The sequence below is a fragment of the Macaca mulatta genome, chromosome 19 (assembly GCF_049350105.2).
Source record: "Macaca mulatta isolate MMU2019108-1 chromosome 19, T2T-MMU8v2.0, whole genome shotgun sequence".
Taxonomy (NCBI): domain Eukaryota; kingdom Metazoa; phylum Chordata; class Mammalia; order Primates; family Cercopithecidae; genus Macaca; species Macaca mulatta.
This window is the reverse complement of record NC_133424.1, coordinates 55,818,696-56,065,946: the sequence shown is the minus strand read 5'-3', so window position 1 is coordinate 56,065,946 and position 247,251 is coordinate 55,818,696. Positions and strand designations below refer to the sequence as shown.

Sequence of the window (247,251 nt, the reverse complement as noted above, 5' to 3'; positions counted from 1 at the left end):
CCCTCTCAGGTTTGTTTTCTCTAAAATAAACCTGTCCTTCACTGTCAAGCCACATTTCATGTTTCTTTCCTGTTTCGTTTTCTTTTTCTTCTCTTTGAGATGAAGTTTCACTTTTGTTGCCCAGGCTGAAGTGCAACGACACAATCTCGGCTCACCACAACCTCTGCTTCCCGGTTCAAGCAATTCTTCTGCCTCAGCCTCCCAAGTAGGTGGGATTACAGGCATGCACCACCATACTTGGCTAATTTTGTATTTTTAGTAGAGACGGGGTTTCTCCATGTTGGTCAGGCTGGTCTCAAACTCCCGACCTCAGGTGATCTGCCCACGTAGGTCTCCCAAAGTGCTAGGATTACAGGCATGAGCCACCGCGCCTGAACTCCTCTTTCTTTAATTCTTACAAATGCAACCTTCCAGCTCACACACTGAACACTAACCTTCTAGTCTCCTAAACTTCAAAGATTGCAACTATTTTGTTGTTCTAAGGAGACATCCCCACATTTCCCAGTGTACTTTGGGACAGGAGACGGATAGAAGATAATCTGATGGCCAGAGCTCCCTGCATGCACTGCAGTGAGGAATAAGGACAGGAGTGCACTTCCCCTGATGTGCTGGGGACAGGGGATAAAGGCTGGGCTCTATTTTCCAGGATGCCTCAGGACTGTCAGAAAAAGAGCCAGAACTACCATTTCAATGGCACTCTAGGAGCATAACATTGAAAAATTCATGTTTCTTCCCATCATTTGCTAAGGCAACCCATGGAGACAAAAATTACATTCCCCATCAAGCCTTGTGGCTAATGAAGAAAAAAAAATAGGACATCTTCGGCTGGCTGTGGTGGCTCACGCCTATAATCCCAGCACTTTGAGAGGCCAAGGTGGGCAGATCACTCGAGGTCAGGAGTTTCAGACCAGCCTGGCCAATATGGCAAAACCCCGTCTCTACCAAAATTAACAAAAATTAACCGGGTAAGGTGGTGGGTGCCTGTAATTCCAGCTACTCGGAAGGCTGAGGCAGGAGAATCGCTTGAACCCAGGAGGAGGAGGTTGCAGTGAACCAAAATCACACCACAGCATGACACAGTGAGACCCTATCTCAAAAAAAAAAAAAAGAAAAAAGAAAGACGTCTTTTCCCTGGTATTTGGGGGTAGGTGAGGGACAAGGTCCTTGTTTAGGGCTTTCTCTAATCACATATCACCACCTGTCATTGTGGTGGCTTAAAGAGGTGAGGTCTGTACTTCTGCCTCTTGAATATGAGTGACTCTGTGACTGCTTTGACCAGTAGAATGTGGTGGAAGTTTTGCTGTGCTGTGTTCTGGAATCAAGCTTTAAGAAACTGTCATTTCTCACTTTCTGAATCTTAGAACGCTCACTCTGGCGAAACTGGTTGCCATGTAAAAGTACTACTGCCCTGAGACCGCCATGCTGTAAGGAAGCCCAGGCTACTCACGTATAAATGCTATGTGGAGATAGAGCCCCAGATGTTTCAGCCATCTCAGCCCAGGCATCAGACAAGTGGGTGAAGAAGCCACCTTGGACATGTAGCCCCAGCAGATGTGATATAGAGAAGAACCAGGAAACTCAGCTATATTAGTTTCCTATGGCAGCCTGTGATAAATTATTACAAACTTTATAAACTAACACATGTGTGCCCATATCAAAACATCACGGAAGGACAGGCACAGTGGCTCACGCCTGTAGTCCTAGCACTTTGGGAGGGTGAGAAAGGAAGATCTCTTGAGCTCAGGAGTTCAAGATCAGCCTGTGCAACACAGTGAGACCTCATCTCTACTAAAAAAAAAAAAAAAAAAAAAAAAATTGGCTGGATGTGGTGGGGCATGCCTATAGTCTTAGCTACATGGGAGGCTGAGTCAGAAGGATCACTTGAGCCCAGGAGGTCAAGGATGCAGTGAGCCATGATCTCACCACTGCACTCCAGCCTGGGCAACAGAGCCAGAGTCTGTCTCAAAAAAACAAAACAAAACAAAACACTAAAACCCAAAACCACGTTACATATGTCCTATAAATATACACAACTATTATGTATCCATAATAATTTAAAATAAAAAATTTGTCTGTAATCCCAGCACTTAGGGAGGCCGAGACGGGCGGATCACGAGGTCCGGAGATCGAGACCGTCCTGGATAACACGGTGAAACCCCGTCTCTACTAAAAAAAAATACAAAAAAACTAGCCGGGCGAGGTGGCGGGCGCCTGTAGTCCCAGCTACTCGGGAGGCTGAGGCAGGAGAATGGCGTAAACCCGGGAGGCGGAGCTTGCAGTGAGCTGAGATCCGGCCACTGAACTCCAGCCTGGGTGACAGAGCGAGACTCCGTCTCAAAAAAAAAAAATAAATAAATAAATAATAAAATAAAATAAAATAAAAAATTTAAAACACACACACATAAATCTTACAAACGAGGTGGCTTAAAACCACAGAAACTCGGCCAGGCACAGTGGCTCATGCCTGTAATCCCAGCACTTCGGGAGGCTGAGGCGGGCGGATCACAAGGTCAGGCGATCGAGACCATCCTGGCTAACACGGTGAAACTCTGTCTCTAGTAAAAATACAAAAAATTAACCGGGCATGGTGGCGGGCACCTGTAGTCCCAGCTACTCAGGAGGATGAGGCACGAGAATGGCGTGAACCCGGGAGGCGGAGCTTGCAGTGAGCCGAGATCACTCCACTACACTCCAGCCTGGGAAACAGAGCGAGACTCCGTCTCAAAAGAAAAAAAAAACACACACAGAAACTTAGGCCAGGTGTGGTGGCTTACACCTGTAAACCCAGCACTTTGGGAGGCCAAGTCAGGCATATCACTTGAGGCCAGGAATTTGAGACCAGCTTAGCCAACACAGTGAAGCCCTGTCTCTACTAAAAGTCCAAAAAATAAAAAATAAAAAAATAGCTGGCTGCGGTGGTGCTCCTCTGTAATCCCAGCTACTCGGGAGGCTGAGGCATGAGAATCGCTTGAATCCAAGAAGCAGAGGTTGCAATGAGCCGAGATTGAACCACTGCATTCCAGCCTGGGCAACAGAATGAGACTCTGTCTAAAAAAAATAAATAAATAAAATAAAATGAAAACACACACACACACACACACACTAGAAACTTGTTCTCCCACAGTTCTGAATGCTAAATGTCCAAAACCAAGGTGTTGAAGTCTCAGGGGAAGAGCCAAGCTTTTAAAGTGTCAGGGGAAGAGCCATGCTTTTAAAGTCTCGGGGGCTGACACCTGTAATCCCAGCACTTTGGGAGGCGGAGGCGGGGGGATCACCTGAGGTCAGGAGTTCGAGACCAGCCTGGCCAACAGGGTGAAACTCTATCTCTACTAAAAATGCAAAAACTAGCCAGGCATGGTGGCGGGCACTTGTGATCTCAGTTACTCCGGAGGCTGAGGCAGGAGAATTGCTGGAACCTGGGAGGCAGAGGTTGCAGTGAGCCGAGATCACACCATTGCACTCCAGCTGGGGCTGACAACAGTGAGACTCGGTCTCAAAAAAAAAAAAAGAAAAATTAGAAAGTCTCGGGGGAAGAACCCTTCCTTTCCTCTCCTTTGCTTCTGAGGGACTGCCAGCAATCTCTGCCATTCCTTGGCTTGTAGCTGCATCCCTGTAATCCCTCCCTCTGTCTTCCCATGGCTACCTTCCCTAGAAGTGTGATTATGTCTCCAAATATCTCTCCTTATAACCCCATATCAATCATTGGATTTAGAGCCCACTCTAACTCAGCATGGAATCATTTAGTCATTAATTTAACTAAATCTGTAAAGACTTTCTGGCCAAGCGCCATGGCTCACACCTATAATTCCAGCACTCTGGGAGGCCAAGGCGGATGAATTGCTTGAGGGTGGCAATTGGAGACTGCCTGAGCAACATGGCAAAACCCCATCTCTACAAAAACTGCAAAAATTAGCCAGGTGTGGTGGCGCTTGCCTGTGGTCCCAGTGACTCAGGAGACTGAGGTGGGAGGATCGCTTGAACCTAGGAGGCAGAGGTTTCAGTGAGCTGAGATTGTGCCACTGAACTCCAGCCTGAGCCACAGAGTGAAACTCTGTCTCAAAAAACAAACAAAAAAACGCCTTATTTCCAAATAAAGTCACATGCAAAGATACTAGCGGTTAGAAGTTAATCACATCTGGGCAGGGAGCCTGTAATCCCAGCACTTTGGGAAGGCTGAGGTGGGCAGATCGCTTGAAGTCAGGAGTTCGAGACCAGCCTGGCCAACATGGTGAAACCCTGTCTCTACTGAAAATACAAAAATTAGCTGGGCATGGTGACACGTGCCTGTAATCCCAGCTACTTGGGAGGCTGAAGCAGGAGAATCGCTTGAACCCAGGAGGTGAAGGTTGCAGTGAGCCGAGATGATGCCACTGCATTCCAGCCTGGGTGACAGAGCAAGACTCAGTCTCAAGCAAGCAAACAAACTAAAAAGTCAATTACATTTGCAAAGACTTTATTTCCAAATAAGCTCACATGTACAGATACCAGGGGCTAGAATTTCAACATATATTTTAGTTGGGGGACACTATTCAAAATCCACAATACCAACCACCAGCCTTAGATATATGGCCCTTGGTGCCCCTCCCCTCCATCTCCAGCTGTTCCAGCTGGTTCATTTTTGGCCCCAGTTCATCATGAAGCAGATATTCACCAATCCTGTTCCAATTCCTGACTCACAGAATCATAAAATTAAAAGGTTGTTGTTTCACACCACTACGTTCTGGGGTATTTTGTTATTCAGCGATGGTTAAATGGAACAGTAATTTTTATTTGTTTTTAGCTAACTTTCCCCATTATAATTGCCATGGAAGGCAAGGCCTTTTATTTACTTGGTAATTTATTCCTAGTGCCTGGAACATGGCAGGTGATGACGAAAGAAAGGAGAGAAGGGACTGAGTGCAATGGCTCATGCCTGTAATCCCAGCACTTTGGGAGGCCAAGACAGGAGAATTGCTTGAGCCCAGAAGTTCAGGACCAGCCTGGGCAGCATAGCAAGAAACCCTGTTTCTACATAAAAAAAAAAAAAAAAAAAAAAAAAAAAGAAAGGAAAAGAAAGAAAGAAAAGAAAAAAGGGAAGGAAGGAAAGGAAAGACTGCATCTTCTATGGCAACTTACAACAAAAATTAGACCAGAAGTATATCTCCCATGATGCCCTACAGCAGAGATGAGGCTAAAATGACATTTTCGGAGATACTCTATATTCTAATTGAGGATAATTTCACCTTTCCCATAATTCCCTACAACATATTGAGGCTAGGACTGCATTGCCTATGAAACCCTATGGCAGAGATTGAAGGTTAGGATTATATATCCCATGATGCCGTACAGTGGGGATCAGAGGATAGAAATACTTATTCCATGATGCCCTCCAGCAGATATTGAGGCTAGCGACAAATTTCTCGTGTCCTATACCATAGCTTGTGATCAGGACCTCATTGTTAATGACTCTGAAGTTTTTGTTCAGGAATCTTTGGTTGCAAGAAATAAAATCTGTTTGTGCTGACTTAAGCAAAAACGGTGTTATTGAAAGTTTAGAAACCAAGCAAGAGCTAGGTCTCCGAGTCTCACCAGGGACAGAAAACAATTGAAAAGCTGTGTGAAATAAAGGTTGTCTCTCTCTTGCAGAATCTTAATCACCCCAAATGTGAATCTGGCCTCAGGGGTATCTGCCAGCCATCTTGCTACAGGAGGGGAGCCATGCATCCTTAGGACAGAGATTGACAGACCTTGCCAAAGCCAACCATACAGGGACTTTTTGTTATGTGTGAACCAGTTCTCTTTCTCTCAAACCAGTTGGGTTGGACTTGCTGTCACTTGCACTAAATCCCTCATGGACAGGGTACCCTGGAGTAGGATGGGGACAGGACTTCTATTCTATTTATTATTATTAATATTATTTAGACTGAGTCTCTCTCTGTCACCCAGGTTGGAGTGCAGTGGCATGATCTCAGCTCACTGCAACGTCTGCCTCCCAGGTTCAAGGGATTATTTTGTCTCAGCCTTCCAAGTAGCTGAGATTACAGGCACGTGCCACCACACCTGGCTAATTTTTTTTTTTTTTTTTTTTTTTTTGAGACGGAGTCTCACTCTGTCGCCCAGGCTGGAGTGCAGTGGCGCGATCTTGGCTCACTGCAAGCTCCGCCTCCTGGGTTTACGCCATTCTCCTGCCTCAGCCTCCTGAGTAGCTGGGACTACAGGCGCCCGCCACCGCGCCCGGCTAATTTTTTGTATTTTTTTTTTAGTAGAGACGGGGTTTCACTGTGGTCTCGATCTCCTGACCTTGTGATCCGCCCGCCTCGGCCTCCCAAAGTGCTGGGATTACAGGCGTGAGCCACCGTGCCCGGCCTTTTTTTTTTTTTTTTTTTTTTAGAAAAGACAGGGTTTCACCATGTTGGCCAGGCTAATCTCAAACTCCTGACCTCAAGTGATTGGCCCGCCTTGGCCTCCCAAAGTGCTGGGATTACAGGCGTGAGCCAATGCGCCTGTCAGGACCACTACTCTCATGATGTCTTCATATGGAATGGTGGGACTTAAGGATGACAGGTGAGAACCAAACCAACATCTCCCAAGGTTCCCCTTCAGTTGGAGCAGGAGACATCTGTCAGAGTCCTGAGCGAGGGGGCCTATTGGCTCCTGCAGGAAAAGACAACTACTAGTTACCCCTTGAACCAGTATCCCAAAGGCAGGTCAAACATTCCTCTCCCATCTAGCAAAAGTCACATAATGTGAGCCCTGGAAGGAGGATTAGAGACTATCTTTTCCCCAGTCTACAGAAGCTGGGAAGCTGAGGACTGAAACAGAAGGAAGTTGCTCGGGGTTATGGATCTGGGGACACAGGGACAGTTAGAAGCTTGGGCTCTGAGGACAGAGAGGACACTGGGATCCACCGTCCTGGGGACGCAGGAGTTGATAGGAGCTTGGATCCTGAGAACAGAGAGGATGCTGGGAGCCATGGTCCTGCTTCACAGGGGTTGATGGGAGCTTGCACCCAAGGGACAGAGAGGATGCTGGAAGCCATGGTCCTGAGGACACAGGAGTTGATGGGAGCTAGGGAAAGAGAGGACGCTGGGAGCCATGGTCCTGGGACACAAGGGTTGATGGTAGCTTTGGTCTTGAGGTCAGAAAGGATACTGGAAGCTGGGCACTGAGGACAGAAAAGGTGTGTGAAGGGTGTGTGAAGCTGAAGTCCCTTGTGGGCCTGGATGTAAAAATTTTTAGTAGGAATAAAAAGTAAGGATTTTCAGCCTGGCATGGTGGCTCACGCCTGTAATCCCAACATTTTGGGAGGCCCACACAGGTGGATCACCTGAGGTCAGGAGTTCAAGACCAGCCTGGCCAGCATGGCAAAACCCCATCTCTATTAAAAGTATAAAAATTAGCCAGGTGTGGTGGCGGGCTAATCAGCTACTGGGGAGGCCGAGGCAGGAGAATCGCTTGAACCCGGGAGGCAGAGGTTGCAGTGAGTCGAGATTGTGCCACTGCACTCCAGTCTGGGCAACAGAGTGAGACTCCGTCTGGGCGGGAGGGGGAAGGAAAGATGTTCATAATTGGCACTTCTGGACCTCAGTTTACCTGACAAATGGGCATGAGAGAGGTCGAGGTCTTCTTTCCATGGTTTCTCACTCCTTCTGGGTTCCATAGGTAATGATCCCGCATCAGGTTTACAGGGTGTCACAGAAGTGCGCTCAGGGAAACCCACTCCCAGGAGGGAGAAGGGATCTAAGTCTGGAGGGATGAGTCAGCCTCAAAGATGGGGAGAGAGGAAGGGCAGAGGCAAATACATGCAGAGAGAGGGTGAGAGGCTGGGGCAGGAAGACAGCAGGGAGGAAAGGGGACGCCAGAGTCTGGAAGGTGTTCACAGGAGCCTCTCCCTCCTGGGACCCACGATTCAGGCTTCCTTCCAGTTAGTTCACTTTCAGGGGGCCCCTCCCGGGGAATGACGCGGAAACACGGGGTTTTCAGGTCAGGACAGGAGAGAGGGAAGGAGGGAACTAACCCCGCCCCACTCCTGAGCCCCAGCCTCGCCCTGCCCTGGGAGATCCTTGACCTGCCTCGACCTCCAGACCCTGTGGACCTCCCGCTGAAGCCTCCCCTGTCCCGGCGGCTCAGCTCACAGCCTCTCGCTAGACTCCAGACACCCACCTGCCCGCAGCACGCCTCTCACACTCACCTTTCCCACGTCGCACTCCCTCCCTTACGCTCTCCCGTCACGCTGGCCACGCTCTCCCTTCGCACACACCGCACCCCACGACGCCCACGCTCCCACCCTCTCACTGCCTCCAGCAACTCCCTGCCACCCTCCCCTCCGCGCAGCGCACGCACCCTGCATGCCAGCAACTCTGCAACCTCGCGCGGAGCACCTGGGCCCGCACGCAGCACCCTTACCCAACACCCCCCGTTTCCCGCGCTCACCCAGATCCCCCACCTGCTCCCACGACGCTGTCGCCCTCCTGCGCACCCCTTCCCGCCCTCCTCACCCCTCTCCTCTCCGGCGCTCGCACCCCGCACCGTTCCCCCACCGTGCCGTCCCCCTCATTGTCTCCGAACCTCTCCTCCGTCTTCCCCTCCCCTCCCCGGCCCCGGCCCCGCCCCGGCCTCGGCGCCCCGCCCCCGGGCGGGCAGGGGGCGGGGCGCGGGGGGCGGGGCGGGCGGCGCGGGCGGTGCAGGTGCCGGGCCGGGAGCGAGCGGCGGCGGCGGCGGCGGCGGCACCATGGGCCGGGCCCGGCGCTTCCAGTGGCCGCTGCTGCTGCTGTGGGCGGCCGCGGCGGGGCCAGGTAGGGTCGGGGGCCGGGGTCGGCCGGGCGGGCTGGGGCGGGGGTCGCGCCGTGGTGACAGCCCGGCCGCCTCGGGGCCGCAGAGGCCGAACAATGCGCGCGGGGCCGGGCCGGGCCCCCTCCCCGGGACAAAGCGCAGCGCGGGCCGGGAGCCGGGAGCGACGAGCGGGGGAGGGGGCGCGGGTCCCGGCCGCCGTGCCGCAGCCCCCCCACCCGCGCAGGCCGGATCCCGGCGGGGACAAAGGGCCCGAGACCCCCCCACACACACGAGTCCGCCTTCCCCAGGCCCGTCCCGCTGTCCTGTCCAGTCTCTGCGTCCCTCTGTCCGCCCGTCTCTAAATCCCCCCTTCCCCCCGTCCGGCTCCTCGTCCCCCTACCCTTGTCCTCTGTCCCTCAGTCTCGAAGTCCTGTCCCTCCTTCTGTCTGTCTACCTCTCTCCTTGCCTCCGTGTTCCTCATCTATTCTGTCTTTGTCCCTTACCTCTGTCCCCTGGTCTCTGTCCCCTTTTCCTGGGTCACTCTGTCCCCTCCATCATCCTCTCTATTCTCTTTCCCCCGGATTTCTGCCCTCCCTCTCTGTCCCTATTCTTGGTCCCTGTCTCTGTCTCGCTGTCACCCTTGTTTTTCTGTCCCTTTTCCTCTGTCCCCTATCTGCCCCATCCCCTTGTCTCTCTGTCCCCTGTCTTTCTGTCACTCGTTTCTCTAGCCCTTTCTGTCACCTGTCTCCTTCCCCCTTCTCTGTCCCACTATCTCCATCCCTGTCTTTCTGCTGTGCCTCCTCTCTCTACCCTTACAGCCTCCATCCCGGGATCTCCCATTCCCATCCTTCCTTCCTCCCTCTCTCTATCCCTCTGTGCCCCTGGAGAGGAATTCAGTCAGGCAGGGCATTCTAAAGAGCCCGGGGGGGAAACATCTGTGCATGTGTGCAGGGAAGTAAGAATGGGGGACCTTGGCATGAAGGCACACACGTGGATTCAGCGAATGTCTCTCCAAACCCTCCTCACCCATTCACACACCCAGGCTTGACACAGAGAAGCCCCTGTCCGGGACATCCAGGGAGCCATCCACATACCCTCATCACACACTGTGAGAAGCTGGAGACCCCCAAGGTCGGGTGACCCTGAAACTGGGGACAAGGTCAGGAAATGTCACCCACACACACTCTCACACTGTGCGAGTCTCGAACCTGCCACGGGTCACCCCTCCCTGGTGGATAAGGCCACTTTTGGAAGGAACAGAGGATTGGAAGGTGGCTGGGCAGAAGCAGGAGGGCTGGGTGTTCTGCAGAGATTGGTGAGAGGAGTTGTGATCAGGTGGCACGGGGCTGGCACCCTGGGCTTAAATCTTGGCTCTTGCCATTTGCCATTGCAGCCAATGGTAAACACCTCCCTCTCTCCAGGCTTCTGTTTCTCTTTCTGTAAAGTGAGGATGTTGAACTCAGTGACCTGAAAGGGAACGCCAGCTCAGACTGTGAAGGGTTTTCTGGCAAGTTGAGTGTGGTTACACGTTCCCCACTCCAGGGTTTGAGGCAGAGCCACCTTCACTTCGGCCAGGGTGAGGGGCAAAGCTGTCCTCTCACTGTCTGCCTTTCTTTCTTCTCTAGTCTTCTGTGACTGCTTTAGAACTTGCATCATTACCTCCTTTCTTTGCAACAGACAAGCCACAATTTCCCAGATGAGAACTTTGGTACCCCAGTGACATTTCCATCAATTTTAATTTACCTTTATTTTTTAGGCTAGACACCAGGCTCATAGAATCCTGGAACTAATGAATCCAGTAAACAAAGAACCTGAGGGTACTCTAGAATACTGACATCTATAGGATTCTAGAATCCAGAAGGCTTTAGCATTTTGACAACTTTAAAGTTCTAGAACCTTGATGGTGTTAGCATGCTAGCATCTTGACGTCTTGAAAATCGTGAAATCTTGATGTCTTGGAGTTCCTGGATTTTGATATCTATGACATTTAGAATCTTGGCAGCTTAGAATCATCAGACTTTGAATTCTCAGGATCAGAATATAGCTTAAGGTGACCACCCGCTCCGTGCAAAAGCCTTTCTCTGGTGCTTCTGGGAGTTAGGTCTACAGCCCTGTCCCTCGTTTGATTTCCAAGTCACTGCTTTCTGGCACCCTAATCCTCTCTGTAAACTTTCTCTAAAGTACATGGTATGTGACTTTTACAAGTAGAAACTGAGCTTGGTGTCATGGGAAGAGCTCCCAACTGGGAGCTAAGGAACTTGGGTCCAAGCCTTACCCAGGACCCTTTGGTATAACTTTGCATCAGTCCTTGTCCCTCTCTGGGCCTTACTTTCCCCTTCTGTAAAGCATGGGGTAGGAAGCTATAGCATGTGGTCTTGGAGGATCCTTCCTGCTTTCCTTTCCATTGGATATTTCTGAGTGGCCTTGGCCACCACATTTTAGTGGGTATCTGTTGTTCCCACATTTCTCTCTTAGTCACTCCTTCCTCTCTCACTTTGCCCAGCCAGCAGAAATCAGGGGAGATGGGGTACATTTGCGCCATTTTTAAAAACATGTTCTTTCTCTCCTGCTTCATTCATCTTCTGAGCATACCAGAAGAAGATGATGAGATTTATGCCCAAAGAAGAAGGATCCAGGGTGGGCAGAGGAGAGGAAGGGAGAGGGAGGGATGGGCTGACTGTCCAGAGATGCACCCAGGCAGAAACGGGGACCCGCAGCCAGAAACTGGGTAGAACAGAAAGGAGCAGAGGAAACAGATATCCAATACAAAGAAAGAATAGAGAGGCGGTTAGGAGTTGAGGGGCCTTGTGGAGGGGGCAGTTGTTGATCCCCAAATAATGTTTTCCTCCCAGGGTGACTCACTTTTTCCTGCTAAAATTCTGACCAACCACTCTGAGAAGAGGGGGACCCTCCCTCCATTGTGAGTCACCCCAAGGAACAGGTTTTGGAGGTTTCTATCACTGACCCCCCCACCCACCCACCCATGAGCCAGGCGCCTGTGTCCCCAGAGCCTGGGGGTGGGGGTCAGGTTCTGCAATGGATTCCAAGACCTTAGACACAGCAGTGCTGGGGCCTAAGGCTGGGTTAATGTCGTGCGAGCCTGGCCTGTCCCCATCTTGGAGAACACAAAGGCAGCTTTCTCTCTCTGGGAGGGGTGGGGGGTGGCCTGGAGACAGACCCACCAGCATCCAATGGCCTGTGGCACCAGGACCCAAGCACCCACTGGTTTTCGCCTTTGCAGACCCCAGGCCCACAGGGAGCAGGCACACAGGCTTCTCCGTGGGCACCCAGTGGAGCAAGGGGCAGGCGCTGAGCCTGGGCTCTTCTGGGAAGGGGGTGTGAATACAGGGCACTGGGGGTGGAGGTTCGGACAGTGGGAGCTCAGTGCAGGCCTGCACCCTTCCCGGAGCAGGAATTCCTCCCGTACCCCACACCCAGGGAGGACCTCTGGAGGACTCCCCACTTCCTGGCTGGGCCTGAGGCCTGGAATCCAGGGAGTCCCGAATATCCCAGGAATGTGGGGGCCACAGCGGGGACATTGTATATGAGGCTGCTGACTCACCCCTACGCCCCCACCTGATGCCAAGGTCCCCAGATGGGAGGGGACACAGGGTTGAGGAAAGGCAGAACTCTGGTTCTAGGGGTTGAGGACTGGGGACTTAGAGTCAAAAGTTTCCAAGAGAGGAGGGGCTGGGGGCCTGGACTCCTGGGTCTGATGGAGGAGGGTCTTGGGGCCTAGACTAATGGGTCTGAAGGAGGAGGGAGCTGGGGTCTTAGACTCCTGGGTCTCAAGGAGGAAGGGGCTGAGGTCTTAGGCTCCTGGGTCTGAGGGACAGGGGCCTGGGGTCTTAGACTCCTGAGTCTGAGGGAGGAGGGGGCTGGGGTCTTAGACTCCTGAGTCTGAGGGAGGAGGGGGCTGGGGTCTTAGACTTCTGAGTTTAAGGGAGGAGGGGGCTGGGGTCGTAGACTCCTGTTTCTCAGGGAGGAGGTGGCTGGAGTCTTAGACTCCTGGGTCTCAGGGAGAAGGCGGCTGGGGTCTTAGACTCCTGCGTTTAAGGGAGGAGAGGGCCGAGGGCTGGAACTCCTGTGTCCGGAAGGAAAAGGGGGCTGGGAGTCCACACTCCAGGTCTTGAGGGAGGAAGGGATGGGGATACAGACTCCTGGGTCCTGAGGGAGGAAGGGGCTGGAGGCGGGGGGTTCCACTCCAGGTTTCTGAGGGAGGAGGGGCTGAGACCCTGATGCCTAGGTCCTGCGAATACAGGCGCCTTCACAAGGCTGAGCTGGGAAAGAATTGACGCTTTGTGCGAGGATGTTCGGACTCCGCCATTGATGGGGGGCTGAGGGGGGTTCGGTCAGGACGCAGGGATGTACCACCTCCCTAGGGGAGGAAGGGGGAAGGAGGCAGGATGCCAGGAGCCCCCTGGGGAGCGGATACAGAGTGGGTGGTTGTGACCTTCCCGGAACTATGACCTTGAGACTCCCTTGGGTATTCGCTGACTCAGGACCCAGGAAGCGCTCCCCCCACCCTGCTTAGTCTCCGTGGAAACATCCACCAGCTGTGTACTCTGGACCCCTGGCTCCTGGGTCCTGAAGGAGGAGGGGGCTGGAGGCCCAGACTCCTGTGTCTAAGCTGGGACAGGGCTGGGGACTCTGACTCCTAGGTTTGAAGGAAGGGGCTGCTGAAAGCCCAGACTCCTGGGTCCTGATCGAAAAGGGGGCTAGGGGTCTGGATTTCGGGAACCTGAGAGAGGAGGTGGTTGGGGGCTGAATTCCTGGGTCTAAGGGGGAAAGAAACCGGGGTTCCAGACTCCTGGAACCTGATGGAGGAGGGGCTGGGAGCCTAGACTCCTGGGTCCTGGGAGAGGAGGTAATTGGGGGCTGGATTCCTGGGTCCTACGCATTACCTGCTCTGCCACTCTTTCCCAAACCCTCCCCTGTCCCTTTTTCCAAGCACCATCCCCGTGACGACTCCTGGCTGTCAACACAGTTTAAAGGGCCAGTGCCTCAGTCCCCAAGCTCAGCCCCTCTCTGACCAGAAAGTCCCGCCCCCACCACCCTCAACCCCCCAAACAAAAGCTGCTGAGACATTAATATTCCAGGCACAGACACTGTTGGTTACTGACTCCTCAGGAGGGGGAGGGAGTAAGACAAAAGCCCCCCACCATCACCCCATGTGCACCCTCAAGCAGAGAGTAGGGGATAAATTTCGTGGGGGCAGATTGAGAGGAACCTGATGACTCCCAGGAGATGGTGAATTTTGCCACCAACTTGCCTGGGACCTGCTAAGCCTCATTCTCCACATCTGTAAAATGGGGGGCTAGCACTGAACCAGCCTTGAGGTCCAGATCTATGACAGGCTTCGAGATGTTTTTAAAAGCGCCAGAATGTGCATGCCAGTTTTCACATCCATGGGCATGTTTCCGGAGGCTGTACTAAAACAGGCTTGCAGAGAGGGCTCCCTGAGCTTTAGGCACGGGGCTCATCCTTACAAGGCAGGCACTGGCATCATTCCCATTTTATAGATGAGGCAACTGAGGCTCAGAAAGGTAAGGTCACTTGCCCCCAGGTCACACAGATGGCAAGTGGTTGATCTGGGATCGACCTAAGTGTTTAAGATGAAAATAATGATGTCACAAAGTTGTTGTCAGGCTAAAATGAGATTCTGTCTGGGCCAGCTGCAGTGGCTCATGCCTATAATCCCAGCACTTTGGGAGGCCAAGGCAGGAGGATTGCTTGAGCCTAGGAGTTCAGGAGCAACCTGTGCAAGATATTGAGACCCCCCCCATCTCTAAAGAAAAAAATTTTTTTTTTTTTTTTAATTAGCTGGGCATGGCTAGCATCTCTGTAGTCTTAGCTGTTTGGTAGCCTGAGGTGGGAGGATCGCTTGAGCCCACGTGTTCAAGGTTACAGGGAGCTATGATTGCACCACTGCACTCTAGCCTGGGTGACAGAGTGAGATCTTATCTCAAAAAAAGAAAAAAAAAGAAAGAGAAAGAGAAGGAAGGAAGGGAGGAAGGAGAGAGAGAAAGAAAAGAAAGAAAAGAAAGAAAGAGAAAGAAAGAAAGAAAGAAAGAAAAGAAAGAAAGAAAAAGGAAAGACAAACAGATCCCATCTGACACATGTAATTCATGCAGCAAGTTCCCCAGGCACTTATCAGGTGCCAAGCACTCTTCTAGGTACTAGGGGTGCAGCAGTAAAGCCAGTGGATTATATCCCTGCCTTCCTAGAGTATATATTCCAGTCATGGGCGACAAACAGACAGTAAACAAATAAGCAAATTAATCTGATAATTCCAGTGAAATCTTCGTAGAAGAAATAAAGCAATGGTGAGGAAATAGCAAGTGTTTTGGGCCAGGCGCAGTGGCTCACGCCTGTAATCCCAGCATTTTGGGAAGCCGAGGCAGGAGGATCCCTTGAGCCCGGGAGTTGGAGACCAGCCTGGGCAACATAGAGAATCTCTGTCTCCATAAAAAAAAACACACAAAAATTAGCCAAGTGTGGTGGGAGAAGCCTGTAGTCCCAGCTACTTGGGAGGCTGAGGTGAGAGGATGAGGCAGTTCGAGGCTATGGTGAGCCATGATTGCACCCCACTGCACTCCAGCCTGGGCAACAGGGCAATAACCTGTCTCTCTCTCTCTCTCTCTCTCTCTCTCTCTCTCTCTCTCTCTCTTTTTTTAAGACGGAGTCTCACTCTGTCACCCAGGTTGAAGTACAGTGGCTTGATCTCGGCTCACTGAAACCTCTGCCTCCCGGGTTCAAGCAGTTCTGCCTCACCCTCCTGAGTAGCCAGGGCTACAGGTGTGCACCACCATGCCTGGCTAATTTTTGTATTTTTTAGTAGAGGTGGGGTTTTGCCATGTTGGCCAGGCTGGTCTTGAATACCTGATGTGCCCGCCTTGGCCTCCCAAAGTGCTGGGATTATAGGCATGAGCCACTGCACCAGGCTGACTTTGTCTCTTAAAAGAAAAGAGAGTGTTCTAAAGGTGAAGGGATGAGCAGAGAGGGAAGGCCTCTCTGAGAAGGTACTGATATGATTTGAGACCCAAATGGGAACAGGAGTCAGCCCTGGGAAGATGGGGGGTGGGAGGTGGGGAGAAGAATATTCTAGGCAGAAGGAAGAAAAGGAAAAAGGCCCTGTTGGGGGAACGAGCTCAGCATGTTTGAGGGACAGCAAGGCTAGCGAGCCCAGAGTGAAGTGAAGTCAGAGAGGGGCCAGGCCATAAGCACCTTGAAGTCCCCGGGAAGGGGTCTCTATTTTACTGTACATGTTATGGGCAGCCCTTGGAGGGTTTTAAGCACAGGGATGAATTGATCTGATTTACCTCTTTGAAAAATCCATCCGGCCACTGGGTGGAGAATGGCCTTGGAGGAGGCAGACAGGGATGCAGAGAGACCCACGAGTAGCCTCTTGCAGAGTCCAAGTGAGGGATGGATGATGCTGGATGAGAGTGAGGGTAGGAGAGGCAGACAAAGGTGATGAGATCTGGGATATGTCTTGGAGGTAGAATGGACAGATATTGCTGATGGAATGGATATTGGGAATGAGAGAAAGGGAGAGAACTTGAATGATTTCTAGGTGTTTGACCTGAGCAACCAGCTGAATGGTGGTGACATTTATTGAGATTGAGAAAATTTGGGGAGGAAAATATCTGGGGCAAGGATTGGACACGTTAAGCTTGATATTCCAGGAGGTGCTAAATAAACCTCAAATAGTAGCTCAAATACCCAAAGTGCTATAGCTTCAGCTATTCAGGAAACTGAGGCAGGAGGACTGCTTGAGCATAAGAGTTTGAGTCCAGCCTGGGCAACATAGTGAGACCTCATCTCTAAAATAAATTTTAAAAATAAAAATACCCAAAGTGTTACACTCAAACATCAAAGAAGTCCAGAAGTAGGAGTCCAGGGCTGTTACAGCAGCTCCACATCTTCACCAGAGACTCAGGCACCTTCCAGCTCTTGGTTCCACCATTCCCACTGCCCTTGTCCTCATGGTTCAATATGGCTGCCTAAATTCCGTGCATCACACTGCTAGTTCCGGGCGGCACAAAGGTGACTCAGTAGAAAAAAGGGTTTGTCCACCTGTTTCAGGAAGTCCTCCCAAAATTGTCATGCAAAATTTTGGCCTGTATCCAACTGGACAAAATTTCATCAGATGGTTTTACCTTGCTGCAAGGAGACTGAGAAATGTCTTTTTCTGCTGGACATAGTGCAACCATAAAATACAACCAGTGTTCTTTTCTTTTACTGAGGAGAAAGGGAAAAATGGATGTCAGAATAGGAAACCAGAAGTCTCTGTCTCCATCCCCCAGAAATAATCTTTTCTACCCCTCAACTCCCAAATTAGGTTACCTATCCTCTTACAGAGAACGTAACACTTCTGATTACAGTGATTGGTTTCTACCTTCCCAAAGTCTTAAAGGGCAGGGACCCCATCTAACTCATCTCTGACTACTCAGCCCCTGAAAACCTATGTGATACTCAGGATATACTCCTGAATGAATGCAACCCTGAACCTGAATATAAAAGACATGGATAGTTATCCAGCACTTAAAGACAAACAGCCAGATTTAATCATGGCATTTTCCTGCTTCAAAACCTTCACCAGCCCTTAGGATGAAAGTCAATCTCCTAGGTTGGCATTTAAGGCCCATCACAAGTGGATCTCACAACCCCCTGCCAATGACGGACACTTAATCCAGACAGCCGGGAGTGGATATACAGATGCAGAATACAGAATCAGAGATTTGGACGCAGATTTTGGCGCTGCCACTCTTGGCTGTGAACTTGGGCAAGTCATTTCATCTCTGTGGGCCAATTTTCTCACCTATAAAATGGGAATGGGAGCAGGACGCAGTGGCTCAAGCCTGTAATCCCAGTACTTTGGGAGGCCGAGGAGGGTGGATCACGAGGTCAGGAGTTCCAGACCAGCCTGGCCAAGATGATGAAACCCCATCTCTACTAAAAATACAAAAATTAGCCAGGTGCAGTGGTGGGTACCTGTAATCCCAGCTACTTGGGAGGCTGAGGCAGGAGAATCACTTGAACCCGAGAGGTGGAGGTTGCAGTGAGCCAAGATTGCACCACTGCACTCTAGCCTGGGCGACAGAGCAAGACAACGTCTTAAAAAAAAAAACAAAAAAAGGGGATGCGGGAAAATGGGGATAGGCCGAGCACAGTGGCTCATGCCTGTAATCCCAGCACTTTGGGAGGCCGAAGCAGGCAGTTCACTTGAGTTTGCGAGTTCGAGACCAGCCTGGGCAACACTGCGAAAGTCCGTCTCTAAAAAAATACAAAAATTAGCCAGGTGTGATGGCGTGCACCTGTAGTTCCAGCTACTGGGGAGGCTGAGGTGGGATCACTTGAGCCTGGGAGGCAGACATTGCAGTGAGCTGAGAGCGTGCCACTGCACTGTAGCCTGACCTTGTCTCAAATTAAAAATAATAATAATAATTGGCTGGCGCAGTGGCTCGCACCTGTGATCCCAGGACTTTGGGAGGCTGAGGCAGGCAGATCACTTGAGGCCAGGAGTTCGAGACCAGCCTGGCCAATATGGCTAAACTCTGTCTCTACTAAAAACAAAAATTAGCCCAGCATGGTGGTGCATGCCTTTAATTCCAGCTACTTGGGAGGCTGAGGCTGAAGAATCGCTTGAACCTGGGAGGTGGAAGTTGCAGTGAGCTGAGATCGCACAACTGCACTCCAACCTGGGAAACAGAGCAATATTATTATTATTAATAATAATAATAATGCCTACCTTACACAGGGATTGTGAAGATTAAATGTAAGTTATATGGGTAATGCCCTTAGCACAGGGACTAACATTGCAAGTACCTAATAATTGTTAGCTATGGGGGTTACTGTTATTTTGAAGACAACAGATGATGGTAGTGATGCTGATGATTAGTCTTGGCTTTCAGTTTTCCTAAATTCTTTCCTCTGATGGTGCTAGAAACATCCCCTTTCTAATTCCCCACCTTGTTTTTCTGATGGATTAATCAGGGTAGGTTAAACGCTGTAACAGACACCCCTGAAATCTCAATGACTTAACAAAAAGGTATATTTCTTGCTCATATCACAGTCCTATACAGGCAGGTCATGGGGGACAGTCAGTCAGAGACCCAGGTTCCTTCCGGCTTGTGATCCTGCCCTCCTCTAGGCTCCCTGGAGTCCTCTCTGTTCAGTCAGTGTGAAGGATTATGAGGGAGATGGGTCAGGCTGCAAGAGGTGTTTCTCTTCCACCTACATCCCATTGGCCAGAATTGGTCACATGGCCCCACCTAAGTATAAAGGATGCTGGGACATATAGCCTAATTCTGTATTGTATCAGTTAACTTTAGCAGAGAACAGATCACCCACAACTTAGGAGTTTAAAACAACCACCACCTTATTTGTTCATGATTCTGGGGTTCAGCAGTTTGGGCTGTATCAGATGGGCAGATCTTTTATTGGTCTCAACTGGGGTCACTTGTATTGCTGCTGTCATCTGGTGGGGCAGCTGGGGCTGGATGATCCAGGATGGCCTCACTCACACAGCTGGCCGTTGGTGCTGGCTGCTGGCTGGGCTTCTCTTTCACTGTGATCGTTCATCTGCAAAGACACTAGTCTGGGTATTTTCATGTAACAGTCTTAGGGCAGGAGTGGAAGTTACAAGGCCTCTTCAGGCCTAAGCTCAATATCACTTCTAGCAAATTTTATTGGTCAAAGCAACTCGCAAGTTTTACCCAGACTAGTAGGGGGACAGAGTGCTTTCTCAATGGGAGGAATGGCAAAATCAATTTGCAAAGGGCACGTCCAGGAACAGGAGAATATTACAGCCATCTTTGCAAACGGGCTACAATATGTGCCCAGGTGTGAAAGATGAGGCTTGGTGAACACACAGCAGTCTCCCACACCTTGTGAACTCCTGCTTACTTTTTTTTTTTTTGAGACAGGGTCTTGCTCTGTCGCCCAGACTGGAGTGCAGTGGCGCAGTGGCTCAATCTCGGCTCACTGCAACTTCCGCCTCCCCAGTTCAAACGATTCCCCTGCCTCAGCCTCCTGAGTAGCTGGGACTACAGGTGCATGCCACCACAACCAGCTACTTTTTTGTTTGTTTGTTTGTTTGTATTTTTAGTAGAGACGGGGTTTCACCATGTTGGCCAGGATGGTCTCTATCTCTTGACCTTGTGATCCGCCCGCCTCGGCCTCCCAAAGTGCTGGGATTACAGGCATGAGCCACTGCGCCTGGCCTCCTGCTTACTCTTTAAGATCCAGATCCAATGGAGCTTGCTTGCAGAACCCTCTCTGGCTACCCATCTCTCTAGGCAATTCTATAATAGTCTCCCCTTGCTCTGGGCTCCTAATGTGCCCTGTGCTGCCCTCATTAGAGCATATTTTACTAAATCTTTTTTTTTTTTTTTTTTTTTTTTTGAGACGGAGTCTCGCTCTGTCCCCCTGGCTGGAGTGCAGTGGTGCGATCTCGGCTCACTGCAAGCTCTGCCTCCCGGGTTCCTGCCATTCTCCTGCCTCAGCCTCCCAAGTAGCTGGGACTACAGGCACCTGCCACCGCGCCCGGCTAATTTTTTGTAGTTTTAGTAGAGACGGGGTTTCACCGTGGTCTCGATCTCCTGACCTTGTGATCCGCCCGCCTCGGCCTCCCAAAGTGCTGGGATTACAGGCGTGAGCCACCGCGCCCGGCCTTTTACTAAATCTTGACTGCAGCTCTTTTAGAGTAGGGAGCAGATTTCCTCCCTGTCCTGGACTCTAGCCTGCAGGAAATGTTCAGTACAATGAAATGAATGAGGGGAAAGAGAGGAATTGGAGGTTTGGATGGGGAAGAGGGAGAAAGAAAAAATTGAAATGCAGCTTTCAGTGAGTCTGCTATCCTGTCTTTTTGTCTAATCGTCCAGGGGCAGGACAGGAAGTACAGACAGAGAACGTGACAGTGGCTGAGGGTGGGGTGGCTGAGATCACCTGCCGTCTGCACCAGTATGATGGGTCCATAGTTGTCATCCAGAACCCAGCCCGGCAGACGCTCTTCTTCAATGGCACCCGTGGTGAGTGCTGGGGACCAGACTCCTGAGTCTTAAAGGAAGAGAGGACTGGGGCCCAGACTCCCATGTCCTGAAAGAGGACACACCCGAGAGTTTGGTCTCCTGGGTCTCGGAGAAGAAAGGGCTGGGGGCCTGGACTGCTGGTCCTGCAGGCAGGAGGACTTGACTAATGCTGGGTTCTCAAGGGAGTAAATAGTTGGACACCTCAGACTCATAGGTATGGATGGAGAAATGAGGCAGAGGGCTGGACTCTAAGCTCTTGTTGGATGGGTGGGACTTGTGAGGCCAGGACTCCCGAAATTCACACCTTCCCCCTCACTCTCTCTAGCCTTGAAGGATGAGCGTTTCCAGCTTGAGGAGTTCTCCCCACGCCGGGTGCGGATCCGGCTCTCAGATGCCCGCCTGGAGGATGAGGGGGGCTATTTCTGCCAGCTCTACACAGAAGACACCCACCACCAGATTGCCACGCTCACGGTACTAGGTAACGCCCTCCCCCTTGTCGGGTGCATCCTCTCCTCCTTTCTTCTCTGCTTCTCTCTTCTCCTGAGACTTTCAGACCATGACTATTTTTAACATCCGGGATGGGCATCTGGCTCCTGACCTCTCCCCTTTGACCCCTGCCACCTGGGACCCTGGTTCCCTCTGGTCACTGGGAAACGGCAGCTTGATTGCTTTGAACCCACGTTCGTGCCTTTTTTAACCCCTTACTTCCCTTCTTCCTGCGGCAGTGGCCCCAGAGAATCCCGTGGTGGAGGTCCGGGAGCAGGCGGTAGAGGGCGGCGAGGTGGAGCTCAGCTGCCTAGTTCCGCGGTCCCGTCCGGCCGCCACCTTGCGTTGGTACCGCGACCGCAAGGAGCTGAAAGGTAACCTGGGCCAAGTGCTGATGAGGGGTGGGGAGGAGGTGGGACTTAGGAGAGGTTATATGTGGTTATATGTGGAGAGGAGCCACAGGTTTTCACAGACACTGGACATTCAGTATGTAGCGGTCGATGTCAAGCGCAGTGGCTCACGCCTGGAGTCCTAGCACTTTGGGAGGCTGAGATGGGAGGATTGCTTGAGGTCAGGAGTTCAACCTGGCCAGCATTGTGAGACCCCATCTCTAAGTATATATATAGATTTATGTTTATATATATAGCAATTAAATGGATTGATAGATGAGAAAGCATGAGGGTGAAAGAGGGAAGAGCTTTGGGAGGAGGCACGTGGCCTTGGTTAGGGGAGGGGCGTAGCTTGGAGGACAAGAGGCGGGGCCTGTGGGTAAGGGGTGGAGCTTGGCAAATAGCCTGCTTTGGGTTGGCTTGGGTGGGTGGATGAAGCCGAAATCGCAGCCTGACAGTGTCTGGCCGGGGTGTGGCAGGAGTGAGCAGCAGCCAGGAAAATGGCAAGGTCTGGAGTGTGGCAAGCACAGTGCGGTTTCGTGTGGACCGTAAGGACGACGGTGGTATCATCATCTGCGAGGCGCAGAACCAGGCGCTGCCCTCCGGACACAGCAAGCAGACGCAGTACGTGCTGGATGTGCAGTGTAAGTGCCCCGCGGGCCAGGACCCAAGGGATCCCAACGCCAGCCACCCGCAACCCGGGAGGGTCCCCCTTGTCCCGCGTGATGGCTTGGAAACTATTCTCCCTTCTTACTTTTGCCTGGCAGACTCCCCCACGGCCCGGATTCATGCCTCCCAAGCTGTGGTGAGGGAGGGAGACACGCTGGTGTTGACGTGTGCTGTCACGGGAAACCCCAGGTGAGCGCTGGGGACCTGGAAGAACAGGGACCAGGGACTTGAACTCCTGGGTCCTAAGGAGGAGAGAGCTGGGGACCTGTACTCCTGGATCCTGAGGGAGGAGGAATCTGGAGGCTCGGACTCCCCAGTACTGAAGCTGTGCAGCCTCGGACTCCTGGTTGCTGAGGATGGAATGGCGTGGGAGGGCTAATTATTATTATTATTATTGTTACTATTATTATTATTAATTGTAGTGACGGGGTCTCTCTATGTTGCCCAGACTGGTCTGGAACTGCTGGCCCTAAGCAATCCTCCCATCTCAGCCTCCTAAAGTGCTGGGATTACAGGCATGAGCCACCATGATCAGCCTGGGCTAGAATTCCTGAGACCTCGGTGATGGGTGGAAGTAGGCCCAGGACTGTTGGTTTTCCATAAAGTAAAGAGATAGCAGGAAGCCTCTTATTTGGAGGTCCCTGCGGGATGACAGTTGCATGTCTATATTCTTGACAAGTCAGAATTGGGTGCTGGCACCTGGGTTCCTAACTTTCACTATACTTTATCCCCACCCAGGCCAAACCAGATCCGCTGGAACCGCGGGAATGAGTCTTTGCCGGAGAGGGCGGAGGCCGTGGGAGAGACGCTCACGCTTCCCGGCCTGGTATCCGCGGATAACGGCACCTACACTTGTGAGGCGTCCAATAAGCACGGCCATGCGAGGGCGCTCTACGTACTCGTGGTCTACGGTGAGGGCAGGGCTGCGGGCAGGGCTCAGGGCGGGGGCGGGGCGCCAGGTGGCGGGGGCTGGGCTTGGGCAAAGAGGCCACATAACTCAGGGGTTCGGCAGCCAACAGAGTTCTTGTCGTTTTGGGACCAGACTGGCCCGCGGGGCTCAAATTCGGGTTGGCTGCATTCTATTGCAGATAACCGAACCTGTCTGCGCCTCAGTTAACCCATCAGGAAAGTGGAAATAAACAATAGCACCTATATAACAAGGTTGTTGTGAAGATTATGTGAGCTAAATATGTAAAGTGGTTGGAATGGGCTCTAGCACACAGCTGTTCTGTGTTTAGCTCTATGATGGTGGGGCAGAAAATTTGGAAGTAGTTGGAAACCCAGCACTTTAAATACTTGGAGCGTTTTAGACAAGGTGGGAAGGGACTTGGACCTGTTTCTTAGTGGAGGAAGAAACTTGAGTCAAAAGAAAAGGGATGGCCGGGTGCGATCGCTCACGCCTCTAATCCCAGTACTTTGGGAGGCCTAGGCCGGAGGATCGCTTGAGCCCAGGAGTTTAAGACCAGTCTGGGCCACATAGCGAGACCCCCGTCTCTGCAAAAGAAAACAAGAAAAAGAAAAGGAAAATGCAACATGACTCAGGGGAGGGGTAGGGCAGTGTACAAACCAACAAGCATCTGTAAAGAGACTACAAGGTGGCAGTAATTTTTGAGGGGTGTGGCGCATAAAAGGGCGCGGTTAGACGTGTGCAGAATGGCTTAAAAGTTTGGCAGCGATGGGGCCAGACTGGGACCGTCCTCTGATTACCTTGCCCTGTGCCCTGTCCCTCTGGCAGACCCTGGTGCGGTGGTAGAGGCTCAGACGTCGGTTCCCTATGCCATTGTGGGCGGCATCCTGGCGCTGCTGGTGTTTCTGATCATATGTGTGCTAGTGGGCATGGTCTGGTGCTCGGTACGGCAGAAGGGTGAGTGGGGCGGGGCCTGGACTCTGCGGTTGGTTGGTTGTGGGGCTCGGAAAGAGGCGGGGCCTAGGGCCAGGGTAACGAGAGGGCGGAGCCTAGGCGCTGGATTCCAAATCCCCCTGCACCTGGGGCCAAGATGACAAAGGGAGAGGGGCTTTCGGCACAATACTCCGAAAAGGGGTAGAATTTAGAAGCTGAATTAGGCCGGGCGCGGTGGCTCAAGCCTGTAATCCCAGCACTTTGGGAGGCCGAGACGGGCGAATCACGAGGTCAGGAGATCGAGACCATCCTGGCTAACACGGTGAAACCCCGTCTCTACTAAAAAATACAAAAACTAGCCGGGCGAGGTGGCGGGCGCCTGTAGTCCCAGCTACTCGGGAGGCTGAGGCAGGAGAATGGCGTAAACCCGGGAGGCGGAGCTTGCAGTGAGCTGAGATCCGGCCCCTGTACTCCAGCCTGGACGACAGAGCCAGACTCCGTCTCAAAAAAAAAAAAAAAAAAAAAGAAGCTGAATTAAAAGCATAGATTTGTGGGTGGGCGCGGTGGCTCACGCTTGTAATCCCAGCACTTTGGGAGGCCAAGGTGGGTAAAGCACTTGAGAGACCAGGAGTTCGAGACCAGCCTGGGCACCATGGCGAAGCCCCTTTTCTACTAAAAATACAAAAAAGTAGGGGGAAAAAAAAGAGCATGGATTTGAATAAAGCAATTTATTTTCCTAATTGCTGAATTCGCTGGGAGCAGAGCAAGGAAATACCTCCAAGAGAAGGGATAAGGGTGGCACTTTTGGTGAGCTTTTGGAGTCTTCCTAATTCTGTTGTTACCTCTTTCTCTGCCTCTCCCTGTGTATTCGGTTCGGTTTCTCCCTCTTCCTTCGTCTGGCATCTGCCTTGTCTGTCTCCCTCTTCCCCTATATTTCTGTCCAACTCCTGGGTCCACAAATATGTCCTCCCTGCCCTGGGGGTCTGTCACCCCCTCAGGTTCCTATCTGACCCACGAAGCCAGTGGCTTGGATGAACAGGGAGAAGCAAGAGAAGCCTTCCTCAACGGCAGCGACGGACACAAGAGGAAAGAGGAATTCTTCATCTGACCCTATCCCCACCCCAGGCCTAGGCCTGGGCTGGGGTCCCCCCCACTGCCAGCTGCAAGGAACCAGCAAAGACATTTACCAGAGTCTGGGATGGTGGGCTTCTCCCCCCACCACTAACACCTCAGACGCTTGGGCAGGGATGGGGGTGTTGGATGCCTGGTCTCTGCAAGGGCCAGAAGTGAGGGCCCAGAGGTCTGGGTCCCCCAGAGGGCAGGGGCCAAAGGTCCAGATCCCCCAAGTCCAGGGAGGGCAGCAGGGATTGGGTTGGGGGAAGATAACTGGGGGAAGGCCAGGGCCCCTAGGCTACAAAACCAGGTCTTGTGGGGAGGGGGTCAGTTTCTGGGAAGGGTGGGGTGGGTAGGGAAGGGGAACACAGATTTCTTTGGGGGTCCTAGACCCCATGCCAGCCATTGTAAGAGTTCCACAGAGCTCTGGGCACCTCTTTGCAAAGCCATGTTTGCACGGTGGGGGGATGGGTGGGGGGAGGGCGTGGAAATAGGGATTCTGTGTCTTTGTGTCATAACTTTGATGGGGGCAGTGAGGGAGACAGCCCCAACCCTTTTCTCCAATCCCCCTTCCCCAGGTTCCTGGGCTCCCCTTCTCTCTACCTTCTCCCCAACGTCTGTCCCATCCATATTTGTCTCTCTGTCCACCCACTCCTGGGGGGGCCTTCCCCATCTCTCCTCCAGGCCCCCCGGGGAGGGGGAAAGGAGTTTGGGGAGGATTCGTGGTCTTTATGGTTTTATATATAATATATTAAAAAATCAAAAGTCTGTATGAAAAATATCAGATTGCACCCCCCTCTCCCCATTCCTGGCTTTTGCCCCCTTTTTCTTGTTAAAAAAACAAAAAACAAAAAAACAAAAAACCACACACACATTTTGTATGGGGCAGGGAGGGGAATGGGGAGGGGGTTTGGCAATCTCACTAACCACCATTAAACTGAGGAGAGAACAAGTGTTTGGGGTGGCCGTGTGTCTGTCCTGCTGTCAAGGGTTGTACCATTGGGAGAAGAACTAAGGGAGAGGGGAGGGGGGAGTGTGATGGTTGCTGGTGGACAGTATAGGCCAGGAGAAGGTCCTGACCTCATTGAGGGTATCTCGACCTCCCAAGAAACCTGGGTTTGGCCACTTCTTCAGCCAAATAGTCATGGAGTCTTGTCTTTTTGATAGCAACTGAGCTACCCCATTCCATGGCCCGGACCCTTACCCTGGCTTCCCCATACCCCAGACATTTGTCTCCAAGGGAACTTTGAATTAAAGTTAAGCTCTCAAAACCTTTGCCTAGCTCCCTATCACCTCTAGACCAAGTCAAAGCTCTTTAGTCTGGCATCCCAGGCCTCTCATTCATTCATGTACCTTTTAGATGTATTATTCTAACTTTAAAAAATAACCTCTTACGACGTGCCAGGTGCTGCTCAAAGTTCTGGAGTCCATGGTGAATAAAACAGGCAAATGTTAGGTGTTAAAGACAGCTCTGCACTAATCTGAAATCTGATCCTGCTCTAAGCACTGAGAACCCAAAGTGAAAAAGGGCGAGTGCATTCTTACCCTCATGAAGCTTTCATGAGGAAAACACTTAAAACAAGGAAGCAAAGAAAGTTCAGATTGTGATAGGAACTATTAATATACATGCAGAGTATGGTAATGTGGTATGCCATTGTCATTATGGAAAACTTCAAACCCACAGGAGTAGATGGGGCAATAAAGTCCCATGTACTTTTTTTTTTGTGTGAGATGAAGTCTCACTCTGTCGCCCAGGCTGGAGTGCAGTGGCGAGATCTCGGCTCACTGCAAGCTCTGCCTCCCGCGTTCACGCCATTCTCCTGCCTCAGCCTCCCAAATAGCTGGGACGACAGGCGCCTGCCACCACCATACCCGACTAATTTTTTTTTTTTTTTGTATGTTTAATAGAGATGGGTTTTCACCTTGTTAGCCAGGATGGTCTCAATCTCCTGACCTCGTGACCCGCCCGCCCCAGCCTCCCGAAGTGCTGGGATTACAGGCGTGAGCCACCACGCCCAGACTTTTTTTTTTTTTTTTGAGATGAGTCTCGCTGGGTGGCCCAGGCTGGAGTGCAGTGGCTCAATCTCGACTCTGCCTCCAGGGTTCAAGTGATCCTCATGCCTCAGCCTCCCAAGTAGCAGGGATTACAGGCAACCCCCCATCACCTCTGGCTAATTTTTGTACTTTTAATAGAGGCAGGTTTCACCATGTTGCCCAGACTGGTCTCAAGCTCCTGACCTCAGGTGATCCACCCGCCTCGGCCTCCCAAAGTGTTGGGATTACGGGCATGAGCCACCGCGCCCAGCCCCATGTACTCTTCATGCCAGTTACAACCACCACGGACTCATGGCCAATCCCAATTTATCCGTAACTCCAGTCATATGTGTAAGCGCTATTATGGAGAGATCAGGAAAAGCCTCTCAAATTGACATCTGTACCAAGATATGAATGGTGAGCACAAGAGCAGGTATTCAAAGGTCAGAGGGAAAAGCATTTTCAGGCGGAGGGAACGGCAAGAGCAAAGGCCCGAGATGGCAAAGAGAGTTTGGCATAAGGTGGAGCTGGACAGGAGTGGAGGGAGGAGGAAGTAGGTGGGGTCAGAAAGATAAGCACGGCCAGACCAGCTGTATAGCCCTGAGGCCATGATAAAGATTTTTGGACTTTTTTTCCTAATGGGATTCCTTTGGGGAGTTTAAGCCGGAATGTGACACTTCCAGGAAGACTGGAATGTAGTCATAGATCAACTCTAACATGGTCTATAAGACCATTTCCCCTCTCCAGTTCGGTTCTAGGCATACTATGCTGCTCTTGCTTCCTCAATCAAACCATGTGCTTTTTTTTTTTTTTGGCCTCTGGGCCTTGGCGCTTGTTCACTCTGCCAGATCCATTCCCATTCTAGCTGGCTCCTATTCGTACTTGGCTTAAGGATCACCACCTCCTGGAAGCCTTTCTAGAACCATAGGCCGGGGCAGGCGCCTCTTAGGCTCCCATAGTCCCCTGTGTTCCTCACTCCAGGTCTGACCTTCTGGGTAGTAGTTGTCTAATTAGGTGTGTATCTCCTCGACTGGGGCGCCGTGAGTACAGGAGTATGGTTCACTGCAGAAACCATAGAATCTGCCAGCATAGGGTCTGACACCTAGGAGATCAATAAACATTTATCCTGGCTGGGAGGGGTCCTGACCCTCGTGCCCCTCTCAGGATGCAAACTGATCCCCAACGAAAGCAAGGTTACCCACTTCGCGTTAGTCTGCAGTCCCTGCGCGCATGCGCTTTGCTCAGGTTGCCCCGCCATATGCTAATCACTGCGCTCAGGAGTAAGGCCTCCTCGGGGAATATGCAAATCACTCCTTCCAGTTCTGGAGGCCTTTCATTGTCCCGCGCTAGGATTATGCAAATAAGCAGGCCTCGGGCCCAGGATCCAGTCCGAACTAGCGCCCTCCACCCCCAGCGCATCTCATTTTTATAAGTAGCGTTCCTGCCCCCCACACGCACGCGCGAACCCTTCAGCTTGTTGTTCCTTCGGGCCGCGGACTGTACCAAGTAAACCCAGGCAGCGAGGGGCAAAGCACGGCGCCCCCCGCGCGGGTCTCGTCGACGGCCCGACGCTCATAGCCCCTCTTCACACAGAGCTACAGGACTAGTCCGTCTCACCGCGCAAGCGCCCTAGGCTCTTCACGCCCCCTGCGCGCTCTCCTACCCTGCTTGCGACGCAGGCGCAGAGGCTGGGCGTGCAGCTGCCGCCGCAGAGCCGGAGCGGGGGCCGCCGGCGCCGGTGAGTGTCCCGGGCAGGGGTGCGCGGGGCATGCCGGGAAGCGGGCGCTACGGCCCCGCTGCATGATGGGAACGACGACTCCCGTCGCCGGGGAGCCGGCGGTCTGGGGCCATGGTGACCCGAGGGCTTCCTTTTCTCCCCCTACGCGGCTGTGCCGCCCTGGGGCATCCTGGGAGAACCGAGCGCTCCGCCTTGAAGCGCTGTGGGAGTCGGTCCGCTAGTCGTTGTAGGCCTGGTGCATCCTGGGAAAGAGTGTCCCAGATCCTCGTCGAGACCGGTTCCTTTTATCCCACACCTGCCACTGACCGTCTTGGAGGCTTGGAGCGCTTCCACACAGGGAGTCCGGGAAGGTGGTCGCTATAGGCCCAAGGCATCCTGGGAAAAACTGCCACAAGGAATTGTGGGAACTGGCCCTTATTGTCCCGTAGTGGAAGGTTTTGCCCTCGTCTCATTGCTCGAGCATTGGAACGGGTTCCTATTGTGTTCACGCGGGGCATCTTGGGAATTGGCTGCTACAGACCCAGGGCATTGTGGGGTCTCCAGCACTGTGTTTGCCTTTCAGTTTGGCTGCCATAGGCGTGGTAGGAGTGGGCTTGTGAACCAAGGGATGGCCCTACCTGACGTCTGGAATACTCAGGAAGGGGCCTTGTGTTATGTGGGCTTGGAAAAGTGTAGGCTGATGGGCATTGTCTTCTGGTAACTTCATGGGACGGTCTTGATTGCCCCAGGTGTATGGTTGCCATATAAAATATACAATGTCTAGTTAAATTTGAATTTCAGATAAACAATTATATCCAAAAGATACAACCTTTTAGAAAAGTATGTTTCAAATATCACATGGAACATAGCTATATTAAATAACTGTTTAGGCCAGTTGCAGTGGCTTATGCCTGTGATACTAACGCTTTGGGAGGCTGAGGCAGGAGGATCACTTGAGACCAGGAGTTCAAGACCAGCCTGGGCAACATAGCGAGACCCCCGTCTCTACAAAAAAAAAGTAAAAATTAAGCCTGGCGTGGTGGCGCACACGTGTAGTCCCAGCTCCTCTGCTATGGGTGAGTAGGGTACCATGAGCATAGGAGTTTGAGGTTACAGTGAGCTAACCTTCCAACCTGGTTATGGGAATTACATGAGTTAAGACCTGGAAGCCCCTTTCCTACAGACCACCCTACTGCAGTCCAGCCTGGGCAACTGAGCGAGACCCTGTCTCTTAAAAAATATAAATAAGTAGGCTGGGCACGGTGGCTCACGCCTGTAATCCCAGTACTTTAGGAGGCCGAGGCGGGCGGATCATGAGGTCAGGAGATTGAGACCATCCTGGCTAACACGGTGAAACCCCGTCTATACTAAAAATACAAAAAATAGCCGCCGCAGCTACTCGGAAGGCTGAGGCAGCAGAATGGCCTGAAGCCAGGAGGCGGAGCTTGCGCCACCGCCTTCCAGCCCGGGCGACAGAGTGAGAGTCCACCTCAAAAAAAAAAAAAAAAAAAAAAAAAGCAGGGCGTGGTGATGGCTGCCTGTAATCCTAGCTACTAGGGAGGCTGAGGCAGGGGGGAGGTTGCAGTGAGATCGTGCTACTGTACTCCAGCCTGGGCAAAAAAGTGAGACTCCATCTCCAAAAAAAAAAAGAAGGAGGAGGAGGACTTTCTTGACAGCAACAGTGGGTGTACTAAGACGCACAGACGGGAAAAGGCCTTGTGTGCACAGGGAGAGGTGAGAGGTCGGGAATATCTGGAGTTTACAGAGGGGTGGGGGTGGGAGTAGTAATGGCCACGTGGTCTGGATGGAATACCCGCCACACACCAGCAATTTCTATCAGTGAGCCTACTGAATCTTCAGAAAAACCTTTTGAGCTGAGAAATCATTTTATGAAAGGTGTGGCTTCCAATCCTAGTTCATCCACTTACCAGATGGTGACCTTGGGCTATTCACTTACCACCTGTGTGTCTGTTTTCTCATCTGTACAAAGGAGGTAATTCCAACCTAGTTATGGGGAGTACGTGAGTTAAGGCCTGGAAGCCCCTTTCTTACAGAGAAGGAAACAGGCTGGAGAAGTTAAGTTCTTCGCTTGGTGCTACACAGCTAGAGCTTGGCAAACCTAGACACTATCTTGCCAATGGATACAGAACTAAGGCTGATAGTCACAAACTAGTACAGCCATACCAATTGTTTAAATATTAAAATACTTTCAGATGGGTTGGTGTGTCACTGCTCACAAGTACTCGCTGTCCCTAACTGCCACTTTGGACCCTCCCTGTGGTATTATATATATAAATATGTTGGTTTTTATCCACAGTTCCTGGCTGCTAACTCCTATAGCCTTTGTTTGTGTTCTCTTGTTATAATGTTGTGTACCTTAGGCCTGGGGCAGGTCTCAAGAAACAATCTCTCTGACCTCCTCCTTCCCTCCATTTCCTGCCCCAGGGCAAGACTCTAATCTTCCCCACCTTCCTGATTGTTGGTCTTAAGACATTTTCAGAGAATTCCATGCCTAATGCTGCTGTCTTTTTTTGAGACGGAGTCTCACGCTGTTGCCCAGGCTGGAGTGCAGTGGCGCGATCTCGGCTCACTGCAAGCTCCGCCTCCCGGGTTCCCGCCATTCTCCTGCCTCAGCCTCCTGAGTAGCTGGGACTACAGGCGCCCGCCACCGCGCCCGGCTAATTTTTTGTATTTTTAGTAGAGACGGGGTTTCACTGTGGTCTCGATCTCCTGACCTTGTGATCCTCCCGCCTCGGCCTCCCAAAGTGCTGGGATTACAGGCTTGAGCCACCGCGCCCGGCCAATGCTGCTGTCTTAAAGCCTCTGTAAAAACCCTAGAGGACTGGGTTTGGAGAGCTTCCACATAGCTGACCACATGAGGGTTCCTGTAGGGTGGCACCCCAGGGAGGGCGTGAAGCTCCCTGCCCCTTCCCTTATACCTTGCCTTACACATCTCTTCATCTTTCTTCTTTGCAATAATAAACCAGAAAATCTAAATAAGCATTTCCTTGAGTTCTGTGAGCAGCTCCAGCAATTTTTTTTTTTGTAAGAGGGGTTATCCAGGCTTAAGTGCAGTGGCAAGGTCACGGCTCACTGCAGCCTTGACCTTCCAGGCTCAAGTGATCCTCCTGCCTCAGCCTCTCAGGTAACTGGGACTGTAAGCATATGCCACCACTCCGGCTAACTTTTTTTTTTTTTTTTTTTTTTTTTGAGACAGAGTCTCGCTCTGTCACCCAGGCTGGAGTGCAGTGGCCGGATCTCAGCTCACTGCAAGCTCCGCCTCCCGGGTTCACGCCATTCTCCTGCCTCAGCCTCCCGAGTAGCTGGGACTACAGGCGCCTGCCACCTCGCCCGGCTAAGTTTTTGTATTTTTAGTAGAGACGGGGTTTCACTGTGTTACCCAGGATGGTCTCGATCTCCTGACCTCGTGATCCGCCCGTCTCGGCCTCCCAAAGTGCTGGGATTACAGGCTTGAGCCACTGCGCCCGGCCCGGCTAACTTTTGTAATTTTTTTTTTTTTTTTTTTTTTTTTGGTAGAAACAAGGTTTGCCATGTTGCCCAGGCTGGTCTCAAACTCTTGAGCTCAGGTGATCTGCCTGCCTCGGCCTCCCAAAGTGCCAGGATTACAGGCGTGGGCCACCGCACCCAGCCTTATTTTCTTTAAAAAGTCGGGTGTGGTGGCTCACGCCTGTAATCCCAGCACTTTGGAGGGCTGAAGCGGGTGGATTGCTTGAGCTCTGGGGCACCATGGTGAAACCCTGTCTCTACCAAAAATACAAAAATTAGCTGGGCGTGTGGATAGCGTTGGAATGGAATTGGAGGGGACACCTAGCCTGTGTCTGCTGTGCAGTGTGTGGGGAAAAAGCCCCACACATTTGGTCACAAAATTCTGTGTTGATGATTGTTATGGTGGTAGTGTGAGAGTAGAGGAAAAACATAGTTTGAGGGTTTTTTCCCCCATAACACTCCCCCAACCCCAGACCTCCCCATGGTCCAGCAACTAAAGGGTTAATGCCTGGCATCCGTCCCTGCTCCACTCTCAGTTCTGATTGGTGCCCACACCAGTCTCCACTATTGAATATTTGGAGTGTCACCTCTCCCTGTCCCACTGAATAAGAACCAGAAGGCAGCCTTGTTGCCCACATGGGGAAATTAAGACCTAGAGAGGGGGCCAGGTGCTGTGGCTCACGCCTGTAATCCCAGCACTTTTCGAGGTTGAGGTGTGTGGATCACCTGAGGTCAGGAGTTCAAGCCCAGCCTGGCCAACATGGTGAAACCCCATCTCTACTAGAAATACAAAATTAGCTGGGCGTGAGGACACACGCCTGTAGTTGCAGCTACTTGGGAAGCTGAGGTAGGAGAATTGCTTGAGCCTGGGAGGTGAAGGTTGTAGTGAGCTGAGATCGCGCCACTGCACTCCAGCCTGGGCAACAGAGCGAGACTCTGCCTAACTGAAAAAAAAGACCTAGAGAGGGGCAGGGCTTGTAGTCAATTCCCTGTAGACAGTCAGGGACACAGCTGGGGTCCTCTGTGCCCCACCCCAGCAATGAGCACACAGTTGGGCTTAGGGTGGGGATGGGTGCTATGTAAAAATTTATTGAATCATCACAGGCCTTTCCTTTCCCCCTATCCAGCATCCCTCTCTACCTGCCAACATCCTGTATTAGAGAACTTGTGGCCGAGGTGTGGCTGTGGAGAGCTGGCCGGGGAGGGACGCTGCTCAGCTGCTGCTCTGCTCCTGTCTCCTGTCCCCTCTCCCGGCCATGACAGAGACCCGTGAGCCAGCTGAGACTGGGGGCTATGCCAGCTTGGAAGAAGACGACGAAGACCTTTCCCCAGGTAAGGTGGCCTTAGAGGTGGTGGCGTTGGCTTGACTGTCATCCTTGCTTAGGGTTTGGCCTCCATTGGGAAATGTTGATGGGCAGTGGCTGCTTGTCTTGCTAGGGGTTCTATTCTGACTGAGACTCCTTGTCCTGGTAGGGGATCTCTTCCAGTCGGGACTTCTGGGGACTGTAGATTGACTGGGGTCTCTCTCCTTGCTGGAGGTTCTAGATTGGCTATGATTTCCTTCCTTGCTGGGGGTTCTAGATCGGCTGTGAGCTTTCTCCTTGCTGGAGGCTCTAGGTTGTCTGTAACCACTCTGCCTACTGGGGCTTCTAGATCGGCTGTGATCTCTCTCCTCGCTGGGGCTTCTGGATTGTCTGTGTTCTTTCTCCTCGCTGGGGCTTCTAGATTGTCTGCGCTCTCTCTCCTTGCTGGGGCTTCTCCATCGTCTGTGATCTCTCTCTTTGCTGGGGCTTCTGGATTGTCTGTGTTCTTTCTCCTCGCTGGGGCTTCTAGATTGTCTGCGCTCTCTCTCTTTGCTGGGGCTTCTCCATCGTCTGCAATCTCTCTCTTTGCTGGGGCTTCTGGATTGTCTGTGCTCTTTCTCCTTGCTGGGGCTTCTAGATTGGCTGTGATCTCTCTCCTTGTTGAGGCTTCCAAGTCGGCCGTGATATTTCTCCTTGCTGGGGCTTCTAGATCGTCTGTGATCCCTCTCCTTGCTGGGGCTTCTAGATCGGCTGCGATCACCCTCTTTGCTGGGGCTTCCAAGTTGGCTGTGATCTCTCTCCTTGCTGGGGCTTCTGGATCGGCTATGATCTCTCGCCTTGTTGGGACTTCTAGATCGGCTGTGATCTCTCTCCTTCTTGGGACTTCTAGATGGGCTGCGATCTCTTTGCTTGTTGGGGCTTCCAGATTGACTGTGACCGTTCTCCTTCCTGGGGCTGCTAGATCCTCTGCGATCTCTGTCTTTGCTGAAGCTTCTAGAATGGCTATGACTTCTTTCCTCGCTGGGGTTTCTAGACCAGTTGTGACTTCTTCCTCTTCTGGGGGTTCTAGGTTGGTTTTGACTTTTCCCCTTGCTGTGGGTTCTAGACTGGCTATGTCTTCCCGTCTGGCTCAGAATTCCCTTCCGGGTACGACTTCTTGCCCTGCTGTGGTTTCTCTTCCAACTGTGACTTCTCGTCCTGCTGTGCGTCCTCTTCTGACTGCCACTTCTTGACCTTCTGGGGCTTCTAGATTGACTGTGACTTTGCGGCCTGCTGTGGGTACTGGCCTGGTTATAACTCTTGACCCTGCTGGACGTTTCAGTGGGGCTGTAACTCTTTTCCCTACTGGGGATGATCATCTGACCGTAGCTCTTCACCTTCCTTGATGACGATGGAGATGGGCTGTCACTCTTCTCCTTGGAGGGAATTCCAGTCAGGGTTTGACACTTGGCTGTACTGGGAGTTACAGCCAGCTCGGAACTCCTCCCCATACCTGAGCCTCCTGGTGGGCGGTAACTCTTCTTGCTCATATTTCTAGGCTGGCTGTCACTTCTTTCCCTGTTGCTGGTTCTAGGCCGGCCGTAACTCTTTCCCTGGCTCCGTTTTTGCTGTGAAGTGGGAGTTCTCACCCTGCTGGCCATGGCTGGTCTGGCACCATGAGTTCTTATCCTGCCAGGAGTGCTGGCCCTGCTGGGTGACCTCTTGGAGCTTCGGCTTCCCCTTCTGCCAGGTGTCCTACCCCGGCTGTGTGTGCCCTTCCGCTGGTGGCATCTCACGCCGCTGGCCTTGCTGGCTTTGCTGGCTTTGCTGGCTTTGCTGGTCCTGGTGTCGGTGCTCACCCTGCTGGGTGTTCTTGCCTTGCTGTGGACTCGGGACCTGCTGCTGGGCAGGTTAGAAGGGGCTCTTTTTGTACTGGTCGATTTGGTGGACTTGGAACTGCTTGGGCTCACGACCAAGTTGGGGGATGTCGCTGGCTTGGTGGGCACTAAAGATCTGTTGGGCGTTGCTGATTTGGTGGACTTCAAGGAGGCAGGAGGCTTGGGATCCGCAGTGGGCATGGAGGATCCACTGGGTGCCGGGGACATACTGGGCTTTGAAGATCTCTTAGGTGAAGACATGGTGGGCGCAAAAGGGCTTGTGGTCCTGGAAGTCACAGTAGACATGAAACACCTGGTAGCCGTGGACGATGACCTGATTGCCTGTCATAGGCCAACTGTGTGAAGTCACAGTGGGCACTGAAGACTCTGCAGGGTGAGTGGTATGAAGTCAGAGGTGGGAGGAGAGGGCAGGTGTCCCACCCAGCCTGAGGCTGGAGATATTTCCTCTGGTTTGCAGCCATTTAGCAGATGTCTTCTGAGGCTGACTCATGCCCAGCATTGCTGGGGACAGAGAGATGGGGCAGACCCAGGTCCTGCCTTTGAGGAGCCCATAGTCAGTGGGTGGGGAGGGGGTCACTGCCCAGAGTGGTCAGGGTGTGATGGAGAGCGGAGCAGGGGCCGGGGAGCCCATACGAGAGAGACACTGACTGCCTGGGGAGTCAGCAAGGACTTCACAGAGGAGGTGACATGAGCTTGGAGGTGACTCCAGCCTGGGGCACAGAGCAAGACTCCGTCTCAAAAAAAAAAAAAAAAGAACGGGTCACCCAGGTGGGCAGGGAGCAGAGGCTAAGGCTTTGGGGAGGGAGATCAGGGTCTTGGGGCCACTATCATCCATTGACCCACATGTCCTCTGCTGGGGACCCCAAGATCATACCTGCCCTTGAGGATTTCCCAGTCAGATAAAGCAGATACCCTGGGGGGCAGCTGACTGCAGTCAGCTTCTAGGACAGTAACAGGAGGAGGTGCTGGGGCATCGGAGAGAGACCTGGCCGGGAGCCTGGGGCATCAGGATGGTGGCTTCACAGAGGACGGAGTTTGTGCTGGGTCTTGAAGGATGAGTTAGGGGGTCACCAGGTGGACAGAGTGGGGAATAGCCCATGCCAAGGCCTCAGGAAACGATTTTTTTTTTTTTTTTTGAAACAGACTCTTGCTCTGTCGCCCAGGCTGGAGTGCAGTGGCACAATCTCGGCTCACTGCAAGCTCCGCCTCCCGGGTTCACGCCATTCTCCTGCCTCAGCCTCCCCAGTAGCTGGGATTACAGGCGCCCGCCACCTCGCCCGGCTAATTTTTTTCTATTTTTAGTAGAGACGGGGTCTCACGGTGTTAACCAGGATAGTCTCGTTCTCCTGACCTCGTGATCCACCCGCCTCGGCCTCCCAAAGTGCTGGGATTCCAGGCGTGAGCCACCGCGCCCGGCCAGGAAACGATTGTTAAATGGCGGGAACCAGTAGGAGAGAGCTGCAGGGGCGGATGTTCAGAAGAAAACGGTTATAACCCGTCTGGGCTGGTGATGCTGGGAACCCAGCAGGAGGGTGGTAGAAAAAATGACTGGCTGCCTGGGATGAGGAGGTCTGGGACGGCCTCACCAAAGAGGAAGGCCTCCCACTGGGTCCTAAAGGATGGTGGGAAAAACTAGGGCAGGACATTCCCACCAGAGGGAGGAACAGTGTGTGTGAAGCCTCAGAACAGGCTTTTCAAATTCCATGCACAGATATCCATGCCATAAATATGTCGTAAGTACTTTCTTTGTACAAAGGAAGTGTTCTAGATGCTAGGGCCACAGCAGTGAACCAGACAAAATCCCTGTTCTCGGGGACAGGCAGTAAACAAGCACACAAGCAAATGTTGTATGCAGTGAGTCAGAAGATGGAGAAAAATGAGCCCGGCGCGGTGGCTCATACCTGTAATCCCAGCACTTTGGGAGGCTGACATGGGTGGATTACCTGAGGTCAGGAGTTTGAGACCAGCCTGGCCAAGAAGGTGAAACCCCATCTCTACTAAAAATACAAAAATTACCTGGGCGTGATGGTGCGCGCCTGTAATCCCAGTTACTTGAGAGGCTGAGGCAGAAGAATTGCCTGAACCCAGGAGGTGGAGTTCCCAATGAGCTGAGATCACACCACTGCACTCCAGCCTGGATGGCAGAGCGAGACTCCATCTCAAAAGAAGATGGAGAAAAATCAAGCAGAGTAAGGGGCATAGGGAGTGCTAGGGAGTGGCCAGGGTGTCACTGAGAAGGTGACACTTGAGAAGAGACATGGAATGGAGAGTGACATCGGCAGAAAGGATGGCAAAGACCCTGAGGCAGGTACGGGCCTGGGGTGTCAGGGAAGGTGAGGAGCCTGGTATGAAGAGCCTTGTGGCCACTGTGATGACAGGAGCAAGGGCGGAGCACAGGGTGCAGCAGCAGGATCCTCTGGGTTCTGGGAGAAACTGAGGAATGGGGCCGGGATGGATACAAGGTGAGGCTTTTGGCAGGCTCCTGCCACTGAGGCCAAAGAAGCTGGTACTTCCCACACTGTGGTCACGGGGACCCCATCTCCAGCCATTACTCTGTTTGTGCGCCCCCATAATGGCAGCTGATGTTGCCCTTTTCCATATATCAACTTTAAAATTTTTCCCCTTTTCTTTTTTTTGGAAACGGAGTCTCGCTGTCTCACCCAGGCTGGAGTGCAGTGGCTTGATACTGGCTCATCGTAACCTTCGCCTCCTCGGTTCAAGCAATTCTTCTGCCTCAGCTTCCCGAGTAGCTGGGACTGTAGGCACCCACCACCCTATACCTGGCTAATTTTTGTATTTTTAGTAGAGACTAAAAATACAAAAAATACAAGAAATAAATTGGGTTTCATGATGTTGCCCAGGGTGGGTCATGAACTCCTGAGTTCAGGCAGTCCGCCCACCTCAGCCTCCCAAAGTGCTAGGATTACAGTCCCTTTTCTTTAAACCTAAACTTGTCCTAGGCATGTCCTTGATAACTGTGAAATCACAGTAATATCTCACCTATAAATAAATATTTTAATTCACCTATGTGTGTGTGTGTATGTGTATGTATGTGTGTATATATATATATATATCTCCATGGCCACAGATATAAAAGTACATCTGTGTGTATGTATATGTTTTAATTTGCACAAATACCTTTTCAAATGGTTGTCTCCCTAAAATGATCCAGTGTCGGCCATGGCCCAGGTTCAGCTTTTCCTGCCAGAGCTGTGTAACCACAGGGGAGTAAGTCGTCTAGCCTCCCTGTGCCTCAGTTTCCACATCCATCAACTGGGGATAGTAACAGTATCGCCCTCAAAGGGTTGTTGGGGATTTAGTGAGTTAATGTATAGGAACAGGGCTTCTACAATAGCAAGGATGCTATTGTTACTGGTGGTTTTTTACTACTCCTGCTTTGTCCTTCCTAAACGCCTCCCACCCACCTCCCCATGGAGGTTTTTTTTTTTCCCCCAAGACGGAGTCTTGCTCAGTCATCCAGGCTGGAGTGCAGTGGTGCAATCTCAGCTCACTGCAACCTCCGCCTCCTGTGTTGAAGCAATTCTCCTGCCTCAGCCTCCCGAGTAGCTGGGATTACAGGCACCCGACACCACACCCAGCTAATTTTTGTATATTTAGTAGAGACAAGGTTTCACCATGTTGGCCAGGCTGGTCTTGAACTCGTGACCTCATGATCTGCCCTCCTTGGCCTCCCAGAGTGCTGGGATTACAGGCATAATCCACTATGCCCAGCCAAAAAAATTATTTTTCAGAGGTAAGGTCTCACTCTGTCACCCAGGCTGGAAGGGAGTGGCACAGTTATGGCTCAAATGCAGCCTCAAACTCCTCGGCTCAAGTGATCCTCCCGCCTCAGCCTCCTGAGAAACTGGTACTACAGGCAATGTGTCACCAGGCCTGGCTAATTTTTAAATTTTTTATAGAGACGGAGTCTTGCTATATTGCCCAGGCTGGTCTCAAACTTCTGGGCTCAAGTGATCTTCCCATCTTGGCCACCCAAAAGTGCTGGGATCACAGGCATGAGCCACCATGCACAGTCCTGTCCCATGCAGTTCTTAGAAGACATTCATTTGCTTGACACAAAGATACAGGGAATCTACCAGGTGCCAGCCTTGTATGCCATGGGGACTCATCTGTGGGGAAGTGAAGGGTAGTGCCCAGGCTACCCTGGTCATACTATGGCAAGTCTGAATGTGAGGTTCAGGGAGGGGACAGCTAGGCCTAGCCCTCTTTCCTCTGATGCCACTGTCTCCCCCTGTCTTTCCCCCTCCAGGCCCTGAGCATTCCTCTGATTCAGAATATACTCTCTCAGAGCCGGACTCCGAAGAGGAAGAAGATGAGGAGGAGGAGGAAGAGGAGACCACTGACGATCCCGAATATGATCCTGGCTACAAGGTGAAGCAGCGCCTTGGCGGGGGCCGTGGTGGCCCATCCCGCCGGGCCCCCCGTGCAGCCCAGCCCCCGGGCCCCCCGGCTCAGCCTTGCCAGCTCTGTGGCCGCTCACCCCTTGGGGAGGCCCCACCGGGAACCCCACCCTGCCGGCTCTGCTGCCCTGCTACAGCCCCCCAGGAAGCACCAGCCCCTGAAGGCAGGGCACTCGGGGAGGAAGAGGAGGAACCACCTCGGGCTGGGGAGGGCCGACCAGCTGGGCGGGAGGAGGAGGAGGAAGAGGAGGAGGAGGGAACCTACCACTGTACGGAATGCGAGGATTCCTTCGACAACCTGGGGGAGCTGCACGGGCACTTCATGCTGCACGCCCGGGGTGAGGTGTAGGCAGAGCCCCCACACAGGGAGCTTGGCAGAAGGGGTGGGGTGGGAGGAGGGGGCCTGAGGAAATTCGGGTTGTGACAGTGGTCATGGGGGATGGGGTACTGCCGGTCTGTGTTGTCTTAGAAGTAGATGTGTGATGGCCAGAATAAAAGCCAAAATCTGTATCTGTGTGTGTTGGTTCAGACAGAGAGAGAGAGAGAGAGAGAGAGAGAGAGAGAGAGAGAGTGAGTGAGTGTGTGTGTGTGTGTATTTCCCCTGTGCTCCTTCTTGGGGAACCTCGGGGTCTTTTGGGAAAGATAACTAACATTTACTATGTGCTTGTATTTGATGGTATTTCCATAGGCTCTAACAATAGAATTTCATTTCTCACTCACAAAATAGTGCTGGGTGAGTCATTTGGGGACCCAGGCCATCCCTTAAGCCTGTTGTCCAGACTGGGTGGCTATGGCCTGGGTCCTGCTGACAGAAGAGGACAGGGAACCTGGTGAGGTGCACGTGTTGTCTTACAAGCCCTGGCCTGCCAGGGGCACACACTGGTTCCATTGACACGCCTCTGCTGAGAAATTAGATACGTGGCCACAGCTAACTGCAAAAACAACCTGGGAGAAGCAGTCTAGCCAAGCGCCCAGAAAGCAGAAAACGGTTTGTGGAGGACCGCTAGGGCTTTCTGCCACATCGCCTAGGAACTTCCACAAAGAGGACTTTAATTATAATCACAGCTACGCTTCCTCAGCGCTTCCTGGGTGTCTGGTGCCAGTCCAAGGGCTTTATATATATTGACTCATAGAAATGGTGCATCTAGGAACTTACAAAAATAGAACCTTAATGATAATTACAGCTGCCATTTTCTGAGCACTTACAGAGTGCTGCACTTAATTTGCATGAGATTATCAGCTTCTTAGAATAACCCTGGGAGATAGGGATTGTGATCCATTAATTCATTTAACAAATATTTTTGAGTACCTGCTGTGTGCTAAGCATTGGGAACACACCAGTGAATAAAATAAAATCGTTGTCCTCATGGAGCTTACATGGGAGTGGGTAGAGGCTGCTGGTGAAGACAGACATAAACAAGTAAGATACAGCATATGCTGGGTGCTGACAAATGCCGTGAGAACAATAAAGCACTGAAAGGAGGCCCGGCATGGTGGCTCACTCCTGAAATCCCAGCACTGAGGTGGGCGGATCGCTTGAGCGCAGGAGTTCGAGACCAGTCTGGGCAGCATGCCAAAACCCCATCTCTACAAAATACAGAAAATTATCTGGGCTAACAATGGTGCACGGCCATAGTCCCAGCTACTAGGGAGGCTTAGATGGGAGGATTGCTGGAGCCTGAGAAGTCAAGGCTGCAGTGAGTGGTGATCATGTCACTGCACTCCAGCCTGGGCAACAGTGAGAACCTGTCTCCAAAAAAAAAAAAAAAAAAAAAAACTGGGCCGGGCGCGGTGGCTCAAGCCTGTAATCCCAGCACTTTGGGAGGCCTAGACGGGTGGATCACGAGGTCAAGAGATCGAGACTATCCTGGCTAACACGGTGAAACCCCGTCTCTACTAAAAAATACAAAAAACTAGCCGGGCGAGGTGGCGGGCACCTGTAGTCCCAGCTACTCGGGAGGCTGAGGCAGGAGAATGGCGTGAACCCGCCGGGAGGCGGAGCTTGCAGTGAGCTGAGATCCGGCCACTGCACTCCAGCCTGGGCGACAGAGCGAGACTCCGTCTCAAAAAAAAAAAAAAAAAAACTGAAGGGAGGCCAGTGGCTCACGCCTATAATTCCAGCACTTTGGGAGGCTGAGGTGGGAAGATTCTTGAGGCCAGGAGTTGAAGACCAGCCTGGGCAACACAGTGGGATCCCATCTACAAAAAATTAAATTAGCAGGGCATGGTGGTGCATGCCTATGGTCCCAGCTAGCTATTCAGGAAGCTGAGGTGGGAAGACTGCTTGAGCCTTGGAGGTTGAGGCTGCAGTGACCTGTGATTATGCCACTGCTCACTGCACTCTAGCCTGGATGATGGCAAGAATTTGTCCCAACAAAAATTTTTAAAAAGGACTGAAGGGAGAACTGTTCTGGAAGGAGGCTGCAGTTTTAAAGAGTGTAGTCCTCCCTGAGAAGGCGACAGATCTGAAGCCAGGGGGAGCCATGTACATCAATGTGGAAGAACACTCCAGGCCAGAGGAGCCTGCCTGGTGTGCCAAGGAGGCCAGAGCTGTAGGGATGAATCCAAGGGTGGCAGAGGATCAGCTCTTTACAGCCTTGCCAAAACTTGGGCTTGGGCTCTGAGATGGGAAGTATAATTCATAATTCACAGAAGCTTGGCACCGAAGCTACTTTGAAAATAGAAGCCTAATTATAATAATAGCTATCATTAACGGAGAATTTACTGGGCAACCAGCCCTGTTCTAAGGCGCTTTACATGTGTTAACTCATAGAAGGTTAGAAACTAAGAACCTTCAAGAATAGAACCTGAATTACTGTAATGGCCATCATTAAGTCAGCGCTCACAGTGGACCAGGCCCTGGACTCAGTGCTTTATGTGGACAATCGCATCAGATGCTTACAAGGTAGGGACTGTTATTTATTTACTCATTCACCCAACAATGATTTATTGAGCACCTATGAGATGGCAGGCACTGCTCTGGGAGTTGGAAATATAGCAGTGAACACGATGAACAAAAACCCCCTCCCGGCTGGGTGCGGTGGCTCACTCCTGTAATGCCAGCACTTTGGGAGGCCGAGACGGGCGGATCATGAGGTCAGGAGATTGAGACCATCCTGGCTAACACAGTGAAACCCCGTCTCTACTAAAGAATACACAAAATTAGCCCGGCGTAGTGGCTAGCGCCTATAGTCCCAGCTACTCAGGAGGCTGAGGCAGGAGAATGGCATGAACCCAGAAGGCAGAGGTTGCAGTGAGCCGAGATTGCGCCACTGCACTCCAGCCTGGGCGACAGACCGAGACTCCGTCTCAAAAAAAAAAAAAAAAACCACCCTCCCTTTGTGGAGGTTATAATGGGGAAGACAGTAATCAAGTGTTTAAGTAAAATATACAAATTGTATGGAATGTTAGATAGTCATAAGTGCTATGGAGAAAAGAACAGGGTGGGAAGCTTGTGTGTGTGAAGGTTACAGTTTTAAGTAGGATGGTCAGGGAAGGCTTCACTGAGGTGGCATCAGAGCAGAGACCTAGAGAAGGGGCAGGAGTGAGCCTTGTGGCTGTCTGGGGACAGTAAGTGCAATGGCCTGAGGTGGGAGCCCACTTGGGGTGCTTGGGAAGAAGACACAGGGCCACAAGGCTGGAACTGAGGAAGACAGGAGGTGAAGTCAGAAAGTAGCAGAGCCGGGCGCGGTGGCTCAAGCCTGTAATCCCAGCACTTTGGGAGGCCGAGGCGGGCGGATCACAAGGTCAGGAGATCGAGACCACAGTGAAACCCCGTCTCTACTAAAAATACAAAAAATTAGCCGGGCGCGGTGGCGGGCGCCTGTAGTCCCAGCTACTCAGGAGGCTGAGGCAGGAGAATGGCGGGAACCCGGGAGGCGGAGCTTGCAGTGAGCCGAGATCGCGCCACTGCACTCCAGCCTGGGCAACAGCGTGAGACTCCGTCTCCAAAAAAAAAAAAAAAAAAAAGAAAGTAGCAGAGAATCAGGCCATAGGGACCATATACTGACTTTGGCATTCTCTCTGAGTCTTGAGTCCTCTGAGTAATCTGAGTGCTCATAATAATCTTTAGAGGCTACTTTTATGACCATTTTATAACTGCTACAACAGGCCAGGCATGGTTGCTCACGCCTGTAATCTCAGCACCTTGGGAGGCCAAGGCGGGTGGATTGCCTGAGGTTGGAGTTCGAGACCAGCCTGGCCAACAAGGTGAAACCCCATCTCTACTAAAAATACAAAAATTTAGCTGGGTGTGGTGGCGTGTGCCTGTTGTCCCAGCTACTTGGGAGACTGAGGCAGGAGAATCGCTTGTACCTGGGAGGCGGAGGTTGCAGTGAGCCCAGATCGCACCACTGCACTCCAGCCTGGGCAACAGAGCAAGACTCTGTCTCAAAAAAAAAAAGAGAGACCAGGCATGGTGGGTCACACCTGTAATCCCAGCACTTTGGGAGGCTGAGGCGGGTGGATCACCTGAGGTCAGGAGTTTGAGACCAGCCTGACCAAGATGGGGAAACCCCATCTCTACTAAAAATACAAAATTAGCCGGGCATGGTGGCACATGCCTGTAATCCCAGCTACTCGGGAGGCTGAGGCAGCAGAATCGCTTGAACCCAGGAGGCGGAGACTGCGGTGAGCTGAGGTCATGCCACTGCACTCCAGCCTGGGCTGGAAACTCCCAACTCAACAACAAAACAAAAACAAACAAACAAACTGCTACAACAGAGGCACAGAGAGGTTGAGTTACCTGCCAGAGGTCACGGAGCCAGTAAGCTGCAGAGCCCTGGTTTGTACCCAGACAACTGGATGCAGGCGCATCCACTCTTAATCACCAAGCCACACACTAGAAATGACAGTCTAGTGCCCACAGCCACCATCCGACTTCCAGGAGTGTATCTGGTCTCCACCGAGCTATTGAGTTTTTTTTAAGTTACGTTGGTTACCAATGTTGAAAAATGGGTAATTTCACATTTAAAAAATTGAAGTTTCTGGACTGTCTTGAAAATTCTAAGATCTGTATTGCTGAATCCCCGATCCCATGGGGACAGTAGTTTGTTGGTGCTGAGTAGGAGTCACTTTCTGGAGGGGAGGCATTCACTCTTATGTGCCCGGTCACCACTGTCTCACATCTGGACACCCCAATCCTGCCTGCTTGGCCCTGAAGAGCATCTGTTTTTTTTTTAAATGTTGGGTTTTTGTTGTTGTTGGTTTTTTTGTGATGGAGACTCACTCTGTCACCCAGGCTGGAGTGTAGTGGCGTGATCTCGGCTAACTGCAGCCTCTGTATTCTGGGTTCAAGAGATTCTCGTGCCTCAGCCTCCTGAGTAGCTGGGACCACAGGCACGGCACTACTACCCCCGGCTAATTTTTGTATTTTTAGTAGAGATGGGGTTTCACCATGTTGGTCAGGCTGGTCTCAAACTCCTGACCTCAAATGATCCACCAGCCTTGGCCTCCCAAAGTGCTGGGATTACAGGTGTGAGCCACCATGTCCGGCCAACATTTGCATTTTTGACACCTATTACAGGATTTCAGACCAAAGCATTTTTCAAAACCCACATTTCTTATCCCAGAATCTCCAAACCTGACATTGATCCACGCTGAACTGACTTTCTTAGCCACTATAGCTTCGCATCATGGAAGCTCAGAATCATCAGCAGAAATTCCGGGCTCGTTAAAACAACAGTGTCTCAGTCCTTTTGTGTGGCTGTAACGTAATACCTGAGACTGGGTAATTCATAAAGAACAAAGGTTAATTCCTCTAGTTCTGGAGACTGGGAAGTTCCAGGTTGGAACCAACAGATTTGGTGTCTTATTAAGGGTTGCTCTCTGCTTCCAAGTTGGTGCCTTCTTGCTGCATCCTTACACAGTGGAAGGTGGCAAAAAGGGACGAACGCTGTGTCCTCAGATGGTAGGAGAGATGGAAGGGGAGAAGGCCTAGCTACTTCCCTTGGGTCCTTTTATAAGGGCACTTATCTTGTTCATGAGGGCAGAGCCCTTATGACTCCGCAGTCTCCTAAAGGCCCCACATCTGAATACTATCACATGGGGTCTTAGGTTCCCAACATATGAATATTAGGGGGACACAGACATTTAACCATAGCATATGGATAAGTGTGATCATAGGTTTTATTTTCTGGAGCAGCACCCCATCCTGTCTTCTGCTGTAAGACAGGATTTCTAAGGACAGATACAGAGAATTTCCATCATTGGCAAATATTCCTAAGGATCACAAGAGACACTATAAATCAGGAGTTGGGTCATTCAGCCAGCATCCATTCAGGATATGGAATCAGGCCAGGCATTTCCCAAAGAGGATTTAATACAGGGAATAGTTACACAGGTGTTAGAAGGCTGAAAGTCAGCCAGACAACGGGGGCTCACGCCTGTAATCCTAGCACTTTGGGAGATCGAGGTGGGCGGATTGTTTGAGCTCAGGAGTTCAAGACCAGCCTAAACAACGTGGTGAAACCCCGTCTCTACAAAAAATTAGCTGTTCATAGTAGTGCACACCCGTAGTCTCAGCTATAGGGAGGGAGGCGGAGGTGGGAGGATCATCTGAGCCCGAGGAGGTCAAGGCTGCAGTGAGCCGAGATTTTGCAACTGCACTCTATCCTGAGCTACACAGTGAGACCCTGTCTCAAAAAAAATGAAGGCCAGGTGCAGTGGCTCACACCTATAATCCCAGCACTTTGGGAGGCCCAGGTGGGCGGATCACTGGAGGCCAGGAGTCTGAGATCAGCCTGAGCAACATAGTGAAACCTCGTCTCTATTAAAAATACAAAAATTAGCCAGTTGTAGTGGTGCACACCTGTAATCCCAGCTACTCGGGAGGCTGGGGCTGGAAAATTGCCTGAACCCAGGAGGCGGAGGCTTCAGTGAGCCGAGATCACGCCACTGCACTCCAGCCTGGGAGACAGAGCAAGACTCAAAAGAATTTAAAAGAGTGCACAGTTTTTTACTAACATGATGGCAGTGGTGCAGGTCGGGCCACAGGAGTCATGTTGACCTATTTTAAGTTTGAGATCTCCATTTGTTTATTCAAATGGTTGTATCTTATGTCTGGGGTTTGGGCTGCAGATAAAAATGTGGAAGTCATCAGTGATGCTATTTAGAGAATCTGTGACGTCTGGAGAGAACAGGAAGCCCAGAGTGTACTTGGGCAGGCTGCTATCTTGGGAGAGCATGTGGGATTAGATCCTTAGGTTTGGGTTTAGGGGAGCCACTGTGGGGGTAGTGTGAAAATATCCGGGTTGGAAACTTCTGAGCGTTCACCAGGAGCCAGAGGAAATATCTGGCTCTTCATGAAGTTGGTATCTTGAAAAAAACTGATGGTCTACTAACTCCAACCAGTCTCCCTATAAGTCACCCCAGCAAAGAGATCCAGGGTAGCCCTGTCCCAAAACACACACACACACCCTACCTACCTACTTGGTAAAGGTAGTGGTTCCCAGGATCGAAATTTCTGCTTCCAGACTCAGAGTAGGTTGAATGTCTTATTAGACCAGGGGTTGGCAAACTTCTCCTGCAAAGGGCTAGATGGTAACTATTTTAAGTTTTGGAAACCATAAGATCTCTGATGCAACTATGCAGATCTGCTGTTCTAGGCAAAAGTAGCCATCAACAATACATAAGTGAATGAGTATAAAACTGTGTTCAAATAAAATTTTATTTGCAAAATCAGGCAGCAGGCTAGAGTTGGCCATAGTTTGCAGACCCCTGTCTTAGGCTGTAAATTCTGTTGCACGTGACAGAAACCCAGAATAATGATGGCTTAAATTAGAAGTTTCTTTCTTTCTTAGATAGCAATATGGAAGTGGGCTGGTATGGTGGCTGTGCTCCCTGAAATTGACCAGAGACCCAGGCTCCTGCTGTCTTGTTGCTCTGCCATCCCATGTGTCGTTCTTGTCCTTATGGTCTGAGATGGCTGGATACTATGTCTGTATTACAGTTAGGAAGGTGGAAAAAAGGTATGTCCCTTTCTTTTCTTTTTTTTAAAAAAGAGTCTCACTCTGTCACCCAGGCTGAAGTGCAGTGGCATGATCTTGACTCACTGCAGCCTGTCTCCCAAATTCAAGCAATTCTCCTGCCTCAGCCTCCCAAGTAGCTGGGGTTACAGGTGTATGCCACCACACCTGACTAATTTTTGTATTTTTAGTAGAGATGGGGTTTCACCATGTTGGCCAGGCTAGTCTCAAACTCCTGACCTCAGGTGATCCACCAGCCTCAGCCTCACAGAGTGCTGGGATTACAGGTGTAAGCCACTGTGCCCCGCCGTCCCTTTCTTAAGCTTGAGTGTTCTACCCAGGAATTTAGCCAGAATCAGTCACATGGCTACATCTAGCTGCGAAGGAATCTGGGAAATGTAGTCTTTTCAGCTACCATGTGCCTAGCTAAAAACTGAGAGACAGTGATCAGTCTACCACATCCACCTCACCTGGGCTTTAAAAACATCCCTCAACATAAACAGAGTCTATAAGTATTATATGCAGGGCATTGACCATTGTCTGCAAGTGCAGGGCAGGTAACTAAGGGGGTAAAACTGGCCTGATGGGACTCATCTCCAGTTGAGGATGACACCCACTGTTCCCCTCCAGCCTGTTGTAGCTTCTGCCCTGCCCCTGCTGACAATGTCACCCTAGGTTGGGCCTTTCAAGAGAGCTGAAAATAGGATCTTAATGGGAAATCTCCCAGTGTTGGCCAAATAAAATCCGAAACAGAAGGTATCTCTGTTTGATTCCAAACCAGTTTCCCCACAAAGCAAGGCCAACTCTGGCCTGAGTTCCCCCACCTGCCCACACCCTTATGTTCTCTGGAAATTCCCACTCAAAAGCCAGAGCTCCCTGTTTAGACATTTTAATATGGATGTTTTCTGTTTTTAGATACTATTCCTGTTAGCTTATTCATACCATTTCACCTACACATATGAAAAAATATTTCATGACCAGAATGATATACAAAATTATTTAAATGAGACATAAATTATCGGGGGACTAGTGCCATCTAGTGCCATGGCCCCTCTGAGTGAGGTTGGCAGGGGGTGGGAAAGAGACACAAGGACTCCAATTGCCACCCCACTCAATTGGGGTCCAGCTCCCAACTGTGCTGCCCCATCCCCAAAAGCCCAAGTTGCTCCACATCTGGAACTCATCTGGTGGCATTACAGGCCAGCAACACCTCACCTTCCCTGCCCCCATTCAGGCAAAGGTCCGGGGCATTTTGCTTCCATTGCCCATGGCATCCATCTGGGAAGAATGAAGGGTGATGACACAGTCTGCAGCTAGGTGTTTAACTGGGAATAAGGGAGACACAAACCATTTCTCTCCCGCACTCCATTCCCATTTTTTTTTTTAACGAAAGATCTCGTTATTGTCTGATTTCACTGTCTCACGAAGGCCCTGTGTCCTCCAAAGACTGAAGCTCTAAATGAGAATCTTCTGGGTCCTCTTTATTAGGAGCCCTCTGCCTTCCCAGGGGAGGGAAGCAAATCCCTCAGGGCCCCCGGAATTCCTGCACCCCGTATCATGGGTGAGTCCTACTGGCCACAGAGCCACCTGTCACCACGGAGACGCTTAAGCTGCACTCAGAGCTCCCCTCGGGCATGCCGAATGTAGTGTTGATGCAGCCCTGCTTCCTGAGCAAAGTCCTGACCGCACTCTGTACAGGCGAAGGTGCCAGGAGGGGCACGGGCCTCATGCATCTGGCGGTGCCGCCTCAGAGAAGCAGCCTGCCCAAAGGTCTTGCCACAGTCAGGACAAGGGAAGGTGGGCTGGGCAGTAGTGGTTGCAACCAGTGGGGTGGGCTTGGCGGCTGGACCGTGGCTGCGCTGGTGGGTGATTAAGGCTTTGGAGGAGGGGAAGGAGCGGGCGCAGGTGAAGCAGATGAAGAGGACCCCCTGCAGCTTCTGGGCCACGAAGTCCGCTGGGTGCTCCCGCTTCATGTGACGCTCCTGGAACTTGGAATCTGCGAAGGTGATGAGGCAGCGGGTGCACTTCGGGGCCCCCAGGTGGCCTGAGAGATGTGCGGAGAGGTCAGGGGAGGCCGGCAGGAGTCTCCAGGACCTCTCCTGAACCCCAGAATCATACCAACAATTAACATTGAGTGTGCTATGTGCTCGGTTCTATGCTAATGCTGGACAACCAAACAGGAGAACTGTTCTTGGACCTATTTTATGGATGAGCAAACTGAGATTCAAAGAGATTAGGCAAGTTGCCCATAGTCAATGAGGCTAGGAAAGGAAATGGTGGAGTCAGGGTTGGAACCCAGAGAGTCAGCCTGCCCAACAGAGGGGTATGGTGATTACAGCACAGCCTTTGGAGCCAGACTGCCTGGGATTGAATCTCAGCTCCACCACTTCCTAGGCAATTACACCAGTTTCCTTATCTGGAAAATGGGCTAATAACAGTATCTACTCCATAGGACTGTTGGAAGGAATAAATGAATTGCTGTACAGTCATTTGCAATTATGACTAATGATAACAGAGAAATCCAGCCCGACATCCAGGATATGGCCTGGTACTCACAGCTAGACCTTGGTGTTCTGTTGAACATAAATTTTCACAAAATATCAAGGACAGACAAGGTCATGCTGTGACTAGAATGAATCAAGACAAGACTATATCATAATAATGTCTGAGCACAGACAAAATATGAATGCTGTCCAAGCAGAAAAATGACCAAACATCCTCCTATCCTGGCTCATGTGAATGTCTGCTGCTACTTTATCAGTCAGAGCTTGAGCCTTGCCTTCTTCCTTCCTCCTTCTGGATAAGATTTATTACGATAGCCAATCATAGAATTGCCCCTGCTTCCTGGTAGCATCCAATCCACAGCAAAACAATTTTGCTCGCACATTCCCCAAAATCACCACCCACAAGCCCAAATCCTATGTCGTTTTTACCACTCTTAGTGAGACACCCCACAGTTCCCCCATGGTGTGTGTTCTTCATTGCAGCGAGAAATAAACCCAACGTGTTCAACTGCACGTGTGTTTCCGGTAATCTCAGGCTCAAGGGCATTGAGACTACAGCTCTTGTTACAAATACCTCTCTCTGCCTCAGTTCCCAGTTTAAAGGGCCTATTATTAGAAGGACTGAATGAGATAATGAATGTTAAAATCGTTCATAATATGAGAATAAGTACACCTAGCTCATAATAAAACAGCAGGAGGTGTTGCTATTACATGGCAAACTGGCTACCATCATTAACCCCTGGCTTTCCCCTTTGCTGCAGTTAATCCCATAACCACCCTGTGAGGTGGATAGTGCCACCCTCTTTTGACAGTCAGGGAAACCAAGGCTCAAGTTACACTGAAAGTCTAGGACACAGGTGGGACCAGAATCTTGGGGCTTTTCTCCCAATAGAACCATTCCCAGCCACGTCTCCAACCCAAGCCTCTCTTGGAAGCCACCCTATCCCTCTGAATGCATAAGCGTTGCAATCCTGCTTATGTGGCCAGAGGAGGGTGAGTACTCTGGCCACATAAGCCGGTGTGAGGAGATGCACTTCCTGCTAGGGCAGCTCAGGGACCATTACAGCCCCTTCTCAACAGGCAAAACTCTGTGGCGCCTTGGACACTGAAGTGCCACAGAGATCTTCTTAGCATCAGCTCCTGCACCCCGCCCTCCTCTAGCCAGCCAGCCATGTGTACTCACAGATGTTGCCTCCTGGGCTCTGGGGACTTCTCTCCTTGGGTGAATCCTGCTGCTTCATGTTCTCTTCAGAGTTCGGGTCCTCCATGGTGCTGGGACCCTTCTAGTCAGGAGAGGAGCGTGCATGAGTGAAGCTGTTCATCTGTTACCAGTCTTAGAGGGCACCCTAAGTCTATGACCTTTGACATCGCCATAGGCTCTCCTTGCCTGCTTTTGACCCTTACGACATACTATCTCCTTGAACTCTAATTGATGGAGTTCTTGCTAAGAGAAGCTTCAAACCTCCCAAAAGACTTCCTGGGTTTGGGACTCAAGAGTCTTTTCACTGGTGTGACCTATGACCTGCTGCATCAAACTAACTCCCTGAACTCAGCGTGGGAGTCTTGATCTTTGACACCAGCGTCATCCCAGTCTCAAGTATCTTGGGGCAGGTAGTGATACCCACCCTTTATTCCAGTTCTTCCCGGGAAACATCCTCTGACATCCTGTGATTTTTGTTCCGCCCAGAGCCCCCGCCTCCCACGCGCACTAGCAGCTGCTATCCCGCTACCCTCAAGCGCTGCCTACAGGTTCCTGCTCCCAGGCCTCAGTTTTCCTCCGTACAGCAGAGGGCTGCCTTTCGCTGCGCCTGTCAGTCGCTAGCTACAGCCCCGCCACCCAGAGAGAAGTGGGATAGCCCACTCAGTCTCAGGGCCCCCGTGGTTTCCGCGCCCTTTTGCCAGATGAGCCTCTCGGAGCCGAGATCCCGGATTTGGCATCCGGCAGTAGTATAGTCGCACCAGTCCGGTCCTCAAAATAACGGGAGGGGTCCTTCTCTGCACTATGGTGCGTTATGATGACGTTCACCCTCCCGCGGCGTAGGTACCGAAGCTTTTTGCGCAAGTCTGGGTAGGTGCTCGTGGTGCGCAGGCGCGTTGACTCCTTCATTGTTCGAGGCCCCGAGGCCGCCGAACAGGGGCGTGAGCACTTCGGCCGTTCTGCGCAGGCGCTGCGAAGGGCTAGGTCTCTGCGGTAGCGCTTCCAAGACACACCCCCTTGGAAGAGGGAGTGACGTCAGGTTAAAGCTACTGGGACGCGTCCCGGCATCTTTAAATCACCGCGCCCTGGCCTCTTCGGCCTCCGTCCGCTGCGGCCGAGGGGTCGGGCTTCTCAGTTGCTGACCCACCGCCACCGACTGCGCTCATCCCGTGGGTCTGCTTTTTGCTCGGTTTGTGATGTGGAAGGGGGAAGGGGAAGGATAAAAATAACAATGCGTCCGAGGGAGGAGGGACTGGAAGCCAGATTTCTGAGGTTTTATTTTTATTTATTTATTTTTGAGAGAGTGTCTTGCTCTGTCGCCTGGGCTGGAGTGCGGTGGTGTGATCACTGCCCACTGCAGCCTGCAACTCCTGGGCTCAAGCGATCCTACCGCCGCAGCCTTCCGGGTAGCTGGGGCTACCGGCGCACGCCACCATGGCCCGGCTAAATTTTATTTTTTGTGGAGACGGAGACTCTACCAGAGAGTCCCACATGTTGGCCAGGCTGGTCTCGAATTCCTGGCCTCAAGCGATCCTCCCGCCTCGGCCTCCCAAAGCACTGGGATTACAGGCATGAGCCACCGCGCCTGATTTCAGAGTTTTTGAAGCAGAAAGGGAAACGTTTCCATCTAGAAAGAGGGCGGACAGACAGGGCGCCTGGAATCCCTGGGGAATAGGGTCTGGGCTCTGGATTTTTTAGGTCCTGGAGAGAGACACTCAAGAACCGAAGGGGACCGGGGGGAGGACTGAGGCCTTTGTTCCGAGTGGGGCGGCTAGGAAAGGAAAAGGCTAGGTGCTCCCTGACCCAGGTCTTCTCCACCCGTTGCTTTCCAGCCATGCCTCCGCCGCAGGGTGACGTGACCGCCTTGTTCCTGGGGCCTCCTGGCTTGGGGAAGTCCGCGCTGATCGCGGCGCTGTGCGACAAGGATGTGGAGACGCTCGAGGCCCCCGAGGGACGGCCGGACTCCGGGGTTCCCAGCCTAAGAGCTGCGGGCCCAGGCCTTTTTCTGGGCGAGCTGAGCTGCCCACCTGCAACGCCGGGGCCCTGGGCGGCTGAAGCCAACGTGCTGGTACTGGTGCTGCCCGGACCCGAGGGGAACGGGGAACCCTTGGCTGCAGCCCTGGGAGAGGCAGCGCGGGCCGCCCTGGCCCGAGGGACCCCGCTACTGGCTGTGCGGAACCTCCGTCCTGGGGATTCACAGACTGCGGCCCAGGCCCGTGATCAGACAGCAGCTCTGCTGAACAGCGCGGGGTTGGGAGCTGCGGATCTGTTTGTGCTACCGGCGAACTGCGGCAGCAGCGACGGCTGCGAGGAGCTAGAGCGCCTCCGGGCGGCGCTGCAGAGCCAGGCAGAAGCGCTGCGGAGGTGAGTGCTTTCTGGCTTGGTCCCTTAGTTGAGACCCTGCACACCTAGGTCCTATTTGAGATCCATGAGATCCCTTCCCCAGTGAGTTTGGGGCAAAAGCTTAGCTCTATTATTATTATTTTTTTCCCAAGGGACAGGGTCTCGCTACGTTGACTAGGTTGAATTTGAACTCCTGGCCTTAAGCAATAATCCCGCCTCAGCTTCCCAAAGTGCTAGGATTACAGGCGTGAACCACCACACCCGGCCTTTTTTTTTTTTTGAGACAGGGTCTCACTCTATCGCCCAGGCTGGAGTGCAGTGCTGCTATCCTAGCTCACTGAGGGCCTCCACCTCCTGGACTCAAATGATCCTCCTGCCTCAGCCTCCAGAGTAGCTAATAGGACAGGCTGCAAAACAGGATCTCACTGTTTCCCCAGGCTGGTCTTAAATTCTTGGCCTCAAGCCATGCCCCCACCCAGGCTTCCCAAAGCCCTAGGATTAAAAGGGAAAATCTTAACACTTTATCTGCTGGGGCCCTGAGGCTCCTTTTTCTAGGCCCTGCCCCAAGCAAGGTGATCCGCCCTCCCTGGCCTCCCAAAGTGCTGGGATTATAGGCGTGAGGCACTTTGCCCAGCCCCCTGGAAGATTTTACCTGAAAACTCTAATCCTTGAGCCCTCCCCACCATCAGTTTGGTTTTCAAGTGACCTAAAGCCACACCAGCAATGAGGATCTTGGGGCATCCTCATCCACCTCCTTTCTCCAGCTCCCTCTCGTTTCTGTGCCCACTTGCTGGCTACCTCCTGAATTTGCTCTACCACCTGCCAGCCTCCTCATTTTACAGACTTTAAAATGAGGCTCAGAGAGGGACAGTCCCTTGTCCTAGTACACTATCATCTTTTTTCCTTAGCCTCACCTGGTGGGGAGTCACCTTAGCCACTCCCCCTTGGTAAGAACTAGTAGATGAAATTTCTCCCCTCACTGACCCTCCTTAGGCCCAGCCTCTGAAAAGAGTGCCTTGGCGACCTTGTCTGTCTCAAATAGTGCTGGACTTGTGTTTAGGCCACAATACAGTTGCGATTCTTTGTTCTAGGCCCCACCTTCTCTGAGTTTTGTCCCACCCAGCACAGCCGACCCTTGGAAAAGCCCCGCCCCCAAATACTGTATTCCATGGAAGTCTTAGCCCAATCCCCATTTTAGGCTAGAGTGGGAAACCTGCCCTTAAGTCCACCTGTTCAATAATCAAGACTCCATTATTGCTTGAAGCCCCGCCCATATCATCATGGCCCCTCCCCATCTGGTTTCTGTTTGCCTTGCCGTCAGTCTGGCCTTTCCCTTTCCTATCCCTGCCCCATTCTGGGATCATTAGGAAAGCTCCGCCCTTGTCATTCATAGCCCAGTCCATGTCACCCAGCCCCTCTTCTGCCTTTGACCCTGACCCTTCTTGTCCCCACAGGCTCCTGCCCCCGGCCCAGGATGGCTTCGAGGTGCTGGGTGCAGCAGAGCTGGAGGCTGTGCGTGAGGCCTTTGAGACCGGCGGCCTGGAGGCTGCGCTGTCGTGGGTGCGCTCAGGCCTGGAGCGCCTGGGCAGCGCACGGCTAGACTTGGCCGTGGCCGGCAAGGCTGACGTGGGCCTTGTGGTGGACATGCTGCTTGGATTGGATCCTGGCGACCCAGGTGCTGCGCCTGCTTCGGCGCCCACGGGGCCCACTCCCTTCCCGGCCCCAGAGCGCCCGAATGTGGTGCTCTGGACTGTGCCTCTGGGTCCCACGGGCACTGCCACCACCGCGGCCGCAGCCTCTCACCCAACGCACTACGACGCCCTCATCCTCGTCACCCCTGGGGCCCCCACTGAGAAGGACTGGGCCCAGGTCCAGGCCTTGGTGCTACCAGATGCGCCTCTTGTCTGCGTGCGCACAGACGGCGAGGGCGAGGATCCGGAGTATTTGGGAGAAGGAAAGATGGAGAAACCCAACGGCGAGAGCTTAAAGAACGCAGGCGGAGGGGGATTGGAGAATGCACTCAGTAAGGGAAGGGAGAAATGTAGCGCTGGATCGCAGAAAGCAGGCAGCGGGGAAGGTCCTGAGAAAGCTGGCAGCGAGGGTTTGCAGCAGGTTGTCGGCATGAAGAAATCAGGTGGTGGCGACTCAGAGCGGGCCGCCGTGTTAAGCCCGGAGGACGAGACGTGGGAGGTGTTGGAGGAGGCACCGCCGCCAGTGTTCCCCCTACGGCCTGGTGGACTCCCAGGGCTATGCGAATGGCTGCGGCAAGCGCTCCCCCCAGCCCAGGCAGGGGCGCTGCTGCTGGCACTGCCACCAGCATCTCCCAGCGCTGCCCGAACCAAGGCTGCGGCGTTGCGGGCCGGGGCGTGGAGGCCAGCTCTGCTGGCTAGTCTGGCAGCGGCGGCGGCACCACTCCCAGGGCTGGGCTGGGCATGCGACGTGGCACTTCTGCGGGGTCAGCTGGCGGAGTGGCGACGGGGCCTGGGACTGGAACCCGCGGCACTGGCTCGACGTGAGCGTGCCCTGGGCCTGGCTCCTGGGGAGCTGGCAGCGCGCGCTCATTTCCCAGGCCCGGTGACGCGCGCCGAGGTCGAAGCAAGGCTGGGCGCCTGGGCGGGCGAGGGCACTGCTGGGGGCGCAGCACTGGGTGCTCTCTCCTTCCTGTGGCCTGCGGGTGGCGCAGCGGCGACAGGTGGCCTGGGCTACCGAGCGGCTCACGGCGTACTGCTGCAGGCTCTGGATGAGATGCGGGCTGATGCTGAGGCTGTACTGGCACCCCCTGAGTCTGCCCAGTGAGAGGTGGGAGGGGGCTTGAGGGTCCAGACTGTGGCAGGGGATGCCTGGGCTTAATCCTGGGTGCTTGAAAGGGATGTGGACTCTGATTTCTAGCAGGGATGTGTGACTTCTCATCACCTGGATTCAGAGAGTCTGGGGGACAGGAATCCTAATTTCTTTTTTTTTTTTCTTTTTTTTTTTTTTTTTTGAAACGAAGTCTCTTGTTGCCCAGGCTGGAGTGCAATGGCGCGATCTCGGCTCACTGCAACCTCTCCCTCCCAGGTTCAAGCGATTCTCCTGCCTCAGCGTCCGGAGTAGCTGGATTTACAGGTGCCTGCCACCAAGCCTGGCTAATTTTTGTATTTTTAGTAGCCTGTTGGCCAGGCTGCCCTTGAATTCCTGACCTCAGGCGATCCACCCGCCCGGGCCTCCCAAAGTGCTAGGATTACAGGCGTGAGCCACCGTGCCCTGCCAGGAATCCTGATTTCTTTGGGAACCATGGTGCATGACATCCAGACCCTTCTGTCCTGAAGGAAGTTGGTGGCCCAGAGTCTAGCAGAGACTATGTCTTTGTCTCCTAGGGAGTAGAAACTGGAGTTACTGGATGTTTAGTCCTCCAGGGGAGGGGAGAAGTCCTGTTTCCTAATTGGTGGGGAGGTGTCCATGACTGGTACCTAAACTCCACTATAGGGGAGGGAGACCTGAGCGCCCCAGGGAGCTGGAACTCTTGGGCTTCAGAGCCTCAGAGGGAAACAGGGTCTACATTTCTCTGGGGGAAAAAGCCTGCACACAGGTCCCCAAGGAGCAGTGGGCTTTGAGTCTTGATGGGGTGGCGGAGGCCTCCGGGGTCTCAGACTCTAGGGTCCTAAGATGGCTGTGGACCTTGGTTCCTAATTCTTGGGTAAGGGGAGGTCTGCATCTGGAGGACGGATCAGGGGGCTTGTGGGAGAAAGCTGGAGACTTCTTGATCTCTCCTGGGGAGTGGATGGGTTTCTATAATTGCCCTCCAAAAGTATGTAGGGAGGGTGGTCCCACAAAAATGAGGTGAGGTGGGTAAGAGGTCTGGGCATGGTGGGCTCTAGAAGTAGCCAGGGACCAGGAATGAGGCCTTCTGGGTGTGGAAGGGCAGGAAAGAATACCTCAGAGACAGCTCCTCCAAACCTTGTATTGGGATCCCGGCAACTGCCTCTGTGAGTGTGACTGGGAAGGGATATGACTGCCTTCATCTTCTAGGTGCTGAGCAATTCAGATGATCTCTGGGGAGTCTGTTTCTCTGTCTCTCTTCTTCAGGAAAAGAGTCTGTTTCTCTCTTTTTTTGGCCTTGGTGTTTTGTGCAACTTCCTTTTTGGAAGAACAGCTGTACTGCTGCATTGGTCCAAACACTTCTGTATGGACACCTTAGGTATCCCCAAGAGACTCTGCTTTCTGATGTACATAGAGGGTACTGCGCTGAGCCAGGGGCCCACCAAATGGGTGGCCAGGCATTTGAGACCATGGGAATATGCCAGGAGTGAATGAAGCAAAGGCAGAAACCACAGTGCCTGGAATGTTCTAGGCTGCTAGCCACATGTAGGGGAAAAGCTGCAGGTTACAGAATTCTTCAGTGTCAAAAACAGAAAAGGAGGATCTGAGAATCCAAGCGATAGAATCCCTTTTGTTGTAGACAGAAAGAGCAAAGTCCAGAGAGGGCAGGCTTGAGGCCCTGAGGGTCTGGCCCTTGCTTATTCTCATTCACTGCCCCTTCCCACTCCTGTCCAGCCTGATAGGCTTTCCTTCCTTTTTTTATTTTTTTGAGATGGAGTCTCGCCCTGTCACGCAGCCTGGAGTACAGGGATGTGATCACCGCTCACTTCAATCTCCTGCTCCCAGCTTCAAGCGATTCTCCTGCCTCAGCCTCCCGAGTATCTGAGATGACAGGCATGTGCCACCACACCTGGCTAATTTTTGTATTTGAGTAGAGAAGGGGTTTCACCCTGTTGGCCAGGCTGGTCTCAAACTCCTGACCTCAGGTGATCTACCCGCCTCAGCCTCCCAAAGTGCTGGGATTACACGTGTGAGCCATCATGCCCACCTGACTTTCTTTCTGATGCCTGAGTGGCCACCTTGAGTCCTGCCTGGGGACCCTTGCACCTGCTGTTCTCTTTCCTTCAAGGCTCTACTCACAACTTCCTGTTCTACTCTCAAACCTTCCTGTGACTCGCTCAGTCAGATCTCAGCTCACATATCCCCTCAGGGAGGCCTTCGCCTCCCTGACCACCCTATCTGAAGTAACTCACATCCCCCCATTCATTTCAGCCAGTTGAGTTTCCTTGTAGCAATTATTACTGTCAAAAATGATCTTATTTATTTACCTATTTACTGGCTTTTGACCCGTTGCCTGTCCTGTTCTCTGTTGTTCCCCCAGTATCTAGAACAATAGGTGACTGATACAATAGGTGCTTCGTAAATATTTTTTACTATTATTATTATTATTATTTTAGAGACAGGGTCTTGCTCTGTTGCCTAGGCTGGAATACAGTGGGATGATCGTGGCTCAGTGCCACCTCCAGCTCCTGGGCTCAAATGATCCTCCCACCTCTGCCTACAGAGTAGCTGGGACTGTAGGTACACAGCACCAAATTTTTTTTTTTTTTTTTTTTTTTTTTTGAGACGGAGTCTCGCTCTGCCGCCCAGGCTGGAGTGCAGTGGCCGGATCTCAGCTCACTGCAAGCTCCGCCTCCCGGGTTTACGCCATTCTCCTGCCTCAGCCTCCCAAGTAACTGGGACTACAGGCGCCCGCCACCTCGCCCGGCTAGTGTTTTTGTATTTTTTAGTAGAGACGGGGTTTCACCGGGTTAGCCAGGATGGTCTCGATCTCCTGACCTCGTGATCCGCCCGTCTCGGCCTCCCAAAGTGCTGGGATTACAGGCTTGAGCCACCGCGCCCGGCCAGCACCAAATTTTTTGTAGAGACGGGTTCTAGCTTTGTAGCCCACACTAGTGTTGAACTCCTGGCCTCAAGTGATCCTCCTGCCTTGATGGAATTGCAGGTGTGAGCCACCACACCCAGCCTACATGTTTATTTCATTGATCAGTGTCAGAACTAGGATTGGAATTTCGATTGTTGATCTCTTGCCACAAGATAGGAAAATGGAGCAAGATAAGGAGAAACAAGCATTTAATTGGAGAGAACACCCTTGTCTGAGGTCAGGGGCCTGGGAAGCAAGCGCAACTTTGCCACTGTCACTGTGTGTTACTTGGACAGTGCCTTATTTTCCCATCTGTGAAATGAAAGGGCTGGACAAGAACCTTCAAGAGTTTTGAGATCCTGTCTCTCTTAGAAGCTGAAGACAAGGGTGACTGATCCAAGGGGAGATACTCAAGGGATGGTACCACTGTCTCCCCCACTGCTGACACAATTTGTCCCATCAAAGTTGAGTTATCTACCATGGGGAAGAGCACTTGGTTCTATACTGAATGGCTCCAGGCATTTCCATGAAAGCTCTTTCAGCTTTAGGGGAAGAATATTCATACATATCTGTAATATCCACTACATCTCTTTACCCCCTCATATTAGTGTCTAAGCCCTGCAATCAGGCATGTCAGCCACGTGATGGAATGGGAGAGCTTCAGGGCAGCACTGTCCAGTAGAAGCAAAATGCAAGCCACATATATGTCATTTTAAGTTTTCTTTTCTTTTCTTTTTTTTTTTTTTTTTCAGATGGAGCTTCACTGTGTCACCCAGGCTGGAGTGCAGTGGCAATATCTCGGCTCACTGCAGCCTCCGCCTCCCAGGTTCAAGTGATTCTCTTGCCTCAGCCTTCTGAGTAGCTGGGATTACAGGCATATGCCACCATGCCTGGCTAATTTTTGTATTTTTAGTAGAGACGAGGTTTCACCATGTTGGTCAGGCTGGTCTCGAACTACCGACCTCAGGCCACCCGCCTCGGCCTCCCAAAGTCCTGGGATTACAGGTGTGAGCCATCACGCCCAGCTAATTTTTATATTTTTATTTTATTTATTTATTTATTTTTTGGAGACAGAGTCTTGCTCTGTCACCCAGGCTGGAGTGCAGTGGTGCGATCTTGGCTCACTGCAATCTCAGCCTCCCAAGTAGCTGGGATGACAGGCACGCACCATCACGCCCAGCTAATTTTTGTATTTTTAGTAGAGATGGGGTTTCACTGTGTTGGACAGGCTGGTCTTGAACTCCTGACCTCAGGTGATCCATTGGCCTCATCCTCCCAAAGTGCTGGGATTATAGGCATGAGCCACCACACCCAGCCTAATTTTTGTATTTTTGGTAGAGATGGGGTTTCAGCACATTGGCTAAACTGGTCTTGAACTCATGGCCTCAAGTTATCTGCCCACCTCAGCCTCCTAAAGTGCTCAGATTACAGCCAAGTTTTCTAATAGCCACATTAGAGTAGTAAAAGGAAACAGGTTAAATTCATTTTAACATGTTTTACTTAACCCAATGTATCTAAAATAGCTTTCAACATATCGTCGTTTTTTGTTTTGTTTTGTTTGTTTGAGATGGTGCTTCGCTCTGTTGCCCAGGCTGGAGTGCAGTGGCACAATCTCAGTGCACTGCAACCTCCACCTTCCGGGTTCAAGTGATTCTCCTGCCTCAGCCTCCCGAGTAGCTGGGATTACAGGCACCCGCCACCATGCCCACTGATTTTTGTATTTTTGGTTAGAGATGGGATTTTGCCATGTTGGCCGGGCTAGTCTCAAACTCCTGACCTCAGGTGATCCGCCCACCTCGGCCTCCCAAAGTACTAGGATTACAGGCGTGAGCCACTGCGCCTGGCATCATCGGTATTTAAATGAGTTATGTTACATTCTTTTATGCTGTCTTCAAAATCTGGTGTATATTTTACACTTACACCAAATCTCAATTACCATGATACATTTTCATCCAAAATGCTTGACCTGTTTTTCAATTTCATAAAATTCATAGTTGGAGAAGTAGATTTACATATCCAAGTTGTTCCAATTATATAATAGTTTTCCAAAAACTGAGATGGGTGTCAATTTTTTTTTTTTTTTTTTGAGATGAAGTCTCACTCTGTCGCCCAGGCTGGAGTGCAGTGGTGCGATCTCGGCTCACTGCAAGCTCCGCCTCCCGGGTTCATGCCATTCTCCTGCCTCAGCCTCCCGAGTAGCTGGGACTATAGGCACCCGCCACCACGCCTGGCTAATTTTTTGTATTTTTAGTAGAGACGGGGTTTCACCATGTTAGCCAGGATGGTCTCGATCTGACCTCGTGATCCGCCCGCCTTGGCCTCCCAAAGTGCTGGGATTACAGGCGTGAGCCACCGCGCCCGGCCGAGTGTCAATGTTTTAAGTAGAGATGCGGGTCTTGTTACGTTGACCAAGCTAGTGGGTTTTTTTGTTTTGTTTGTTTTGTTTTGTTTTGTTTTGTTTTGAGACAGAGTCTCACTTTGTCACCCAGGCTGGAGTGCAGTGGGCATGACCTCGGCTCACTGCAACCTCTGCCTCCCAGGTTCAACTGATTCTCTTGCATCAGCCTCCTGAGTAGCTGGGACTACAGGTGTGTGCCACCATGCCTGGCTAATTTTGATATTTGTCTTAGAGACAGGGTTTCACCACATTGGCCATGCTCATCTTGAACTCCTGACCTCAGTCGATCCGCCCACCTCAGCCTCCTGAAGTGCTAGGATTACATACATAAGCCACCACGCCTGCCACCAATCTGGTTTTGAACCCCCAGCCTCAAGTGATCCTCCCACCTCAGCCTTCCAAAGTGCTGGTATTACAGGCATGGGCAACCACACCTGGCCTCAGCTGTTCAATTAAAAGTAAATAAAATTCTCCGTTTCATTGGCAGTAGTACGGTGTTAATACAGAGTAGCCACATGTGGTTAGTGGCTACAGTATTGGACAGTGCAGGTATAGAATACTTCTATCAACATAGAAAATTCTATCAGTCTAGCTCTAGGGGCAGATAGTCCTTCTACTGACTTGGGCAAGTCACTCCACAAATGGCATCTACCTCACATGGTTATGGTGAGAATTCAGCGTGTGTATGTATATGCATGCATACACACACATAACAGTGCACCGTTTCCTGAAAAGCCTGACACAGGGAGCTCAGACATGAGTGCCACCCACCCCTGGGCAGCACCAAGATGGCTCTAGTCTGGGTGCCTTTGTCTCACCCCCATGCCTTTGCTCGGAGTGTGCTCCTCATTTTTCTGCCACTTTGACCCTGTCTCTGATTTGGTCCTGTCTGACATCACTGCTATATGCTTTGCTGCTCTCAATTTCCTCTGCCCTCATGCCAGCAGGAGTCATGCCAGAGATCATATCTGAGAAAGCAAGACAATTTTGTGTGTGTGTGTCTGTGCCCATAGAGGAGTGCTGGTTGTGTTGATATAGTTGTAGATTGGTTGTGTTTACATCGTTGTATATATTGACATGCTTGAGTGTTATGACTTCTTTTGGGGGTGGTCGCCTTTTAAATCATGACTTTTGATGGGATTGAATTTTAGTCTTTGTGAAGACATAAGTAGGTATCTGTCTCTGGGAGCATCCAAGCAGAAAAGACTAAGACTCCCTTGTAGACAGATCACTGGCCTCCATTGGAGTGTGTCTGCATGGCACCACAGGGCTGGAAGACCCTTGGAGGCAGGAATTCAAGGAAATGTATGATGAATTTTGGCACTGCCATCAGAAGCAGAACAGGCATGGAAAACTTGGGTGAGTGGACGAGACAACCTCATCACTACAGCAGAGTTCCATACATTCCTGAACAATGATGGAGGGATTTGTGTCCACTGCAGTGGGGAACCATGAAGGACACATCAAGGGTGTGGTTGGCCTATGGTGCTCTTTGGAGGAATGAATAAAAATGAATAGAAATCCTATTGCGTGTCTGTTCTTTTGGAGTTTGAGGGAAAAGAAAGATCCTTGAGATTTTAACTGGGCTGGAAACCTAGACTCCAGCATCTGGGCATAGGAGGGATGGTGGGGAATCTGCTGGGAAAAGACTGGGCTGTGATCAAGAGAATTTATCAGTATCTGAGTTTTGCCACCTTGGAAGGAGTGCAGGCAGACTTACTGTTTAAACATTGGGAGCTTATGATGCTAAAGCGCCTTAGCTCTGGAGCCAGCTGTACCCATTAATGACCCCAATTGGGCCAGCCTTTCTGTAGCCATGCCCTTGGATTGTTGCTCTCCTTTTAGACTTGACTATGTGGTTTGCTTCAGCCACTAGAACAATAGCAAACATGATACAAGCAGAGGCTTGAAAAGTACTTAAGCAGCCGGGTGCGGTGGCTCACACCTGTAATCCCAGCACTTTGGGAGGCCGAGGCGGGCGGATCATAAGGTCAGGAGATCAAGACCATCCTGGCTAACACAGTGAAACCCTGTCTTTACTAAAAATGCAAAAAATTAGCCGGGTGTGGTGGTGCACACCTGTAGTCCCAGCTACTCGGGAGGCTGAGGCAGGAGAATAGCTTGAACCTGGAAGGTGGAAGTTGCAGTGAGGTGAGACTGCACCACTGTACTCCAGCCTGGGCAACAGAGCGAGACTTCGTCTCAAAAAAAAAGAAAAAAAAAGTGCTTATGCACTGGGACTTCCTCTTTTGCTCCCCTTGGTATCCCTACCACCACTGCCACATCCAACCCCCAGGCTGGCTGAGCATGGTGGCTTATACCCATAATCCCAGCACTTAGGGAGGCAAAGGGAAGAATTTCATGAGCCCAGGAGATCGAGACCAGCCTGGGCAACATGGCAAGACCCCCATCTCTACAAAAAAGCAACTACAACAAAATTAGCCAGATGTGGTGGTGTGTGCCTGTGGTCCCAACTACATCGGGGAGGCTGAGGCAAGCAGATTGTTTGAGCCCAGTCAAGGCTGAAGTGAGCTACGATGGCTCCACTGCACTCCAGCCTGGGTGACAGAGCAAGACAATGTCTAAAAAAATAAAAAGAAGAAAAGAAAAAGAAAAGACCTGGACTAACCTGCTGGGTAATAAAGAGAAAAGAGACACATGGCCCAGTCATCCTTGATCCCCGCCACCCATAGCCAACCGACCGCTGGAACAGAGCTCCCTAGCTGATAGGCAGCTGAACCCTGCTGAGACCAGCGAAACAACTGCCCAGCTGATCCCAGACCAAGTGGCAACCCAGAGAATCATCAACTAAATAGGTGATTGTTCTAAACCACTAAATTTTGGAATGGTTTGTTATGTAGCAAAAGCAACTAATAACAGACTTGTTCTCTCTGTGTGTGATGTGGTCTCTTTCTGCCCAACAACATGACTCAGTGATTAAAATCTTAAACTCTGCCACTTTTTAGGCTGTGGGACCTCCAATGTGACAGCCCTCTGAGCCTCCGATGTCTCCTGAAAACAGGGATGCGAATAATAGTGCCTATCACATAAAGTAGTGAAAATAAAATGAAAAACAGCTTCTAAGGGGTCATGGTAGTCATTTGTGCTGTTAATGAAACATGTCCAGTCCTCTGCCTTCTGACCTTGGGGCAGGATCTCACTTCCTGGTCCCCATGTGGCCAGGTGGGCCATGTGACTAACTCCATCCAGTGACTTGTATTAAGTCACTTCTGGATCACAGCGTGTGATTACCCATGGTAAACTTCCTGTGACACAGAAATTGGCCACGTTCAAATTGGTGGATGCTTTATTTATTTATTTATTTATTTATTTATTTATTTATTTATTTAAGACAGGGTCTCTGTCAGCTAGGCTGGAGTGCAGTGGCAAGATCTCAGCTCACTGCTGCCTCCACCTTCCAGATTCAAGCAATCCTCCCGCCTCAGCCTCCCAGGTAGCTGGGACTACAGGTGTGCACCACCACGCCTGGCTATTTTTTTTTTTTTTTTTTTTTTGTATTTTTGCCCAGATGGGTCTCAAACTCCTGGGCTCAAGTGGTCCTCCTGCCTCGGCCTCCCAAAGTGCTGGGATGACAGGCGTGAGCCACCACACCCTGCCAGTGGCTGATTTATGACTATGATGAGCAGAACACCCTCTGGATAGTGCTAGGGTGAAGGAAAAGTTAACCTTTTGAGAATGGGCAGTCATTCAGCAAATATCCACTCCTCTCCCTTCCACTGGAGGGGGAGTATATTTCCCTGCTCCACTGATGGGTTTGACCATTTGATTTACTTAATGGAATTTTAGCAGACCTAACCTTAGCAAGGGCCTTAAATGCCCTTGGCTTTTGTGCTCCCGTGATGTGCCATGAGAACATTTGCCAGGGAGCTGCTGATCCCAGAAAATTGTGGAATCTCATGGAAGAGACCTGAATCCTCCCAAACTGGAACCAAAGCAGCCATCCCACAAACCCTTAGAAGAATGCTTGTTGGTATAAGTCTCAGTTTTCATGTTGGGAGGCCTAGGTGGGTGGATCATTTGAACCCAGGAGTCTGCGACCAGCCTGGGTAACATGGGGAAACCCTGTCTCTACAAAAAAAAAAAAAAAAAAAAAAAAAAAACCCACAGGAAATAGCTGGGCGTGGTGGCGCATGCCTGTAGTCGCTGCTACTAGGGAGGCTGAGCGGGGAGGATCAATTGAGCCCATGAGGTTGAGGCTGCAGTAAACTGTGATGGTTTCACTGCACTCCAGCCTGGGAGACAGAGTGAGACTCTCTCTCAAAAAAAAAAAAAAAAAGAAGTCTCAGTTTTAGGATGATTTGTTATACAGCATTACTACAGTGTTAGTTAATACAACTTTGTTGTTTTAAACCACTGAGATCAGGGACTTGTTTTGTTACTGTAACATCATCTAGTCTGTCCCAATTGATGTCAATGTTTAGCACCTGTCAACTAATGGCCACTCAGTAAGTGGCAGCTATTATGATGATTACTGTTTACTCAGGCATACATTGTCTTTAGAATCCACATGGTCTTAAAGGTGCTAGGCATTGCACTAGGTGCTTTTTAAATTGTCTTTCATTTGACTCTTACAACAACCTTGAGGTTATAACTATTAATATCTATGTTTTGCAGACATGAACATTGAGGCAAAAAGAGGAAGCAGTTAATTGAGAGAGATGATCATGGACTCTGAAGTATACCAGACTTGGGTTCAAATCAAGGTTCTGATCCTCCCTAGTTGTTTGACCCAAGCAAATGACACCCACAATCTATGCCTCAGTTTGTTCATCTGTAGAGTGGGGTTAATAATATCAACCTCACAGAGTTGTTATGATCATGAAATGAGGTATAGCATGGAAAACACAGCACAGGGACCTGGCAAAGAGTAACCCCTTCATAAAAGGCAGGGCCTCCAGGAATGGTGACTCACACCTTGTCCTCCCAGCACTTTGGGAGGCCAAGGATCGCTTGAGCCCAGGAGTTCAAGACCAGCCTGGGAAACATAGTGAAACCCTGTTGCTACAAAAAATAAAAAATTAGCAGGGCATGGTGGTGCACGCTTGTAGTCCCAGCTACTAGGGAGAACAAGGTGGGAGAATCACTGGGCATGGTGGTGCATGCCTGTAGTCCCAGCTACTAGGGAGGCTGAGGTGGGAGAATCACTTGAGCCCGGGAGGTTGAGGCCGCAGTGAGCCTTGAATGCACCACTGCACTCCAGCCTGGGTGACAGAGTGAGACCCTGTCTGAAAAAAAAAAAAAAAAGAAAGAAAGAAGGCAGGGCCTTCCCTCTCTTCCTCAAAAGGAGAGGATTTGAAATGAGGATTGAGACCCTTTATTTCCTGCATTCTATCTCCTCAAGATACATCACACCACAAGGACTCAGGCTTGCTCTATTAACTTTTTTATAGGCACACGGGGAGTTACAGGCTGAGGACAAATGGGGACTTCACACCACGTATATCTTCCTCGGTTCAGATAGCTTTCCAGGGGGAGTGAGTGCACTCTGTATGGTGGAGGAAGAGGACATGGGTGCCTGTGGGCAGTTCAGCACCAGGCTTGGCGAAGCACATACTCTCTGTAGCACAGCCCCGCATGGCAAATCTGGGTTTGAAGATACCTGAAAGGGAGATTTCAGACTGGAATCAGGGACCTCAGCCCCTTCTTCCTCATAATCCCAGAACACATCCTCACCCACTTCTCTGGAATCCTCTCCTCTCATGGAACCTAGAAGTTTGGGCCTCTAGTTCTGTTTCCTTCTCGAGAGATCCAGGCACCACTCACCAGCCTGCACGTGTCCAGATAAGGAGACGCAGCGGTTTTCCTGGCCAGTACAGCGGGTCATGGGCCCCATGCATTTGTCCCTGAAGGTTGCAGTGCAGGCGGGGCACATCAGGCCATTCTCAGTACGATCGGTCAAGGGAACTGAGGATGAGGATGAAGTGTAAGGTGAATTAGGGATGTTTAAACCGTTCCCCCAACCTCCCAACAACCCCGGGGAACACCAGGGTTGCTAACAGACACTGCATTTTACAGGTAAGGAAACAGGCTCAGAGCCGGCAAGTAGCTACAGCAAGGGTCAGTAGAGACCCAGAGCACACACCACACACCACGGGCTCTTACCGGACAAAAAGGCACTGTTGCAGCCGTCGCTCTGGCAGCAGAAGGATCTGGTTACCATGTAGTCCTTGGGGCCCATGGTGGTGGATACAACGCCGGAGTAGCAGTCCTGGGACCTCATGCAGCCCTTGTAGGTGTGCACCCACTCCTTGCCGTCTGTGGGATGGGGACAGGTGGGACGGTGCTGGCTGACCACTCCCTGGCCTCAACCCCTGCCTCAAAGTCTCACCTAACCCTAGGCCTCCCCAACCCCACAACTTCCTAGGGTGGTCTCTTTCTTGTTTTTCTTTCTTTTTTTTTCTTTTTTTTAGATGAAGTCGCCCAGGCTGGAGTGCAATGGAGAGATCTCGCTCACTGCAACCTCCACCTCCCGAGTAGCTGCGATCACAGGCGACCGCCACCATGCCCAGCTATTTTTTTGTATTTTTAGCAGAGACGGGGTTTCACCATGTTGGCCAGGCTGGTCTCGAACTCCTGACCTCAGGTGATCCCCCCCACCTGGGCCTCCCAAAGTGCTGGGATTACAGGCGGGAGCCATTGCTCCCTCCCGGCCAGGGTGGTCTCTTTCAAGCCCCCTAGAGCCATGCGGCCTAATCTGTCTGATGCATGGCCTGGAGTGGTTTCTTAGGTAGCCCTCCCTCCCGCTGCCATAGCCCCTAGTAGGCCTTCGGTGGTCTCTTCCAGCTCCCCATTGCCAACCTCAGCCTGCCGGATGTGGTCCCTTCCACCCCACCCCACCCACGGCCACCCATCTCTCCCTGTCCTGCCAGGATTGCTCTATTTCAGGCCGCCTATGGCCACCCCCATGCCTTCCTGAAATGGTCTCTTCCAGCCTCCATAACTCCCCACCACTCCCCCGCCCACCCTGTAGTCTCTTTCAATGAACCCCAGTCCCAGCAACAGGCATCCTCCTCTCTCAGATCCTGCCATGGTCACTCCTCAGACCTCCCATCAAGGGTCTCTTGCTGCCCCTCTTAGCTATTTTCAGGTCTATGTTTAAGGTGGGTTCTTCCAGCCTCCCGGGCCTTCCCCCTCCCCACCATGTGGTGGTCTCTTCCTACCCAATTCACTGGTTCCCCCTTCACCCCATCGAGGGGTCCCCCAGCTCCCTCTCCTCCCTTCCCCAGGGTGCGTTTCCTCTTCTATGTCGGGATGTGGGGGTCTCTTCAAGCCTTTCAGGTTCTTCCCTAACCCACCAACGCTGGCTGGGTGATCTTCTATCTCACTTTCCTTTCACAGCCCCTCCCGACCAGTGGTTTCTCCCTGCATCCGAAGTCACCTTCATTCCCTCACCAGGCCTCACCATCTCTCCTCCTGTGACTAAAAGTCTCTTTCAGCTTTGTATAAACATCCCTGTTCCCCACTGGTCTCTTCCATTGCTCCCTTTCTCCTCCATCCTTTTTCAGGTCTGGGGTGGTCTCTTTCATTTAACTCATGCCCATCTTCTCTCTTCCATTTTATTTTCTGAGACAGGTTTCCCTCTGTCACCCAGGCTGGAGCGCAGTGGTGTGCACTTAACTTACTGCAGCCTCGATCTCCCAAGCTCAAGTGATCCTCCTGTCTCAGCCTCCCAAGTGGCTGGGACTACAGGCATGTGCCACCCTGCACAACTAATTTTTTTCTTTTCTTTTTTTTTTTCTGTAGAGATGGGATCTCTTTTTGTTGTCCTGGCTGATCTCAAACTCCTGGGCTTAAGCGATCCTCCCATCGCAACCTCCCAAAGTGTTGGGATTACAGGCGTGAACCACCGTGCCTGGCCTCCCTTTTATTTTGCTCATCCACATCTCCCCCTCCCTGTCTCTACTTCTCCTCTTTAAGATGATTTGCTCAGCCAGGCACGGTGGCTCATGCCTGTAATCCCAGCACTTTGGGAGGCCGAGGCGGGAGGATCACTTGAGGTCAGGAGTTGGAGACCAGCCTGGCCAACATGGCGAAACCCCGTCTCTACTAAAAACAAAAATTAGCCAGGCGTGGTGGCACGCACCTGTAATTCCAGCTGCTTGGGAGGCTGAGGCAGGAGAACTGCTTGAACCCGGGAAGTGGAGGTTGCAGTGAGCAGAGATCGTGCCACTGCACTTCATCCTGGGTGACAGAGCGAGACTCCATCTCAAAAAAGAAAAAAAAATGGTTTGTTCCATACTTCGAGGTTATCGTCCCTCTCCTGTTTGGGGTGGTCCCTTTTCTGTCTCTCCCACTACTCCAACACTCCAACATCATCTCTCCTCCCTCTGCTGCCAGGAATGACCTCTTCCTTTTAACACTCTCCCACCCCAGCCCAGCCTCTTCCTTCTCTATCCACTCCCCACCATTTCCACCTCCTGCCAGTTAGATTCTTCCCCTCTCACTATTTCTCTGCCCCCCCCACACAATGTCTTTCCTTACCCCTCTTCTGCCTAAGAAAGTCTATTAACTCTCACCCCTCCCCCCGTTTTCCTTCTCTTTAGGACAGTCTCATTTTCAGAATCCCGTGACAATAATGATTTCCATCACACCATTTATTTCTCTTCCCTCCATCTCATGATGGTCTTTCCCTCTTTCCTGCTCTCCACTGATTTCTTCCCACGCTCCCCCACCTTGAGAACCATGATGATCCCCCCTCAGCATGGTAGTCTCTTCCACCCTGAAGGTACACCCCATCTCCCCACCAGGTCCCAGGCCACATCGTCTTACTTGAAGTAGCCTTCCCCACCAGGAGCACACATGTGTCCTTGTCGCTGCTGCAGGTCCTCATTTGGCCATGGCACCTGCTCCCGGGCGCCTTACATATTTCGCAGCGTAGTGGGCACCCTGCAGTGTAGACAGAAGGCGAGGCTGTAGTCATGGGTGGTGTGGTCTTCGGACCACAACTTTGACTTAGGACTTCTGTGTCCTGAGAGAGGAGGGACCAGCAGCTCCCTGGTTTTTCACGGTCAGGATGTTGACCGCTGCCCAAGGAACTGTCCAGAGTAGGACGAAGAAGCAGTGGTGATGCCAGCAAAGCTGCTTCCAGGGACGGGAAGCGACTCCACCATGAAGTCTGTTTGCCTAATTACGTGGCTGGGGATTTTGGATGCCAGGGTCCTCTGAGAAAGCTCAGGGGCAGGGAGGGGTTGTGGTGGAGGTTTCCATGGACTTTTGTGAAACTTCAGGTCCAGCTGGTTCCTGAATGTGGGATTCTCCTCCTTGAAGGTACCACGTAGGTCTTGTAGACAGCGGGAGCTCAGGCAGGGGGCCCTGAGGCTGAGGACTGCATCCCAGGTCAAGGAGGGAGAGTGAGGACCAGGAGGGCAGAGGACTTGAACTTCTTGGTCCTGAGGGAGGGGAAATCTAGGGGCCCAGATACCTGGGTCCTGGAGAAAGTGAGGCTTGCCTGGACTCCTGTGTGCAGGGGAGGAGGGGACTGGGGCCTGAATTTCTTAGTCTAAGGAGAAAAGAAATCTCTTTCCCTCTTTAAAAAATATATATTATATTAATTTATTTTTTTGAGATGGAGTTTTGCTCTGTCACCCAGACTGGGGTGTGCAGTGGTGCGATCTTGGCTCACTGCAACCTTTGCCTCCTGGGCTCAAGCAATCCTCCCACCTCAGCCTCCCAAGTAGCTAGGATTACAGGCACCCACCACCACACTCAGCTAACTTTTTTTGCATTTTTAGTAAAGACAGGGTTTCACCATGTTGGCCAGGCTGGTCTCGAACTCCTGACCTCAAGTGATCCACCCGCCTCGGCCTCTTAAAATGCTGGGGTTACAGGCATGAGACACCATACCAGACTTTCTCCCTCTTTTAAAAAATTATATTTTTAAAGATTTCCCTTTCCAGCCATGCTGTCATCTGATTTCCTAGAATTGAGATGTATTTGGGATCCTTCCTGGAGGATGGAGGATTCAGAGCCCACCAAGCCCCTCTCTCAGGGACCCAATCACAGAAGCTTTTCTTCTCTGGGACCGCCAGGCTTTCTCTTCCTTTACCCTTGACCTCTTCCATAAATCTGAATTTCCAGAATGTCTGCCCATTCACCTTGAGGACTTGCTGAAGGCTCTCTCTCTCTTTCTCTCTCCCTGTCTGGGACCTCTCTCTTCCTGAGGTTCCAGAGAGAGTCCAGGTCCCTTGTCACTTACCAAGACCCAGGAGGGTGCAGAGCAGCACGAAGGCCAGCAGAAGGGTCCCTTGTCTCCTGGAGGGCCTCATGGTGTGTGTATCGGCAGTACCTGGTCCCCAGCTTTTATAGGAAGCTGAGGAGGGGCGGGTCCGTACCCACATTCACCCTGCGGGGAGAAATAGCTGAGGTCAGAACCCAGGGCAGTCCTCTGTGGCCTCTGGGTTGGGAAGGCGGAACCAGAATCCAAAGTGACCTGGGCATCTTGTGCCCAGCCCCCCACCTCCATGGATACCCCAGGAGTCTGGGCTTCCAGCCCCCTCTTCCATTAGAACCCAGAAAGTCACTACCCTGTTTTCTCACCTTCCCACAGCCCATTTTTGTTTGTTTGTTTGCTTGAAGACCAAGACAGAGTTGGGTCACTTGATTCCCAGTGGCTGCAAGAACTGGGATGCCCTCTCCTTCTCTCTCTTTCCTTCTCCTCCCAAGGAAGCACCCAGTGTGGATAGGGCCCCACCTGGGAGCACCCAGCATGTCCAGGCTGGTCCTGTGGGTGCGGGGTGCCTTGTCTCCCTTCCCTTCTCTTCATGTGCTTGGCTTACACTCCTTGTATGTTTGGGCTGTCTCCAGCTGCGACCCCACCCTGGGCTGCACCCTTGGCTCTCCAAGGGACCGAATGAACAGAGGGGATGCCTGTCAGCAGCCATAGGCGGGCGTAGTAAAAGACAGATGCCCACAGTCTACATATTGGGAAACTGAGGCTTTTTTGGACAAACTCCAGGATAGGGGTGTGTGTATGGGGGGGTGGGGGTTGGGCACATACTTTGCGTTATATTTAGGACGCTGAACCCTTCTCTTTTGGCCTCAGGCATAAGGCTGAGACAGATCTGATATTTTTTTTTTTCGCGCGCGCGCGTGTGTGTATGTGTATGTGTGTGTGTGGGGGTGGGGTGGGGCAGGGGGACAGAGTGAAGAGTGCAGCCTCCTGAGCCGTTTGAGGACATCCTGTTGCGTAGAATCCAGGTTTCCTAGGAAACTACGAAAATTCACTCAGATTTGCTGTCCTAGCCCAGTGCGGTGGCTCACGCCTGTAGTTCCAGCACTTTGAGAGGCCGAGGCAGGTGGATCGCTTGAGCTCAGGAGTTCGAGACCAGTCTGGGCAAGATAGCAAGACCCGCCGCCCCCTCACCCCGTGTTTCCACAAAAAATACAAAAATCAGCCGAATGTGGTGGCGAGTGCCTGTAATCCCAGCTACTTAGGAGGCTGAAGTGGGGGGATCCCTTGGCCCCAGGAGACAGAGGTTGCAGAAAGCCGAGATCCTGCCACTGCACTCCATCCTGGGTGAAAGAGCAAGACCCTGTCTCAACAAAAAATTTTAAAAAATAATAAAATAAATAATAATAATACAGCAAAAAGATTTGCTTTCTAGGCTCCAGTGTGAGCGGTGACTGCATCGTCCAATGAGAATGGCGAATTTCTTCTAGACGCCAATCCCGGAGGTCGCTTCTGTTGCTAGGCGCCTAGAAAGCAAGGTGCGGACGTCATCGGGAGGCGGGGCTAGAGCGGGGGTGTGTGGCAGAGGGAGGCGGGGCTGGAGGAAACGCTCGTTGCTAAGGAACGCAGCGCTCTTCCCGCTGTGGAGAGGCGCGACTGGGCTTGCGCAGTGTCGACGCCAGCGCGGGCGCGCCGGGGTTTGAAAGGCCCAAGCCTCGCGCGCTTGCGCACTTCAGCCCGCGCAGGGCGCACCCCACCCCCTCCCACCCTCCGTGCCTCTCAGACCCCAGACCCTACCTCATCCTTCTGGCCAGGCGAAGCCCACGACGTTGACATGCCGGAGATCCGCCTCCGCCATGTCGTGTCCTGCAGCAGCCAGGACTCGGTGAGGGACCTGCATGGGGGAGGTTGGAAGACGTGAGGGAATTAATGAGGACAACTCTTAAAAGAACTCTTGGGGTTCTTCTTGGAAGTCTAAGGAGAGTCATGGGGGGATTTCCAGGAGACTAAAAGTGAATTGTGGAGAGATGTTGAATTAGGGACGTTCCGGCGTCTAGGGAACGAACTTCCGGAGAGAAAAGGAGGAATAAGGAAAGCTTTCTTGGAGAGCCCATAGGTGAACTTCCACGGGAAAGTGTTGTAAGGGAAACTCCAGGCAGAGTGTGGGGGGATTAACGGGAGAGCTTAAGTCTGGAGGATCGTAGAGGCCTTGGGAGGACTCGAAGGAATCAGCTGAGAGCTGGAGGCCTAGCTGTCATTTCTGTGCTCTAATTCTCCTCTCCCACTGTTGTTTCCAGACCCACTGTGCAGAAAATCTTCTCAAGGCAGACACTTACCGAAAATGGCGGGCAGCCAAGGCAGGCGAGAAGACCATCTCTGTGGTTCTACAGGTGATCCTGCCACCCCACCTCCTCCTCACTAGGAGTCTGGAGTCCGGGGTACCAGATTCTGCTCCTGAACCAACTGGCAATGGGTTGAGTCACTTTCTTTGCTGGGCCTCAGCTTCCTTACTTGGAAAATGGGCGGCATAATCCCTGTGCCCCTCAGCAGAGAGCAAAGGAGACCCAAGGATGAGGTCCAGGATGACCACAGGAATCAGTGTGTGGTCCTGGGCTGGTGGCTTCTACTTTCTGGGTTTCACTTTCCTCAGCTGGAACAAAATGAATCATTGCCATGTACCCTGCCTCCTGCAGCCAGTGGGCTCGGGGCTGGAAGGTGTCCAGGAAGGTCATCTAAGCCAATCAACTCCACTTTAAAGAAGGGGAAACTGGCTGGATGCTGTGGCTCATGCCTGTAATCCCAGCACTTTCAGAGGCTGAGATGGGAGGATTGCTTGAGCTCAGGAGTTCCAGACCAGCCTGGGCAACATATCAAGACCCTGTCTCTATTTTTATTAAAATAAATACTTTTTTTTTTTTTTTTTAAAGAATAATAGGCCAGGTGTGGTGGTTCACACCTGTAATCCCAGCACTTTGGGAGGCCGAAGCTGGAGGATCGCATGAGCCCAGGAGTTTGAGACCAGCCTGGGCAATATAGTGAGATGTCATCTCTACCAAAATTTTATAAATTAGCTGAGCATGGTGGTGTGCACCTGTAATCCCAGCTACTGGGGAGTCTGAGGTGAGAGAATTGCTTGAGCCCAGGAGATGGAGGCAGTAGTGAGCTGAGATTGCGCCACTGCACTCCAGCCTGGGCACCACAGCGAGACCCCCAAAATATAAAAAATAAAAGAATAGTAATGAGAGCTAACATTATTCAACATTACCTACCAGTCACTGCTCTACACACCTCACTCACATAGATTAGCTCATTGAGTCCTCATAAACCCCAAGAGGCAAGCTCTGTTATCCCCACTTTTACAGATGAGGAAACTGAGGCCCAAATAAGTTATACAACTTGCCTGACAGTCAGTCTTTTATTTATCTATTGAGACAGAGTCTCACTCTGTTCCCAGGCTATAGTGCAGTGGCATGATCTTGGCTTGGTTCACTGCAGCCTCTACCTCCTGGGCTCAAGCGATCCTCCTGCCTCAGCCTCCTGAGTAGCTGGTACTGCAGGTGTGCGCCAACATGCCTGGCTATTTTTTTTGTTTTGTTTTGTTTTTTTAGAGACAGGGTTTCTACCGTGTTTCCAGGCTGGTCTCAAACTCCTGGACTCAAGCAGTTCTCCTGCTTCAGCCTCCCAAAGTGCTGGGATGACAGGTGTGAGCCATCGTTCCTGGCCTGGGGGCTGGTTTATGACTATAAGGAGCAGAACACCCTCTGGATAGTGCTAGGGTGAAGGAAAAATTAACCTTTTGAGAATAGGCAGTCATTCAGCAAATATCCACTCCTCTCCCTCCCGCTGGAGGGGGAGTATATTTCCCTGCTCCATTGATGGGTTTGACCATATGATTTACTTAATGGAATTTCAGCACATCTAACTTCAGCAAGGGCCTTAAATGCACTTGGGTTTTGTGCTCCCATGATCTGCCATGAGAACATTTGTCAGGTTACTGCTAATCCCAGAAAACTGAAATCTCATGGAAGAGACCTGAATCCTTCCAAACTGCAGCCAAAGCAGCCATCCCATGAACTCTTAGAAGAATGCTTGTTGGTGTAAGTCTCAGTTTTCATGTTGGGAGGTCGAGGTGGGTGGATCGCTTGAACCCAGGAGTTTGAGTCCAGCCTGGGTAACATGGGGAAACCCTATCTCTACAAAAAAATACGAGAAATAGCTGGGCGTGGTGGCGCATGCCTGTAGTCCCAGCTACTAGGGAGGCTGAGTGGGGAGGATCAATTGAGCCCATAAGGTTGAGGCTGCAGTGAACTGTGATGGTTTCACTGCACTCCAGCCTGGGAGACAGAGTGAGACTCTGTCTCAAAAAAAAAAAAAAAAAGTCTCAGTTTTAGGATGATTTGTTACACAGCATTATTACAGTATAAGTTAATACAACTTTGTGGTTTCAAACCACTGAGATTAGGGACTCCTTTGTTACTGTAACATCATCTAGTCCATCCCAATTGATGTCAATGTTTAGCACCTGTCAACTAATGGCCTCCACTTCCCAGGTTCAAGTGATTCTCATGCCTCAGCCTTCTGAGTAGCTGGAATTTACAGGCATGTGCCACCATGCCTGGCTAATTTTTGTATTTATAGTAGAGACTGGGTTTCGCCATGTTGGCTAGGCTGGTCTTGAACTCCTGACCTCGGGAGTTCAAGGCAAATTAGCACCAAATGCTAATTTAAGTGATCCACCCACCTTGGCCTCCCAAAATGTTGAGATTACAGGCGTGAGCCACTGTACCCGACCTCAGTCTTTTAAACTGTGATAGGTACAGGTTGCTGTACTAAAACAGGTTGCTGACAGTTTTAGTCTTAGGACCTAGATGCAAGCCCTCAGCTCTTCCTCTTACTCGGTGACCTCAAGCAAATTGTTTCATTTCTCTAACCTGTTTTCTCATGTCTGGGAATAATGACATCCAAGCCGGAGTTGTGAAAATTCGGTGACATAATGTCTGTACAAGTGCTCTGTCAACAAGTAGGTGTTTGTGTAGAGGGAGGGATTCATGTTTTTATTACTTACTGGGTGATGATTCCGCTGGGCTCTCTTATGATCAGGTGAGTCCAGCGAAATCACATTTCATTCTGTTACCCCAGTTGCTGTGGAAACAGCGTGACTGGAGGCAGAAGAGACAGAATGTGTCCCTGGCCTGGGAGAGACTGAGGGAGTATTGCAGCTGTCACCAACATGGTAGACCCCAGAGGGAGCAGCTTGGGAAGGTGATGTGTTTCAGTTGGGATGTCCAGGTTTGATGTGACTTTGGGATAGTCAAGGGGTGGCATCCAGGAGGCAGTTAGGGATCACATGTGGAGCTGGAGACAGAATGTGGAAGTTGTCAGTGCAGGGAAAGAACCTATACACTCGGGGGTAGATGGTGGATTTATTTGTTCATTCACTCATTTATTTAGTCATGTATTTATTAAGTGCTTTCTGTAGGCCAAGCACTGTTTTAATATAGCAGTACACAGCAGAAGACAAATATTCACTCTCAGTGGGGCACAGCAGCTCACGCCTATAATCCCAGCACTTTGGGAGGCCAAGGTGAAGGGTCATTGAGCCCAGCAGTTCGAGATCAACTTGGGCAACACAGGGAAACCTCATCTCTACTAAAAATACAAAAATTTATCAAGCGTGGTGGCCCATGCCTGTGGTCCCAGCTACTCCAGAGGCTGAGGCGAGAGGATCACTTGAGCCTGGAAGATCAAGGCTGTAGTGAGCTATGGTGGCACCACTGCACTCCTGCCTGGGCAACAGAGCGAGATGCTGTCTCTTAAAAACAAAAGAAATTCAGTCTTGTGGAGCTTTCACATTAGTAGGGAAAGACTGACAAATGAGTCAGTAAAACATATGTTGGATGATGAGTGCTATGGAGGAACTTAAGGAAGGGGAATGAGAGTGCCCCAGCTGGAGCTGGAGCATGGCAAGGATTTTTATTTCAATGATAGGATCCGGGAAGGCCTCCCTGGAAAGGGGACATTTGAGCAACATGAGCTATGTATATATCTAGGGAAAAGACTCTGAAGCTGGCTTGTGACAGCAAAGAGGCCAGTGTGGCTGGGGTGGAGTCAGCCAGGGGGAGAGAGGTAGGAGATGAGGTAACATGGTGGGACTGGGAGCCCCTAAAAAACCACTTAAGGCCTGGAAAGCCATTGAAAAGACTTGAGCTTTTACTCCGGGTGAGATAGGAGCCACTGGAGGGCTCCGAGCACAGGAGGTACAGGATCTGCCTTAGGCCTTCACAGGATCCTGCTGGCTCCATGTTGACCATCAACTGCAGGGGCCACACACAGGAGTGGGAGACCAGCATTGCAACAGTTATTTTGTTAACTTATTCCACGTCAGAGACTCTTTAGAATGACTGCTTGCATCTGTCAATGACTAATATATGGGGTTACTCTGGATTCATCAAATGCTAATTTTGATTATTTTGACGTAACTGATAAGGCAGAAATTTCTGGCCACCAAGGCAGCAGCCTTATCTCTGGGTTGTTTTGTTATGTTTTGAGACAGGTCTCACTCTCTTGTCCAGGTTGGAGTGCAGTTACAAAGTCATGGCTCACTGTAGCCTCAACCTCCTGGGCTCAGGCAATCCTCCCACCTCAGCCTCATGAATAGCTGGGACTACAGGTGCGTGCCACCAGGCCCAGCTAATTTAAAAAATTTTTCGTAGAGATGGGATCTCACTGTGTTGCCCAGGCTGGTCTCGGACTCGTGGGCTCAAGCAGTCCTCCTGCCTTGGCCTCCCAAAGTGCTGGCATTACAGGCATGAGCCATTGCACCTGGCCACATCTGTGGGTTCTTCTACTACCCTGCATTTTCTCCTCTAATCATTATTACGCAACATCTGGATCTTACCACATGGGGCTTAGCCATCTGCTTATGACAGCCGCACACACCTGATTGTTTGCAGTAGCCACAGAAGGCTCTGTTGCCAGCTCATCACCTGCTCCCAGAGGGAAATGCCAACCTCTTTGCTAACTACTCCTGGGCTGGAGGGGTGGCTTGGATAAGACCCAGATATAACTCCTGTGTGTCACTGGAGGTGTGTCATTTTTAGAAGAAATGTTCATCAGCAGTAGGGCCTGTGGTCATTTTTGATTGTCATTGGTTTTCTAGTCATTCAGTTTGCCACTGTGGTGTTTTAAATTTGTTTTTACTGTTTTTTGACGTGTAACATACATAGAGTGAAGTGAAGGTGTAAGTAAGCATAGAGCTCAGTGACTCTTCGCAAACTGCAGCCCTGTCTACTCCACACCCAGATGCAGCGCAGAGCCACAGAACATGCCTAGCCCCCAGCAGTTCCCTCAGGTTCTTCCTGTCAGTACCCCTGCAAGGGTGACCACTGTCCTGATTGTTAACAGCATGGATTCATTTTGCCTGATTTTGAATTGCATACGAAATGGAATCGTGTGGTATAAACTTTTCTTGTCTGGGTTCCCTTGTTATGTTTGTTCATTTCATCTATGCGTTGAGTGTAGCTGCAGATGGTTTATTGTGATTTTTGTTTGTTTGTTTTTTCTCTCTCTGAGATGGAGTTTCACTCTTGTTGTCCTGGCTGGAGTGCAATGGCACAATCTCAGCTCACTGCAACCTCCGCCTCCCAGGTTCAAGTGATTATCTTGCCTCAGCCTCCCAAGTAGCTGGGATTACAGGCATGCAGCACCACTCCCGGCTAATTTTTTGTGTTTAGTAGAGACAGGTGTTCACCATGTTGGTCAGGCTGGTCTCGAACTCCTGACCTCTGGTGATCCACCTGCCTCAGCCTCCCAAAGCGCTGGGATTACAGGCATGAGCCACCGTGCCCAACTCCTATTGTCTTTCTTTTTTTTTTTTTTTTTTTTTGAGATAGGGGCTCACTCTGTCACCTAGGCTGGAGTGCAGTGTCACCATCTCAGCTCACTGCAGGCTCAACCTCCCGGGCTCAAGCGGTCCTCCCACCTTAGCCTCCTGAATAGCTGGGACGACAGGCATGTGCCACTTCTCCAGGCTAATTTTTGTCTTTTTTTGCAGAGATGGGGTCTCACTGTATTGTCTAGGCTGGTCTTGAACTCCTGGGCTCAAGCATTCCTCCTGCCTCAGCTTCTTAAATCCTTGGGATTACAGACATGAGCCACTGCGCCTGGCCTATTGTCATTTCTGTATAGTATTCGGTTGTATTGAGATAACATTGTGGTTTTATTTATTTATATTTGATTTTTTTTTTCTTTTTTTTTTTTTTTTTTGAGACGGAGTCTCGCTCTGTCACCCAGGCTGGAGTGCAGTGGCCGGATCTCAGCTCACTGCAAGCTCCGCCTCCCGGGTTTACGCCATTCTCCGGCCTCAGCCTCCCGAGTAGCTGGGACTACAGGCGCCCACCACCTCGCCCGGCTAGTTTTTTGTATTTCTTAATAGAGACGGGGTTTCACCGTGTTAGCCAGGATGGTCTCGATCTCCTGACCTCGTGATCCGCCCGTCTCGGCCTCCCAAAGTGCTGGGATTACAGGCTTGAGCCACCGCGCCCGGCCGATTTTTTTTTTTAAATGGAGTCTCACTATGTTGCCAAGGCTGTTCTTGAACTGTTGATCTCAAGTGATCCCCCAACTTGGCCTCCTGAGTAGCTAGGACTATAGGTGCACACCACCACACCCAACTAATTTTTTTTTTTTTTTTTTTTGAGCTTTTTTAAGGCAGCTTCCTGCATTGCTGGGATTACAGGGATTACAGAGAGAACCACAAGACCTGGCCATTGTGATTTTATTATATTTGCTTTCTGAATGGGTATTATATGCATATAGTGCGAAATTCAAAAGGGGCAAAAGGGTATACACTAAAAAGAAAATCTCCCCTCACCCTTTCCATCCCTCCCTGCTTCCTTTCCAACTCCTGCTCCCTCATTCTTCTCTCCTGATGCAACCAGCATTAGCAGGTTTTTGGGTGGTCTTCCTGGGTCATTCTGTACACATACAAGCATATATACCTACCCCCTCCATCCCGTTTTAAAAAATGCATGGTATATACACTGTTCCCTTGTGTGTGTTTTTCAAGTAACAGTGTATTTTGGAGATGCACACTGCATAAATTTCTACCTCATTCATTCATTCATTCATTCATTCATTTATTTTGAGACAGAATCTTGCTCTGTCGCCCAGGCTGGAGTGCAGTGGTGCACATGCCACCAGGCTTGGCTACTTTTTGTATTTTTGGTAGAGATGAGGTTTCCCTGTGTTGGCCAGGCTGGTCTTGACTTCCTGACCTCAAGTGATCCTCCTGCCTTGGCCTCCCAAAGTGCTGGGATTACAGGTGTCAGCCACCGTGTGCGGCCTACCTCATCCTTTTAAATGATGCATAAGATTGCATTTCTTGGCTGGGTGCAGTGGCTCACGCCTGTAATCCCAGCACTTTGGAAGGCTGAGGCGGGTGGATCACAAGGTCAGGAGTTCAAGACCAACCTGGCCAAGATGGTGGAACCCTGTCTCTACTAAAAATGTAAAAGTTAGACAGGTCCGGTGACGGGCGCCTGTAATCCCAGCTACTCGGGAGGCTGAGGCAGGAGAATTGTTTGAACCCAGGAGGTGGAGGTTGCAGAGAGCCGAGATCGTGCCACTGTACTCTAGCCTGGGTGACAAAGCAAGACTCTGTCTCAAAAAAAAAAAAAAAAAAAAAAAAGATTGCATTTCATCAACGTGGAACAATTTTTTAGCAATATATCTCTCAGGAACTTTGCCCTCCTGTGCCATGTTTGTTTCAGGAACAGTTCATATCATGAACCGTGTCTCCCTGAGAAAGGTGCATGCACACGAACCCTGGCCACAGATGATAATCATCTTGTGTCCTTATCCTCACAGCTGATACATACTGAGCACTCATCTCTTATTTTGAGATAAAATTCACATAAAATTTACTGTTTTAACCATTTAAAGTGCACATTTCAGCCAGATGTGGTGGCTCACACCTGTATAATCCCAGCACTTTGGGAGGCTGAGACAGGTGGATTGCTTGAGGTCAGGGGTTCAAGACCAGCCTGGCCAACATGATGAAACTCCGTCTCTACTGAAAATACAAAAAGTAGCCGGGGGTGGTGGTGCGTGCCTGTAGTCCCAGCTATTCGGGAGGCTGAGGCAAGAGAATCCCTTGAACCGGAAGGCAGAGGTTGCAGTGAGCTGAGATCGCACTGCTGCACTCCAGCCTAGGCAACAGAGCGAGACTCTGTCTCAACAAAAAGCAAAAATAAATAAATAAATAAAGTGCACATTTCAGGGTTTTTTTTTTTTTTTCCAGCTTATTGACAATGTTCTTCAACCATCTCCATTCTCTAATTCAGAATATTTTCATCACTCCAAAAAGAAACCACATAACCATTAGCAGTCACTTCTTATTCTCTCCCCATTGTTGCCCTTGGCAACCACTGATCTACTTTCTGCTTCTCTGGATTTGCTTATTCTGGACTTATAAATGTATATGTGGTCTTTTACACTTAACCTTGTTACACTTTGCATAATGTTTCTGAGGTTCATCCATGTTGTGGCATATATCACAACTTCATTGTTTTTTAATAGCTGAATGATATTCCATAAATATATTGTACAATGTTTATCCATTCATCAATTGATAGACATTTATTGGGTTGTTTCCGTGTGTATATAAACTTTTTTTTTTTTTTCGAGATTGAGTCTTGCTCTGTTGCCCAGGCTGGAGTGCAGTGGTGCAATCTCGGCTCACTGCAACCTCCACTTCCTGTGTTCAAGCAATTCTTCTGCCTCACTCTCCCAAGTAGCTGGGATTACAGGCACCCGCCACCATGCCTGGCTAATTTTTGTATTTTTAATAGAGAAGGGGTTTCACCATCTTGGCCAGGCTGGTCTTGAACTCCTGACCTCATGATCCACCCTCTTCGGCCTCCCAGAGTGCTGGGATTACAGGCGTGAGCCACTGTGCCCAGCCACTTTTTTTTTTTTTTTTTTTTTTTTTTTCTGATGGAGTCCGCTCTGTCGCCCAGGCTGGAGTGCAGTGGCATGATCTCGGCTCGCTGCAACTTCTGCCTTCCAGGTTCAAGTGATTCTTCTGCCTCAGCCTCCTAACTGGGACTATACGCGCATGCCACCATGCCCAACTAATTTTTCTGTTTTTAGTAGAGACAGGGTTTCACCGTGTTGCCCAGGTTGGTCTTGAACTCCTGGCTCAAGTGAGCCACCTGCCTCGGCCTCCCAAAGTGTTGGGATTACAGGCATGAGCCACCACCCACAGCCTCTATGTATAAACATTTTTATCAGAATTTTTAAAAGTATTTTTTTACTTTTTTTTTTTGAGACGGAGTCTTGCTGTGTCACCCAGCCTCCTGAGTAGCTGGGATTGCAGGTGCACACCACCACGCCTGACTAATTTTTTTATTTTTATTTTTTTATTTTTTGAGACGGAGTTTCACTTGTTGGCCAGGCTGGAGTGCAATGGTGCAATCTCGGCTCACTGCAACTCCACCTCCTGGGTTTAAGAGATTCTCCTGCCTCAGCCTCCCAAGTAGCTGGGACTACAGGTGTGCACCACTACGTCCAGCTACTTTTTGTATTTTTAGTAGAGACGAGATTTCTCCATGTTGGCCAGTCTGGTCTCGAACTCCTGACCTCAGGTGATCCATCCGCCTCAGCCTCCCAAAGTGCTGGGATTACAGGCGTGAACCACTGTACCCGGCCATGCCTGGAGAATTTTTATATTTTTAGTAGAAAAAGAGTTTTACCATATTGGTCATGCTGGTCTCGAACTCCTGGCCTCAAGTGATCTGCCTGTCTTGGCTTCCCAAAGTGCTGAGATTACAGGTGTGAGCCTCCGTGCCCAGCCTGTTGTTTTTTCTCTTGAGACAGAGTCTCACTCTGTCACCTGCCCAGGCTGGTGTATAGTGGCTCATCTCAACTCACTGCAACCTCCACCTCCCAGGTTCAAGTAATTCTCATGCCTCCTGAGTAGCTGCGACTATCAAGGTGTGTGTCACCACAGCCAGCTAACTTTTTGTATTTTTGGTAGAGACAGGGTTTTGCTATGTTGGCCAGGCTGGTCTTGAACTCGTGGCCTCAAGTGATTCTCCCGCCTCCACCTCCCACAGTGCTGGGATTATAGGCGTGAGCCACTGCTCCTAGCCAGGAGTTTTTTTTATATATGAAGAAGAAATGTCAGGGAGTGCCTGTGCATGTTTAAAGTAAAAATAGTTATATATGCAGTAGGAATCATTCATTTAAAATACAAGCATCTCCATCCTACCAGATTTAGGAGCTGTGCTTAATATTGTGGGAGAGGTAAAGATGTTGAGTTTGACTCAGGGATGGAAGGAAAGGAGTTGAGAACAGTGGTGGTATTGGGCAGTGCTTTGCAGTCAGGCAGTTGGGTCCGAAGTACTCTGCTAGTTATTAGCTTGTGTGCCATGTAAGCTATTGATTTAACCTGTCTGAGCCTCAGTTTCCCCATCTGTGAAACTGGAGTCATAACAGACCCTTCTACTTAAAGTGGTTTTGAGGCTTCAGTGATGCCTGGTGCATGCTTAGCCAAGTGTGGTGGACAGAACGGTGGCGCTCAAAAGATGTTCATGTCCTCGTCCCCAGAACCTGGAAATATTTTAATGACCAAAGGAGCTTTGTGGGTTTGATTAAATTAAGGATCTTGAGATGGGGAGAGTGCCCTGGGTTATCCGGTGGACCTCATGTAACCCCTGGAAGCCTTATAAGGGAAAGAGGGAGGCAAGAGTGCTGGAACCAGAGCTGTGAAGATGCAAGCAGAGCCTGGAGTGATGCCAGCGCTTTCAGCGGCTTTGAAGACGAGGAAGGGACTGTGAGCCAAGGAAGGCAGGTGGCCTCGAGAAGCTGAACATGCAAGGAGACATATTCTCCTCTAGTGCTCTCGGAAGGAAGGAATGCAGCCCTGCCGCATCTAGATTTTAGCTCTGTAAGGCCCAGTTTCAGATTTTTGACCTCCAGATCTATAAGATAACAAATTTATGGGGTGTTTTTTTTGAGGGGGGGATGGAGTTTCGCTCCTCTTACCCAGGCTGGAATACAGTGGTGCGATCTCAGCTCACTGCAACCTCCGCCCCCCAGTTTTTTTTTTTTTTTTTGAGACGGATTCTCACTCTGTCGCCCAGGCTGGAGTGCAGTGGCTGGGTCTCAGCTCACTGCAAGCTCCGCCTCCCGGGTTCACGCCATTCTCCTGCCTCAGCCTCCGGAGTAGCTGGGACTACAGGCGCCCGCCACCTCGCCCGGCTAGTTTTTTGTATTTTTAGTAGAGACGGGGTTTCACCATGTTAGCCAGGATGGTCTCGATCTCCTGACCTTGTGATCCGCCCGTCTCGGCCTCCCAAAGTGCTGGGATTACAGGCTTGAGCCACCGCGCCCGGCCAACCCCCCAGTTTTAAGCAGTTCTCCTGCCTCAGCCTCCCGAGTAGCTGGGATTACAGGCATGGGCCACCACGCCTGGCTAATTTTGTATTTTTAATAGAGACGGAGTTTCTGCATGTTGGTCAGACTGGTCTCGCACTCCCGACCTCAGGTGATCCGCCCGCCTCGGTCTCCCAAAGTTTTGGGATTACAGGCGTGAGCCACTGCGCCTGGCCAAATTTGTGTTGTTTTTAGCCATGAAGTTTCTGCTAATTTGTACAACAGTAACAGGAAACTCATACACCAAGCACTTGGACATGGTGAGAATCTGAAAATGTTAGCCATTATGATCCACTTGTGACAGATGGGACACCCAAGCAAGCATCAGAGAAGGGGTTCAACAGGCCCACCTGGTAAGGGAGGACAGAGCCAGAGTTACAGCTTAGTAACTCTTGAGTAGTAACTTCTGCAAACGGTCGCTGGGGGCCTCTTCTGCGTCTGTCTGTCCATCCATTGGGAATGCACTAGAGGCCTGCTGTGTTAATGATATTCACAGCTGACATTTATATAGTGTTTGCTCTGTGCCAGGCAGTATTCCAGGCACTTGGTATGTTATTTCTCATTCTTGGTATGAATTTGAATGTTATCAACAACTTTATGAGGTAGGCGTTTTTACTGTCCCCATTTCACAGGTTCAGAAACTGAGGCACAAGGGGTGAAGTGAAACCATTTGCTCCAGGATCACACAGCAGGAAATCAGCAGAGCTGGGAAGGACCAGACACTGTTCTTGGCCTTGGGGACACAGGAGGGAGCAACTCAGACATTGTCCTTGCTCTCGTGGAGCTTAAAAGTCTAGCGGGAGAGACAGATGCTAGACAAATACAAACAAAAAAGATGTAACTGTGTAACACCAGGCAGTAAACATGAAGAAAAGTAAAGTCGGGTAGGGAGATAGAGAGTGGCACCAGGTAGGGGGCGAGGTAGGCTACTTATGGTCTGAAGTGACATCTGAGTGGGCACCTGAAGCACAGAAGGTAAACTTTTACCCAGCTATGGGTATGTTTGAGAGAAAAGTGGTCCAGACAGGGGGATTGGCAGGTGCAGAGGCCCTGAGTTGGGAAGGAGCCAGACTGTTCTTGGCACAGAAGGGAGGCTGTTGTGGCTGGTGAAGAGTCACAAAGCCTGGCCAGAGGCTAAGCAGTCAGACTGGGACTTCTTGTTTTTTTTTTTTTTTCTTTTTTTTTTTGTTGTTGTTTTGTTTTGTTTTGAGACAGAGTGTCGCTCCATTGCCCAAGCTGGAGTGCAGTGGCACAATCTCGGCTCACTGCAACCTCCGCCTCCCGGGTTCAAGTGATTCTCCTGCCTCAGCCTCCCCAGTAGCTGGGATTACAGGCGCTCACCACCATGCCCTGCTAATTTTAATTTTTGTATTTTTAGTAGAGACGGGGTTTCACCATGTTGGCCAGGCTAGTCTCAAACTCCTGACCTCAAGGGATTCACCTGTCTCAGCCTCCCAAAGTGCTGGGATTACAAGTGTGAGCCACCGCACCCGGCCCAGACTGGGACTTCTCATGAGCCCAGGCAGCACTGTACGCTGCCCAGGGCCCAGGGCTGGGAGTGGCGGTGGAGGCAGGGGAGTCAGCAGGAGGTCTGCCGGCCTCAGCCTTAGGCAGGCCCTTCCTCCAGCACCATCTTCCTTCTCCAGCACGCTAGTGGTGTGATGGAGGAGCACGCATGGACTGTCGCCAGCCTTTCTGGGTTCCGGTCCGGCTTTGCCACCCACCAGCTGTGAAGTTACATAATCACTTCCTGCCTCCGTTTGCTCATGTGTAAGATGGAGATAATTATAGCAACTGCCTGGCAGAGCCGTTGCAGGAGAGTAGATACATGTATTATTAGCAAGAGTCTGGCATACCAGGAGCACTGAGTGCACTCGGATGTTGGCCGCAGTTGTGGTTATAGTTGTTAACTCTGTGTGTCATCTCAACTTACTTCAGAGGGAGGGTAAGTTTTTTTTTTGGAGACAAGGTCTCATCACTCTGTCGCCCAGAGTACAGTGATACGAGCACGACTCACTGCAGCCTTGACCTTCCCTGGCTCAAGTGATCCTCCCGCCTCAGCCTCCTGAGTAGCTGGGACCACAGGTATATGCCACCATGCCTGGCTAATTTTTGTATTTTTTGTAGAGACAAGGTCTGGCTATGTTGCCCAGGCTGGTCTTGAACTCTCGGCCTCAAGTGATCCTCCCACCTCAGCCTTCCAAAGTGCTGCTTATACAGATGTGAGCCACTGTGCCTGGCCAAGGAAGGAGGGTTGTTATGACCCTCTTCCCTTTTTGCACGTGAGGAAACTGCCTCACAGAGACGTTGACTAGGTCACCCAAGGTTGTATAGGTTGGAAATGGCATTGCTGTATTTGAGCCCAGGCCTACCTCACCCCAAGTCCAGGCTCCTTCCTCCCATACGATGGTGTTCCTGTTGATAGCAGTGTGCAGGTGATGTCTAGATGATCTGACAGGGAGGCAACAGAGCAGATTGGAGCATCTGTCATCATCACGGGTGGGAGGAGAGGGCAGTGTAGGGTGGTGGACTAAGTACCTTGTTTTTTTTTTGTTTTTTTTTTTTTTTGAGACAGAGTCTCGCTCTGTCAACCAGGCTGGAGTGCAGTGGCACGATCTCTGCTTACTGCAACCTCTGCCTCCCAGGTTCAAGAGATTCTCATGCCTCAGCCTCTTGAAGAACTGGGACTACAGGCAGGCGTCACCATGCCCGGCTAATTTTTATATTTTTAGTAGAGAAGGGTTTTGCCATGTTGGCCAGGCTGGCCTCAAGTGATCCACTGCCTTGGCCTCCCACAGTACTGAAATTACAGGCTTGAGCCACTGCACCTGGCCTAGGTACCTTTGAGAGTTACAATAATGTGTCATTCTAGGATCCTAATAAAAGAGCCCCAAACTGGAAGGTAGGACACTTGCCTCAACCTAACTGCCTCCCATGCCCACATGGCCCACATGGCTTTCTGCATCTTTATCTGTCAGACCAGAATGGCAGATCCTTTGAGATGAGGCCTCCTATAGGTAGCTCTTTTCTTCTTTCAACAAAGAGTTGTCAAGCACTGACTAATAATACCTCCTGACTGACAGTGGTTAATTGCCTACTCCTCACCATGCCCTGTGGCCATTATTTATGTGCATGATCCTAGATATGGTGGTCATTCCCATTTTACAGGTGAGAAAACTGAGGCTCCAAAAGGTTAACTGGCATGGTCATACAGCTAGTGTGCAGCAGAGCTGGGATTCAAACCCAGGAACTAGTGGTGGGCAAGATTGGACAAAGCCCCTGCTCTCAGGGAGGTTTCCTGGAGTCCTCTGCAATTGTGGGTGAGGGGTGACATGTGCTGTTTGTCTGCATGATGATTTGAATAAAGTTATAACTCTGACAAGTGCTTAGCAAGGAGAGCTCCATGGTGGCGTGTGATAGGCTGACGTGGTGGAGTCTGGAGAGGTCAGGGAAGCAGGTATGTGTGGGGTGGGGGCGTGTGCATTCATTCAGTGACTGTTTTGTCAATTCCTGCTCCATGCCATACACTATGCTGCGTGGAGGGGACTCATGGCACCAGTCAACCCTGGTGTGCTCCCTCACAGAGTTGACGTTACAGGGACATGGTGATCCAAAGGAAATTCATCCTGAGGTCCCACAGTGAGCCCAGGGGCAGAGCAGGCACTGACAGTGGCTTCTCTCTCTGCCCACAGTTGGAGAAGGAGGAGCAGATACACAGTGTGGACATTGGGAATGAAGGCTCAGCTTTCGTGGAGGTGCTGGTGGGCAGTTCAGCTGGAGGCGCTGGGGAGCAAGACTATGAGGTAAGCAGGGCTATGAGATGGATCCCATACTGACCTCTGCCCCTCATGCCCGCATCACCGTCTCCCCCAGGGGCTGGGGCTGGGAAGACATGGGGCAGATGTGAGTCACACCTGATTGCTGCCCTCTGGAGGATCACCAGTGTACGGAGGAGACAGAAGGCAGACACGGGGCGGTAAACTGCACATCAGGGAAGAGAGCAAGTTTGGATCATGGCTTAAAGTGACACAAATGTATTATCTGACTATTCTGGAGGTCAGAAGTCTAAAATTACTCTTACTGGGCTAAAATCGAGGTGTGGGCAGAGCCGTGTTCCTTCTGGAGGCTCTAGGGGAGAATCCATTTCCTTGCCTATTTCAGCTTCTAGAGTCCATCTGCCCTCCTCAGCTTGTGGCCCTTCCTTCATCAAAGCCAGCACTCCTGTCCCTCTAATGCCTGCTTCCATTTCCATTGTCACTTCTCCAACTCTGACTCTCTTGCCTTCTTTTTTTTTTTTTTTTTTTTTTTTGAGACGGAGTCTCGCTGTGTCGCCCAGGCTGGAGTGCAGTGGCCGGATCTCAGCTCACTGCAAGCTCTGCCTCCCGGGTTTTTACGCCATTCTCCTGCCTCAGCCTCCTGAGTAGCCGGGACTACAGGCGCCCGCCACCTCGCCCGGCTAGTTTTTTTTTTGTATTTTTTAGTAGAGACGGGGTTTCACCGTGTTAGCCAGGATGGTCTCGAACTCCTGACCTCGTGATCCGCCCGTCTCGGCCTCCCAAAGTGCTGGGATTACAGGCTTGAGCCACCGCGCCTGGCCTTTTTTTTTTTTTTTTGAGACAGAGTCTCACTCTGTCGCCCAGTCTGGAGTGAGTGCAGTGGCGCAATCTCGGCTTACTGCAACCTCTGCCTCCCGGGTTCAAGTGATTCTTCTACCTCAGCCTCCTGAGTTGCTGGGACTACAGGTGCCTGTCACCATGCCCTGCTAACTTTTTTTTTTGTATTTTTAGTAGAGACGGGGTTTCACCATATTGGCCAGGCTGGTCTCAAACTCCTGACCTCCTGATCTGCCCTCCTTAGCCTCCTAAAGTGCTGGGATTACAGGCGTGAGCCACTGCGCCCATCTTTCTTTTACTTTTTTTATTTTTGAGACAGGATTTCATTTCCGTTGCCCAGGCTGGAGTACAGTGGCATGATCTCAGCTCAATGCAACTTCTGCCTCCAAGGTTCAAGTGATTCTCCCATCTCAGCCTCCCAAGTAGCCGGGGCTACAGGTGCACACCACCACTCCTGGCTAACTTTTGTTATTTTCTGTAGAGACAGGGTTTCACTGTGTTGCCCAGGCTGGTCTCAAACTCCTGGGCTCAAGTGATCCACCCACCCGAGCCTCCCAAAGTGCTGGGATTATAGGCATGAGCCACTACACCCAGCCTTCCTTTCTTATAAAGACCCTTATGCTTGGCCCTTTTCTGTATCTTTTTTATATGTTTGTTGACAATGCTGATTTATTTTATTTATTTTGAGAAAGAGTCTCACTCTGTTGCTCAGGCTGGAGTACAGTGACATGATCTTGGCTCACTGCAACCTCCATTTCCCAGGCTCAAGGGATTCTCCAGCCCCAGCCTCCTGAGTAGCTGAGACTATAGGTGTGAGCCACCATGCCCGGCTAATTTTTTTAAAAAATTTGGCCAGGCGTGGTGGCTCACGCCTGTAATCCCAGCACTTTGGAAGGCCGAGGCGGGCGGATCACAAGGTCAGGAGATCGAGACCATCCTGGCTAACACAGTGAAACCCTGTCTCTACTGAAAATACAAAAAATTAGCCAGGCGTGGTGGTGGGCGCCTGTAGTCCCAGCTACTGGGGAGGCTGAGGCAGGAGAATGGCGTGAACCCGGGAGGCGGAGCTTGCAGTGAGCCGAGATCACACCACTGCACTCCAGCCTGGGTGACAGAGCGAGACTCCATCTCAAAACAAAAAAAAAATTTTTTTAGAGATGGGGTTTCCCTACATTGCCTGGCTGGTCTTGAACTCCTGAGCTTGAAGTGATCCTCCCACCTTGGCATCCCAAAGTACTGGGATTACAGGCCTGAGCCACTGCACCTGACTGAAAATACTTTAAAAAAAAAAGAGACTTCCCTTTTCTCATTGAATCATTTTGACTCCTTGTTGAGAATTAATTGACAATATGTGTGGGTTTATTTCTATACTCTCTTCTCTGTTCCATTGATATGTGTATTTTTCTTTATGCCAATGCCAAACTGTCTCTTTTTTAAACCATATATTTCATTTTATTTGTTTGTTTGTTTATTTATTTATTTGAGATGGGGGTCTCACTCTGTTGCTCAGGTTGGAGTACAGTGGGATGATCTCAGCCCACTGCAACCTCTGCCTCCTGGGCTCAAGTGATCCTCTCGCCTCAGCCCCCCAAGTAGCTAGTGGGAGTCATCATGCCCAGCTAATTTTTAAATATATTTTGTAGAAATGGGGTTTCACTATGTTGCCCAGGCTGGTCTTGAACTCCTGAGGTCAAGTGATCCACCTGCTGCGGTCTCCCAAAGTGCTAGGATTACACATGTGAGCCACTGTATGTATCTGGCCTACTCTTTTGTTTTTTGAAACGAGATCTCACTTTGTCACCCAGGCTGGAGTGCAGTGGCATGATCTCAGCTCACTGCAGCCTCCCAGGTTCAAGTGATTTTCCTGCCACAGCCCCTCAAGTAGCTGGGACTACAGGCTTGCACCACCATGCCCAGCTGATTTTTGTATTTTTATAGAGATGGGGTTTTGCCACGTGGCCCAGGCTTGTCTCAAATTCCTAAGCTCAAGCAGTCTGCCTGCCTCGGCCTCCATATACTCTTCATTCATATTCCCCAAAGGTAACAAATATGTACATATTTTTTTTCTGCACTGAGCATAAATTATGTGCATGATGCCCCTTTATCCCTGAATACTCCAGTGAGTATTTCCTAAAAGCTGAGACATTTCTTACTTGACTACATTGCAATTACAAAGTTAGGAAATTAACATTGATACAGTGCTATATCATCTGATCTCAGACTTTCTTCACATTTTCTTCATTGCCCCGATAATGTTATTTACAGCAAAAGAAAATGCAGAATCATGCATTGCGTTGATTTGTCACATCTCCTTGGTTTCCATTCATTAAAAAGAGTTCCTGTGACGGCCAGGCACAGTGGCTCACGCCTGTAATCCGAGAACTTTAAGAAGCCAGGTAGGAGGGTCACTTGAGCCCAGGAGTTAGGGACCAGCCTGGGCAACATACTGAGACCCGGTCTCTATTAAAAAATAAAAAGAAGGCCTGGTGTGCTGGCTCATGCCTGTAATCCTAGCACTTTGGGAGGCCACTGCGGGTGGATCACTTGACCTCAGGAGTTTGAGACCAGCCTGGGTAACAACGTCAAAACGCTGTCACAGAAAGAAAGAAAGAAGCTGGGCGTGGGTGGCGCACGCCTGTAATCCCAGCACTTTGGGAGGCCGGGGTGGGTGGATCACCTGAGGTCAGCAGTTCACGACCAGCCTGACTAACATGGAGAAATCCCATCTCTACTAAATACAAAAAAAAAAAAAAAGCCAGGCATGGTGGCGCAGGCCTGTAATCCGAGTTACTTGGGAGGCTGAGATGGAGAATCGTTTGTACCTGGTAGGCAGAGGTTGCAGTGAACCGAGATCGCACCATTGCACTCCAGCCTGGGCGACAAGAGTGAAACTGCATCTCAAAAAAAAATAAAAGGGAAGGAGGGAGGGAGGGAGAACGGAAGGAATGAAGGCTCCTGTGACTTTGGGTGTGTGCCTTTGATGTTTTTGAAGAGTAGAGGTCAGTGATTTTGTCAGATATCACTTACTGTACAAAATATATGATGTTTCCTTGTGATTAATTTAGGTTGCACACTTTGGCCAGAATACCACAGAAATGATGTGTAATATACAGTTGATTTTGTATATTGACTTCTCATCTTGTGACCTTCACTTACTAAACCTTGTAGTTTGTCTAGATCTCTTGGGATTTTCTGCATAGACAATCACGTCATCTGTGAAAAAAGATAGTTTTCTTTTTTCTTTTTCTCACCTTGTCACACTGACTAGTGCAATGTTGAATAGAAGTGGTGGAAGTGGATATCCTTGCTTTGTTCCTGATCTTAGGGGGAAGGCGTTGAGTCCTTCACCATTAAATATGGTGTTAGCTATAGGTTGTTTGATTTTTATAGATGTCCTTTGTTAGGTTGAGAAAATTATTTTCTATTTCTGGTTTGTTGAGAGCCTTTTTTTTCATGAATGTGTATTGAATCTTATCAAGTGCTTTTTCTGCTCTACAAGGTACATCTTAACAAATGAAGCTTCTGACCGGGTGCAGTGGCTCATGCCTGTTATCCCAGTGCTTTGGGAGGCCAAAGCGGGAGGATCACTTGAAATCAGGAGTTCGAGACCAGTCTGGGCATCAAGGCAAGACCCTGTCTGTCCCAAAAATAAAAACATTAGCCAGGCATGGTGGTGCATACTAGTAATCCCAGCTACTCAGAAGGCTAAGGTGGGAGGGTCCCTTGACCCCTGGAGGTGGAGGCTGCAGTGAGCTATGAGCATGCCACTGCACTTCAGCCTGGATGACAAACAGACGGTCGCAAAAAAAAAAAAAAAAAAAGGTTATGTGTTCTTTTGGCAAATGGATTTAGATCAAAATTCTACTTTTTTTTTTTTTTTTTTTTTTTTGAGACAGAGTCTCGCTGTGTCGCCCAGGCTGGGGTGTAGTGGCGCGATCTCGGCTCACTGCCAGCTCCGCCTCCTGGGTTCACGCCATTCTCCTGCCTCAGCCTCCGAGTAGCTGGGACTACAGGCGCCCGCTACCACGCCCGGCTAGTTTTTTGTATTTTTAGTAGAGACGGGGTTTCACCATGTTAGCCAGGGATGGTCTCGATCTCCTGACCTCGTGATCCACCCGCCTTGGCCTCCCAAAGTGCTGGGATTACAGGTTTGAGCCACCGCGCCCGGCCAAAATTCTACTTTATTATTTCTTATTTTTTTTAAGTCAGGGTCTCACTCTGTCACCCAGGCTGGAGTTCAGTGGCATGATCATGGCTCACTGTAGCCTCAACCTCCCCAGGCTCAGGTTATCCTCCCACCTCAGCCTCCTGAGTAGCTGGGACTACAGGCACCTGCCACCGTACCTGGCTAATTTTTGTATTTTTAGTGGAGATGGGGTTTTGCCATGTTGCCCAGGCTGGTCTCAAACTCCCAGGCTCAAGCAATCTGCCCGGCTTGGCCTCCCAAAGTGCTGGGATTACAGGCATGGACAACTGTACTTGGCCAGAATTCTACTTTATAATGATAAAGACAGAATAAGTACATTTTTAGCTAAAATTTTATCATATCTGGTACGTGAATGTTTATTTACCTTCGCTGTCTTTCTAGTAAGATGGAATGGGTAGTTGTATTAGTCAAGGTGCTGCAGAGAGATAGAAGCAATAGTTTATAGATATAGATATAGATAGAAGAGATTACGAGAGTTGGGTCATATGATTATGGAGGCTGCAAAGTCCCATGATAGACTGTCTGTAAGCTGGAGAACCAGGGAAGCTGGTAGCATGGTTCAGCCCAAGTTGCAAGGCCCTAAAGCCAAGGAAGCCAGTGGTCTAACCCTCAGAGGAAATCTCGGTTCATGTGGATAGCAGCTGCCAACCACAGCTTGCCTTACCCCTTTTAGTCACTGAAAATGCAGCTTCCCTGTCAGCTCCAAATCAGGCCTTTTCTAAATAAGTATAGTCAAGGTCAGGGAGAAAGCTTCCCTTCTGTATAATTGTCTTTCTTGTTTCCTTTGCACAATCAGCTGAGCACAAAAAGAGCTATGGTTATGTTCTGTTTTTCTCAGCAAAAGGCTTTATTGTTCAGTTTTATAAATTTCACAGCATGTCAGTTAGAAAAGAGACTAAGTGACTAAGTCAGTAACAAAATATACCCAACCAAAAGTGGCTGCATTCATCTTTTTTTTTTTTTTGACATGGAGTCTCGCTCTGTCACCAGCCTGCAGTGCAGTGGTGCAGTCTTGGCTCACTGCAACCTCCACCTCCCAGGTTCAAGTGATTCTCCTGCCTCAGCCTCCCAAGTAGCTGGGACTACAGGCATGTGCCACCACGCCCAGCTAATTTTTTGTATTTTTGGTGGAGACGGGGTTTCACCATGTTGGCCAGGATGGTCTTGATCTCCTGACCTCGTGATCCACCCACCTTGGCCTTCCAAAGTGCTGGGATTACAGGCGTGAGCCACACCATGCCCAGTCTTTTTGTTTTGTTTTGTTTTTTATTTTTTGGCAGAGTCTTGCTCTGTCATCCAGGCTGGAGTGCAGTGGCGCAATCTTGGCTCACCATCACCTCCACCTCCTGGGTTCAAGCAATTCTTGTGCTACTCAGCCTCCTGAGTAGCTGGGATTATAGGTGCCCACCACCACATCCAGCTAATTTTTGTATTTTTAGTAGAGACGGGGTTTCACCATGTTGGCCAGGCTGGTCTTGAACTCCTGGCCTCTTGTCACCCAGGCTTGAGTGCAATGGTGTGATCTCAGCTCACTGCAACCTCCGCCTCCTGGGTTCAAGCAATTCTCTTGCCTCAGCCTCCTGAGTAGCTGAGACAACAGGCGCCTGCCACCATGCCCGGCTAATTTTTGTATTTTTAGTAGAGACGGGGTTTCACCATGTTGAACTCCTAATCTCAAGTGATCTGCCTTCCTTGGCCTCCCAAAGTGCTGGGATTACAGACGTGAGCCACCGTGCCTGGCCTCAGCTTGAGTTTTTCAATGCAGTTTGCAAACATGAATTTCTGCTCTAAATTCCTTGAGAGAACAGACTTGTGAGGAGTTCTCCAGAGAAGAATTTTCACCTTTTCTTTGGTGTCCCCCCAAGCTAAGGTCAAGACAGGCCTCCCAGGGACTCTTTCCACAGGTGCATTTCCTGTTCATTTAACTAGTGTGGGCATTGCCTTTGGGGAGTCCTCAGTTCTGTGCAATGTGGTGAGGATCTCTGAGATGCCATTCTCCCTTGCTTGGAGCCTGGGTTTTCTCTCTTCTCTTTCACCACCAAGTGCATAACCCTTAAAGATCAAGTTCTAGCTGGGTGTGGTGGCTTATGCGTGTAATTCCTTAGCTTTGGGAGGCTGAGGTGAGAGGATCGTTTGAGGCCAGGAGTTCAGGACCAGCCCGGGCAACATAGCAAGACCCTGCCTCTACAAAAAATAAAAAATTAGCCAGGTGTGGTGTTGTGCATCTCTCGATCCAGCTACTCAGAGGCCAAGGTGGGAGAATCACTTGAGCCTTGGAGGTCGAGGCTGCAGTAAGCTATGATCGTACCACTGCACTCTAGCCTGGGTGACAGAGAAAGACCCTGTTTCTTAAAAAAAATAAAAATAATAAATAAAATCAAGTTTTTGCCGCCTGAGATCAGCACCATGACAAACTACCAACATTAGTGCTGCCGGGTCAGACAGGGTCCTGCCAGGAGACTAAAACCACACCAGTTATTTTAACAGAGAATTTAGTAGAAAGAACCAGTAACTAGGTGTTACTGGAAGACTAAGATATGAAGGAGAAGCTTCATATCAGCAGGGAGTAGCTACCACTCCCAGGGTTGGGGGAACAAAAGAGAGGGGCAGGAATTGTTAAAACGTAGATGTTTGGAAACTTGGAGGTGGGGCCCCAGGAGCTGAAATTCAGATCATTTGAGGAGCGCTTTCTCCCCCAGCGGCTGCTGAGAGGGGCTGAACGAGGCTGTTTCTGGAGGTACTGGGACACTGCAAACTGGATACATCTGCTGCTGCAGGCAGGAACCACTGCAGAAGCTGAAGCTTAACTAGGGGTGATGCTCACAGGATCTGCAAATGCAGGAGGAGCAGGTCCCTCCTCCCTCCTGCAGCCTTGCAGCCTCTCTCTCTCGCTCCCCCTATTGGCAGAGCCTGGTCATGATCAGCTAGGGAAGCAGAAATGTGGTTTACCAAGTGCAGGCCCAGATCACGGAGATGAGTTGTAGAGGGTAGGGTTGAGCTGAGAAACAATCACTTAATACTTAGTGCAGCTCCTCTGACTCTTTGGATTCTGTTCTCTCATTTCCAGCCTCTAGTAATTCCCCTTGCCTTTCCGCTGACTCACCTGTACATTTCCAAAAGGTGTTTGAATATTGTTCCAGTTTACCAAGTATTCTCTCCCGGGAAAATTCCTTAGGACATGTAGCCTGCTGTATTGCCAGATATATGGAAGACTCCATGGGAGAATTTAGATAAGGGTCGCTCACATCTGGAGGATAAAAAGATCCCTCTGGGGCCTGTGTCAGGGCAGGACTGACTCAAGGCCCAGAAACAAAGGAAGGGTCTGGGGCCATCGAGGCCCAAGCTACATTCTAGTGGCTCCTAGTCCCCTACATGGGCCCTGTGCCCTCTTCCCCAGCCCCTAGAAGTTCTCATCTAAGCCAACCTGCCCTGGTTCTCATTCACTGTGGTTTCTCCCACCCCAGGTGCTTCTGGTCACCTCATCTTTCATGTCCCCTTCTGAGAGCCGCAGTGGCTCAAACCCCAACCGCGTTCGCATGTTTGGGCCTGACAAGCTGGTCCGGGCAGCCGCCGAGAAGCGCTGGGACCGGGTCAAAATTGTCTGTAGCCAGCCCTACAGCAAGGTACCTAGGGTGCAGAGTCCTTGGTCCTGGGCAAGGAGGGAAATAAGGGCCAATGTTGAGTCTGCTCAACATTGAGGGCCAATAGGGCGGGGAGGAGCAGACAGCTGGTGTCCCTTGGGATTATGGGGAGACTGGATCACTGTGTTCCCCGAAATGGGTTTGGAATCTTTCCTGTAATGAGAAGTTTCATCTCCTGGAGGGAATCTGGGAAGGGTGAACTGTAGCATCTCAGAGGGCAACTGGAGGAGGGGAACTGACTTGTTAGGGAGGTGGCCTAGTAGAGTGGGCCTAGTAGTTAACATCAGGAGGTCTGGAGTCTGATTACTGAGTTCACATCCTGGCTATACCACTTTTTAGGTTTGTGATCTTGGGCAAGTGGCTTACCTTTTCTGGGCCTCCATTTCCTGATCCTTATAGGGTGGCTGTAGGTTAGGGAATGCTAAAAGCTGTGGTAACAGTAAGACTGGAGTATGTGATGATGCCACACAATAAAGGTGTGCTTCTTGCCCAGGTAACTGTCCTGGGGAGTGTTTAGCCTGTCAGCTGGCTTCTCCTTATGAGGTCATGCAGGGACCCAGGCTTCTCCCATTTTCTGGCCCTGCATCCAGCTGGCAGAGGAGGAGAGAGCCTGGAACACTTCTGTGTTCCAGAAGTAGCACGCAGCACTCCCTCCCATTCCACAGGCAGGAGTTTGTGCATAGGGCAGTGGATTCGCTGGGACACCCAGTAGACTCTGCCAGTTGCTCAAAGAGCTAATGTGTGAAAAGGGCTTGGAGCCAGACTCAGAGTTAGGGCTCAGTCACAACAGCTAAATCCTATAATCATCATCACCATCACCAGGGCCCCTCCTTCAACATGGGTGTTCATGAGAGGGAAAGAGCCAGGAAGGGGTTTCCCTGAGTGAAAGGGTCTTTGAGCCTGGCCTCTGTCCTTGGGCCAGACTCCCTGACTCCCACCCCTCCTTTCCCAGGACTCCCCCTTTGGCTTGAGTTTTGTACGGTTTCATAGCCCCCCAGACAAAGATGAGGCAGAGGCCCCGTCCCAGGTAAGCTGTACCCGTCGCTCCCCATGGCCTTCTCCCTGCCTCTCCACCCCCACCTGCCAGCAGCCCACCTATAACACTGAACTTGCGGGACCTTAGAAGGTGACAGTGACCAAGCTCGGCCAGTTCCGTGTGAAGGAGGAGGATGAGAGCGCCAACTCTTTGAGGCCGGGGGCTCTCTTCTTCAGCCGGATCAACAAGACATCCCCAGGTGAGCTTGGACAACCTGGGTCCTGAGTGAGTAGGGTTGAGACCTAGACTCGTGGGTTTGAGGGTAGAGGGGGCTGGGGCTCAGATTCCTGGGTCTGAGGGAGGAGGGTAGTGGAGTCCTGTATGGGGTCTCAGGGTGGAGGAAGGTGGGCCTGGCCTCTTGTGTCCTGAGGGATGAGGGGTCTGGGGGCTGGGACTCCTGGATCATGGGTGGGATTTGGGAACAGTACTCTGTGTCCCATAGATGGGAGTGAAAGGGTCTTGGGGCTCAGCCCTCTCATCCTGAATCCACTTTCTGCCTTCATAGTCACAGCCAGCGACCCGGCAGGACCCAGCTATGCAGCTGCTACCCTCCAGGCCTCTAGTGCTGCCTCCTCAGCCTCTCCAGTCTCCAGGGCCATAGGCAGCACCTCCAAGGTGAAATCATCAGACTTTGGTGGGGTGGAGGAGGAGAGAAGCTGGAGGCCTCAACCCATCCCCATCCCCTCAGCCCCAGGAGTCTCCCAAAGGGAAGAGGAAGTTGGATTTGAACCAAGAAGAAAAGAAGACCCCCAGCAAACCACCAGCCCAGCTGTTGCCATCTGTTCCCAAGAGACCTAAATGTAACCTAACTAGATCCCTTGTTCCCATAGGAGCCTGTGCTCCTGTGGCCTAGGGGAAGAGGGGCTGGAGTCTGCTGTCCTGAATCTGAGGGAGAAAGGGCTGGGGGCCTGGACCCCTGGGTCTGAGGGGGAGGGGCTGGGGGCCTGGATTCCTGAATCTGAGGGAGGAGGGACTGGGGCCTGGGCCCCTGGGTCTGAGGGAGGAGGGGTTGGGGGCCTGAACCCCTGGGTCTGAGGGAGGAGAGGTTGGGGCCTGGACCCCTGGGTCTGAGGGAGGAGGGGCTGGGACCTGGGCCCCTGGGTCTGAGGGAGGAGGGGTTGGGGGGCCTGAACCCCTGGGTCTGAGGGAGGAGAGGTTGGGGCCTGGACCCCTGGGTCTGAGGAAGGAGGGGCTGGGGGCCTGGACCCCTGGGTCTGAGGAAGGAGGGGCTGGGGACCTGGACCCCTGGGTCTGAGGGAGGAGGGGCTGGGGCCTGGATTTCTGGGTCTGAGGGAGGAGGGGCTGGGGCCTGGACTGCTGGGTCTGAGGGAGGAGGGCCTGGGGGTTGAGTCCCAGTGGTGGTAACTGAATCTACTCTTTGGCTTCTCCAGTACCAGCTCCCACTAGTACCCCAGCCGCAGTCCCAGTCCCTGCCCCAGCACAGGGGGCAGTGACAGGCAAGCCCCGAGGAGAAGGCACCGAGCCCAGACGACCCCGAGCTGGCCCAGAGGAGCTAGGGAAGATCCTTCAGGGTGTGGTAGTGGTGCTGAGTGGCTTCCAGAACCCATTCCGCTCTGAGCTGCGAGATAAGGCCCTAGAGCTTGGGGCCAAGTACCGGCCAGACTGGACCCAGGACAGCACGCATCTCATGTAGGCTAGCACCCCACTGTCTGTGCCGCTACAGTTTCTCCCTCAGCTTCCTGTGTCTCCTCCACCTTGTGCTTTCTCTGTGTCCACTATGCTGCATGCTTTCTCTCTCTCTCACTCGCTTTCTTTCTCGCTTGCACTCTGTAGCCTTTGTCTTCTCTCTGATTTTTGCATCTCTCCCTTGGTCTCCAACCTCTTTTTATTTCTCCCACCTCGATCTCACGATCTCTCTCTCTCTCTCTCTCTCTCTCTCTCTCTCTCTCTCTGTCTCCCTCTGTCTCCCCTGTCTCTCTCATTCCTCTTTGCCCCTCAGATCACACCTAACTGACATCCTCACTTCTGCCCCCCACCAGCTGTGCCTTTGCCAACACCCCCAAGTACAGCCAGGTCCTAGGCCTGGGAGGCCGCATCGTGCGTAAGGAGTGGGTGCTGGACTGTCACCGCATGCGTCGGCGGCTGCCCTCCCGAAGGTGAGGCCACACACACACCAACCCTGCTCCTTATTCTGTGCTGGGCAATGCCAGGGATCTGGAGAGAAGTCAGACCGGAGCCTGCCAGTGGAAACACAGGTGGTCCCAGCCCAGAATCAACAGATTACTGAGAGGAGTGGGGCAGGGGCTGGGGTACTCCAGATGAGGGAAGGAGGACCTGCCTGGGAGGTCACAGGGCTCTGTGAAGCCTGCTTATCAGAAAAGTCTGGAGGAGTAGTTTGTGCAAAGACTCAGGGGTGGTAGAACAAGTGCTGGGGTACATATTCATTCATTCAAAGTGAGGCCCGGTGCAGTAGTTCATGCCTGTAATCCCAGCACTCTGGGAGCTGAGGCAAGTGGATCACTTGAGGTCAGGAGTTCGAGGACCAGCCTGGCCAACATGGTGAAACGCTGTCTCTACTAAAAATACAAAAATTAGCTGGGTGTGGTGGTGCATGCGTATAATCCCAGCTACTTGGAAGGCTAAGGCAGGAGAATCGGTTGAACCCGGGAGCCAAAATCGTACCACTGCCCTCTAGCCTGGGGGACAAAGCGAGACTCCATCTCAACAAAAAAACCCTCAAAAACTAAAATGAGTCCCAGAAGCCTCTGCTTGGTGCCAGGCTGGACTGTGCAAGGCTGAGGATCCAGTCATTGAGCCCTGCCCTTGAAGGCTTCTCACTTTGATGAGGGATCAGAATTGTAACAGTGGAGTGGAGGCTCTATGGGGTGGCCTGCAGAGAGCGAGGGGTCTTCAAGGTCCCAGGAGAGATTTTTCAGGCTGAACAGAGGCAGAGAACATGCTGGGCAGAGGAGACAAGGTCAGGGCAGCCTGTTGGCTGCCTGGAGGAGTTGTAGGTGAGGCTGAGCTTACATGGGGCAAGAAGTGGCAGGAAAAATGGGACTGGGGCAGTAGGAACCACAGAAGGCTTTGGACTGAGCACAGCAGGCTCAGATCTGAGGCCCGTGGATTGGAGGGGAGGCTGGATTGTACTCTATGGCCTGAGTGTGTTCAGAAGTTAGCTGTACCTGGTGTATTTGAGAAATGATCTGCCTTGGGGGATAATGAGGCTGTGAGGTGGGTAGGCTCAGGTCAGAAGGGGCTTCTGGAGCCCGGCCTACACACTGGGCTCCATACAGCTTCACAGAACCCTCATCTGTTGTTCAGGAATCCAAACATCTCTAGAAGCTGAAAGTTCTTTTCTAGGTTCAGCACAAACTCATTTCGCTGCAGTCATCCTGAACTAATGTGAGGCTATTTGCGGACTTTTTTTTTTTATCCCCTTAAGTGTGTCATGGTCTTAACTACAGAAACATTAGTGGGTTTGATCATGGGGTGCTCCCCCAGGCCCTACTGGGAGTTTATGTAACAATCTGTATGCCAGCCATTTGCCTCTCTGAAATCTGAAAGATTCAAAATTCTGAAGCCCATCCGGCTCCAGGGCCCTCCTCTGTGAGCAGAGGGGAATCACTGAAGGTTTGATGGCAGCAGGGCAGGCTCTATTGGGAGGGATGGACTGTCAAGGGGAGGCTGCAGGTAGGGACTCCTGAGTAGGCTGGGGCCTTAGGAACAGAAGAGGGGATGGGCTGGTGCTATATTTGGGGCAGAAGGAACCAGATATGCGTTATTATCTACCTGGGAGAGCTTAAGGAGGGCATGAAAGAAAAGGGAAAAAGACAGACAATGTTGGATTTGCAACTGGTCTTAACAAAAAGAATTCACAAAGCATTTTATATTTTTAAAAATTCTGGCTTGTACTCATTTGTAAAATTAAAAAAAAAATAATTAACTATATGATGCGGGCAACGTAGTGAGACCCCATCCCTACAAAGCATGAAAAAAATTTTCCAGGTATGGTGGCACATACCTGTAGTCCTAGCTACTTGGGAGGCTGAGGTGGTAGGATCACTTGAGCCCAGGAGGTCGAGGCTGCAATGAGCCATAATTGCACCACTACACTCTAGTCTAGGCAGCAAATCAAGACCTTATCTCAAAAATAAAAATTGGGCTGAGTACGGTGGCTCACGCCTGTAATCCCAGCACTTTGGGAGGCCGAGGCGAGTGGATCGCTTGAGGTCAGGAGTTTGAGACCAGCCTGGCCAACATGGTAAAACCCCATCTCTACCAAAAAATACAAAAATTAGCTGGGCATGGTGGCGCACACCTGTAGCCCCAGCTACTCTGGAGGCTGAGGTGGGAGAATCCCTTGAACCTGGGAGGTGGGGGTTGAAGTGAGTCGAGATCACGCCACTGCACTCCAGCCTGGGGACAAAGCGAGACTCTGTCTCAATAAATAAGCCGACTTTGACTGTTAATGAACGACTACATTTTAAATCCTCTGAATCTCCTGTAAGGCACCGTTTTATGAGTGTGACTTACCCAAACAGCATTTCACTAGCTTTAAAACAACCAAATTAAATGCAGAAGGGTCTTAACACGTATGTCTCCGAAAAATGGAACTAATACATTCATTTGCTTCTGCATACCTTCCTATGGCTTAGGGCAGATTAAATAATCTCTCTGTGCCTTAGTTTCCTCATCTGTAAAATGGGGCTAAAAATAGCACCTACCTCAGGATTCAGTGACTCAGTATTTGTCATGTGCTACCTGGCATGTAGGAAGTCCCATGTAAGTGTCAATCTGCTACTGTTGTTAGAGCTGGGAAAATTCTTTTCCTGGAATGTTAGTGGCTTAAGGAACCATGATTATAGTGTTGGGGTCTTTAAAACGTATTTGCTTTGAGATTTTCCCCTTAAATGGTGGGTATTTTCCTAATGAGAAACTGACTTTGATTCTCAAAGGGGAAAGTTCTGATTTTTCGTTCCTTTCTGAATTGAGACATTTCTTCCCCAAGAAGGGGGGAATGCCGGGTGCAGTGGCTCATGCCTGTAATCCCAGCACTTTGGGAGGCTGAGGTGGGTGGATCACTCGAGGTCAGGAGTTCGAGACCATCCTGGCCAACGTGGTGAAACCCCGTATGTACTTAAACAAAACAAAACAAAAACCACAAAATTAGCCAGGCGTGGTGGCACATGCCCTGTTAACCCAGTTACTGGGGAGGCTGAGGCAGAAGAATCGCTTGAACCCCGGGAGGTGGAGGTTGCAGTGAGCCAAGATCATACCACTGCACTCTATCCTGGGTGACAGAGTGAGATCTTGTCTCAAAAAAAAAAAAAAAAAAAAAAAGGCTGGGAGTGGTGGCTCACGCCCAGCACTTTCAGAGACCGAGGGGGGCGGATCACGAGGTCAGGAGATCGAGACCATCCTGGCCAACATGGTGAAACCCCATCTCTACTAAAATACAAAAAGTTAGCCAGGCGTGGTGGTGTGCACCTGTAATCCCAGCTGCTAGGGAGGCTGAGGCAGGGTAGTCGCTCAAACCTGGAGGCGGAGATTGCAGTGAGCCGAGATCAGACCACTGCACTTCAGCCTGGTGATGGAATGGGACTCTGTCTTTAAAAAAAAAAAAAAAAGGGAGGGGGAAGAAAGGGGGTGCCCAGGTCTGCAGGGCAGGTGGCTGGGCTAACTGGGTTCACTGGGGCCTTCCTGAGCTGGGAGGGAATGGGCTGGGAGCAAGACCATGAAGCCCACCAGAGTGAGTCTTTAGTAAACACCAGTGGCTGTTGCCTCCTGAATGCCCTCCCCACTTCCCTCGGGCCTGTTTGTCTGAGGCCTGATTCCTCCCCTAGGTACCTCATGGCAGGGCCAGGCTCCAGCAGCGAGGAGGATGAGGCCTCCCACAGCGGCAGCAGTGGAGATGAAGCCCCCAAGCTTCCTCGAAAGGTCTGATGCCCGCTGTCCAGTGGGGGAGGGTGTAGTGGGAGGATGACATGGGTCTGCTGTGGCACCCCAAACTTCCCATTCCTGCCTCTTGCAGGTACCCCTGCATCACACCCACACTGTTCCTGCCCTCCTCACCCACCCACTCTCCCTCCTCAGCGCCCCCAGACCAAAACCAAACCCACTCAGGCAACGGGACCCAGCTTACCCCAGAAGCCCCCATCCCCTGAAGAGACCAAAGCAGCCTCACCAGTGCTCCAGGAAGATATAGACATTGAGGGGGAACAGTCAGGTCAGACTCTGAGGGAGGAGGAGCTGGGGCCTGGACTCCTGTGTCTGAGGGAGGAAGGGCTGAGTCCTGGACTCCTGTGTCTGAGGGAGGAAGGGCTGAGTCCTGGACTCCTGGGTCTGAGGGAGGAGGGATTGGGGCCTGGACTCCTGGGTCTGAGGGAGGAAGGGCTGGGTCCTGGACTCCTGGGTCTGAGGGAGGAGGGATTGGGGCCTGGACTCCTGGGTCTGAGGGAGGAGGGCCTGGGGCCTGGACTCCTGGGTCTGAGGGAGGAGGGGGTAGGGGCCCAGATGACTGGATCTGGAGGGCAGTTTAGGCCGGGGGCATGAGATGCTTGGGTCTGTGCCACGCTGGGAGAGCTGCCAGTCTTCCTAGGAGATAAGGCAGCCTTGCACTGACTGAGCTTCTACTTGTAGAAGGACAGGACAACGGGGCGGAAGATTCTGGGGACACAGAGGATGAGCTGAGGAGGTAGGGCTGGGGCTGGGGGTTGGGGTGTCCCTGGCCTTGGGTGTAGGGGAGGCTGCCCTGCATGCTCACTCTCTACTCCTCTGGGCACCTCCAGGGTGGCTGAGCAGAAGGAACACAGACCACCCCCTGGCCAGGAGGAGAACGGGGAAGACCCATATGCAGGCTCCACGGATGAGAACACGGACGATGAGGAACACCAGGAGCCACCTGATCTGCCAGTCCCTGAGCTCCCAGGTGGGAAATACCCCCATCCCTCCTGAAGCAGCATTTTCCCTTCTCAGTTCTCAACTGGGACTTGCCCTGGCCAACCCTGGGGTCACTGCTGTCCCTGTGTCTTGCCTCCCCTCTCCTTCCTCAACCCACTCCCTGCCTCAGCACCTCCAGGTTCTGCTAGGCTTGTTCCCTTCCCTTCAGCATCCTCTCTGTGTCTTGCCTTTTTCTCCCCTCCAGATTTCTTGTGCTGACCACTCCCCTTGCAGCCATGTGCCAGGTGTGACCTCCTTTTTTTCACATCAGGGGTGAGGGTCCCACCCTCATGCTAGTGATTCACTTGCCCAGGTGCCGTTCTGTTGGTCTGGGGTGAAGCCGGACACACCAGGTGACAGGGGCACTGCTCTCTGTCAGGCCCTGGGTGGGCGCACACCAGTGTTGGCTTTAACATCAGCCATCACTCTGGACGTGGATGCTGTCTGCACACATTGTGTGTGTGCATTTCCAGTGTAAAATAATAAGAACGAAAGAGAATGGGGAAACTCTGCAGGGAGTTGTGGGATGGGGGGCAGGGAGGCAGAGCTTGTTTGAGAATGAAGGGAGCAGAGGAAAGGCAGCCAGGGGCTGTGCAGAGGTGTGGTTCGCGGACTTCCAGAAGAGCCGTTTCCAGCCAGTTTCTCTTGGGTGATGGGCAGGAAGATGCTTTGATTCTCCAAAGCCCCTAAAGTGGCATCAGCAAATTGATGGCCTAGAGAGTCACCTTAAAATGGAAAGGAGCAACCCCAAAAGTCAGAGCAAGAAAGGCACTGGTTGGAAAGGAGAGCAAAGGTGAAGAAGTGGCAGATACTGATGTTTCCAGCCTGGACTAAGCTCATTAAGTGGCTCCAGGCAGGCCAGGCATGGTGGCTCACCCCGTACTTTGAGAAGCCAAGGTGGGAGGATTGCTTGAGTCCAAGAGTTCAAGACCAGCCTTGGCAACATAGTGAGATGAGACCGCCCCTCCCTCTCACCCGTCTTTTTGTTTTTTTTTTTTTTTTTTTTTTTTTTTTTTTTGAGACGGAGTCTGGCTCTGTCACCCAGGCTGGAGTGCAGTGGCTGGATCTCAGCTCACTGCAAGCTCCGCCTCCCGGGTTCACGCCATTCTCCTGCCTCAGCCTCCCGAGTAGCTGGGACTACAGGCGCCCACCACCGCGCCCGGCTAGTTTTTTGTATTTTTTAGTAGAGACGGGGTTTCACCGTGTTAGACAGGATGGTCTCGATCTCCTGACCTCGTGATCCGCCCGTCTCGGCCTCCCAAAGTGCTGGGATTACAGGCTTGAGCCACCGCGCCCAGCCCCTCTCACCCGTCTTTACAAAAAGTTTTAAAAATTAGCTGAGCATAGTGGTGTGCACCTGTAGTTCTGGCTACTCAGGAGGCTGAGGTGGGAGGATTGCTTGAGCCCAAGAGTAACATGTCAATACCCCATCTATCTACAAAAAGTTTAAAAATTAGCCGGGCGTGGTGGCACACACCTGCAATCCCAGCTACTGGGGAGGCTGAGATGGAAGAATCACTTGAGCCCAGGAGGCAGAGGTTGCAGTGAGGCAAGATCACTCCACTGCACTCCAGCCTGGGCGACAGAGTGAGCCCTTGTCTTAAAAAGGAAAAGAGAGAGATAAGTGGCTCCCGCCTGTCTGTCAGAAACAAATTGCAATAATAGTCATTGTATCTTATACTGTTAAAGCAAACCAACCAACCTGCCTACCTCCCCAGAAGGCTCTGATGGGCCGCTGGGCAGGGGCCACTGCCCACCATCAATCCCTGCCCACATGTGGACAGCCCTCTCCTCAGCTGCTGGGTCAGCCTTGTCACTCCTGTCTGGTCCTGGGAACTCCTGGGGCCTCACGCTTACCTTAGCCCCCTTCTCTCCTGCAGATTTCTTCCAGGGGAAGCACTTCTTCCTTTACGGGGAGTTCCCTGGTGATGAGCGGCGGAAACTCATCCGATATGTCACGGCCTTCAATGGGTGAATCTCCAGGGACTGGGGTGGGGAAGGGGTGATGGGTCCAGGGCAGGGCTCAGGGACCTGCTGGGAGGGGTGGGGGTGTGGGAAAGAAGACCATCAGAAGGATGGAGAAGGGCCATGCCCAGCAGGTGAGCACAGGCCATGGAATCCGAATGCCAGCTTGCCCACTGCCGGCAGCCCAGGATACGTTGCTTGCCTCAGTTTCCTCTTCTCTACAGTGAGGATCCCTACCCCTACCCCTGCTTCTGAAAGGGCTGGCCTGAGGATTAGCCACTGTGGGAGCTCTGGTCATTGTAGCTATGGCAAGATGGATACATGGAAGAATGGAGTCACCACAGGCAGCCTAGAGGGGGAATAGGTGGGGACAGTGTGAGGACAGCCATTGAGAGTGGCTGGGGAGTAGGATGTCAGTGCTGATTCCCTGATGTGCCTTCTACCTCTTTTCTTCTCTCCCACCAGGGAACTCGAGGACTATATGAGCGACCGGGTTCAGTTTGTGATCACGGCACAGGAATGGGATCCCAGCTTTGAGGAGGTGAGTACCAAAGAGGCAGAGAATGGGAGACCCTGGCACACCTTTGCATCTCCTCCGTCCTCCCCTTGATGACACATTCCTGTATGGACTCCACCCCACCTTGCAGGCCTTGATGGATAACCCCTCCCTGGCATTTGTTCGTCCCCGATGGATCTACAGTTGCAACGAGAAACAGAAGTTACTTCCTCACCAGCTCTATGGAGTGGTGCCACAGGCCTGAAGTATGTGCTACACACACACACACACACACACACACACACACAAAAGATGCATTTAATAAAGATGAGTTGGTTTGGAGCAGCTGCCTATTCTCACCCAGGAGTCTCCCAAAACGCTAAGAGGCTCCCTGGGACCTGGGGAAGAATGCTGGGCATCTCCATCAGAGATCTAGTAGAGAAGGAACTATTTGTCTCTTCTGCTTGGCTCCTTATCCTTGTGCTGGCAAGAGGCAGGGAACTGGGAATCTGACTCTCAGCACTGCCCCTCAACTTGTTCTGGCCCTGTGAGCCACACCTGTGTCTTGGCTGTCCCTTCGTGGCTGGAGGCCTCGGTACCCATGAGGTCCGTCTCTCTCCTGAAGCCTCAGCATCCCCAGGCCAGGGATAGTGCCTTTCCTCCAGGGTTTTCAGAAGTAGCTGTATAATGAATGTCACCACCGTGGTTTTACATCACCTAATTTAGGAGGTAGAATGGGAGGAAAGGACATTTTAAGCAACCCACTCAAACCCTGGACCCCCTTCAAGGCTCCACCACGTTTAAGTGGGAATTGAGCTGATTGTGAGGGAATCAGGGCAGAGGATGGGATGGTGCTCTAGGCAGAGGCCACAGCATGGGTCAGGAGGTGGGAAGCAGCCTGAGGCAGGCAGAAGAACATTGCTGCCTTTGGTGAAGAGGCTTTGGGGGCAGATTTAGAAAGCCAGGCACAGTCCTTGCAGCTCTGCTGTCCCGTGTGATCACCACTGGGTACAGGTAGCTATTTAAATTAATTAAAATGAAATGAAATGAAATGTAAACTTCACTTCTGTAGTCACAGTGGCCATGCATTTCAGTTGCTCAGTGGCTACTGTATTGGGCCAGTGGCTACTGTATTGGGCAGCACAGAGAACACTTGCATCACTCTAGAAAGGTCTTTTGGACAGGGCTGGCCTGAAGGTCTATGAACTCCAGGCTGAGAAGCCTGGACTTTAATCTGAGGGTGGGAAGGTTAGGAGGGGGTTTGAACAGGACAGAGGCCAGGGTCAGAGGTAGGTTTGAGATCTGACCTTTGGGTAACCTTTTCTTGGACATTCCAAGCCCTTTCCCAACTTTTGCCTCATCAACCAAGGGTTACCAGTCTCACTTCTGTCTCTTTCTGATGAGGATGGTTTTACATTATTATTAGAGACAGAGTCTTGCTCTGTTGCCCAGGCTGAAGTGCAGTGGTGCAATCACTGCTTACTCAGCCTCGATCTCCTGGGCCCAAGCGATCTTCCTGCTTCCGCCTCCTGAGTAGGTGGGACTAAAGGCGTGTACCACCACACCTGAGAAATTTTCTCTTTTTTGTAGAGATGGACTCTCACTATGTTGCCCAGGCTGGCCTCAAACTCCTGGCCTCAAGCAATCTTCCCGCCTTGGCCTCCTAAAGTGCTGGGATTACAGGTGTTGAGCCACCGCGCCCAGCTAAGCGTGGCTTTATTTTTTATTTATTTATTTATTTATTTTTTGAGACGGAGTCTCGCTCTGTCGCCCGGGCTGGAGTGCAGTGGCCGGATCTCAGCTCACTGCAAGCTCCGCCTCCCAGGTTTATGCCATTCTCCTGCCTCAGCCTCCCGAATAGCCGGGACTACAGGCGCCCGCCACCTCGCCCGGCTAGTTTTTTGTATTTTTTTTTTAGTAGAGACGGGGTTTCACCGTGTTAGCCAGGATGGTCTCGATCTCCTGACCTCGTGATCCGCCCGCCTCGGCCTCCCAGAGTGCTGGGATTACAGGCTTGAGCCACCGCGCCCGGCCTAAGCGTGGCTTTAGACTTCACGTTTATTCATTCATTTGCTCATTCACATTCCTACCGATAACTCACCATGTTAGTTTTGTACTACTGCTGTAACAAATTATCACAAACTCAGTGGCTTAAAACAATAGAAATTTATGATCTTATAGGTTTGGAGGTCTGAAGTGCAAAATGGGTATCCTTGGGCTAAAAATCAAGGTAGGCAGGGCTGCGTTCCTTCTGGAGGTTTGAGGGGAGAATCTGCTTTCTTGTCTTTTCCAGCTTCTAGAAGCCGCCCACATTCCATTCCCCTTCTATATTCCAGGCCTGCAATGGCCTATTGAGTCCTTCTCATATCCCATCACCCTGACCTTGACTCTTCTGTTCCGTATTTCCACATGTAAAGATTTTTGTGATTGTAGACCAGGTGCAGTAGCTCACGCCTGTAATCCCAGCACTTTGGGAGGCCGAGGCAGGCGGATCACCCAAGGTTGGGAGTTTGAGACCAGCCTGACCAACATGGAGAAACCCCATCTCTACTAAAAATACAAAATGAGTCAGGTGTGGTGGCAAATGCCTGTAATCCCAGCTTCTTGGGAGGCTGAGGCAGGAGAATCGCTTGAACTTGGGAGGCAGAGGTTGCAGTCTGCCAAGATCATGTTATTGCACTTAAGCCTGGGCAACAAGAGATCTTTGTGATTACATTAAGCCTGCCTGGATCATTTGGGATAATCTCCCTGTTTTTTGTTTTTGAGGCTGAGTCTCTCTCTGTCGCCCAGGCTGGAGTACAGTGGCACATTCTCAGCTCACTGCAGCCTCCGCCTCCTGAGTTCAAGCAGTTCTCTGCCTTAGCCTCCCGAGTAGCTGGGATTCCAGGCGCCTGCCACCATGCCCAGCTAATTTTTGTATTTTTAGTAGAGATGAGGTTTCACCATGTTGACCAGGCAGGTCTCGAACTCCTGACTTCAGGTGATCCACCTGCCTCAGCCATCCAAAGTGCTGTATTACAGGCATGAGCCACTGTGCCCAGCCAGGATGTGAATATCTTTGGGAGGCTATTACTCTGCCTACCACAGCCACCATGTGGGAGACACTGGGAAGACAGTATGAAAAAAACAGACAGTAGTCCCCAGTCTCATTGGCCTGACATTGTACAGGGCGACAGAGATGGTGCATGTGCAATGCAGCCTTGGACAGTGGGAAATGCTGTGAGAGCAAGGAAAACATAGCATCGTGAGTGACAGCAATGGTAAGGTCTTGGTAGTTTAGATAGGGTGATTGGGGATGGCCTTTCGGAGGACTTACAGGGACCTGGGAGAAGTAAGGAGTATCTGAGAGAGCCCTTCCAGGCAGAGGAAAAGCAAGTTCAAAGGCCCTGAGGCAGGAGCGCGCATTATGTGTTCAAGGAACAGCTGGGTGGGTGTCAGGCTATCAAGAGACCCAGGATCCACCTAGACTCAGGCACTGCCCTGTGGTTTGGTTGCCAATAAATCTCATCTTTCCTGGCCTCATTTCCCCCATCTGTGAAAGTAAGGTTGGATCAGATCAACACCCTCTCAAATGAGTATGTGTCTTTGAAACTTTGCTGCTGGTGTGGTTGCTTTGGAGAAACTCTCCAGCTCACATATACAGCACAGCTCTCTGTATAAACGTGGATACAAGCAGCACTGCTGGGTTAGGAGGACAGAGTAGACCCCTTACCCCTCCCAGAACCTTCCCCGAAAGGCCTGATTAGAGTACAGTACAGCAACCTGCTCAGTCCTAGCCCTTATGCTGGACACTTTGTTTTCTCCTACTTTTATTTTTTATTTATTTTTATTTTTTATTTTTATTTATTTTTTTGATACACAGTTTCACTTTTTTGCCCAGGCTGGAGTGCAGTGGTGCAATCTTGGCTCACCACAACCTCCGGCTCCCAGGTTCAAGCAATTCTCCTGCCTCAGCCTCCCAAGTAGCTGGGATTACAGTCATGCGCCACCACCCCGGCTAATTTTGTATTTTTAGTAGAGATGGGGTTTCTCCATGTTGATCAGGCTGGTCTTGAACTCCCGACCTCAGGTGATCCACCTGCCTCGGCCTCCCAAAGTGCTGGGATTACAGGCGTGAGCCACCATGCCCGGCTCTCGTACTTTTAAGTTCAGAGGTACATGTGCAGGATGTGCAGTTTTGTTTCATAGGTAAATGTATGCCGTGGTGGTTTGCTGCACAGATCATCCCATCACCTGGGTATTAAGCCCAGCATCCATTAGCTATACTTCCTGATGCTCTTCCTAGCCCCTCACCCCCATCCCCTGACAGGCCCCAGTGTGTGTTGTTCCCCCCATGTGTTCTTTTTTTTTTGTGAGATGGAGTCTCACTCTGTCACCTAGGCTGGAGTACAGTGGCATGATCTTGGCTCACTGCAACCTCTGCCTCTTGGGTTCGAGGGATTCTCATGCCTCAGCCTCCCGAGTAGCTGGGATTACAGGCGTTTGCCACCATGCCCGGCTAATTTTCGTATTTTTAGTAGAGAGGGGGTTTTGCCATGTTGGCCAGGCTGGTTTTGAACTCCTGACCTCAGGTGATCTGCCCGCCTCCACCTCCCAAAGTGCTGGGATTAGAGGCGTGAGGCACCATGCCCAGCTGTGTCCATGTGTTCTCATCATTCCGCTCCCACTTATAAGTGAGAACATGCAGTATTTGGTTTTCTGTTCCTGTGTTAGTTTGCTAAGGATAATGGCTTCCAGCTCCTTCCATGTCCCTGCAAAGGATGTGATCTCATTCCATTTTATGACTGCATAGTATTACCTGGTGTATATGTACCACATGTTCTTTATCTAGTCTATGGACACTTTCAACTTTCTCCTTCCTCCACAACTTTCAGATCTCAGCTCAAACATTACATCCTCAACAAGGCCTTTCCTAACCTCCACTGTATAATAGGATATGCCAGGTACACACTCTTAAAATACTACATCTCATCCATCCTAGTCATAACTTTACATTCATTTATGGTCACATTTACCTATCTTTTCTTTTTTTTTTTTTGAGACGGAGTCTTGCTTTGTCGCCCAGGCTGGTGTTCAGTGGTGCAATCTCAGCTCACTGCAAGCTCCACCTCGGGTTCATGCCATTCTCCTGCCTCAGCCTCCCAAGTAGCTGGGACTACAGGCGCCCGCCACCACGCCCGGCTAATTTTTTTTTTTGTATTTTTTTAGTAGAGACAGGGTTTCACCGTGTTAGCCAGGATGGTCTCGATCTCCTGACCTCGTGATCTGCCCGTCTCGGCCTCCCAAAGTGCTGGGGGATTACAGGCGTGAGAGCCACCGTGCCTGGCCTACCCATCTTTTCATCTATGATTTATACTCTTTTGTCTCTTAAGGATATTGTCTCTACTTCTGGAGTTACTAAGATAATTCTTATTTCCATGTAAATGTTTTTGAGTTTTTCTCTTCAAATTTAGATCTTAAACTCCCAGAAACGTATTTTTGCATATGGTGTGAGGTAGGGATCTGCAGTAGTTTCCCATTGTTGCTGTAACAAATTGCCATAAGCTTAGTGGCGTTAGACTACACAAGTTAATTTTATTATAGTTCTGGAGGTCAGTGGTCCAAAATCAGCCTCACTGGCCTAAAATCAAGTGTCAGCAGGGTTGCAATCCTTCTGGAGGCTCTAAGGAGGAATTTATTTCCTTGCCTTTTGTAGGCAAAATTCCTTGACTTGGGGTCTTCCATCACTCGAATATTTGCTTTTATGATCACCTCTCTCTGTCTCCTGCTTCCCTCTTTCCCATATAAGGACCCTTGTGATTATATTGGGCCTATCTGAATAATCAGGATAACTTACCCATCTCAATCACATCTGCAGTGTCCCTTTTGCTACATGCCAGCTAACATACAGGTTCTGGGGATTCAAATGTGGATATCTTTGGGGGATCATTCTTCTATACAACAGGGGATTCAACTTAATTTTTCCCCATGTCTCTTAGCCTTATTTACTGATTAGTCTGTCCATCCTCCACTCATCCATGTCAGGTCACAACAAACTACAGCCCATAGGCAAAATCCAGCCTACTTAGAATTTTGGTAAATGTTTATTGGAACACAGCCATGCTCATTCATTTATGTATTGTAATGTGTGTGGCTGCTTTCCTGCTACAGTGGCAGAGTGGAATAGTTGTGGAAGACGCTGTGTGGCCTGCAGAACTTAAAAATGTAACAGATGCAGCTGGGCTCAGTGGCTCACGCCTGGAATCCCAGGACATTGGGAGGCCAAGACAGGAGGATCACTTGAGGCTAGGAGATTGAGGTCAGCCTGGGCAACATAGTGAGACCCCCATCTCTACAAAAAAATAAAAAATAAATTTAGCTGGGGCCTGGGTGCAGTGGCTCACGTCTGTAATCCCAGCACTTTGGGAGGCCAAGGCAGGCGGACCACTTGAGGTCAGGAGTTCGAGACCAGCCTGGCCAACATGGCGAAACCCCATCTCTACTAGAAATGCAAAAATTAACTGGGCATGGTGGCGCACACCTGAAATCCCAGCTTCTCAGGAGGCTGAGGTAGGAGAATTGCTTGAGCCCGGGAGGCAGAGGTTGCAATGAGTGGTGATCATGCCACTGCACTCCAGCCTGGGCAACAGAGCAAGACTGTCTCAAAAATAAAAATAAATAAGCCAGGTGTGGTGGTGTGTGCCTGTAGTCCCAGCTACTTCTGAGGCTGAGGTAGGAGGATCACTTGTGCCCAGGAGTTCAGGGCAATGAGCTGTGATCGTGCCACTGCACTCCAGCCTGGGCAACAGAGCAAGACCCTGTCTCAAAAAAAAAAAAAAAAAAAAAAAAAAAGAGATGCTCCTTGACTTACAATGGTGCTACATCCAGATGAACCCATCATAAAGTTGGAAAGTCCTGATTCAAACCATTGTAAGTCAGGTACCGTCTGTACTGTTTGGCCCTTTATAGAAAAGGTTGCCACTCCCAGATCTACAGGTCCAGTTTGTCATATGTCAGCATAAGCACAGGTCTGTTTCTGAGCTCTCAGTTGTCTCCCACTGACCTGTTTTCAAGCCAACACCACCAATTTCACTACTGCACAGCTTTGTAATAATTTTTGTATCTGGGTTGAGGGGGTGGGGAGCCAAGGCTCTCCTACTTGTTCTTCTAAATGGACTTGGGGCCAGGCATGGTGGCTCACACATGTAATCCTAGCACTTTGGGAGGCCAAAGTGGGAGGACTGCTTGAGTCCAGAAGTTCAGACTAGCCTGGGCAACATAGATCCTATCTCTATATACATACATACATAGATGAATGAATGACTTGGCTGCTGCTGGTTTTGTTTTGTTTTTTTTTTGAGGCAGGGTCTCTGTCGCCCAGGCTGGAGTGCAGTGGTGCAACCTTGGCTCACTGCAACCTCTGCCTCCCGGGTTCAAGCGATTCTTGTACCTCAGCCTCCCCAAGTAGCTGGGATTACAGGTGCACGCCACCATACCCAGCTAGTTTTTATATTTTTAGTAGAGACGGAGTTTCATCATGCTGGCCAAGCTGGTTTCGAACTCCTGACTTCAAGTGATCCACCTGCCTTGGCCTCCCAAAATGCTGGGATTACAGGTCTGAGCCACTCTGCGTGGCCTGCTGCTGCTGCTTTTTAAAATTAGTGTCCACTTTCCTCACTAGACAAGGTCTGTCTTCATTGCTGTGTCCCCAGCACCCCATGCAGGGCCCAGCACACAGGAGGTGCTTAATATTTGTGGAATGAAGAGTAGTCCCATGCTAGCTTGCTCATCTTTATTTTACAATGGGAGAAACAGGCTCTAAGAGGGGAACTGACTTTGCCTGAGGTGTTGCTTGCCCCTTACAAATGCCTTATAACCCACCCATTTTACAGCAAAGGCATCTGAGTCCGGAGGAGTGAGAAAGCTTGTCCAAGGCCTGGCAACTTGTAAGAAGTGGGTCAGGGATGGCTCTGAACCTTGGGATTTTTTTCCTTTTTCTTTTTGAGATGGGTCTTGCTGTGTCATCCAGACTGGAAGGCAGTCGCACGATCACAGCTCACGGCAGCCTTGACCTGCCAGCTCAAGTGATCCACCCACCTCAGCTTCCCAAGTAGCTGGGACTACAGGTACATGCCACCACACCCAGCTTTTGTTTTTTTTGGTAGAGATGGGGTCTTGCTATGTTGTCCAGACTGCTCTTGGACTTCTGGCTCAAGCTATCCTTCCGCCTTGGCCTCTCAAAGTGCTGGGATTATAGGCGTGAGCCACCACACCCAACCTGAAGCTTGGGCTTTTGAATGTCTTTTTTTTTTTTTTTTTTCGAGACGGAGTCTCGCTCTGTCGCCCAGGCTGGAGTGCAGTGGCCCGGATCTCAGCTCACTGCAAGCTCCGCCTCCCGGGTTCACACCATTCTCCTGCCTCAGCCTCCCGAGTAGCTGGGACTACAGGCGCCCACCACCTCGCCTGGCTTGTTTTTTTTTTTGTATTTTTTTAGTAGAGACGGGGTTTCACTGTGTTAGCCAGGATGGTCTCGATCTCCTGACCTCGTGATCTGCCCGTCTTGGCCTCCCAAAGTGCTGGGATTACAGGCTTGAGCCACCATGCCCAGCCTTGAATGTCTTTAAATGGTCAGTGGCATACCCTTTTATCACCATGTGTATCTTGGAGATCTTTCCACATCCGTACATACAGCACTTTTTTTTTTCCTACGGCTACCTATTCCATTCCATGGCTATAATTCAATAGTCGGTCCTCTGTTCTTGGGCACTTGAGTTGCTTCCAGTCTTTGGCCACAACAGTCGCACTGCGGTGAACACCCTTATACACAATGCTTTTTTCACATACATGAGTTTATAGAATAAATTTCCACAAGTGGAAGAGTTGAGACAAGCATATATTTTCAGTTTCTTAGATACAGTCATATGGCCAAAGTGGAGACACCAATTTAAACTTTTAACAAGAGAGCCTGTTTGCCCACAATCCTCATCAACCCACGATAGTAGCAGACTTTACCTTTGCCATGTAAGTGTGTGGGGAGAAGCAGAGCCAGGGCTGTCAAAGCACAGCTCCATGTCCATGGTTTGAGATCTCCCCAAAGCAGGGGAGCAAAGAGTTCCTCGGGCTTCTGAGTTCAAGCCCAGTATAAATGGCCAATCCCTTGCCTTGCCCTCTGCCAGCTATCTGGAAGAGGGAGCTTATACGGTCGGTTTTAGAAATCCCACCTCTTACTGGCGAGGGCTGGCGGCAGAGGGGGACAGTGAGCCAAGGGAGGGCTCAGTCTCTCTCCCCTTTGTGCTCCACCTGGTGGTGGCTGCGTTGATGAAGGAGCAGTAAGCGTCTCTGGCCAAAGGCCTGGCCGCAGCTGGAGCATCGGTGCCGGGCCGTCGCCTGGCTGCCGGGTGCGGTTGGGGGGTCGTGACATAGGCGATGGGCAGCCAGCTTGGAGGGAAATGAGAAAGCCTTGGGGCAATGCGGGCAAGGATAGGGGCGGGCATCGGTGGCGTGGTGCGTGTGGCGGTGGGCCGCCAGCTTGGAAGGGTAGCAGAAGGACTTGGGGCAGTCGGGGCACGGGTAGGGGCGGGTGGGTGCGTGGGTCCAGAGGTGAGCCGCCAGCTTGGAGCGGTGGCCAAAGGCCTTCGGGCAGTGTGGGCACGGGTGCGGGCGGGCGCCGCTGTGCGTGAGGCGGTGGGCTGCCAGCTTGGAGGGGTAGGAGAAGGCCTTGGGGCAGTCTGGGCATGGGTGGGGTCGGGCGCCGCCGTGTGCTAAGCGGTGCGTGGCCAGCTTGGACGGGTACGAGAAGGCCTTGTCACAGTCGGGACAGCGGTGCGGGCGCTGGGGCGGGGGCCGCCGGCGAGGCCTGGGAGGCGCGCTCGCGGACGCGGTGGGCCCTGGAGCTGACTGGCTGGGCTTCTGCAGTGGGCCCTGGTGGGGAGCTGGGGGACAGGAGGGCTGGTGGGCGCCAGGAAGCAGCCAACGCCCTGGGCCTAGGCCAGGCTCCGCCACGACTTTGATATTCGAGGGGCTCCTCCAAGTGTACCTGGGCACCTCAAGCATCATATTGAGACTCCCCAAATTGCATGTTTCTGCTCCCCCTCCCCCCAGGCGTCATTCTGAGGGACTCCAAAGGGTTACTTTCCTGGATCCCAGAGCTCCTAAGGCTTCCTCAAAGCTACCAACGTATCCGTTTCTAGTGTCTTCCCAGTGATCACCCTGACATCCCGCATGTCATCCCTGCCCCGTCCCTTCTGTAATTTCCTGAGCCCTAGCAAATGCTTACTGAGGCTCTCTCTGAGCCAAATGGGAGGATTTCCCAGAACGTGGCCATTTTTGGGGATCCCAGATAGTCATCACCCTGGGGCCCTCAAACTTTCACCCTGAGATTCCCCCAGAATGTGATTATCTTGGCCCCTATTCCTGGAGAATGCTCCCTACTCACAGGCGGGGCCACTCTCACCTTCTTTGGTTACCGGTTCCTTGCCAGTGGGACTAGGATCTGTGGCCCCGGCCGCGGACTCCGCGCCTCGCTCCAGCATCTTGCTGGCACAGGAACCTAGGGGCAGGGCGCGGGGTTGGGGGTGAAGGCGGTGATTACCAGCCTGATGGGGATAGGGTTGGAGGGCCTAAAATGAAGGATCAGACTGTTTAGGAGCAAGGTCTGTAAGTATGGGGTGCTAAGGCGAGGGCAGGCTTAGCGGTTGGGCGGAACCTAAGAGCACAGTGAGCGGGGCTATGCAAATTCAAGCCAGAGGCAGTCCCTTCGCTGTCTAAACCCAGGGTTGAAGTGTTTGAGCAGAGTGGGCGGGGTCTCCACAACTAACTCAGCGACCGCCCTGAGCGCGGAGCGGGCGGGGCCTGTGTGCAGAGTGGGCGGGACCTTCCCCACCAGACCCTGCAGTCCTGGAATGGGCGGAGCTGTACAAATAGGACCAAAGTCTGTTGTTCTGAAACTAGACCCAGGAGGCGGGGGCCTTCGAGCGGAGTGGGCAGGTCTTTCATCACCGTTCCAGGGGAGGGGCCTATGAGCACAGTGCGCGAGGCTTCACGTCGAAGACCTAGCTTTACCCGGCTTTTGACTTAGTTCATTGACGCCGCGTCAACTGCGTCCTTCTTGCTGTTAAATTTCATCCCTGGCTTGGATGGGGCCGTGGAGGATAGAGGGGGGACCTGGAGGAAGATACGTAAGGAACCTGGCATGTGTCGCGGTCCAGAGACCCCTAATTGACTTCTCCCTCAGAGTCCCAAGCGTAAAGGAGTCAATGCACCCTTCCGAATCAGACATTCAAGCATCGATGCACCCTCCCGAGGCTCAGGCACCAATGCACAGCCCCTCCAGAATCTAGGCGTCCGAACCACAACCGTTCTCCCTCGGGGTGATTCTGGCATTCAGCCTGCAAGCCAGTATCCGCGCCCGAACCCCTGCCCCCTCACCTGCAGGACGGCCCCTCCCCGGGGGCGGAGCTTCGGGCTCCTCCCGCCGCGGCCACGGCCGCAGCCGCTGCTGCTGCTGCTGCTGCTGCACTGCCCTCGGACCAGCGAAGCTGCACCGCCCGGCGCGCGTCCGGCGTCGGGGGAGGGCAGGGAAGGGAGCGCGCGCGAGCTGCTCGGCCCAACCTCATTTCCATCCCCTCCTCCCACGCTGGACCAAAGTGGGCGTCAGAAAGCATGCGCAGTGCCGGCTGGCAGAGGCTGCGCAGGGGGAGACGGAATGGAAGGAGGGGCTGGGTGCGCCAGCTAGGCAGGCAAGTTCGTGAGCAAGCGCGAAGCTACCGGATCGACGGAAAGTGCACCGCCGGTGGCGGGGCCTACGGTGGCTGACTGGAGTCAAGCACGTGCAAGACTAACATGGACAAACTGCGCTTGGAAATCAATACATGCACCCCTCTTTTTAATGTCCTTCTTCTTTTCGAGAATTCCGCTGGGTTCCATCTCCAGAGGCAGTTTCAAGAGCTCGCTGCTAATTCCACCCTTCAAGGCGTTTGCAAAAAGTCTGACCATTTCTTCGAGAGAGGGCGGAGGCGGGACTCCGGGTTCAGAGACAGCCAGTGCCCAATAAAAGGCACGTTATTTGCATAGCGCCTCAGCACACCTCGCTCTTGGGTGATTCAAGATTCTCAGCCACGTCCCCATCTACCTTCCCCCTCGGAAGCCTGGGTGGTCCCGAGGTGCCCTGGCCCATGCTCGTGGTGCTAGGCCTGGGGTGGCATGTAGCTCGGCATTCTTCCCGAGCAGTGGCGGTACACCTTCCTGCCTGGTGCAGGAAGGACCAGGAAATGCCCATAAAAGTCCTCTGCACGGGTGGGTCTCCAGTCCGATAACCCGCAAGGTCTGCGATCCCTGGGAGTTTGGCGGGGTTATTTGGACTGGAGCCACATTGCCTGGGTAACTGGTTTGGAATCCGGCTGTGCCAGTTTCTAGCTGTGTGACCCTTTCTAGCTCTCTTTCTAGGCCTGTTTCCTCATCTATAAAATGGAGCGTTGTTAGGATTAAATACGATAATCAATGGAAAGTGTTTAGAATAGAAAGTGCCTAGGCCGGGCTCCCTATCTCGTGCCTGTAATCCCAGCACTCGGGGAGGCAGAGGTAGGCGAATCACTTGAGCCCAGGAGTTCTAAACTAGACTGGGACCAGGCGCGGTGGCTCACTCCTGTAATCCCAACACTTTGGGAGGTGGAGGTGGACGGATCACTTGAGGTCAGGAGTTCAAGACTAGCCTGGCCAACATGGTGAAACCCCGTCTCTACTAAAAATACAAAAATTAGTCGGGCGTGGTGGCACACGCTTGTAATCTCAGCTACTCTGGAGGCTGAGGTAGGAGAATGGCTTGAACCTGGGAGGCAGAGGTTGCAGTGAGCCAAGATCAAGCCACTGCACTCCAGCCTGGGCAACAGAGTGAGACTCTGTCTCAAAAACAAACAAACAAACAAACAAAAAAACCAAAAACCCAAACAAAAATCCTAGCCTGGGCAACATAGCGAGACACCTTCCCATCTTTAAAAAAACAAAACAAACAAAAACAAAAAACAACCAAAAAAAAAGCCTGGCTTAGTGGCAGCCTGTAGTCCTAGCTATTTCACTGGGATAGGGAGTGGGACTGACCCAGGAGTTCAAGTCTGCAATAAGCTATGATTGTGTTACTGCACTCCAGCCTGTGCAACAGAGCAATACCCCATATCTTTAAAAAATTTTTTTTAAAATAATTATTCACTCATGACTAGTGTTGTTTCATTTACCCCCATCCACTCTTCCCAAATGATTCTGAAGCTAAATGTCAAACATCATATCTCATAAATATCTTTTTATTACACTTCATTTGCTTGACTCAAGATCTAAATGAGCTCCACACATTATATTAGTTTGAAGTGACTCTTCGTTCTTTTTTTTTTTTTTTTTTTGAGATGGAGTCTCACTCTGTCCCCCAGGCTGGAGTGCAGTGGCGCATTCTTGGCTCACTGCAACCTCTGCCTCCTGGGTTCAAGCGATTCTCCTGCCTCAGCCTCCGAAGTAGCTGGGATTACAGGTGCTCACCACAACACCCAGCTAATGTTTGTATTTTTAGTAGAGACAGGGTTTCACCATGTTGGCCAGGCTGGTCTCGATCTCCTGACCTCGTGACCCACCTGTCTCGGCCTCCCAAAGTGCTGGGATTAGAGGCGTGAGCCACTGCGCCTGCCTTTTTTTTTTTTTTTTTTTTTTTTTTTGGATGGAGTCTCGCTCTGTCGCCCAGGCTGGCGTGCAGTGGCAAGATCTCGGCTCACTGCAACCTCCACCTCCCAGATTCAAGTAATTCTCCTGCTTCAGCCTCCTGAGTAGCTGGGATTACAGGCACCCACCACCATGCCCGGCTAATTTTTTTTGTATTTTTAGTAAAGATGGGGTTTCACCACATAGGCCAATCTGGTCTCAAACTCCTGACCTCAGGTGATCCTCCCACTTCGGCCTCCCACAGTGCTGGATTACAGGTGTGAGCCACCGTGCCCAGCCTCTAGGGCCACAGCTATTTTCAAGAACCATGATTTTAAGGAGGCAGAGTAGAAGCCAGAAGACCAGTGAGGGTATTGTTATATATTAATTACAGTATTAATTGCTAGCACTTATTATACACTGGAAGCTGTCCTTATGTGGTTAACTTATTTAATCCCCATAGCAATGTTTTAAGAGGAGACGCTACTATCATCCTTGTACAGAGGAGGAAAATGAGGTTTGGAGGGGAAGGTCATCCCAGCCAGGAAGTAGCAGAGCTAGGATTTGAATCCCTCAGCCTGGCCCTGCAGTCCGGGCAATTTGCGTTTATGCTTTGCTGCCCATTGAATGGGGCAGAGGGTGTGCTGATGGAAAAGTGGCCAGGTTAAGATAGGTTAAATCTGGCTGGGCACGGTGGCTCACCTCTGTAATCCCAGCACTTTGGTAGGCTGAGGTGGGTGGATTACTTGGGGTCAGGAGTTCCAGACCAGCCTGGCCAACATGGCGAAACCCCATCTCTACTAAAAATACAAAAATTAGCTGGGTGTGGTGGCGTGCACCTGTAATCCCAGCTACTTGGGAGGCTGGGGCAGGAGAGTCTCTCGAACCCAGGAGGCAGAGGTTGCAGTGAGCTGAGATTGCACCACCGCACTCTGGCCTGGGCAACAGAGCAAGACTCCATCTCAAAAACAAACAAACAAAAGAAAACCAGGTTAACTCAGCAGGGCCTGGAAGTGGGTGGAGGTGGCAAAGGTAGGAAGTCAAGGATAGTGACAAAATAATGATGGGCAGTTCCCATTGAGCACCTGTACTATGGCAGGCTGTTGAACTGTTTTCAACCTCATTTTGCAGATAAGAAAATTGGAACCCAGAAGAAGGTAAGTTTTGTGCCCAAGGTCCTACAGCTGAGAAGGGTGAAACCAAGTCTAATTCTTAGAACATCTCACAGCTGAGCCTATAAACCCCATCTAGGGTGTGTCTTCAAAGGACAGATAAATGGTCTAGAAATTCTGCAAAAACAACAGGAAAGGGTGCCAGGGGTGAGAAGGTCTTATTTAGGGGACCTTCTCAGTAAGGAGTTCCTTTCCCTGGCTCCTCCCTCCCCTGAGCTCCCCAAATCCCTACACCTCCCTGTGTCTCAGACCTGCTGTCCCTACCTCTCTCCCCAACCAGCCAGACTGAGTCACCTCTGGGTCCTCAGCTTTGTCTAGCTTGAGCCAGACATGCATGAGACCTCATGCCTGGAATAAATGAGAAACATTCTCTTAGTGTAGCAGGACGAGCCCCAAACAAACTCCTCAGACACTGGATTAAAGAAGGAAGAGGGCCGGGCGCGGTGGCTCAAGCCTGTAATCCCAGCACTTTGGGAGGCCGAGACGGGCAGATCACGAGGTCAGGAGTTCAAGACCATCCGGGCTAACACGGTGAAACCCCGTCTCTACTAAAAATACAAAAAATTAGCCGGGTGTGGTGGCGGGCGCCTGTAGTCCCAGCTACTCGGGAGGCTGAGGCAGGAGAATGGCGTAAACCCGGGAGGCGGAGCTTGCAGTGAGCTGAGATCCGGCCACTGTACTCCAGCCTGGGTGACAGAGCGAGACTCCGTCTCAAAAAAAAAAAAAAAAAAAAAAAAAAGAAGGAAGAGGTTTTTTATTCGGCCGGGAGCGTCGGCAGACTCGCGTCTTAAGAGCCGAGCTCGGCTAAGTTTTTTTTTGTATTTTTAGTAGAGACGGGGCGAGGTGGCAGGCGCCTGTAGTCCCAGTTACTCGGGAGGCTGAGGCAGGAGAATGGCGTGAACCCGGGAGGCGGAGCTTGAAGCTGAGATCCGGCCACTGCACTCCAGCCTGGGTGACAGAGCGAGACTCCGTCTCAAAAAAAAAAAAAAAAAAAGAGCCGAGCTCCCTGAAAAAGAAATATTTGACCCTTTTAAAGGCTTACAGCGGCCGGGGCGCGGTGGCTCACGCCTGTAATCCCAGCACTTTGGGAGGCCGAGGCGGGCGGATCACAAGGTCAGGAGATCGAGACCACGGTGAAACCCCGTCTCTACTAAAAATACAAAAAATTAGCCGGGCGCGGTTGTGGGTGCCTGTAGTCCCAGCTAATAGGGAGGCTGAGGCAGGAGAATGGCGTGAACCCGGGAGGCGGAGCTTGCAGTGAGCCGAGATCGCGCCACTGCACTCCAGCCTGGGCGACAGAGCGAGACTCCGTCTCAAAAAAAAAAAAAAAAAAAAAAAAGGCTTACAGCTATAAGGGGTCCACGTGAAAGGGTCGTGATAAATTGAGCAAGCGTGGGAAACGTGACTGGGGCCTACGTGCATCAGCTAACAGAACAAAGTTTTACAATGCTTTTTTTCATACAGTGTCTGGAATTTACAGATAACACAAGTAGTTTAGGCCAGGGGTTGATGTTATTATTATTACTTTGTTTAACTCCTAGGGCCGGGTGGTGGTGCCAAGGTTGTCTGGCTATTTATCTTACTTTTGTTTCTTTCTCTCTTTCCTCCTGTCTTGTGAACTAGGCAAGGTGAGGGGAGGAGGGCAGCAGGAGTAGTAGTGGTCTCTTTCCTTATTAGCTCTGAGGTTTTCTCTACCTGCTTCAAGACTATCTGGGTTCTGGATGTCTTCTTTTCCTTTTTTTTTTTTTTTTTCAGACACTCTTGCTCTGTTGCCCAGACAGGGTTTTGCTATGTTACAGAGGCGCAATCTTGGATCACTGCAACCTCTGCCTCTTGGGTTCAAGTGATTCTCATGCCTCAGCTTCCCAAGTATTTGGATCTACAGGCGTGCCCCACCACTCCTAGTTAATTTTTTGTACTTTTTTTTTTTTTTTTTTTTTTTTTGAGTAGAGATGGGGTTTCACCATGTTGGCCAGGCTGTCTCAAACTCTTGACCTCAAGTGATCCACCCTCCTTGGCCTCCCAAAGTGCTCAAAGTGCCTCTCCATGTGCTCAGCCACATAATTTTTTTTTTTTTTGAGATGGAGTCTGTCTCTGTTGACCAGGCTGGAATGCAGTGGCACGATCTCGGCTCACTGCAGCCTCCACCTCCTGGGTTCAAGCAATTCTCCTGCCTCAGCCTCCTGAGTAGCTGGGATTACAGGTGCACACCACCGCGCCCGGCTAATTTTTGTATTTTTAGTAGAGACGGGGTTTCATCATGTTGGTCAGGCTAGTCTCGAACTCCTGACCTCGTGATCCACCCGCCTCAGCCTCCCAAAGTGCTGGGATTACAGGTGTGAGCCACCGTGCCCAGCCAGCCACATAAAATTTTAATGAAGCAATTTGATAGGCTCAAGGAAAAGCAGGCCTTCTCTGTGTAAAGGTATTAACACAGAGGCTGCTCTGAAAATAGCTCCAGGGACCATGCCCTGGAAACTCCAGAATTAAGATAAATGTTGTTGCGGGAAACCCCTCTTCAGAATCTCTGTACGGGACAGGATAACGCAGTGGTTCATACCTGTAATCCCAGCATTTTGGGAGGCCCAGGTGGGAGGACCTGGGAGGCCAGGAGCTGGAAACCAGCCTGGGCAACATAGCAAGACCCCTGTTTCTACAAAAATATTTAAAAATTAAAAATAAAAAAAGCTCTGCCCCTAGGCTGGAAATTAAGGCTGCTCTGATATCTCAAAGCGACATAGATCCTCCAGATGAGAGTGGGAATTCCTAGTCTCACTACTGCTGTGATTCCAAAGTGCAGTGCCATCATCTCTGCTCACTGCAACCTCTGCCTCCCGGAACCGAACATATTTTTCTAACCATGACTATCCTACCACCCGCTAGAAAACAGCCCCACGGGACGCGGTGGTTCACGTCGGTAATCCCAGCGCTTTGGGAGGACAAGATGGGAGGAACGCTTGAGCTCAGGAGTTCGAGATCAGCCTGGGCAACATAGTGAGACTTCCATCTCTGCAAAAAACAAATAATTATATATATATTCACACACACATATATATACATATGTGTATATGTATATCTATATGTGTGTGTGTGTCTGTGTGTGTGTATATATATATATATATGCCGGGTGTGGTGGCAACGTGCCATAGTCGCAGCTACTCAGGAGGCTGAGGTTGGAGGATCGCTTGAACCTGGGAGTTTAAGGCTGTAATAAGCCGAGATCGAGTCACTGCACTCAAGTCTGCGTGACAGAGCGAGACTCTGTTTCAAAATAAAAAAAAAAAGAAAAAGGAAAAGAAAAAAAACGGCCCCGAGGCTATGAGTGTACTAGGGCCTCTCCTTGGGTTTCTACTTCTGTTCCTACATGAGTATGTCTGTGTGTCTCTGAGCGTCTGTCCCTCGCACTTTCAGCGTCTCCTGTTCTCTGTTTTCTTTAGGTGTCAGAGCTTTCCGGCGTTGCACTTTGGCTTCCTCGGTCTCGCCCTCGCTCCAGCCCCGCGCGGCCCCCCGCCGCCCTCTGCCCCCAGGCGTCTGTGGCCCCTTTAAGGCGTGCTCCGCCCCCGCCCCGCCCTTCCCGGGTCAGTGAGGGAGCGCCGGGCTCCCGCAGGCGCTCGGCCTCCGCTCATTGCTGATCCCGCGGTGGGCGCGATGGCGGGTTCTGTATTGAGGGTCGCCCGGCGGCAGCTGAGCCAGCATGGCGGGTCTGGAGCCCCCATCCTCCTGCGGCAGGTGCGGGTGGCTGGACCTAGGAGGGGACTACTGGGCGCTAGGCGGCAGCAAGGACGGAACTCCGGGGTCTCTTAATAGGGAGAGATCCGGGGGACCCACGCCTGCATCTTGCGGAAAGCGGGGTGGAGGTTTAGGGCTGGACTCTTGGGTCCTTTAAAGGTGAGTGGTCTGGGGGCCTCTGGGCTTGGGTCTGAACCCCTGGGTCCTCTATGAACGAACGTGCCGGGGACCCTGATTTTGGGATGTTAGAAAGTTGGAACTGTTTTGTTCTGATAGAGGAAGGTAGTGGGGCCCCGGACTCCCGACTCCAGGGGAAAGAGGGGGCTGGGGTTTCTGCTTCTGGATCTTAGGAAAAGGATAGAGTCAGTCAGCACTACTTGGTGGGTGGAAGTCCGGTTCTGCGCTCTCACCTGGGTTCCCCATTCCCAGATGTTCGAGCCCGTGAGCTGCACCTACACGTACCTACTGGGTGACAGAGAATCCCGGGAGGCCGTTCTGATCGACCCGGTCCTGGAAACAGCACCTCGGGATGCCCAACTGATCAAGGAGCTGGGGCTGCGGCTGCTGTATGCTGGTCAGTTCGGGGACCAAACTCTTGGGTTCCAGCGGGGCTGGGCTGCAGCGTCAGTGGAATGGGAAGCCAGGGGCCTGAACTCCTGAGTCTGAGGGAGAAGGATCTGGGCTGGGACTCCCAGGTTCTCTCTGTACCCTCCTGGACCTGTCCCTCCTCTCTCTCCCAGTGAATACCCACTGCCACGCGGACCACATTACAGGCTCGGGGCTGCTCCGTTCCCTTCTCCCTGGCTGCCAGTCTGTCATCTCCCGCCTTAGTGGGGCCCAGGCTGACTTGCACATTGAGGATGGAGACTCCATCCGCTTCGGGCGCTTCGTGAGTTGGGTGCTGGGTCCCCAAGAGGGTGGTGGCCTGAACTCCTTAAACTGAAGGGAAGAGGGTACTGGGGGTCTGGGATCCTGAGTCCTTGGGGAGGAGGGACCTCAGGACCTGGGTTTCTGACCCCTGAGCTCATGTTTCTGGGAGGGGGCACCATAAACCCAGGTGGGGCACTGGGGCAAGAGGCTCTGGGCAGGTGGAGCACTGGCGGAACTCCTAAGTCAACAGCATTTAAAGAGTTTCCTTCCTAAAGCTTAGGGACAGCTCTTTGGCCTGGCACGCATCTCCATAAAAGTTGATTAGGGTCTGGAATTCTGAGGGCAGGGCTGAGAAGGAAAGAGACCCAGTCCTGTCTTGCGGAAACCGTTTGAGGAAGGAGCATCTGGTTGCTTAGAACCTAGAGCCTAGGTCTAGGATTAGGACTGTGAGGACCCTGAAGTGCAACATTTAAGGAGGCACTAACTCTCAGGGTCCTGTAAGTGCAGGGTCCGCACCTGCGAGTGAGCGCCTCCTTAAATCTTGCACCAACAGCCTCACCCTAGTCTCAGCCCTGCAGTTGCCTCACACTGGAAAGATCTGAAGGTTCCTGCCTTCCTCACTCTCTTTGCCCCAGGCACCAGCGGGTTTCCGGCCAGAATTGCAACCGGGGCGTCGGCGGGAGGGTCAGGGAAGTTTCCCTCAGCGGGAGGGAAACAGCTGGCAGGGCATTTTTCTGATCAATTGCTAAAGATGTGTAATAAAGTTTTACTGACTTTGGGGACAGAATGTCAGCTGACAGAAGACAGCCTCCAGGTTAGAGAGTTTTGCTAAATAAGGACAGTTCATTTGAGTCAGAGTGTTTAGAGGAAATGAGGGCTGTGCGTGGGAAGAGAGTTTAGCTACAATGGTTACAGAAGCTTTATTTCAGGCCTTTTTCTGGAAGTAGGCAAAAATGCATTGTACATGTATGTGCATTGTACATAATAGGTGCTAACAAACATTTCTTGGAATGAATGTTGAAAGGTTTAGCTATGGTAGATTTAGCTTCAGGTTTTTTTTTCTTTCTTTCTTTCTTTTTTTTTTTAATTTGAGACTGGGTCTCTGTCACCCAGGCTGGAGTGCAGTCAGCCTCGACCTCCCAGGCTCAGGTGATCCTCCCACCTTAGCCTCACTGGCAGCTGGGACCACAAGCATGCACCACCACACCTGACTAATTTATGTATGTTCTTGTAGAGACAGGGTTTTGCTGTGTTGCCCAGGCTGGTCTTGAACTACTGGGCTCAAGTGATCCTCCTACTTTGGCCTCCTGAAGTGCTGGGATTACAGGCATGAGCTACTGCACCCACCCTTTTTTTGTTGTTGTTCGTTTGTTTGTTTTTGAGAAAGGGTCTTGCTCTGTCACCCAGGCTGGAGTGCAATGGTGGGATCATAGCTTACTGCAGCCTTGACCGTCTGAGCTCCAGTGATCCTCCTGCCTCAGTCTCCCAAGTAGCTGGGACTACAGGCACCTGCCACCATACCTGGCTAATTTTTAAATTTTTTGTTGAGCTGGGATCTCACTATGTTGCCCAGGCTTAATAGCTTTATTGATATAACCCACATAACATACGATTAATCTATTTCAAGTATACAATTCAGCGACTTTTAGTATATTCAGACTTGTTCATCCGTTACTACCATTAATTGGAAAATGTTTCCATTACTCCAAAAAGACCCCACACCCCTTAGCCATCACCCCTAACCTTCCCTTTCCCCTCCTCAGCCTTAGGCAATTTTTTTTTTTTTAATTTGAGACAGGGTCTCACTTTGTTGCCCAAGCTAGAGTGCAGTGGTGCGATCTTGGTTTACTGCAACCTTCACGTCCCGGGTTCAAGTGATTCTTGTTTCAGCCTCCCAAGTAGCTGGGATTACAGGCATGAGCCACTAAGCCCAGCTAATTTTTTTTGTTTTATTTATTTAGTTGAGATGGAGTTTTGCTCTTGTTGCCCAGGCTGGAGTGCAATGGTGCTATCTCAGTTTACCGCAACCTCAGCCTCCTGGGTTCAAGCGATTCTCCCGCCTCAGCCTCCCGAGTAGCTGGGATTACAGGCATGCACCACCATGCCTGGCTAATTTTGTATTTTTAGTAGAGACGGGCTTTCTCCATGTTGGTCAGGCTGGTCTCCAACTCCCTACCTCAGGTGATCCACCTGCCTTGGCCTCCCAAAGTGTTGGGATTACAGGCATGAGCCACTGCGCCCGGCCACATTTTTATTTATTTTTTTGAGACAGAGTCTTGCTCTGTCACCCAGGCTGGAGTGCAGTGGTAAGCTCTCAGTTCACTGCAGCCTCTGCCTCCTGAGCGCAAGCGATTCATGAACCACCATGCCTGGCTTGTCTGAGATTTTGGAGATGGGGATCCATTTTTCTCTCCTTTATTTTTCCTTCTACTTTTAAAAAATGAATTGTTAGCCTGGGTGTGGCGGCTCACGCCTGTAATTTCAGCACTTTGGGAGGCCAAGGCGGATGGATTGCTTGAGCCCAGGAGTTTAAGACCAGCCTAGGCAACATGGTGAGACCCTGTCTCTACAAAACAATACAAAAGTTAGCAGGGCATGGTGGCACATACCTGGAGTCTGAGCCACTCAGGAGGCTGAGGTGGGAAGATTGCTTGAACCCAGAAGGTGGAGGTCGCAGTGAGATGTGATCACGCTACTGCACTCCAGCCTGGGTGACAGAGCAAGACCCTATCTCAAAAAAAAAAAAAAAAAAAAATTAAGGCCAGGCACCATGTCTCATGCCTGTAATCCCAGCACTTCGAGAGGCTGAGGCAGGTGGATCACTTGAGGTCAGGAGTTCGAGACCAGCCTCGCCAACATGGCAAAACCCTGTCTCTACTAAAAATAGAAAAATTAGGCAGTATAGTGGTGGGGCACCTGTAATCCCAGCTACTCAGGAGGCTGAGGCAGGAGAATCACTCGAATCCGGGAGGCAGAGTTTTCAGTGAGCCAAGATCGCACCACTGCACTCCAGTCTGGGTGACAAGGCGAGACTCCATCTCAAAAAACAAACAAACAAAAACACTAGTTGTTAACATCCATTGAATGAAGTGGGTCCACATATTATACATGTGCATGAGTATTTACCCAGATCCCGATACAGAACTTGCCTATCACCCCAGAAGGCTTCCTTGCCTCACTTTCTGGCCAATGACCACCCTGCCAAGGCACCATTGTTCTGATGCATTTAACCACAGGCCAATTTTGCTTGTTCTGACCTTATAAACAGGACTTACACAGTTTATTCTTTTGTGTCTGGCTTTTTTTCACACGTGATGTTGTTTATACTTGGAGTTGTTTCCTACTTATTGCTATGTAGTAGCAGTTGGCTACCTTTTTATGTGAAGGCCCAGATAGTAAATATTTTCAGTTTTTACAGGTAGCAGGGTCTCTGTGACAGCTACTCAGCTCTTATTGTGGTGTGAAAGCAGCCATAGACACTGCATAAATGAATAGGCATGGCTGTGTTCCAATAAGACTTTATTTGTGGCCTTTAAATTTGGATTTCAGGCCAGGCTCACGCCTGTAATCCCAGCACTTTGACAGGCCGAGGCGGGTGGATCACCTGAGATCAGCCTGACCAACATGGTGAAACCTGGTCTCTACTAAAAATGCAAAATAAGCCGGGCATGGTGGGGTGTCCCTGTAGTCCCAGCTACTCGGGAGGCTGAAGCAGGGGAATCGCTTGAACCTCGGCTGGGCCGTGGAGGTTGCAGTGAGCCCAGATGGTGCCATTGCACTCTAGCATGAGTGACAAGAGCGAAACTCCATCTCAAAATAAAAAAATAAAAATAAAAAATAAAATTTGGATTTCATATAGTTTTTTTTTTTTTTTTTAATTTTTTTTGAGACAAGCTCTTGCTCTGTTGCCCAAGCTGGTATGCACTGGCATGAGCATAGCTCATTGCAGCCTCCAACTCCTGGGCTCAGGTGATCCTCCCACTGTAGCCTCCTGAATAGTTGGGACTATGGGCATGTGCCATCATGCCCAGCTAATTTTTTTTTTTTTTGAGACGGAATCTCACTCTGTTGCCCAGGCTGGAGTGCAGTCCTGCGATCTCGGCTGACTGCAAGCTCCACCTCCCAGGTTCACACCATTCTCCTGCCTCAGCCTCCCAAGTAGCTGGGACTACAGGCGCCCGCCACCACACCCGGCTAATTTTTTGTATTTTTGGTAGAGACGGGGTTTCACCGTGTTAGCCAGGATGGTCTCAATCTCCTGATCTCGTGATCTGCCCGCCTCGGCCTCCCAAAGTGCTGGGATTACAGGCATGAGCCACTGCGCTGGGCGGCCCAGCTACTTTAAAAAAAATTTTTTGGCTGGGCGCGGTGGCTCAAGCCTGTAATCCCAGCACTTTGGGAGGCCGAGACGGGCGGATCACGAGGTCAGGAGATCGAGACCATTCTGGCTAACACGGTGAAACCCCGTCTCTACTACAAAAAAAAAAATACAAAAAAAAACTAGCCGGGCGAGGTGGCGGGCGCCTGTAGTCCCAGCTACTCGGGAGGCTGAGGCAGGAGAATGGCGTGAACCCGGGAGGCGGAGCTTGCAGTGAGCTGAGATCCGGCCACTGCACTCCAGCCTGGGCCACAGAGCGAGACTCTCGCTCTGTGGCCCAGGCTGGAGTGCAGTGGCGCTATCTCCGCTCACTGCAAGCTCTGCCTCCCGGGTTCACGCCATTCTCCTGCCTCAGCCTCCCGTGTAGCTGGGACTACAGGTACCCGCCACCGCGCCCGGCTAATGTTTTGTATTTTTAGTAGAGACGGGGTTTCACTGTGTTAGTCAGGATGGTCTCTGAGTCTTGCTGTGTTGCTCAGGTTGGTCTCGAACTCCTGGCCTCAAGCAACCTTCCTGCCTTGGCCTCCCAAAGTGTTGGGATTACAGGTGTGAGCCCCACTGTGCCCAGCCTCATCTAGTTGTTACATGTTACTTTGATAGTTTTCAATGTGAAAAAAAAGTTAAAATGATTCTTAGCTTACTTACAAAAACCTACAAAGGACTTACAAAAACAGATGGCAGGCCAAATTTCATCCACTGGCCATAATTTTTGCCCTACAAAATGAGCGAGTTGTGGTGGCTCCTAGGCTCAAGCAGTCCTCCTGCCTCAGCCTCCCGAAGTACAAAGTGAATTACAGGCATGAGCCACCACACCCCGTTTTCCCTCTGATTATTCAGTTTTTGGCTACCATGAATAATGCTGCTATGAAGATTCTTCCGCAAATATCTTGGGGAACATTGTCCCCAAGTGACTTGCTGGGTCACTGAGTCGACAAATGTTTAACTTTCATAGAAAATCCCAGTTTCTTGAACTAGTTGTTCATCTTACACAAAAGGTGGGACAAATTTAAGTGGTTTTATTGTAGAATGAGTTTTCTTTCTTTTTTTTTTTTTGAGATAGAGTATCACTCTGTCACCCAGGCTGGAGTGCAGGGGCACAATCTTGGCTCACTGCAACCTCTGCCTCCCTCTGGGAGCCTCAGTTCCCTGCGCTAAAACACAGGGTTTATCACAGCACCCTCCTCTTGAGACTGTTTCAAGGATTAGCTGACTGCCCTCAGGGTCTCCAACCCAGAGATTTCCCTTCTAGGTGTGAAGCCCAGAGACACACTTGCTCCTGTGCACAAAAGATAGCAGGGGTGTAGGGCAGGGGACAAAGCACACAGCAAGGGACTGTTTAATACATGATGACGCTACATGGCAGTGGATCACCGAAACAGGAACAATTCTTTTTTTTTTTTCTTTTCTGAGACAGAGCCTCACTCTTTCGCCCAGGCTGGAGTGCAGTGGCGCAATCTCGGCTCACTGCAACCTCCACCTTCCAGGTTCAGGTGATCCTTCTGCCTCAGCCTCTCCAGTAGCTGGTATTATAGGCGTGTGCCACCATGTCTGGCTAAATTTTGTGTTTTTATTAGAGACGGGGTTTCGCCATACTGCCAGGCTGGTCGTGAGCTGCTGGCCTCAAGTGATCTGCCTGCCTCAGCCTCCCAAAGTGCTGAAATTACAGGTGTGAGCCACCGTGCCTGGCCCGAGTTTTTTTTTTAATAAACAATGAGAAGTGAACATCTTAGCTGCCACAGGGCGGCCAAATCAGAAAGTTAGGCTTGCCTGTTAAATACGCTGGCTTAGAGAAGTACTGCTGAAAACACTGATCCCCCAGGTCCCTTAGAATCAGAGTCTGATTTAATTGTTCTGGGTGGGCACAAGGAATTGGCATGTTTTAAAAGCTCCACCATTGATTCTTATGTGACTCAAGTGTGGGTTTCAATACTTCCTCCTTTTAAAATTGTGAAACAAGTAATTTTTCTTCCAACATTTTATTATGAAAAATTTAAAGCATAGAGAAAAGCTGAATTTTTTTTTTTTTTTTTTTTTTTTTTTTGAGACAGGGTCTCACTTTGTTATCCAGGCTGGAGCGCAGTGTTGCAATCACAGCTCACTGCAGCCTCAGCCTCCTGGCTCAAGCAGTCCTCCTGCCTCAGCCTTCCAAATAGCTGGAACAACAGGTGTGCACCACCACTCCTGGCTAGTTTTTGTGTTTTTTGTAAAGACGAGTTTTGCCACATTGCCCAGGCTGGCCTCGACCTCCTGGGCTCAGGCAATCCTCCCTCCTTGGCCTCCCAAAGTGCTGGGATTAGAGTGAGCCACTGCACCAGGCTTAATTTTTTTTTTTTACAGTATACCTCTCCATCCATCACTCCATCTTTTTTTCTTTTGAGATGGAGTCTCATTCTGTTTCCTAGGTTGGCGTACAGTGGCACAATCTTGGTTTACTGCAACCTCCGCCTCCTGGGTTCAAGTGATTCTCTTGTCTCAGCCTCCCAAGTAGCAGTAGCTGGGTTTACAGGTGAGCGCCACCATGCCCGCTTAATTGATTTTTAAAATATTTTTAGTGGAGATGGGGTTTCACCATGTTGGCCAGGCTGGTCTCGAACTCCTGACCTCAAGTGATCCACCTGCATTGACCTCCCAAAGTGCTAGGATTACAGGTTTGAGCTTCTGTGCCCGACCTATTTTTTTTTGGATGGGGTCTGGCTATGTTGTCCAGTCTGGTATTTTGAACCCTGGCTAAGATGATCCTCCTGCCTCAGCCTCCCAAGTAGCTGGGCCTACAGACATGCACCATCATGCCTTGCTGTAATTGTTCTGTTTTATTTTTAGTTATTATTGATTTATTAGTGTGCCTAATTTATAAATTAAACTCTATCATAGGTGCGTATGTATAGGAAAAAGCATAGTGTGTAGGGTTCTGTACTATCTGCGGTTTTAGGCATCCACTCCCGGTCTTGAAATCTATCCCAGGCAGATAAGAGGGGTTTACTATAGTTTTGAATAATGGAGGGAAAGAACTTGGGAACCAAATGGAAAAGAAGCTGAGCGCTTACTTGCCACCAGGGGGCAGTGTAGGCCGTGGGAACTCCAAGGCCAGCAGGCTGAATGCTTTACAGGATCCCTTCTGGGTTGTGTTTCTTTGATGAGTGTAGTTTCAGGGTTTAGCTGCTGCAGGGAACAGATGAAAGAAAAGCTCGGGGGTGTGTCACGGACATGATGCATCACGGAAGGGAAGAATGAATTCGTTGAAAGAATTTGGGGTTAGGCAGGCTGGGCTGTTGGGGAAATCACTCGACAAGTTTCAGGGACAATTAAGGGTGCTTTAGGTCAAGATGTTATGTGTTCCCCACCCACAATTTCTTATTTTGAATTTTTTAAAATCTACATTGAAATAATAGTACAAAATATAACAACACACAAGCACATGCCGGGTGCGGTGGCTCACGCCTGTAATCCTAGCACTTTGGGAAGCCGAGGTGTGCGGAGGTCAGGAGTTTGAGATTAGCCTGGCCAACGTGGTGAAACCCCGTCTCTACTAAAAATACAAAAATTAACCGGGCATGGTGGCACGCTCCTGTAATCCCAGCTACTCAAGAGGCTGAGGCATGAGAATCACTTGAACACCCAGGAGGTGGAGGTTGCAGTGAGCCGAGATCGCGCCACTGCACTCCAGCCTGGGCAACAGAGCGAGACTCTGTCTCAAAAGAAAAAAAAATACACAAGCACAGATTTCATCAGCCATCAGAGGAATTATGTCAGTACAGGTCACGAAACTTTTACAACCACCCCCCTACCCCTGCCCCGTGAATGTTTTTGGGGAATGAGAGTGAAAATGGGCGAAAAGTCCATAAATAGTTTTGATCTTGCAGACTGTCAGGGTTCCCTAGGCTATACTTTGAGACTTACTCTTTTACAAAACGTTTGTCACATCTAACAAAATATGCAGTAACTTTATATCATCATTAAATATTCAACCTGTGTTCAGATGTCTCCAATTACCCTAGGAATAATTTTTACAGCTTTTTTTTTCTTTCTTTCTTTTTTTGGTAGAGATAGGATCTCACCATGTTGCCCAGGCTGGTCTCAATCTCTTGGGCTCAAACGATCCTCCCCTTTTGGTGATTCAAAGTGCTGTGATTATAGGTGTGAGCCGCGGTGCCCAGCCTACAGCTGTTTTTAGGAACCAGGATGCAATTGAGCTTAGTGTTTGGCCATTTATGTCTATTTAGCCTCATGTGTGTGTTTTCTTTTTCCTTCTTTGCTTTTTGTTTTGTTTTCTTTTTATTTTTTATTTATTTATATTTATTTATTACTTTTTATTTATTAAAAATATTTTTGGGGCCGGGCGCGGTGGCTCAAGCCTGTAATCCCAGCACTTTGGGAGGCCGAGACGGGCGGATCATGAGGTCAGGAGATCGAGACCATCCTGGCTAACACGGTGAAACGCCGTCTCTACTAAAAAATACAAAAAACTAGCCGGGCGAAGTGGCGGGTGCCTGTAGTCCCAGCTACTCGGGAGGCTGAGGCAGGAGAATGGCATGAACCCGAGAGGAGGAGCTTGCAGTGAGCTGAGATCTGGCCACTGCACTCCAGCCTGGGTGACAGAGCAAGACTCCGTCTCAAAAAAAAAAAAATTTTGGATCTAGAACAGTTTCATATCCTTTTGCTCCAGGATATTACTTTTTTTTTTTTTTTTTTTTTGAGGTGGAGTCTTGCTCTGTCACTCAGGCTGGAGTGCAGTGGCATGATCTCTGCTCACTGTAACCTTTGCCTCCCAAGTTCAAGCGATTCTACCACCTCAGCCTCCCCAGTAGCTGGGACTGTAGGCGTGTGCCAGTACACCTGGCTAATTTTTTTTTTTTTTTTTTTGAGACGAGTCTTACTCTGTCACCCAGGCTGGAGTGCAGTGGCGCAATCTTGGCTCACTGCAGCCTCCGCTTCCTGGGTTCAAGCAATTCTCCTGCCTCAGCCTCCCTAGTAGCTGGGATTACAGACATGCACCACCACTCCTGGTTAATTTTTGTACTTTTAGTATCGATGGGGTTTCACCGTGTTCACCAGGCTGGTCTCAAATTCCTGACCTCAAGTGATCCGCCTGCTTCGGCTTCCCAAAGTGCTGGGATTACAGGCATCAGTCACTGTGCTCGGCCTCCAGGGTGTTAACTTTTGAAGCTTCCTGACATGCAGTCTTCTAAAATATTCCACATTCTGGATGTGTTCAACTGTTTTCTCATGGTGTGTCATTTAACTTATCCTACTAAAACTTTTCTTTCCTATGAACTGAAGTAGATTGTAGATATTTTTGTTTTAGTTAATAATAATAGGCTGGACACAGTGGTTCACACCTATAATCCCAGGACTTTGGGAGGTTGCGGTGGGAGGATAGTTTGAGCCCAGGAATTTGAGACCAGCCTGGGCAACATTGCAAGACCCTGTCTCTGCAAAAAATTAAAAACAAATTAGCCAGGCATGGTGGTGTGCCTATAGTCCCAGCTACTGGAAAGGCTGGTGTGGGAGGATTGCTTGAGCCTGGGAGTTCCAGGCTTCAGTGAGCCATGATTGTGCCACTGTACTCCAGCCTGGGTACAGTGTGAGGCCTTGTCTCAAAAAAAAAGCATTTTTTATATATATATAAAATATAAAAATAAAATATACATATAATATATATACAAAATATATAACTATATATAAAAAAATATATATATATATATTTTTTTTTTCCCCTGATATGGAGTCTCACTGTGTTTCCCAGGCTGGAGTAAAGTGGCGTGATCTTGGCTCACTGCAACTTCTGCCTCCCAGGTTCACACGATTCTCCTGCCTCAGCCTCCTGAGTAGCTGGGATTACAGGTGCACACCACCACACCTGGCTAATTTTTTGTATTTTTAGTAGAGATGGGGTTTCACTATGTTGGCCAGACTGGTCTCGAACTCCTGACCTTGTGATCCGCCTGCCTCAGCCTCCCAAAGTGCTGGGATTACAGGCGTGAGCCACCGCGCCTGGCCGCATTTAATACATTTAACCTACTAAACATCATAGGTTAGTCTAGTCTACCTTAAAGTGCTCAGAATATTTACATTAGCCTACAGTTGGGCAAACTCATCTAACACAAAGCCTATTTTATACAAGAGTGTTGAATATCTCATGTAATGCATTGAATACTGTATTGAAAGTGAAAAACCGAATGACTGTATGGGTGCATGGAATATGATTTCTGTTGAAAGCATATCACTTTTGGCTGGGTGCAGTGGCTCACGCCTGTAATCCCAGCACACTGGGAGGCTGAGATGGGAGGACTGCTTGGGCCAGGAGTTCAAGACCAGGCTGGTCAACATAGTGAGAGCCCGTCTCTACTGAAAAAAAGAAATAAAATGTATCACTTTCACACTATTGTAAAGTCAAAAAATTGTAAGTCATGGAGTGCATCACACCTGTAATCCCAACACTTTGGGAGGCTAGTGTGGGCAAAAATTAGCTAGGCCCAGTGGTGCGTACCTGTAATCCCAGCTACGCAGAAGGCTGAGGCACAAGAATCACTTCAACCCAGGAGTCCGAGGCTGCAGTGAGCCGAGATCATGCGATGCGCTACACAGCCTGGGCGACAGAGAGAGACTCTGTCTGGAAAAAAAAAAACCAAAAAACCAGGCCTGGTGGCTGACTCACACCTGTAATCCCAGCACTTTGGGAGACCAAGGCGGGCAGATCATTTGAGGTCAGGAATTTGAGACCAGCCTGGCCAACGTGGTGAAACTCCATCTCTACTAAAAAGACAAAAATTAGCCAGGCATGGTGGTGGGTGCCTGTAATCCCAGCTACTCGGGAGGCTGAGGCAGGAGAATTGCTTGAACCCGGGAGGCGGAGGTTGCAGTGAGCCGAGATCACACCACTGCACTCCAGCCTGGGTGACAGAGTGAGACTCTGTTTACAAAAAAAAAATTTAAAAAAATCTTAAGTCAGACCATCTTAAGTCAAGGACCACATGTATACCAAGGTTTGAGCCACAGGGTATGTGTAGATTTAGCTTTAGTAGAAACTGCCCAGTAGTTTTCTGTGTACTCTTCCACCATGGTGTATGACAGTTTCAGTTGCTTCAAATCAATCTTTCATTCCAGCCATTCTGATGTTGTGTAGTGGCGTCCTATTGTGGTTTTACTTTTATTTCTTTGATGACAGATGAAGTTGGGCACCTTTTAATGTGTTTGTTCCATCTGGGCACCCTCTTTTGCAGTGTTTTTTTCAAGTCTTTGCTAATTTTTCTATTAGGGAGTCCTTCTTATTGATTTGTAGATGATCTTTATATATTCTGGATCCAAGAACTTTGTTGGATCCAGTACAGCTCCTTTACCTGTGGTTTCACTTTCTGTGGTTTCAGTTATCTGTGGTCAACCATAGCCTGAAGATATTCAATGGAAAATTCCATAGATAAACAATTAGTAAGTTTTAAATTGTACATCATTCTGAGTAGCATGATAAAATCTCACACCATCCCACTCAGGACATGAATTATCCCTATGTCCAGTGTATCCATGCTGTATAGGAGTATGTTACCTGCCCACTAATCACTTAGTAGCCTTCTTGGTTATCAGATAAAGAAAACCATAGTATTGGCCAGTCACGGTGGCTCATGCCTGTAATCTAAGCATTTGGGGAGCCTGAGGTGGGTGAATCACCTCAGGTCAGGAGCTCAAGACGAGCCTGACCAACATGGTGAAATCCCATCTCTACTAAAAAAATACAAAAATTATCTGGGCATGGTGGTGGGTGCCTGTAATCCCAGCTACTTGAGGGGCTGAGGTAGGAGAATCGCTTGAACCTGGGAGAGGGAGGTTGCAGTGAGCCGAGATCATGCCATTGCACTCCAGCCTGGGCGACAGAGCCAGACTGTGTCTCAAACAAAACAAAACATAGTATTTATAGGGTTTGCACTATCTCAGGTTTCAGTTTTCCACTGGGGTCTTGAAGGTATCCCCTGCAGATAAGGAAGGACTAGTGTTTATGTTTGTAAATATCATTTCTCACTCTAAGGGCCACTTTTTTCACTATCTTTTTTTCTTTTTTTTGAGACAGACTCTTGCTCAGTCACCCAGGCTGGAGTGCAGTGGCGCGATCTCCGCTCACTGCAAGCTCCACCTCCTGAGTTCATGCCATTCTCCTGCCTCAGCCTCCCGAATAGCTGGGACTACAGGTGCCCACCACTATGCCCGGCTAATTTGTTTTGTATTTTTAGTAGAGACGGGGTTTCACCGTGTTGGCCAGGATGGTCTCGATCTCTTGACCTCGTGATCTGTCTGTCTCGGCCTCCCAAAGTGCTGGGATTACAGGCGTGAGCCACTGCGCCCGGCCCTTTTTTTTTTTTAAGGTGGAGTTTCACTCTTGTCATCCAGGCTGGAGTACAATGGTGCAATCTTGGCTCCTCCGCCTCCCGGATTCAAGCAATTCTCCTGCCTCAGCCTCACAAGTAGCTGGGATTACAAGCATGCGCCACCACGCCTGGCTAATTTTTGTATTTTTAGTAGAGATGGGGTTTCACCACATTGCCCGGGGTGGTCTTGAACTCCTGACCTCAGGTAATCTGCCCGCCTTGGCCTCCCAAAGTGCTGGGATTACAGGTGTGAGCCATTGTGCCCAGCCACTACTGCCTATTTTGTATTTTTAAAAGTGTAAAATATTACTGAATTTTATTTCAACAGTATTGCTTTTAATGACTGTTGAGTATTTCATTTTTATATTAGTGTGCTTAACTTTTTAAAATTGATTTGTAAGATCTGTTTGTATATTAAGTATATTGACCACTGTGTGGTATGTATATGTTACAAATATATTTTCCCTGCATATTGGTTCTCTTTAGATTTTGTTTATGGTGTTGCTGCCATTCAGAAACTTCTGACTGATCTTTTCCTTAATGATTTATCACTTTAGATGTCGCATTTGAATATCCCTTCTGTATTAGTCTGTTCTCACGCTGCTAATAAAGACATACCTGAAGGCCGGGCACAGTGGCTCACGCCTGTAATCCCAGCACTTTGGGAGGCCAAGGCGGGCGGATCACGCAGTCAGGAGTTTGAGACTAGCCTGACCAACGTGGTGAAACTCCATCTCTACTAAAAACACAAAAATTAGCCAGGTGTGGTGGTGCATATCTGAAATCCCAGCGACTCAGGAGGCTGAGGCAGGAGAATCGCTTGAACCTGGGAGGTGGAGGTTTCAGTGAGCCAAGATTGTGCCACTGCACTGCAGCCTGGGTGACAGAGCAAGACTCTGTCTCAAAAAAAGCAAAAACAAAAACAAAAACATACCTAAGACTGGGTCATTTATAAAGAAAAAGGGGTTTAATGGGCTCACAGTTCCACATGGCTTGGGAGGCCTCCCAATCATGGTGGAAGGCAAAGAAGGAGCAAAGGTACTGCTTACATGGCGGCAGGCAAGAGATCGTGTGCAGGGGAACTGCCCTTTGTAAGATCATCAGATCATGTGAGACTTATTCACTATCACGAGAAAAACCCACCCCCATGATTTAATTACCTCCCACCAGGTCCCTCCCACAACCCGTGGAGATTATGGGAGCTACAATTCAAGATGAGATTTGGGTGGGGACACAGCCAAACCATAGTCCACTTTGGTCCCCACCCAAATCTCATGTCCTCACATTTCAAAACCAATCATACCTTCCCAACAGTCCCCCAAAGTCTCAACTCATTTCAGCATTAACTCAAAAGTCCACAGTCCAAAGTCTTATCTGAGGCTGGGCATGGTGGCTCACCTGTTATCCCAGCACTTTGGGAGGCCAAGGCAGGCAGATCACCTGAGGTCACGAGTTCAAGACCAGCCTGGCCAAAATAGTAAAACCCTGTCTATACTAAAAATACAAAACTTAGCCAGGCATGGGGGCACACGCCTGTAGTCTCAACTACTCAGGAGGCTGAGACACAAGACTTGATTGAATCTGGGAGGCAGAGGTTGCAGTGAGCCAAGATCGTACCACCCCACCCCAGCCTGGGTGACACAACAAGATTCTGTCTCTGAAAAAAAAAAACCCAACAAAATAAAGTCTCATCTGAGACAAGGCAAGTCCCTCCCACCTATGGGCCTGTAAAATCAAAAGCAAGTTTAGTTACTTCCTAGATATAATGGGGTACAGAGATTGGGTAAACACATCCATTCCAAATGGAAGAAATTGGCCAAAATGAAGGGGCTACAGGCTCCATGCAAGTCCTAAATCCAGTGGGGCAGTCAAATCTTAAAGCTCCAAAAAGATCTTCTTTGACTCCGTGTCTTACATCCAGGTCACGCTGATATAAGAGGTGGGTTCCCATGGTCTTGGGCAGCTCTGCCCCTCTGGCTTTGCAGGGTACAGCCCCTCTCCTGGCTGCTTTCACGGGCTGATGTGGAGTATCTGTGGCTTTTCCAGGCATATAGTGCAAGCTGTCGGTGGATCGACCATTCTGGGGTCTGGAGGGCGATGGCCCTCTTCTCACAGCTCCATTAGGGGCAGTGCCCCAGTGGGGACTCTGGTGGCTCCCACTCCACATTTCCCTTTTGCACTGCCCTAGCAGAGGTTCCCTATGAAGGCTACACCTCTGCATGGACGACCAGGCATTTCCATACAGCCTCTCAAATCTAGGTGGAGGTTCCCAAACCTCTGTTCTTGACTTCTGCTCACCAGCAGGCCCAGCACCATGTGTAAGCCACCAAGACTTGGGGCTTGCACCCTCTGAAGCAATGGCCTGAGCTGTACTTGGCCCCTTTTAGCCCCAGCTGGGATGCAGGGCACCAAGTCCTGAGATTGCACAAAACAGCAAGGCCATGGGCCCAGCCCATGTAACCATTTTTTCTCCTAGTTCTCTGGGCCTGTGATGGGAGAGGCTGCTGTGAAAACCTCTGATGTGCCCTGGAGACATTTTTCCCATTGTCTTGGTGATTAACATTTGGCTCCTAGTGACTTACGCAAATTTCTGCAGCAGGCTTGAATTTTTCCTCAGAAAATGGGTTTTTCTTTTCTATCACATTGTCAGGCTGCAAATTTTCCAAACATTTATGCTCTGTTTCCCTTTTAAACATAGGCTCCAATTCCAAACCATATCTTTGTGAATACATAAAACTGAAATGAATGCTTTTAACAGCACTCAGGTCACCTCTTGAATGCTTTCCTGCTGAGAAATTTCTTCTACTAGGTACCCTAAATCATCTATCTCAAGTTCAGAGTTCCACAGATCTCAAGGGCAGGGGCAGAATGCTGCCAGTCTCTTTGCTAACACATAACAAAAGTGACCTTTATCCCAGTTCCCAAAAAGTTCCTCATCTCCATCTAAGACCATGTCAGCCTGGACTTCATTGTCCATATCACTCTCAGCATGTTGGTCAAAGCCATTCAACAAGTCTCTAGGAAGTTCCAAACTTTCCCACATTCTTTTATCTTCTGAGCCTTCCAAACTGTTCAAACCTTTGCATGTTACCCAGTTCCAAAGTCACATTTTCACGTCTCCTTATAGCAGCACTTCACTCTACTAGTACCAATTTACTGTATTAGTCTGTTCTCATGCTGCTAATAAAGACATCCCTGAGACTGGGTCATTTATAAAGAAAAAGAGGTTTAATGGACTCACAGTTCCACATGGCTGGGGAGGCCTCACAATCAGGGTAGACCTCACAATCAGGGTAGAAGGCGAAGGAGGAGCAGAGAGCAAAGGCATGTCTTACATGGCAACAGGCAAGAGAGCATGTGCAGGGGAACCGCCCTTTATAAAACCGTCAGATTTCATGAGACTTATTCACCATCACGAGACAGCATGGGAGAAACCTGCCCCCTTTATTAAATTACCTCCCATGACATATGGGGATTATAGGACCTATAATTCAAGATGAGATTTGGGTGGGGACACAGCCAAACCGTATCACCTTCCCAACCAGAGGTTATTGTATTTTTGTTGTTGTGTGTCACAGCTTTGTGGTTTTATTTTTCACACATTGAAATATTTAATCCACTTGGAGTTTACTCTGATAATATAAGATTAGAGCCTGGGAATCTAAATTTTTACCAAAATACGCATCTAGATAAGACCTTGGAGTAGGGTGGGGCTTTGGGGACCCGTTTCATCTTGAAGGATTCTTGGTGACTCTCTCTGTACTCTGCCACCCCTGCCAGGCCTTGGAGACCAGGGCCAGCCCTGGCCACACCCCAGGCTGTGTCACCTTCGTCCTGAATGACCACAGCATGGCCTTCACTGGAGATGCCCTGTTGATCCGTGGGTGTGGGCGGACAGACTTCCAGCAAGGTGACCAGCTCCTTTATCCAGCCCAAGATCTTCATATAGTTACATGTGTGTCAAGTGTTGAAGTATCTGTTACAAGAATGAATGGATGGACATTAGACTTTTAGGAGGCTTCAGTATTAAATTCAAGGAGTTTCCCTGCTAGAGCAGTGGTCCCCAACCTTTTTGGCACCAAGGACTGGTTTTGTGGAAGTTAATTTTTCCATGGACCATGGCAGGGCATAGTTTTGGGGATTCAAATGCGTTACATTTATTGTGCACTTTATTATTATTACATTGCAATAGATAATGAAATAATTATGTAACTAACCATCATGTAGAATCAGTGGGAGCCCTGAACTTGTTTTCCTACACTAGATGGTCCCATGTGGGAGAGATGGAAGATAGTGACAGATCATCAGGCATTAGATTCTCATAAGGAGAACATAACCTAGATCCCTCCCACGTGCAGTTCACAATAGGGTTTGTGCTCCTATGAGAATCTAATGTTGCCGTGGATCTGACAGGAGGCAGAGCTCAGGTGGTAATGGGAGCGATGGGGAGCAGCTGTAAATACAGATGAAGTTTTGCTCAGTCACCTGTCGCTCACCACCTTCTGCACAGCCCAGTTCCTAACAGACCACGGACCAGTACCCAGGGTTGAGGACCCCCATGCTAGAGTATGGGAAGAGTTAGATTCAGGGGCTTAGCTGTTGGGGGACAGTTAGATTCAGGGGTGTATTAGTTACCTATTTGAGCCTAGCTTGGGCAACATAGTGAGACTCCCTCTCTAAGAAACAAATATAGCTTAAAAAAAAAAAAAAAAGAAAAGAAAAAAGAAGGGCTGGGTGTGGTGGCTCACGCCTGTAATCCCAGCACTTTGGGAGGCCAAGGCAGGTGGATCATGAGGTCAGGAGTTCAAGAAACCCCGTCTCTAAAAATACAAAAATTAGCTGGCTGTGGTGGTGGGTGCCTATAATCCCAGCTACTCAGGAGGCTGAGGCAGAGATTTGCTTGAACCCAGGAGGCGGAGGTTGCAGTGAGCCGAGATTTGTGCCACTGCACTCCAGCCTAGGTGACAGAGCGAGACTCCGTCGCAAAAAAAAAAAAAAAAAAAAGCGAGAGAGAAAAAAAGAAGTTGTTAGAGCCAGCGGTTTATTTGCCAGGGAGCAATGATCCATTTAGAGTCTAGCTGCTAGGGGCAGTTAGATTTAGGAGCTTCCCTGTGGAAAGGGAGTGTAGTTTCAGAATCTCAGGGTTGGGCCATCCTTTGAGCATGTGTGACAATGTGGGGTTAACACTAGGCCTGGAATTTAGCTGCCTTGCAGGGAGAAGTGAGGCTGGATGAGAGGGAAAGACAGAAGCCATGATGAGATGGTCATGGGAAGCCACATCCCCAGGCGTCTTCCTCCCTCTTCCCTCTCTCCTTATCTCTGCGTCTCAGTCTCTGTCTTTTTCTCTTCAAGGCTCCCAATCTTCCGTTTATCCATTCGAAGTACAGTCAGGAAGCTGAAGGATTTAGGCTGAAATGCAAGGTGGAAGAGAGGTTTGCCCCCTACTTAGGACTCAGAGCTGCTTGTGGGGACCATGGCATCACACTCTCCTCCTGGGCCTCATGTCTTCAGTTTCTTTCTTTTTTTCATTTTGTTGTTGTTTTTTTTTAGACAGGGCCTCACTCTGTCTCCCAGGCTGGAGTGCAGTGGTGTGATCTTGACTCACTGCAACCTCCACCTCCCAGGTTCAAGCAATTCTCCTGCTTCAGCCTCCTGAATAGCTGGGATTACAGGCATGCGCCACCACACCTGGCTAATTTTTGTATTTTTAGTAGAGACAGGGTTTCACCATGTTGGCCAGGCTGGTCTTGAACTCCTGACCTCAGGTAGTCCACCTGCCTCAGCCTCCCAAAGTGCTAGGATTACAGGCATGAGCCACTGCACCTGGCTTTGTCTTCAGTTTCTTACCTTCTAGTCCACCTTCCTTGTTCAGAACCTTTACTTGACATCCCCTGGGTGACAGCCAAGGTCACAAATGACACTCTTTGGTGCTTCACGGTGTCATTCCAACCCTATTTACAGCCATGCTGAATTTCTCACCATTCCTCAATTCTTTGTACATGCTGTTCCATCTGCCTAGAATGCCTTTCCCTGTTCTCTACTTAGACAAAGGGATATTGGCAGGACATGAAGGAGATGCTTTAGCTATAGTGATTTTATCCTCTCACCCTTTTCTTGAAGGAAGGGGTTAGACAGAATCCTGTTGATCCACTGACCTCTGATCTTTCCTTCCCCAGGCTGTGCCAAGACCTTGTACCACTCGGTCCATGAAAAGATCTTCACACTTCCAGGCGACTGTCTGATCTACCCTGCTCATGATTACCATGGTGAGGGCTTCCTGGAGGAGCTGGGATTACAGACCCATGCCTGTAATCCCAGCTGTTCGGGAGGTTGAGGCAGGAGAATTGCTTGAACCTGGGAGGTGGAGGTTGCAGTGAGCCAAGATCACACCACTGCACTCCAGCCTGGGAGACAGAGTGAGGCTCTGTCTCAAAATAATAATAATAATAATAATAACTTTGAAAGGGGAGTGTAGATCTCTGTAATCCTTGTAGGGCATGAAGACTACCAGTCTCAGAAATTTCTCTGGGCAAAAAAAATTAAGTGTTTGAGGCTGGGCAAGGGGGCTCACACCTGTAATCCTAGCACTTTGGGAGGCTGAGGCAGGAGGCTCGTTTGAGCCCAGGAGTGAGTTCGAGACCAACCTGAGTAACATGGCAAAACTCTGCCTCTACAAAATACAAAAAATTAGCCAGGCAGGGTGGCATGCTGCCAGCTACTTGAGAGGCTGTGGTAGGAGGATTGCTTGAGCCCAGGAGGTTGAGGCTGCAGTGAGCTATGATCATACCACTATATTCCAGCCTAGGTGATATAGCAAGACCCTGTCTCAAAAAAAAAAAAAAAAAAAAAAAAAAGTGCTTGAGCCTGCTGTGTGTGGATGTAGAAACTATGTGACTGCCAGATGCCTGGAATTCTGCAGGGCATGGGTTTTCCTGGGCTTTACTTGCGGAGCTTAGGGAACTGGGGAAAACTACATTTCCCATAGTTCCCATGGAGGAGGGAAAGCTATTTTAGGAATATTCTGGGAAGAACCCCTGCCAGAGAGGCACCCAAAGCCTCCTAGGGAATGTAGTTCTGAGAGGCCTGAGGCACTGGACTCCTTGACTTTCCTTCCCCTCCCTTGGCCACTAGGGTTCACAGTGTCCACCGTGGAAGAGGAGAGGACTCTGAACCCTCGGCTCACCCGCAGCTGTGAGGAGTTTGTCAAAATCATGGACAACCTGAACTTGCCTAAACCTCAGCAGATAGGTGAGCAGCTGGGGACCTGGGCTCCTGGGTATGAGAGAGGAGGGACTGGGGGCCTGGACTCCCGGATCTGAGGGAGGAGGGGCTGGGGGCCTGGACTCCAGGGTCTGAGGGAGGAGGGGCTGGGGGCCTGGGCTCCTGGGTCTGAGGGAGGAGGGGCTGGGGGACTGGGCTCCTGGGTCTGAGGGAGGAGGGGCTGGGGGCCTGGGCTCCTGGGTCTGAGGGAGGAGGGGCTGGGGGCCTGGGCTCCTGGGTCTGAGGGAGGAGGGGCTGGGGGACTGGACTCCTGGGTCTGAGGGAAGGAGTGGGCTCAGGACCAAAACTCTAGTTCCCCGAAGAGGAAAGGTTCCTAGGATTTCTGGGTCTCCAGTGGGGCCTGGAGCTCTGCCTAGGCCCCTTAGTTTTAACCTTGATTTCTTCTTTTCAGACTTTGCTGTTCCAGCCAACATGCGCTGTGGGGTGCAGACACTGACCCCTGCCTGATCTCACTTCTGTCAGATGCTCCCATCCAGTATTAATGCACTAGGCGGGAAGAGAGGGCGGCGTCCACACTGCACCTCTCCTTTCCCACCCCATGCCCGAACCCCAGCCCCTGGAGCTTCCTAAATAAAACTTTTTTTAACATGAGTCTGATGTCTACCTATTTTCTAGGGGAACCAATTGGGTTTCTGGGCTGCAAGGGGTGGAGTTCTGGTTCTGTGGAGAGGCCAGGAGGTCCGGGGAGCCTGCAAGATTGTTTTTTTTTTTTGAGATGGAGTCTCCCTCTGTTGCCCAGGCTGGAGTGCAGTAGCATGATCTTGGCTCACTGCAACCTCTGCCTCCCAGGTTCAAGCGATTTTCCTTCCTCGGCCTCCTGAGTAGCTGGGACTACAGGCACGTGCCACCACACTCGGCTAATTTTTTTGTATTTTTAGTAGAGACAAGGTTTCACTGTGTTAGCCAGTATGATCTTGATCTCCTGACCTCGTGATCCACCTGCCTCGGCCTCTCAAAGTGCTGGGATTACAGGCGTGAGCCACCACGCCCGGCCTGGGAGCCCACAAGATTTCTAACTCACAAGATCAAAAACAAACATATCTGGGGCAGATCTTCTCATCACCTTGGATTAGAACACCGGCTTGCTTTTGAGCCACTTCCCACTTAGCCCTGGGGTAAGGTACTTCACTTCTCTAGGCCTCAGTTTTCTTATCTGTAAAATGGAAGGAATAATCATAGGGTGTTGTGATGCTCTGATGAGTCAATGTGTGTGAGTGCCTGGCACGTGGCCTATCAGCGTTCACCATTAAAGTTATTATCATTTAGAATGATCTTTCGGGTACTTCCTGGCTTGAAGTGACAGTATACACAATGGTTAAGAACATGGACTTTTGAGAGAATGAAGCCTGCATTTTACCGCTTGTAACACATGTAGATCTTGCCTACATTTTTTGTTGTTGTTGTTGTGAGATGGAGTCTTACTCTGTTGCCCAGGCTGGAGTGCAGTGGCACATTCAAGACTCACTGCAGTCTCGACCTCCTGGGCTCAAGAGATCCTCCTGCCTCAGCCTCTGCAGTAGCTGAGATGACAGGTGTGTGCCACCACGTGTGGCATAATTTTTGTATTTTTAGTAGAGATAGGGTTTCTCCATGTTGCCCCGGCTGGCCTTGAACTCCTGGTCTCAAGCAATCCACGTGCCTCGGCTTCCCAAAGTGCTGGGATTACAGGCCTGAGCCTCTGTGCCCAGCCAGCCTTGGGTGCATTTGTCCTCCTCAGCTTGTATCCCCAAGTATAAAATGAAGGTAGTAGGCCAGGCTCGGTGGCTCACGCCTGTAATCTCAACACTTTGGGAGGCTGAGGCAGGCAGGTTGTTTGAGCCGAGGTGTTCAAGAACAGTCTGGGCAACCTGGAGAAACCCAGTGTCTACTAAAAAAAAGAAATGGAGGTAGTAATGACTTTCTCACTGGGCAGCTTTGAGGGTGAAATTAAATGACCGGGTATAAAGTGTTTAGCACAGCTCTTGACTTCTAATCATCCCTTTTCATATACCAGTTATTTTCCTGTTTTTGCCCAGAGAGGAAAGGGTCTGGCTGAGACCTTTAACCTCTGCCCTCCACCCCGTAGCAAAGTGTTGGGGGGTGGCGGTACGCTTCCCTCAGTCTCTTGGCAGGTCTCTGACTCAGTTCAGGGCACCCCTTCCCCTTGTCCAGCTCCCCAAACCGGTCAGGGCCCTTCTGAAGGGCTCATTAGAGGGGAGACGTCCCCATCTCCATTCCTGCCTTCCTTTCTGAACTCCCAGGGTCTGGACATTAGAGAGGTGCCCACACAGCGGTGGCCAAGACTCCTCCAGTGGGGCAGGAATGAGGGGATCGAGGGAGACTGGGAGGTCGAGATGCTGAGTTCCACGAGGGTGGGGCCGGTGGGGCCGGGATGGCCGGATGCCGAAGCCGCGGGTGGGGCAAGCCCGTGGCTCCCTCCTCCCTCGGGAGCTGTTGGACCTGTTGTCCCCCCCTCCACTTCCGGGCTGCTGGGGAGGGGGACGGGGCGGCCTCTCTCCTCCCTCTTCCCCTGCCACCTGTCTCATAGGCAGAAGCGGCTGTGCCCAGCGCGCAGAGCGGAGCGCGCCGAAGCCTGAGCTGGTGAGGGGGCCGAGGCTGTGGGGAGGTGGCGGTTGGACTTCGGAATCTCAAGGACTCCGACTCCTGGCTTGTTCAGAGAAGGGCATCCTGGGAGCCCCGACTCCTGGACCCCTGGGTGAGGCGGCATGGGCGCTGTTGCCCTGCACAGTGGGGTCGGGACTAAGACTAAGGGGCTCTGGGAAGGACGGGGCGGGAGCCGAACTGCTGAGTCTCGGAGGGAGAAGATGGGTCGCTCTACGCGAGTCCAAGGGATTGTGGGGGGCCGCTGGGAGGGTTCAGGCCTGACACTTGGGAGATGAAGGAGGGGAGGCGGGGTCGAAGAGGCCAGTAGGGGGCGAGCTGCGACCCGGACTCAAATTCCGGTCCCGTCTCCGGGGGCGTGTTGCTTTGGAACCATCGAGCCCCGCCTCTGGAAACTTAAGGACACGCCTCCGTAACGCTCAGTTCAATCCTTTGAACTCTTAGGCCCCGCCTCCTGGGGGGGTCTCCGCGCCCCGGAGCAGACGCGAGCGGCGCTCAGCCCTCCTAGGCCCCGCCCCCGGAGCGCCTGGTCCCGCCCACCCCGCAGGAGCCCGAGAGGCCATGGGGACGCGGAGCAGCCCCGCCGAAGGGACCCCGCCGCCGCCGGTCCCGGAGTGCGACGTGGAGGTCCAGCCCCAGGGCTATCCCGAGGAGTCCCGGGAACAGGAGGGTCCCAAGGTACTTGCGGAACCTTCGAGCCGCGGAGGAGCTGAGAAGCAGGGGGAGGAAGAAGAAGTGGGAGAAGGCAGCAGCACTGAGAGCAGCCGCGACGCGGTGAGGGGCCCGAGGGTATCAGCGCGGGGGGCCTGGACCGACGGGGACTCAAGCAGGTGGCCGGACAGGTAGACAGGTAGAGGAAAACCAGAAAGACACAGACCCGGAGACAGGGAGAGAGACCCAGTGATAACAGAGACTACTGAGAGACAGACACCAGGACACGCAGCCAGAGAGGCAGAGACACAGACAGACAGAAACCAGATACATAACCAGATAGACACAGCCACGGGGAGGCCCCAAGAACGGAGACAAGACCCAAACGGGCGACAGAGACAGAGAGACGGGTATAGAGGAACCAGATAGGTGGCTCACGCCTGTAATCCCAGCACTTGGGGAGGCCAAGGGGAGGATCGCTTAAGCCCGGGAGTTCGAGACACGTCTGGGTAACATAGCAAATCCCCGTCTCTAGAAAAAAATAGGAAATTGTCCAAGCGCGGTGCCGCGTGCCTGTAATCCCACTTGCTCGGGAGGCTGAGGCAGGAGGATCGCTTGAACCCAGGAGTTGTAGGCTGCGGTGAACTATGATTGCGCCACTGCACCCCAGCCTGGGACAGAGCAGAACCTATCTGTAAACATGAGAGAGAGAGAGAGAGAGAGAAACAGAGAGAGAGAGAGAAAGAAAGAAAGAGAGAGAGACAAAGAAAGAGAGACAAAGAAAGAGAGAGAAAGAGAGAGAGAGAGAGAGAGACCAGATAGACAGAGACTCAGAGACAGAGGGATCCAGACCCAGGAGAGACTACTGAACAGAGAGAACCAAATGAGTTAGAGATGCAGAGAGATCAAGAACCAGACAGAGACCCAGAGACACGGAGACTGAGAGACAAAGACCCAAAAAAGACAGAGACACAGTGAGACTAGAGACAGAGAGTCAGAGAGAGGGGAATCGAGACAGAGGGAAACCCAGAAATAAACGGCAGAGATGCTCAGAGAAACAAATAGAGAAAAACCTCGAGAGAGGGACATACTCCGAGGGAGAAAGATCTAGTGATTCAGAGGCAGTGGACAGATACCGAATCTGAGAGACTGGGGTCGGGTGGAGAGAGAGAGAGATAGATCCAGGCACTACGAGAAAGTGACGCCAAGAGAATAGGGCCTGGATAGAGAAAAAGAAACACCTTTCATAAGTCGGCTTTACATCCGCCCACCCTCCATAGGGTACTGCAAGCCTCTGTGGTCCGTGTGGTTGGGTGGTCACTGGACTTGCACCCTCCCCCACTCCGACCTTGAATACAGGAGGCTGAGGCCCGGCGCGGTGGCTCACGCCTGTAGTTGTAGCACTTTGGGAGGCCGAGGTGGGAGAATCGCTTGAACCTAGGAGTTCGAGACCAGCCTGGGCAACATAGCATGACCCCCTCTCTACCAAAAAATAAAAATAAATAAATAAATAAATAAAAGATCTTGGGGTGGTAGTACGCGCCTGTAGTCACAGCTACCTAGGAGGCTGAGGCAGAAGGATCCCTTGAGCGCGGGGGGTCGATGCTGCAGTGAGCCGTAATCGCGCCACTGCACTCCAGCCAGTGAGACCCTATCTCAGGACAAAAAAACAAACAAACAAAAAAAAAACAAACAAAAAAAAAAAAAGAAAAGAAAGAAAGAAAAGAGCCTGCGACAGATTGTGGGAGTGGTGGTTGTGTTAGGTAAGTGGACTGAGACCCGCAGAGGGGGATGTTGGGTGGGGACCAGACCTACTTAGTGATTGCAGGGGGCGAGGCATCTCCACTTAACCACGCCCCCTCAACTTTAGCCCGAGGCTACGCCTCCGATAGCTACTGCGTCCACACCCGCCTCATCCACCTCTTCGGGGGAAGGGGTGCGAGGGGCGGCGCGGCGCCTGCGAGGACAGCAACTGGAGGCATTGACTCGCGTGGCCCTGATGGAGCAGCGAGTGAAGGAGCTACAGCGCCAGAGGAAGGAGCTAAGGATCGAGGTGAGGCTGCGGACCCCTTGGGAAGCCTGGCCCCAACTCAAGGGGAACCCGCAAAGCCGGACTCCCAGCCTTTTCCTCCGATGGGATCAGATTCTAGGCCCTCCGCTCTTCCTCCCTCCAAGTTCAGGTCCCTGGAGTCCATCCTTCCTTCGAATCCGGTAGTTAAGGCCCTGGGCCTCTTCCTTGGACCTAGGCGTCCGAGCCCCCAGCCCTGGCATTCTCTCCGCAGATGGAGGTGGAAGTGGCCTTGCTGCGGGGTGAGCTGGCTGGGGAGCGAGTGGCCGCTCGCCGGGAGGAGGAGCAGCTGCGGGAGCTGCTGGGGCAGCAGGCGGCCTCCGAGCAGCGCGGCCGCCAGCAGCGGGAACAGGTCTGTTTGGCTCACAGGGTCTTCAGCAGCAGCGTCCTTCCTGGTCCATGGATGTTGGTGTGCTCCTAGCCACCTGCGCCCCGGGGTTGTCCCCATTCCCCAAAGGAAGACATTTGGGCTTCCGAGAGAGTGAGGGGCAGATGCCCCTCCTGGTTTTCCTCCTCCCTCCCTGGGCGTGATTTTTGGGGTTCTTCCTTCGTCCCCTGTCCGTTTGCTATTTAAATGTGAGTGTGTGAAAAATTCCAAACCGGCCGGAAGCGGAGGCTCACGCCTGTAATCATAGCACTTTGGGAGGCCAAGGCGGGCTGATTGCCTGAGTTCAGGAGTTCGAGACCAGCCTGGGCAACATGGCGAAACCTCGTCTCTGCTTAAAAATACAAAAATTAGCAGGGCGTGGTGGCGGGTGCCTGTAGTCCCAGCTACTTGGGAGGCTGAGGCAGAAGAATCGCTTGAATCCGGGAGATGGAGATTGCAGTGAGCCAAAATTGCACCATTGCACTCCAGCAGCCTGGGCAACAAGAACGAGACTCCGTCTCAAAAAAAAAAAAAAAAAAGAAAGAAAAAGAAAACTTCCAAACCCACAATAGTCAGGCAGCTCCCATGTCCTGTGCCCACCAGCTTCAGCAATGATTAATATTCTTACATTCTCCTTTCATTATCTCCCATTTGTTTCCATCCCCAGTTTTAAAAGCCAATTCCAGACATCATGTGGCCTGTACATATGTTTACAGTGTATCAGTGACAGATAAGAAATCCTTTTTGGCTAGGCAAGGTGGCTCACACCTGTAATCCCAGTACTTGGGAGATGGCGGGGCACGGTGGGAGGATCGCTTGAGCCCAAGACTGTGAGACCAGCCTGGCAACATAATGAGACACTGTTTCTGTGAAAAATAAAAATACAATTAACCAGGCATGGTGGCATGTGCCTGTGGCCTCAGACTCAGAAGAGTGAGGTGGGAGGATCAATTGAGCCCAGAAGGTAGAGGCCGCAGTGAGCTGTGATCACAACACTGCACTCCAACCTGGATGACAGAGCAAGACCGTGTCTCCAAAAACAAAACAAAACAAAACAAAAAAAACCACTAATAAGTTCTTAGTATTGTCTTATTTCTGGTTAGTTTTTGTGTTTCCCAGAGTCTCAAAATGCCAGTTAACAGGTAGCTTGTTTGAATGAAGTCCCCAAAGGTCAGTGTGATTGGTTGATATGTCTTCCCTGTTGTTTTATCTCTGGTGGTTCCCACCCACTGTGTCTTCCCCATATTGTTTATTAGAAAAACCCAGTCTTCTGTCCCACAGGCAGAGCATGGCCAATTGCATGCCTGTGGTGCCCTTGATGCCTGTTTCTGCTAGCAAGTGTTGGTTAGAGGGAGAAGTTTGATCATATTCAGAAGTGCTTTAGTGCTTCCTGAGCCGGTGTCAGGAACCTCATCTCTGGTTGTCCAGACCTCATGAGGTCACCCTGGTCTCTCTCTCTCTTTTTTTTTTTCGTGAGATAGAGTTTCGCTCTTGTCACCCAGGCTGGAGTACAATGGCGTGATCTTGGCTTATCGCAACCGCCACCTCCCAGGTTCAAGCGATTCCCCTGCCTCAGCCTCCCCAGTAGCTGGGATTACAGGCATGCGCCACCATGTCTGGCTAATTTTGTATTTTTAGTAGAGATGGGGTTTCTCCATGTTGGTCAGGCTGGTCTCGAACTCTTAACCTCAGGTGATCTGCCTGCCTTGGCCTCCCAAAGTGCTGGGATTACAGGCATGAGTCACTGCAGTTCAAGGCCATCCTGACCAACATGATGAAACCCCATCTCTACTAAAAATACAAAAAATTAGCCGGGTGTGGTGGTAGGCACCTGTAATCCCAGCTATTTGGGAGGCTGAGGCAGGAGAATCGCTTGAACCTGGGAGGTGGAGGTTGCAGCTCCCAGGAGCCGAGATCACAGCACTGCCCTCCAGCCTGGGCAACAAGAGCAAAACTCCATCTCAAAAAAAAAACTTCTATCTGAAGATTGTAACATCATCAGCGGTCATTACTTGGGTTGGTTACCATTATAGGTTGGAAAATGGTGACTTGTGATTTTGTCAGTTTTTTATTTGCAAGTGTTGTGTATGTTGGAATTTTCTGAGGCTGGGTCCTGGGCCCTCATTTATCCTCAAGGATCACGTATTTCTCCCAGGCCTTCTCTCCAAAGAGAGAAATGTACCCTTCTTCCTAGGGTACTGGCTACTAGGTACTCCTTTCTCACCCAGATCCAGAAATCTCAGTTGCAGCCCCTCCTCCCTCTGTCCCAGGAGTCCAGGCCCCCAGCTCCTCCTCCCTCAAACCCAGGAGTCCAGACCCCCAGCTCCTCCTTCCTTAGATCCAGGAATCCAGGCCCCAGCCCCTCCCTCCTCTGACCCAGGAGTCTGGCTGCTTCTCATTCACCATATCCAAAGCTGACCTCAGCAACTCCCTTCTCCACACTGTTTGTCTTGCTGTCCCTTTGGTCACCAGGCCAGAGTCCTGGACTTTGCCCTGCACACTTCCCTATCTCTCACCTCCAAGCCCATCAGCCACCATGTCCTATCCATTCTGCTTCCTGATCTTCTCTGTCTAGTCCATCTATTTTTCAGCCCTACCACCCAGGCCCCAGCTTAGGTCTCACCCTCACTGCTTGGAGGACTCCCGAGGGAGCTGCTCTCCACCTCTCTAACCCACCTCCCTGAGGGATGATTCCTAGTTCCTACTCCATCCTTTCAGTCCTTCTGAGGTTCCCCATATCCCCAGGTTGACCAAACCCCCCGTGAGCTGGACGAGCTGGCCTTCCCACTATCCTCTCCCACCACATTCTTCCCACCATGTTCTTCCCACCACCACATCCTCTTCCTCCCTGGCTGGAGTTTGTCCCCCAGACTTCTTGTACTTTTCAACTTTCATGCATTTGTGCCAAGCTGTTTCCTCTGCCCAAAATGCTCTTCTAGCTCCTTTTATTTTCCCAGATCCAAATGCTCCCTGATTGTTTTGTTTTATTTCATTTTTGAGACAGGATCTCAGTCTGTCACCCAGGCTGGAGTGCAGGCTGCAGCCTCAACCTTTGGCTGACATTGTTCCTCATTCTAGGTTCCCACAGTCTCTGGATTTTACTGCCCCAATCCTTCCAACTGGCTGTGGTCCCACCTGGAGGGCAGGGCCCAGATACAATCCACTTCTGCATCCACCGTATCACATAGCAAGAATATGTTTTGCATTCATTTCTTTTCTCTCTTTCTTTTTCCCTTCCTTCCTTCCCCCCTTTCTCTCTTTCTTTTCTTTCTCTCTCCTTTCTTTCTCTCTCACTTTCTTTTTTTTTTTTGAGACGGAGTCTCGCTCTGTTGCCCAGGCTGGAGTGCAGTGGCACGATCTTGGCTCACTGCAAGCTCTGCCTCCTGGGTTCACACCATTCTCCTGCCTCAGCCTCCGGAGTAGCTGGGACTACAGGCGCCCACCACCACTCCCTGCTAATTTTTTGTATTTTTCGTAGAGACGGGGTTTCACCGTGTTAGCCAGGATGGTCTCGATATCCTGACCTTGTGATCCGCCCGCCTCGGCCTCCCAGAGTGCTGGGATTACAGGCGTGAACCACCGCGCCTGGCCTCTCCCTTCCCTTCCCTTCCCTTCCCTTCCCTTCCCTTCCCTTCCCTTCCCTTCCCTTCCCTTCCCTCCCCTCCCCTCCCCTCCCCTCCCCTCCCCTCCCCTCCCCTCCCCTCCCCTCCCCTCCCCTCCCCTCCCCTCCCCTCCTTTTTCTTTCTCCTCCTTTCCTTTCTTTTTCTTTCTTTTTCTCTTCCTTCTCTTCTCTTCTTTCTCTTCTTTTCTGAGACAGGGTCTCCCTCTGTCACCCTGACTGGAACAGTGATGCAAACATAGCTCCCTGCAGCCTCAATCTCCCTGGCTCCAGGAATCCTCCCACCTCAGCCTCCTGAGTAGCTGGAACTACAGGCATGCACTAACACACTCCACTAATTTTTTTGTTTTTTGTAGAGATTGGCTCCCCCTATGTTGCCCAGGCTAATCTCAAACACCTGGGCTCAAGAGAGCTTCCTGCCTTGGCCTCCCAAAGCGCTAGGATTACAGGTGTGAGCCACCACACCTGGCCTCATTCATTTCTTTAAAATCGTGGCTCTGACTGTGAGGCAGGCCTGCATAGGAGTGAACCACATAGATGAAGTCCCTGCCTTTGTAAAGCTGACACCCCAGGCAGGCTCTGAGATGTGGCCGGCCGCTGCTTCCCCCTCTACGCTCAAGCTGAGGCTGAGAACCTGGTTGTTCTTTCAGGAACAGAGGCGGCTGAGCCAGGAACGGGATCGCCTAGAGGGTCTTCGCCAGAGACTCCGGGAGGCCCAGGGACAGCTCGACTCCCAGCCAGAGGACCAGCGCGAGCGGCTTCTGCAGCGTGTGCAGGAGGTAATGGCCCTCTGGTTCTATCTTTTTTGTTTTTGAGACAGAGTCTTGCCCCATTGCCCAGGCTGGAGTGCAGTGGTGCGATCTCGGCTCACTGCAACCTCCGCCTTCCAGGTTCAAGCGATTCTCCCAACTCAGCCTCTCGTGTAGCTGGGACTACAGGTGCGCACCACCACACCCGGCTAATTTTTGGAATTTTAGTAGAGACAGGGTTTCACTGTGTTGGCCAGGCTGGTCTCGAACTCCTGACAGGTGATCCACCTGCCTCAGCCTTCCAGAGTGCTGGGATTACAGGTGTGAGCCACTGTGCCCAGCTGGCCCTCTGGTTTTTAGCCCCCTCCTCCCCCAGGACCCAGGAATCCGGGTCTTCAGTCACCTTATTCCTCTGACCAGGAGTCCCAGCCCCAGCACCCTACTCCCCGGGGCGCTAGGGATCCAGACCTCCAGCCTTTTTGTGTTCCGACCTATAGATGAGGGAACAACTGGATGTGGCCCAACGCGCCTATGAGGACCTGGAGTTCCAGCAACTGGAGCGGGAGAGCCGGCAGGAGGAGGAGGATCGGGACCGCCCTGGGCCCCAGGCGCCAGACCCCAAGGTCCAGGAACTTCAGGCCAGCACGGCGCAGCACAGAGTGAGTCATGCCCGACCAGCGCTGCCCCCTTTGCTGTTCCTCTCTGTCTCCCCTGCTCTGTGTCTGCCTTTTTCTCTGTCCTCGTTTCCTACCTGTCATGTTCTTCTGAATAGTAACAACAAGAGCTGGTACTGATGAAACATTTACTATGTGCCAGATATGGTCCTGAATGTTTCATGAGCATTTCCTCATTGAATCCTTACAACAAACCTATTGAGGCAAGTCCTATTACGTTGTTTTTTTTTTTTTTTTTCCATGTTATAAATAAAGAAGCTGAAGGTCAAGATGCTTAAGTAATCTTTTCAAAGTTTCTTTAGTAAGGGATAGAGCCAGGAGTTTTTTATTTTTATTTATTTATTTATTTTTATTTTTATTTATTTATTTATTTTTTTTATTTATATATTTTTTTTTTTGGAGACGGAGTCTCGCTCTGTCGCCCAGGCTGGAGTGCAGTGGCCGGATCTCAGCTCACTGCAAGCTCCGCCTCCCGGGTCTACGCCATTCTCCTGCCTCAGCCTCCCGAGTAGCTGGGACTACAGGCGCCCGCCACCTCGCCCGGCTAGTTTTTTGTATTTTTTAGTAGAGACGGGGTTTCACTGTGTTAGCCAGGATGGTCTCGATCTCCTGACCTCGTGATCCGCCCGCCTCGGCCTCCCAAAGTGCTGGGATTACAGGCTTGAGCCACCGCGCCCGGCCTATTTTTATTTTTTGAGATAGGGTCTCACTTTGTCACCCAGGCTGGAGTGCAGTGACATGTTCACAGCTCACTGCAGCCTCGACCTCCTGTGCTTAAGCGATCCTCCCACCTCAGCCTCTCGAGTAGCTGGGACCACAGGTACGAGCCCCCACACCTGGATAAGTTTTGTATTTTTAGTAGAGATGGGGTTTCACCTGGTCTCAAACTCTTGGGCTTAAGCAATCCTCCCACCTTGGCCTCTCAAGGTACTGGGATTACAGGCATGAGCCACCGTGCCTCGCCACAGCCAGGATTTGAACAAACTTGGTATTCACCACCACATTCTTTGCCTCTGTTCCAAAAAGATGCTCCATAGATCCCTCCTGGGAGCTTCACATTCAAGGGTCTGACTTGTCAGACCCTTGGGAAAAAAATGGGCATGTTTGACCATATTTAACACAGAGTTTCCCAAAGTTTTGGATTAGAAAGCTCGACCGGGCTCAGTGGCTCACACCTGTAGTCTCAGCACTTTGGGAGGCTGAGGCAGGCAGATCACCTGAGGTTGGGAGTTCGAGACCAGCCTGACCAACATGGAGAAAGCCCGTCTCTATTAAAAATACAAAATTAGCCGAGCGTGGTGGCGCATGCCTGTAATCCCAGCTACTTGGGAGGCTGAGGCAGGAGAATTGCTTGAATCTGGGAGGCAGAGGTGGCGGTGAGCCGAGACTGAGCCATCGCACTTCAGCCTGGGCAACAAGAGCGAAACTGCGTCTCAAAAAAAAAAAAAAAAAGCTCTTCTGTGGGTTTCCTTTCCCCATCTGTTTCTGGATCTTTTTCCTGTCTCACTGGCTTTTCCTTTGTCTCGGGTTGTCTCTATTTGTCTCTGTTCTATTTCTATCTTTTCTTTTCCCTGAATCTTTGTCTACATCTCTGTCTTTTGGGGCCTGTCTTGGTTGCTGTTCTCTCTGTCCATCCCTTTCTCTTCATCTTTCCCAGATCTCTTCTGGACCCTCAAAAGGGAAGAGGGTCCAGGGAGCTGAACGCTGGGTCCCCAGCCCTGGATGCTCCGATCCCGTGGTCTCTGGGAGGGGCTGGAGCAAACCCCAGCCCTCCAGGCAGACGTGGTTCTGTGGGAGGGTGGCTGGGGCCTTGGCAGATGAGTAACCGGGACAGGGTGCTCTGCAGCGCCGAATCCGGGTCCTGGAAGAGCAGCTCAAGTCACTGGGGGAACAGATGGCAGCCGAGAGCCGGGGGCTGAGCCGGAAGAAGGAGGAGGCCCTTCAGGCCCTGTCACAGGTGAGCTCCCTGGCACCTGCCCTACCATCCTCACTTCCCCCTGGGGCACCCCACCACCTCCCCGCACCCCGGATGTCTCCTGACATTAGGGAAAGCAGCTAGGACAGCCCATTCTGACTTTGACACGTAGCTGTCCATATCTTCTGGTAGGAACGGAGCCGGCTGCTCGAGCTCAATTGCCTTCAGGGAACACCTGGCGGGGACTTCTCTGAGGCCAACCCAGCCCTCACTAAGGTATGGGGATTTTGTATGCCTCTCGGTCCCTCCTCCCTCAGACTGGAAAGTCCAGGCCCTTGCTCCTCCCTCAGACCCAGGAGTCCAGACCCTAGCCCCTCCTCCCTCAGATCAGGGGTCCTGCCCTGAGCCCCCTCCTCCCTCAGACCCAGGAGTCCAGGCCCCAGCCCCTCCTCCCTCAGACCCAGGAGTTCAGGCCCCAGTCCCTCCTCCCTCAGACCCTGGAGTCCAGGCCCCCAGCCCCTCCTCCTTCAGACCCAGGAGTCCAGGCCCCCAGCCCCTCCTCCCTCAGACCCAGGAGTCCAGGCCCCAGCCCCTCCTCCCTCAGACCCAGGAGTCCAGGCCCCAGTCCCTCCTCCCTCAGACCCTGGAGTCCAGGCCCCCAGCCCCTCCTCCCTCAGACCCAGGAGTCCAGGCCCCCAGCCCCTCCTCCCTCAGACCCAGGAGTCCAGGCCCCCAGCCCCTCCTCCCTCAGACCCAGGAGTCCAGGCCCCCAGCCCCTCCTCCCTCAGACCCAGGAGTCCAGGCCCCCAGCCCCTCTTCCCTCAGACCCCGGAGTCCAGGCCCCCAGCCTTCCTCCCTCAGACCCAGGAGTCCAGGCCCCCAGCCTTCCTCCCTCAGACCCAGGAGTCCGGCCCCCAGCCCCTCCTCAGGGAGCCAGCAGTCTCTGCCCACAGCCCTATGCTGGGAGACTGGACACTAAGGACCACATTCCATCTCTCCTTAGTTTTTCTTTCTGAGAAATGGGTGGCACTAGAGGCATGGGCCAGAGCGTGTGGGAACTTATGGTTGCTCTGGGGTCCCTCCTGCTCCCACGAACTTTTACCCCCTCTCCTGCAGCTGCTGTTCACCCAGAAGACAGACCACCAGCTACTGGTGCTCCAGGACCCCGCGGCCCACTCCGCTGCCACCCCTACTTCTTCTTGCCTCTTCTCTGTCCACAGCTCCCTGCAGGTACCTCCCCCACTGCCTCTGTTTCCCCATATGTCTTATTGGTCAGCGGGGAGGGAGGGGCTAGGAGCAGAGTCCCCAAACTGGGGTCTCCAGAACTTCCACTCTGATTTTCTATACGGGGGTGGGGGGATAGGAAAGGCTGGCCAAGAGGATATTCCTATGACTCCAGCTTTATTATTATTATTTTTTTCTGCGTAACACCCACCCCTGCCCTGGTGAAATGGGAACATGTGCACCTAGGAGTAGACTTTAAAAGCAACCGAACAGTGTATTTTAATAAGAAGGTCTCCCCTTCTCAGAAGTAATGCAGCTACTTGTGTTTTGAGAATCCTTCTAGACTTCCTTAAAACTGTGGGGATCGGGGGGCAGCTCATTAACAGTTACAACAGACGGCCAGCACGGTGGCTCATGCCTGTAATCCCAGCACTTTGGGAGGGCAAGGTGGGCGGATAGCCTGAGGTCAGGAGTTCGAGAGCAGCCTGGCCAGGATGGTGAAATCCCATCTCTACCAAAAATACAAAAATTAGCCCGGCATGGTGATGTGAGGCTGAGGCACGAGAATTGCTTGAACCTGAGAAGGCAGAGGTTGCAGTGAGCCGAGATTAGGCCACTGTACTCCAGCCTGGGCGACAGAGTGAGACTTTGTCTCAAAAAAAAAAAAAAAATCCCTAATCTAAAATGCTCGAAAATCTGAAACTCTTTGAGTGCCTACATGATGCTCCAAGGAAATGCACATTGGAGCAGTTTGGGTTTCAGAGTTTTAGGTTACAGATGCTCAACCCAAATATTCCAAAATCTGAAAGAAAATCCCAAATCTGAAACCTTTCTGGTCCCAAGTATTTCCGAGAAGGGATATTCAACCCGTCCTTTTGAAAAAGATGTGTATTAGCTACTAGTTGGCTTTTCTTTTTAAAAATGATATATTTTGAACATATTTATGGGGTACATATGATGTTACATGCATAGAATACATAATAAGTCAGGGTATTTGGGGTATCCATCTCAAGTATTTATCACTTCTGTATGTTGAGAACATTTCAAGTCCTCTTCTAGCATTTTTTTTTTTTTTTTTTTTGACAGAGTCTCACTCTGTTGCCCAGGCTGGAGTGCAATGGTGGGATCACAGCTCACTGCAGCCTCAACCTACCAGGCTCAGGTGATCCTCCCTGAGTAGCTGGGACCACAGGCACGCACCATGTACAACCACACACCACCTTGCACCACCACACACAACCACCCACCACCACGCACAACCACGCACCAGCACACCTCATGCACCACACACAGCCACGCATCACCACACACCGCCATGCACCGCCACACACAACCGCGCATCGCCACGCACCGCCATGCACCGCCATGCACCACCACGCACAACCACGCACAACCACGCACAAGCACGCACTACCAAGCACAGCTGATTTTTGAAGTTATTTTGGTACAGATGAGGTCTCCCTATGTAGCCCAAGCTGGTCTTGAACCCTTGGGCTCAAGTGGTCCTCCTGCTTTAGCCTCCCAAATTGCTGGGGTTACAGGCATGAGCCACCATGCATGGGCCCAATTTGTAGCAATAGGGTCTCACTGGCTTTTATTTATTTATTTATTTGTTTGAGACAGAGTTTCACTCTTGTTGATCAGGCTGGAGTACAATGATGTGATCTCAACTCACTGCAACCTCCGCCTCCTGGGTTCAAGTGATTCTCTAGCCTCAGCCTCCTGAGTAGCTGGGATTATAGGCGTGTGCTACCACACCTGGCTAATTTTTGTATTTTTAATAGAGATGGGGTTTTGCCATGTTGGCCAGGCTGGTCTTGAACTCCTGACCTCAAGTGATCTGCCTGCCTTGGCCTCCCAAAGTGCTGGGATTACAGGTGTGATCCACTATGCCTGGCCCACAGGTTTTTATTTTTTGACTTAACTCTATCTTGGAGATTGTTTTATATTGATATATTTAGAGTTGCCTCATTTTTAATGACTTTACAATAATAATAATAATATTAACAAAAGCAATAATAATAACAATGGTTTTATTGAGTCATTATAGTGTGCAAGGCGTGGTTGCAAATGCTTCATGCTGATTGGCTTACTGATTTGTCTTTGCAACAAATCTGTGAGCTAGGTTCTTGTTTCCATGGCAAAAACACCATGACAGAGAGGTTAAGTTGTTTAACCAGCTAGTATGTGGAAGAGCTGGGATTTGAACCCAGGAACTCTGTGTTCAGAACCTAGGTTCTTTTTCCCTTTTTTTTTTTTTTTTTTTTGAGATAGGGTCTGCCTCTGTCACCCAGGCCAGAGTGCAGTGACATGATCTGCCTCCCAGGCTCAAGCCATCCCACACCTTAGCCTCTGGAGTAGCTGGGACTACAGCCACCACACCCAGCTGATTTGTGTATGTGTGTGTGTAGAGACGGGGTTTTGCCATGTTGCCCAAGCTGGTCTTGAACTCCTGAGCTCAAGCAATCTTCCTGCCTCAGCCTCCCAAAGTGCTGGGATTACAGGTGTGAGCCACCACGCCCAACCTCCTAGAGCCTAGGTTCTTAATCACTCTGGGCTTGACATTCCACTGTGGGGACATGGAACAGCCCTCCCTCTGCAAGTTGTGATTTGAGGTTTTTATCAACTTTAAGCAATGCTGTTAAGAATACGAGTGTGTGGGCCGGGCATGGTGGCTCATGCCTATAATCCCAGCACTTTGGGAGGCTGAGGCGGGTGGATCACCTGAGGTCAGGAGTTTGAGACCTGGGCGACAGAGTAAGACTGTGTCTCAAAAATAAATAAATAAATAAATAATAACAGTGTGCGGCAGCTCATGCCTGTAATCCAGCACTTTCAGAGGCTGAGGTGGGTGGATCCCTTGAGGTCAGGAGTTCAAAACCAGCCTGGCCAACTTGGTGAAACCCCATCTCTACTAAAAATACAAAAAATTGGCTGGGCGCGGTGGCTCACGCCTGTAATCCCAGCACTTTGGGAGGCTGAGACAGGCGGATCACAAGGTCAGGAGTTCGAGACCAGCCTGGCCAACATGGTGAAACCCTGTTTCTACTAAAAATACAAAAATTAGCGAGGTGTGGCGCACATCTGTAGTCCCAGCTACTCAGGAGGCTGAGGCAGGAGAATTGCTTGAACCCAGGAGGTGCAGGTTGCAGTGAGCCGAGATCATGCCACTGCACTCCAGCCTGGGTGACGGAGTTAGGCTTTGTTTAAAAAAAAAAAAAAAAATCAGCTGGGTGTGCTGGTGCATGCCTATAATCCCAGTTACTCAGGAGGCTGAGGCAGGAGAATAGTTTGAACCCAGGAGATGGAGGTTTCAGTGAGCCAAGGTCGCACCACTGCATGCCAGCCTTGGCGACAGAGTGAGACTCTGTGGCGGGGCGCAGTAGCTCACGCCTGTAATCCCAGCACTTTGGGAGGCCGAGGCGGGCAGATCATGAGGTCAGGAGATGGAGACCATCCTGGCTAACATGGTGCAACCCCGTCTCTACTAAAAAACAAACAAACAAAAAATCAGCCGGGCATGGTGGCGGGTGCCTGTAGTCCCAGCTACTCGGGAGGCTGAGGCAGGAGAAGGGCATGAACCTGGGAGGCGGAGCTTGCAGTAAGCCAAGATCGTGCCACTGCATTCCAGCCTGGGCAACACAGCAAGACTCCGTCTCAAAAAAATATATATATTGTTATTTACTAATCAATATTAATAATACTAATTTTAACACACTTAATATAGGTCAGGGTCTATTCTAAACCATTTTATCACTTTGAACCTTATGGAATTGCTATTACTTGGAGGCAAGAAACAGTTGTATACTGGCAATTCCCCTGGCTCAACCTAATATATAAAATTTCATTTTTTCTTGGGAAGAACCCCCACAAGCAGGTTCCGTCATTATTCAGGTGAAGGGTTAGCAGATGTTCTTCTGTATGGGAAATTAACTTTCTAGCTGCTACCCCTGGAAACCTGATGAAGGCAGGTGTCAGCTGTGTTGCCAGGCAACGTGACTTAGAATAGCAATTACCCTTATTAGTAAATTGCATATATGAAAATACTTGGTGGGACGCCATGTCCAGTCCTATGGAGTTGTCACCTGAGTTGTTGGCTCCTGTGCACAGGAGGCCTCTAAGCCCAGGTGTACCCTGTACCCACCAATGTGGATCTCATTGCTTAGCTCCTGGATCTCACCTGGGGGCCACCCATGCTTCTACATGCATTGTGTGAGGTCACTCGTTTAATTCTTGCAACAACCCAGGAAGGGCAGTGAGATGTTACCCACTTTACAGAGAGGACACCTCGCTTGAGAAGAGAAATGACTTGTCTACGACATGCACCCAGGAAGTGGCAGAGCTGGGATTTGAACCCGAACCGGCCTGTTTCTATGGCCTGCTGATGGCTTATGCGGTTCCTACAACATAAGTGCCATGCAGACAAAGCTGGGGTCTGTCCTGCCCACTTGGTTCCTCAGTGCCAAGTATCTAAGATCTCCCAGCTAGGAAGTGCTGGGAATATGGCTGAAAGGAAGGAAAAAGTCAAGAAAAGTCAAGAAAAAGTCAAGAAAAAGTCAGGGATTTGAGCCTCAGTTTCCTCTCCATGAAGTGGAGCTAACATTTCTCAACTCCCAGAGTTTTTATTTTTAATTTTTTAATTTTTAAGATAGTCTCGCCGGGCGCGGTGGCTCACGCCTGTAATCCCAGCACTTTGGGAGGCTGAGGCGGGCGGATCACAAGGTCAGGAGATCGAGACCATCCTGGCTAACACGGTGAAACCCCGTCTCTACTAAAAATACAAAAAATTAGCCGGGTGTGGTGGCGGGCACCTGTGGTCCCAGCTACTCGGGAGGCTGAGGCAGGAGAATGGCGTGGGCCCGGGAGGCGGAGCTTGCAGTGAGCCGAGATCGCGCCACTGCACTCCAGCCTGGGCGACAGAGCGAGACTCCGTCTCAAAAAAAAAAAAAAAAAAAAAAAAAAAAAAAAAAGACAGTCTCGCTTTGTCGCCCAGGCTGGAGTGAAGTGTATGGTGCGATCTTGGCTCACTGCAGCCTCTACCTCCTAGCCTCAAGTGATTCTCTGCCTCAGTCCCCCAGGTAGCTGGGATTACAGGCATGCGCCACCACGCCAGGCTAATTTCTGTATTCTTTGTAGACATAGGGTCTCACTATATTGCAAATTCCTGAGTTCAAGTGATCTGCCTTCCCCGGGCCTCCCAAAGTGCTAGGATTACAGGTGTGAGCCTTCATGCCTGGCCCATTATTTTCTTACCCATGATTCCCCTTAACCCCTAAATATTCCTAAATTTACTACCTAATGTCAAGCCCATTCTCTTATACAACCACAGTTCAATGATCAATTTCAGGAAACTAACACTGAGACAATACTATTAGAATCCACAGATCTTATTTATAATTTGTCAGTTGTTCCACCAATGTTTTTCCCCCCCTTTCTTTCTTTCTCCTTCCTTCCTTCCTTCCTTCCTTCCTTCCTTCCTTCCTTCCTTCCTTCCTTCCTTCCTTCCTTTTCTTTCTTTCCTCCCTCCCTCCCTTCCTTTTCTTTCCTCCCTCCCTCCCTCCCTCCTTCCTTCCTTCCTTCCTTCCTTCCTTCCTTCCTTTCTCTCTCTCTCTCTCTCTGTCTCTCTCTCTGTCTCTCTCTCTGTCTGTCTCTCTGTCTCTCTCTCTGTCTCTCTCTCTCTCTCTCTCTCTCTCTTTCTTTTGGCTCACTTGCTCTTTCTTTCTATTTTTTTTGGCAGAGTCTTGCTCTGTCGCCCAGGCTGGAGTGCAGTGGTGTGATCTCGGCTCACTGCAACTTCTGCCTCCCTGGTTTAAGCGATTCTCCTGCCTCAGCCTCCTGAGTAGCTGCAATTACAGGTGCCCAACACCGCGCCCAGCTAATTTTTGTATTTTTAGTAGAGACAGGGTTTCACCATGTTGACCAGGCTGGTCTTGAACTCCCGACCTCAGATGATCCGCCTGCCTTGGCCTCCCAGAGTGCTGGAATTACAGGAATGAGCCACTGTTCCTGGTCCCACCAGTGTTTTTTTCTAGCAAAAAATTCACAAAAAGAAAACAAACTTTTTTTTCTTGGCTCAGGAACACAGGTTGCATTTAGTTGTCGTGTTTATTTGTTTTTAAAAAGTTAACATTATCCTCATTCAAAATTCACATGGTGTGGGAGGATATTCAGAGAAGACTCTGCGGCTCTTGTTCCCCCTCCTACGCTGTTCACTTCCTGAGGGTCACCAGGGTTCCCAATTTCCCATGTGTTCCCCGGAGATATTCTGTGTTGACACAGCTAGTCATGTACATACTTTTCCCCTCTTTTTATGCATACCTAGTTTATTCTACGCTGTTCTGTACTTGCTTTAAAAAAAAAAACTTTAAGAGACAGATCTCACTGTCGCCCAGGCTAGAGTGCAGTGACGCGATCATGGCTCACTGCAGCCTCAACCTCCTGGGCTCAAGTGATCCTCCGACCTCAGCCTCCCAAGTAGCTGGGACTACAGGTGCACGCTACCACACCTGGCCTTGCTTTTCTCTTGGATATTATGTTGTGTTTTTTCTTTCTTTCTTTCTTTTTTGGATCTTATGTTCTCTCTGGATATAGGATGCATCTTCCTCTTGTTCTACACCGCAGAATTGTCCGTGGAGTCAGCTGGGCGCGGTGGCTCATGTCTGTAATCCCAGCACTTTGGGAGGCCGAGGCAGGTGGATCACTTGAAGTCAGGAATTAGAGACCAGCCTGACCAATATGGTGAAACCCCATCTCTACTAAAAATACAAAAATTAGCCTGGCGTGGTGTCACACGCCTGTAATCCCAGGTACTCGGGAGGCTGAGGCAGGAGAATCGCTTGAACCCAGGAGGTAGAGGTTGCAATGAGCCGAGATTGCGCTACTGCACTCCAGCCTGGGCAACACAGTGAGACTCCAACTCAAAAAAAAAAAAAAAAAGGTCTATGGAGTGCATAAGCCATGGTTCATTTACCTTGTCCCCTTCTGATGGGCACTTAGGTGGTCTCCATGCTTTTGTTAGCACAGATGGCACTGCAGGGAATGACCTCGAACTCAGATCACTTTGCATGTGTATGAGTGTACCATCGGCTGAATTTCTAGAGTGGAATTGGGGCTCCATGGTTTATGCATTTGTCATTCAGATTTTTTTTTAAAAAGCGAAGTTGCTCTCCATAAAGCTTGTTCCAGTAGAACACCCCCAGTATTACGTGAGGACATCTGGGTTTCCTACATAGCCACCAGCACAGTGGGGTTTTTGTTTTTATGTTTTACTTATTTATTTTTTTTGAGACAGGCTCGCTCTCTGTCGCCCAGACTGACTGGAGTGCAGTGGCACAGTCTCAGCTCACTGCAACCTTGACCTCCCGGGTTCAAGCGATCCTCCCACGTCAGCCTCCACAGTAGCTGGGACTGCAGGCACGTGCCACCACGCCCAGCTAATTTTTGTATTTTTTGTAGAGACAGAGTTTCACCATGTTGCCCAGGCTGGTCTCCAACTCCTGGGCTCAAGCAATTTGCCTGCCTGGGCCTCTCAAAGTGTTGGCATTATGGGTGTGAGCCACTGTGCCCGGAGGCAGTGGGATTTTATTTTTTTATTTTTTTTTTGAGACGGCATCTCACTCTGTCATCCTGGATTTCAATGGTGAGATCTTGGCTCACTGAAACCTCTGCCTCCCGGGTTCAAGCAATTGTCCTGCCTCAACCTCCTGAGTAGCTGGGATTATAGGCACGTGCCACCATGCCTGGCTAATTTTTGTATTTTTAGTAGAGACAGGGTTTCACCATGTTGGCCTGGCTGGTCTCGAATGCCTGACCTCAAGTTATCCACCCACCTCAGCCTCCCAAAGTGTTGGGATTACAGGCATGAGCCACCACACCTGACCCACAGTGGGCTTTTTAGAAAGAGTTTCATTGAGGCATAACTCATGTCCCCATACAATTCATTCATTTAAATTGTACAGTTCTGTGTCTTTTAGTATATTCAAAGTTATGCAAACATTACCACAATCAATTTTAGAACATTTTCATTACCCCCCAAAAGAAACCCTGCATCCCTTAGCCTCTCGGTTCCCCCATCTACCTCAGTCCGGGCAACCATTATTCTACTTTCCATTTCTATGTTAATTTGCCTGTTCGGGACATTTCTTTTTTTCTTTTCTTTTTTTTTTGAGACGGAGTCTCGCTCTGTCACTCAGGCTGGAGTGCAGTGGCGCGATCTTAGCTCACTGCAAGCTCCACCTCCTGGGTTCAAGCGATTCTTCTGCCTCAGCCTCCCGAGTATTTGGGACTACAGGCGCCCGCCACCATGCCCGGCTGATTTCTGTATTTTTAGTGGAGATGGGGTTTCGCCGTATTGGCCAGGCTGGTCTTGAGCTCCCGGCCTCAGGTGATCCACCTGCCTTGGACTCCCAAAGTGTTGGGATTACAGGCGTGAGCCACTGCGCTCGGCCTGACATTATAAATGGGATCATACCCCTGTGAGGTCCTTTCACTCAGCATATGTCGACAGTAGCGTTTTGATTTGTGCTGACTGGGTGGTGGTTTCACTGGACAGTGCTCTGACTTAGGGTGGCGATCAAGCCTTTTTCCTATGCTCATGGGCCTTTTGTGTTTTCAGGGCTCCATTGGCCTCCAGAGGACCGGGAGCCTGCACCGGAAAAGGGGAGAGAGGGCGAGCCAGAGAGGATCCCCCCGACCTCTGTCCTTCCATTGTACTGGTGAGGATCCCCCTGTTCCCCGCTTCCTTCCCGCATCAGCTCCCATCCTGCAGCAGACGATGGAGGAAACCCGCACCTCTGCCTGCAGGGGGAGAAGTGGAGGGGCTCAGGCCAGGGTGTATCCAGCCCCGTAACCTGGTCCCCTCTATCCTAGAATCCCTGGAGGCCTCAGCTCTCCCGCCAGCAGTGGGGGACTCCGGCAGATACCCCCTCTACCAGCTGCTGAACTGTGGCCGTGGGAATAGGTGAGACGTCAGGGAGAAGGTGGGGAGATGGGAGAAGAGGCCCAGCCACTGTAACCCACCCCGTCTGTGTTCCCTCCTTCTAGCTGTGGGGCCGTCCACCCGGACATTGCCCACATGGAGCGGCTCCTGCAGCAGGCCATGGCGGAGAGGGAGCGGCTGCTCAAGGCCCGGGTGAGAGCCCAGGCCATCCTCTTAGGAACAGAAGACTGCCCCAGCCCTTCTTCCCTCAGACCTGGGAGACCCCTAGTCCCTCCTCCCTCAGACCCAGGAGTCCAGGACCCCAGCCCCACCTCCTTCAGACCCAGGATTCCAGGCCCCTCCTCCCTCAGACCCAGGAGTCCAGGACCCCAGCCCCACCTCCTTCAGACCCAGGATTCCAGGCCCCTCCTCCCTCAGACCCAGGGGTCCAGGGCCCCAGCCCCTCTACCCTCAGAACAGGGAACCTAGGACATTCTCCAGCCACCCTATCATCTTATGGGCTGGCATCCTCATTGAGTGCTTCATCCTGAATCCACAGGAAGGAACAAGAAGGGGCACGGAAGCTTCCTCAGGCCCTGCTGTCCCTGCCATCACGGTCAGTCCCACCCCTGCCCTCACGCCCACCTCTCCCTGCTCCGTTTCTCCCCCTGACCTATGCCCTTTCTTACATCTGACCCTTTCCTTTCCTCCAATGGAACAGAAAAGTGTCCGGGGCTTGGCAAGGGAAAGGGAACTGCAGAGGACCAGTTCCTGTTCCCATGACCTGTCGATGGTCATCTCTATGTGTGGCAGGTCCTCGGGTAACTTGCACTACTCTGCCTCGGTTTCCTCTTCTGTACATTGGTGACAATGTCAGTAGTCAGTACAGAAGGACAAGTCCATGCTGGGACTTATTCCTGGCCTCTAGCAATCCTCCTACCTCAGCCTCTCAGAGTACTGGGATTATAGTGTGAACCACCATACCCGGTCCATGCTGGAACTTTTCAAAATCATTTAAAATTTTGTTTTTGGCCGGGCGCGGTGGCTCGTGCCTGTAATCCTAGCACTTTGGGAGGCCAAGGTGGGTGGATCACCTGAGGTCAGGAGTTTGCAACCAGCCTGGCCAACATGGCGAAACCCCATCTCTACTAAAAATACAAAAATTAGCCAGGTGTGGTGGCACATGCCTGTAATCCCAGCTACTCAGGAGGCTGAGGCACGAGAATCACTTGAACCCGGAGGTGGAGGTTGCAGTGAGCCGAGATCACACCATTGCACTCCAGCCTTGGCGACAAGAATGAAACTCCATCTCAAAAACAAAAAACAAAAAACAAAAAAACAGAAACCAAAAAACTGTTTTTATTTTCATTAAAAAAAAAACTTTTTTTTTTTTTGGCCGGGTGCGGTGGCTCACGCCTGTAATCCCAGCACTTTGGGAGGCCGAGACGGGCGGATCACGAGGTCAGGAGATTGAGACCATCCTGGCTAACGCGGTGAAACCCCATCTCTACTAAAAAATACAAAAAACTAGCCGGGCGAGGTGGCGGGTGCCTGTAGTCTCAGCTACTCGGGAGGCTGAGGCAGGAGAATGGCGTGAACCCGGGAGGTGGAGCTTGCAGTGAACTGAGATCCGGCCACTGCACTCCAGCCTGGGCGACAGAGCAAGACTCCATCTCAAAAAAAAAAAAAAAAAAAAAAAAAATTTATTTTAGAAAAATTCAAGCATATGCACGAGAGAAGGAGTAGATTAATAGACCCCCAGGTGCCCACTGCGCAGCTTCAATCATTTTCAATATTGAATCTTGTTGTACTTGCCAACTTTTTATTTATTTAACTTTTTAATTTGTGTGAGTATGTACTAGGTATATATATTTTTTTATTTTTATTTTTAATATTTTTCTTTTATTCTCAATAAGTCTTCTGCACTCCTATAATTTTAATGTATTTTATTTTTGTAGAGATAGAGTCTTGCTATGTTGTCCAGGCTGATCTCAAACTCCTGGCCTCAAACAATCCTCCCATCTCAGCCTCCTAAAGTGCTAGAATTATAAGCATGAGCCCCTGGTGCCTAGCCACCAATTTTATTTTACTAATCCCATACCTACATCCCACTCTGCACCGAAGTGTTTTAAAGCAAAATATTGTATCCTTTCACTCAAACATCACTATTTATCTCCAATAGATAGGCTTGTTTTTGGGGGGACAAAGTTTTCTCTTGTCGCCCAGGCTAGAGTGCAGCGATGTGACCCAGGCTAGAGTGCAGTGATGTGATCTCAGCTCACTGGAACCTCTGCCTCCCTGGTTCAAGTGATTCTCCTACCTCAGCCTCCCAAGTAGCTGGGACTACAGGTGCCCACCACCACACCCATTTAATTTTTTTTGTTTTGTTTTTAGTAGAGATGGGGTTTTGCCATGTTGTCCAGGCTGGCCTTGAACTCCTGACCTCAGGTGATCTGCCTGCCTTGGCCTCAAAAAGTGCTGGGATTACAAGTGTGAGCCACTGTGCCTGGCCAATAGGTTTTTTTTTTTTCTTTAACTTAACAAAAATTCCATTGCCATATCTTATGATATTATTAATTTCATTATATTGTAATATATAGTCCATATTCACATTTCTCTCATTGTCTCCAAAATATATATATTTTTAAATTTATTTTTTATTTTTCTTTTCCTTTTTTTTTTTTTTTTTGTTTTTTCAATATGGAGTCTCACTTTGTTGCCCAAGCTGGAGTACAGTGGCACCATCTGGGCTCACTGCAACCTCCGCCTCCAGGGTTCAAGCGATTCTTCTGCCTCAGCCTCTGGAGTAGCTGGGATTTCAGGCGCCCACCACCATGCCTGGCTAATTTATAGTAGAGATAGGGTTTCACCATGTTGGCCAGGCTGGTTTTGAACTCCTGACCTCAGGTGATGCACCCGCCTTGGCCTCCCAAAGTGCTGGCATTACAGGCATGAGCTACCGTGCCTGGCTTTGTTTTCTATTTTTAACAGTAGAGACACTATATTGGCCAGGCTGGTATTGAATTCCTGGCCTCAAGCCTCCCTTCTGGCCAAAGTGCTGAGATAGGCCGGAGCCACCATGCCTGACCCAAAATATCTTTTCATAGTTGATTTATTTGAATTTATATGCAAAGCACACACTATGCATTTGGTTTAATGGCTCTTAAATCTTTTAATTTCTAACAGTTTTGCCTCCCCATTTAAAAAAAAAACACTATTTATTTGTGGAAATAATCCAATCATTTATCCTGTTGACTTTTTTCACATTCTTGATTTAGCTGACAGCTGCCTTACATAAATTATATTTTTACCTATATTAATAATATTCATAGAACGAATGCATTTTGTTATAAAGAATGATAAAGCTAGGCACCATAGCTCACGCCTATAATCTCAGCACTTTGAGAGGCCGAGGTGGGAGGATCACTTGAGTCCCAGAGCTGGAGACCAGCCTGGGCAGCATAGTCAGACCCTCATCTCTACAGAAAGTTAAAAAATTAGCAGGTGTGGTGGTGCATGCCTGTGGTCCCAGCTACTCAGGAGGCTGAGGTGGGAGGATTGCTTGAGCCCAGAAGGCGGAGGCTGCAGTGAGCTATGATTGCGCCACTGCACTCCAGCTTCAGTGACAGAGTGAGACCCCACCTCAAAAAAAAAGAATGGTAGATAAAGTATTAAGAAAGTGGTCGCTGTCTTCCTGATCTCACTTCTACTGCTGAGAAGCCTTCAAATTTGTGTTTATACTTTCCCACAGGCACCAATCACGCCATATTTTGTGAATTTATTTGTCTCATAAATAAGCACATCCTTCCCAACCTTTTTGTTTTTACCACCATCTGTCCTTCCCTTATTCATTTCAGCCAATATTTATTGAGTGCCTACTGTGTGCTAGATCCTGGGTTATAGCAGTGACCAAGATAACAGTCCCCACCTTTGGGAGAAGCTGATGTTTTAAAGGGGAAGAAAGATGGACACAAAACAACATCAATATGTAAAGTAAATAGCCTGTCAGAGGCTGATAAGAGCCAGGGAGCAAAATAACGCAGGAACGGCAGTGGGGTCTTCTGTGTTGTTAGGCATAAGCTTGTGCTCATTAAAAACGAAGCACAGGCCAGGTGCGGTGGCTCACGCCTGTAATCCCAGCACTTTGGGAGGCCAAGGCAGGCAGATTATCTGAGGTCGGGAGTTCGAGACCACCCTGACCAATGTAGAGAAACCCCGTCTCTACTAAAAATAGAAAAATTAGCCGGGCTTGGTGGCATGTGCCTGTAGTCCCAGCTACCTGAGAGGCTGAGGCGGGAGAATCGCTTGAACTGGGAAGCAGAGGTTGCAGTGAGCCAAGATCACACCACTGCACTCCAGCCTGGGCGACAGAGTGAGACTGTCTCAAAACAAACAAACAAACAAACAAACAGAATTGTTCCTGCTCTGGTGTTCTGCCTGGCTTGTAGCGTCATCATGTATTAAACAGTCCCCTGCTGTGTGCTTTGTCCCCTGCCCTACATCCCTGCTGTCTTTTGTGCACATGAGCAAGTGTGTCTCTGGGCTTCACACGTAGAAGGGGAACCTCTGGGTTGGAGACCCTGAGGGCAGTCAGCTAATCCTTGAAACAGACTCAAGAGGAGGGTGCTGTGATAAACCCTGTGTTTTAGTGCAGGGGACTGAGGCTCCCAGAGGGACAGGAGTTCTGTGGAGGCGACATAGCTGGGCAGTGGTGGAGTCCCAAGCCCATCCCTGGTCTTCTCCTAGATTGGGGCCCGGCTCCCTACATCCTAGTTCGGTGACCTTGGAGAGTCACCTCTTCTTAAAGCCTCAGTTTCTTGATCTGTCTAGTGGGGACATTAATGGGTTGTTTTGGGGAAGAAACGAAATAATCACAGTGACCACTTGGCATAGTGCCTGACACAGAGCGGGAGCTTCCACACACGGTGGCGATCCTTGGTCTTCCTGTGTGGATTTGGGGAGATTGCAGGCCCAGCGGGTGCTCTTCAAACCTGGCCTTTCCCTCCCTGCAGTCCTCCTCCCTAATCCTTCTCATTTCCCCACCTCACTCTCCTGTCTCCAACCAGTAAATCTCATCTCTGTTTCTCATCCCTTCTTGCTCTGGCCTTGCTTCAGTTTTCTTTCTTTTTTTTTTTGAGACACGATCTCTCTTTGTCACCCAGGCTGGAGTGCAGTGGTCTGATCTCGGCTCACTGCAACCTCCACCTCCTGGGCTCAAGCTATCCTCTCACCTCAGCCTCCTAATTAGCTGGGATCCTAGCATACACCACCACATCTGGCTAATTTTTATATTATTATTTTTTTGAGATGGAGTTTCGCTCTTGTTGCCCAGGCTGGAGTGCAATGGTGCCATCTTGACTTACCACAACCTCCATCTCCCGGGTTCAAGCGATTCTCCTGCCTCAGCCTCCCGAGTAGCTGGGATTACAGGCATGCGCCACCACGCCCGGCTAATTTTGTATTTTTAGCAGAGACGGGGTTTCTTCATGTTGGTCAGGCTGGTCTCGAACTCCTGACCTTGGGTGAGCCGCCCAGCTTGGCTTCCCAAAGTGCTAGGATTACAGGCGTGAGCCACCGAGCCCGGCCTAAGTTTTGTATTTTTTGTAGAGATGGGGTTTCACCATTTTGCCCCAAGCTGGTCTCAAACTCCTGGGTTTAAGGGATCCTCACCTCTTGGCCTCCCAAAGTGCTGGGATTACAGGTGTGAGCCTCCGCACCCATCCTGCTTCAGTTTTCTAACTCCTTGACACTCAAAGTGTGGCTGGTGGAACAGCAGCATCAGGGCCCACCTGGGAGCTTGTCAGACATGCAGAACCTCTCCCCTTACTCCAGACTCCACCCTGAAATGACTGAATCAGGGTCTGCATTTTTTTTTTTTTTTTGACACGGAGCCTTGCTCTGTTGCCCAGGCTGGAGTGCAGTGGTGCGATCTCGGCTCACTGCAAGCTCCACCTCCTGGGTTCACGCCATTCTCCTGCCTCAGTCTCCTGAGTAGCTGGGACTACAGGCGCCCACCACCACGCCCGGCTAATTTTTTGTCTTTTTAGTAGAAACAGGGTTTCACTATGTTAGCCAGGATGGTCTTGATCTCCTGACCTCCTGATCTGCCTGCCTCGGCCTCCCAAAGTGCTGGCATTACAGGCGTGAGCCACCGCACCTGGCCCAGAGTCTGCATTTTAACATTTTAACAAAAATCCCCAGCGGATCTGCTTGCACGAAGAAATCTGAGATGTACTGAACCTCCGTTTGACCTCTGGAATCCTACCACTGTTTGCAGGGATTATTTGGGAAGAATAGGTTGGATCAGACTAGCTCATGGTCAGGCTCTCATAAATAATGGACACTTGTCTTGCCTTAAATCCTCCTCCTCAACCTGTTTGACCATCTGAGGTGACCACTCCACCTGGTGAGTTCTGGCTCTGTCAGCTCTGGCTGTGTGACTTGTCTCGAGCGACTTAACCTCTCTGAGTCTTGGTTTCCACATCTGTAAAATGGAGATAAATGTACTTACCCCTCCAGGAGAGTTTGAGGGGGCAGAGATTATACCTAGAAAGTACTTAGCAGAGGATTATATTCATCAATTTCAATCACAACAATAATAACAATAATAATGTAAACAAGCAGTCTCTGTTTTATTTTTGAGACAGGGTCTCACTCAGTCACCCAGGCTGGAGTGCAGTGGTGCAATCATAGCTCAGTGCAACTTCCATCTCCTGGGCTCAGCTTCTTTAGTAGCTGGAACTACAGGTGTGCGCCACCAGGCCCAGCTAATTTTCTGGATTTTTAGTAGAGATGGGGTCTCTCTATATTGCCCAGGCTGGTCTCCAACTCATAGCCTCAAGTGATCCTTCCACTTCAGCTTCCCAAAGTGCTGGGATTACAGGCATGAGCCACTGCACATAGCTTCTCTTTTCTCTCTGTCTCTCTCTCTCTCTCTTTAAATAGAGAAGGGGTCTTCTCTGTTGCCCAGGCTGGTTTCAAACTCCTGGGATCAAGGGATCCTCCCACCTCAGTCTCCTGAGTAGCTGGAATTACAGGCTCAAGCCACCACACCGGCTCCAATCTTCATTTCTTTTTTTCCAAAAAAATGTTTTTTTCCAGAGACAGGATCTCACTGTGTTGCCCAGGCTGCCCTTGAATTCTTAGGCCTAAGGGATCCTCCTGCCTCAGCTTCCCAAAGTCCTGAGATTACAGGCATGAGCCACCATGCCCAGCCCGATCTTCATTTTGCTAGGCCTCTGATGTTTCAAGGTGAGCTCTAGAGTCAGAAATACCTGGGTTCGTATCCCAGTTCTGCTGCCTAGAAGCTCTGTGTGACCTCGGGTGCATTACGTCATCTCTCTGTACCTCATTTTGCTCATTTGTAAAATGGGGCTCACAGTTGCCATGAAGTGCCAAGCAGCTGTTGTCCATAAAGCCCTGGGCAGAGCATCATAGTCAATCCATGTAGCCATTGCATTCGTTAGATGGTCCTTGTTAATATTACCCTTTAAAGACTGTAGCAGGCCTTACACGCAAGCTGCTATGACTTGCTCCCCTGGAGGGGCTCCAGGCTGTAGAATCCCCCACCCCTTACATCAGCTGCCTCTTCTCTTTGCTCCCCAGGCCCCGCCCACCCCACCCCACCCTCCAGGCCCGCGAATCTTGGATCTCCGGCAGCATCTGGAGGCATGGGGCCACAACCCAGAAAACTGCCCACATGTGCAGGTGTCTGGGGGCTGCTGCCGCGGACCCCTGGTGAAGATGGGCGGCCGCATCAAGACCTGGAGGAAGCGATGGTTCTGCTTTGACCGCCAAGCCCGCCGCTTGGCCTACTATGCGGGTAAGCCCAGCCCGGCCACCATGGGCCCCGGGATGCTGCAATTCCACTCCGGAGGCCTTTCCCCTACAGGCACCAGAAGTCCTGGCCCCCACTTTCCGTGTTCCCCAGGATCCGGAAGTTTGGTTCCTTAGCTCCTACCTTCCCTACAACCCAGGAGTCCAGGCTCTCAGCTCCCTCTTTCCTCCAGATCCTGGAGTCCAGATCCCCAGCCCCTCTTTAAGTCACCCAGAATTCAAACCCCCAGTCCTCCTCAGGGACATAGATAACAGGTAGATAACAGCTTAATACAATTCAAGCTTCCCAGGGCCCATGTTCCTAAGACACCCATGAGTCTGAACCTGCACTGTCAGCTGCCCCCAGTCCCCCAACAGCCAGGAGTCTCGGGCCTTGTCCTTCTTCTCTAGGAGAATCAATTATTCCAAACCTCTCCTTGGACACTTTTTTTTTTTTTTTTTTAACGGAGTCTTGCTCTGTCACCCAGGCTGAAGTGCAGTGGCGTGATCTCAGCTCACTGTAACCTCTGCCTCCCAGGTTTAAGCGATTCTCCTGCCTCAGCCTCCCGAATGGCTGGGACTACAGGCTCTTGCCACCACACCCGGCTAATTTTTTGTATTTTTAGTAGAGACGGGGTTTCACTGTGTTAACCTGGATGGTCTTGATTTCCTGACCTTGTGATCCGCCTGCCTTGTCCTCCCAAAGTGCTGGGATTACAGGCGTGAGCCACTGCGCCCAGCCTCCTTAGACACTTGTATTGCCTTAAATCCTTCTCCCCTAACCTGTATGAACATCTGACTCTACCTAGTGAGTCCTGGCCCTGTCAGCTCTGGCTGCGTGACTTGTGCTGGGTGACTTAACCTCTGAGTCTTGGTTTCCACATCTGTGAAGTGGAGATAAATGTACTTACCCCTCCAGGAGAGTTTGAGGGGGTTAGAGATTATACCTAGAAAGTACTTGAGTACTCCCTGAGTTCCTTCCCTTCTCACAGTCCAAGGCACTCAGAGCCTAGGATTCCAGCTCCACAGACCCCACTCCCCAGTGGTGTCCAGTTTCTGCACCCAGTCTCCCATCCAGCATTAACATTCACTCACCTCTCAACCTTTAGAGACCTTCAGACTCTTGTCACCATGTTTTGTACCCCAAATCCAGTCTCAGGACTTAGGGCCAATGACCCTCACCTCGACACACACAGATACACCTTTCTCATTGGCTCTCTTTTTCTCTTACCTCCCCTACCAGACAAGGAAGAGACCAAGCTCAAAGGTGTCATCTACTTCCAGGCCATTGAGGAAGTCTATTACGACCACTTACGCTGTGCCTTCAAGGTGAAGTCCCTCAATGTCACCCTACCCTCGCAGTTGGAGTCCGAGTTGGAGTCAGGCCTTATCTCATCCCTGACTCATCCTGGGGAAAACCACTCGCAGCTTCTCCTGTCAGGGTACTTACAGGAGTACCTGTTTGTCGCAGAGAAGACAAACAGGTCACCTGACTGCAGGGACTAAAAATTAAGAGCTCACACTCTGGCTTTCAGCTACTATTAATTTTCTTTTCTTTTCTTTTCTTTTCTAAGATGGAGTCTCATTCTGTTGCCCAGGCTGGAGTGCAGTGGCGCTATCTCTGCTCACTGCAACCTCTGCCTCCCTGGTTCAAGCTATTCTCCTGCCTCAGCCTCCCGAGTAGCTGGGATTACAGGCGTGCCACCGTGTCTGGCTAATTTTTGTATTTTTAGTAGAGACGGGGTTTCACTGTGTTGGCCAGGCTGGTCTCAAACTCCTGACCTCATGATCTGCCCACCTTGGCCTCTCAAAGTGCTGGGATTACAAGCGTGAGCCATCACACGTGGCTCTTTTTTTTATTTTTAAGATGGAGTCTGGCTCTGTTGCCCAGGCTGGAGTGCAGTGGCGTTATATTGGCTCATTGCAACCTCTGCCTCCTGGGTTCAAGCAATTCTCCTGCTTTAGCCTCCCGAGTAGTTGGGATTACAGGTGTGCCACCACACCTGGCTAACTTTTGTATTTTTAGTTGAGATGGGGTTTCACTGTGTTAGCCAGGCTGGTCTCGAACTCCTGACCTCATGATCTGCCCACCTTGGCCTCCCAAAGTGCTGGGATTACAGGCATGAGCCACTGCACCTGGCCTGTCACTGTTAATTTTCTTGGAACAAAAGTTTTAGAGCCAAAATATGGCAAACTCTGATGTCAAACTGGGAATGAATGAAGAGGTCAGAGCAAGGGTGGGGCAACCTGGGAGCATCTAAAGGAGATGATGTGCCAGGCGTGGTGGCTCATGCCTGTAATCCCAACATTCTGCGAGACCGAGATGGGGGGATTGCATGAGGCCAGGAGTTCGAGGATGGTCAACATAGCAATATTCCATCTCTCTGTTTTTTCGAATTTTTAAGTGAAAAACAAATAAAGGAAATGGTTGTTACTTGGCTCCTGCCAACAGTTGCCAAGTGGGAGTGGGCCCCAGAGAACTCAGGAATTGGAACTTGTATAAAAGCACAGTGCCAAAAATTTAAATGTTGGCAACAGATACAATATTTAGAAAGCTCTGTGGAGAATAACCAAACTGTGGCTTTTTAGCAATTAGGTTGGAATCTCAGCTATGTGACATCAGGAAAGTGAATTATTTTCTTTAGCCTTAGTTTTCTTTGTTTCTTTTCTTCTTCTTTTTTTTTTTTTTGAGACAGGGTCTTGCTCTGTCGCCCAGGCTGGAGTGCAATGGCACAATCATAGCTCACTGTAGCCTCTATCTCTCAGGCTCAAGCAATTCTCCTGCCTCAGCCTCCTGAGTAGCTAGGACTATATGTGTGCACCACTACACCCAGCTAATTTGTTTTGTTTTGTTTTTCTGGTATTTTTTGTGGAGATGGGGTCTCCCTATATTGCCCAGGCTGGTTTTGAACTCCTGAGTTCAAGCAGTCTATCCGTTTCAACCTCCCAAAGTGCTGGGATTGCAGGCACGAGCCACCCAGCCCAGCCAGCCTTAGTCTTCTCATGTGTAGAATGGGCATGCATCAATGCATTCCATCAGGGTTACTGAGAGGACTAAAAACAGATTATGGACATAAGGGATTTACTCAATTTGGGATTGGCAAGTGGGTACTCAATAACGGATTCTAGACACTAACTTTCCCAAGGTACAAGGGGACCGAGATTTTGGGGAGGTGGAATTTGAATGCCTATATTTCTTTTTTTTTTTTTTTTTTTTTTTGAGACGGAGTCTTGCTCTGTCACCCAGGCTGGAGTGCAGTGGCCGGATCTCAGCTCACTGCAAGCTCCGCCTCCCGGGTTTACGCCATTCTCCTGTCTCAGCCTCCCGAGTAGCTGGGACTACAGGCGCCCGCCACCACGCCCGGCTAGTTTTTTGTATTTTTAGTAGAGACGGGGTTTCACCGTGTTAGCCAGGATGGTCTCGATCTCCTGACCTCGTGATCCGCCCGCCTCGGCCTCCCAAAGTGCTGGGATTACAGGCTTGAGCCACCGCACCCGGCCTGAATGCCTATATTTCTAATATAGGAGAAGTTAGGCTGAGAGAAGGCGCCATAAGTCCTACTTTTAAATTTTTTGGCCTGGTGCGGTGGCTCACACCTGTAAGCCTAGCACTTTGGGAGGCCGACATGGGTGGATCACGAGGTCAAGAGATCGAGACCAACCTGACCAACACGGTGAAACGCCGTCTGTACTAAAAATACAAAAATTAGCCGGGCATGGTGGCGCACGCCTGTAATCTCAGCTACTCTGGAGGCTGAGGCAGGAGAATCGCTTGAACCCGAGAGGTGGATGTTGCAGTGAGCCAAGATCACGCCACTGCACTCCAGCCTGGCGACAGAGCGAGACTCCGTCTCAAAAAAAAAAGAAAAAAAAATTTATCTTGCCCATAATTTATCAATAGCGCTCTACATATGTTAATTTTAAGCACTTTCCTGTGTTAATTCATTTAATCCTAATAACCCAGTGAGGTAGGTGGCATCATTTGGGAAGACAGGGAAACTGACATTCAGATACTTAAGTACCTTGTCCAGTGTCACACAGACTGTAAGTAGCAAGGCTGGGTTCGCACCCAGACTGTGGCCAGTGTCTTTTGTCCTCATTACCCTCACTTTCTGCTTATTCCAGAGCCCCAGCCCCCGCCTGACCTTCTGCGTGAAAACCTACGAACGCCTTTTCTACATGGTGGCTCCGAGTCCCGAAGCCATGCGCATTTGGATGGACGTCATTGTGACAGCAGCCGACGAAAACCACGCCCCCTGAGTGGCCCCGCCCACTTGGGGGAAGTCCCTTCGAGGCTCCGCAGGCGCGAGGGCGTTCCTAGGCCCCGCCCACTGCCGGCAAACTTGGGCGCACGCCTTTGGAACTTTCCTGGGAATTCCGCAGGCCCCCACAGCTCGGCTGGCCTGAGCTGCTGCATTCTGGGTTGCAGGTGCCTTGCCCCCGACGGGATCGCCAACCCCTGAGGCCCTGCCCGGGGCAGGAGGAAGATTGCAGGGGCGGGAAGAAACTATTTATTGGTGCTCCTGTGATACCGAATTAAATACGGAGGAAAAACAGGAATTGCTGCTGTGGTTTCCAGCCTAGGCGTCCGGGGCCCCTTGGCCCTTAGGCAGGACATCTGAGTTATCGGTACCTCTGGGAGCCACGCGTCCCACAGCCGGCTGTCTTTAGGAATGGAGGCCTTCAACTCTAAGGTCATGGCTGGGAGAAGAGGGTGAGAGACTTGTGTCCTTAGTGTTTGGCAGTTTTGCTGTTTTAGTTTGTAGGCCCTTCTGTTTCCACCCTTTCTGGCCTGACCAGCTGCTGGAAATTTCTAGGAACTCCTAGGCTTCCCCCCGTTAGGCCTTTGCCTACGTTGTTCCCTCTGCCCTTTTCTTCTCTTTTTTTCTTTTTTAAATTTTATCTATTTTTATAGAGATGGGGTCTTACTGTGTTGCCCAGGCTGGTCTCCAGCTGCTGGACTCAAGCGATCCACCCATCTTAGCCTCCCAAGGTGCTGAGATTACAGGTGTGAGCCACTATGCCCGGCCCCACTCCTTCCCTTAATCAGCTGCACCTCATTCTTCCAGCCTTAGTTCAGTTGGCACCTCCTTCAGGAAGCCCTCACTGACTTTCCTGGCTGGGTCAGGCAGCCCCTTTTGAGCTCTATCATCCCATCCCTGAGGACCCTGGGTCATCATGGGCGATGGATCTGTGTTCTTTATGCACTGGGAGCTCCATGAGGCAGAGCCAGCATTGTCCTGGCCACTGCTGTTCCCAGCCCCATAGAGCATGTCTCATTCCATGAAAGTGGGAAAAAAAAGAAAAAACAAAACTCTTCTCTTTCACCTCTGGGCCTTTGTACATTCTGTTCCTTTTGCTTAGGTACCTCTCCCCATTCCATGAAAGCCCTACTCATCATTTAGCTTTTAGTTCCTGTGTTAAGTCTCTTTCTCCAGGAAGCCCTCCCTGATTGTCCTGGCAGGTCAGATGCTTCCTCTGGGCTTTTCTTTTTTTTGAGACAATCTCAATCTGTCGCCCAGGCTGCAGTGCAGTGGTGCAGTCTCGGCTCACTGCAACCTCCACCTCTCAGGTTCAAACGATTCTCCTGCCTCAGCCTCCCGAGTAGCTGGGATTACAAGCACCCGCCACCACACCATGCCTGGCTATTTTTTTTTTTTTTTGTATTTTTAATAGAGTTGGGGTTTCACCATGTTGGCCAGGCTAGGCTCCAACTCCTGGGCTCAAGCGATCTGCCTGTCTCAGCCTCGCAAAGTGTTGGGATTACAGACATGAGCCACTGCTCCTGGCCCTGGGCTTTTCATTATAACCCTGACCACTCCACCTGTGCCTCCCCATTCCCAACCCTGATCATTCTATCCTGTGCTTCTCTCATCATGGCCTTGACTACCCAGGATCATCACTGCTGTTGAGTCTGTCTCCTGCTCTGGACTGGGAGTGAGCGCTGTCTTGGTCACCACTGAGCCCTTGGTACAGCAGAGGGCCTGGTGCGTACTGGGTATGGAGGGAACATCTGGTGGTTGAATAAACGGATGGGAAAGTGATGCTAAGGGCTGGGGACCGTCATGAACAAGGCAGGCAGAGCTCTTTGGCTGACTTCATCCTTCAGGTCTCATCTACGGCGCCCCTTCAAGTAGTTCTCCCTGAACCCTAGGCCGGGTCAGGTGCCTGTTCTGGGCCTCTACAGTCCTCCAGGGTCCCCCACTTGAGCACTCTAGGCTGTCACTCTGGAGACAGCTCTTTCCTGCCTCAAAAAGTTCCCTTGAGGACCCAGATATAGTGCTCTGAGTCCTGGGAGTGCAGACACCCAAATTCCTAGGTCCTCTGGGACTCTAAGTGTCCCTTGGCCTCTATCTTCAGGTGTGCGGCATCTGGATTCTTGGATCAGTTCATCCCCCAGCCCCTCTGCAAACCAGGTCCCTTACTGAATCCTGCTTCATGGACATCTGACCAATGTAGACGACAGCTACAGCTGCAACCTCTGCCTCCCTGGTTCAAGCTATTCTCCTGCCTCAGCCTCCCGAGTAGCTGGGATTACAGGCGTGCCACCGTGTCTGGCTAATTTTTGTATTTTTAGTAGAGACGGGGTTTCACTGTGTTGGCCAGGCTGGTCTCAAACTCCTGAGACCAGGAGGGTGCCCGTGTTCAGAAGAGCCCTGCTCTTGGGTTTAACGCTCTGTGGTCACCGTGTAGAAATTGGTAAATTTATCTTTGAATTTCTGTTTTGTAAGCTAAGACTAATGAGACAATGAAAGCATGATGAGGCAGCCGCACCTCTCTGGGACAAATTTCCACTCTTGTCCTCACCCCATTTTTTTTTTCTTGAGATGGAGTCTTACTCTGTCACCCAGGCTGGAGGGCAGTGGCGCGATCTCGGCTCACTGCAACCTCTACTTCCCAGGTTCAAGCGATTCTCCTGCCTCAGCCTCCTGAGTAGCTAGGATTTTAGGCACTGGCCACCACACTCGGCTAATTTTTGTATTTTTAGTAGAGACAGGGTTTCACCATGTTGGCCAGACTGGTCTTGAACTCCTGACCTCAAGTGATCCGCCCGTCTCGGCCTCCCAAAGTGCTGGGATTACAGGCGTGAGCCACTGCGCCTAGCCTGTCCCCTTCTTAACTCTGCCCCTGATCACTGGCACCCTCCACCCCTGTTGCAGGCATGCCACAAGACCAGGGTTGGCTACTCGTGCCTCATGGTATCTTGGGTGGAACATGGCGGTGGGCATCTGGTGGGACGGGGAACCCAGCCAGGTTGCCCATGTTGTGGGGCAGGATCCCTAGCCACCATTGAAGGTCTGTGCTGGTCCCGCAAGTATCTCTGTGCCCAAGGGAACATAACATTAAACACCATGAGGGGTCAAGAGAAAGGCTGAGGGCCGGGTGCAGTGGCTTATGCCTGTAATCCTAGCACTTTGGGAGGCTGAGACAGGAAGATCACTTGAGCCCAGGAGTTTGAGACCAGCCTGGGCAACATAGCAAGACCCTGTTTCTACAAAAAGAAATTTAAAAATTAGCTGGACATGGTGGCACATGCCTGTAGTGGCAGTTACTTGGGAGGCTGAGGTGGGAGGATTGCTTGAGTCTGGGAGATAGAGGCTGCAGTGAACTGTGATTGTGCCACTGCACGCCAGCCTGGGTGGCAGAGTGAGGTTGTCTCTAAAAAAAGAGATTGAGGCAGAAGAAATGAAAAAAAAAAAAAAAAAAAAAAAACAGTGTTTCTATTTCAGTACCTTTAATAACACTCTTTCCTGTTTTTTTTTTTTTTTTGTGAGACGGACGGAGTTTCGCTCTTGTTGCCCAGGCTGGAGTGTAATGGTGTGATCTCAGCTCACTGCAACCTTCGCCTCCTAGGTTCAAGCGATTCTCCTGTCTCAGCCTCCAGAGTAGCTGGGATTACAGGCGTGCGCCACCACACCTGGCTAACTTTTTGTGTTTTTAGTAGAGACGGGGTTTCACCATGTTGGTCAGACTGGTCTTGAACTCCTGATCTCAGGTGATCCTCCTGCCTCGGCCTCCCAAAGTGCTGGGATTACAGGTGAGCCACCCTGCCCAGCCTCTTTCCTGCCTTTTGAACCAGGTCTCTACATTTCATTTCACACTGGGGCCGGAAAATTATACAGTCAGCCCTGTCCCCGACTCCACTCCTTCCCTAACTTGTCCCAGATGGTGTGTCCCAGAGGGAGTGGGTCTGAGTCAGGCTGGGAACCTCACTGGGCTCAGAGCCTGCTCTGCCACAGGGCGACGAGAAACCCAGAGTGAATATGGTCCTGGGCTTGTCTGAGGCCTGGGAGTGATCTGTATTGCGGGCGGCTGCCTCTGCACTGACCCCTGAGCCAGATTCTAGATTCTTTGCCATAAAATCTGCAAAGGATCTCGAAGAGCCAGCCACCTACCATGCAGCGGGCTTAAGTGGTGCCCTGCATTCAAACCTCCTTGTGTTCCCTGGTCATGGGCCAGGCGGGGGTCAGCGCCCAGAATCCGGGCAGGCCTGAGCAAGAGGTACCTCTCCACCCTGGGTCCCACTCCCTCCCGAGATGCTAGTTCTTCCGGTCTGGCCAGTTGGGGTTCCTCCCTGAAACTCTCCCACACAGCTGGGACCTGCAGGGCCTCCTGCTTCAGAGCAGCACACAATAATAACGCTTGTCTCACCCTGCGTGTCCCTCACTGGGTCCCCGCTCTATCCCTCAGGAGGTAGGGGTTTTCAGCCAAAGTTCAGAGAGGGAGATGGAGTTGCTTGAGGTTACACAGCAAGAGGGTGGCAGAGATAGGATTAAAATGTGTCTGTCCACTTCCAGACTTGACATTTTGCCCACTGCCTTACTCTACCATGAAAGATGGTCCTTTTATTATAAAAAAGACACCTTGGGCCGGGCGCGGTGGTTCACGCCTGTAATCCCAGGACTTTGAGAGGCTGAGGCAGGTGGATCACCTGAGATCGGGAGTTCGAGACCAGCCTGACCAACATGGCGAAACCCCACCTCTACTAAAAATAGAAAAAATTATCTGAGTGTGGTGGTGGATACCTGTAATCCCAGCTACTCGGGAGGCTGAGGTAGGAGAATTGCTTGAACCCGGGAGGCGGAGGTTGTGGTGAGCTGAGATCACGCCATTTGCACTCCAGCCTGGGCAACAAGAGTGAAACTCCGTCTCAAAAAAAAAAAAAAAAAAAGAAAAAAGAAAAGAAAGACACCTTGGAGGCTCAGAGAGGTGCAAGCATTTATGCAGCATCACACAGCATAGCAAGAATCGGGGCTAAGATTCTAAGGCTGGGAGGCGGGGGGGCGGGCAGGGGCCAGTGCTGAATGAATGACTTCACAAGGAGTCATTCACTTTCTCTCTCTGAGCTTCAGCATGATGCCAAGTGACCTCACCCAGGTGACTGAAGTGCTCGTCATTGTTGGGAGCGGGGGGTGCCTCACAGGGTCTGGGGAACAGATAATATCTTTATAAATACGACCGCTGCTTGTCTCGTCATCAGACAGTGAGCCAGCCCCATGTAGCCAGGTCTGACATCTGACTCTGCCACTTCCCTTGCTGTGTGAACTTGAACAGATACCTTCCTCTCTCTGGGTCTCAGAGTCTTCCTCTGTGAAAGAGATCCTCCCCTCTACCCCCTCATTAGGAATTCAAGGCGAGATTGCTTGTATAAGAGCCCACCACCCTCTGTGGCACATGGTTGGAACTCAAGAAGTGGGGGCTATTAATAATAATAGTAATACTAACAATCTATTTAAATTATTACAGGGTCTCTCTCTGTCACCCAGGCTGGAGTGCAGTGATGTGATCACAACTTACTGCAGCCTTGACCTCCCAGGCTCAATGTGATCCTCCCACCTCAGCCTCCCGTGTAGTTGGATCTACAGGTGCACACCACCACACTTGGCTAATTTTTGTATTTTTTGTAGAGATGGGACTTCACTAAGTTGCCCAGGCTGGTCTCAAACTCCTAGACTCAAGTTATCTGCCCGTCTCAGCCCCTACAAAGTGCTGGGATTACAGGCACCAGCCACTGTGCTTGGCCCTTAACCCATTATTAGTAATAAAAACTAATGCTTTCATAGCTCCTAGAATTGGACCCTATTTTAATCATTTCACATATATTTAACATTGGCGCCCTAGCAGCCCTATGAGGTGGGTACTACTAAGACCCTCATTTTATGGATGAAGACGAGGACACTGAGGCACACAGGGGCCAAGTAATTATCAAAGTTTCACAGCTGATATCCAGTGGACCCATGTACCTAATTGTAGATATTGTTAGTTAAGCCAGACTGCCTGAGTTCAAATACCATCTCCCCCACTTCCTAGCTTTGTGACTCTGAGCAAGTTGTTAAGCCCCCGATGCCTGCCTCGATTTCCCCATTTGTAAATTGACTATCATAGAAATCTCTCATGGGATTGTGTGTAAAGGGTGTGGAAAGTTGCCTGGCACCGAGGAAGCACTGCATACATGTGCTTTTGTCATAGTTTTTGTTTAGACAGGAGGCCTTTGAACATCAAAGAATTGGAGCCACTTGATCAAGTCACACAGCAGATTAGGGGCAGAGTTGGTATTCAAATGCATGCGTCTGTGGCTGTAAAACTAAGGGTCATTGCAAAACATAATCTCAGGCCTAAAGCCAGGCTCTGACTTTGGCAAGTGGCACTGGGGGCCTTTGGAGACAGCCCTGGATTCAAATCCTGGTTCTGCCACTTCCAAGCCTCTCCCAGCCTCAGTTTCCCCATCTGTGAAATGAGACTTAGTTCTCTTTGCAGAGCTGTCGTGACACTCAGAGAGGATTCCCAGAAAGTGCTAAGCACAGAGTAGGTGGTTAATAAATGATAATAACCATACTTACAGGTGAGGATTAAATGAGATAATGCATGCCCCCTGTTCAAAATAGTTTCTGAGAAACAAACACTCGATACTCAGTCACTGTTGTTATTATAACTTTTGTTACCATTGGTATTAATGTCATGATGTGGTTTATAGCAAGAACTGTCCGGAATCAGCTTGGAAACCTCCCACTTCCTCTTCCCTCACATCGGATCCATCGGTAATCCCTACTTGTTCTTCTTTCTAAAATATTTTAGATCTTTCCATTCTTCACCTTTCCTTTAGGACACCCTTGGCCAAGTACATCCGCTCTGGCCTGTGTCAGTGTTCTCCACCAGGGACACATCTGTGGTTGAACAAGTTGGGTTTATTGCTTCTTGCAGTGAGGGAGAAAGCACACCATGAGGTAACTGTGAGGTGTCTAAGTAAAAGGGTGTTAGAAAGGATTGTGTTTTTTTTTTTTGAGTCAGAGTCTTTTTTTTTTTTTTTTTTTTTTTTGAGACGGAGTCTGGCTCTGTCACCCAGGCTGGAGTGCAGTGGCGCGATCTCGGCTCACTGCAAGCTCCGCTTCCCGGGTTTACGCCATTCTCCTGTCTCAGCCTCCCGAGTAGCTGGGACTACAGGCGCCCGCCACCTCGCCCGGCTAGTTTTTTGTATTTTTTAGTAGAGACGGGGTTTCACCGTGTTAGCCAGGATGGTCTCGATCTCCTGACCTCGTGATCCGCCCGTCTCGGACTCCCAAAGTGCTGGGATTACAGGCTTGAGCCACCGCGCCCGGCCTTGAGTCAGAGTCTTGCTCTGTCACCCAGGTTGGAGTGCAGTGGGGCGATCTCAGCTCACTGCAACCTCCGCCTCCTTGGTTCAGCAATTCTCCTGCCTCAGCCTTCCGAGTAGCTGGGATTACAGGTGTGTGCCACCACACCCAGCTAATTTTTTGTAGTTTTAGTAGAGACAGGGTTTCACCACGTTGACTGGTCTGGTCTCGAACTCTTGAGCTCAGGTGATCCACCCCTTTGGCCTCCCAAAGTGCTGGGATTACAGGTGTGAGCACCTGGCCAGAAAGGATTGATTTTAAGATTTGGGCTTGTGTGTGGTGGTCTTGGGAATGGTGCAAGGAAGTGGGGCCTCATTCTAGTTTAGATACTGTTAAACGGAGAAGGAGTAATGCTGTGATTAGGCATTTGCATAAATCTCATTTATGAGGCAGGAGAAACAAAGTGAGGTTAAAGTTGTAATATAAATATAAGCAGTCATTTATATTAGCCAGGATATGGGGATGCTTAGTCATTCTGTGGTTTGCACAATGATCTTGTTTGTTTCTGTGTTCAGACATGGTTATGGATTGGTCTTGATTTTTTTTTCTTTCTTTGTTTTTTGTTTTTTTTGAGACAGGGTCTCACTCTGGTTGCCCAGGCTGGAGTGCAGTGGCGTAATCTCAGCTCACTGCAGCCTCAACCTCCCAGGCTTAGGTGATTCTCCCAGCTCAGCCTCTCAAGTAGCTGGGATTATAGGCGCACGCCCCCACGCCCAGCTAATTTTTTGTATTTTTAGTAGAGATGAGGTTTCCCTGTGTTGCCCAGGCTATTGATTTTTTTCTGATCCTTTACTGTTGCAGTGTGGCCTTGTCCAGGTTGGTGCTCTGTAAAATTATGTGTAGTTGAACTCCATGGCCTCACTGTTTGTGCCAGGCCAACTCCCAGCTGTTAGGGGCTGTTTTGCTCTTTCTTCCCTGGAAAACTACCCGGCCCCTTGTTGGTTTCCTGGCCTTCTCTCTCACCGCTTCTAGAGTCATTTTCCTTTTTTATACAGAGGTCACAGTGACATTCTTACCTTGTTTTCATTGAAGAATAACATACATCCAGTGACAGGCCTGAGTCTGATTCTCTACGTATCTGTACACACATGTGGCTGTCACCTAGAGGAAGATCGTGGGAGCTCCTCCCTGTTGCTCCTTCTGGGGTGATGCCCTCCCAAAAGTAACTTGTGTTCTGATTTCTGGCACCACTGGTTAGTTTTGTCTGTTCTGGAACTTCATATAAATTGAGTTACACAGTCTGTTTTGTTTTGTTTAAGGCTTTCTAAACTCAACACCAAGTTTTTTCTTTTTTAAAAATAAAATGAGATGGGGTCTCACTATGTTGCCCAGGCTGGTCTCAAACCCCTGGGTTCAAGTGATCCTCCCACTTTGGTCTCTCAAAGTGCTGGGTTTACAGGTGTGAGCCACTGTGCCTGGCCCCAACACAAAGTTTTTGAGATATGTTGCTGCATATATCAGGTGTTGGATCTTTTCCATTGCTGTGTAATATTCCATTGGCCGAATCAACCACTCTCTTTTGCCATTCACTTCTTTTTCTTTTTCCTTTTTTAAAATCAAATATCCTACTCTCAGATCCACTTACTTTTTTTAATTTTTTTTTTTTGAGACAGGGTCTCACTCTGTTGCCCAGGTTGGAGTGCAGTGGCACGGTCTCAGCTCACTGCAACCTCCACCTCCTAGGCTCAAGTGATTCTCCTGCCTCACCCTCCCGCGTAGCTGGGACAGCAGGTACATGCCACTGCACCTGGCTAATTTTTTTTTTTTTTTCTTTATAGAGATGGGGTTTTGCCATGTTGCCCAGGCTGGTCTCAAACTCCTGATCTCAAGTGATCCACCCGCCTCGGCCTCCCCAAGTGCTGTGATTACAGGCATGAGCCACTGCACCTGGCCTCCATTTACTTCTTGATGGCTAGCTGCACTATTTCTCACGTTGATCATATTAAGAAGCAAATCTATCACGTCCTCCAGCTCATTTAGACCCTCTTAAAGATTCTCTACTATTCTCATAATTAATCCACATCTCTTGTCAGGGCCTCTAATGCCCTGAGGGTCTTGGCCTCTGCCTGACTCTTTCATCTCAGTTCCTGCCCTTCTCCTATGGCCTTCTGAGCTCAGGAGCACCGCTCTCCTTTCCGTGTTTGAATGGTCCGTCCTACCTCCCACCTCCAGGTGTTCCCACGTGCTGGTCCCTCTGCTTGTAAAGGACTGTGTCCCTCTCTTGACCTGCTCTAGCTGGCTAAATCCTGCATGCCCTTGAGGTTGCATCTCAGATAATCTCAAGGAAGCCCTCACCGACCAGGACCCACTCCTAGACTCCACATCTCCTTGTATCACTACACTTTTTCCTTCAGTGTCTTAGTCTCTGTGGTAAACAACAATTTGTACAATTATTTGATTAGTATCTGTCTCCCCCATCAGAGGGTGAGCTCTGCCAGGACAGGCACTGGTTCTGTCTTCATCTCCAGCATTACCCAGGCCAAAGCCGAGCACACTGTAGATGCTCATTTAACAGTTCATAAACACTGAATGTCAGTAGCCCCAGCCTCTCTTTAAGCCCCACTACTCCCCCACTCCAAACACACACAGACTTTCTCCCGCGAGCTGTCAGGGAACCTCAGCTCCCACCCTTTCCCTCCTTGGCAACTTCACAGGGCAGGGACCGCTCTCCCTGTGGATGACGCGCCTAGGGGCGGGGCCCCGCCCCACAGCCGACGCTGAGTTGGCCCGGTTGGGCAAGGCTGGGGTTGCCTGGGGCGAGGTTACTCATCTTGGGCTCAGGTAAGAGGGCCCGGGCTGGGAGGCGGCACACCCAGGGGGGACGCCAAGGGAGCAGGACGGAGCCATGGACCCCGCCAGGAAAGCAGGTGCCCAGGCCATGATCTGGAACGCAGGCTGGCTGCTGCTGCTGCTGCTGCTTTGCAGAGGTGGGTCTGCTGCCCGGAGAGGTGGAAGGGGTAGAATGGGGGCTCCTAGGGAAGAGGCTCCTCTGGCCCCCTACAGAGAAGGCTGTGGGAAGGATCCCCGCATAAGCAGAGGGCACTGTAGGCAAAGTTCCCCATCCTGAGCAGAGGAGGCAGTGGGAAGCGTCCTCCACCGTGGGCAGTAGGAAGGGTTCCCCACCACGGACAGGGGGAACTGTGGGCAAAATTTCCCATCCTGAAGCTGTGGAAAGAAGTACCCTGCTCCTAGGCCGGGCGCAGTGGCTCATGCCTGTAATCCCAGCACTTTGGGAGGCGAGGCGGGCGGATCATGAGGTCAAGCGACCGAGACCAGCCTGGTCAACATGTTGAAACCCCGTCTGTACTAAAAATACAAAAATTAGCTGGGCGTGGTGGCGCGCGCCTGTAGTCCTGGCTACTCGGGAGGCTGAGGCAGGAGAATCGCTTGAATCCGGGAGGCGGAGGTTGCAGTGAGCCGAGATTGTGCCACTGCACTCTAGCCTGGTGACATAGCGAGACTCCGTCTCAAACAAACAAACAAAAAGTCCCCTGTCCTGGGCAGAGAAGCTGTGGGCAGAGTTCTCTCATTTGAGCAGAAGGGGGCTGTGGGAAGGGATCCCTCACTGAGCATAGTCTAGCACAGTCTACTGTGGGAGAAGTTCTCTCCTTCTGAGCAGAAAACTATGAGGAGGTATCTCTCCTACCCCGGGATGAGGGGCTCCATGGCGGGGATCGCCTACAGTGGGCATACGGGGCTGTGGGAAGGACACGCCCACGGTTGGCATAGTGGGTGTGAAGGAAAAGGGTCCAGTGATTCCCGTGCTTCCAGATTTGTGGAAAGCTTTTCCCTACTCCTGCCCTGGAAAAGTGTGTGCAATAGGACTGTCTCATCCCGGGACAGAGGGCCATGGGAAGGACTATTTCTCTCTTGGGGGAGGACGATTTAGCAAGGAGGGCTCAGGTCTACTCGGCTCCGCTCCCCCAGGAGCGCAGGCCCTGGAGTGCTACAGCTGCGTGCAAAAAGCAGATGACGGATGCTCCCCACACAAGATGAAGACGGTGAAGTGCGCGCCGGGCGTAGACGTCTGCACCGAGGCAGTCGGGGCGGTGGAGACCAGTGAGTGGGGACCCCCGGGCCACGCACACCAATGGAGGATCCTCCGGCCCAGCCCAGCCTCCTTATAGTCGTTTCTGGATTGGCCACGCCCCTTTAACGCGACCCCACCCCTCCCTTTCAGCCTATCCAGGACCCTACGACACAGCTTCGCCCCTCCTCCCAGGCCAGGGCTTCTCTATTAACGATTACAAGGGCGAGGAGCAGAGAATTGAGAACTGGGTGGGGCGGACTGGGAGAGCTCAGGTTTGGAACGAGGTCACGTCCTATGCATCTTTTCTGCTCCACCACTGAGACCTCCCCATCCCTGTCAACCGGGATGTCTCCTCCGACTCACCTCTTTGAGGTTCAGCCCCCGTTCCATGACCCCGCTCCTGCCTCCTTCGGTCGTTCTTTCCGCTCTGAGCGGCTCTTTGGGGGCGCCAATCTGCCAATTCCGGCCTGTCAGTCCTCTGGTGTTGGCCTATTTGAGGCCCCGCCCCTCCCAGACCTTACCCAACTCTGGGCTACGCTCCATCTGAGACCACGCCCACAGCTAATCCCGCCCCTGTCCCTTTGCCCAGTCCACGGACAATTCTCGATGGGAGTGCGGGGTTGCGGTTCGGGACTCCCCGGCAAGAATGACCGCGGCCTGGATCTTCACGGGCTTCTGGCGTTCATCCAGCTGCAGCAATGCGCTCAGGACCGCTGCAACGCCAAGCTCAACCTCACCTCGCGGGCGCTCGACCCGGCAGGTCCGTGGGGGCGGGGCCGTAGCTGTGGGGGCGGAGCTACATTCGGGCCCGCCAAGATGGAGGCGGAGCCGGGAGTACTCGGCCTGGGCTGGGTGTGGGGGTTATACTCTAGGGCGGGGCCAAGAGGCAGCAGGCGGGACTTTCTGGCTGTAGGCACCAGGAGGTTGCGCGCTGGGGCGGGGCTATTAGTAGGCGGGGTTATTGACTGTGTGTGGGGGGGTGTCACGCCTTAGGGGCGGGGCTAGAAGACGCGCTGCGGTTCCCGAACCCTTTCGACGCCTTTTCTTCCTCTGGGCCCCCCTCGCAGGTAATGAGAGTGCATACCCGCCCAACGGCGTGGAGTGCTACAGCTGTGTGGGCCTGAGCCGCGAGGCGTGCCAGGGTACATCGCCGCCGGTCGTCAGCTGCTACAACGCCAGCGATCATGTCTACAATGGCTGCTTCGACGGCAACGTGACCTTGACGGCAGGTGAGGGAGCCCTGGAGCACGGGACCTACAGGAGTTGTGGTAGCACTTCTGAATCACCCTGGGCAGTAGGGAGCCCTTTACCCAAAGCGTTTCCTTCACCTGCGATGCATTCTGGGAACCGTGGGGCCTAAATGCTTGTATCGTAGGGCATCATGGAAAATGCAGTCCCTTCCCCCAACGTATTAATAGTGTGGGGACAGTGATGGTTTGTCCAAGAGTGTTTTGGAGGGAAATACATTTCCATAGAGGGCTGCCAGGTACTTCAGAGGTATTTAAGCCTCCAAGCTTCTGCCCAGGCACTGCGGAGAATCTCTAGTTTCTTAGCCCTTAAAACTCAAGGGGTCCCCGCCTGTCCCAGAGTATTGAGAGATGTAACCATGGAAAATGAAGTTCTTCAAACCCCATTCCCTTGCCAGCTATGCTTAAAAAGATGTAGTTCTTTTTAATTTTATTATTACTAATTTTTTTAAAAGACAGGGTCTTGATCTATCGCCTAGACTGGAGTGCAGTGGAGCAATCATAGCTCATTGCAGTGGCGCAGTCATAGCTCACTGCAGCCTCTACCTCTTGGGCTCAAGCAGTCCTCCTGCCTCAGCCTCCCAAGTAGCTGGGACTACAAGGGTACACCGCCACGACTGGTTACTTTTATTTTTGGTAACAGTGGAGTCTGTCCTTGTTGCCCAGGCTGGTATTGAACTCCTGGGCTAAGCGATCCCCCTGCCTAGGTCTCCCAGAGTGCTGGGATTACAGGCGTGAACCACTGAGCCTGGTGGGGAGAATGTAGCTCTGACTCTAAGACTAAATTCTGTTGGGGAAGTAAAAGCTGGGGTGAAGGCTAGGGGGATAATGGCCGGAGGGTTGTAAAGGAAGTTTGTTCTGCCCTGTGGTCTTGTGAGAGGTCTTGTATCTCAGTCTAAACCTTTGTTGTAAGCACTATTTTTATTTCAGCCTACACACATTTCCATTCAAAGCACAATGGAAAATGTTAATCCACCATGTGCCAAAGACAGTGAGTCTGTCTGTTTCTCATAGTAGCACCTGAGTTTAGATTTTGGGATTAATGGATGCAGAGACCTTCTGTCTCATTTTGAGGGGTTCTCTGTTTTTTTTTTTTTTTTCAAGACAGAGTCTCACTCTGTTGCCCAGTGATCCCCCTGCCTCTGCTTCCCAAAGTGCTGGGACTACAGGCGTGAGCCACCACGCCCAGTGGGGTTCTCTGTTCTTGCCTGATGCCTCTAAGTTTCATTCTGGCTGTGTCAACCTCTTTCCCTCCAGCCACTGACCTATCTGTGTCTCCTTCCTGTAGCTAATGTGACTGTGTCCTTGCCCGTCCGGGGCTGTGTCCAGGATGAATTCTGCACTCGGGATGGAGTAACAGGCCCAGGGTTCACGCTCAGTGGCTCCTGTTGCCAGGGGTCCCGCTGTAACTCTGACCTCCGCAACAAGACCTACTTCTCCCCTCGAATCCCACCCCTTGTCCGGCTGCCCCCTCCAGAGCCCACGACTGTGGCCTCAACCATATCTGTGGCCTCAACCACGTCTGTCACCACCTCTACCTCGGCCCCAGTGAGACCCACATCCACCACCAAACCCATGCCAGCCCCAACCAGTCAGACTTCGAGACAGGGAGCAGAACACGAGGCCTCCCAGGATGAGGAGCCCAGGTTGACTGGAGGCGCCGCTGGCCACCAGGACCGCAGCAATTCGGGGCAGTATCCTGCAAAAGGGGGGCCCCAGCAGCCCCATAATAGAGGTGGTGTGGCTCCCACGGCTGGATTGGCAGCCCTTCTGTTGGCCGTGGCTGCTGGTGTCCTGCTGTGAGCTTCTCCACCTGGAAATTTCCCTCTCACATACTTCTCTGGCCCTAGGTACTCCCTCTTCCCATCACTTCCTGTTCCCACCACTGGACTGGGCTGGCCCAGGCCCTGTTTTTCCAACATTCCCCAGTATCCCCAGCTTCTGCTGCGCTGGTTTGCGGCTTCGGGAAATAAAATACTGTTGTATATATCCTGCCAGGGGTGTTCTAGCTTTTTGAGGACAGTACCTGTATTCTTCTCATCCTTGTCTCTCCGCTTGTCCTCTTGTGATGTTAGGACAGAGTGAGAGAAGTCTGCTGTCACAGGGAAGGTAAGAGAGAGGATGCTAAGTTTCCTACTCACTTTCTTCTGGCCAGCCTGGACTTTGGAGTGTGGGGTGGGTGGGACAATGGCTCCCCACTCTAAGCACTGCCTCCCCTACTCCCCCCATCTTTGGGGAATCGGTTCCCCATCTGTCTTCCTTACTAGACTGTGAGCTCCTCGAGGGCAGGGACCGTGCCTTATGCCTGTGTGTGATCAGTTTCTGGCACACAGATGCCTCAATAAAGATTTAATGACTTTGTATAGTGCTTTAAAGGAGTCGCTTCCACCTTGTTTCTCGCAATAACCACTCTAGCTGAGCTTGGGTGGGCATGATAAAGCCTTTAACAGGAGAGAGATCGGACATAGAGCCAGGGGAAGTTGCGGTTGAACTTTCATCTCCTGGGGTCTAGCCCGCATTTGGGTGTTCCCACTGGTGAAGGGGAAACTGGGCGAAACCATTAGGCGGCATGGAGGGGTGAATGGGGCTTTTAGCAATGCCAGGGAACAGACGGCTTTGTCTAATGAGTTTGTGTGCCCTCCCTAGGCTCCACCCATCTTGCCATCCAGCCAGCCGTCTGCATTTTTTTAGAGATGGGGTCTGTGTCACCCAAATTGGACTTCAGTGGCCCAATCATACCTCACTGCAACTTCCAACTCCTGCCTCAGGCTCCCAAGTAGCTGGGACTATAGGCTCAGCCCATCACACTTGGCTAATTTTATTTTTTATAGAAATGAGGTCTTGCTATGATGCCCAGTCCTCCTGCCTTGGCCTCCCAAAGTGTTGGGATTACAGGCAGGAGCCAATGCACCCGGCTTCATCTGGTTTACTAAGAGTCATTAAGGCTGGGCACAGTGGTTCATGCCTGTAATCCCAGCACTTTGGGAGGCCGAGGCAGCCGGATCACCTGAGGTCCGGAGTTGGAGACCAGCCTGACCAACATGGAGAAACCCCGTCTCTACTAAAAATACAAACTTAGCTGGGCATGGTGGCACATGCCTGTAATCCCAGCTACTCGGGAGGCTGAGGCAGGAGAATCACTTGAACCCAGGAGGCACAGGTTATGGTGAGCTGAGATTACGCCACTGCACTCCAGCCTGGGCAAAAAGAGTGAAACTCCGTCTCAAAAAAAAAAGAGAAAAAAGTAATTAACTGGGCTCACCTACTGTATCCCATTTGTCTGTAGGGCCCGAGGGTGCTGCTGTTGGTCTTTGCTTGGTGCTGGGGACTTGGGGATTTAGCCCCACCTCCATCTCCTTCCCATCAGGTGAAGGCCTGGCCCTGGAGGCACTGGAGGGGAAAAGCCTGGCTTGAGAATGAGAGAGTTCCTGGTAGGCTTTGCGACTGCTTGATGGGAGGAGGATCAGATGTGGGGAATAGTGAGATCATAACAGTATATCGCCAATATTACTATTGATAGCCAATATTACTATTAATAATAGGGAGTAGTGTGAGGTAACAACAAAACAATAGCAAATAATGAGTATAGCAACAAAATAGAACATCAATAAGAGTATGAGCTCTTATTCTGAAACACATACATTGTAATACATGTATAGAGGGAAACGTCAGTGATGGTAAATGTAGTGTTGGGATTATTAGTATTTTTTTTTTTTTTGAAATGGAGTTTCGCTCTTGATGCCCAGGCTGGAGTGCCATGGCATGATCTCGGCTCACCACAACCTCCGCCTCCCAGGTTCAAGCCATTCTCCTGCCTCAGCCTCCCGAGTAGCTGGGATTACAAGCATGCGCCACCACGCCTGGCTAATTTTGTATTTTTAGTAGAGATGAGGTTTCTCCATGTGGTCAGGCTGGTCTCAAACTCCTGACCTCAGGTGATCCACCCACCTCGAACTCCCAAAGTGCTGGGATTACAGGTGTGAGTCACCATGCCTGGCAGTGATTTTTAAATTTTAATTTAACTTTTATTTGTATTGTAGAGATTGATGTCTCACTATGTTACCCAGGCTGGTCTCGAACTCCTGGGCTCAGATGATCCTTCTGCCTCTGCCTCCCGGGTGCTGGGATTACAGATGTGAGGTCCCGTGCCCGGCTGTGTTAGTGATTAAAGACAGCCTTACTAGATGCCCAGTCTGCGCTATCAGTGTGCAGCCATCATCTCATTGCCTTTTCCACACAGTTTCAGATGGGATGATTGGGGAAACTGAAGCTCAGAATGGTGAAGTAATTAACCCACAGCAAATAATACATTTATTATGTGGCAGGTACTTGTTTTAAGTGCTGTGCTTGGATGAATATATTTAATCTACAAAACCATCCTGTGAAGTAAGTGTTAATCATCTGCATTTTACAAGATGGGTAAATCAGGGCTAGAGAGGTTGAGAAAGTTGCCCTAGGTCACCCAGCTATTAAGCAGTAGAGCTCAACTTCCAATGTGGGCCGGTCAGCTTTATAGAGTGCACCAACACTGCCATGACGTTTCCCTTAGCTTGACTAAACTTTAGACAGGCTTCCTCCTGCCTCTAGGCCCTCAGAATTCAGAGGATCTAACCACAGAGGCCCTTACCTCCCTTTTCTTAGAAAACCTGTCATTGTAGGTTGTTTCTTTGTCCATTTAAGATGGATATAAATCTCTTTAAAAGTCTTGGCCAGGCGCGGTGGCTCATGCTTATAATTCCAGCACTTTGGGAGGCTCAGGTGGGTGGATCACGAGGTCAGGAGTTCAAGACCAGCCGGACCAATATGGTGAAACCCCATCTCTACTAAAAATACAAAAATTAGCCAGATGTGGTGGCAAGTGCCTGTAATCCCAGCTACTCAGGAGGCTGAGGCAGGAGAATCGCTTGAACCTGGGAGGCGGAGGTTGCAGCGAGCCAAGATTGCACCATTGCACTTCCAGCCTGGGTGACGAAATGAGACTCCATCTCAAAAAATAAAATAAAGTAAAAAGTCTCTTGCCAATTTATAGCCCAGGAAATGGGCTCTCACTATGTTGCCCAGGCTGGTCTTGAACTCCTGGGGTCAAGTGATCTTCCTGCCTTGGCCTCTCAAAATGCTGGGATTACAGGTGTGAGTGACCAGGACCCAGGGAACTATCTCTTTGAAATGTGAACATAAAAGGAGATACTACTCCTATCTCCCCAAGGAACGTGAGAGCTTAACTTTGGTAGATGACTCAGCTCTCAGTTGTAAAAGTACCTCCTGTCATGAAGACAGAAGAAAGCTGCCTTCTTCTCCGGATAAAGCCGATTAAAAACGCGAATGACCAACAATCTTCCATTCATCCCAGCTCTTAAAATCTCTACCACTCGGCTGGGCACGATGGCTCACGCCTGTAATCCCAGCACTTTGGAAGGCTGAGGTGGGTGGATCCCTTGAGTACGGGAATTCGAAACCATCCTGGGCAACCTCGTCTCTACAAAAAATACACTAAAAATTAGCTGGGCGTGGGGGTGCGTGCCTGTAGTCCCAGCTACTTGGGGGTGCTGAGGTGGGACGATCGCTTTAGCCCTGGAGTCCGAGGTTGCAGTGAACCATGATGGTGTCACTGCACTCCAGCCTGGGTGACAGAGCGAGACGCTGTCTCAAAAAAAAAAAAAAAAAAGAAATCTGGCTTCTAATGTTCTTTTTTTTTTTTTTTTTTGAGACGGCGTCTCGCTTTGTTGGCCAGGCTGGAGTGCAGTGGCGTGATTTTGGTTCACTGCAACTTCTGCCTCCTGGGTTCAAGCAATTCTCCTGCCTCAGCCTCTCGAGTAGCTGGGACTACAGGTGCACACCACCACGCCCAGCTAATTTTTGTATTTTTAGTAGAGATGGGGATTCACTATGTTGGCTGGGCTGGTAATCTATTTACTTAGTGGATCCATCCCCCTGAAAGTAACCAATATTTTGCAGCTGTCACTGTCCACCCTTTCCATCTTCTTGGGAGGATGACCTCCTTACCTGTCTTGGCCTCTGAAACCCATTATGGGCCCTAAGACTCCCGCTCCCCCACCGCAACCCCTCCAATCTCCTTCCAGACAGCTACTTGCTTCTGTTGAGGAAGAGAAGAGAAATAAAGAGCTTAATGTGTTTAAAATATAATCAATTATTGTTTTGCTTATCTAGTTTCTACTTCTAAGTACCTAGCTCTGCTTTCTGTTAAAACTGCCAGATTCTGGCCAGGTGTGGTGGCTCATATCCATAATCCCAGCACTTTGTGAGGCCGAGGTGGGTGGATCTCTTGAGGTCAGGAGTTCGAGACCTGCCTGGCTAAGATGGCAAAACCCCGTCTCTGCTAAAAATACACCAAAATTGGCTGGGTGTGGTGGCTCACGCCTGTAATCCCAGCACTTTGGGAGGCCAAGGCCAAGGCGGGCGGATCACCTGAGGTCAGGAGTTCGAGACCAGTCTGGCCAATATGGCGAAACCCCGTCTCTACTAAAAATACAAAAATTAGCCGGGTGTGGTGGTGCACTTCTGTAGTCCCAGTTACTCGGGAGGCTGAGGCAGAAGAATCGCTTGAATCTGGGAGGCGGAGGTTGCAGTGAGCCGAGATCATGCCACTACACTCCAACCTAGGTGACAGAGTGAGACTCCAACTCAAAAAAAAAAAAAAAAAAAAAAAAAAATTCAGCCAGGCATGGTGGCGCACACCTGTAATCCCAGCTACTTGGGAGGCTGAGGCAGGAGAATCGCTTGAACCTGAGAGGCGGAGGCTGCAGTGAGCTGTGATTGTGCCACTGCACTCCAGCCTGGACGACAGAGTGAAACTCTCTCTCTCTCTCTCTCTCTCTCTCTCTCTCTCTCTCTCTCACACACACACACACACACACACACACACAGAGTCAGATTCTGTATAACTTATTAGGCTGGACATGGCTTTAAAGTGTTTTTAATGACAGAGCTCACCAAAACAGAAGTGACAGAAAGAAGAAAAAGGAGGAGGAGAAAGAAAGGGAAGAGACAGTGAGAGGATTTAGCCGTATGAAAAGTCACAGAGGGGGAAAGTTACAAAATCTCTTTCCTGTATTTTTTCCAAGGTTTGATGTCTGAGGTCTATGTGTGAGAAATGGATTTCAGCCTCAGGTAGGGCTTGCTAGGGGACAAGGCAGGTGTGACAAGGGGTAGGGTGGATCTGCCTGAACTGGCCTTGCTGGTTTCTCTTCTTCCTGGGTTTGTGTGTTTTTAACGAAGGGCTTGTTTAATTTTAATTACATAAGCAAGACATGACTATCTTCTTGCTGTCAAACATTAAAAAAATACAGAGACAGCGAGAGAGAGAGAGAGAGAGAGAGAGAGAGATCAAAAAGCCCTTTTGAGAAATGGTTGGTCAATCAGTTGCAGGGTAGGGAAATTGGGGTGCAATTTGGAAACGTCTCTCTAAATGACAAAGGCAGATCGCTTCTGACTTGGCAGGTTTTTCTCTCAGGAATTTGTCTTACACGTAGACATGGACGCCTGTGGCCGATGTCAGGTCTGCCCAAGGATGTTAATTGCAGTAGTGTTTGGAATAACAAAACATTAGGAATAACCTAAATGTTTACCAAGGGGGAACTGGTTATGCTTATGATGGTGCGCTCACATAGTTTGGTGCTTTATGGGCATTATAAAAATAAAACTAGCTGGGCGCAGTGGTTCACGCTTGTAATCCCAGCACTTTGGGAGGCCAGAGAGTGAGACTCTGTCTCAAAAATAATTAAATAATAAAAAAAATGCGGTTGCTAGAAAAAAAAAAATTTCTTTTTGAGGCAGGTTCTTGTTCTGTCACCTAGGCTGGAGTACACTGGTGCAATCACAGCTCACTGCAGCCTCCACCTCCTGGGCTCAAGCAATCCTCCCACCCCAGCCTCCTGAGTAGCTGGGACTACAGGCATTGTTCCACCATACCTGGCTAATTTTTGTATTTTTTTTTTTTTTGTAGAGATGAGGTTTTGCTATGTTGCCCAGGCTGGTCTCAAGCTTCCAAGCTCAAATGATTCTCCCACCTTGGCCTCCCAAAGTGCTGGGATTACAATCATGCACCACTGTGTCTGGTCAGAAAATTTAGTTTTAAAATTTATTCATTTTTCTTTTGAGATGGGGTCTTGCTTTGTCACCCAGGCTGGAGAGCAGTGGTGCGATCATGGCTCATGGTAACCTTGAACTCCTGGGCTCAAGAGATCCTCTTGTCTCAGGCTTCTGAGTAGATGAGACTACAGGTGTGCACCACTGTGCCCAGATAATTTTTAAAAGTTTTTTTTGTAGAGATGGAATCTCACTATGTTGCTCAGGCTGGTCTTGAACTCCTGGCCTCAAGCAGTTCTCCCTCCTTGGCCTCTGAAAGTTCTGGTATTCCAGGCATGAGTTACTGCACCTAGCCAACCATTGTTTTAAGTCACTGAATTCCGGAGCTGTTTGTCACTGCAGCATAACTTAGCCAATCCTGACTGATATGTTCCCTCATCTCCTTCCCTTGTTCTGCAGTTGGAATCATTTGCAAACTGGAGAAGTTCTCCCACTGACTGTAACCCTGTTGTGACTCCCTAGCACTCTCGGTAAGATTCCAATGCCCTACCATGGCTTACAAGCCCACACAGGAACTGGTGACTGCTGCATGCTTGACTTTAACCCCTCCCTACTCTTTGCTTCCTTTCACATTCCAATGACACTGAACTTCTCAGTTTACTGCAAGCATCAAACTCTTCTGCTCACTCCCAGGCCTTTGCAGGTGCTGTTCCTTCTGCCTGGAATGCTTTTCCAGTGTCTCTTTCTATCTGGCTGACACCTACTCTTTCTTCAAGACTCAGCTTGGATGTCTTCTCCATCAGGTAGCTTTCCTGACCACTAGTCTGGGTCACATGCCTCATTTGGGGCTTCCCCCATTATTGTTTTGATTACTTGGGATTGTTGCTGTCTCGGTGTATTGGTCTATTCTCACACTGCTATAAAGATACTACCTGAGGCTGGGTAATTGATTAAAAAAAAAAAAAGAGGTTTTAATTTTTTTAAATTAATTTTTTTTAAGACATAGTCTTGCTCTGTTGCCCAGGCTGGAGTGCAGTGGCACAATCTCAGCTCACTGCAACCTCTGCCTTCCAGGTTCAAATGATTCTCCTGTCTCAGCCTCCTGAGTAGCTGGGATTACAGGCGTGTGCCACCATGCCCAGCTAATTTTTGTATTTTTCAGCAGAGACAGGGTTTCACCATGTTGGTTAGGCTGGTCTTGAACTCCTGACCTCGTGATTCGCCTGGCTCGGCCTCCCAAAATGTTGGGATTACAGTCATGAGCCATCATGCCAGACCTTTAATTTCTTTCTTTTTTTTTTTTTTTTTTTGAGATAGGGTCTTACTCTGTCACCCAGGCTGGAGTGCAGTGGAGAGATCTCGGCTCAGTGTAACCTCCACCTCCCGGGTTGAAGTGATTCTTCTGCCTCAGTCTCCCAAGTAGCTGGGGTTACAGGTGTCCGCCACCATGCCTGGCTAATTTTTGCATTTTCAGGAGAGACCGGGTTTCACCATGTTGGCCAGGCTGGTCTTGAACTCCTGACCTTAGGTGATCTACCCACTTTGGCCTCCCAAAGTGCTGGGATTACAGGTATGAGCCAATGTGCTTGGACAGAAAAGAGCTTTAATTGACTCACAATTCTGCATGGCTGGGGAGGCCTCAGGAAACTTACAATTATGGCAGAAGGTCAAGGGGAAGTAAGGCATTTCTTACAAGGTGGCAGCAGAGAAAGAGAGAGAGAGAGACAGAGAGATAGATAGAGAGCGAGCAAGGGAAATTGCCACTTTTAAACCATCAGATCTCGTGAAACCTCCCTCATTATCACAAGAACAGCATGGGGGAAACTGCCCCCATGATCCAGTCACCTCCCACCAGGTCATTCCCTCACACGTGGGGTTTACAATTCGAGATGAGATTTGGGTGGGGACAAGGAGCCAAACCATAACACTGGAAGATGTGTCTGCCTCTGCCCCTGGACTTTGAGTCTCTCGAGGGAAGTGCTGGGGCCATGTTGTCAGTGCCGCACACACAGCTCAGGGCTGGGCGCAGAGGACGGTTTCAATAACGGTCTGTCGAATGAATAGTGCATGACTTCAGATGTTAGGCAGATCTGTTCATCACAGGATTTCTGAGAAACAAGGGTGCTGTCTCTTTCTCTTCTCTGCACTTTTTTCCTGACAGGCTTTCTTGAGAACTGAGCCTTGACAGCTGGCACAGTTCGTTCCTGGAGGCCTGCTCTATGCTGCAGGGAAGTGGTTGTGGTTTCTGTGGAAAGTCCCAGAGCAATTCATTTCTTCTTGGTTCCTCCAACCAATCAATCCAATCTAAATTCCTCTGCTGACTCAACACTTTCCCAAATTTTTATTTTTACTTTTGCACAGACGTTTAAAATGAATAACTTAGAACACAGAGAAGTTAAAATAATCTTACACTGAACACTCATATATACCCATCACCTAGATTCTATTTTATTATTATTATTATTTTTGAGACAGAGTCACACTCTGTCAGCCAGGCTGGAGTGCAGTGGTGTGATCTGGGCTCCCTGCAAACTTCACCTCCCAGGTTCAAATGATTCTCCTGTCTCAGCCTCCTGAGTAGCTGGGATTACAGATGCTTACCACCACGCCTGGCTAATTTTTGTATTTTTAGTAGAGATGGGGTTTCATCATGTTGGCCAGGCTAGTCTTGAACTCCTGGCCTCAAGTGATTCACCCACCTTGGCCTCTCAAAATGCTGGGATTACAGGGGTAAGCCACCGTGCCAGCTCTATTTTTATTTTATTTTTGGACACAGGGTCTCACTCCCATCGCCCAGGCTGGAGTGCAGTGGTGCGATCTTGGCTTGCTTCAGCCTCGACTTCTCTGGCTCAGGTGATCCTCCCACCTCAGCCTCCTGAGTAGTTGGGACTCGCGGCGTGCGCCACCATGCCTATTTTTTTTTTTTTTTTTGTAGATTTCGCTCTGTTGCCCAGGCTGGTGTCAAACTCCTGTACTCAAGCCATCTGCCTGCCTTGGCCTCCCAAAGTGCTGGGATTACAGTCACGAGCCACCATGCCTGGCCCCATCGCCTAGAATCTAAATTAATTAACATCTTACTCAGCTTGCTTTATCAAGTATTTACCCACCTTTCCATCCATCTATCCATCACTCCTTCTTGCCTTTTCGATGCATTTCAAAGTAAGTTGAAATGCGTATTTATTTAGTTTTTCCTCTTCAGGTAAAATTTACATATGCTGAAAGGCACAAAACTTAAGCACATTGTTAGAGGAATTCTGACAAACATGCGGCCCGTGCCACCCGAATCCTTATCTTGAATCAGAGCAACACCATCACTCCAGAAGGTTCTCTCTCATCCCTTCCCAGTCAATCCCTGGGTTTCAGAGAGGAGTGTAGTGGGTGGGGTGGGAAGAGGAAGCAGAGGTTAAGCCTAGACCTTAAAGGGCCTCATGGGCCACATTAAGAAATACAATAACAATACAAATATAACACTATGCTGGATTTTTTTCTTTTTTCTTTTCTTCCCCCCTGCTCTTTTTTTTTTTTTTTTTTTTTTGAGGCAGGGTCTCACTCTGTTGCCCAGGCTGTAGCGCAGTGGTATAATCATAGCTCACTACAGCCTCAAACTCCTAGGCTCAAGCGATCCTCCCACCTCAGCCTTGGAAATAACTGGAATTACAGGTGCATGCCACTATGCCAGGCTAATTAAAAACAATTTTTTTTTTTTGGGTAGAGATTAGTCTCATTATGTTTTCCAGGCTGGTCTTGAACTCCCGGCCTCAAGCAATCTTCATGCCTCAGCCTCCCAAAGTGCTGGAATTACAGGTGTGAGCTGCTGTGCCCGGCCTATGCTGGATATTTTTTGTTTGCCTCTTCAGGTCCACTCTCCGCCTCTCCCCACTATACTCGTGGGAGTCTGACCATACCTTGGGATCAGCGTGAACTATAATGGGCTTTCTGAACCTCTAGCTTTCTGCATCGGTTTGCCCAATGGGGAGACACTGGCAAGAAACTGGAGGGTGGGTATTAATTTCCCCAGCTCCCTTCCTGATGTGCGATTGCCTTGGACTGCCTGTATCTTTCTACCCTCTGCCTCCACCCTTGTAAATAGATTTTATTTTTCCCCAGACAAGAGTCTTGCTCTGTCACCCAGGCTGGAGTGCAGTTGCGCCATCTCGGCTCGCTGCAACCTCCTCCTCCTGGGTTCAAGTAATTCTCCTACTTCAGCCTCCTGAGTAGCTGGGATTACAGGTGGGCTCCACCACGCCTGGCTAATTTTTGTATTATTAGTAGAGATGAGGTTTCACTATGTTGGCCAGGCTAGTCTCAAACTCCTGACCTCAGGTGATCTGCCAGCCTTGGACTCCCAAAATGCTGGGGTTTCAGGCGTGAGCCGGTGTGCCTGGCCTGATACTTACTTTTAATTACATATAGATTAAGGGGTGGTTTACACAGAAATTTCTAGGGAAGGGGTAATGACTTGGCTTGTGGGGTCACTGGCATGGAAAGGGGCAGTAACTCCCAGGTGTTGCCATGGCAATGGTAAACTGACATGGCACGCTGGTGGGCATGTATTATGGGACACTGCTTAGCTAGTCCTCAATTTGGTTCCATACCCAAGTCCCATCTCTGGAGTTGAGTCCCGCCTCCTACTTCAAAAACAGTGGCACTGGCCAGGCGCAGTGACTTACACCTATAATCCCAGCACTTTGGAAGACCAAGGCAGTCAGATCTTTTGAAGTCAGGAGTTTGAGACCAGCCTGGCCAACATGGTGAAAACCCGTCTCTACTAAAAATACAAAAAAAATTAGCCAGGCGTAGTGGCGCATGCTTGTAATCCCAGCACTTTGGGAGGCCAAGGTGGGCGGATCACACGGTCAGGAGATCGAGACCATGGTGAAACCCCGTCTCTACTAAAAATACAAAAAATTAGCCAGGCGCGGTGGCGGGCACCTGTAGTCCCAGCTACTCGGGAGGCTGAGGCAGGAGAATGGGGTGAACCCGGGAGGCAGAGCTTGCAGTGAGCCGAGATGGCGCCACTGCACTCCAGCCTGGGAGACTGAGTGAGACTCCGTCTAAAAAAAAAAAAAAAAGAAACCTCCCATCAAAAAACAAAAAAAGCCCCCCAAGCTGACATAAGGCAGGTTGGCTCAGGCCTCTGCAAGTGCTCCTTATTATTTAACTAACAAACAAACAAAAAACAATGGCATCTTGGCGGGGCGCGGTGACTCATGCCTGTAATCCCAGCACTATGCGAGGCTGAGGTGGGAGGATCACTTCAGCCTATGAGTTTGCCCAGTTTGGGCAACATAGCGGGACCCCATCTCTGCTAAAAATACAAAAATTAGCTGAGTGGTACGCACCTGTGGTCTCAGCTTTAGGGAGGCTGAGTGCTCACCTAGAAAGCTGAAGTGCAGTGAGATAATCCAGAATGCAAGTACCACTCTAGTGACAACCATCATCACTAGTGTCCTCAAGGGCACTTCATATAAAAGTGCCAGTGTGCATCAGGGATAAGAGTGAGACATCATCCACTGGTTCATAGTGAACCGATGAAACAAGAACTACAATTAGGAATTTATTAGGATCAGCAGGAATCCTAAATATTAGCAATAAACTAGCACATCACAAGAAACTCATGAACATGGGTTACGAAAATGAACCACTGAAAGCCGACTTTTCTCTGTCAGAAGGTGGGAGGTTCACTTGAGCCCAGGATGACGAGGCTGCAGAGAGCCGAGATTGCGCCACTGCACTCCAGCCTGGGTGACAGAGCGAGACCCTGCCTCAAAACAAACAAACAAACAAAACAAAAACAGTGGCACGTTGACTGTGAATTCTAAGAGCAACTTAGAGCTCCTGTAGGATTTTCATTGTACAAGTCAGATCGGTGTTTTCCATGCGCCCTCTGGCGGCTTGGAGCAGCAATGTCGGCTAGGCATCAGCCTCCAGCCCTGTCTGGACTCTCGGGAAGTACTATTGCTATTTGGCAAAAGCACTTGCACCAACATTCAGCTAAATCTGCAGCAGAGACAGTGACACAGCTCTGTCTGGGTTTCCAGGACATCTTCTCAGAGGTCGTGATGGATAAGACCAGGAACAGGATCTTAAATAACGAGGAGCACGTGCAGAGGCCTGAGCCAACCTGCCTTGTGTCAGGAACTGGGTGCAGCTTCCTGGGAGGGAGCAGGGAGATGAGGTTGGGGAATTAGGTCAGGCCCATTTGGGAAAGAACCTTGGCATTGGGACTTTGTCCTGTAAACCAGTTTGGAGACTGTGACCCAGCAAGCTTCAAAGACAAAATTGGAGGGTCAAGTATCAAGGATGTCAACTTTTTCTTTTGTTAGTAGGGACTTAAAAAAACAACGATTCAGCCGGGCGCGGTGGCTCAAGCCTGTAATCCCAGCACTTTGGGAGGCCGAGACGGGCGGATCACGAGGTCAGGAGATCGAGACCATCCTGGCGAACACGGTGAAACCCCGTCTCTACTAAAAAATACAAAAAACTAGCCGGGCGAGGCGGCGGGCGCCTGTAGTCCTAGCTACTCGGGAGGCTGAGGCAGGAGAATGGCGTAAACCCGGGGGGCGGAGCTTGCAGTGAGCTGAGATCCGGCCACTGCACTCTAGCCCGGGAGACAGAGCCAGACTCCGTCTCAAAAAAAAAAAAAAAAAACAAAAAAACAACGATTCTTACTCATTCTAAAAACTTTTAATGAACACCTACTGTGTGTTAGGGAATGTTCTGGGCAGGATCTAAGTCTGCATTACTCACTGTTATACCCTCAGAGTCTAGAGTCATGGAAAGGCCCCCAAAGAAGGGATGAATGAAAGGAAAGATCATTGCTAAAGCAAGGTCAGGGCAGAGATGAACTGCCAGGGGTGAGTCCAAGCTGGGTGAGATTGTGGATGAGTTTGGAGATAGAAAAACATAAAGGTGAAAGTGCTCAGTCCGGCCAGGCACGGCGGCTCACGCCTGTAATCTCAGCACTTTGGGAGGCTGAGGCAGGCAGATCACGAGGTCAGGATTTCAAGACCAGCCTGGCCAACATGGTGAAACCCCATCTCTAATAAAAATACAAAAATTAGCCATGCGCGGTGCCGGATGCCTGTAATCCCAGCCACTCGGGAGGCTGAGGCAAGATGATTGCTTGAACCCAGGAGGTGGAGGTTGCAGTAAGCCAAGATTGCCCCACTGCACTCCAGCCTGGTGACAGAGCAAGACTCTGTCTCAAAAAAAAAAAAAAAAAAAAAAAAAAAAAAAAAGTTCAGTCCTTGAACTACCAAAAGACAAAAGCACAACAAATTTGCTTATAGAGTCCCTCCTGCCTCAGCCTCCCAAGTAGCTGGGATTACAAGCACGCACCATCATGCCTGGCTAATTTTTATATCTTAGTAAAGACGGAGTTTCACCATGTTGGCCAGGCTAGTCTCGAACTCCTGACCTCAAGTGATCCACCTGCCTCGGCCTCTCAAAGTGCTGGGATTACAGTCGTGAGCCAGTGTGCCCAGCCTGCTTAAAGATCTTAACTGGTTTTTATTTGTGATTTTAGAATTGGGCAACACCGAATTGTAAAAGATAAAATGAGTGTTCTGATGAGTCGAGTGGAGGAAGTTGGTTTTATAGACAGAAAGGGCAGAGACTGCAGAAACAGAGAAGAAAAAGTGGATTGGCCATTTCAAAATTACTTTCCATGTAAAGGTTAAAGGACAGGGGATTTCCTTATCATGCAGGCTAAAACTGGCCTGCTTGGGGACTTGGCTATTATCTTTCAGTCTCCTGATTTCTTGGAAGGTCAGATAAGTCATTTTTCGCTTGGTGATGTGGAAGTTGGCACGAGTGACTCCATTTTGGTTTAGTCTGTTGGGTCTTGTGTAGGAGGTTGGTCCAAACTAGTGGCCTCTGGTAAATTTCATTTAACAATATTATTAGTTTTTTTCTTTCTTGAAACAGGGTCTCACTCTGTCACCCAGGTTGGAGTGCAGTGGCGCGATCATAGCTCATTGCAGTCTTGACCTCCGAGGATCAAGCAATCCTGCCAGTTCAGCCTGGAGAGTAGCTGGGACTACCGGTGTGTACCACTATGCCTGGCTAATTTTTTGTAGAAATGAGGTCTCACTTCGTTGCCCAGGTTGGTCTTGAACTCCTGGGCTCAAGCAATTCTCCCACCTTGGCCTCCCAAAGAGTTGGGATTATAGGCAAGAGCCACCATGCCTAGCCAAGAACTGTGAACTTTTGAAACACTCCAGTGGCTTCTTTTCTCATTTAGTGGAAGCACTATGCCCTTGGCATGCCCACAGGCTCTGCAGGGTCTGGCCCTGGCCACTGTGCTGACCACACCTCCTTGTACTACCCACTGCCTGCCCTACTGCAGCCACGCAGGTCTCCTGGATGAGCCTTAGCCACAGAGACCCATTCCCTTCTCAGAACCTTTGCACTTGCTGTTCCTTCTGCCTGCAGTGTCCATCCTGCATTTACCAACAGCTACGGGACAAACACTCACGGCACCAAGCACAGTTCTGAGCTGTGAAAGGAAAATAAATATTGGGGCCTCCAAATCACCAAAGCTAAAGGGAAAAGTCAAGCTGGGAACAGCTTAGGGCGAACCTGCATCCCATTCTATTCAAAGTCACCCCTCTGCTCACTGAGATAAATGCATATCTCATTGCCTCATTTGGAGAGGCTAATCAGAAACTCCAAAGAATGCAGCTGCCAGCGTGGTGGCTTATGCTTGTAATTCTAGCACCTTGGGAATTCGAGGTGATTGGATCACCTGAGGTCAGGGGCTCCAGACCAGCCTGGCCAACATAGCGAAACCCCCGTCTCTACTAAAAATGCAAAAATTAGCCAGGCGTGGTGGGGGGTGCCCGTAATCCTAGCTGCTCGGGAGGCTGAGACATGAGACTAGCTTGAACCTGGGAGGTGGAGGTTGCAGTGGGCCGAGATCTCACCATCGCACTCCAGCCTGGAAGACAGAGTGAGACTCCATCTCAACAATAACAACAAATTAGCCAGGCATGGTGGTGGCATGAGCCTGTAATCCCAGTTACTCGGGAGGCTGAGGCAGAAGAATCGCTTGAACCCGGGAGGCAGAGGTTGCAGTGAGGCAAGATTGTGCCACTACACTCCAGCCTGGGGCAACAGAGTGAGACTCTGTCTCAAAAAAAAAAAAAAAAAAAAAAAAAAGAATGCAAACTGCCGGGCTCAGTGGCTCATGCCTGTAATCCCAGGACTTGGAAGGCTGAGGCAGGCAGATCATCTGAGATCAGGAGTTCAAGACCAGTCTGGCCAACATGGCGAAATCCTTGCCCTACTAAAACATACAAAAATTAGCTGGGTGTGGTGGTGTGCACCTGGAATCCCAGCTACTTGGGAGGCTGTGGCAGGAGAATCGCTTGAACCCAGGAGGTGGAGGTTGCAGTGAGCTGGAGTCACTCATGTTAAAAAAAAAAAGAAAAAGAAAAAGAAAAAAAAGCTCTGATCAACAGAACGAGGGAAAGCCATGGAGACAGGGTTCTCCTACTTGTGTGTCTGATCACAAAAACTATCCCAAAAACTGCAAAAAACACAACCACACACAAAGGCTACTGCAAACTTACACAGAAAAATACTTCTGCAAGGACATTTGCCCAGCAACCGCCTGTCCAACCCTAGACGGGCATCATCTTTGTGATTCATTTTTCTAGCCAAGGATGATTATTTCAAAACCATTATGTAATTCTCTTCATTTTTTTTTTTTTTTTAAATCTTTGTCTTCTTTTACCTCCCTGAATATGTATAAAACTCCTATTCCCATTGTAACTCTCTGTTCTTGAATAAACATTTTTTTTTTTTTTGAGATGCAGTTTCACTCTTTCACCCAGGTTGGAGTGAAGTGGCATGATCTGGGCTCACTGTAACCTTCACTCACCGGGTTCAAGCGATTCTCCTGCCTCAGCCTCCTAAGCAGCTGGGGATTACAGGCACCCGCCACCATGACTGACTAATTTTTGTATTTTTAGTAGAGATGGGGTTTTGCCATGTTGGCCAGGCTGGTCGCGAACTCCTGACCTCAAGTGATCCACCCGCCTTGGCCTCCCAAAGTGCTAGGATTACAGACGTGAGCCACCTCACCCAACCAATTTTTGTTTCTTTTAGAGAGCCTCTCTCTGTCTGTTATCTAGGTGGACAACTCATTTAATCACAATAAAATCCACACTCCAAGCTAGGAGTGGCCTTTGCCTGTAGTCTCAGCTACTTGGGAGGCTAAGGCAGGAGAACAGCTTGAGCCCAGGAGGTTGAGACTTCAGTAAGCCATGATTGTGCCACTATACTCCAGCCTGGGTGACAGAGTGAGACCTTGGCTTAAAAAAAAAAAAAAAAAAAAAAAAAAAAGGCCGGACACGGTGGCTCACCCCTGTAATCCCAGCACTTTGGGAGGCCGAGGTGGGTGGATCACCTGCATTCAGGAGTTTGAGATCAGCTTGGGCAATATGGCAAAATCCTGTCTCTACTAAAAATACAAAAAATTAGCTGAGTGTGGTGGTGCATGCCTATAATCCCAGTTACTCTGGAGGCTGAGGCAGGAGAATCACTTTAACCCAGGAGGTGGAGGTTGCAGTGAGCCAAGATTGTGCCACTGCACTCCAGCCTGGGTGACAGAGCAAGATTCTGTCTCTAAACAAAAACATAAACAAACAAACAAGCAAAAAAATCCGAAATCCATTATCCCCATACTCTGATCTGTGCCTGCCTCTTAGATGCCACCTCCTGCCGTTCTCCCACTTGTCTCTTCTTGCCAGCCTTCTTTCTATTGCTCACGCACACCAATCTCAGGCCCATTCTACACCTTGGCACCACCATTCCCTCTGCTGGGAAAGCCTCCCTCCCTGTCTCTGTGTGGCTTCCTCTCCTTCTTCATTCACACGTGACTGGGATGTCATCTCCTCTTGGTGGGCGTCCTTTACCACCTTATCGAAAGCAGTATCTCTTCTCCCCATCACAGCCTCTATCCTTTAGTCAGCTGTGCTTCTCTTCAGAGCACTTACTTCTCTCTACCTGACTTCATATCGTAGACCTGTTTGCTTTTTATGCATGTGGAACTTTTTCTTAGTCACTGTTTTGTTTTTTTACAGACAGGGTTTTGCTCTGTTGCCCAGGCTGGAGTGCAGTGGTGTGATCATAGCTCACTTCAGCCTCAAATTCCTGGGCTTAGGTGATCCTCCCACCTTGGCCTCCCAAAGTGCTGGACCTAAAGGCATGAGCTACCATCCCTGGCTAATTTTTAATTTTTTTTTTTTTTTGAGACGGAGTTTTGCTCTTGTCGCCCAGGCTGGAGTGCAATGGCACAATCTTGGCTCACTGCAACCTCCGCCTCCTGAGTTCTTGTTTTATTTTATTTTATTTTTAGAGATGGGGTCCTGCTATGTTGCCCAGGCTGGCCTTCAACTCCTTGGCCCAATCAGTCCTCCCACCTTGGCCTCCCAAAGTGCTGGGATTACAGGCATAAGCCACCATGCCCAGTCTGTCTTGGTCATTGTCATCTCTTTCTTACACAGAGCAAGAGGAACCCCATAAACTGTCGGCTCCTGAATGATGGAACCATCTTGTTGGGTTAGACCTGTTCTTATCTCATTTTATAGAGGAGAGATCTAAGGTGCAGGGAGGTTAAGTCACTCGGTGGACAGATAATGGAGATAGGTTTCAAATCCAAGCAGGCTAGCTTTAGGACTTGGCTGAGCAGTTGCAGGTTTCTTATATTGGTTAGTTACAATAATGCTGTGTAACAAACCACCCCAAAGCTCAGTAGCATGGTTTTTTAGCTTCTGAGTTTGTGTGTGGGCCATTTAGGCTGGGCTTGGCTGGATGGTTCTTCTGGGCTCATCTGTACCTTCTCATATGTCTAGAACTCAGCTGTCAGCTGGTCTTGTCTAGGTTGGTCTTATCTGCAATGACTGGATTGGTTGGTCTCTGTTAGGTTTTCATTTTCCTGTAGGCTAGCTTGGGTTTGTTCTCACAGAGGTATAAACTTACAAGTGGCCAGGTGTGGTGGCTCACTCCTGTAATACCAGCACTTTAGGCAGCCAAGACCAGAGGATCGGTTGAGTCCAGGAGTTCCAGACTAGCCTGGGCAACATAGTAAGACCTGATCTCTACAAAAAATTTAAAAATTAGCCAGTGTGATGGTGTGTGCCTCTAGTCCCAGCTACTTGAGAGGCTGAGACAGGAGGATTGCTTGAGCCAGGGAGCTTGAGCTTGAAGTGGGCTATGATTGTGCCACCACACTCCAGCCTGGCCAACAGAGTAAGACCCTGCCCCCGCCCCATCCCAAAACAAAATCTCCACAAAAGTACAAGTGGAAATATGCAAAGACGATTTGTGTTCCTCTCAGTGGAGGCCCAGGCTTGAAACTGGCATGCCATCACTCCAACCTAATTCTGTTGGTAAAAGTAAGTCGCATGATGTTCTGTGGTGAGCAGGTCTATGCAAACCTACCCCAAAGGCCCAGGGAGCTGAGAGGCCCATACATCCAGTTTCTCAGGAAGAAACATTTCACAGGGATTTACAAACATAAGCAATGTCTCAGGTGGCCATGAGATGGTGGATCCCTGCACCAGCCCTACAGAAATTATCCTTTTATATAGCAAGCTTTTAGGCTAAAACATGTGTAGCTGGTCATGTCTCAGATGTTCTTGCTGAAACATGTGACCCCTGGGGAGGTTGGATGAGCATCTTTTTGAGGGGTTGTCTCTGCTATAGGCATTGTTTAAAGAGTTTGTTGCAGAGCACCTTGGTACGTGGAGGTCAGGCATTTGGTTTCTTAAGTGGCCTACTTGGCCCTCTTCCAAGTGCACTTTCCTTTCCTTACTGTTATAAAGTTTTTTTTTTTTTTTTTTTTTTTTTTTTTTTTTTTTTTTACTTAGTTTTGCTCTTGTTGCCCAGGTTGGAGTGCAATGGTGTGGTCTCGGCTGCAACCTCTGCCTCCTAGGTTCAAACAATTCTCCTGCCTCAACCTCTGGAGTAGCTGGGATTACAGGAGTCCGCCACCATGCCTAGCTAATTTTCTTTGTATTTTTAGTAGAGACAGGGTTTCACCATGTTGGCCAGGCTGGTCTCAAACTCCAGACCTCATTATCCTCCCACCTTGGCCTCCCAGTGCTGAGATTACAGGCCTGAGTCACCGCACCTGGCCTGTTCTAAAGCTTTTTAATAAGCTTCCAACCTTGCTCTGAAACTTGCCTTGGTCTCTTTTTCTGCCTTATGCCCTTCAGTTGAATTCTTTCTTCTGAGGAGGCAAAAATTGAGGTTGCTGCAGACCTGTCCGGATTTGCGGCAGGTAACTCGGACATCTTCCACTGGTAACATATTTGATGCCACGTGACTCGGATGGAAGGGATGTCTATGCCTCGCCTTCTTCCCCTGCAGGCATCCAACCCCCTGCATGGCTTTTCTTCTCCTCTCTCTCTCTTTTTCTTTCCTGCTTACTAACCAACCCTCAGAACAATTTCTTTTGGTCATAAGTGACTCTGCTCCCCCGTGGCTCACCGGGTGGGAAGGACCTCAGGGTTCGCACTGAGCAGGTTGGAGGCGCTAAGTCTTGCAAGAGAGGTGAGACTAAGGTCTAAAAAGTGTGCAATGTCTGGGGTTTCCTCTGCTTTTCAACTAAAATCGGCTCTTTTCCAAAAACCTGCACTGCTCATACTCTTGTTTCCTCTGTGTGGGTTCTGAAACAGCTTTGCACACCTGCTGGACTGTCCACCTTGGGACCAAGTCTGCCTCTTGGCTTACACTTTGCATGCAAAGCAAAAACAAAAACAAGAAAAAGAAAGAAAGAAAAAAGAGCACCTTGTTATGTGGGGGTCAAACATCGATCATCGTGGCAGTTTTGCTTCAAGATGGCGTCACTCTTGCCATGCAACAGGCTGCATTCCCATACATGGGCAAGCCCAGAGTCCTCTTCATCAGCTCAATGTTCTTGGGCTCTGCTTCCAGGTAGGAGAGTCAGAGGCCATTTAGGGAAGGACCTCAGGGAGCTCCCTCGTATGGCTTCCTTAAAGGACGCTCCCAGGTTCAGGATGCACAGGGTCTTGGCAGCAGGGGCTGGGGTGGATTTGGTGGGGCGGGGAGTAGGGGGTGTAGGGAGTGGGGAGAATGGAAATGAAGTAGGAGAGAGTAGTCAAGCAAAGAAGCTGTTGTGTTTGCATTTGTCATTTGGGTGTGGTTGTGTAGAGGAAGTTGGCAGGAAGCTTTGAAGGTGTTCACATTTGCTGGTTGATGAGAAGTGAATGCTTTGACGTTATTTGCTCTTAGTCATTGTATTATTTGCTCTTAGTCACTGCATTATCAGTTTTGGGTTTAAAAAAAAATATATATGTATGTATGTATGTATCTTTGCATTATATGTTTATGTTTTCTTAATTTTAATCTTAATCTTTTCTAATCTTAAAATGAAGATTTGCCTTTAGCTCCATTAAGCATTGATTTGTAAATAAAGGTGCAGATAATGAGGGTTTCATGCAGCCCAAGACCTTTGGAGCTCATTTCAAAATCTTTCCTCATGTGCGCCTCATAGACCTGGATTCCATCCTGGTTCCATGTACCTGATTTGCAGAAGCCACTTAATTGTCACGATAGCTCCATGAAGCCAGACTGTGATTACTGCCATTTTATAAGCCAGGGAAATTTAGTGGTTTGTACAAATCAGTTTCCCAGGATTTTGGCTACTTGTAAAAAATAACCAGACCCAGATGGTTCCAGATGATTTCCCTCAGCACTGATGATTTCCCTGAGTAGAATGGGCTGGCTGGGCTTTCACCGGCAGATTAGAGACAGCTGTCTCGGCATGAGGGCCTGAGCCAGGGATCACGGCGGAGTCTCATCTCTCCAGCATCACAGTAGAGGGCTGGTCTGGTCTGCAGCTGTCATTCTTACTGTTACTGTGGGTGTGGATGTTTCCTGGTTCCTGGTCTCCTGGAGTAACCTCCCTACCCTCAGGGCTCTCGGGCTTGGAGTGCCTCATATCTGTAATAGCAACGATGCTTTTATACTTGGTGAACCCCAATACATAGATAGACGGATATATAACTCAAACTGTCGGACAAGCATCTTTCAACCTTCCCTCTGAGTCATCATTAAGGACCTTTGGGTTTTTTCCCCTGTAGAGGCACCATTTGAGAGATTTATTGTCTCTGAGGATGCATTTGGAACGTTGATTAATTGCCCAGGCTGGAGTGCACTGGTACGATCATGGCTCACCGCAGCCTTGACCTGCTGGGCTCAAGTGATCCTCCTGCCTCAGCCTCCTAAGTAGCTGAGACTATAGGCATGCACCACCATGCCTGGCTAATTTTTAAAATTATTTTTATTTTATTTATTAGAAAAAACAGAAATGGGGTCTCACTGTGTTACCCAGGCTGGTCTTGAACTCCTAGGCTCAAGCAATCCTCCTGCCTTGGCCTCCCAAAGTGCTGGGATTACAGGCATGAGCCACCATGCCTGGCTAATTTTTAAATTTTTTTCTAGAGATGGGGGTCTCACTATGTTGCCCTGGTTGGTCTTGAAATCCTGGGCTCAAGCAATCCTGCTGCTTTGGCCTCCCAAAGTGCTGGAATTACAGGCATGACCTACCATGCCCAGCCCTAATAAGCATTTATTGATTTATCTATTGATGTCAACCGGGACTGCTGTAGTCATCTGGAAGTTCAATTAAGGCTGGAGGATCTGCTTCTAAGATCCTCCAGATAGAAAGCTTTAGCTCTGGTCGGGCGCGGTGGCTCACGCCTGTAATCCCAGCGCTTTGGGAGGCCGAGGCGGGCGGATCACAAGGTCAGGAGATCGAGACCATCCTGGCTAACACGGTGAAACCCCGTCTCTACTAAAACTACAAAAAATTAGCCGGGCGCGGTTGTGGGCGCCTGTAGTCCCAGCTACTCGGGAGGCTGAGGCAGGAGAATGGCGTGAACCCGGGAGGCGGAGCTTGCAGTGAGCCGAGATCGCGCCACTGCACTCCAGCCTGGGCGACAGAGTGAGACTCCGTCTCAAAAAATAAAATAAAATAAAATAAAATAAAAAAAAAAGAAAGCTTTAGCTCCTCAGCCCCATTGGCCTTTCTGAAGGCTGCCATGTAGGGTCCAACCCTACGGGGCTTAGCGGGTGTTCTCCCTGTGTGCAGAGAGGAGAGATTATAATAAATAAAGACACAAGACAAAGAGATAAAGAGAAAACAGCTGGGCCCTGGGGACCACTACCATCAAGATGCGGAGACGGGTAGTGGCCCCGAACAGCTGGGTGCGCTGATATTTATTTCATGCAAGACAAGGGGGCACGGTAAGGAGGGTGGATCTTCTAAGTGATTGACAAGGTGAAGAAGTCATGTAATCATTGGACAGTGGGCCCTTTCCTCTTAGGTAGCTGAAGCAGAGAGAGAGAGAGAGAGAAGGCAGCCTACATCAGCGTTTTCTTCTCTGCACTTAAAAGAAAGATCAAAGACTTTAAGGCTTTCACTCTTTCTTCTACCGCTAACTACTATGAACTTCAAAGAGGAACCAGGAGTATGGGAGGACCATGAAAGTGGACAAGGAGCGTGACCATTGTAGCACAGCACCACGGGGAGGGGTTTAGGCCTCCGGATGACTGCAGGCAGGCGTGGGTAATATCCAGCCTCCCACAAGAAGCTGGTGGAGCAGAGTGTTCCCTGACTCCTCCAAGGAAAGGAGACTCCCTTTTGCGGTCTGCTAAGTAATGGGTTTCTTCCCAGACACTGGCGTTACCCATTGACCAAGGAGCCCTCAAGCGGCCCTTATGCGGGCATGACAGAGGGCTCACCTCTTGCCTTCTATGTCACTTCTCACAATGTCCCTTCAGCACCTGACCCTATACCTGCCGGTTATTCCTAGGTTATATTAGTAATGCAACAAAGAGTAATATTAACAGCTAATGATTAATAATGTTTATAATAACGTTGATAATTGTCCATGATCATCTCTATATCTAATTTGTATTGTGACTATTCTTATTCTAATTATTTTTTTCATTATACTGAAACAGTCTGTGCCTTCAATCTCTTGCCTCGGCCGGGAGGTACTCTTTCACCCACACTGCCTGAATACTCTCCTGACACATGAACTGGCTTCCCCTGCAGCCATCAATGCAGGAGACCAAGGTGGCAGCGGCAATGTCTCTTATGACCTAGACGGGGAAGTCACACAGAGTCACTGCTGCAGTCCAAAACCGGTTGCACAGGTCAGCCCTGATTTACGGTGGGGGGACACTACCAGGAGGTGAGGATCACTGGCACCATCTTGGAGCTAGCTACCACAATGTAAAAGAAGGGATTCATGGCCGGGCGCGGTGGCTCACGCCTGTAATCCCAGCACTTTGGGAGGCCGAGACGGGCAGATCACAAGGTCAGGAGATCAAGACCTTCCTGGCTAATATGGTGAAACCCCGTCTCTACTGAAAATACAAAAAATTAGCCGGCGGTTGTGGCGGGCGCCTGTATTCCCAGCTACTCGGGAGGTTGAGGCAGGAGAATGGCGTGAACCCGGGAGGCGGAGCTTGCAGTGAACCGAGATCTGGCCACTGCACTCTAGCCTGGGCGACAGAGCAGAGACTCCATCTCAAAATAAATAAATAAATAAATAAATAAATAAGTAAGTAAGTAAGTAAGTAAATAAATAAAAAGGGATTCATTATGGGAATTTGGCCTGACGCACTTGTGAGAGCTGGTTCCACTCTCTATGCAAGGCTGTTGGTTTCCGGTTTGGTGCTGGAAACGGAAGTCTGAAGGGCAGGTATTCAGGAAGGAAAGGTGGCTGTGAAGTGAGAAGCAAGGATGCCCCGGACCTGTGAGGATGAGTGGAAGGTGGATTGGAACCTGCATGGTCTCTCATCACCTTCATTCTCCAACTTCACAGGCAGGAGGTCTTGAAGGAGAAGCTACCCTTAGTCACAGAGTTAAACAAGCGTGTTGCCCAGGAGCTAGAGAAATTGAAACAGAATATCCGATAGAAGCTGGCGTGGCTATGGGCCAGGCCCTGGCCCCATATCAACAAAGTGGCCAGCAGATCAGTGCTTATGCAGGTGAGCTGCAAATGTGCTGGAATCTCCTGACTGCATAAAGAAGATGTATGCTTGGCTGGGCGTGGTGGCTCAGGCCTGTAATCTCAGCACTTTGGGAGGCTGAGGCAGGTGGATCACTTGAGGTCAGGAGTTTAAGACCAGCTTGGCCAAGATGGTGAAACTCCATCTCTACTAAAAATACAAAAATTAGCTGGGCATGGTGGCAGGCGCCTGTAATCCCAGCTCCTTGGGAGGCTAAGGCAGGAGAATCGCTTAAGCCTGGGAGGCGGAGGTTGCAGTGAGCCGAGATCATGCCATTGCACTCCAGCCTGGGTGACAAGAGTGAAACTCTGTCTCAAAAACAAAAACTATATATATATATATATATATATATATATATATATATATATATATATATATGTATGTGTGTGTGTGTGTGTGTATGTATGTGTGTGTGTGTGTGTGTATATATATATATATATATATATATACTCTTTCACTTCCACCTTCCAACTCTCACACAAAGTGCCTTGTGGCTCACGCTAACTCGGAATCATCCAGGGAAGGAAAATCTGGGAAAACAGTTACCATTTAGTTGACTTGAGACAGTACAGATCCACCAAAGTGGCTGACACCTACATATGCCAAAAGTATGGCCCCGATGAGGACAAATTTTTCCAAATTTCCTGGAGGGACTTTCCAGAGAATCTCAAGAAGTTTCCAGAAAGCTAAGATGTGTTTCCAGGGCTCTGTGAAGGAGGAAGATGGTGCCCTTTCAGGGCATTGTGTGTCTCCATTGGGGTCAAAACCCCAGGAATCCTTGACCTGTGCTATGTCTTTTAAAATTTTCAGGCCAACATCCTTCTAGGGAAACCCAAACCCTGCCTCAGGAGTAACTTGAAGCATCTCAGTTCTCAAATTATCCCCTACTCGCCCCTAAAAGGAGACCACACAGAGCTCCACCAACCTTGAGGCAGGTATGTATGTGGAGGGAGAAGAGCGGGAGGAGATTCAGAGCAGTGTTTCTTTCTTCTCTCTTCTTCTTCTTCTTTTTAAATTAATTAATTAATTAATTAATTAATTTGACAGAGTCTTGCTCTGTCACCCAGGCAGGAGAGCAGTGGCAGGATCTCAGCTCACTGCAACCTCCTTATCCTGGGTTCAAGTGATTCTCATGCCTCAGCCTTCTAGTAGCTGGGATTACAGGCATGCGCCACCACACCTGGTTAATTTTTGCATTTTGAAGAGAGACGGGGTTTCACCATGTTGGCTTGGCTGATCTTGAACTCCTGACCTCAAGTGATCCACCCACCTTGGTCTCCCAAAGTGCTAGGATTACAGGTGTGAGCCACTGCACCCTGCCATAACACATTTCTTGCACAGTTGGTTTATTCAACTCATGAGAAAAACAAAGATCTACACACTGCATTTAATGGATCAGTTTCTTAATTCTCTCTTAATTTTTGGATTCTCCCGCTTCCTCACTCCCTTCTCTTACAGTACATTTGGTGAATAAATAGGGTCGTTTTTCTCGTGGGGTTTGCAACATTCGGGATTTTGCTGGCTGCATCCCAGTTGAATCATTTATCATGCGCCTCCATTAAGTGTTTCTCAAAAGGGAGACCATGATAATTTTTTAAAAATTAGCTTTATTGGCGGGCGTGGTGGCTCATGCCTGTATTCCCAGCACTTGGAGGCCGAGGCATGTGAATCACCTGAGCTCAGGAGTTCAAGACCAGCCTGGCCAACATGGTGAAACCCCATCTCTATTAAAAATACAAAAATTAGCCGGGGGTGGTGGCAGTCACCTATAATCTCAGCTACTCGGGAGGCTGAGACAGGAGAATCACTTGAACCTGGGAGGTGGAGGTTGCAGTGAGCCGAGATCATGCCATTGCACGCCAGCCTGGGTGACGAGAGTGAAACTCCGTCTCACAACAACAACAACAAAAATAGCTTTATTGAGGTATAATTGGTATGCAAAAGACTGCACGTATTTGAGGTATACAGTGATGAGCTTTGACATATGTATTCACCTGTGAAACCATCACCACAACCAGGGTAATGGTGAAAAATCAGTTCTCTCCTTCATTGTGGTGGGAGTGTAAATTGGTGCAACTTTAATGTAGAGAAATTTGACATCTCTTCATGTAACCAGCACAAACGTTCTTTGGTTTACCAATCCCACTATCCCACTATTCTACTTCTCACACTTGTGGCAAATGATATAAGTGTGTACATTGCAGCATTGTCTGAAATATAAAATGATTAGAAAAATCTCAGTGTCCAATACCAGGATATGTACAGTCGTGTAACACTCATGGAATACATGGCCCCTGTTCTCAGTGCTTTATAAATAATAATTCACTTAATTTTCACAATAACTGGATGAGGTGGGTACTATAATTAGGTGCTTTTTTTTTTTTTTTTTTTTGAGATGGAGTCTTGCTCTGTCACCCAGGCTGGAGTGCAGTGGCGTGATCTTGGCTCACTGCAACTTCTGCCTCCCGGGTTCAAGCGATTCTCCTGCCTCAGCCTCCTGAGTACTGGGATTACAGGCATGCACCACCATGCCCGGCTAATTTTTGTATTTTTAGTAGAGAGGGGGTTTCACCATGTTGGTCACACTGATGTGATCCGCCCACCTCGGCCTCCCAAAGTGCTGGGATTATAGGCATCAGTCTCTGCGTCCAGCTGGCTCATTTTAAAGATGGGGAAGCTGGGGCACAGAGAGGTTAAGTAGCTTGTCTAAGATCACACAGCCAGCCAAGGCTGCACTGACACCCAGGCAGTCTGGCTAGGGAGCCTGTAGTCTTTTCTGCTGTGTTGCAATAGTCCAATTATGATTGTGCCATTGATGCAGCTATAAAAAAGAATGAAGAAGCTCTTTAGGGACTGACATAAAGTGATTTCCAAGGTGTAATGTAATGGGTAAAACAAAGTGTAAACCATCCATGTAAAAACAGAGAATGAATATGTGTGTGTGCACTTGTGTGTATATGTGTTATGTTTGTGTTGTGTGTTGCATGTGTGTATATATATCATCCATGTGTTATGTGTTGTATGTACATCTCCATTTATGCCTGTGTTCATGCATATGTGTGTGTACAATTGTGTGTGTTGTGTGCATGTGTATGTGTATAATTGTAGTGTGTGATGTGTATGTGTGCATATGTATATTTGCTTGTGTGCGAATATATATTTGTGTGATGTGTATGTGTGCATATGTATATTTGCTTGTGTGTGAATATATATTTGTGTGATGTGTATGTGTGCATATGTATATTTGCTTGTGTGTGAATATATATTTGTGTGTGTATGTGTGTCTATTTATGTTGTGTAGATGCGTATTTGTATAGGCACCAACTATTTCTGAATGGATTCCAAAAGCCATTGGTAGCTTGGTTGCCTCTTGGAAAGGGAATTCCCACGGGGCGGGGAAGGAGAGTTTTCATGGCTTATCTGTTGGCAGACTTTTAGAAACTTGAAATTGAAACATATGTTTAAAAAGGGGTACATATCATAAATCTATAGCTGGATGAATTTTCACAAACTGAATGCATCTATGCACCTACCACCCACATTTGTAAGGAGATCATGACCTACAGTACCCCCAAATTCTCCCTGTGCCCACTTCCTTTCACCCTCCCCGCAAAGGGGGACTATCCTGACTCGTAACAGCAGAGATGAATTTTGTACATTTTTTTTTTCTTTTTTTTTTGAGGCTGAGTCTCGCTCTGTCACCCAGGCTGGAGTGCAGTGGTGTGATATCAGCTGACTGCAACCTCCACCTCCGAGGTTCAAGTGATTCTCCCGCCTTAGCCTCCCGAGCAGCTGGAATTACAGGCACCCACCACCACTCCACCTAATTTTTCTATTTTTAGTAGATACAGGGTTTCATCATGTTGGCCAGGCTGGTCTCGAGTTCCTGGTCTCAAGTGGTCTGCCCGCCTCAGCCTCCCAAAGGTCTGAGATTACAGGTGTGAGCCACCGTGCCCAGTCAATTTTGTACATTTTGAACTTCATATAAATGGAATCATACTCCGTGTGAGTCTGGCTTCTTTTATGCAACATTATCATTATTATTTTTTTGAGGGTCTCACTCTGTTGCCCAGGCTGGAGTGCAGTGGCATAATCACAGCTCACTGCAGCCTCAACCTCCAATGCCCAAGTGGTTCCCCTACTTTAGCCTTCCAAGTAGCTGGGACTACAGGCACACACCACCACACCCGGCTAATTATTTTATTTTATTTTATTTATTTTATTTTATTTTTTTGAGACAGAGTCTAGCTCTGTTGCTCAGGCTGGAGTGTAGTGGTGCGATCTCGGCTCACCGTAACCTCTGCCTCCCAGGTTCAAGCGATTCTCCTGCCTCATCCCTTCTGAGTAGCTGGGATTACAGACACCCGTCACCACGCCCAGCTAGTTTTTGTATTTTTAGTAGAGATGGGGTTTCGCTGTGTTGGCCAGGCTGGTCTGGTACTCCTCATGATCTGCCTGCCTCAGCCTCCCAAAGTGCTGGGATTACAGGCGTGAGCCACCGCGGCTGGCCAATTATTTTATTTTTTATAGAGACGAGGTCTCACTTTGTTGCCCAGGCTGGTTTTGAACTCCTGAGCTCAAGCAGTTCTCCACCTTGGCCTCCCAAAGTGCTGGGATTATAGGCATTGAGTCACTGTGCCTGGCTTTATGAGGTTTATCCATGTTGTTGCATGGCATTCATTCTCATTGATGTATAGCATTCCACTGTGATTTATTTATTCATTCTAACTGTTGAGGGCATTTGGGTTGCTGCCGATCTCTGGCAATTACAAACAGTGCTGCTAGGAACATTCCCGAACAGGTCATTTAGAGAACATATGTATGCATTTCTGCTGGGTATGTAGGCCGGGACCTGAAGGGCAAGGTCATAAGGTATCCATATGTTTATGCTAAATACTGACAGTTTTTCACAATGGTTGTATATATTTACTGAATTTTGAACCGTGAGATTGTATTTCTCTTTCTATTTTTTTTGTAGAGATGGGGTCTCGTTATGTTGCCCAGGCTGGTCTTGAACTCCTGGACTCAAGTGAGTCTCCCATCTCGACCTCCCAAAGTGCTAGGATAACAGGGGTGAGCCACCTCGCCCAGCCAGCAGTGACATTTCTGAATAGGCGAGGTCATGTGCCCCTGAGTTTTCCAGAGGACTTGGCTGTAGAGAGCTGAGGTGGGGAGAGAGCCCCCTTGTGGCTGGAGAGGGAATGTGAGCACCTGTGTCCCTGTTTCCCCCATCCCAATGTATTCTCCACCGGGCTGGTCCTGCATTCTGATCCTTTGTGTATCTTGAAAGTACTGATACACTAGTTGTTTATTTTATTCTGTTTTATTTCAAACTTTAAAATTTTAACGTTTAAAATGGAAATAACTTACAGCATAAAAATTGAAGTATAAAGCTCAATGAATTTATGTACATATCTTTGTAACCACCACCTAGATCAGGATATAGAGCATTCCTGTCATATTAGAAAGTTCCTTTGTGCATTCTCACACTCAATAGCCTGCAGAGGTAACCACTTTCTCATTTCTGTCACCACAAGTTAGGTTTGCCTGTTCCTAATGCTTATATAAAATGCATATACAATTATGTCTAGTTTCTTTCTTTTCTTTTGGTGTCTGGCTTTCTTTTCTTTTCTTTTCTTTTCTTTCTTTTCTCTTCTTTTCTCTTTTCTTTTCTTTTCTTTTCTTTCTCTTTTTGATGGAGCCTTACTCTGTCGCCCAGGCTGGAGTGGAGTGGTGCAATCTTGGCTCACTGCAACCTCCACCTCCTGGGTTCAAGCAATTCTCCTGCCTCAGTCTTCCAAGTAGCTGGGACTACAGGTGCACACCACCATGCCCAGCTGTTTTTTTTTTTTTTTTTTTTTTTTTTTTTTGTATTTTTGTATTTTTAGTAGAGAGGGAGTTTCACCATATTGGTCAGGATGGTCTTGAACTTCTGACCTCTGGTGATCCACCTACCTTGGCCTCCCAAAGTGCTGGGATTACAGATGTGAGCCACCATGCCCGGCCTAGCTTCTTTTCTTTTCATTTTGTTTCTTTTCATTTTTTATTTTTTTGAGGCGGAGTGTCACTCTGTCACCCAGGTTGGAGTGCAGTGGCGCAATCTCAGCTCAATGTAACCTCCACTTCCTGGGTTCAAGTGATTCTCCTGCCTCAGCCTCCCAAGTAACTGGGACTACAGGCATGTGCCACCATGCTCGGCAAATATTTTTTTCTTTTTTTTTTCAGACGGAGTCTCACTCTGTCGCCAGGCTGGAGTGCAGTAGCGCTATCTCGGCTCACTGCAACTTCCGCCTCCCGGGTTCATGAGATTCTCCTGCCTTACCCTCCTGAATAGCTGGGACTACGGGCACGTGCTGCCATGGCCAGCTAATTTTCGTATTTTTAGTAGAGATGGGGTTTCACCGTGTTGGCCAGGGTGGTCTTGATCTCCTGACCTCGTTATCCACCTGCCTCGGCCTCCCAAAGTGCTGGGACTACAGGTGTGAGCCACTGCGCCCAGCCCTGCCCGGCTAATTTTTGCATTTTAGTAGAGACAGGTTTCATCATGTTGGCCAGGGTGGTTTCGAACTCCTGACCTGAAGTAATCCACCCACCTTGGCCTCCCAAAGTGCTGGGATAACAGGCATGAGCCACTGCGTCTGGCGGTGTCTAGCTGCTTCTTCTTTTTTTTTTCTTTTGAGACGGAGTTTTGCTCTTGTTGCCCAGGCTGGAGTGCAATGGCGTGATCTCGGCTCGCTGCAAATTCCACCTCCTGGTTTCAACTGATTCTCCTGCCTCAGGCTCTCAAGTAACTGGGATTACAAGCATGCGCCACCACGCCTGGCTAAATTTTGTATTTTTAGTAGAGACGGGGTTTCTCCATGTTGGTCAGGCTGGTCTTGAACTCCCGACCTCAGGTGATCTGTCCACCTTGGCCTCCCAAAGTGCTGGGATTACAGGCTTAAGCCACTGCGCCCGGCCACATTTTTATTTATTTTTTTTAGATGGAGTCTTGCTCTGTCACCCACTCAACATTATGTCATGATATTTGACCATGCTGTTGCATGTTGGTGCATGTTATTTTTTAAAATTGCTGTGTAGCATTCCATTTTATGACTCTACCACGTTTATTTATTCAAGTGTATTGTTGATGGACATTTGGGCTGTTTCTGATTTTTGGCTACTATGAATAGAGTTGCTAGAAGCAATCTTGTACATGGACATGCAATCAGTTTTCTTGAGTATATTCCCAGATGTGGAATTGCTGGGCCTTACGATATACATATGTCTAGCCTTAGTAGGTACCGTGAAACATTTTTTCCATTTTCATTCCATGATGTAGTTTTTGTTTGTTTGTTTGTTTTGCTTTTTGAGACAAGGTCTCATTCTGTCACCCAGGCTGGAGTGCAGTGGTGTGATCTCGACTCACTCCAACCTCTGCCTCCTGAACTCAAGCAATTCTCATGCCTCAGCCTCCTGAGTAGCTGGGATTATGGGTGCCTGCCACTACACAAAGCTAAGTTTTGTATTTTTAGTAGAGATGGGATTTTTGCCATGTTGCCTAGGCTGGTCTCAAACTCCTGAGCTCAGGTGATCCACCTGCCTTGGCCTTCCAAAGTCCTGGGATTACAGGCGTGAGTCACCCTGCCCGGCCAATTTTGGTCTTCTAAAGAAAGTCATTTTGCCTATAATCCCAGCTACACAGGAGGCTGAGGCAGGAGAATCACGTGGAGACAGAGGTTGCAGCGAGCCAAGATCGTGCCTCTGCACTCCAGGCTGGGTGACAGAGTGAGACTCTGAAAGAAAAAAAAAAAAGTCATTTGTCTTGAGACATGCCCAGAAAATGAAACACTGCATTTAAAGTTTGTTTTGAACAAAGTTTCTATCTCCTTATCTTGTTTATAAAGTTACCAGGCAACGTACTGTTGTCTTAGTTCACATTTCTTAGATTTCCAGGGATGGAAATTGAACGTCTTTTCCAGTCTTCTAGTACACTAGATCATTTATAGGTAGTGCCTTTGTCTAAAGGTCATTGTCCACTGGGGGCACTGCCGCACAGGCACCCTTCACAGAATTCTGCTGTAAGGTACATCTTCACAGAGACCTGCTGGCTGATGAGGGTGTCTGCGGCTGTGCACTGCTGTATCAGGGCCCCATCTCTCTTCCCTTAGGATAACTTTTATTTTTATTTAATGAATTTTTATTATTTATTTATTTTGTTTTGAGACAGAGTCTCGCTCTGTCACCCAGGCTGGAGTGCAGTGGCATGATCTCAGCTCACTGCAACCTCTGCCTCCTGCGTTCAAGCGATTCTCCTGCCTCAGCCTCCCAAGTAGCTGGGATTACAGGCGCCTGCCACAATGCCTGGCTAATTTTTTTTTTTTTTTTTTGTATTTTTAGTAGAGACGGGGTTTCTGCATGTTGCCCAGGTTGGTCTCAAACTCCTGATCTCAAGTGATCCTCACGCCTCAGCCTCCCAAAGTGCTGGGATTACAGGAGTGAGCCACGCGCCCACCCGTGGGCTTTGGTTCTTACTCTGACTGAAGTGGAGAGTCATTGTAGGGTTTTGATAGAGAGAAAGTTTATTTTATTTTTCATTTCTTCATTTCTTTATTATTTTGTTTTTGAGACAGGGTCTTGCTGTGTTGCTCAGGCTGGAGTGTGCAATCGTAGCTCAGTGCAGTTTTGAACTCCTGGGTTCAGGCGATTCTTCTGCCTCAGCCACTTGAGGCAGGGACTTCTAGCTGGGACTACAAGTGTGCACCACCATGCCTGGCTAAGACAGAGGGTTTAGGCTTACTTTAAAACAGAATCACTGTGGCTGCTATGTCGAGAACAGAATGGGATTGTGGGAAGGGGAAGGTTGAAGCATAGAGACTCTTGGCTGTTGCAATAATCCAGATGGGAAACGGTGGCAGCTTGGACTGGAGAAGAAGCAGTGGAGGTTATGAGACATGGTCAGATGCTAGAGGTATTTTGAAGGCAGAATCAACAGGATATGCTAAAGCATCGGATATAGGATAGGATAGGGAGATCAAGAATAACTCCAATGTTGTGGTCTGAGTAGCACACATAAAATTCTTATTATGAACTGTTTCAGAAATATATCTAAGTACACAAAAATCTTTTTTTTTTTTTTTGTTGAGAAGGAGTTTCACTCTCATTGCCCAGGCTGGAGTGTAGTGGCACGATCTTGACTCACTGCAACCTCTGCCTCCCGGGCCCAAGTGAGTCTCCTGCCTCAGCCTCTGGAGTAGCTGGGATTGCAGGCGCCTGCCATCAGGCCTGGTTAATTTTTTTGTATTTTTTAAATTAGAGATGGGGTTTCACCATGTAGGTCAGACTTGTCTCGAACTCCTGACCTCAGGTGATCCACCCACCTCTGCCTCGCGAAGTGCTGGGATTACAGGCATGAGCCACCACGTCCGGCCAGACAAAAGTCTTATAGTGAACCCCATGTAGCTGTCAACCAGCTTCCATAATGATGGCCTCGAAATGATGACCATTTTCATTTCATCTATGCCTCTCCCTACTCTCTATTCCATATTGTATTGAAGTAAATCTTGGACATTATTTCATTTTATTTGTAAATCCTTCTGTGTGTGTGTATATATATATATACACATATATTCTTTTTTTTTTTTTGAGACGGAATCTCACTCTGTTGCCCAAGCTGTAGTGCAATGTTGCGATCTCAGCTCACTGCAACCTCTGCCTCCCGGATTCAAGCAATTCTACTGCCTCAGCTTCCTGAGTAGCTGGGATTTCAGGCACGCGTCACCACACCTGGCTAATTTTTGTATTTTTAGTAGAGATGGGGTTTCACCATGTTGGTGAGGCTGATCTTGAACTCCTGACCTAAAGTGATTTGCCTGCCTTGGCCCCCGAAAATGCTGGGATTACAGATGTGAGCCACGATGCCCAGCCATTCTGTGTGTGTGTATATATATATTACAGTATATATCTATATTTTTTATATATATATATAGTTTTAAAAAGATGAGCCTTCCCCGACCTTTCTTTTTTTTTTGAGATGGAGTCTTGCTCTGTTCCCCAGGCTGGAGTGCAATGGTGCGATCTCAGCTCACTGCAACCTCTGCCTCCCAGATTCAAGCAATTCTACTGCCTCAGCTTCCTGAGTAGCTGGGATTTCAGGCACGCGTCACCATGCCTGGCTAATTTTTGTATTTTTAGTGGAGATGGGGTTTCGCCATGTTGGCCAGGCAGCTGTTGAACTCCTGACCTCAAGTGATCCACCCGCCTAGGCCTCCCGAAGTGCTGGGATTATAGGCATGAGCCACTGCATCCAGCTGAGCCTCCCCCTTTTAAAAAATAAATATGCCACATTCTGTGAAGATAAAGTTGCAAGAAAATAAAAAATAAAATAAAATAAGCATGTCACAAAATCATCATATTAATGGTTGACTTTCTTGCAAAGACCACCAGAGAAACCCACTGATCATGCAAAGTAGAGTTTATGAGGCCAGTTGCAGCAAGGAAGAACAAAGTTTGGTGGTGTCTCAACAGTGTCACAAAGGGGAAAATGATGTAAGGGTATTTGATGTAATTCTTTAAAGGAAGGAACTGACTAAAATTGGGCAAAGGGTTAGGTGTGGTGGCTCATGCCTGTAATCCCAGCACTTTAGGAGGCTGAGGCAGGCGGGTCACCTGAGGTCAGGAAAGAACCTGGGAGGTGGAGGTTGCAGTGAGCCGAGATCAAGCCACTGCACTCCAGCCTGGGCGATGGAGCGAGACTCCATCTCAAAATGAAATGAAATGAAATGAAACGAAATACTATGAGACAATAGTTTAGAACTGGTGAACACAACAGAATGGAGGTCTTGAGACAAGTCTTGAGAAGCAAACTATTGCCTAATAAGTGAGATTTTTGCCCAGGTGAACCATATGTTGAGAGGAGAGCTATTTGCCCAGGGGAGCAAATTGTTTGCCTAGACAATTATTTTATTTTCTTATTTTCCTGAAGCAAACAATGAGTTCTTTAATGTTTTATAGTCTTATCCTTCCAGGCAAGACTTTTTTGAAAGTCAAACAGACAGGTAAGTCATGTTGAAATACATGATCTCAGTTCTCGTATCTAATAGAATGTAAGATACCTACCTCATTAAATAATCAATGAATGCATTTTTTAGCTGTATCATAAAAGTATTATTTTATATCTGATTATTCTAGCCAGGATCCAAGCGAAGTCTACAAATTGCATTTGATTTTGTGTTTTTAAGTCCCTCGTAAACTATAGCTTCCCTTACTTTTTTTTCTTCTTCTCTCAAGTTTGTGTTTGGACAAAGTTAGGTCATTGTCTTGCAGTTTCCACAATCTGGATTTTGCTAGTTCCAGCCTCATAGGCATTTAACATGCTCTTTCCTCCTCGAAGTTCCTTTCAATTTGGTAGTTAGAACTGATACAGGCTGAGTGCAGTGGCTCACGCCTGTAATCCCAGAAATTTGAGAGGCCAAGGTGGGAGGATCGCTTAAGCCCAGGAGTTTGAGCACAGCCTGAGTAACATGGTGACACTCTGTTTCTACAAAATTAAAAAAAAAAAAAAATTAGCCAGGTCTGGTGGTGTGTGCCTGGAGGCCCAGCTACCCAGGGAGCCTGAGATGGGAGGATTGCTTGAGCCCAGGAAGTAGAGGCTACAGTGAGCTGTGTTTGTGCCACTGCACTTCAGCCTGGGTGACAGAGCAAGACCCTGTCTCAAAACAAAACAAAAACAAACAACAACAACAACAACAAAACTGATGCAGGATGGCAGGCCCCCAAATTGACGCTTAGGCTGGGAGCGTTCTTAGCTTTGACCAGGAAAGAATTCAAGGGCAAGCCCTGGGTATTAGGCAATAATCTTCTATTGAATGGTACTGCTCCTTGCTGAGCAGGGATAACTCATTGGCAGTGTGCCCAGAGTTGGCAACCTGTGAACCCTTGGCAACTACATTTATACTCTCTTATAGCCACTTCAATTATATGCAAATTAGGGAGTGGATTAATGCAAATTAAGGAGTGAGTTATTTAAGAAGTTTCCAGGAAAAGGGCAGCAACTTCCAGATCATTGCCATGGAAATGCGTGGTAACTTCTGGGTCATTGCCATGGTGTTTATAAACTGTCATGGTGCTGGTGGGAGTGTCTTGCGCTAATGAGCATTGAGGGCAGCTAGGGTCGCTTTTGCTGTCACCTGCTGGTTTTGTCCACTTTCTTCACATTATCCTGTCTGGACTAGATCCTGTTTTAGTCAGCAGGGTTGTGACCAGAAAACAAGTCTTGTCGATCTCAACTACTGATCTGAACTATTCAGCTTCTAAAAATGTAGCAAACAGCAATTTAGTGGGTCTCCCACTGCAATTTTGTCTTCCTTCAGCCTATTCTCAACAGCAGCTAGAGGGATCCTTGGACAAGAGAAGTCAAAACATCATATCATGCCCTGACATAAACTAACTTTTTCCTTTTTCTTTTTTCTTTTCTTTTCCTTTTCTCTTCTCTTCTCTTTCTTTTCCCCTCCCTCCCTCCCCACTACCCCTCCCTCCCTTCCTCCCTTCCTTCTTTCCTTCCTTCCTTCCTTCCTTCCTTCCTTCCTTCCTTCCTTCCTTCCTTCCTTCCTTCCTTCCTTCCTTCCTTCCTTCCTTTCTCTCTCTCTCTCTCTCCCCCTTAATCTCTCTGTCTGTCTTTATTTTTTAAACAGGGTCTCACTCTGTCACCCAGGCAGAGTGCAGTGGTGTGATCAAAGCTTACTGCAGCCTCAACCTCCCAGGCTCGAGCGATCCTCCTGCCTCAGCCTCCTCAGTAGCTGAGACCACAGGAGCATGCCACCATGCCCGGCTAATTTTTAAAAATTTTTTGTAGAAATGGGGATCTTGCTATGTTGCCTAGGCTGGTCTCAAACTCTTGGACACAAGCTATCCTCCCACTTTGGCCTCCCAGAGTGCTGGGATTACAGGCATGAGCCACCACACCTAGCCTGACCTAAACTCTCTAAGAGCTTCCAAATTCACCTGGCATAAAAGCCAGAGTCAGTGCAGTTGCCTGTGAGCTCTCCGAGATCTGTTTTCCCGGTTACTTCTGACCACATCTCCTGAGAGGCTCTTCCTCATTTCCTCTGCTCCTGTCACTCCTGTTTTTGGGATCTCATGCAGGTGCCCACCCATAATACATGCGTTCCACTTTTTCTATATCCCTGCCAACACCTGTATGCTGGAAACTACACAACAACGCTGAAAGAAATTTCACACTGTGAAATAATACTGTGTCTTCTTCCCCATTCATACCGTATATCTTTTCATTTATTTCAGCACTGTTGTTGAAGAAGACACAGTATTATTAATGTTACTGGAAAAAGGGGTCTTGATCCAGACTCCAAGAGAGAATTTTTGGATCTCATGCAAGAAAGAATTCGAGGTGAGTCACAGAGTACAGTGGAAAGAGAGAGTTTATTGAAAGCTCATCAGTTACAGGGTAGGGTGGCCTCAGAAAGCAAGAGAAAGAATGCACTTTTTTTTTTTTTTTTTTAAAAAAAACAGAGTTTCACTCCTGTTGCCCAGGATAGAGTGCAATGGCACCATCTTCACTTACCGCAACCTCTGCCTCCCAGGGTCAAGTGATTCTCCTGCCTTAGCCTCTCGAGTAGCTGGGATTACAGGCATGCGCCACCATGCCCAGCTAATTTTGTATTTTTAGTAGAGACCGGGTTTCTCCATGTTGGTCAGGCTGGTCTTGAACTCCCGACCTCTGGTGGCCTACCTGCCTCAGCCTCCCAAAGTGCTGGGATTACAGGTGTGAGCCACCCCACCCGGCCACACTGTCCTTTTTTTTTTTTTTTTTGAGATGGAGTCTCACTCTGTTGCCCAGGCTGGAGTGCAGTGGCCCAATCTCCGCTCACTGCAAGCTCCACCTCCCGGGTTCACACCATTCTCCTGCCTCAGCCTCCCCTGTAGCTGGGACTACAGGTGCCCGCCACTGCACCCGGTTAATTTTTTATATTTTTAGTAGAGACGGGGGTTTCACCATGTTAGCCATGATGGTCTCGATCTCCTGACATCGTGATCCGCCCGCCTCGGCCTCCCAAAGTGCTGGGATTACAGACGTGAGTCACCGCGCCCGGCCCGCAGTGTCCTTTTTAAAAAGACTCTTCTTATACAGGGGTCTTATCTATATAAAAGCTAAATTAAGTTATGTCTATGTGTGGGTGGGCTGACAGCATGACAAAATTTATTATTTTGCTGATTTAAGGAAAATTATCTGCCAGGTGCGGTGGCTCATGCCTATAATCCTAGCACTTTGGGAGGCCAAGGTGGGAGGATCGCTTGAGCCCAGGAGTTTAAGACCAGCCTGGGCAACAGAGTGCGGTCCCGTCTGTATAAAAAATATAAAAATTAGCGAGGTGTGATGGCTCTTGCCTGTAGTCCCAGCTGCTGGCGGGTGGGGGTGGGAGATGGGAGGATTGCTTGAGCCGGGGAGGCGGAAGTTGCGTTGAACTGAGATCATGCCACTGCACTCCAGCCTGGGTGACAGAGCGAGACCCCATCTCCAAAAGTAAAATAAAATAAAATAAAATAAATAAATAAATAAAAGTTTTTCTTGGGTTTTTGGTGTGTAAGTACATCAAAGCATGACTCTATCTTGAAAGTGTATATTGTTATGTGATACTGGGACATCTGGACATTCTTCTGTCACAGGAGTTTGTCCTTGCAGGCATTAATAAACTGCTTCTTTAGCTGTAAACATCTTATGACCATGGGTTGTGATTGGCAAGGAGCGTACCTGGCTAGTTTTACGATGGAGTTGATTTTAAAATGGTGTAGGCCAGGCGTGGTGGCTCACGCCTGTAATCCCAGCATTTTGGGAGTTCTAGGCGGGTGGATCACGAGGTCAGGAGATTGAGACCATCCTGGCTAACATGGTGAAACCCTGTCTCTATCAAAAATACAAAAAATTAGCCAGACATGGTGGCGGGTACCTGTAGTCCCAGCTACTCAGGAGGCTGAGGCAGGAGAATAGCGTGAACCCGGGAGGCGGAGCGTGTAGGATCGTGCCACTGCACTCCAGCCTGGGCGACTGAGACTGAGCGAGCGAGACTCCATCTCAAAAAAAAAAAAAAAAAAAAAAAAAAAATGATGTCACTCTGGCTCTCCTATGCTCCTGTTTTGCTAACATTAAGATGTCAATTCTCAAACAATCCCAATCAAAATCCCTGCAGAATTTTTGTAGTAATTGACAAGATGATTCTAAAATTCACCTGGAAATGCTAACGACTTAGAAAACCAGTGACAACAACAAACAAACAAAAAACAATAAAAAACTTGGCTAAACAAGAAGAAAGTTGGAACACTAATGCTACCTGATTTTAAGACATCATGAAGCAATAGTAACCAAGCTAGTGTGGTATTGGTGGGTGTAAAAATTGACTATAGGACAATGTTTGCCTTTGGTTGGGCGGTTTTTTTGTTTTTGTGTTTTTTTGGTGTGGGGAATACGGTTACACTATGTTGCCTGGGCTGGAGTGCAGTGGTGTGATCTTGGCTCACTGCAACCTCCACCTCATGGGTTCAAGTGATTCTCGTGCCTCAGCCTCCCAAGTAGCCAGGATTACAGGCGCCTGCCACCACAGCAGGCTAATTTTTGTATTTTTAGTAGAGATGGGATTTCACCATGTTGGCCAGGATGGTTTCGAATTCCTGACCTCAAGTGATCCGCCTGCCTCCAGCCTCCCAAAGTGCTGGGATTACAGGCATGAGCCACCATGCCTGGCCCAAATTTTTTTTAGATATAATACTAAAAGCATACTTCATAAAGTTGATAAATTGGACTTTGTTAAATTAAAAACCCATGCTCTGCCGGGTGCGGTGGCTCACGCCTATAATCCCAGCGTTTTGGGAGGCCAAGGCGGGCAGATTGCTGAGCTCGAGAGTTCAAGACCAGCCTGGACAACACAGTGAAACCCCATCTCTACTAAAATGCAAAAAATTAGCTGGGTATGGTAGCGTGCACCTGTAGTCCCAGCTACTCGGGAGGTGGAGGGAGGAGAATTGCTTGAACCCGAGAGGCAGGGGTTGCAGTGAGCCGAGATCGTGCCACCGCACTTCAGCCTGGGCGACAGAGTTAGACTCTGTCTCAAAAAACAAAAACAAAAACAAACAAACAAAAAATCCCAAAAAGCCCATGGTCTGTGAAAGAGACTAAGAGAAGGAAAGGACAAGGCAGAGTAGAAGAAAATATTTTCAAATGATATACCTAATAAGGAATTTGCATTTGTAATATATGAAACATACTCAAAACTCAATAATAAAATAAACATCACAATAAAAAAATGAGCCACCCATTTGAAGACACATTTTATATCACTTAGATCTGTGCTGTACAATATAGTAGCTGCTATATCATATAGTAGCCACATGTGGATACTGAATGCTTAAAATGTAACAAGTCCAAATTAAGATGTATCATGATTGTGAAATACACACCACATTTTGAAGCCTTAGTATAAAAAAGAATGTAAGATATCTCATTAAAATTTTGTATTGATTACATGTTTAATGGTAATATTTTGGATACACCATTCAGTTAAATAAAATACATCTCTATTGCTATAATTTTGCCATTTCAAGAATATTATATACATGGATTCATATAGTACATATATGACCTTCGAGATGGACTTTTTTCCACTCAGCATAATGCCACTGAGATCCATCCAAGTTTCTGTGTGTAGAAATAGTTTGTTTCTTTCTACTGTGGAGTTTAACATTCACCTACTGTAAGACATTTTGGTTGTTCTCATTTTGGGCTAATTACAAATAAAGCTGCTAAGAACAAGCACGTACATGATTTTTGTGTGGACTTAAGTTTCCATTTCTCGTGGATAAACGCTCAGCAGTATGACTGCTGGGTAGATGGTAAGTGTGTGTTTAGTTTTTAAATAAATGGCCAAACTGTTTTCCAGAGTGGGTGTACCATTTCACATTCTTACAGCAATATATGAGAGATCTAGCTTCTCCATTCCTCTCCAGAATTTGGCATTGTCACTCTTTCCTTTTCTTCCTCCTTCCTTCCCTCTCCCTCTCCCTCTCCCTCCCTCCCTCTCTCTCTCTTTTCTTTTCTCTTTTCTTTTCTTTTCTTCCTTTCTCTCTCTCTCTGAGACAGGGTCATGCTCTATCATCTGGGGAGGAGGAGTGTAGTGGCGTGACCTCAGCAAACTGCCCACCTCTCTGGGTCAAGCCATCCTCTTGTCTCAGCCTCCCAAATAGCTGTGACTACATACAGGCACGCGCTACCACGCCCAGTTAATTTTTGTATTTTTTGTAGAGACAGGGTTTCACTATGTTGCCCAGGCTGGTCTCAAACTCCTGAGCTCAAGTAATCCACTCACTTTGGCCTCCCAAAGGGCTGGGACTATAGGTGTGGGCCACTGCACCTGGCCCTCAGTTAAAATTTGATTTTCGTGTGCTTCTTCTTCCTCTTTAGGGAGATGTAGCAAACTGACATGATGGGGACGGGCTACCTAAGGACAAAGATAAGAAATTAGCTACAGTAGTGCTTAAACTGCAAAAGAGTGGTATAAATCAAAGCAAATGATTGAGGTGAGTCTTAATTATTTTAGTTTCTTTTGCTAAGATTTAGGACAAATCCAGGAAAAAGCAAAACAAAACCACAGGAACATCTGTGATCTGTGCTTTTTCCAAAGAGGGTTTGGGGACTTCAATTTGTTTTTGTTTTTGTTTTTTTTTTGAGACAAAGTTTCACTTTTGTTGCCCAGGCTGGAGTGCAGTGGCATGATCTCGGCTCACTGCAACCTCTGCTTCCCGGGTTCAAGCAGTTCTCCTGCCTTAGCCTACTGAGTAGCTGGGGTTACAGGCGTCCGCCACCATGCCCAGCAAATTTTTTATATTTTTAGTAGAGACACGGTTTCACCATGTTGGCCAGGCTGGTCTTGAGCTCCTGACCTCAGGTGATCCACCTGCCTTGGCCTCCCAAAGTGCTATGATTATGGGTGTGAGCCACCACACCTGGCCTGGGGACTTCAATATTTAAAGTGGGGAAAGGAGTGGGCAATAGGGGAAAGAGGAAAGAAAAAAAGGAGGAGAGTGAATATAAAGGGAAAGTGGTTACATTCTTTTGAGGCTTTGATCAGCTTTCACTGAATCCACATTTTACATGTGACAGGAGAGGGTAGAGGAATAGTCAACTATGCAATCGTCTTGCCCTCTGTGAATTTGCTTTTTTTTTTTTTGAGATGGAGTTTTGCTCTTGTCACCCAGGCTGGAGTGCAATGGCCTGATCTCGGCTCACTGCAATCTTCGCCTTCTGGGTTCAAGTGATTCTCCACCTCAGCCTCCTGAATAGCTGGGATTACAGGCATCTGCCACCACACCTGGCTAATTTTTGTATTTTTAGTAGAGATGGGGTTTTACCATGTTGGCCAGGCTGGTCTCAAACTCCTGACCTCGTGATCTGCCCGCCTTGGCCTCCCAAAGTGTTGGGATTTCAGGCGCCTGGCCAGATTTGCATTTTTAAATAAAATAAACTAAACATCTGGTGGAGGAAAGACTGAAATAGGCGTTTGTCTCAGGTGAGCAGAGGGAGGACTTCTGGTCCTGTCTTGTTCAGTACCTGTGAAGATAGCTGTTAATTACATTGTCAGGGTGAAACTCAACAGAAATGTTTTAGGGTAAAGATCTTGGGGCCTACAAGGAATTTCCTTGTGGCCAAATTGTTAGCAAGGCCTGCTGGGGAGGTGTGTAGCCTGCTGTCTTTGCATCTATATATTTAGGAACAAAATAGGCAGTTTGGTGTGACTCCATTCCCAAGCCTGACTTTCCCTTTATCATAGTGAGTTTGGTGTCGCAAGATTTTTTTTTTTCCTTTCTCACTGGGTAGAACCAGAGAACTTTCTAGAAAGAACTTGGTTGGAATATATATATACTATGGCCAAACTCCCCAGTCTTTTGGGAGGGGAACAAGGGTTTGTAATAAAAGTCTCTTCTCCCACCTCCGGTGCCGTTTACTGTGTGTCAGGTAAATCTTAGTAAAGCTTTTTTTTTTTTTTTTTTTTTTTTTTTTTAAGAAGAAAATATCTGTCTCCCCTTTACCCTCCCCACCTTTTACTTTGCTCTATACACCTCTGATATCATTTGGGTTTTTTACAATAAGATAAGATAGAGTTTATATATTTTTGAGTAATAATAAGCATGAGCATTCTCCAAAAATCTCTGTCCCCCAAGTGGTCACAGGTCCCCATTCATCATACCATAATGAGTCCTTCCCTCCTCCCAAGTCCACTGAAGAGTCATTAAGTCAGCCCCAGGGAAGGGAAGGAATGATGGAGAGCAGGCAAGGGATAGACAGGACACAGAGAAATGGGGCCCACTGTAATGAGAGAATTTGTCCTTTGTTTTGATACAGGATCTCACTCTGTCATCCAGTCTGAAGTGCAGAGACATGATCATGGCTCACTGTAGCCTCAACCTCCTGAGCTCAAGTGCAGACAAAAAATAAAACGATAAACCACTCCCGCCCCCCAACCATCTGAATGGACCCCTCCTCTCAGCCAGAGCTTTCCAAAGTTAACCTGAAAAACTGGTTCAGGCCATGCTGTGGTAAAGGAGAGTTGGCCATGCCTCATTATACCCTCCTCCCTTTTGGATTTTGGGAAACGCTGACCAGCATGAACGTCAACATAGACCTTAAGTCTGATAAACATTTACAATGTATTCTCTCTGAAGCCTGCGACTTGGTGGCTTCATTTGTGTGATAAAACTTTGGTTTCCACGATCCCTTATCATTCTAACCCGGACATTCCTTTCTATTGATTCCAGGTCTTTAGATAATAACTCTTTTAACCTATTGACAATCAGAAAATTTTTGAATCTACCTGTAACCTGGAAGTTTCCTCCACTTGGAGTTGTCCTGCCTTTCTGGACTGAAACAATGTACATCTTACATGTATTTGATTGCCTCATGTTTTCCTAAAAGGTATAAAACTAGGCTGTGCCCTGACCACCTTAGGCATGTTTTCAGGGTCTCCTGAGTGCTGTATCACACACCGTGGTCACTCACATTTGGTTCCGAATAAATCTTTTCAAATATTTTACAGAGTTTGACTCTTTTGGTGGACATAAGTGATCATCCCACTTCAAACTCCCAAGTACCTGGGACTACAGGCAAGCGCCACCATGCCAGGCCAATTTTTGGATTATATTTTTTTGTAGAGATGTGGTCTCATTAGGTTGCCCAGGCTGGTCTCAAACCCCTGGGCTCATGCAATCCTCCCTCCTCTGCCTCTCAAAGTGCTGGGATTACAGGTATGAGCCACTACCGAAGGCCCATAATTGGAGAATTTGGAGTCCGATTTTTCTCATTTAGCCATACCTCCTAGGGAAATTTTAGGACCCCAGAACAGCAGCCTTAAGATTGGGCTGGGAGTGCTCTGGAGAAGGCTAAAGCTAGTTACTGCTCCAGCTAGCAAGAGGAGTTAGCATATTAGAGTGAAAGGAAAATCAGACTTTACGTCAAAATACCTAACTTCATGCCTTGGCTCTGGCCATAGCTAAATGTAAGAAACTCACTGAAGTTTTCCAGATCTTAGATTCTCTATCTGGAGAATGTGTGGTTTGGAGAAGATGAATTTTAAAGGCTCTTTCAGCACTAAAATTCCACTTCTAGTGTTGAAACATACACAAATCACAGCAGAAATGTTTATTAGTAATGCCTACTGCATACAAAAATTATAGCAGAAATTGTATTAAAAATGTCAAATACATTCATAGTATCTCTCTGTTCTCCCTCAAATTCCCACCTATTCCTCAACTTGTTGAAGCTCAATGGTAAGAAGGCTCCCAGTCAAAAAAGATGTCCTCAGACCCAGGCCCAGAACTGCCTTTTTAGGAAAAGTGAATAATTGATGGCAGCAGCAATGGCAACGGTAGCTGTAACCCCCCAAACAGGAATGGGAAGACAGGTGGCCCCATTTTCAGTCTTTCGAGGTTGAGTGAGAAGCTGACGTGGGCACACTTCCCTCACAAACATGGGTCCTACTGCTAAGATTCCAGACATCAGCCTGCAGCCAATCGTGGCTGTACAGCCTTTGACCTCCACAGACGACTCAATGCCACCTATGGAACAAAGAAGGATGGGGAGAGACAGAGATGTTTTAGGACATCAGAGGAGAATCCAGTCCCCCCTCATCCCTGGAGAGCTTAGTGTCAGAATCTCTTGGGATCCACTCAAATGGTCTTCCAGCCTCTGAAACTATCAGATGTTCATTTCAGTTTACCTCCAGTGATCTCAAGTGTTCCTTGATAGCATCGAGTTGTACCATTGGGACAGAGAAGAGAAGGAGCATTGAAACAGGTCCCCAAAGCCACACAGGTTGGGCAATGGAGGGTTGTTGACATGGTGGAAGCTGGAGGGAAACGAGAGAGACAGTTAAGGGCAGGTCCTGCCTCCAGAGGTCTTGCTCCTTGCTGCCTTGTCTTCCCCAAGATTTTCCTGCAGATGCCACTCTAATCAAGGCCCATTACTGCAGCCTCCCCATCCTTCCCCAGCTGGTGCTTTCTGCTGTGAAATCTCCATCAATCTGACTTCCAACCTCTGCGGAGGTGTGAAGATACAGAGATAAAAAGGACATAGTTCCTGTCATCTAGCATCTCTGTCTAGGAGAAAGACATGTGAGTAATCAACTCAGTAGCTGCTGTGTTCAAGGTATAATGACAAAGGAATAGAGGAATATCCAACTACCTAAAAGAATTTGGTAAATATTTTCAAAGAGCTGATACCTGAGTTGACATGGAGGATGAACAGGGGTTAGCTATGTGAAAATGGGGTGGGGAGGGGTAGTAAGGGACAGCAAGGGCAAAGGTCAGGTGGTATGAGCCATCTGGGTGGATTCAGGGAATTGTGAGAAGTTGCAGGGCTGATACTCAGCTTGCAGGCCCAGCTATTTCTTTGAGCTAATTTTTTTTTTTTTTTTTTTTTAATGGCCAACATCCATTTTGATTGGCCAGTGCCATCTACATTGTTAAGCATTTTGAGTATTAGCCCCAGAAACACACAGTAAATGAGAGAGGGAAGAGAGGGAAATGAAGCTGAAAAGACAGGCAGGGCCAAGTTACTATAGGCCATGTTAATTGGGGAACTGAGCTGTTCTCATGCAGCAATGGGAAACCAATACTTGTTAGACGGATAAAACCACCCTGCTCAGAAACCTACACCGATGCTTATTGCTTTTTTCTTTTTTTAGATGGAGTCTTGCTCTCTCTCCCAGGCTGAAGTGCAGTGGCACACTATTGGCTCACTGCAACCTTTGCCTCCTGGGTTCAAGCAATTCTCCTGCCTCAGCCTCCCGAGTGGCTGGGATTACAGGTGTGTGCCACCAGGCCAAGCTAATTTTTGTATTTTTAATAGAGGCAGGGTTTCACCATGTTGGCCAGGCTGTCTTGAATCCCTGACCTCAGGCAATCCACCTCACCCGGCCTGTCTTATTGCTTAATAAACACAAAACCCAGTTTATACTCCAGCCTTCACTGGTGTCTCTCTGCTCTGAGCAGTGTTTAGATCCCAGTGAACAATTCAGAAAAATAAAATTACTTGAACTGTGAGATACTTTGGGGTATGGGCCACTTAGGCTAAGCCAAGTCAGAATGCAAAGGGAGGCCATGTACACGCTCTTTATGGAGTTTCTCTTAGTACCTATCTCTCCCACTTCCAGGGTACCTGTGGTCTCACTGAACTCCCAAAACTGAGACAGGCTGTCTTTGTCATTACAGAAGGAATCCTCGCAGTAGTTACTGTAGGAGATCACAATCAGGCCGGGGTGTGGAGAGTGCTGGACAATTGTTATGGCCTCCTCCCCATCTGGGATGCAGCCCTTCATGGCCAAAATGGCTGTCTCAGTCCCTGTTATGTGACAGGAAGGAGGGGAAATGGATGGTGGCCCTCAGGATTGGCCTGGACGAAGGGAACAAGCATTAACATGGACATAATCCACCTCCCTCCTACCCAGCCCAACTGCCCCATCTCATTTCACCTGCTTTAATCATTAGTACGGTTTCCTGGCAAAGTGCCCCTTTGTCACAAATCTCAACTTCCTCTGTGGTCCAGTTAAACATATTGGCTGGATCCGCTTCCACAGTCATGGCCAGACCCTTTTGACAATACAGTTCTAGGCCCGCTGGGGAGAAAACGAGAAGAGGGTAAGCACTTCTCCATGGGCCAAGGCGGCTCCTTTTTCATCATCAGTCCACCCTCTGTGACACACTGCTCTCCCCTACGTCCCCTATACGCACAGGTCAGGAGGGAGGGTCCTAGGACCAGGAGGATCAGCAAATACTGGATACGAGGGGTTCCCATGGCTTCTTCTGGAGAGGTTTGGGAGGAGCTGGTCTGGATCTGTGAATTTGATGGAGAGAAAGCAACTAACTTTTCAGTCAGAGCGCATGAGATCAAATCTAGGTCCTGGCAAGTACTGACTTCAGGGTGGGGTGTTTTAATCTGCGTTTTTTTTTTTTTTTTTTTTTGAGATGGAGTCTTGCACTGTCGCCTAGGCTGGAGTGCAGTGGCGCAATCTCCGCTCACTGCCTCTGTTCCCGGGTTCAAGCGATTCTCCAGCTTCAGCCTCCCGAGTAGCCAGGATTACAGGTGCCCGCCACCACACCCGGTGAATTTTTTGTATTTTTAGTAGAGATGGGGTTTCACCATACTGGTCAGGCTGGTCTTGAACTCCTGACCTCAGGTGATCCGCCCGCCTCGGCCTCCCAAAGTGCTGGGATTCCAGGCATGAGCCCCCGCGCCCGGCCTCACAGTGGGGTTTATGGTGTATATGACCACGACCTCTGAAGTCGTTCTGTCCCTAATCGGCTTGAGAGCTGGAGCGAGTTCACAGGTTTATCGTGCCCCGGTTTTTCATGGTTTTTATTCTCAGGCCCAGCCACCCAGTGCCCTCCAACTTCAGGATCAGGAGTGTGGCCCTGAAGGCTGCTTCTCCCTCAGTCTCAGGGGTCCCTTACATTCTCTCAGGGACCCAGAATCTCAGTCCCCAGTCCCAGCCCCATCAGAACCCGGGATTCTGAGAGCCCAGCCCCGTCCTATGTAGGAATCGAGGAGTTTGGTTCCCAACCACCTTTTCCCGCGGGACACGCCATTCTGGGCCCCTCCCCTCTCAGGCCCGGGAGCCCAGGCCCTCAACCCTCATTCCCCTCAGAGCCAGGATCTGGGTCCCCAGCCTTCTCTTTCCTCAGAATCCAGGAATCTGAGTCCCTAGCCTTCTTTTTCTCTTTAAAGAAGCAAAATTTCCGTCGGCTTCCAGGCAGATGCCTCACAAGAATCTCACGACGCCAAAGTTGAGGCCCGGAATGCCTTCTCCCAGGGCTTGGCATTCTTCTAGGCCTCTCCAAGGCCGGGCCAGCCTGGCCACACAGCACTCGAAACCCCATTGGTGGACGCAAAAGCATCGGATAAATTCATTGGATGAGCCTGGAGGAACACGGCACCTCATTGGCCACAGAGAAGTCAATTCCTGGCAATCTCTGAGGGTGCGCATGCTCGGAAGGCGAGTGGCGGGCAAACTGACAGGAAGAGCCCGCCTGTTTTGCAGCCTCAGGCAGGCAGTGCAGGGTGGGCTGTGCTTTGCAAGATGGCCTCGCCTAGCCCTTTTCTCTTTTTGTGCTCAGTTGTCTCTGCTTCTCCAGCCACACTAGGAGGTCAGACCCTTGGCCCTCACTCAGACGGAACTTATCTCCTTACCCAAACGGCCTCTCATGTTCCCAGCCTGGCCTCTGCCTCGGCACCCACCTTAGTGGCCCTGGCTGCTGGGAGTCAGCTTGGCCTCTTCACTCCTCACTTACAGTGGCCCCTGCGCAGCCCAGGCGTCTTCCTCTGATTCTATCGCACCGGCCTCCTCGTGGTCTCCTGGAGGGCTGAATCCAGGAATGCCCCCTTCAGCGTCACTTTGGGCACCCCGAATGCATGCATGAGCAGTAGCTGTGACGGCACAGGCTGCTGTCAGGTCGAACCCACGTGTCTGTGTCAGGACCATGAAGAAGACGTCACTTGGATTTGTTGCTCATGGCTGGCAGTTCACTTTCACATGTATGTAACCTTCCATTCTCTTTTCTTTTTCTTCTCCCCTCCCCTCCCCTCCCCACCCCTCCCCACCCCTCCCCTCTCCTCCCCTCCCCACCCCTCCCCTCTCCTCCCCTCCCCACCCCTCCCCTCCTCTTTTTTCTTTTCTTTTTGATGGAGTTTTGCCCTTTTTGCCCAGGCTAGAGTGCAATGGCGCAATTTCGGCTCCCTGCAACCTCCTCCTCCCGGGTTCAAGCGATTCTCCTACCACAGCCTCCCAGGTAGCTGGGATTACAGGCATGCGTCACCACGCCTGGCTAATTTTTTGTATTTTTTTTTTTTTTTTGGAGAAAGAGTCTCTCTATCCCCCAGGCTGGAGTAGAGTGACGCGATCTCA

At 50.0% G+C, this 247,251-nt stretch overlaps 12 protein-coding genes and 6 long non-coding RNA genes across 44 annotated transcripts; 10 read left to right on the top strand and 8 right to left on the bottom strand.

The window, feature by feature from the left end:
* The first annotated feature begins 8,659 nt into the window (after positions 1-8,659).
* Positions 8,660-26,235, top strand: CADM4 (cell adhesion molecule 4). 2 transcript variants are annotated; one of them, XM_015124158.3, is made up of 9 exons: positions 8,660-8,774; positions 20,640-20,786; positions 21,112-21,264; positions 21,512-21,646; positions 22,141-22,305; positions 22,429-22,519; positions 23,069-23,241; positions 24,066-24,194; positions 25,169-26,235. In XM_015124158.3, exons 1-9 carry the CDS (start codon positions 8,711-8,713, stop codon positions 25,276-25,278), a joined length of 1,167 nt encoding a protein of 388 aa, XP_014979644.1. In that variant the 5' UTR covers positions 8,660-8,710; the 3' UTR covers positions 25,279-26,235. The 2 variants fall into 2 exon arrangements, with proteins under 2 accessions (XP_014979644.1, XP_028695089.1); XM_028839256.2 differs by lacking the exon at positions 20,640-20,786 and having other exon boundaries at positions 25,169-25,750.
* LOC144337563 (uncharacterized) lies at positions 15,024-19,338 on the bottom strand. The gene is made up of 3 exons (XR_013410771.1): positions 19,135-19,338; positions 15,701-16,995; positions 15,024-15,115 (listed from the first exon to the last, which is right to left on the bottom strand). It is a non-coding gene; the product is annotated as an uncharacterized LOC144337563 (long non-coding RNA).
* Positions 26,236-28,873: 2,638 nt separating the features above from the next.
* On the top strand, positions 28,874-40,566 carry ZNF428 (zinc finger protein 428). Its single transcript, NM_001270769.1, has 3 exons — positions 28,874-29,055; positions 33,669-33,873; positions 39,993-40,566. Exons 2-3 carry the CDS (start codon positions 33,798-33,800, stop codon positions 40,490-40,492), a joined length of 576 nt encoding a protein of 191 aa, NP_001257698.1. The 5' UTR covers positions 28,874-29,055; positions 33,669-33,797; the 3' UTR covers positions 40,493-40,566.
* SRRM5 (serine/arginine repetitive matrix 5) lies at positions 33,715-35,962 on the bottom strand. The gene is given in 1 exon segment (NM_001270770.1): positions 33,715-35,962. A coding segment is annotated over 1 exon segment (2,130 nt). The 3' UTR covers positions 33,715-33,832.
* A 7,225-nt stretch (positions 40,567-47,791) lies between the features above and the next one.
* ZNF576 (zinc finger protein 576) lies at positions 47,792-52,588 on the bottom strand. 4 transcript variants are annotated; one of them, XM_077976351.1, is made up of 3 exons: positions 52,395-52,588; positions 51,795-51,894; positions 47,792-50,151 (listed from the first exon to the last, which is right to left on the bottom strand). In XM_077976351.1, exons 2-3 carry the CDS (start codon positions 51,877-51,879, stop codon positions 49,724-49,726), a joined length of 513 nt encoding a protein of 170 aa, XP_077832477.1. In that variant the 5' UTR covers positions 51,880-51,894; positions 52,395-52,588; the 3' UTR covers positions 47,792-49,723.
* Positions 52,589-52,843: 255 nt separating this feature from the next.
* On the top strand, positions 52,844-65,351 carry IRGQ (immunity related GTPase Q). 7 transcript variants are annotated; one of them, XR_013408643.1, is made up of 4 exons: positions 52,844-52,978; positions 53,642-54,173; positions 55,607-57,078; positions 64,830-65,351. XR_013408643.1 is itself a non-coding variant. In XM_077976348.1 (4 exons), exons 2-3 carry the CDS (start codon positions 53,644-53,646, stop codon positions 56,946-56,948), a joined length of 1,872 nt encoding a protein of 623 aa, XP_077832474.1. In that variant the 5' UTR covers positions 52,844-52,978; positions 53,642-53,643; the 3' UTR covers positions 56,949-56,951; positions 57,160-58,240.
* A 2,272-nt stretch (positions 65,352-67,623) lies between these two features.
* On the bottom strand, positions 67,624-73,953 carry PINLYP (phospholipase A2 inhibitor and LY6/PLAUR domain containing). Of its 3 annotated transcripts, XM_028840243.2 has the most exons (6): positions 72,830-73,953; positions 72,489-72,635; positions 71,063-71,179; positions 68,396-68,548; positions 68,057-68,197; positions 67,624-67,892 (listed from the first exon to the last, which is right to left on the bottom strand). In XM_028840243.2, the coding sequence occupies exons 2-6, from the start codon at positions 72,628-72,630 to the stop codon at positions 67,747-67,749; spliced, it is 699 nt and encodes a 232-aa protein (XP_028696076.1). In that variant the 5' UTR covers positions 72,631-72,635; positions 72,830-73,953; the 3' UTR covers positions 67,624-67,746. The 3 variants fall into 3 exon arrangements, with proteins under 3 accessions (XP_028696076.1, XP_077839311.1, XP_077839312.1); XM_077983185.1 differs by lacking the exons at positions 71,063-71,179; positions 72,489-72,635; positions 72,830-73,953 and adding an exon at positions 69,169-69,212; XM_077983186.1 differs by lacking the exons at positions 71,063-71,179; positions 72,489-72,635; positions 72,830-73,953 and adding an exon at positions 69,092-69,150.
* Positions 73,954-74,186: 233 nt separating this feature from the next.
* Positions 74,187-109,101, top strand: XRCC1 (X-ray repair cross complementing 1). Of its 2 annotated transcripts, none has more exons than XM_015124156.3 (17): positions 74,187-74,346; positions 74,759-74,851; positions 89,591-89,701; positions 98,183-98,341; positions 99,312-99,386; positions 99,483-99,594; positions 99,901-100,010; positions 100,084-100,195; positions 100,787-101,045; positions 101,396-101,512; positions 105,203-105,296; positions 105,453-105,585; positions 105,999-106,053; positions 106,148-106,287; positions 108,179-108,269; positions 108,729-108,804; positions 108,911-109,101. In XM_015124156.3, the coding sequence occupies exons 1-17, from the start codon at positions 74,296-74,298 to the stop codon at positions 109,022-109,024; spliced, it is 1,902 nt and encodes a 633-aa protein (XP_014979642.3). In that variant the 5' UTR covers positions 74,187-74,295; the 3' UTR covers positions 109,025-109,101. The 2 variants fall into 2 exon arrangements, with proteins under 2 accessions (XP_014979642.3, XP_077839285.1); XM_077983159.1 differs by having other exon boundaries at positions 74,759-74,885; positions 89,569-89,701.
* On the top strand, positions 101,989-103,344 carry LOC144337570 (uncharacterized). The gene is made up of 2 exons (XR_013410780.1): positions 101,989-102,292; positions 102,681-103,344. It is a non-coding gene; the product is annotated as an uncharacterized LOC144337570 (long non-coding RNA).
* An 8,468-nt stretch (positions 109,102-117,569) lies between the features above and the next one.
* Positions 117,570-120,502, bottom strand: ZNF575 (zinc finger protein 575). 3 transcript variants are annotated; one of them, NM_001194192.3, is given in 4 exon segments: positions 117,570-118,670; positions 119,192-119,357; positions 119,800-119,901; positions 120,166-120,502. In NM_001194192.3, coding segments are annotated over 2 exon segments (738 nt in total). In that variant the 5' UTR covers positions 119,271-119,357; positions 119,800-119,901; positions 120,166-120,502; the 3' UTR covers positions 117,570-118,011.
* A 6,658-nt stretch (positions 120,503-127,160) lies between these two features.
* Positions 127,161-148,793, top strand: ETHE1 (ETHE1 persulfide dioxygenase). Of its 5 annotated transcripts, none has more exons than XM_077983178.1 (7): positions 127,161-127,319; positions 127,749-127,893; positions 128,093-128,208; positions 144,702-144,831; positions 147,098-147,187; positions 148,053-148,169; positions 148,594-148,793. In XM_077983178.1, the coding sequence occupies exons 1-7, from the start codon at positions 127,239-127,241 to the stop codon at positions 148,647-148,649; spliced, it is 735 nt and encodes a 244-aa protein (XP_077839304.1). In that variant the 5' UTR covers positions 127,161-127,238; the 3' UTR covers positions 148,650-148,793. The 5 variants fall into 5 exon arrangements, with proteins under 5 accessions (XP_077839304.1, XP_001101587.1, XP_014979641.1 ...); XM_001101587.5 differs by having other exon boundaries at positions 128,060-128,208; XM_015124155.3 differs by having other exon boundaries at positions 127,161-127,478; positions 128,060-128,208.
* On the top strand, positions 134,583-135,820 carry LOC144337566 (uncharacterized). The gene is made up of 2 exons (XR_013410776.1): positions 134,583-134,693; positions 135,027-135,820. It is a non-coding gene; the product is annotated as an uncharacterized LOC144337566 (long non-coding RNA).
* Positions 148,794-150,625: 1,832 nt separating the features above from the next.
* On the top strand, positions 150,626-183,358 carry PHLDB3 (pleckstrin homology like domain family B member 3). Of its 7 annotated transcripts, XM_077983125.1 has the most exons (17): positions 150,686-150,897; positions 151,351-151,577; positions 153,325-153,507; positions 153,737-153,874; positions 158,159-158,287; positions 158,755-158,916; positions 160,616-160,618; positions 160,766-160,888; positions 161,039-161,122; positions 161,963-162,076; positions 170,685-170,784; positions 170,939-171,029; positions 171,113-171,200; positions 171,547-171,603; positions 178,593-178,809; positions 180,046-180,131; positions 182,928-183,358. In XM_077983125.1, exons 2-17 carry the CDS (start codon positions 151,365-151,367, stop codon positions 183,060-183,062), a joined length of 1,923 nt encoding a protein of 640 aa, XP_077839251.1. In that variant the 5' UTR covers positions 150,686-150,897; positions 151,351-151,364; the 3' UTR covers positions 183,063-183,358. The 7 variants fall into 7 exon arrangements, with proteins under 7 accessions (XP_014979638.3, XP_077839254.1, XP_077839253.1 ...); XM_015124152.3 differs by lacking the exon at positions 160,616-160,618 and having other exon boundaries at positions 150,626-150,782; positions 151,248-151,577; positions 160,778-160,888; XM_077983126.1 differs by lacking the exon at positions 160,616-160,618 and having other exon boundaries at positions 150,648-150,782; positions 151,248-151,481; positions 160,778-160,888.
* On the bottom strand, positions 151,357-167,055 carry LOC144337567 (uncharacterized). The gene is made up of 2 exons (XR_013410777.1): positions 166,746-167,055; positions 151,357-151,894 (listed from the first exon to the last, which is right to left on the bottom strand). It is a non-coding gene; the product is annotated as an uncharacterized LOC144337567 (long non-coding RNA).
* Positions 183,359-184,450: 1,092 nt separating the features above from the next.
* Positions 184,451-186,519, bottom strand: LOC144337569 (uncharacterized). The gene is made up of 2 exons (XR_013410779.1): positions 186,217-186,519; positions 184,451-185,874 (listed from the first exon to the last, which is right to left on the bottom strand). It is a non-coding gene; the product is annotated as an uncharacterized LOC144337569 (long non-coding RNA).
* A 6,460-nt stretch (positions 186,520-192,979) lies between these two features.
* Positions 192,980-198,087, top strand: LYPD3 (LY6/PLAUR domain containing 3). Of its 2 annotated transcripts, XM_077983174.1 has the most exons (6): positions 193,266-193,351; positions 193,504-193,514; positions 194,366-194,494; positions 195,055-195,225; positions 195,533-195,694; positions 197,001-198,087. In XM_077983174.1, exons 1-6 carry the CDS (start codon positions 193,281-193,283, stop codon positions 197,513-197,515), a joined length of 1,059 nt encoding a protein of 352 aa, XP_077839300.1. In that variant the 5' UTR covers positions 193,266-193,280; the 3' UTR covers positions 197,516-198,087. The 2 variants fall into 2 exon arrangements, with proteins under 2 accessions (XP_001102229.2, XP_077839300.1); XM_001102229.5 differs by lacking the exon at positions 193,504-193,514 and having other exon boundaries at positions 192,980-193,362; positions 194,363-194,494.
* A 6,130-nt stretch (positions 198,088-204,217) lies between these two features.
* LOC144337564 (uncharacterized) lies at positions 204,218-241,885 on the top strand. The gene is made up of 4 exons (XR_013410772.1): positions 204,218-204,288; positions 235,094-235,199; positions 239,262-239,377; positions 241,200-241,885. It is a non-coding gene; the product is annotated as an uncharacterized LOC144337564 (long non-coding RNA).
* A 792-nt stretch (positions 241,886-242,677) lies between these two features.
* On the bottom strand, positions 242,678-245,185 carry TEX101 (testis expressed 101). The gene is given in 6 exon segments (XM_015124151.3): positions 242,678-242,731; positions 242,733-242,908; positions 243,070-243,198; positions 244,509-244,691; positions 244,822-244,965; positions 245,081-245,185. Coding segments are annotated over 6 exon segments (750 nt in total). The 5' UTR covers positions 245,145-245,185.
* Between the last annotated feature and the right edge of the window lie 2,066 nt (positions 245,186-247,251).

What these genes read in the sequence shown, in the direction of transcription:
- CADM4 (XM_015124158.3), top strand. Translation starts at nt 8,711, where the DNA reads ATGGGCCGGGCCCGGCGCTTCCAGTGGCCGCTGCTGCTGCTGTGGGCG. An exon ending in CTTCTTCAATGGCACCCGTG is followed by an intron (nt 20,787 to 21,111) that starts GTGAGTGCTGGG and finishes CACTCTCTCTAG; the next exon opens with CCTTGAAGGATGAGCGTTTC. An exon ending in GCTGTCACGGGAAACCCCAG is followed by an intron (nt 22,520 to 23,068) that starts GTGAGCGCTGGG and finishes ATCCCCACCCAG; the next exon opens with GCCAAACCAGATCCGCTGGA.
- ZNF428 (NM_001270769.1), top strand. Translation starts at nt 33,798, where the DNA reads ATGACAGAGACCCGTGAGCCAGCTGAGACTGGGGGCTATGCCAGCTTG. An exon ending in CGACGAAGACCTTTCCCCAG is followed by an intron (nt 33,874 to 39,992) that starts GTAAGGTGGCCT and finishes TTCCCCCTCCAG; the next exon opens with GCCCTGAGCATTCCTCTGAT.
- ZNF576 (XM_077976351.1), bottom strand. Translation starts at nt 51,879, where the DNA reads ATGGAGGACCCGAACTCTGAAGAGAACATGAAGCAGCAGGATTCACCC. An exon ending in GAGCCCAGGAGGCAACATCT is followed by an intron (nt 50,152 to 51,794) that starts GTGAGTACACAT and finishes CACATCTCTCAG; the next exon opens with GCCACCTGGGGGCCCCGAAG.
- IRGQ (XM_077976348.1), top strand. Translation starts at nt 53,644, where the DNA reads ATGCCTCCGCCGCAGGGTGACGTGACCGCCTTGTTCCTGGGGCCTCCT. An exon ending in CAGGCAGAAGCGCTGCGGAG is followed by an intron (nt 54,174 to 55,606) that starts GTGAGTGCTTTC and finishes TTGTCCCCACAG; the next exon opens with GCTCCTGCCCCCGGCCCAGG.
- PINLYP (XM_028840243.2), bottom strand. Translation starts at nt 72,630, where the DNA reads ATGTGGGTACGGACCCGCCCCTCCTCAGCTTCCTATAAAAGCTGGGGA. An exon ending in CTGCACCCTCCTGGGTCTTG is followed by an intron (nt 71,180 to 72,488) that starts GTAAGTGACAAG and finishes TCTACACTGCAG; the next exon opens with GGTGCCCACTACGCTGCGAA. An exon ending in GGTGGGGAAGGCTACTTCAA is followed by an intron (nt 68,549 to 71,062) that starts GTAAGACGATGT and finishes CCCATCCCACAG; the next exon opens with ACGGCAAGGAGTGGGTGCAC.
- XRCC1 (XM_015124156.3), top strand. Translation starts at nt 74,296, where the DNA reads ATGCCGGAGATCCGCCTCCGCCATGTCGTGTCCTGCAGCAGCCAGGAC. An exon ending in TGTTCCCAAGAGACCTAAAT is followed by an intron (nt 100,196 to 100,786) that starts GTAACCTAACTA and finishes TGGCTTCTCCAG; the next exon opens with TACCAGCTCCCACTAGTACC. An exon ending in CAGGACAGCACGCATCTCAT is followed by an intron (nt 101,046 to 101,395) that starts GTAGGCTAGCAC and finishes GCCCCCCACCAG; the next exon opens with CTGTGCCTTTGCCAACACCC.
- ZNF575 (XM_077976600.1), bottom strand. Translation starts at nt 119,270, where the DNA reads ATGCTGGAGCGAGGCGCGGAGTCCGCGGCCGGGGCCACAGATCCTAGT. An exon ending in GGAACCGGTAACCAAAGAAG is followed by an intron (nt 118,671 to 119,191) that starts GTGAGAGTGGCC and finishes CCTGTCCCCCAG; the next exon opens with CTCCCCACCAGGGCCCACTG.
- ETHE1 (XM_001101587.5), top strand. Translation starts at nt 127,239, where the DNA reads ATGGCGGGTTCTGTATTGAGGGTCGCCCGGCGGCAGCTGAGCCAGCAT. An exon ending in CCCCCATCCTCCTGCGGCAG is followed by an intron (nt 127,320 to 127,748) that starts GTGCGGGTGGCT and finishes CCCCATTCCCAG; the next exon opens with ATGTTCGAGCCCGTGAGCTG. An exon ending in CCCTGCTCATGATTACCATG is followed by an intron (nt 147,188 to 148,052) that starts GTGAGGGCTTCC and finishes CTTGGCCACTAG; the next exon opens with GGTTCACAGTGTCCACCGTG.
- PHLDB3 (XM_077983125.1), top strand. Translation starts at nt 151,365, where the DNA reads ATGGGGACGCGGAGCAGCCCCGCCGAAGGGACCCCGCCGCCGCCGGTC. An exon ending in GCCGCCAGCAGCGGGAACAG is followed by an intron (nt 153,875 to 158,158) that starts GTCTGTTTGGCT and finishes TTGTTCTTTCAG; the next exon opens with GAACAGAGGCGGCTGAGCCA. An exon ending in TTCTGCAGCGTGTGCAGGAG is followed by an intron (nt 158,288 to 158,754) that starts GTAATGGCCCTC and finishes TCCGACCTATAG; the next exon opens with ATGAGGGAACAACTGGATGT.
- LYPD3 (XM_001102229.5), top strand. Translation starts at nt 193,281, where the DNA reads ATGGACCCCGCCAGGAAAGCAGGTGCCCAGGCCATGATCTGGAACGCA. An exon ending in AGTCGGGGCGGTGGAGACCA is followed by an intron (nt 194,495 to 195,054) that starts GTGAGTGGGGAC and finishes CCCTTTGCCCAG; the next exon opens with TCCACGGACAATTCTCGATG. An exon ending in CAACGTGACCTTGACGGCAG is followed by an intron (nt 195,695 to 197,000) that starts GTGAGGGAGCCC and finishes TCCTTCCTGTAG; the next exon opens with CTAATGTGACTGTGTCCTTG.